The 288,358-nt window shown below is 48.4% G+C and overlaps 1 protein-coding gene across 14 annotated transcripts; it reads right to left on the bottom strand.

The window, feature by feature from the left end:
* Nucleotides 1–64,567: 64,567 nt before the first annotated feature.
* Nucleotides 64,568–282,314, bottom strand: MED27 (mediator complex subunit 27). Of its 14 annotated transcripts, XM_086324432.1 has the most exons (8): nucleotides 282,094–282,314; nucleotides 279,618–279,762; nucleotides 213,816–213,946; nucleotides 141,951–142,044; nucleotides 96,184–96,291; nucleotides 84,741–84,782; nucleotides 67,062–67,139; nucleotides 64,568–65,109 (listed from the first exon to the last, which is right to left on the bottom strand). In XM_086324432.1, the coding sequence occupies exons 1-8, from the start codon at nucleotides 282,294–282,296 to the stop codon at nucleotides 64,975–64,977; spliced, it is 936 nt and encodes a 311-aa protein (XP_086180558.1). In that variant the 5' UTR covers nucleotides 282,297–282,314; the 3' UTR covers nucleotides 64,568–64,974. The 14 variants fall into 14 exon arrangements, with proteins under 14 accessions (XP_086180558.1, XP_086180559.1, XP_086180561.1 ...); XM_086324433.1 differs by lacking the exon at nucleotides 84,741–84,782; XM_086324435.1 differs by lacking the exons at nucleotides 64,568–65,109; nucleotides 67,062–67,139; nucleotides 84,741–84,782 and adding an exon at nucleotides 95,244–95,853.
* Nucleotides 282,315–288,358: the final 6,044 nt, after the last annotated feature.

The raw sequence follows: 288,358 nt of genomic DNA, 5'->3' as shown, positions 1-288,358 counted from the left end.
GCTCAGTCATGTCCGACTCTTTGCGACCCCATGGACTGTAGCTCACCAGGCTCCTCCATCCATGGGATTTTCCAGGCAAGAGTACTGGAGTGGAGTGGGTTGCCATTTCCTTTTCCAGATGATCTTCCCGACCCAGGGATCGATTCTGGGTCTCCCGCATTGCTGGCAGACGCTTTACCATCTGAGCCACCAGGGATCCCTGATAGCTCAGCTGGTGAAGAATCCTCCTGCAAGGCGGGAGACCCAGGTCCGATCCCTGGGTCAGGAAGATCCACTGGAGAAGGGACAGGCTACCCACTATTCTTGGGCTTCTCTTGTGACTCAGCTGGTAAAGAATCTGCCTGCAAACCTGGGTTTGATCCCTGGGTTGGGAAGATGCCCTGGAGAAGGGAAAGGCTACCCACTCCAGTATTCTGGCCTGGAGAATTCCATGGACTATACAGTCCATGTGGTCACAAAGAGTCGGGCACAACTGAGTGACTTTCACTTTCGCTCACTGTTTAGAAAATTAAAATAAGCTGTCCAGGTTTAAAAATTGTGAATTGCATCTTAAAATTCGATTTTGACCTTCTTTTGAAAAAAGGGGCCTGTTCCTCCACTGCAGGGGTGACCATAGCTCAGGGAGAGCTGCCTTTTTGAGACCAGGCCCGTGGTCAGGGGGCTTGTGACAGTCCCCATCGCTGCCTGTGACCACACCCTGCCTGTTCCTTTCACTCGTGTGACCTGGCTGTTCCCACAAAGGCCTTCGAGTCCGTGAGTCTAGTATGATACGCTCTCAAGTTCTCCGCCTTTGCCCCCTGTGATCCTCTGTTTTGAAACAGCTATGCGCCTGTGAGCTCTCATTTCTGAGATGCCGCGTCTCTGGAGGCCTTCTTAGAACTGCTTTAAATTCAAGCCAGTCAGGCTTGCTTAATATTTAACACCTTTGTGAAGCCAGAGCCCTCAAGGGCGCTCGCCCCGCAAACGGCCCGGGTGGCTGTGTCTTCCCCTCTCGCCCCGTCACGCGCCCTTTCCCCTCCTTCCGGTCTGGCTGCCTCTGGTCAGGTTGTGCTATTCACAATGTCTGATCCTCCAATGGCCCCCTTCTCCCTTTCCAAGTATTACCACTTCAGACCTGCCAGAAGAGACGAGAAGAAAAATCCCCTGTTTTCGGAAATGAGTGATGGTGCCTGAGAAACTCTCGTGGGTCAAGGGCATGAACTTGAATTCTTGGGTGTGGCAACCTTGAGATGGCCCCTGTGTGGGATTTTTCAGCTTCCTTTCTGCGTTCTCTTCAATATTCTAGACAATTTGAGTTGTTCTTCCAGTGATTTCTGGATGATGAAGATATTTCTAATATTAAATTGAAGATCACCAGCTTTGGACTGACTCCATTTCGCAGGATGGACCTTAGGGTCCTTGGTCCTTAGAGGCAGATGCTGATTCAATGCCAACAGTCCTCTGCCTTGGGGATGTCTGTCCTCCGATGCCCAAGGCAGGAGTCGGAGCTCTCTGACTTCATCTCCTGTCCCCCTGCAGCACCGCCTCACCACTGTCCCCAGGCCATGATATGAATTGCTGACCCTGGAAAATGCACAAAAAGGAAACTGAGGCACAGACGAGGGCAGGTTGGTGAGAGGACAGAGCCTCTTCCTACCTGTTGCTCTCTCCAGATGCCCACCCCTTTCCTCCTCCCTGCCTGGCTGGGAGGGACATAGGGGCTGCCGCAGCCCTGGGGAGGGGGAGAGGAGACGTTCTCCCTTTAAACATGGATCAGCAGCTCTCTCTGCAGCGTGCCTTCCTTAAAAAGAGAACTTGTCAAGGTTTACATCAATAATAGATAATGGTGCATCGCTGTGGCAGGTTCCAGCCAGAGGCTGTTTTGATATTTCCCGGAGAATTTGTCAGCAATCGCACAGTCAAGGAGGAGTGGGGGCTGAGGGGGTGGGAGGGGAGGCAGCACCTTCATTAATTTCTCCTCATTTGCATTCTCACCGTTAAATAATGTATTGATCATTCTCTGTGCTTGCAGTCCTCTCCCGCCCCCGAGCCATGCTGGGGTCCTCTCCACTATGAGTGATGAGATGATCGCTGCCCTTTGACAGCTAGGGGAGTGTGGGGGGCAGGGCGGGGTGTTCTGGGGACACCACAGCCCCTCTGAGCCTGCCCCTAGGATCCTCAAAGACAGGAACTCCCGATGTCCCGGGTACCCTTATCTTCCATTCATTAAGTCCTTACAGGAGCTGGTCCTGGACCAAGTGGTTTGCAAGGGCAATGCTGTGAAATCCCTGCCACAGCCCCGTGAGGATGGCACTGTTGTTAAGCCCATTGTACAGATGAGATAAGTGAGGCTCAGGCAGGTGACAAAGCCAGGAAGCGGTGGAGCTGGGTTTGAACTCTGCTCTGCCTGGCTCTAAAGTCAGGGCTCTGGATCTCTCAACCTGCAAACCTCACACCCACCTGGGAGGCTTCCCAAGGGCAGTGGGGAAGCTACCCTACCCTGGAGCTGAGTGAGAGAAAAGGGCAGATATGTGGTGAGTTGGGAAAAGGCTGGTCGGCTCTGGGGTGGGGAGGAGGAAAGCAAGGTTAGGTGGTGGACAGTCCGAGTCACTCCAACGCAGAGCTGACACTGGCTTGCAGAAGTTCTTGGGAGACAGATTTGAGGTCCCTGGGACCCATGATAACAGAACGAGGCTGCTTTGGAAGGGTGTTTCAGAGAAGGACATCCACCTGCCAGGGGTGCCTGCTTCCAGTGCTTATATCTGAAAACAAAAGACCGCCACTGAGGGATGTCTACCCCAGCTGGGGATTTACTGATTAAATGAGGCACTTTCTACACACCAGAGTATTATGCAGCCAGTAATAATGACTCCAGTGGTGTTTTTATAGAGATATGCACAATTATCTGTGTGTGAACAACGCTGGGCCTGAGGCCGGGGTGGAGCTTGACCCCGTGTATGGAAAATCGTGTCCACCAGGGCGTACTCGGACACGTGTGTGGAAGGGCAAGAAGGTGCACTGTGGTCTCACCCCACCTGGCTCGGGGTGGTGGGACTTGGGCAATTTTTCTTTTCTTTGTATTTTCCTATATTTCCTAATTGCTCCTGGACATGTATTGCTTGCACGATCATCAGGCAGGTAGATAGAGGGCTGTGAGGGTACCCAGAAGAGGGAAGACACGACCACACGACCATAGGGACTTCGCCTTCAGCGTCCAGGGTGACATCTGACATTGCACCTCTGTACTCCCATGAAGTCACCCTGAGCAACTCCTCCATGCATCGGCTTCCTCCACGCTCGGAATGTCCTTCATTCTCTACCGAGTCTGTATCAGGCATCCCGCTAACATCCGGCCCTGCAGAGGGACCTGGGATCGAAACAGACAGACCCTTCAGAGAGATTCAGTGACTTACTCAAGGTCACAGCTTTGAGGAGGGGGCAGAGCCTGGGCGGCAACCCAGGTCCCCGAATTCTGAGCTGATTACTCCGCCCGCCTCTCTGTCCTTCCCCAGGTAATGGACCAGGTGTGCCTGGGGCCAGGCTGGGGGCTGATGACGTAACAATGGCTTCCCCAGGAAAGAGAGCTGAGCTTTGCCACATTCAGGAAGGGTTCCCCTTTCTGCCCAGAGTTTCACATCAGCACATCACCACTATTTTTCAGAGTTTCATTTCTGCCTTATCTCTTGTGGTCAGATGGGCCTGGGGGAGTTCATAGTCTCTAATCTGCTTCTTTTTTTTTTGGGGGGGGGCTACTCCTTGTGGCTTGAGGGATCTTAGTTCCTCGACCAGGGATCAAACCCACGCCCCCTACGGTGGAAGCGCAGAGTCTTAACCACCAGACCACTAGGAAATCTCGATTTTTTTTTTAAATACACGCATCACTTTGTTAATTTTCTTTCAATTTAAATGATAGACATTCGAAACCTTTGTCCTTCTAATATTCTGGTACTTACAGGTTTTTCCTCAGCTTAATCGAGATGTAACTGACATAAAACATTGTGTAAGTTTAAGATGAGCAATGTGTTGCTTCGATACACTTGCATATTGCAGACTGATCATCACCATGGCGTTAGCTAACACCTCCATCACGTCTCATAATTACCATTTCTTTTTGTGGTGAGAATATTGAAGGTTTGTTCTCTTAGCAACCTTCCAGGATATAACACAGTATTATTAGCTGTAGTCACCAAGAGAGCCTTATTTTCAAATTAGCTTAGGGCTACTTGGCCTGAGTGGAAAACACTCTCTGTGCTGAGAATGCCACCAGAGGCTCCCAGGGTGTGGAGTAGGGGTGGGCGGGGAATTACTCTGTGTCTGGAGACTCCCTCAACTCTCACAACCCCTGGGGAGCACCCAGTCTGGCTGATCAGTTGCCCTCATGCACCCAGCTCAGTGCTTTATAAGCGAGACCTCACCTGGTCCCCCAACATCCCTATGAGGCCAGTGCTGAGAATGTCTTATTTCAGAAATCGATAAACTGAGGCCTGGAGAATAAGTGACACGCTCAAGCTCACATTGCAGAGCCAGAAATCAGAACCCAGCTCTGCTCAGCTCAGAGCCTGACTCTGGAATCCCTGTTTGTTGCTGTTCAGTCACTCAGATGTGTCTGACTCTTTGTGACCCCTGGACTGCAGCATGCCAGACTTCCCTGTCCTTCGTTATCTCCCAGAGTTTGCTCAAACTCATGTCCATCCAGTCGGTGATGCCATCCAACCATCTCATCCTCTGTCGTCCCCTTCTCCTCCTGCCTTCAATCTTTCTCAGCATTAGGGTCTTTTCCAGTGAGTCAACTCTTCTCATCAAGTGACCAAAGTACTGGAGCTTCAGCTTCAGCATCAGTCCTTCCAATGAATATTTAGGACTGATTTCTTTTAGGATTGACTGGTTTGATTTTCTTGCTGTAGAAGGGACCCTCAAGAGTCTTCTCCAGCACCACAATTCAAAAGCATCAATTCTTCAGTGCCCAGCCTTCTTTATGGTCCAACTCTCACATCCGCACATGACTACCGGAAAAACCATAGCTTTGACTAGATGGACTTTTGTCAGCAAAGTGATATCTCTGCTTTTTAATACACTGTCTAGATTTGTTATAGCTTTCCTTCCAAGCAGCAAGCATCTTTTAATTTCATGGCTGTAGTTACTTTCCACAGTGATTTTGGAGCCCAAGAAAATAAAATCTGTCGCTGTTTCCAGTTTTCCCCTTCTATTTGCCATGAAGTGATGGGACTGGATGCCATGATCCTAGTTTTTTCAATGTTGAGTTTTAAGCCAGTTTTCAGAATCCCTGAGCTCTGTGCAGTATTATAGAGAAGAGTGCAGCCCCTCACAGTGGCGGGGGGCAAGAGACGTGAGGATGGGGAAGTGGCAGAGGGTCTCTGGAAAAGGGCAAGCTCAGGTGGGGGGTGGCAGAGCCTGTTGGTTTGCCTGCCCGTGGGGACCCTGAGGCCCCGTGGGCTGACTGGTGCCCGTACCTTCCCAGGAACTTAGTTTGGTTCATGGAGAGAGCTAGTGACACAGTTGTACTGGAAACTGAGTTTATGGATCTATACAGACTTAATAGAGATCAATATAAACAGGAGGTGGGAGTGGAGGTTATGGATATAAACATATATCTGGACTGTAGCTAAATCAGAAGTATAAAGACACAGCAATCATTTCCTCATTTGTGTGTTCAGTAAACACCTGCTGAGCCCCCAGGGGCCGCGGCCGGGATGCTGGGCTCAGGGGGACACACAGGTGAAAAGGGTGCAGTACCAACTGTGTCCACAAGGGGGCGCCCTGAGAGCTGGCGCTGCTGAGCCTCAGGGCCCGTGGTTACTTCCCTGACCCACTGGGACCACCTCTGCGAGGATGCTGGGGACCCGAGACCTGGGAGACAGTGGGGGAAGCTCTGAGTCATGGATGGGGCTCCAGCCACAGGTCTCCAGTCTCCTTCCTGCACGGCCTTGGCTCTCAGGAGTGTGGGGGCTGGTCTGCCTTTCACTGGGTCCCCAGTGCCCAGTCAGCACAACCCGCTCAGGGCTGCCGTGTTGAACAACCCCGGGCAGCCCATCAGCTCAGGTTCTGTGGGAATGGTGCCCCTTGGGCTTGTGCACCTCGGCAGCCCTGGTCTCTGCACCGACCAGTAGCTCAATAAATGCGCCACGGAGGGGGGTTGCTCAGGAGGCCACACTCAGACTCACCGACCACCCTCTTGGCTGATCCGTGAACCTGGACACAAACCCTTCTCACCTCTGGGAACGTCCAGATCCCCTCAGGCTCAGCTCAAGTGCCGGTGAGCACGCTACCCTCCTTCTCGTCCCGGTCCACACTTATACCCCCTGTCCACGCCCACCTCTGTGATGACGGTAAACCTTAGCAAGCGGTTTACTGTGTGCTGGGCACTGAGCCGTGGTCCCAAACAAGCCACCCACCTCATCTCATTCTTACAACAACACAGGGGGTTGTTGCTACCTCCCCATTTTACAGATGACAAAACTGAGGTGTGGAGAGGTGAAGCAATTTGCCCAAGGTCACACAGCCTGGAAATGGCAGAGGTGAAGTGATAATGCCAGCCTGTCTGACCCAGAGCCCCCACTTCCATTGTGCTAAGCTCCACATGCTGCATGGGCCCTGTAGCAGGTACATGGTGACCCGTGTGTCTGCTTTGAGCTCCTCGAGGAAAAGGAGGGGAGCCAGGATCCTCTCCCCAAACTCTGAACGCTGCCCCCACCCCACCCCCAGCCAGTGGGCATTTCAGATTCACTACAGGAGACAGTGCTGGTTCAAGATGTCCCAGGGCTCAGGTCTGCAGTGGATGGGGGTCAGAAAGGGAAGGGGAAGAGAGACAGGGAGGGCAAAGGGGGGTCACCACTCAGGGGCACCCCGGGCTAATGAGCGGAGAGGCAGAGAACCACCAGTGACAGGGCAGAGCGGGAAGAGAAGCAGAGATGAAATGTGTGGAAGCACCGAGTTAATGGAACTACTAAGCGCTTCATATTTCCTAGCTAATGAGGCCCCCTCTGCAGGAAGGAGGGGCCGGGACAAAAAGGCACTGTGGCTCAGTGGTGACTCCAGGCACTGGAGCTAATGAAGTCACCGGAGACTCGGAATTCCTTGGGCTCATCTGACTCAGCTCCGGGGTGATGCTATTTTCATTCACCAAAGGACTTGACCAAAGAGGGCAAGTCCCCTGTTAAAATGATACGCGTGGGGGGCAGGAATTTGGAGTGGGGACAGGAACACGGCGAGGGGTCTAACACGGACGGAGGACCCGGGATGGATCCAGGGACTGGGAGGGTGCTCCCAGGAAACACGTCTGAAAGGGTGGAAGGAAGCCAGAGTCTGCCGAGTGGGGCCAGGGCTTGGGGGCGGGTGCACACACTCTCCTGGGAGGCGGCACAGCGCGCACACTGCAGACACACTCGGACACTTGACGAAACCCATGAATTGATATTTATCCAGCACCTCATGCGTGCAAAGGGCGGAGACCAGCAAGGCTGGGATCCCAAGGGAGCTGAGATCTGTCAGCCTCCCAGCTGGGAGCAACATCCTCCCCGCTCTCTGGACACACCGCGCGTTTCCTCCTCCCTCCCCGATGCCCCCGCCCCGGTCCTCCCTGCAGCTCCTCCTCCCTGGCCCCGGGTCTTTGCACCTGTTCCTCCTCATGCCTGGTGTGCTCCCTGCTGTCGACCCCCTCACAAGTCTCTGCTCGGACGTCCCCTCCTCCAGGGACTGCCCCTGCCTCCCTAGGTGAGGACAGGGCCTTGGGTGATATCTTGGTCTGCTGGCGTTGCTGTAACAAACCGAGTGGCTTAACAACAGAAACGTGTTCCCTCACGGTTCTGGGGCCAGGGTCCAAAGTCAAGGTATGGACAGGGCTGGTTCCCCCTGGGGGCTCTGACTTCATCTGTTCCACCCGTCTCTCTCAGCTTCCAGGAGCTTCTGGTAATCACTGGTGGTCCTTGGGTTTTGAGACTTCCCTGGTGGCCTAGATGGGGAAGTGTCTGCCTACAATGCAGGAGAGCCGGGTTCAATCCCTGGGTCGGGAAGATCCCCTGGAGAAGGAAGTGGCAACCCACTCCAGTACTCTTGCCTGATAAATCTTATGGACGGAGGAGCCTGGTAAGCTATAATCCATGGGGTTGCAAAGAGTTGGTCGCGATTGAGAGACTTCACTTTTCACTTTTCTTTCACTGCAATCTCTGCTTCCATCCTCATGTCACCCTTTCCTCTGTGTGACTGAGTCTTCTTTTTAGTCTCCTTTAGGGACACGATCATTGGATTTAGGATCCACCAATCCAGGGTGATCTCAGTTCAAGATCTTTACCCTAATTATATCTGCAAAGACCCTTATTCCAAATAAGGAAATGCATTCTGAGGTTCCAGTGGACATGAATTTTGGGGCAATCCCACTGAACCCACAGTCCGGCTGTACAAATCCACCACAATTGGAAATAATCCACTATTGGTATAATTACCTATTGGATGCTTATCTTTCCAGTTGGACTTTCGGGTTTATGAGAACAAGGACCCGAGTGCCTCCGCAGTGCCCAGTCAGGCACGCTGTGACTGTTTGCAGAATGAATGATGAGGCTGGCAGGCTCTTGGAAGGGAGGTGAGAAAGGGTACACCCAGGGCCACCCCTGCCTGGAGCTGTATCTTTTAATCCCAGAATGAAGAAGAGCGTCCTCCAGACAGTAAGTGAGGAAGGGCTTCTATAGACCGGCTGACTGTTGGCAAGCGCTCAGGACAGGATGGGAGGACACGGGTGGGGGACCCCGAGACACTCTGTGATGGGGGGGTGCCAAGGAGAGGGTACCAGGGCCCAGAGTCAGTCCCACACGCTTAGTCATCAGAGATCTGCACTGAGTGTCTTTAAAGAACTTCAGTTTTCCTTTAAGTCTTTTCATTTTGCTTCCCTGTTGTCCAGGCTAACAGTAAGTGAGGGGACACAGAGGATTAAAGAGGGCCAAGAGGAACCTGTAAGGGGGCTGTGAGCTGGAATGAGGATGCGGGGGTGCAGAGGCCAAGGAACATGGAGAGTCTGGACACATCACCAAACGTCTTGCTCCCTGCGTGAGGCAGCATGTCAGTGTGGCTAAGAGAGCAGGCTCTGGACTCAGGCTGGCCTGGGTTTGAAACCCAGATCAGTACTCGCTAACTGGGGGAATGTGGGCGAACTCCTTGTCCTCTTGGAGCCTTGTTCTCCCATCTGTAATGTCTGTTTCCAAAATGCACAGACAGGACTTCCCTGGCATCCAGTGGCTAAGACTCTGCACTCCCGACGCAGGGGGCATGCATTCAATCCCTGGTCAGGAAACTCACATGCTGCAATGAAGATCGAAGGTCCCACGTGCTGCAACTAAGACCTGGCACAGCCAAACAAATAAATATTGAAAAAAAAAGACAAAGCAGCGTCAGGATGTACTGAGAGCACGGCACTGTGCCTGGCACACAGTAGGAGCTCGTAATGTATGTCACGGTAGGAGGACATGGCGGGGAACTCAGGGAATTGCAAACAGGTTCAAAATCTCTGGGCTGAATTCTTTAAGGCTTTTCAATTCACTCTTGAAGTCCAGGCCTTGTCTGGCCAGGCACCACTGTAACCATCCCAGCAACCAGCCAGCCTCCAGCATCTCCATCAATACTGACTGGCTGAACAGAAGCTGAATGAATGAAGGCATGCTGGTAAGCCTTCTGTTCTCCGCACGCAGAGGTTATTCCCCACTTGCCTGGCCTTTCCTGCTTTCTGCTGTCCTCAATCAGCCTCCAGACTGCACGGGGACCACGGATACTCACAGAATCCTTGCCAGTGTTGATCGCTGAGGTGGACAGCGCCTCCAGCCCTGTCACCTTGCTCGCCCCTCCCCACCACTGGTGATTCCAGTGAATTTGATGATTAATTCCCCTCTAGAAATGTTCTGATGAAGCCGCACGCTTGCGCCAGGCAGCCTCCCACATCAAGGATTGTTTCACACAGCTGCTTCCTCTGAGAGTTGTGTCCATTAGCTTCTGCAAGGGTCATGCAGTTTAGCTGGTTCCAAGGGGCCACCTCTGAGCAGGCAGTCCCTCTGGAGGGAAGCTGTCCCCAGCCTGCCCACAGTGGGGAAGGTCGCCACTGGCCAAACCCAGTGACCTGGAATCTGTAGGAGGAAGCAGATACCTGGCGGGGTGGGGTGTTTTCAAAGGAGAAGAGATTAAGATGAATCACATAGTATTTCTGATGTTCAGCCATTTGTCCACCCAGGAAAATGGTGATTCAACCTAATGGGACCTTCTGAGATGCTCCTATAGAGAGGGAGGGAGGGAAGAGGAGAAAGGAGTCAGAAACAGGTCTGGGCCTGCTCTGCTCCCTGTCAGCTGTGCAGTTTGGGGAGCATGGCCTCATCTCTGTGAGGGAGTGCATGAGTGATCACAGCCCTGCTTCACGGGGAGGGCATGCAGGGTGCCTGCATCACCGCCTGCCCAGGTGGCTGCTACAAAGCTCAACAGCACACTGGACTGCAGCTGTCTTAGCACTAATCAGTGAGCTGTGGGGCAGGGGGAGCGTTCGGGGTTCTCCAGCTCACTTTCCCGGCATTCATTTCTTTAGAGTTGCTTCTCTGGCAAAGGCACCCAGGGGGCTCCAGAGACTTTAGGGAAAATGCACAGTAGCTGATACCAGAGAGGTGAGTCCTCTGGGGCCCACTCCCACTGGCGGGTAAGCCAAGGCCTCATGTCAGGACGCTGCCTGACGTGGACAGGATGCTGGGCAAATGTTTGCGGAATGAATGAGGCAGATGTTCTGGTTGACCTCTTGAGAGACTGAGAACTAGGCTTTGTGAGCATGAGACACACACACACACACACACACACACACACACACACACACACATACACACACACACCAGGATGGAGGTCTGAGAGTGGGCACAGTAGGAGAGCTGTAACCAGCAATCTGGGGTGGGGCAGGGAAATCACTGGCGCTTTGACCCCAGTGTCCCGGCGGGGCTGGCCTGGGTGCTCTCCATGGTGCTGAACCACCATCTAAGCCAGCGGGCCCAGCTGCCTCACCTTTGTCTGGGCTCAGCTGAAGCCTCTCCACCTTCTTTTAGAAATTCTGAGCCAGGGGAGACAAGTGGCAGGGTGGGAAAGGGAGGGTAGAGAGTGAGAGGTGACTCCAGACAAAGGCTGCTGGTCAGATACCACCAATGCCGGACTGCTGGAGGGGCGACTTTTGTTTCCCCATCACCGTAGTCCCTAAGCAGTAACTCCTCACTGTGCGAAACCTGGGCACCCCTCCCCCACTGACTGCATTTCAATGCCAACTTTATGGTGAAAAGCAAACCCATCCCATGTCTCCAGACCTAGGATCTGTGCTCACACCCCTTCCTCTTGGCCACCAGCTCTTTCAGGGCCAAAGCATTCACTCTGTTCCTTTTTGCCCAAGCCGTTTGCTCACCTTCCCCTTGTCTAATCTACCCATGCTTTGCATCTTTCTAGGTTCATCCTCAGTGTCTCCTCCTCCAGGAAGCCTCTCTTGACCACTTCAGCCCACTTTGCCCTCCTGCTCTTCTGACCTCCTGCTGAGCTTAAAGAGCCAGGTTTAGCAAGCAATGCTTCTCGAGCTGTTCCCCGTGAGCTTTCTCTCTCTCACCACCTAGCCGAGGCCTCTCAGAGACTCAGATTCTTGTCCAGAATCGCCGAGCCTGGACTGTGTGTGAATGTCGTCGTCACTGCCATCAGTAGCAGAAGCCCATCAACCGCCAGGAATGAGCGCTAACACTGCTACAGCTGCGCTGGCTCTTCTCTCACTTCATCTCACTGGAAACTCATAAAACTCCTTGAAGCAGGTCCAGTTATTATCACCATTATAACGGAAGGCTCAGAGGGATTGAGTAACTTGCCTGAAGCCATACATGCGCCAGAGCCAGGGTTCAAGAGAAGGTCTGTCTGACCTCAGAGTCCAGCTCTTAACTGCCAGTCCATCAGACTCACAGCAATAACCCATAACTGAAACACACACTGAAACCAGCTCTGTTCGGCTCTTTACTTGCAGCAAAATGCTAATCCCCAGAGAACCAGTGCTGGAAGAACAGACACAGTACGATTTTTCTACCTGGATGGAGCAGAGCACTGCAACCTTGCCCAGCCGCTAAGAGTTGCACTAATTTCTACAAACATTTATTGAGCACCGACTGCATGCCATGCCTTAGGCATTAGGATGGATGAGCACTGAGTTACATGGTCATAAATACAGTGCATGCTGACCCTGCTGGCCCGTGACACCAGCTTTCAGAGAATCAGAAGAGGAGTCAGTGGCCAGGCCTCACCTTTCTCCTGAAGGCCCAACCAATAGGTGGCACCAGCTTCTCTGGTTTCAGAAATACCTTGGCACATTCTGAAAATTGCCTAGACTCCCGGAGAGATAGAGGGACATTTGGGACCGGGGTTCTGGAGTTTTCAGGAGACGGTGAACCATAGATACTACTTGTCTTGATGGCTGCTCTGCTTTGTCAGGCTCTTGGATAACATCAAACCACCCAGGGAAGCCATGCCAGGCCATCAGGATGGGGTTCTGCCTGTGTGTGTGGTGCTTGTGTGGTGAGGGGTGCACGCATACACCTGTGCACTTCTGCACTTCTTTTCAATTAGAGACATATCAGTGCTGACAAGAAACAGGAGCAGGAACATGATGAAATCATAAGGTTATTGGAGCATGGGTGCACGACGGGGGAAATAAGATAAGTGAAAATCAATTCTCCCTTGTGCGTGTTTATGTGTGTGTGTGTGTGTGTGTGTGTGTGTAGAACTCCAGCCAATGAGAAAACGCTGCTTCTTCTGCTCTCAGAGCTGGTGCTGAGCAGAGCTAGGGCTCTCTGGGGAGCTCCTGGAGTTGCAGGGTTGGGGTGAACAGGGGCCCATGTGATGCTGGAGCAGGGGCCCGGTCACACTTCTCTCACTCCACGCCCCCCACCCATCAAGCCCCTCTGGTCAGTTCTGTCCTGCTCAAAGCCTTCCCTGCCCCCACACCCTCCTCCCTGCCTCTCTCCCAAAGGGGCTGTCATCATGTCTAAAAGCCCAGAGCTTTAAAAAGAGCCTTTCTCTCCTCAAGCTTTGATTCTGCCCCCGTTTCCCCCGGGTCTGCTGGAGAACAAAGTGCATGCGTGAGTGGGAAGTGTCCCTCGTGTTGGCCTTCATTTCAGACTCCATCGACCAGGGGGGAGTTCTGATCGCTGGCTCAGTGGCTTCCTCCTCTCCCCGCTGTAGCAGAGTCAATGTCCCCATGTGCTTCCTGAGTGAGAGAAGGGCTTCTAGTTGCTACCACTCAAAAGGAGAACTCAACAAATATTAGTGCCTACTGTATGCCAGACACCATTATAGCTCATGGGATCAAGCGGATGTCAAATCTTTACACAGCAGCTTTGGCTCTCATGGAGTAGCTTTGCCATCAACCAGCTGTCAGACCTTGAGCAAACAACCTCCCTTTTTCCATCTTCAAAATGGAGAGAACAAGAGTGTATCATGGGCTTCCCTGGATTGGTGCAGTGGATAAGAGTCTGCCTCTAATGCAGGGGACACAAGTTCAATCCCTGGTCTGGAAAGATTCCACATGCCACGGGACAACTAAGCTTGCACACCACAACTGAGCCCATGAGCCTAGAGCCTGTGGCTCACAACAAGAGAGCCCACTGCAACGAGAAGCCTGGGCATCGCAATGAAGAATAGGCTTGGCTCACCTCAACTACAGAAAGCCTGTTCATAGCAGTGCAGACCCAGCACAGCCAATAAATAAATAAGTAAAAGAATGTATCATGTACCCATTACCACAATAATGCTGCATAACAAACAACCCCCAAATCACACTGGCATGCAACAATTAGCATTTATTTCTGTGGGTGGAAGCAATGTATGCCCCTTCCAGGCCTGGCCCCCAAAGCCTCCTGCATGGTCTCTCAGAGATTTCTCTTTCCCTGCCTTTTCCTCAGACACAGAGGGTCCAGTGAAGGACCTCAAGACTTTAAGGCAAGGGTGGGAAAGCTATGGCCCTCCACTTGTTTTTTTTTAAATAAAGCTTTATTGGAACATGGTTACGCACATTCCTTTCCGTGTTGTCAGTGTCTACTTTCACACCACAATGGCAATATTGAGTAGCTGCCACTGTACAGCCTGCTAAGCCTAAAATATATTTACTATCTGGCCCTTTACAGAAAAAGCCTGCTGGCTCCTGCTCTTGGGGATGGTGGAGCCACTCGTTGGAAGGAGCCTGGGTCGCTGGGTGACTGCACGGAGCACAGTCTCCCAGTCTCCCCTTCTGCCGTTAGCCTCAGGGGACTGTGACACAAATGAGAAAGAAATCGTCACTGTGACGCGGCACTGAGACTGGAAGCTGTTTGCTACAGTGGCCAGTCGGCCCTGCACACACTGGCCCAGGAGCTGTGATTCTGGCAGCAGCAGAAACACGGCTACCAGTCTGCCCACTCACTCTGTGCCCCACACACCCGAGGAAGCTGGCTTGTCTCCAGGCTGGTGCTCCTGCAGGACCACAGTCCCTCAGATGTGGTGACCTTGATCTGGGGGAGGTTACTTTTACAGAGTGCTGGGCACCCTTCTCTCTTCATGGGAGATAAAACAATGATACTAAAAAGACTTGAGAATGGGCAGAGGGAAGCCCCCGGGCAGCCCACACTGGTGCCAGCCCATTGGTCTTGGAGAGGCAGGACAATCATTTTAGGGAACGTGACCTTGAGGGTTTGCCAATTACCGGCTGTGTGATGCTGGATACATTACTTAACTCTCCGCCCCTGAGTTTCAGTTTTCTTATCTGTACAACGTGATCAACAGCCTGTCTGTGCTAGAGTTGCTGCTAACCTGGGATCTTCAGCAGCGGGGCACCCCTTCCTGGAGGGGCGTTACATTACAGGGTCACTTCTCGGTCACTCTTATTTGAAACACTCTTACTCCTGGAGCCATACCCTCTTCTGAGGAAACCCTGCCCCCAGTCCTGACTTCCCAGACACTCTGGGCACCGCTGCCTGTCCCAAGGAGTCCGTGTTCATCGGACGGGGCCAAGCTACCCCTTTCTCTCCTGGGATTCTGACCTAAGAGGAACTGGGGTCAGCGGAGAGGGCATGATGAAATGCTGCCAGGGGCTGTGTCGGGCCACATACCAGAGGAGCCAACAGAGGAATCCAACGAGAGAGAAGCATGCACACCCACGAAGGGGAAAGCCCACGTCTCTAGGAGACAGTCTGCCCTGTAGAACCCTCGGATGTTCTGTATCTGCACGGGACGGCTGGGCAGGCGGTGGCTAACAGGCTCAGTCTTAATTACAACCTGGCTCCTGACCACCTGAAGTGTAGCCGGCGAGGCTGAGGAGATGGACAGTGAACCTCAGTTAACTGAGATAAACGTAAACTTGGCTCACGGTGATTCTGCTAAATTCCTTTTAATTCAGGTGTGGCCAGTGGCTGTCATCTCAGACAGTGAAATCCTAGCACCTCCTTGCCATCCTCCAGCCCCTGCCCCCTGGTTAAGCTTCACTGGGTGGGGTGTCTCAGCGTGGGGGCAGGGCCCCCCAAGGCTATGGGGTGGGTGTGTGTGTGTGTGGGTGTGTGTGTGTGTGCGTGCACGCGTGCGCATGTGTGCAGGGCGGGGGGACATGATAGTCTGGAAGGCAGCTTTCTGTAGATCACACCAGGAGGTCTGATGGAGAACCAAACGAGGCCCACCTGTTCCCTTCCCTGGGTGTGGCCTTGAACCTCCGTTTTTACAGCATTTCCCTGCATAGAGCGCGTCACAGCAGAACCTCCGAAGTGAGCTGCTCTGGGAATATGTCTCCCAGGCCATGAATCCCTAACCAGCATCACTGACCCCGTGCCCTCTCTGCACAGCCCTTGGTCTTGCTCCTCCCTCTGACAGCTCTGGGGACAGCGAAGGAAAGAGGTGGGAGCAAGGTCTCAGATTTTCTGGGCACAGACACCTGCTCAGCGCCTGTGCTGCCCTGGGTTTGCTGGGCAAGCCAGTTAACCTCTCTGAGTCTCAACTGACTCTGTCGAGAAGGGGAGGGGAGGCACAGGGGGCCACTGGCTGGTTGCTGGGTCACACTACACATTGCCTGCTGAGCCCAGAGACAGCCAACAACTTGCTTCTAATCACACAGCCCGGAGGAAAAAAGCCTGAGTCCCAACTGCCATAGATTGGAGCCTTACAATGTGATCTCAGTCCCAGGCTAACCTGTGAAAGGGGGAAAGCTGCAGCAGGTGGTGCGGGCTGAGGAGCTGCAGAGAATGGGGGGGCACGGCAGAGAGCCGCGGCCCTAACGAGGACCTCGGAGCTGGAGCAACTGGGGGGCTCCCGGGAAGAGAATTTGGAGGCCAAGGGGGCTGTGTCCCCACCCTCCTACCTTGGCTGAAATGTCGGCAGATTCCATGATCCTGACCGAACCTTGGTTTTCTCATCTGTAAAATGGGATAACCTTAGCAACAAGGCTTCATGATGTGAGAATTTGTGAGAATTCAGGATGCTGTCGTATTTAAAGCTGGTGCGTAGTAGGTAAACAATCCAGCGGGTGCTAAGAAAGAACTGGGAAACAGTCTCTTGGTACCTCTCTATGCTCCTAAAGCAAGGCTGGGAGAGACTGCACCGGGGGAGCCCTGGGTAGGAGGGGACTGGTGCTGACCTTGGATGACCTTCCAAGTCTGAAAGGCCAGAGGATATGGGAAGCTCCTGATCCTCCAGTCAAAGGTTTAAACACTCACCGCCCCTACCGGCCCCCACCCGCTGAAGGAGCGCAGGGAGGAGGAGGAAGTCTCTTGGCTTCTCTCCACCCAGACTTGCCCTGGGGTTCCCGAGAACCTTGAATTCATTAGTGGCTGCAGCTCTGAGCCTTGATTAAAAAGATGCCGTCTTTTTTCCCCCTCTTTCCTCCTTAGTTCTCTCCTAGCAGTGATTTCAATGTGCAGCCGGCTCTCTGGGGTAGAGAGGAGGGCGGGGCTGGGATCGAGCCCCCCACCCCAAGCCTCCTCTCCCCCGCCCGCCCCCCAGCCCCAGCTGCAGGCGGGATCGGACACACCTGCGGTGCACATTGATTGCCTGATTAAGGGGGAGATTGATTGGTCCCTGCTGTCATTAGCATATAGTTAGCAGTGACCTCTCTGCTTGGCCTCCGGCTGGTGGCTCTGACCTGAACGGATCAGTGAGCCTGATGGGAAACGGAGCTTGGTGAGAGGAGGGGCAGGGCGAGGGGGGCAGAGCTGAGGCTTCCCAGGGCCCAGGGGTGAGTGGAGGGGGAGGCCCCTCATCTGGCCCAGCCCAGGACCTTCCACTGTGACCAGTGGACCTCAGTTTTCCTCGCTTCTGTAATATGAATCTTTCAAAAAATTTTAATTTGTTTTTGGCCACGCTGCACAGCATGTGGGATCTTAGTATCTCCATCAGAGATTGAACTTGAGCCCCCTTGCCTTGGAAGCGGGGAATCTTAACCACTGGACCACCAGGGAAGCCCCTTTCCTGGCTTCTTAGTGGGGAAATTGAATGCAGCTCTTCCTAAGAAAGCTTCGTCTGAATCAGCAAAGAGCGGAGCCCCTCCTCCCAGACTTCCCGCCACCCCCCACCTCCCCAGCCCCTCTGCTCATCTGGACTGAAGGTCCCTTCAGTGGAGCTCTCCTTCCTCTTGAAAAAGTCCTTTCGCGCCCGTTGTCCTGCAGAGAGAAGCCAGCTGCTGGGGCGGGGGTGGTGCAGAGAAGCCTGCTGTCTCTAGTCAGAAGGTCCCTGGGGCACCCACAGACCTTGATATGAACCCACACAGCACTTGGGATCTTTGTTTAATGGGTGTCTCCACATAGGGTGCCGAGGGCGGGGTCCCTGGTTTACCCACAACTGTGATCCAGCACAAATACCGAGGTGGGGGTGCATACCGTGCCCCCCACCCCCCACCCCCACCAACCACCAGAAGAGAAGGGTGTGAAGCCGTCGATCTGTGCAAAACAGAAAGAGAGACACAGACGTAGAGAACAAACATATGGACACCAAGGAGGGAAGTGGGAATAGGACGAATTGGGAGATTAAGATGGACACACACACCATTGACACCACATGCAAAACAGATAAACGAGAACCTGCTGTGGAGCACAGGGACCCTACTCAGTGCGCTGTGGTGACCTAAATGGGAAAGAAGTCCAAAAAAGCAGGGATATGCGTACACACGTAGCCGATTCCCTTTATTGTACAGCGGAAACTAACACAACATTGCAAAGCAGCTATAAAGCGAAAGCTGCTCAGTCGCGTCTGACTCTTTGCAACCCCATGGGATTCTCCAGGCCAGAACACTGGAGTGGGTAGCTGTTCCCTTCTCCATGGGATCTTCCCAACTCAGGGATCAAACCCAGGTCTCCCGCGTTGCAGGTGGATTCTTTACCAGCTGAGCTTCCAGGGAAAAAAAGCAGCTATACGCCAATAAAAATGTATATATTTAAAAAAAAAAAGGGTACAGAAAACTAGCTCCATACAGTGTACAATGAAGCCACTGTTCTACCTGCTCAGTGGCTGTGGAATTTGAAACTTTTTCACGGGGCAAAAATTGTAAACACTGTGGGCTCTGGGAGAGGTTGGGGGCGACCCCAGCGCCCCAAGCCCGCCTGATGGAATTGCCCAGCCTCGGTGGGTCCCTCCCTCTGCTGGTCCTCAGAACAGCACCCTGGGCGGGGCCTGGAGAGGAAGTGCACGGTGCAGTCTCAGCACAAACTCTGGGCTCAAGTGTGAACCCCAGATGTGTCACTTAGAGACCCTGCCACCGTGGCCTTCCCCATGCGTGACACAGGGTGATGATGTCACTACCCTGAAAGGATCTCTGAGGCACTCAACAGAGGTCACTGACTGCGGTGTGGAGTGAGCGCTCACCAATGGCGAGCCGTAGAAGGGGACTGCCTGTGTTTTCCCCTGGCGATCACGCATACAATGCCATGTGACATGCTTTGCTTATTGACCTCCTGCAAGCACACACTTCAGAAGCAAATACAAAGGATGGTATGAGCCCTGTAACCACGCGCAACATGTCTTATCCGTCCTGGGGCTGGATGATGCTGCCAGTGCCCAGGGCCCTGCAGGCGTGCAGCTGCTGGGCGGGGTGAGGCTCCTGGGACTCAGGGGCTCTGGGGCTCCGTCCCTGGGGCCTGGCTCAGCCCTGTGGCTTGGGACACCTCCTCCGGTGCTCTGTCCCTGGGGGCTGGCTCAGCCCTGTGGCTTGGGACACCTCTTCCAGGGCTCTCAGAGGCAACAGTGGGGGAATTCCCCAGTGGTCCACGGGTTAGGGCTCTGCATTTTCACTGCAGAGGGCCCAGGTTCAGGGAACTAAGATCCCACAAACCACGCAGGGGGGTGGTTGCGGGGGAAGCAAAAAAAGAAAATGAGGGCTTCTCTGGTGGCTCAGTGGTGAAGAGTCTGCCTGCCAATGCTGGAGACATAGGTTCGATCCCCAGTCTGAGAAGACCCCAGACGCCACAGAGCAACTAAGCCCGAGCACCACAACTACTCAGCCTATGCTCTAGAGCCCGGGAGCCGCAACTACTGAGCGCAGGCGCCGCAACTACTGAAGCCCGTGGGCCCTGAAGCCCGTGCTCTGCAACAAGAGAAGCCTCCGCAATGAGAAGCCCGCATCACAGCTGGAGAAGAGCCCCTGCTTGCTGCAACTAGAGAAAAAGCCCACGCAGCAATGAAGACCCAGCACAGCCAAAAATAAATAAAACAGCACACATTTATTTTAAAAAAAAAGGGAAAGAAAGGAGACAATGATGACAATGAAGTCAAGCCCAGACACTCCTCTAGCTACAAAGACCTTGTCTCCAAACAAGGTCATATTCCCAGGTATGTGGGGTTAGGACCTCACTATATCAACTGTTGGGGGGGGCATGTTTCAACCTAGAACAGGTCACTTTGAGCGCAGAGTGAGGGGACAGTGAGGGGTGGCTGTGGAACGCCTCCAGCCTGGTCCAGCCCTCCAGGAAGCAGACAGAAACCCCTGGGACTCAGGAAGCAGCAGCTCGTGGGGGCGAGATTGGGCTTGGCTGTTGGCCATTGGCCCCCCGGCTGCGGTGCTCGGAGCTGGGAGCCTCCAGCGGGGGCCTGGCAGAGCTGGGTGGTGCCAGCCAGGGGGGCGGCCCCAGCTGGCTGGGCCGGAGAAGGCTTCCTGTGAAGCTGCAGGCTTTGAAACCTTGACTAATAAGGTTTTCTTCTCTTTCTAAGTTGAATGAGTCAGTAGCTTCATATAGGACCCCATCTGTTCATCCCATCGCTGCCAGTCGGATTCTAGGCCCTCGGCCAATTCAAAAACCAAACCAGCTTAGGAGGAATCTGCTCGACAACTCGTTTTGCGAGTGTTCTGTTTTCCCTGGTGGAAGGGAGGCCTCTTGACTGCCCTTCTGGGTCCTGCCTCCGGAATGAATCTAGAATCCTGCAGCCAAGCAGCCGGGGTGGCGCGTGAATTAGCACCAGGAGGTGGAGAGCGATCAGCAGACGAGTGTCAGCCAGAGAGAAGGGAGGCGCGTTCAAGGTTGGCAGGGAGGTCCACGGCGACCTGGGCCTGTCTCAGTTTTACCACTTGGTCCCTTGTCCCGTGAGCCTTTCTTTTCCAGGATGTCTCTCCCCCAGGACTTCGGTCCCCCGGGGAACAGTGCCCGACACACGTCACTAAGAATTGTGGGATGACGAACAAGTGTCTGGGGAAGGAGCCAGAGCGCCACCAGGACTGGTCACAGGTGGGCTTGCAGTCTCCTGGTGGGGTCCTGCCTCCACGCTGCAGCTGGCTGACGACAATGCCCTGGGATTCTCCAAAGCCAGATACACTGCTGGAGGGGAGTGTGTGTGAAGTAGGAGGCCCGCGAGGGTAGGTGCCACCCAGAGGCCAGGCTCCAGCAAAGAGTAAGCAAAATCTCCTGTGTGGGGTTTAGAGGGGGGTGGGGAGTCAGAAGAGTGGAACAGCAGGAACCATATGTGCAAAGGCCCACTGGGGAGGGGTCCCAGACATGGAGGGTTCAGGGGGCCACAGGTCAGGGTGGCTGGAGGCAGGGCAGGGCCAGGGGAGACGCCCGCAGGACAGTCTCGTGAACTCGTCAGATCTCCAATGAACACCGCTGTTTTTAGGATCCTCACCGCGTTCGGTCAGAGCCTGGGCTCTCTCCTCCCCTCCTCCAGCTGCCGACCTCTGTCTTTTGATGCTGATATGATCAGATCTCATCGGAGCCTTCCTCTCCTGTCTCCCTGACTCCCGGCCGGCCCAAGGCCCGTCGTCCTGGGTGCTCATCAGACCTCACCAGCTTCCCTCGGAGCCTGACTCCCGGTTGATGCCACAGTGACTTCTGGGCGTGTCTGAATCCGTGCCACGTGCCCTCCTGGCTGTGGGATTCCCTGGATGGGGACTTCGTCTCACCGGGTCACTGTTTGTTTAGCTTGGCTCACGGAGATGCCCACAAACCCCTCCTCAGAGGAAAGAGTGATGCCACCAGATGGGGAACTGGTGCTCCTTGGAGGGGCTGGAACTCCTGACGAGGGCGGTCGACGGGCAGAGAGTGCTTCCAGGTTCCGCTCTGGGTTCAGAGTTCTATCCTGCCACTGACTGGCTTAGCGGCGGCCTCGAGTAAGTCCTGTAATGTTTCTGGGAGGTGTCACCTGTTTCCTGAGCAGGGCAGTGGGCGGAGTCAGTCAGAAAATATGGACAAGGAACCCTGGGCACAGAGCCTGGCACGGGGCGGGCTTGGTAGGCAGTGGCGGCCCAGCCATCAGGGGAAACACGGACTGAAACCACCAGCCCTGGGCAGGCAAGACGGTGGCCTCCTGCGTGAGTGATCTGACAACAGGAGGCCCTGGTAAGGAATGTGGAACTAACAAGCTGCCCCCAACCGGAAGAATTCGGGAAAGGTCAAAGGGAGACAGGAGACACCAGTCCACATGTCCTGCTGACCTCCCAGAATCCTCCTCGCTGGCCTCCATCTGGGCTGAGCGATGTGTGCAGAACCAGGAAGGACGCTGGGCAGAATGATCGGCCAGAGACAGCCTGCAAACTCACCCCTTTACTACAAACCCCGAGACTGTGACCCACGTGGAGAGCAGTCCTCCCGGGGCCCCTCACTCTCACCCCCCGCCCCCCCGCCCCGGCGCCCCTTCCCAATAAAGTCTGTTGCTCTGTCGGCACGTGTGTCTCCTCGGACAATTCATCTCCCGGTGTTAGACAAGAGCCCGCTCCTGGGCTCTGGAAGGGGACCCCCTTCCTGCAACACAGCAATTCCGTAAGGCCCCCCCACCCCCATCAGGCCTGGCCGCCGCTCCCTCTCGCCCCAGGGTGGGAGGCGGGGACCTCTGATGGTGCCCCAGAGCCGTGCAAACCAGCAGTGGCCCCGAGCTGGTGGGCCCCGTGGAGACCTGGAAGGCTCCAGGCTGCAGGCTCCGCTGGTGGCAATGGCTCCAGTCCAGCGCAATGACCCTCTGGGTTCAGGGCCAGCGGAGCCTTCGGAAGAACCACGGGGCGGGGAGGGGTGGGGGGCGCCCTGCAGGAAGCGGGCTGCCCAGGCCTGCCCGGGCCCTGTACTGGAGCTGCTCAGACCCCAGGAGATGCCCAGGTGCCACATACACCAGTCACACCGTCTCAAGTGGCTGGCTTTACCTCCAGAGGCTCCGTATCCTCATCTGTGTGCTGGGGGTAGAAAGCCCTACTGTGCACAATGAGAGGATGCTCATGATGGCCGGGCACCAAATAGGCCCTCAGAAGTCCTGGTTCCCAGCTCCGCCCACAGCCTCCCTGCACCATCCTCCTTCCCCTGGGGTATTTGTCCCCATCACTTCCGACTTAGAAGTAAGGGCCTTCTCCCCATCTTAGGAGAGGACCCCAAGTGCCTTCTGATGGCAGAGTCCAGGCACAGACCAGCTTCTCCCAAGCAGGAGGCAGTGTTGACAAGAGACACTTTGCCTTAGCCACAGGGCTATAGGAGTAGTATTTATTTTCAGTCGTGTCCGACTCTTTGCGACCCCATGGACTATACAGTCCATGGAATTCTCCACGCCAGAATACTGGAGTGGGGAGCCTTTCCCTTCTCCAGGGGATCTTCCCCACCCAGGGATCGAACCCAGGTCTCCCGCATTGCAGGTGGATTCTTTACCAGCTAGGCCACAAGGGAAGTCCTGGGAACTGGCTAGTAATTTTGACATTTCAGGACTGGGCTTGGGGCAAGAGATTTTCAGGCTGAATGTGAAGAAGGAGGTGGTGGGAGGAGGGAGAGCGAGGAGGGGGCCAGTGTCCCCCAAAGATAAGGTGTTAAAAGCCAGCTTCTCCACTTCCTAGCTGCGTGACCTTGGATAAGCCTCTCTGAGCTTCCCCTTCTGTGCCATGTGGGTGGTAACCGGTGTTGACTCCTATGCCCAGGGCTGCCCTGGGGACCATGCCACACGCCCCGCCCTTCCAAGCCACTGCTGCTGCGCTAAACCAGGAGTTGGGAGAGTGTTCAAAAAATTAATCAGCCCCAAACCCTCATCTCCCCAAAGGCAGCAAGGCTGTGCGAACTCAGCTCAAGGCCTGGGGAAGGGCAGACATTCCCAGACTCCTACTAACCTGGCTGCTTTGAGAAAACACCTCACTTTCTGCCCTGGGACTGGCTGACCATGCTCACGGCTGCACTGGCTTCACGGGAGGCCCTGGCTAGGCCGCGGGACTTAGCCAAGGTCACAGTGTCCTGGAACCTCTGCTTCTGCATAAGCCAGGCTGCCTTCCCCCAGGGCTGCTGGTGTTCCTGAGGGCCTTGCCGGGGAGAGTGCTGGGGAGCAGGCCAGATGAGGTGGAGCATGGGGGCGGGGGCCTCTGGACAGCCAGCCTCTTGAGGCCACAGGACGGCTGGAATTTTCCAGGACTGCCTGCAGGAGCAGGGATCCTGGACAGCCTGCCAGTGTGTGCGGAGCTCCTGGCTCTGACCCAGCGGCAGCTTCCAAATGCCCCGAGGTGGCGGGCTCTGGGAGGCAGCCCAGGCTCCCTGACATCCAGGGGGCAGGGAGCTGCTTGCCTCTCCCAGAAGGTGGAGCTGACTGAGGGGCATCTCTGCTTCCATCTCCCCCTCTGGGGACAAGCAGAAAGGCAGGATGAGGCGAGACCTAGAGGGATGGAGACGAGAGGGGGAAAGAGAGATGGGGTATGGGGGCCGCCTTCGCCATTAAGCAGGAGGGAGGGAGGTGGCCTGGCTGTATCCCCATGGATGTCACCACACTGTTATGGCCAGGTCACAGCGCTTTCCCCATGAAATGGCCAGGGTTTCCACACTCCACCCCCCCCCACCCCCAACACCATTTCCCTGTGGGGGTTGCCACCATCCTGGTAGAAGAATTAGGTGACCAAGTGACCACTGTCACACTCCTATGACCATGTCCCAGGCAGGGCCCACCCCTCCTCCTCCAGGAAGCCTTCCTAGATTGCCCTCCACCCCACTGAGCACCTTTACCCCTCTGGGCCCTGCCACACTCCAAGCTGTTGCCATGAGGCATACGGAGGGTTCACTTCACATCCATGGAATAGGGGACCCTTCCCAGGGAACCATCCAGTTCTGAGGGCCTGATGAGGTCCAAGTAGCTTAAGCCAGCATCCTGAGACGGACCACCTTTCCTCCACGTGTATCCGACATGCTGGGGGCGGGGAAGGAGGGGTAGGGGGGGAAGAGGCGTTGACTCTTAGGCTGAGTGACATGAACGATACAGGATCGCTCTTCAGTACATTGAGTAAGAAAACAGCACAGGTGCCCACCAGTTTTTGAGTGCTTCTCACTTGCAGGGACCAAGCTCAGCGCCCTCTAGGTGCGCACCTCTAAGACTGGCCCAACACTGCCCCACTGTACAAACAGAGGCCTGGACGCGTCCAGGGTCTCCATCATGGCAGGCGCTGGTGCTCAGTCCACAGGGGGGGTGGGGGGTGGGGGGAGGGATTTGAAGTCAAATGAATGACCAGCCCCTCCCCTGCATCCACCCCCATTTTCAGATCAGATCAGATCAGTCACTCAGTCGTGTCCAACTCTTTGCAACCCTGTGAATCGCAGCACGCCAGGCCTCCCTGTCCATCACCAACTCCCAGAGTTCACTGAGACTCATGTCCATTGAATCGGTGATGCCATCCAGCCATCTCATCCTCTGTTGTCCCCTTCTCCTCCTGCCCCCAATCCCTCCCAGCATCAGAGTCTTTTCCAATGAGTCAACTCTTCACATGAGGTGGCCAAAGTACTGGAGTTTCAGCTTTAGCATCATTCCTTCCAAAGAAATCCCAGGGTTGATCTCCTTCAGAATGGACTGGTTGGATCTCCTTGCAGTCCAAGGGACTCTCAAGAGTCTTCTCCAACACCACAGTTCAAAAGCATCAATTCTTCGGCACTCAGCCTTCTTCACAGTCCAACTCTCACGTCCATACATGACCACAGGAAAAATCCCCATTTTAGAGACCAGAAAACAGTGGCCAGTGAATTCAGTGACCACCTGGAGGTTATCATGGGTAATCAGGCAGATCTAGAGCTTGGGGTTCTTCCTTCCAAGTGGGGATGGCAAACGTTTCACTGGCCAGTTCCCATGAGTCCATCTGGCTGCCTGGAGCCCTGGGCTAAGAAGACTTCAGAAAAGGTTGGGCTCAGTGGGAAAGGGCTCTGGGATTGATTAGCAATGTCTGCCAAGGGTGCAGGCAAGAGAGCAGTAGCCTGCCGGCTGGTTTACACACCCCACTGGCCCTGAGCCGATGCATGACCCCCATCCCAGTAGCCAAGAAGTCGATTTGATGTCCCCGGGGGCCTCATAGGCCCATCAGTCCTAGAGCTACAGGCTGGGGGCTTCATGGAGGACTCAGGGAACCGTGACAGACTCTGAGGACCCAAGCTGGTGCATCCACCAGGCATTAGCGGTGATGCTCTGGTGTCCGAGGCTTTCTGCACTTTGGGTTTTAGCCTGAGCCACAGCAGGGGGCAGGCTGGGGGTTTTAATAAACCTTGCCGGAGAACATCATTAGGAGCTGGTCTATATTATCACAGAATGACTCCCCCGGGACTTGAAGACAAGGAGAGCCACTCAGAATCTACTGCTGTTTTCATCAGAGCCAAATGAAACGCAGGCTCCAGCTGCCTCTGGCTCCTCAACCACGACCTCGGGCTGCTCCTGCATCTCAGAGCTGCAATCATAAATCTTTCTCTGTGAAGCCTGCGGACCTCCTTCTCCCTGACCCACTGTGGGTGCTGGGAGGCCGCCCAGGTCCTAGTGACAGCGAGTGTATATCATGCATGTATCACAGAAAGAAATGAATGAGTGTGCAAACACGGCACTGGACCTGCTTCGCTGTGTGGACCACACTGACTAAAAAGTGTTCGTCTCAGAAGCCGGCTTCCTGCCCTTGTCCTACCTTACAAGTCTCAGGCAAGGGAGCTCACAGTCCTCATCCATAGCGGTGGGATCTGGAAATGGAAACGAACAGGAGACTAAGAAAGGCAGTGATGATGGCCATCACCGGCACGGTGACCTCCTGCCAGGCTCTCTGCTAAGTGATTCCGGTTAATTTCTGCAACAGCCCCATCTGTCAGTGGTGTTACTAGTCACGGATGGGGCAGTGGGGTCCAGAGAGGGTACATAACTTGCTGGAGGTCACGCAGTAAGAGACAGAGCTGGGATCGGCGTGGCGGGCTCCTAAAGCCTCTGCTTCAGGAGCCTCTCTGCTGGGACTGGACTGCCCAGCTTTGGTGTCTGAGGCTACAGTGCCAGCCCCGGGTCAGGAAGGGAGGCCACGAGGGTGGGGCCTTCCCAGTTCCTTCCCATGGCCCCTCTTGGACTTCTGGTCTTGGAACTGGACACTGAGCCAGGGATGGTTCTCAGACTTTCTGAACCACCAGAACCTCTGTAGTGGAGCAAAGGTGTGGCGACGCTCTGCTCCACTGGCTTGTTGGCAGGAGTCTGGATGGCTGTTGGGAACAAATATGTTCTATGGGGCGCCTCATGGGACAAGGTGAAGAAGGCACCTCAGAGGTCACTGGGGCCAGAGGTCACAATGTCAAATAAGGAGGAAGGCCCCTGCAGGGTACGTCTAAGTCAGAGCATGCCCCTTCTTTCTCTCCCTGGTTTTTGTTTGCTTTTAAGTGTAACACACATAGAAAAGCGCCCAGAGTGTACATGAATATGTGAATGAGTGCCCACGAGTGCATGAGTTTTTACATACTGGACATCCACGTAGCCAGCACCTCAGAAGGCCCCTCCCATCTATGTGCACTTCAAAATTTTTTTACTTTTTTGGCTATATTGGGTCTTGTTGAGGCACGCGGAATCTTTCATTGTGGCGCACGGGCTTACTTGCCCCTTAGCAAATGGGATCTTAGTTGCCTTGACCAGGGATCGAACTGGCATCCCCTGCATTGGAAGGTAAACTTCCCACCACTGGACCGCCAGGGAAGCCCCTACGTGTGCACTTCTTGTAAGTGGAGCCGTGCAGTGTGTTCTCTTTGCGTCTGGCTTGTATCACATAATACCACGATCACATCTGGGAGAGTCACCCCTGTTGTTGCCTGTAGGGGTAGGCGATTTCTTCTCCTTGCTGTGTAGTATTCCTTTGGGTGGGAATACAATGCTTTATCCATGCTGCGGTTGCTGGGCTTCTGGGTAATTAGAAACGTAGTGCCCTCTGGATGCTATGATGCATGTCTTTTCCTGAACACACTTAGGCATTTCTGGTTGGAGTGAAAATGCTGGGTCACTGGGTACGCACACATTCCATTTTATTAGACCGGCTGCACGGTTTTCCCAAGTGTTGCTCCAACCTACCTCCCACCAGTGCACGAGAGCTGTGGCTGCTCCATGGCCAGCTCTTGGTGTTCCCCACCTTCTTGTTTGAGCTCTTCTCAGGGGTACGTGTTGGGATCACACGATGGCTGGGCTTTGCATTTCTCCGATGGCCCATGAGCCTCATGTTACATGGTTATTGACCTATTCTTCTTCTAGGATGTTTGTCTTTTTCTTACTGGTTTCCAGCAATGTTTAAATCAAGTCCTTTTACTGAAAATAACTTTTGTGGATTACCTTTTCCTTCTCTTAGTAAGGTCGTCTAATGAACACTCTTACAACAGTTCAATCTATTAACTTTTCTTGTTTATGGTTAGTGCTTTTTATGCCCTGTTCAAGACAACTTTCAATCCCTGGGTTGGGAAGATCCCCTGGAGAAGGGAAAGGCTACCCACTCCAGTATTCTGGCCTGGAGAATTCCATGGATTATACAGTCCATGGGGTTGCAAAGAGTTGGACACGACTGAGAGACTTTCACTTTCAAGACAACTTTGCCTACTCTGAGGTCACAAAGATGTATTCCCTAAATGCTTTCCTGCTTTGCTTTTCACATGTAGAGCTGTAATCCAGGTGGAGTATGTTTTTTGTAATTTGCAACGCAAGTGTTTGAGATGATTTCCTTTCTCAACCATGGTGCAAGGTTGCCCCCGTTGACCATTTTGGGCAGGGCCGGGGGTGGGGGAGCTGTTTTAGGAATCTCTCTGTTCTGTTGTTCAGAATGTCTTATCCCTGTGCCAATCCTGTGCTGTCCTAATTACTACGGCCTCATAGTAGTTCTGATATCTGTCTTTGTTTTCAAGATCTTCCTGTCTGTCCTTGGCTCCTTGCTTTTCCATAAAAAAAAACTGTACATCAGCTTGTCAATTTCTATCAAAAAGAAACCCACTGGGATTTTGGTTAGCCTTGCATTGATTTAAGGTATTAATTGGAAAAAATAATATATTTACAGTATTGCAGTTTTCCAAACCATTAATGTGATGTATTTCTCTATTTGTTGTTGTTGTTGTTAAATCATGTCTGTTTGGAATCCCATGGACTGTAGCATGTACTCCTCTGTCCTCCGCCATCTCCCAGAGTTGGCTCAAATTCATGTCCATTGAGTTGGTGATGCTATCTAACCATCTCATCTTCTGTCACCCTTCTCCTTTGCCTTCAATCTTTGCTAGCATCAGATTCTTTTCCAGTGAGTCAGTCTTCGTACCATGTGGCCAAAGTACTGGAGCTTCCGCTTCAGCATCAGTCCTTCCAATGAATATACAGGACTGATTTCCTCCTTTAGGACTGACTGGTTTGATCTCCCTGCAGCCCAAGGGATTCTCAAGAGTCTTCTACAGCATCACAGTTCAAAAGCGTCAATTCTTCGGCGCTCTGCCTTCTTTACGGTCCAACTCTCACATCCATACGTGACCACTGGAAAAATTATAGCTTTGACTATACGGTCCTTTGTTGGCAAAGTAATGTCTCTGCTTTTTAATATGCTGTCTAGGTTTGTCATAGCTTTCCCTTCAAGGAATAAGAATCTTTTAATTTCATGGCTATAGTCACCATCCACAGTGATTTTGGAGCCCAAGAAAATAAAGTCAGCCACTGTTTGCATTGTTTCCCCACCTATTTGCCATGAAGTGATGGGATCGGATGCCATGATCTTAGTTTTTTTTTTTTAATATTGACTTTCAAGCCAGCTTTTTTTGCTCTCCTCTTTCACCCTTATCAAGAGGCTCTTTCGTTCCTCTTTATTTTCTTCCATTAGCGTGGTTATCATCTGCATATCTGAGGTTGTTGATATTTCTCCCGGAAGTCTTGATTCCAGCTTGTGATTCATCCACCCCAGGCATTTTGCATGATGCGCTCTGCAAAGAAGCTAAATAAGAGGGTGACGATGTACAGCTTTGTTGTTCTCCTTTCCCAGTTTGGAACCAGTCAGTTATTCCATGTCCAGTTCTAACGGTTGCTTCTTGACCCGCATATTGACTCTTTGTATTAATAGTTTTCAGTGTAGAGGTCCTGTGTGTCTCCATTAGACTTCCAACTTTCAAACTGACAGCTAATTCACAAGAACAGAATAATGACCAATCCCAGGCCTTGCCCATCTGCCCTAAAAATAAGCCGTTCCACCCCAGCTAGCAGGCCTGTGGGAGAGGGGCCCATCATGATCAGATGGTCTTCATTTACTTACTTATTTTTGGCTCAGTGGGGTCTTTGTGGCTGCATTGGCTTTCCCCCAGTTGCAGTGAGCAGGGGCCACTCTAAATTTGCAGTGGGCGTCTCACTGCAGTGGCCTCTCTTGCTGGGGAGCACAGGCTCTTGGGTGCACAGGCTTCAGTGGTTGCGGCTCTTGGGCTCCAGCGCACAGGCTCAATAGTTGTGGCGCATGGATTTAGCTGCTCCGAGGCATGTGGGATCTTCCTGGACCAGGGATGGCACTCATGTCTACTGCATTGGCAGGTGGGTTCCTTACTACTGAGCCGCCAGGGAAGCCTGATGGTCTTCATTTCTGTTTTGAAACTTGGACTTCAACAATCCTAGACTTTGATGTGTGGGCAGAAAAGAGATACTGGTGTCCTAGCAGGTCTGAGACAGCTGCTGTTTGACCTGCCTGCAAGGGGGGCCTTGGACTGGCGTCTGGGAGCCTGGATTTGGTGGGTGTGCCCACCACTCCTTCATGTATAAGTGGCTCACTGAGCCCAAACTGTGGGTGCAAACCGTGTGCTTTACACTGAACACCTGCTTTCCTTCCGGGAGTCTGGCTTTCTGGCACATGCTGGGCAGAAGGTGGCTACGTGACCAGCCTCCAATAAAATCCCTGGGCGCTGAGTCTTTAAGGAGCTTCCCTGGTGAACGACACCTTGGGAGCGTCCCGCAGGACTCCACTGCTGAGGACTCTTGGGAGCGCACCCCAGCTTCCTCTGGACTTTGCCCTTCGCTCTCCCCTTTGCTGCTTTTGCTCCCTGTCCTTTGGCTGTAGTAAGTCATAACTTAGCTACAACTCTATGCTGAGTCCTGCCAGGCTTTCAGTGAATCAGCCCAAGGGATTGATGTCTTGGGGGTGGTCTTGGGGCTTCTCTGACACAGAGGACCAGAGCTTCCTGCTCCAGGGCCAAGAATGCTTCCAAGAGGGTGTAACTGGTGGGAGAAGTAGAAGGAAGCCAGTTGCATTTCACTTTCTGATGGGAAAATGTTTTTGATCTAACTTATGAAAAAGAAGTGGGTATGGAGCAGTTGGTACCACACAATATAATTTCACTTCATAAATAGGATGTCTCTCTCAGCATTAAAAATAAGGAAATTCTGACTCATGCTACAGCTTGAATGAACCTGGAGGGTATTATGCTAAGTGACACAAGTCAGACACAAAAGGACACACCCTGTGTGATTCCACGCGTGTGACGCCCCAGAGAAGTCAGATCCACAGAGACGGGAAGCAGAATGGTGGTTGTCAGGGGCTGGAGGAGGGAAACGGAGAGTTAGTGTTGAATGGGGACAGAGTTTCAGTCTGGGAAGATGAAAAAGTTCCGGAAATGAAGGGTACTGATGCTGCTCAATGCCACTGAACTGTACACTTATTAATAAAAATGGTTAGAAATTTTGTGTTATATATATTTTACCACGGGCTTCCCAGGTGGCACTAGTGGTAAAGAACCCACCTGCCAATGCAGGAGACATGAGAGACGTGGGTTTGATCCCTGGGTCGGGAAGATCCTCTGGAGGAGGGCATGGCAACCCACTCCAGTATTCTTACCTGGAGAATACCATGGATAGAGGAGCCTGGTGGGCTACAGTCCATGTGGTCACAAAGAATCGGACATGACTGAAGTGACCAAACAACAACCCATATTTTACCACAATAAAAAATACAAAAAACAGGATCTCTCTGTGTTCACATGGCCACAGTCCTGGGAGGGGCACAGACTGACCCACTCCTTCGTGGCCGTCATCTCTGGGTGGAGGACTGTGGGGGACGGTCCTCTCTCTGCTTTTCTATTTCCTGCCTTTTTTTTGGCATGGGATATATATTGCTTTTTGAATGTGAAAAATTTCAAATACAGAAAGCATGGAGAGAAAGGAAACAAACATTTATGTATGTATTACTTTCGTCATTTGAAAAATCTTTTAATAATAAATACTATGAGGAGGGGAAAAAATCAATGTCCTCCACCAAACAGGAAGACTGGAAAAACAAGGACAACCCCCTTGTTGAGCAAAACACCAAGCCATACTCCAACTGGAAAACGCCCTGTGGAAGGGCCCGGGCCTGTTTTGGAACCAGCTTCTGGCTGGGCAGTGGCCACCTGGGTGACAACTGAGAGGGTCGCCTGGATTCCCAGCCACTGAGACTCCAACTCAGAAGCCTGGGGGGCCTGGGGGCTGGACTGTTACGATCCCAGGTGGTTCTGACAGTTCACCGGGTTAGGGAACCCACCTCTCTCGGTTCCGTGACACCGTGTTTGCACAGGCCTTCTCCTCCGGCTGTGGTTTTGTTCCTGTTTGGTTTGGATCCTGATCTAAGTGTGATCCAGGTCCTTTGAGCCTGCCTGTGGCCAGACCCCAGGAAGTGGAGCTGTGCCCCCCGTTCTGGGGAGCAGAGTGGGAAAGATAGGCTGTGCGAGAAGCATCCATCACCTCCAGCAGCGATGGCCCGAGGTGCTTGCCCGACCGCCCCTCACTGTTGCTGTGATTCCACAGGGGAGGGCGGGGCTTGGGCAGCCAAGTGACCTGCCGAAGGTCACCCCCTGGTCAGTCTGCAGGGTCTCTGGGGAGCTGCAGTCCCCCCACTCCGTAAGCCCTCTGGAAGGGCGTGCTCAGGCTGACCACAGGGAGTGGCCCTTGTCTCTGACTCAAGTGGACCCAGGACCACTTTTCCAAGGGACCATGCTCTCCTGGCCCTAGAACCTTGCATCAGCTCTTCTCTGCCTCCTGGGGAAATATCTGGGGGCTGGTTTTCAGCTGAGAGACAGGCGGGGGCTGGCACCCATCACCCCACCAATGCCCACTCCCCACACCCTTTGCTCCGGTCCCATGTCGCCCCCACCGCTGTGGAAGAGGCCCGCTCCAAATTCATGGCTGCTCGGGGGCTCATGAATTATGCACGGGCCCCAGATCAATCCGTCAGTACCCTGTCAGGGAGGGATCAAAGGCCCTGGCGGCCAGCTGACAGCTCTCTCTGTGCGAGGAGGAGCGGAGACGTGGCTTTCAAGGCCCGTGGTGGGCCGTGCGAAAAGAGCCCTTCGCCGGTGCCGGGGGAGCCCTGGGCGCTCTGCTCCCCGCCCCTCCCCGGTGCCCCGGCTCTGTTTCTCTGCCAGCGCGAACTTGACAAATGTCTTTAAAGGCAGGGGAGGGGGTAACGTGTGTTTTGAGCGCGTTCCAAGATGCTCCTTGTGAATAATTGATGCCAGCGCCAGGTTTGTCATGAGAAGGTCACCTTGGGTGGGGACGGTTTTAGCCACATCACAGGCTTCCCACGGAGTTGACAAGATGGCCCCTCTCAGCCCAGGGCCCCGCATCCAGCCCAGGGCTGGGGGTCTGTCTTCTGAACAGGAGATTCTGGGTTGTTCTGTCCAGGCCCCAACAGCTGGATGAATAGAGGAGGGCAGGGCGGAGTCAAAGTGAGAAAGTGGAGGTGGGTGGGTGGCCGCCGGGCACTCCTACTTTGGCAGAAGCTGGAGATGGACCTGGGAGGGCGATATATTCATAGCAAATGACCACAGACTGTGCGGCTCAAGACGACAGAAACGAGGCCTCTCTCCGTTCAGGAGGCCAGTGTCCACTGTCAGCAGAGGTGGCCCCTTCCGGAGGCCTCGGGGCAGAATCTGCTCCACCCAGCATCCAGAGGCTCCAGCATGCTCCGCCTTTCTTGGCTCGTGGATACATCACTTGGGCCTCTGCCTTCATCTTCACGTGGCCTGATCTCCCATGTGTTTCTGTATCTGCGTCTCTCCTCGCTAGACTTAGGGCCCACCCCAATGCAAGATGAGCTCGACAGTCTTCTCTTAATTTCATCTGCAAAGACTCTTCTCTGAACGAGGTTGAGCTGAGGTTCTGGGCAGACACATTTCTGGCGGCCAACATTCACCCCAATTCAGCAGGAGACACAGGCTCGAGCCCAACAGGGACGGAGCCACTTGGGCCTGATGGCTGCTGTGACCGCCTCCTCTTGGGGCATAGCTGGGCCCACAGCCTCATCCGGGATGGAGTCCCAGGACCCTGTAAAGGAAACCTCTGGGAGCTCCTGCTGGCCTAACCCCCCGCGGCAGCCCAGCGCACCCAGGTTCCAGCTGCTCTGCCTGGGACAGGATGCTGTGGTCCCTGGGTAGCAGATGAAGACTGGGAAACTCAGGCAGAGGAAGCGACTCGCCCAGAGAACCAGGCCAGGGAATGGACGGCTGGGTCAAGGCTGGCGTCTGGGTGACTTGGGGACCACCTTCTCTGGAGTTGCACTGCCCAGCTGTGCTCTGGCCTCTCTGCTCCATCCACCCTGTGGGGCATTGTTGGTGATGCTGCTTTTAGTCGTGTCCGCCCCCAGCCTCCTGGGCCCTCTCTCACCTGGGCCCTCTCTCACCCGCCCCCTCTGGATCAGCCACACCAGCAGGGCGTGGGCAGGAAGGACTGGGCTTCAGGTTTTCCACTTCCTCTCCATCAGGAGAATGTGCAGGGATGGATTAGTAATGTCTGCTGTGGACACAGCATAGAGGAGGGAGCTCTGTGAGCCACTCACTTGCTACCTGGGGCTTATCCACCTCTCTGAGACATGTCTGGCCATGACTGGCAAACGCTGGGTGGGACTGAGGATCCCTGGGTGAGAACCTGTCCTCTGGGGAGAGGGCAACAGGTGACTAGCCTAATGGATCAAGCAGTCACAGTGGCCCTGGGTGGAGATTCTGTTCTGAATTGGATAGTTGCTTGAGTTTATTTCAGGCCCATACCCTCAAAGATTCATACCCACACTCAGAGGACAGGGAGGAAACATTTGAAAATGGAAAGATTCCACTGGGATCTCTGTAACAGAACATAACAAAAGTGAGGGGATCCTGCTGAGTTTGGAGGATAGAAAACTCGGAGAAGTCCCACCAAGACGCTCACCCAGATGATGCTTCTCCACCAGGTTTCAGGACCGTCTCCCTTTAGTTGGGAAGACAAGGATCATCAGTTGTCTGATGATCCACCTGTTCCTTCTGATGACTGCTCCAAGGATGCCGGTTTCAGCATTCTGGCTCCTCCGAGGGAGGACGAAGCAATGTTGGTTTCTAGACATGACGTTCACTCCTGCCAGCAAGACCATCCATCATCGTGTGCAAACGGCTTGCCTCCTAAAGGCCACGTTATGAGACGATGCCAATAAGCGCATTCACATTTGCCGTTGCTCCATCAGGGCAGCCATGTAGGGGCATCTGCTGAATCCGGACTTTCGTCCACATCCCCATCTGCTCCTCTATCCTGCTTCATCGATTGTAGATTGAGTCCGTCCTGGGTAACCAATGACCAGTGGGTTGCTGGGCATTTTTTTTTCTTTTAATTTTCTGTATCAGGTTTAATTAAACCAAGGTGTGCCCGACCCTGTCAAATCGTATCAAAACAGGTCTCCCTGCTGCAGGAGGAAAAACATCAGCATAAATTATTGATTAATCTTCATTCAAACTAATCTATCAATGACTTCCTCTGGCTCGGTGGACCTGGGGAGCCCTTAGATATTTCAATGCAAACAACATTTGAAAGCTTCATTTCAAAGAGGTCTGAGATGCATTCAATAGCAGTCGATTGCTTCAGCAGCCAGTGGGGGCTGCCCCTGAGATGCTGAAGTGCAATCATTCACTTTGGCCCCAGTTCAGCAGTTGTCTATGGTATGTCCTGTCTTCCTGTTGAGTCAGTGAATTCCATCTGGCCCCTGCTGTAGAAAGAGGGGGCAGCTAACTGCTCAGTGAGGGAATGGGAGGGACAAAGACAGACGCACGCACAGAAAACATGCAGATATAACTTGTCGAGTGCTATGACAGAGGTATCACTGAGTAATATCGATAATCACACAGAGACCTATTGTGATCATATGAAGAGCTAATGTTTGAACTGTTTTGGAGAGGATATCAGGAGCAACTTCATGTAGATAAATTTGAAAGCTGGTTGAAACAGACAAATTATTTTAAAAACACAACTGATCAAAATTATCACAAGAAAAACACTTACCTATTAAAGAAATGAAATCTCAAATTATAACTATCTGACAAAGAAATTTCCACATGGCTTCACTGGTGAATTAGACTAAATGTTTAAGGGAGAAATAACCCCAATTTTACACAGACTCTCCCAGAGAGTACAGAAAGAAGAGACACTGCCAAGTCATTTTACGAGGCTAGCATAACCTTAATCCTGACAAGGACATGACAACAAAGGGATATTATAGATCAACTGTTTTCATGAAAACAGATGGAAAAATACTTAGTGAAATATTATCAAATCAAACAAAGTGATATCACAACCAAGTGGCATTTATTAACAGGAATGCAAGGTTGGCTTAACACTCAGAAATCAGTCATAATAAAGGAGAAAATACATGCTCATCTTCATTGATGGAATTCAATACCATCCATGAAAAGAAAGCTCTCAGCAAACTGGAAATAGAAGGGGACCATCAATGATACACGGAGAAGGCGATGGCACCCCACTCCAGTACTCTTGCCTGGAAAATCCCACGGACAGAGGAGCCTGCTAGGCTGCAGTCCATGGGGTCGCTAAGAGTCGGACACGACTGAGAGACTTCACTTTCACTTTTCACTTTCATGCATTGGAGAAGGAAATGGCAACCCACTCCAGTGTTCTTGCCTGGAGAATCCCAGGGACGGGGAGCCTGGTGGGCTGCCGTCTATGGGGCCGCACAGAGTCGGACACGACTGCAGCGACTTAGCAGTAGTAGTAGCATAAATGATACATATTAAAAATCTACTGCCAACATCATACTTAATGGTAGATTACAGAAACTTCCACTTCCCCGACCCTAATCCTGAGACTGGAAGTGGAACAAGGGCTCCCCACTACGATCACTTTTATTCTGCTTCCTACTGGTAATCCTAAACAATGCAGCAAAGCAAGGAAAAAAGTATAAGGATTGAAAGGGAAAAACCCTGCAAGCCTGTCATTAGCTATAGATGATATCATCATATACAGTGGAAGTCCAACAGAATCTTCAACAAACTACAGGATTAATAAGTCAATGTAGCACGATTCTGGAAAGAAGGTCAGAATATTCTTTCCTTATTCCACAAACAAACAAGAAATGGAAAATAACATTTACAGTAGAATAAACAATAAAATGCTCAGGGTTCAATCTACATAAAGACATACAAGACTCACCACTATGCTGATTAAGACCGGCCATCCACTTAGCAGAGTTGTACTGATGCCCGTTGCTCAGTTTGGAAACTGCAGTATAATTATGCAAGATGTCACCACTGTGGGACCCTCGGGGGAAGGCTAAAACAGGGCTCTCTCTACTGTTGGGTTGGCCAGAAAATTTGTTCTGTAACATCTTATGGGAAAACTAGAATGAACTTTTTGGCCTACTCAGTATTTCTGCCATTTCCTATGAGTCTATCACGATTTCAAAACAAAAGGCTTTAAAAAGTACACACTCTTTGACTTCAGAATCCTGTTGGGGAACACATGTACACCCATGGCGGATGCATGTTGATGTATGGCAAAACCAATACAATATTGTAAAGTAAAAAAAAAAATAATAATCATAAAAAAAACAAAACAAAACAAAACAAGATTCCAGCCTAGGGAAAAATTAAAACATACTAAAAGGATACTGTAATTGTGTGCTGGGGCTGCCATAACAAAGGACCACAGACTGGGTGGCTTTAATAACACAAATTTATTGTCTCAGCGTTCTGGAGGCCAGAGGTCCAAGATCCCGGTGTGGGCAGGGCTGGTACCTTCTGAGGCCTCTCAGCTTGGCTTGCAGATGGCCACGGTCTCGCTGTGTCCTCACGTGAGCCTCCATCGGGCTGTGTTGTGTCCCAGCCTCCCCTTTATAAGGACAGCACTCACTCTGGATTAGAGCCCATCCGCACGACTTCCTTTTACCTAAACAACCTCGTTAAAGGCCCTATCGCTAAACAACCACATTCTGAGATACTGGCAGCAGGACTTTAACATACGAATCTGGGGAGGAGGGGCACAGTAGAGCTCACATTATTGTATCCAAGCACTGTCTCTAGTAATGAAGACCTGAAAATCCCCTCCATGTCCACTCACGGGGGACTGGTGGAGTGGATTGGGGGGGGCGTGCATTGTGATGGGACACTAGGCGTTTATTTGAAAAGACAGAACTGTATGCTTATTAATGTTTAAAGCGGTCCACAAGGTGCTGGTGAATGAAAGAGCCAGTTACAAGATCACATATCATAGTACAACCTAAGACTTGTTAAGGAAAAAAAAGTCTGTATCTCTATCTGGAAGGTTTGCATCCCCACAGTAATTGTGCTTCTTTCTGAGTGCTGTGATTATGAGGAATTTTTATTTCTTTTTTTGTGATACTTTCTATTTCTTGGCCTTTATATGAAATAACGAACATGTATTATTTATGTAATAACTTTAAAAAAACTTATTAAAAAAAGAACTTTATAGCACATTTTATTGCCCTGGGAATTCACTAGAGAAAATCACAGAGAGAAATTCCAACAACTGACAGGGTTCTTATTTGTAAGCAATAGAAAGCGTTTCTAGCTGATTTAAGTAGAACATGAATTCATTAGAAGGCTGTGGGGCTCACAGATTCTCGGGAGGAGGCTGAGGACCCAGCTCAGAGCCTGTGAGGCTGGGAAGGAAGAATCAAAGCCAACGGGGTCAGTGCAGACACTGCACTGCCACTGGGCAGAGGACGCTGCGGGTGCCCCGTCACACCCGCTGGACGGTCATCACCCATCACCAAGACTGATTGCGCAAGGCCCTCACCGCTGGTCTCCGGCCAAGGTCAGAGAGCTGCTGCTGCTGGGCTGTCTGGAACACATCCGCCAGGTTCCTTCCTTTGACCCAGGAAGGCGTTCCCGGTGTTGCGGACCAAACAAAACGGCGCCCTCGGCCCTTATGAACCAAGAACAGGGTCAGCAAACTATGGCCTGTGGGCTGGATCCAGCCCAAAGTCTTTTTGTACTGCCTATGAGCTGAGAATTGCTTTACATTTTAAAACACAGTAGTAAAAAACAACTAAAAGAAAAAAATATTTCTGGACATGTTAAAATGTAGAGGAAGGATCACTTCAGTCTATAAGGTTTTATTGACACATAACCAAGTCACGTGTTTCAATATTGTCCGTGGTTGCTTTTGCATGATGATGGCAACTTCGACAGGGTTGTGCAGAGCAGTAAATATTCACGATCAGGCTCCTTACAGGAAGTCCGCTGACCCCTGACCGAGAACGATGACTCTCTCCAGCCACAACCGTAGTCTGTTCATTGCTCTCGTTCGTAAGGACCGAGGGATCTTGTGGGGCTCGAGACCGGGAGGGGTGCTGGGTCTCAGAGACTCGAGCTGGTCTTCACGTTGAGCCGCAGTGAGTGGTGTCTGCTTCTCCTCCTGCATCTCAGCAGAGCTCCTGCTACCCGCCAGCTTCTTCACCTTCTTCCCTGGAGCTTGGCTCTGTGGTTCTTGGTTCTGCTTTCTCACAGCTTCTGAATCCTCCTTGCTCCAGACTGTTGGTGTCCCTTCCCCAGCCCTTGCTTTACCTCCTGACGCTCTGTATCCTCTCAGCTCGTGTCTCGGGTTGGTCCAGCCTATCCAGGCAAAGCGTCGTACACCAGGTCCCCTTGTGGGCCAGTGACCAGCAAGGGCCTGGCCACTCTTGGTCCCCTCAGCTGTGGCTGGAGGGGGAGCCACGAGATACACGGCACGGGCACTTAGAGCTGCCCACATGCAGGGAGACGTTCTCCTCTGAAGATGCTGGGGGGTTGGCAGATACCACCATGGGGACGGTTGGGTGGCATCACTAATTCAATGGACATGAGTTTCAGCAAACTCCAGGAGACAGCGAAGGACAGAGGAGCCTGACTTGCTGCAGTTCGTGAGGTCACAAAGTGCTGGACATGACTTAGCGACCGAACAAGAAGAAGAAGCACACCATGGAGTGATGCAGACCAGCAATGCAAACCCTGCACACGCTGTGCTGGACGCAGAGGTGCGGAGGAGGGCCACTGAGGGCTGCTGACCATGCACCCTCCACATGGACTGAGCCATCTGCTCACCATATAGCCTTGAGAGGAGAGCAGGGGGCTGGCCGAGCCTGTCCCGTTTCCTCCCAGGCATGTGGCTGGATGACAGTTCCTCGCATCCCTCGCAGTTTGGTGGGACCATGTGCTGGGTGCAGGCCACTGAATTCAGTGTGGAAGTGAGAGAGGCCACTTCTAGGGCTGGCTCATAAAATCCTCCTGTGTGGACTCCCTGTTTTCTCCTTCCCAGCATCTGCCTGCTGGATGTTGAGACCAGGGTAACCTTGGAAAATGCTATATGTAGTAAATGACAGAGTTCCTTTGACCCTGGGTCCCTGAGTCACTGTGTGGAACAGAGCTCTTCCTGGCTGTTGACTGCACTCATGAGTGAAGTAGTGAAGTGAAAGTCGGTCAGTGGTGTCTCACTCTTTGCGACCCCATGGACTATACAGTCCAAGGGATTCTCCAGGCCAGGATACTGGAGTGGGTAGCCTTTCCCTTCTCCAGGGGATCTTTCCAACCCGGGGATCGAACCCAGGTCTCCCGCGTTGCAGGTGGAATCTTTACTAGCTGAGCCGCAAGGGAAGCACTTATGAGTGTAGGAGATTAAAGACGGCTACAAATTCTGTGAACTTTTCCCACTGAAAGGAGGAGTCTCTATTTTCTCTGCTGAAATAAGCGGGCTTGCTAACTGTTTCAACCAATACAACACGGTGGAAATGACACCGTATCTATTGCTCGCCCCACTCCACTTCCTGTTTCTTGGAGCTGAGCTGCCATGTGAAGAGGGTCCACCCTGCTGGGGAGCCACACACAGAGGCCCCAAGACCATAAAGAGAGGCCCAGAGACCATAGGGAGAAGGAGGGGACCAGCAGAGGCCCACCTTCCAGCCATCTACGCCAAGACGCCAGGCTGGCGGGTGAAGCCTTCTTGAACCCTCCAGACAAGCTCAGCGACCAGCTGAATGCCACGAGTGACCTCAGTGCCACGTGGAGCACAAGACAGCCCAGCCAAGCTCTGCCCAACCCCTGACCCCCAAACCATGAGGTTCAATATAATGGTTGCTGTCGTGAACCATTGTTTTCAGAGTAGTTTTTTGTTTTGTTTTTAAATAAAGCAGTATATAACTAGAATTTCTGTTATGTTACATCATTGATATTTTGGGGTTTGTGCGGGTGCTGGTGTTCCCTGAACTAACTTGGGAGATGCTATTATTAGGTTTGCATTACAGGTGAGGCTTCCCTTGTGGCTCAGCTGGTAGAGAATCTGCCTGCAGTGTGGGAGACCTGGGTTTGATCCCTGGGTTGGGAAGATCCCCTGGAGAAGGGAAAGACTACCCACTCCAGTATTCTGGCCTGGAGAATTTCACGGACTGTATAGACTATGGGGTCACAAAGATTTGGACACGACTGAGCGACTTTCACACACACACACACGCAGGTGAGGCAGGGATGTCTTGCCCAGGTTGATGGATGGGTGGCAAGTGGTGCAGTGAGGAAGCAGCTCAGGCAGCTGGTCGGGGCTGGCTCAGGTGGCTGACTCTGCCCCTGGCTGACTGCTAGGGACATCCAGGTCTGCTCTACCCATGTTCATTCCAGGGTAGCTCCTTTTTAAAGATTTTTTCCAATGTGGACCATTTTAAAGTCTTTATTGAATTTGTTATAATGTTGCTTCTTTTTTTTTTTTAAGTTTTGGTTTTCTGGTTTTCAGGCATGTGGGATCTCAGTTCCCTGACCGGGGATCGAACCTGCACCCCCTGCGCTGGAAGGTGAAGTCTGAACCACTGGCCCACCAGGGAAGACCCCAGGGGCAGCTCTTTGCAACTTGCATCGGTCACGTCAGTTCCAGAGGCCAGCCCCGCTGTCCAAGCACACTTTAAGCCTGTGCTCTGGGCGAGTCCGCTTAGCTCCAGGGGCCCAAGCCAGTCCCATGGCCACGCTCAAGGTCAAGAGGACAGCCACGCCACCCACCAGGAGGCCACAGTGAGGAGTGAGGGCATGTAGGGAGGGGAGGAATTGGGACCAACCATTCAAGGCATCCAGGAGGCTGAAGGCGAGCTGGACAGGAAGATGAGCGGGCGACTTCAGACACACTGCCGGTGACGAGCGCCTGGTCTTAAACCTTCAGCTCTTGGGTAGCAGCCTCGGCCCTCCTTGGGTATTTTGTCCTCTGTCCACATTAAAAAAATATTTATATTTGTTAATGGTTGCTGGGCTAGGTCTTAGCTGTGGCACATGGGCTCTAGTTCCCTGACCAGGGATGGAACCTGGGCCCCTGCACTGGGAGTGTGAAGTCTTAGCCATTGGGCCTCGAGGGAAGTCCCCTTTGTTTACATTTTGACATTGAGCGTTCTCGTCGCACTGGGGGAGGCGGGCTATGGGTCTTTCGTCCAGTCCCCTGAGACTCTGGACTACCCTTCTCCCCGAGTGCCTGGGCTGGGAGCACCCCTTGCAGGTCCCTGGGCTTGTTCTGTGCCCCTCCAGGCCTGAGTAGCCTTGGTCGCCTGAAGATCTCAGTCCTGCCGGACTGACCCTCCCCTCGCAGGCCCGTGGCCTGGGCACAGATGAACGGTGTCCCCCGTCCTCTCCCTGCACAAGAGCAGGATCCATATGAACTTCCCAGGCCGTGGACACACATGTCAGAAGAAGCCTGGAGGGGACTCCAGGCTCTGCTGGGAGAGGCGGGCCTTAAACACGGAGGTGTTTTTAGCTGGAAACTTTACAAGAAGAAAGGCCGTGTGGGGCCTGAGAGGGCCTGTCGTCCATCACGACTGAGGCTCCTCCATCCAGAAAGAGGGGGAAGCCTCAGGCAGGTGAAAAGAAGCCCCATCCCTGGGGCTGGGGGTGCGCCCCCTCCCAGAGCTTCTGAAGATGCTGTGAAAGCCCGTGACTAACGGACTCGCAATTCCCCACCTGGAGCTTTCCGCAGTGGAAGAGCGGACCTTTCTGTTTCAACAGCTGTATCTTCCCTTTTGTGGGAGATGCTCCAAGGTGTCTGGGCCCCTTCTCTCATCCCAGGGGTGTGGAGCCTGCCGGGTTCTGGTCCCCCTGAGGCTGCAGACCTTCCACCATCTCATGCACATTTGCCGGCGAGGACCAGTCATCTGTCACGGGGTCTGAGAGCTGGGAGAGACCCCAGAGTCCATGGATCCCCGATTCACATGACCTCTCTACTCTACGGGGCACTGGACATGGGCTCCTCTGCTACCCTCCCCTCCCCGCCATCCTTCTCATATATCCTGCCCTTTGGGAAAGGCAGGACTTTTTGAATTCCAGCTGTGGGACTCAGTGTCTGGGAGGCGGGCTCTCCCAGTGATGGCAGCTCTCTTCCAAGTTTTCTGGGCAGCCTGCAGGTTTCCCCAGATGCCCAGAACTCCAGCTCCTTTTGCTCAAAATCTACCTGTCAGGATTTCCCTGGTGATCTAGTGGCTAAAACTCCAGGCTGTCAATGCAGAGAACTGGATTTGATTCCTGGTCAGGGAATGAGATCCCACATGCCACAGCTAAAGATCCTGCATGTCTTAACTAGAAAACCCGCATGCTGCAACCAAGATCACAGATGCCGTGTGCCACACGCAAATAAATAAATATTAAAAAGAACCACCTGTCCTTCCAGGTTCATGGAAAATGCCACAGCCTCTGGGAAGCCCTCTGTGATTCCCAGGATTATCTTCTGAATTCCCTGTAGTCTTTGTCTGTTCTTTCCTGAGGCCCTCAGGACTCCCCTGGACTGCATGTGTCCTGAGAAAAGGGCCTGAGCCCCAGAAGTGGCAACGCTTTGACACACACAGCTCCAGGTGAGATCCCACCTCCTCTACATGACAGTTTGTGGCCTGGGCAAGTCCCTTATCTGCAGGTGGGCAGTGGGATTGTAGGCAGGGGAAGGGTCCCCTAGTGAGGGAAGAGGGAGCTGGCAGACAGTCGAGCCTGGCATCCTGCCCCGACCCAGGCTGGAGCCAAGCTTCGGGAGGAAGGGCGGGTCCTGCTCTGGGATGCGCACCGCCCACTGCTAGTCTCCCATGGGTGATGCTCCTGCTGATGACGCCCCCTGGAAGTTGTCAGGCCGCTGCATCTCTGTGTCTCACTTCCTGCACAGCCTCGACCTGTGACCTCATGGAGGTCATGTCGCTGCTCTGCCCCTTGCCATCCCCTCCCCATAGGAATCAGCCGAGGAATAGAAGGTGGTTCTGTTATGAACGTTGGCCTTGGAAGGATAAACACATTCACAGTACACACAAAAAATACACCCATGAAAAACTCCAGCTTTTATGACAACTAAATGACCTGGGGGCTAAAACAGATCTGGACTTCACTTCCTACTTCTCTCACTTTTTCTTCCTTAAGAAAGCAACACATCCACACATCTCAGAAGCCCTGGTCCTCCGGAAGGGATGGAGCCAGCCTCAAACTCGCTGGGAGCCTCGTCCCACCTCACCGTGTAAAATGAGGCTGACTCGGTCAAGGACAAACACGCCCTTTTCTTTCCCTCCGAAGGACGTTCCATTCAGACCGGAAGCCAGACGTGGGGCTCGGCTAGAACGCGAGCACTTTGCTTTAAACTGGTACCAAACTCCTGTCGCAGCCACGACCGACAGTGACAACGGAACGACACAGAGGCTGACTTCTTCCAGTTGCTTTACAGTGCTGTGTTAATTTCTGCAGCGGCTTTTATCTAAGCTGTTTGTTGAATCCGCACAAAATCTAGGCATCATTCCTGTCAAGGAGCCCTCCAGCTGGCACGTGTCCGCCTCTCTCGACAGGGAACTCACCACCTCAGGCCACTGACTGAGAGGATTCCGGGCAGGTGCACCCAATGTCTTCCAGGGGTGCTGGCAGACACTGTACATTTTTTGCTTGGTGGCAACAGCCTAAATGAACTTTGGCATCTCATACAGGAGAAGATGGGGCTGGCATGACTGCAGAAACTCCCAGAATTGACAGGAGAAGCTGAGAATGGCAGTGGGCTGTGGTCAGCTCAGCGGCTGCCTGGGAGCCTGGCTCAGCTGGGGCAGCTGGAACCACAGCTGGCCGCCCCAGGAACAGCTGGGCAGGCTGCTGCTGCCGGCACCTGGGCTGGCACTGCGACCATCGGATGTGCACTTAGCTCTCGCTGAATCTTCGCTCTATTTCCTGGAATCTGAAGCCTCTGATTGGCTGAGCCAGGCCCATGTCTGGTCTGGCTATCAGGATGGCAGGAGGTGGGGGAAACAGGGGAAGGGGTGACAGGAAGGGCTGGGGTCCCTCTAGGACCCACATCCTGGGCCCGCCGGGCAGGGTAGGTGAACTCAGGCTCCCAGGCAACCCCTGAGCTGCCCATGGCCCAGGCTGGAGGGTCAAGTCGGTTCAGGTTTTATGTAACACCCTTCTCCCCAGGCACAGCCTTGTCCCTTCACTGTAAGGATGCACATCCTGAAATAGCAGTGGGTTGTCTGCAGGGGCAGGAAAGAGCTTATCCGTGTGCTGCCTGCCTCGAAGGGCGGCTGGCTGCCCCCGAGGGTCTCATCTCGGGACTGTTCCTCATGGCTTGGGCCTCATGTTTCCCAGTGGTCACAGGAGATCCAATGTCTTGGCACCAAGGAGGGCCTGAACGACCGCCCCTTTCTCCTTCCCAAGGTCTGGAACCAACAGATGCAACAAAGCCCCACATGACATCTGTCCTAGACGTTGTCCAGCAGGATCCCAGCTCCACTGTAGAGGGAAGATGGGACGCGGGAAGGAAGGCGGGTCACCGGAGGGCCACTCTGCCGGAAGATGAACCCAGAACCTGACAACTCTCTCCCAGGAGGGAGTCGGGCGATCAGACAGAGCATCGTGTCTGCTCCTCAGGATAAGGGAGGGCCAGTTACTTCAGTTTCATCTCTAAAATCCTACTCTTCAGCCTGACAGGCCCTATGATGGTGGGTATGAACTTGGGCCCTGCACCAGGAAGATGAGCATCAGCAGGCGAGCTGTGTGACCTTGGGTGAGTGCCTTAACCTCTCTGAGCCCGCTGCCTCATCTGCAAAGGCATCTCAGGGTTCTGCTCTGAGGACAAAGCTGGATCGTGCAGATGAATGGCTTATGGCAGACAGGGAGAGGCGTCGCCCATGTCATCTTCCAGAAGGACCTGCCACCAGCTGCTGCAGTGTGGCCACTGGGAGGGCCCCGGCTCCTTCAGAGGAGCTGGGCTGCAAAGACCCGCCTTTCCACCCCAGGCTGTGTCCTCAGGGACAGCTGGCATCCAGAGGCAGGCATCCAGGTGGGTGTGTGGGACCAACGTGGGACCCTTGGAAGACTGATTGCTGCACTCCCTGCTGGGCTGGCTGAGGCCTCATGGGGCGTGGGGGGGGAGTGTCACCATTCAGTCACTCCCTCTGCCCAATCCTGCTTCCGCCTCTCCCCTCTGCAGGTGCTGATCACAACAGACATTCTGCATTCCAGCTCAGATCCTCCTTCCAGAACTGAAGCTGCAGTAGGGCTTTGCGTCATGCCAGGCACACGGCGAGGCTTCCTTGAGAGTCCCATTAATCCTGTTATGTCAATGTCATCATCACCACCGTCTTCATCACCATCACCACCATCACCATCACTATGCCTACCGCAACCCAAACATCAGGTTGGAAAACAAGCACAAAATTGGGTGGAAATGAAAAGCCAGAGGCCAAGACAGGGGAAACGTCCAAAGAGCAGGTAAGAAGTCCTGTCTGGCAGGGCGGGCCTGGAGCACCGGCTCTCAAAGTGGCTGAGACTCTGGTGGCCCAGGAGCCAGAATTTAGAAACGCATGTAAATTGAGGCAAGAAAAAGAAACTCCAAAAAGTGGTTGAAACAGGGGGTGCTGTCCCTGGTCCCATGTGTGGCTTCTGATGGTGTAACTTGGGGCACTGGCCATGTCTGCCAACTGAGTTGTCCTGAGCCCACGTGCCAGCCACTTGCTGGCACCCTCGCCGGTGTCACCGCCCATCAAAGGCCACGGGTGGCAGGTGACGATGTCTCACACTCCCCGGCACACACAGCCGCGTGAATCAGGGCTTGGGGGAGTCGGAACTTGGACCAGAATATCGTGGTATTTAATAACAGAGTGAAAGGATGTGGCTGGGGAATCAAAGACGTTGCCGCTAAATGCCTGGAAGAGCTATTTTAAGTGGAGCTGATGTTTTAAGTAAATTCCACTCAGCTCTCCCATTAATCCCTTGAAATTGGTCATGAAAGACTGCTCGGTGACGGTCAGAGAACCTCTCGTGGTTCCTTGGGGAGCTGGAGGGCTGGGGCGGCTCTGGGGGAGGATTTTTTAGCTCTAGGTAGAGATGCTGGCCCCCTGGGCCCCTCCAGGGCGCTGGGGAGCACCCGCAAGGGTCCACACGGACCACATCACTCCAGTCCACACTGAGGAACAAACTCTTCGTCCCTGTCCAAATCCCTCCATACCTGGCCCTTGTTCCCACCAGAGCAGTGAAGGGACATGTGGGGGATTTCACTGGGTGGACAGTCAGGCTGCAGCAAGAGGTGAGCTTGGGTCCCCTGAGTGAGTCAGTAAGTGCCCTGATGAGGTCCTAGGATGCACAGGGACTCGAGCCCTGCCTTTCATTCCAGGGGGGACACAGGACAACATTTCAAGGTTCCACAGGAGGTAGGTGGGGGGGTGGGGCTCATACACGTGTCTTTTTCTGAACTACTTGAAGGTAAGCTGAAGACATTCTAACACTTCTCCCCTCAGTATATCAGCCTGTGTCTCCTAAGAACAGGGTCTATTCCATCATCAACCCCTAGAAAGTGGATGTCGATGCTGTGTAATCTGTTTTAGTTCCTCCAGCATCTGGACTCAGCGCCTCCCCAGGCCCTGAGTGTTGACACCTCCATTCCTTCACTCCGCAAACACTTACTGAGCGCTGCTCTTTTCTGGGCCCTGTTCTAGGTACAGGAGACGCAGAGTGAACCAAAGGACCCGGGGATCCTGCGCCTGGGGGCCCACCTGCTAGTGCGGGAGAGGCAGTGGGAAGGAAGCTCATAGCCGTTTTGGGGATGGACACGGGCACAGCCACACATGCCGAGTGACAGCGCTGGAGATGACTTGGGGCTGGAGCTTGGATGACCAGCAGGAACGGCCACGCCTCTCTGCACCGGGCTCCCAGACTGGGCGTTCATTCATTTATTCGCTCACTCACTGTCTGGGGGGTGCCCAGGGCTGTGCTGGGAGCTGAGGATGCAGCAGGTCTTCTCTGTGGTTCTCCCACACCTGACACATATCACGTGGCTCTTGGCTTGCGGTGGAGAGGAAGTGAACTCCCGGAGCTGCACGTAAGCACCTCTCTATTGCACGGAGCTTCCTCCTACCTGGAGGACGAGATCAGGACTCGGAGCCGATCTGTGACGGCTTGAGGCTTTTGGGAGGAAGGTGATGTTTTGCATGTCTGTTATTGTCCAGAGGGCAGAGTGTGATAATCCGAATATGTCCACGAAGTCTGTGGCATGCCCTCTGATGGAGAAGCCTTATTCCCCTTCCCTTGACTTACTGCCTCACTTCTGACAAAGAGAAAAAAGAATGCAAGAGATGGGACAGGACACTAAATCATAAAAGGTATCATAAATGGCTTATTTAGTAGCAGGTACAGGCTCTACCTGCTAATGCAGGGAACATGGGTTTGATCCCTGGTCCAGGAAGATGCCACATGCCCTGGGACAACACAGCACAACTACATGAGTCATGCTCCAGAGCCTGTGCCCTGCAGAGAAGCCCCACAGTGAGAAGCCCACACGCTGCAACCAGAGAGCAGCCCCCACTTGCTGCAACGACAGAAAGCCTGCGTGCAGCGGTGAACGCCCTGTGCAGCCAAAAATCAGTCAATAAAAGCCCTGTGGAGGTGCCCCTCTGGTGAGGAACTGGGGCTGGCTCTCAAAAGCCTCCAGTTACTGTATTTAGATGACAGGTGGAGTGGCATCTAAATTGAGGATCTGGTTTCTTTTAAGTTCATCTTCTTGACTATCCAAAACACCGCAAAACAACAGAAGGGCGACATCAAGGTTAGTGACGGGCAGCGGAAAAGTCCTCTGCCGGTTGTTACATGTGAGCGAGGAACTCAGTACCAGGCCAGGAAGAGAAGCGAGGGCCTGGAGTTAGAGAATTAAAGTTGTTTGCTGTGACTTGATGGCTTAATCAGCCGATCGATACTGTTCACAGGGCAGAGGGAGTTGCAGGAGTAGTGAGTCAAGATGAAAGATGCATGAAGGGCCGGGGGTGGGGGCTGGGCGGAGGGAATGAAAGAGCCAGCCTGTTCTATTTGTCCAGTGCGGACCAAGAAATCAAACCGGCGAGGAGGAGATGGGGTGCCAGAGGGCTGGCTGCAACTTTGAACACGTGTGTGCAGCTACCTTCTCTTCATGAGGCCAAAACATGCTCATTAAATGGCTTTTCCTGACCAAAGATGGATTCAATAACCTTTAGAAGTGTTAAACCCGGGCAGAAACTGAAATCATGCAGGTCTCCAAAGAGGCTGGTGGAATTGGGGTGTTAATGATCTTGGGGAAGGAAACCATCATGCCACAGCAGGAGCGCTCTCAGCACCGGTGGGGCTGGGGTGTGCTGCGGCAAGCACCACACTCGGGAACAAATAATGGCCGTTAACTGGAACTCTCAATTAGCTTCCCGGTAAGGTGAGAGGGAGAAAGAGCAAAACAGGCTCATACTGAGGTTGTTGAGGGTTCAGGATGGGGAGCACATGTATACCTGTGATGGATTCATTTTGATATTTGGCAAAACTAATACAATTATGTAAAGTTTAAAAATAAAAAAAAATAAAAAGAAGAGAAGAAAAAAAAATAAATAAAATAAAAAGCCAGCTTCATCAGATGTCCTTGTGTTGATCAGGATCAAACTCAGCTGTAAGTCAAAGTACACTTGTGGCTTAAATAAAACATCTTGGTTTTCTCCCACATAAAAGAAGAGCAGGGATGGCTGTCCAGGTTGCCAAAGAGCCAGGCTCCTTCTGTCCTGCTGCTGTGCCATCCTCAGTGCATGGCTTCTACCTCATGGTCCAGGTTGGCTGTCTGAGGCCAGCCATCACATCTACACTTCCACCGGGAGGAAGGGGGAGGGGGAAGCAAAGGCCTCCTTCCTCTCACCACTCCCTTAAGAACCCCTTCCAGCAGTTGGACACAATCCGAGGCACGTCTCAATGGCCACATAACTGTAAAGGAGTTGGGATACGAAGTCTTTATCCCAGGCTGAAGCTGGGGCTCTATTTGGAAGGGAAGGATGGAAGCGTGACTCTTGAGGAAGGCAAACAGAGTCCAGCCATGTCTTGAAGCCAGAATATGTTCAGCCTGAATCAAAATGATGTCTTTTGTCAAAACAAGACATTGACCTTGAGAGCAATGGAGGGGAAGGGGAGATTGACAGAGGTGGAGCATAAGCCCCCCTGGAAGGGGGAGAGTGTAATGTGACAGGATGTTAAAAGTGCATGGAATTAGTCATGTAAACTGTGACATTTAACTCACGCTGCTATTCCTGCCATACAGTGCAAAAGCGGTAAACTTCATCCAGGCGGAAGACAAAACCTCCCTCGACCTCGTCCACACTCTCAGCTCTCCAGCTGGCCTGCAGCACCCCAATATTTTAGTCCCCCTGTGCTAAGGCATGGCGAGATCCTCAGTCTGGATCTTGGGTTCCATGTCTTGAGAGACATTTGCAGTTAATCTGAATAGTCTGTTAACCATGAAAAAAAGCTATGAAAAAAACCCCTAGGTTCCTAATACAGACTGTCTAGTCAAGGCTATGGTTTTTCCTGTGGTCATGTATGGATGTGAGAGTTGGACTGTGAAGAAAGCTGAGTGCCAAAGAATTGATGCTTTTGAACTGTGGTGTTGGAGAAGACTCTTGAGAGTCCCTTGGACTGCAAGGAGATCCAACCAGTCCTTTTTGAAGGAGATCAGCCCTGGGATTTCTTTGGAAGGAATGATGCTAAAGCTGAAACTCCAGTACTTTGGCCACCTCATGCGAAGACTTGACTCATTGGAAAAGACTCTGATGCTGGGAGGGATCGGGGGCAGGAGGAGAAGGGGACGACAGAGGATGAGATGGCTGGATGGCATCACTGACTCGATGGACGTGAGTCTGAGTGAACTCCAGGAGTTGGTGATGGACGGGGAGGCCTGGCGTGCTGTGATTCATGGGGTCGCAAAGAGTCAGACATGACTGAGTGACTGAACTGAACTGACTGATGTGCTTAAAATCTACTGGGGTAACAGTCAGATACTGATCAAATATTTCCATGAACAAACAGGATGTTTCTGATGCAGTCAGGGCCAAGAAACCCATTGCAGGTGTGTGTGTGTGTTGTGTGTGTGTGTGGTGTGTACTGTGTGGTATATGTGTGTGTGTTGTGTGTGTGTGGTGTGCATGTATGTTGTGTGGTATGTGGTGTGCATGTGTGTTGTGTGGTATGCATTGTGTGTGTTGTGTGTGTGGTATGTGTGTGTCATGTGTGTTGTATGTTGTGTGGGGTGTGTGTTGTGTATGGTGTGTGTGTGTCATGTGTGTGGTCTGTGTGTGGTGTATGGTGTGTGTGCGTTGTGTGTGCATGTGGTGTGTGTGTGTGTGTTGGGTATGGTGTGAGTGCATTGTGTGTGGTGTGTGTGCGTGTGTTTGTGTGTGGTATGTGTGTGTCATGTGTGTTGTGTATATGTGTGCATTGTGTTTGCATGTGGTGTGTGTCATGGGTTGTGTATGGTGTGTGTGTTGTGTGTGGTATGTGTGTGTGTCATGTGTGTTGTGTATGCATTGTTTGCATGTGATGTGTGTTCATGTGTGTTGTGTATGGTGTGTGTGCATTGTGTGTGGTGTGTGTGTGTCATGTGTGTTGTGTATGGTGTGTGTTGTGTGTGTGGTATGTGTGTTTCATGTGTGTTGTGTATGGTGTATGTGCGTGGTGTGTGTGCGTATGGTGTGTGTGCGTTGTGTGCGTGTTGTGTCATGTGTTGTGTATGGTGTGTGCGTGTGGTGTGTGTGTGTCATGTGTGTGTTGTGTATGTGTGTCATGTGTGTTGTGTATGGTGTGTGTACGTGGTATGTGTGTGTCGTGTGTGTGTGGTGTATGGTGTGTGTGAGTTGTGTGTGCGTGTGGTGTGTGTGCGTGTGGTATGGGTGTGTCGTGTGTGTTGTGTATGGTGTGTGCGCATTGTGTGTGCGTGTTGTGTGTCATGTGTGTTGTGTATGGTGTGTGTGTGTTGTGTGTGGTATGTGTGTGTTGTGTATAATGTGTGTGTGGTATGTGTGTGTCATGTGTGTTGTGTATGGTGTGTGTGGTGTGTGTGCGTGTGGTGTGTGTGTGTGTCATGTGTATTGTGTGTGTCGTGTATGGTGTGTGTGTGTGTGTTGTGTGTGTGTGCGTGTGTTGTGTGTATGTGTGTGTGTCAGGGGTGGATTACGCTGTGAGGGACCACAGACACGTGTAGCCATGTCTGAAACAGCTCACGTCTCTCACCCCGGGCCAGGAGGTGGCAGAGGGCCGGCCCAGAGCCCGGGCATCTAGCCTAACTTGTCTGCACGCGCCGCCGCCTTGGTCCCGGAGGGCGGCCCTCATCCCACAGCATGAATGGGAAATAGAGGGAGGCCCCCCGTCCACACCTTCCTGACACACCTCCTATCTAGGGGGGCCTGCGGAGGCCACTGGTGAGGGCGCAGAGGGGAGGGGAGGCAAGAGGGCCCAGGTCAGGTATTGGTGCGAAGTCTGACAGCTGCCCGATGGACCCAACCATCCTCTTAAGGAGACTCCCTCTGGAAGAAGCCGCCTTGCCTCCTGAATGCTAAAAGAAAACTTCTCAGGTTTTCAGTAAATTTAAAGGAAATGTAAAGGAGCCATTACTTGCTAGGTTTGAAGATAAAGCTGCTTCTCATTTCTAGTCTCTCCAGATGGCAAAAAAATTCTCAAATTAGAAAATGGCCTCTGGGACTTCCCTGGTGGTCTAGTGGTTAAGACTCCGCCTTCCAATGCAGGGGACACAGGTTCGATCCCTGGTCCGGGAACTAAGATCCTACATGCCTCGGGGCAACAGAGCCAGGCAACTACGGAGTCTCCGTGCTCTGAGGTCTGCGTGCCACAACTAAGACCCAACAGCCAAATAAATATTTTAAGAAAACTCTCTTAAAACACGTCCTCTGAGCAAAGATCAAACCAGGAAAGGACTGTAAGATCCCGTGTGATACCTGAGATGCCTAGCGCACGGCCTCATGGACCAGTCGCCAGCTTACTGCCCCAGACTCCCCCTTCACTGGCTGATCTGCACAGTGCACCTGGGCCCTCTGAGCGGTTTCCTGGGCCTGCTGGTGCGTGTCAAGCGCTGAGCACACAGACTGCAGGGGAAGGGCTCTTCCCCTTGCCCACCCTGGCCCAAGCTGGACAGGAGTGAGCTTGGCCCCCGGAGGGATTCCAGGTCCTGGGTCTAGCAGCTGCTCAACCCGCTCTGTTCACACTCAGTGGAAACTAGCAGTACTTGTCTCTCAGCACCGAGCAGGACATAACTGCATGTCTTTGGTGGGGTGTGTGAGATCGTCTGCCCATCCCTGAACCAATCACAGGAGGGTGTGTGTGTGGGTGAGTCTGGCACTGAGACTGGCCAGGATCCCCTTCCTCTGGAGTGGGGGGGTGGGGATGGACTGATGAGAGACCCTCTAATTGCAACACATGGACGGATGAGTGGTGTTGGGTGTTGGTTCCCCAGAGGCAAGGCGAGGTCCTGTTTTTAATCCCAAGGGGGTGATACAACCATGGTGTCTGGATTCCTGGGGTCACGTGTTCCCCATTCACAGACGTGGCTCATGGCAGGCTGACACCCCGCCGCGTCCCTGGTGGCCTGGGGCGCTCAGTCAGTCATCAGGCCGGGCTCCTGAGAAGCCACAGCCTTTCTGCAGTGTGTGACTCAGCTGGAAATGCTCAGGCCCAGGTACAAGACCCAGCCATAAAATGCCTCCACTGTGCGTAACAGCAAAACAGACACACCTCGCCCCACGCGCCTCACACGGTGGGTGTTTATATTCTGAGGACGCAGGCTGCTGTAGAACGGTTCCTGTCCCTTGTCAACCTCAGCCCTTCGCCGGCTAGCCACCCCCTGCCCCCCAGCAGATGGTCTGGGCTGGGGTCCCTCATAGAGGCTGAAGACAGGCTGAACACGATACACATTCATTCATTTGCAAGCTGTCCAGGCTTCTGGGAATGAGGCCCACGGCTGGGACCGGCCCATGCAGAATTCAGTGTCCTTGTTGGGACAATCTCATGACCACCCTGTGACTATGGCCCCTAAGGTCTCGAGAAAGTTTTCGAACTACCTGCCTGCTTCCTAATTAGATCCCCTACTCTTTCATGCTCAGAAGCTTTCTTGAACTTTGCTGGTTTGCAAACGAATGGAAAGAAACCGGGAGGAAAGCAAATTACCTCTGGCCTTTTGGCGATCATTAATTTGACCAACTACCCTTTGGAAATGAAAGGCCAGGGCCTATTAGCTTTAGGGGCATCGAGTGCAAAGTCAAATATCAAAAGGCCACAGCAAGAAAGGGACCCGCTTATCCTCAAGGCAGGGAGATGTGCTCATTCACAGCAGTGTGGATGGGATGGGAACAGGGGCGGGTCTGCACCCCTGACAGTCTCTTCTGGGCACTTCTGCTTTCCAGGTGGCGTCTGAAATCTCTTGTGCTTAAGAGAGGGTGCACAGCTGAGGCTGCGTCTCAGAGGGAAGGCCGCCAAACCTCTGGATTTCTTTCTCTGAATATTTTCTCAGGGTGAGCAAAGATAGGCGAGTGGGTGTCACCAAGGCCACGGTGGAAGATGGAAGAGGCCCCACCTGGTGACCATGGCCCCAGAGCATCCTTGCCCTGCCTGCGGTGGATGTCACTGACAAGGCTGTCTTGGCCGCCTGGCCCCTTTCTCGTTTGCCACGTGGACTACATTCCGGGCACAGAGCACCTGCACACAGTAGGTGCACAACCAACACCTGGTGTGATTCCCTCACAGGACTGGTGTGACTCCCTCACAGGACTCCGGCACTGCACGGCCAGCCAGGGCCACTGCCCCACTCACGGGTGAAGCATCCACACTCGGAAGGATCACGTGCCTGGCCCAAGGTCCCCCTGTGAGCAGCAGAGCGCGGAGCTTCCTCTTCTCCACGTTCGGTAAATACTTACTGAGCACCTTCTGTGTGCAAGGGGACAGGGCAGTGCTCCAGACAGACTCGGTTCCTGGCCTTGTGGAGCTGACCGTCTCGGAGTGGGTGGAGAACAACAAGATAAATAATGACTGATGAATGCAAGAGGAGCGGCTCTGAAGACGATCAGAGGAAGGGGGCAGAAGGGATGGAATGTCTACACTCCTTGAGAGCGGTCAGGAAGGCGTCTGATAAGGCTGCTCTTCCTGGAGGAACCAGAGGACAGCCCGAGTTGACTCTGCACATGATCCTCTTCTTCTCTTTAAAAAAAAAGTCTATTTATCTACTTCGGCTGTGCCAGGGCTTAGTGGTAGCATGACGGGTCTTCTGGTTGTGCCACAGGAACTCCAGTGCAGCATGTGGAATCTAGGTCCCCAAGCACGTATCGAATCCAGGCCCCCTGCACTGGGAGCACAGTCTTGGCCGCTGGACCGCCAGGGAAACCCCTATGGCCCTCTTCTAACCGAAGTGAAAGATGACTTGGACTCAAGCTAACATAGAAACAGGAGAAACAGTAACCTCTACCATCCATCAACAGCTTACAGTTCGTGGCACAGTTTTCAGGGTATTTTCATGATGGGTGGGGTAAACAATCCGAGCAGCTATTAAAAAAAATACACCCCAAGTCTCAGTGATTTAACCCAATAATAAGTTTAACAGTTTACTTCCGTCCCATAGAATCCACTGGGCAGCTCACGGGCAGTCTCGCCTCCAGGCGGTGGCCCCGGGACTCAGAACCCTTCCAACCTCTAACTCCACCACGGCTGTGCGTTGCCCCCAGTGGGGTCTCAGAAAAGGAAGTGAGAGCATGGGAAACGCGGTCTGCTTTTAGCTGCCTCTTCTGCTCACGTGTCACGGCCCCACTTAGACACAAGGGACCCGGGAAAGAGACTCTTGCTGGGTGTTTAGGAAGAGGAAGTGGGCTGGGTGAGCACAGGATTAATAACTGCGGGGGGAGGGGGGAAGAATGCGCCATGGGGCTTCCTGGGAGGGATCTCTGGGGAGAAAATCACCCAGAGGCTGGGAGGTGAAAGGTCGAATGCTTCCTGAAAGGAAGATTCCACTTGGAGGTGCTTCCCAGCCCCAAGCCGGACACCCTCTGTCTGCCATGTTTGAGGACGGTGACCTCCCAGAAGATGGCGACAGCAAGCATGAGGCTGGGGTGATGACACCCTTGTCCTGAGTGTGGGCCCCCAGGAACCTGGGGGAGGGACCCTAACCCTAACCCCTGGCATCCTTGGGTGTGTGGGGTCCTGCCTGGGAGGGACGGGCATCGAGCACAACCTGGAAAAGGGCTGTCCATCTTCTGAGACCCGAACTCCCACCTCCAACACATCTGTGTGTCCCCTCCACCCCCTTCCACAGCAGCGACATCGGTGGGGGTGGGGGGGTGGGGATCTGGGTGGCTGGGCAATCCCGGAGGCTGAAAGGTGCGAGGGGAGGCGTCACCCCCAGGAAGCTCCCCCATAGTCCCCTAGTGACCACACTGGCTTGGCTAAATGCTAGGGACTCAGGCCCCAGCTGCCCATCTGAGCGCAGCACGCTGCCCGACTGCCTTCCTGAGCCGGGGAGGGCGAGGACCACTGGCATCAGATCTCACTCCTGCAAGAGGCGCATCATCAGACCACTGCTCCCCGGGCCCCAGCCCGACTGCCTTCCTGAGCCCGGGAGGGCGAGGACCACTGGCATCAGATCTCACTCCTGCAAGAGGCGCATCATCAGAGCACCGCTGCCCGGGCCCCAGCCCTACTGCCTTCCTCAGCCCGGGAGGGCGAGGACCACTGGTATCAGATCTCACTCCTGCAAGAGGCGCATCATCAGAGCACCGCTGCCCGGGCCCCAGCCCGACTGCCTTCCTGAGCCGGGGAGGGCGAGGACCACTGGCATCAGATCTCACTCCTGCAAGAGGCACATCATCAGAGCACCGCTGCCCGGGCCCCGGCTGAGCTGGAGGAACAAGTCTGTCACTGCCAACGCCTTCCTTTCATACTCCCTGCTGTAGTGGATCCATTTCATTTTGACACTGCAGTTCAAGTGCTTCCCCGAGAAGAGTCTTCGGGAAGCAGGAAACACGGTGACTGAGGGAGTCTGGTTCTGGTCTTCTCGCTGCCACTGACCTGCTGGGTGAGCCAGGCCAGGGTTCCCAACCTTGGATGTCCTGAGTGACCATCCGATAGAAGGAGAGGGCAGCTAAGGTCCCTGCTGGGGAGGGAGAGAGACAGAGAGAGAGACGGGGCGGGGGCAGGGGGAGGAAGGAAGGGAGGAGCACTGATGCTCATTACAGCAAAACAACACTCAATCCGAAACCCAGCAGGTTCGACTCAACACCAAAAGCACAACTCATAAACAAAAAAAATCTGATAAATTGGACCTCATCAAAACTGAATATATCTGCTTTTCAAAAAGCCCCATTAAGAGGATGAAAAGACAAGCGACAGTTGGGAGAAAATATGCACAAATGACACGCCTGCCAAGGACTCATATGTAGAATATATAAAGAACTCAAAACTCAGCGTTCAAAAACAATCCAATTAGAAACTGGGCAAAAGACAAGCACAGACATTTCACCCAAGACAATAGCCAGATGGCAAAGAAGCACACGAAAAGATGTTCAACATCATCAGCCGTTGGAGGGGTGCAAATAAAAACCACCACGAGGTATCACTCCACACCTACCACAGTGATCAAAATAAGAAACAGCGACCACACCAAATGCTGGCAAAGCTGTGCAAGAATTGGATTACTCACATCAATGTGAAATGATATGGTTTGGCATTTCCTTTTCAAACTAAAAATGGACTTACTATATGACCCAGCAACTGTACTCATGGGCGTATATATTCCACAGAAATGAAAACTTCTTTTTATGCAGAAAATTGTACACGAGTGTTCATAGTGGCTCTGTTGATAATGGCCACAAACTGAAAAGCACCAGACGTCCTCCACTGGGTAAGTGGTTAACCAAGGTGTGGAAACCCCTGGAATATCACTTAGCAACTGAAGGGAATGGATCACTGATACACACAGCACCTTGGATAAGCCTCAAGGAAATTCTGCTGGATGAAAAAAGCCAACCTCAGAGGCACATATACGCAGTGGAATCTCACTCTTTATAACATTCATGAAATAAAGTGATTCTGGAGATAGAGAGCAGCTTAGGGGTGGCCAGGGGGCAGGGACAGGGAAGGAGGGGAGCACCATCAGGAAAAGGTAGTGCGAGGGGGTCTCGCAGGGAGGGAACGGCGGCGTGTCCTGGTGGTGGTGGTTCCACGAAGCTACACATATGATAAAACTGCATTAAGCTGCACACAGACACACCATCACACAGACGCATCACTAAGCGCGCGTGGAGCCGGTGGAGCGCAAGTAAACGCTACGCTGTCGTTGTTGTCGTGTCCGACTCTGCGACCGCGTGGACTGCAGCGTGCCAGGCCCCCCTGTCCCTCACCATTTCCCAGAGTTTGCTCAGACTCATGTCCACTGAGTTGGTGACAAACGTGCCGCGTGCTACCAAAGTCAACTTCCTGGTCTGTACACTGTGCTGTAGCTGTGCAAGCAACCACAGATGCAGTTGGACAGGTCTGCACAAGACGCTGACCCTGGGGAAAGCTGGTAAAGTATGCCTGGCACCGCCATGAACGTGTCCTGGTAACTTTCTGGTGAATCTGTAATTACTTCAAAACAAAACTCTGAAGATCCAGGAGCGGTTCCTTGCCTGAGTTATGGTTATCAAACGTGGGAGGCCACCATCGCACAAAACCAAAGGACGGCGGAAACGAGGCCCACCCAGGCCTCCGGGCAGCGTCACTGCTCACAGTCCCGATGCAGGAGGGCGCACTGCACGGTGGAGGCGGCCCCTTCTCTTCCAGAGCAAGGGTCCCGGCCGGACCCAGGGCTCGCAGTGGGGGACGGCGCCTCCCAGCAGCCCCTGCAGCTAGGTCTGCCACGTGCCTAAGCTCTCGCTCACGAAGGTCGAGCAGAACTGACACGTGCCTGTGCTGGGCCTGGCCTTACAATGCCTCTATGTTTCCCCCTTTTCATCAACTTGGAAGGCACCCATGACTCCGCTTCCAGCACATGGGTCACGCCCAAGGTCATGTGGGTGAGAGGGTGGGGGGAACAGGGTTCCAGAGTGACCACATGGCTCAGAGCAGCCCTGGGACCCGAAATGCTCCCTCCCTCTGGGGCACTGAAGTGGACGGGAAGTATGTGTCTATGTTCCCTGGAGGTGTTTTGAGATCTCTGTGTTGGAGCAACTTAGCATTTGCTAAATCCAAAAAAGCAGGTTTCAAACACTATCCTATTTATGCTCTTTTACAAATATGTCCTCACCTCAGCGCGTCCACACGAAGGTCTGGAAAGGTGTACGCTACAGTGTTCTCTGGTCATTGTCTCCTGTTGGTTGGAATTATGGGTATCATTCCTTTTGCTTGCCCACATTACCTAATTTTCTATAAAAGGAACACATGTATTCCTTCTGGTATTAAGAAAGCGAGCCCACGATTGAGACGACAGCCAAGAATTAGACGAGGATGAGTAAGGCATTAAGTACCCACGCGTCCCACGGTGTGGGAGCTGATGAAGCTTGCTGGCGGCCCAGGCTGGCGCTTGAGCTAGGGGCCTCTTACCACCCTCCACCCTTCCTTCGTCACCCCTTGGCCCCTACCTTCCCCGTACCTTCTTGCCCAGAGGGCTGCTTCACTCCTTTGTCCCTATCCAGCTGGGGACCCGAGAGGCTGCAGAAGCCTGCTGCTGGCAGGACCTGCCTGTGTGGTGAGCACCAGGCCACTGCGCCCACTGTCCCCAAGGACAGTCAACCTGCAGCTGAAATTTCAACTCAATTAGCACAGAGACAGGCTGAAGCTGCTCTCGAGTAACTAATTGTCTGAGAGCTGCCAAGAAGAGCCTCTACCAGGGATGTGCCTGTGAACGTGAAGGTTTAGTTCTTCGAGTACTAATAATAGGGAGCAGCCAGCCAGCAATTTGAAGTGCAACTCGGGAGTGATGCTGGGAGGTTCCTTCCATTAATTTGAGGAGCAGGGGTGGGGATGAGAGTGCGGGCAGGACGACAGAGATGGGGAAAGAAACCTGCCTGTCCCAGAAAGTGAAGCCTAATTATTCCCCGGGCAGACGAGCTGGAGGACAGGCTTGTCCACGGACGCCACAGGCTCATCTCTGAGGCACATACTGTGCGGCCTTGAAGGAGCTTTCTCTGCGACAGAACAGCCTGGCTGGCTGCACCCCAAGTGAGCGGGACTGGCCCATCCTTTCCTGTCAAGGCAGGACACTGAAGCCCCCTGCTCATCTTCGGCGCGGAGGCGGAGATGCAGACGCTGCGGGGCACAGCCAAGCCAGGTGAGCGGTCACATCCTGTCCTCTGTCCACAGATCCAACAGCCCAATGCTGCCTCCCGTCCAGTGGGCGGGCGTTCCGGATCTTACTGGGATTCCTGGTGGCTGAAGCCGCTGTCTCTTCTCCTCCCAGCTCGGGTGACCTTAAAAGGCTCTCGATTTAGCAGCAGGCCCACACTCTGACACTCAAAATGCAATGGAGAATTGGCACGTTAACACCAAAAGATCATTTTAAGCCCGCAGCTTTCCGTCAGTGGCGTGAAGTGTAAAAACATCACTCGATACCAAAAGGCCAATTCCCGATTTAGTTCAGGGGGAAAAATCTGGCCCACCTTTCCTGGCCCTCCTCATCCCATCCTGCCGGTTCCTAACAGGTGCCCTGCTGATCAACAGAACTCAGCCGGCAGAGAGCACGGAAAAGACACATCGCTGCTCAATCTGGCAGATGCAACTGCAAGACAGATTTCCAAGTCTGGGCTGAGGGAGCTTCTTGGGCAATTCTTGACACAACATGCCCCGCAGAGCAGGGACTGCTCAGCCCCTCTGCTCCTGGGGAGGAAGCGATGAGGGCAGTGGGACACCCAGGCCCCTCCAGGCCTCGTGCACATGATGGGGAAAACAGTACAAACCCACCTGAGAGGAAATGAACAACATATGGGAAGCGCCTGGTACAGAGGAGATGCTGGGCTGTCCAGGCGGTCATCAGGTCATCTAAAACATCTCGTGGTTCTGGCCGAGAGCTTGCTGCACAGTCTGAGTGATGGGGGTCGGCGGGGGGTGGCTGGCATAGTGCTGATGGCCAGGACCCCTTCGTGAGGGGCTCCACCGGGCGGTTCTGGCCCCGGGGACGGTGCCCCTAGCAGCACCAGGTCCCAGCTTCCTCACAGTCCAGGTCTTGGGACCGACCCCAGCCCACCCCCAGTCTGTTTTTCCCACTTCAGGTCAGTGTGTTCTCTATATTGGGGCATCTCTGAAGCACCAAGCGTTCAGGGATCTGGTGAACAAACCCCTTTCCCAGCCCGGCCCGGCCCGGCCCTCCCCCTTTTAGCTTCCCCTTCTCGGCACTGAAGGTCAGAGAGGAGAACACCCTAACGGTTGCCTAGCCCGACCCTTATACTTCCCCCCACCCCTTTTACTTAGGGACAATTAAAAACTACAGAAACAGAATCACACGTATCACCCGCCTGTCCGGCGCCCAGCTTCAGGGACTTTCTGCCCGTGGACGTCTCGTCTGCGAGCCCCAGCCCCTCCCGCTCTCCTGCCTTGCTGGCCCTGGGCACTGACGTGCGTGTTTTGGGAGAGGACGAGTGACTTGTCCAAGCCCCACAGCTGGGAGCAGGAGGCCGGAGCTGAGGTCCTGAACCGGCCACCCCCGTCACACCTTCTGCTGTGGCTACGCTTCAGCTGTGCTGTTACTCAATTTTTATTGAAGTATATAGTTGCTTTACAATCTTGTGTTACTTTCCGCAGTTGTGTGTTATTATTTAACATTAGGGGTCGTGCTTTTCCCCTAAGTACATTATTTTAACACGGAAGCTCCTGTAAGTGGGGAACAGGCATCAGCGGCCACAGAGTGGGTATCGCTGAAGGTGATGTAGTGAGACCAAGAACACTGTCCCTCAAACCTGAGCAGAAATGACTGCCTGCCCAGGGCCCAGAACTCAAGGTCTGCTCTCTCCATTGGAAACGCAGCTCGGCGGGAGGTGGAGGGATCTTTGGGACCAACTAGGAGGCTCTCGGAGAAGGCAGTGGCACCCCACTCCAGTACTCTTGCCTGGAAAATCCCACGGACGGAGGAGCCTGGTGGGCTGCAGTCCATGGGGTTGCAAAGAGTCGGACACGACTGAGCGACTTCACTTTCACTTTTCACTTTCATGCATTGGAGAAGGCAATGGCAACCCACTCCAGTGTTCTTGCCTGGAGAATCCCAGGGATGGCGGAGTCTGGTGGGCTGCTGTCTATGGGGTCGCACAGTCGGACTGAAGCGACTTAGCAGCAGCAGCAGCAGCAGGAGGCTCTCAGATTTGTTGCCAACACTTAAAAATCCAAACAGCTCTCTCACAACGTGGGGTTGCTGCTGTTGTTTAGTCATTAAGCTGTGTCCGACTCTTTGCGACCCCATGGACTTTAGCCTCACCAGGCTCCTCTGTCTGTGGGATTTCCCAGGCAAGAATACTGGAGTTGGTTGCCATATCCTTCTTCAGGGCCTCTTCCTGACCAGCGATCGGACCCTCATCTCCTGCACTGGCAGGTGAGTTCTTTACCACTGAGCCACCAGGGAAGCCCCACAACGTGGTGTACTGTTACCATAATCCCATCGATTGTCAGAGGGCCGGTTCACGCACGAGAAGGTCCCCGACGTGGGCTATCAGCCAGCTGGCCGTCAACACGCACTCGTCATCAGCATGTGCTCCAGCCTGTCACAGCTCGTCATCTTGTCGTCACTTCACACGGGCTCTGCATACCTGTACGTCCTGCATGGGGTCTTTTATTTGCCATTTAAATGTCTCTAAAAAGACGTGCAGCTGTGCAACAAAATGTTATTATACACCCAGTGGCCTCAATTCTGGATTTTCTTGCAACAAACAAGTGTCTTACAAGACCAAAGAAAGGAGGATACAGGCAAGTCACTGGGGATGTGTTACTAGGAGCCCTGGGAAGGGATCGCCTGTCACACGTTAGACAGTGAGACTCGAGGCAGGAGAAACTACTGACCCCCTCGGAAGAGATGAAAGCAGTTTCAGAGCATGAAAGACTGGTGTGACCGATCATGTGTCACACAGGATTATCATTACAGCCTGCACCATGGTTTAATTGGCAGCCTGTTTTTCTTTCTTAGGGGGATCGTGAAATAATGGTGCATCTTACGAGTGATGGCATCTTAAATGTGATAAACCCTGGTATTTAATCTAAAATCACCTGCTGTGTGCAAACGTTCCCGTACTACATCCTGCCGCCGCTCACCCTCCTGACCCAAACTGGGCCCTGAGAGCACTGCCATCTCCTAGAGACTGGTGGTTTCAGACTGGGGCCCACATCCGGACTTGCTAACAACCAGGGTGCTGGGCCCCACCCCCAGTCTCTGATTCAGCCAGCCTGGGGTGGGGCCTGAGGATTTGTGTGTGTTTTAAATATTTGGCTGCACTGGGTCTCAGCTGTGGCACGTGGGGTCTTTACTTGTGGCATGCAAACTCTTAGCTGTGGCCTGTGAACTCTCAGTCGCGCTTGTGGGGTCTAGTTCTCTGATCAGGGATGGAACCCGGGCCCTCTGCACTGGGAGCGCAGACTCTGGGCCACTGGATCACCAGGGAAGTGCTGAGTATTCGTTCAGCAAGCTTCCAGGACGCCAGGACTACTGGACCACTCTTGGGGTGGACTGTCCCATTGCGTCCCCCCATCACTAAATCTCCTTTATTCTCTGGCTCTTTTCAGCTTGGGAGGGGTAGGTGAGGAAGGTCTGGGTGGTACCAGAACCCAGGTCCTGGGACCCGTCAGAAAGCAGCGTCTCTCTGGCCCTGTTCACCGCAAAGAGAACTTGCCTTGTCTCTAAGCTGGGCCTGCTGGAAAAGCTCTGGGGACTTGCTCATCCTTCTTAAGACCTTCAGCAGGTCAACGCTCCCTCATATATGCAGGTCACGGCTTTAAACAGGGTTGAGGCCCTGAATAAACTCAGTAGATGGGGCTGGAATCTGCTCATGGTTAAGATTCAGGACAAAAGGGGACCGACAAGCCAGGCACAGCTGTCCTGCCCTCTCACGCACGGTCTGCTGGCAATGCGGGCAGATTCCTTTCCCTTTGTTAGATATGTGTATTACTGGTTTAGTAAAACGAAACATCTGTGCACTTCTCTCCTTAAAAAGAACAATCCATTTTTCAAGCCATTGAAACATCTTTGAAATGGAATATTTGCCAACACTGCCCTCTCTCCCGAAGGCAAGAAGCAGGGAAATGTGTCCTCAAAAAGAATTATTTCAAACGCAGACATTACTAAGTTTTACTTTTTTTTTTCCTTCAAAAGGCCGAGATCTGCTCACGTGTTCACAGAACTGAACACAGAAGGTGCTTTAAGAAACAGGACACGAAGCCTCATCCCGGGTAGAGAAGGTTTACTGCTGATAAAGATAAGTCACGCAACAGGACAAAACCCTCGGCATGACAAGGGCTCACTCCAACTGTAAAATGACTTAGAACACAGATTCAGGAGGGCTGATGCACCAGCATGGTGAGCACACCCGAGAAAGAAGCTGCCTGCCTGCCTCGTCCTGGGTCCTGAGGTGCTCTCTGCGCCCCCACACGCCAGCTCAGCGGTGTGATGGTCCCGTCAACAGAGGGGACTCTGCTATTCACCAAGCCTGGCCTGAGCACATGACGGAAGCGAGCAGGTGGCAGAACTGCTATTCCGGCCATGAAGACGCATCTGAGCCATCGCTGTGACTGAGGGCTTGCCTGGGAAGGATCTGGGTGGGGGTCTGGGGGCCGGTGCGGGGCTGGGGCGGGATCACTGCCGGCAGGTGTCGTGGAAGGCCTCGAGGGTGCGGAAATCCCTCCAGGTGGGGGGCAGGCCGTCCTGCAGAAACTTCCCGCAGCGCTGGCATGGGGCCTGGAACAGCTTTATGTAACTTCTTAGCCAGGTCTAAAAAGAGAAGTGAGGAGAGAAGTCAAAGACACGGAGCTGGGTGCTTCCAATGTCATCCTTCCTGCCCAAGCCTAATGATCTCTAGGACGGAGGACCTGGGCTGGCCGTGACCCCAGGAGGTGACGCAAGATTTTACAGAAAGCTCCTTGGAGCACCCACAAGGTCACAGTGCTGCTGAGTCTCAGTTCTGGCGCCCTGGGCCCCTCCTGACTAGGGGAGATTTAAAATAGAAGTCCCTACTCTGGGAGGCAGGCAGGGCTCCTGGAAAGGGGCGGATGTGAACCTCGGCCCAGCCTCCTGGCTCAGGGGCCACGCATAACCACCTTCCATCCGAGTCCTGGGTTTTCTGAACACCGGCATTGAGCCTCTCTGTGTTCACCACCCAGAGGTGGCCCCAGACACATGCAGATAGAGGGCGAGCGGAGAATTCCCCGCTAAGGTCAAATGCCTCTTTCTAATCTGATTTCACAGGCCACCACTCACTGTCACAACGTGGCCCGACACACCTGGGGGGAGGGCGGGGACAATCCGGTGCCACCGAGTAACGCAATAAGCGGCAAGTGCACACTCGCGGGTTCAGGGGGCAGAGTTCCTTCGGGCGTCATACATAAGGATGAGACTCGTAACTCAATTCCTCGACTCAAGGAGATGCACAGCTGCGCCAGCCCAATGTCGCGGCGACGGGCCAGCAAGGGGGGCGCGCGCCACTGTGATCATGTCCATCGGTCGGAGGAGATCGCTCTTGGGAGACCTCAGCCAAGCTGACTGACACAAATCCTGCTGTCTTCATCACAGCGGCCCTCCTGATGGCTGACCGTGGCCCACCCATCCTGCCCTCTCCAAAGACTCGGGGCCTGAGGTTCTGGCAACAAATGTGAGGAGATCAATGGTCATTCAGTTAAACTATTTATCCTTTCTGAAGGGAAACCAGGCATTTAAACACGTTAGGTTAAAAAGCAAGTCTTTCCATCCACCCAAGAAGCGAGACTGCTGATTGAAAGTGTTCTCCATACATGAGAGAATCGCTGTGTGATGCTCCACAAAGCCCGGGTCTGCGTGTTCAGCCTCCCCAGCATGGGAGCCAGTCAATGAGTCAGGCTGTATTTTCTAAGGCATGAACTACAGGCTCCTAGAAGCTTAATTGTGGCGGTGAACGTGACGAGGTGGATCACAGGCGTGCAACTCCACATGGCTGTCAGCACGGATGGGGACTTGCTAATAGGTCCGTACTCTTAAGGGGCAGCCCCCAGGCAGGAGTGAAGCAGGGAGCGTCAGCCCCAGTGAGAGAGAGGCCAACGATGCGAGGGCGTGATGCTGAGGTGCTAACAGCTGGCCGCCTCTTCCAGGATGTGGGCCAGCTGTCCAGGCTGAGGCCGACTGGCAGGCATGTGATAACCTGATGAACTGCCTTGGGGCGGGGAGGGATGGGGGTCAGAGCAGAGTCCCAACGTGGAGGACAGATGTCCACGATGTAAGCGTTCTGGTTCCATGTCAAGTCACCAACGGTTAAACAACTGGCTGGAGAAATCCTCAGTGTTAACGAGAGCTGGCGGGAGCTGGCGCACACAGGGCATGGCTGTTTCTGGTCCCCGCCGTCCGGGGCTCTGACCTGACAGTCTAAGGCGTGGGTGTCTTGGAAGAACGATGCCACCGTAGCACCAAGCTCGGGGCCCGGCACAGGCCAGGAGCTCAATAAACACCTACTGACCAAATCAACCCCGGAAGCTGTGTCGGAAGGTCACTTCTGAAACCACATGTTTGGCAATGATAGGAAAACCAGTTAATGGTGCAGGATGTGGTTTATCTTAGATCCCTGCCCAGCTGAAAGGAAGTACCACTTCCACACAGGGCTGTCTCCTTGGCGAGGCCCCTGCGAGCTACCTTCTGAGCTGCCTGTTTTCACTTGAGGGGCCAAGGCTTCATGAGGCTTGACCTCTAGAGCCACTCACCATGAAGGAGCGGACCACGACGTCAGGCATCTGGGGCAGCTGGTAGTGGAGCAGGGCGGTGGTGGCATGGTCGGTCACCTGGGGACCAAGGAGAAGAACTAGGTCAGCCACTTGGAACCAGCAGAGAAAACAGGAAGGTGCTCCTTTTATCTGACGGCTCATGGAGGAAAAGATACCTAATAAAGCCCAGAGGTGGAAAGCTAGTTAGCAAGGTGGGGGCAAGGAAGGGGAGAGAAGGAGTGTTGAGAGCAGAAAGGACATAAATATTCATGCCCGGGGCCAAGTGAAGTGTGGAACCTTCCAGCAAGCCCAGGTAGGCTGTGCCACCTGAGAGAGATGTGGCCAGAGGCTGGTGGAGAGGTAAAACAGCGGCGGGTGCCCGGGGCGTTACCAGCCCCTCCACCGCACGGCACACCGCCTGGACGCAGAGGTTCGTTTCCAACTGTCCATGTTCAACTCCAGTCTTTGCCCGGGGATGATTTTCCTGCCCGTGTAACTGGTCTGTCTCTCTGCTTCCTTCAATTCCCATTCTGTCTCATAACTTGTAGCTATATGTGTTCTGAGACTAGGATTCTGTTCGTTTCTGAGGATCCTTCCCCGGGGCCTCAGAGGTACTACCCTTCTGACGAGCTGTGCTGCTCCCAGTGTGGTCCTCAGTCTGGCCAGCTCCCTGAAAGCTGTGGTCCAGTGGGCCACACCCGCTGTTCTCACAACTCCGCCAGCAGGCCCAAGAGCATTACGGCTCTAAGTTCACGTGGGGCATCTGGGGACCAGATGGAACGTGTGCTGGGATTCTGCCCCAGCTCTGTCTGCTGACCTTGATCCATTGAATCTGTCTGGGTCTCAGTGTGCCTCCTAAAAAGCAAAGCGCTGGCCAAAGATCCCCTGTAGTTCTGAAATGTGATGACACCCTAGATTGCTAATGCCTGCCACCCATTAGCGGATGAATAGATTGTTCCTAATTTGATAGCTGTGTTCAAACTCATGGTTTATTTGATTGTCTTCATTAGGGAATCTCGCCATTACAAATGATATGGTCAAAAGACAAAAGGAAACAAAAACATCAGACAAAACAATCAGCTTTGTGAACACGAGTAAGCGTGGTCTGCCTGCGTCGACTCGTCCGTCCTCCCGCTGAGAAATGGAGTATCTCCTGCCGGACCAGGTTGTGTGCATTTCTTCAGTCAGCACCGTTCCCACCAGGACACCATGATGCGCTGACAGACCTCAGCAGCAGTCAAGCAAACTCATCAGCTGGAAACCAGCAGGGCTGGTCTGGTCTGGGTTCCGCAAGAGGTGTTATGAATGATCCAGAAATTAGTCTGCCTGTGTGTCTACACTCAAGGCCAGAGAGGCCACACCCTGAAGAGCAAGGAGGCAGGCTCCCCAGCTCACAGAACCTCTCGAAGCCGTGGTTTCCCCTCAGGGGAAATGGTCAGGCGTGTGAAGTGCTCATCCTCCAGCCGTGCCTTGGGCCCGCCTGCCCCCTCTCTTCTGCGCTGCCTGGCCCTGGGACTGGCCCTCTTTCCCACTGGACTTTCAGGGCCTGCCTGGTGGCTAGTGAACTCCGCGAGACGACCAGCTCTGTGCAGGCGAGGATCATGCTGTGTCCCTGGGGCCTAGACTATCACCTGGCATCTAGCAGGTGCTCAGCACATATTTGCTGAATAAAGAAATAAACTATAAAATGGCCACTCACCAAAAGTCACGAACCAGAAACACCTGTGCTGGTTTTCCTGCAAACGCAGCCGTGCTTCGTATATCCAACCATGCCAAGAAATTCACCCAAGTGACTTTCAAGATAAATGGTACTTATTGCTTCAAGTGCAAAGACTGTTTTTATTTTAAGCATTTTTGACAGACAGCTTTCTAAAATGAGCAAGGCTTAAAAAAAAAAACCATACAGTAGAATGATAACTTGGCAAAATGGCGGGTGGTGATTGGCGGGGTGAAATGAACGGCTACAAAGCGAGCGAAGCCAGCTGGGCCCCGAGGATGCCTGAGCTTAGAGCTTGGTGCTTACCATCCAGGTGCCTGCTAAAAACAAAGTCCCACACGAGTGCTGTTTATAGGCTCATAAGACAGTCCTTACAATCACATTTGCCATCACATGAAACAGAGTTTCTGAAGAATTCTTTCTCCTGTTCCTACCATTCATTTTACACGCCTCTCAGGAAGCTCGCTACGTTGCCTCTCGTCTAAGACACCCGGGCCAGTTCTCTGGTTGGCTGACAAGACTGAACACAAGCACTCGGAGCGGAGAAGCAGGCTGGTGCTGGACGCCCGCTCAGGCATCACCCAGGAACGTGTTGGAAACGTGAGCTTTTGGGCCCCAGTGCAGACCTAGAATCTAATCTCTGGGGTGGGGGCCCTGAAATCAAGCTGGCCTTTCCAGCTGTTCTTCGGGATCCCGAAATACAGGAGGAGGCAAATGTGAACTGGCACACAGACCCCCTGGGGATCTTGCTGCTCAGTTCAGTTCAGTTGCTCAGTCTGACTGTTTGTGACCCCATGGACTGCAGCACACCAGGCCTCCCTGTCCATCACCAACTCCCACAGCTTACTCAAACTCATGTCCAATGAGTTGGTGATGCCACCCAACCATCTCATCCTGTCATCCCCTTCTCCTCCCACCTTCAATCTTTTCCAGCATCAGGGTCTTTTCAAATGAGTCAGCTCTTCACATCAGGTGGCCAAAGTATTGGAGTTTCAGCTTCAGCATCAGTCCTTCCAATGAATATTCAGGACAGATTTCCTTTACGATGAACTGGTTGGATCTCCTTGCAGTCCAAGGGGCTCTCAAGAGTCTTCTCCAACACCACAGTTCAAAAGCATCAATTCTTCAGCGTTCAGCTTTCTTTATAGTCCAACTCTCACATCCATGCATGACTACTGACCAATTATTATAGGCAGGTGTGGGGTGGGGCCAAGACTGGGCATTTCCAGCAGTCCCCCAGGCCTGCCCCTGCTGCAGCTGAGGAGCCAGGCCGCTCAGGAGGCAGAGTATTCTTGGCAGTAGAAGAAAAAGGCATTTCCTTCTGGGGCATGAGGGAAACCAAGGACCACAAACTCGAAGGATCACTTGTCTTTTTCATGAATCAAAAATAGCACACTACCCATGTTTCATGATGCTGCAGTGGAAAGAGGGAGCGGGGTAATGGAGTGGGCTGGCAGGGTTTTCCTTATTTTGGAAAGGTGCTGTTTCAGGACCGTGGGCTGATTTTGTGAATTGAGGACAGCCACATTGATGAGAGCGTGTGAGGCATGTGCCCGCTCACTCACTCCTCGAACGCACTGAGGCGGGTGGTCTCCGAGGTTCGTTTTGTGTGTGTGTTTTAGTCCCTCAGTCGTGTCCAGCTCTGGGACCCCATGGACTGTAGCCCGCCAGGCTCCCTGTCCATGGGAGTCTCCAGGCAAGACTACTGGAGTGCGCTGCCATGCCCTTCCCAGGGCATCTTCCCAACCCAGGGACAGAACCTGGGTCTCCTGCTTTGCAGGCAGATTCTCTACCTCTGCTGTGCTGGGTCTTAGTTGCAGCATATGGGATCTAGTTTCCTGACTGGGGATGAAACCTGGGCTCCCTGCATTGGAAACGCAGAGTCAAAGCCACTGAACCACCCGGGAAAGTCCCCCAGGTCCATTTTATAGATGAAGAAATGGAAACTTAGAGGCCACACAGCTGGGGAGGGGCAAGGGGTGTGTGGGCCTGGAGCCCACGAGACTCGAGCCTATACCGCCTTCCCTCCTGAGACGCCCTGGCCAGCTCTGCGTCTGTGGACAGAAGCTCCTGTCCCGAGCCCCAGCGTCATCTGCCCACCATCCCCCGGCCCAGCGAAGGGTCCAGAAAGCCAGAGTCCCACTGCCAGGTGCAGGTCAGGTCTGGAAATGTGGCTGCCGGGCAACAGGCTTCTCGAGAGCAGAACAAAGCGCACTAACCAGAAAACGTCCTTTTCCACAAACGGCTGGGGTCACACACCAAAGCTCCGTTTTGGCACCTGGCTCCAGGCAGGGCACCGATTCCGTTTTCCCATTACTGGGTCAGCAACCTGGCCAAATTCAGCCTCTTTTCCAAAAGGCCCCGTATATTCTCTTCATTGCCAAATGGTGGCAGCTTTTTCTAGCGCTGACACGATCGTTGAATTTCTTCAACTTCCCATCTCCAATTACAGAAATATTTTAGCAGAGGGAAACAAAACTAACCGGTTTGCTATGTTTTCCGTCCCTGCCACCTCCCAAATTTCTTCCCCTGGTTTTCACGTTCCTGGGGCTGAGCTCCAAAGCGGTGGGCACCACGTCGTCGTCAGATACTGGAGAAATTCACCTGCAGTGATCTTCCCTTTTGTCAGAACATTCCACCTTCAGTACTTGTTTTGTTCTACACTTTTTAACACAAAATTTTTTTTTTTTTGCTCAGCATCCAAGATGTGGGGGAAAAAAACAAGCCCGGGGCAACAACAACAAAGATGGCTATTAACTAATTTAAACTGACTCTGGGCCAGCCCGACCGAGGCTCGGTCCCATTGTGATGTCGAGCTAATGAGATTCCGCTGGGAGATGAAAGCCACCCCGGCCGGCAGCGGAGGCCGCAGAAGGGCACTAATGCTCCCGCGGGAGAGAGGCCATTCATCCCACCAGTGAGTGCGGGTTTGAAGACAGCGCAGAAGAGATCAAAGCAGGTGGCGAACCCAAGGAGAGGGAGGGAGGAGAAGACATGAAAGTAACAATAAGCCAAGGAGATAGGGGAAGCGGGAAGGAGGACTGGGTGGGGAGGCAGGGGTGACCGTACGGGCGGGAAGAGGACGCCACAGAAAGACAGTGTCTGCACACTTCTCGAGCAGGAGTGTGCAGACACCGGGGACTCCGTCAAGAGATGTCCCATCTATCCTCAAGGCCAAGAGAAACCGCAGATGCTCCGGCTCCTTTTGGGGTGTGCACCCCACCCCGAGCCCCGGTCAGGCTGGACTACACGTGATTACTCACTTAGAGGAGGGTGATGTCTCTATTGTTGCCAACACACCCACTCTGCTCTGTGAAACTGACTCCCAGTTTTCTCTTCCACCGATCAAGCTTACAAACCACCCCCCTGTCCCAGGCTGAGAGAGGCAGAAGAGATCTTCCTGCACCCAAACCGACAGGGAACTCAGCTCAGAAGGTGAGAGAGGAGTCTTTCAAGAGACCTTGGAACAGCTGCCAGTCAACATGCTGGAGGAGACGCCAGTCACAACAAGCCTCCCGAAGCTCCCCAGCCATATTGTGTGCAAAGAGCTGACATCGACAGGGTCCCGGGGAGGTCACGAGCTGATTCAGCTAAGCCCTACGTGGAACCACCTGCAGCCAGGGCAGGGCTCCGCAGCGACGGCTACTGAGCACCAGCTCTGATCAAGGGCTGCTGTACACACGCGCCCGGTGAGGAGTCCAGGCTGCGGGGACAGACGGCACCCGCTTGGATTGTGCCTGTCACTTACGAGCTAGGTGGCTGTGGACAAGGGTTAAATGTGTCAATACAGGGACAGTGAATGAAAAGGGCCTGACCCACAGCCCACACCCACCCAGTGGGAGTCACCCTCCCCTTCCCCACAACCCTGGGAGGAGGCTACGAACGGGAGATGATTTTCACTCCAATAAGGCAGCGAAGCCACAGGGAGGTGACGTGCCCAAGCCAAGCAGCTCCTGAGCAGAGCCTGCGGGGGAGGGGGACACAGACAGGAGGCCGCGGAGGCCATCTCCTCCCCACTGGGAATGGAGCCCAAGACTCTCAGATGGAGGCGGGACTCAGTCCCAAGCCTGTTCATGCCACCTCAGCTCTCCCGACTGGCGCGGCTGCCATCCGCCTCCCCAACCGGAAGCTTCTGCCCATCCCGCTCAACCACCCACCCAGAGCCAGCACCCACCAGGAACAATGCCACTCAGGACCCTCCAGAGCTCAGGAGGGAATGAGTCTCCCGGCCTTGCAGAATGAAGGGGGAGACAGGGCAGATGAAGCCGACAGTGTCACGTCGGGCGTGCACCGTGCGCAGCAGGGAAAACGCAAAGCACAGTCTGGGGGTGGGGGGGGGCGTGGTGCTGCAGGGATGGCTTTGGCACTCAGAGCCCATGCTTCCCCCCACTTGTGCCCTCCTCCGGGGGGGTGGGGAGGGGCAGAGAGCGGGTTCAAGTCCTGCTAGACTACTTTCTGCTGAAGGCCAGCCCCTCAGGGCCTGGGTTTGATGGTGGCCAGATAGGCTCTGTTCTTTGTCTGTGAAAGGGGAAGTGAAAGACTCTTTGCGACCCTGTGAAGTATATGGTCCATGGAATTCTCCAGGCCAGAACACAAGAGTGGGCAGCCTTTCCCTTCTCCAGGGGATCTTCCCAACCCAGGGATTGAACCCAGGTCTCCCGCATCGCGGGCGGATTTTTTAGCAGCTGAGCCACAAGGGCAGCCGAAAGGGGAGATGTCCGTAGGGGAGAACAAAGGACAGAGCGGTGATGCACAGACAGGGCCAGAGAGATGCGGGGAGGGCACCAGGCCCTCCTAACAGAATACCGTCCCCCAGCAGTTTCCTCCTGTAAAAAGAATGTGCTGTATTTCGTGGTGGCCCAGGAAGTATCCTCGGGATTCCTGAGTCCACTCAGGTTGCAGGATCGTCCTGACTCTGTGCGGGCTTCCAGGCCAGAGGGGACAGCTGGCGCTACAGCAGAGGTGACGCGCCAGACTCTGGAGGCGGCAGCCGGGCACCACTCCCCACCCCTGGGCAGCGGCCCCCAGCGCCGCAGAGCCCTTCCTCAGGCCGCGGACTGATGGCACCGAGAGCACAGCATCTGCCCGCACGCAGCCCGCGACGCCCAAGGCCTCCCCTGCTGAGCCAGGGGAGCTGCGGCCTCTGCCTCGGAAAAGTCCGTCCCGCAAGAGTAAGAGGAGAAGTTAAGTGCCCGAGTGTTCAGAAGTTGCTTATTTAAAAGACAGTCTGGTAGAGACCCAGCTCTGGCTCTCTGCCAGCAATGCTGGCTCGCACCCGCTGTGAAGGGGAGCGTCTCGATGCCCGCATGACTGCGAACAAATGGCAGTCAAGGGGTGGGGGGGAAGATGATCTGGAGCTGTCGGGAGCCCGGGGCTCCGGCCTGGGTTCCTCACTAATTATCTGGGTGACCTTGGCCACATCACTCCCTACACTGGCCTTCAGTAAAGGAGGCTGGGATCACTGGGCGCCTCGAGGTCTTGCTTTCAGGGGGCGCTGCTGCAGGGCCTGACTGAACGCCCTCAGGGCACACTAGTGTCGTGCTCCGCCCTCAGGCCAACCAGAGAGACATGAAAGCCCTTTGTTCTTTTAGAAAAGACAAGCTGGTCCCAGCAGGCGGCAGGAGCACCGGGTTCCTGCCTGCCTCCACCTGCTGTCCTGATGGGATGTCACCCTCATGGGGTCCTCAAATTCTGGGCCGGTTACCAAGAGCTCAGAACAAGGGAGACCATCAGCACAGCGCTGTTCTTGGGAACCTCTTCCCATCTCCGTGGGTTTCAAAGAGACTGGAGCACAGACCAACAGGCAGCAAAGCCAAACATTTGTTACTTGGTTGTACACATGCTGCTTCTGCGACTCAAAGCAATAAAAAGGAACTTTCATCTGCGGGACACACTTGCAAGCTAAGTCTGGGTCTCTACGCCGGGTGGAGAGAGACCCGCCCTTAATGAGAGGGACACTGGGAATCTCACGGAATGGGAAAATTCTCTGTGGGTCTGGGAGTCAAAGACGTGAACCTAGTGAGTTAAATGTTTAAAGAGGCAGCAATGCTGCCCCAAGGATGAGCACTGGTTCCATGAAGAATACTGAAAACAGTCCCAGAAGTACTCATTCCATAAAAAGAGGAACCATCACTATTTCAAAACTGAGAGCTATGAAGCCAGTCCTGAAAAGTGCTGGGGGCTGGGGGCGATGCTGAGCAGTGCAGAGACTGGCTTCCAACGCTGGGATGAAGTCTGGGAGGCTGGAAGCATGGGGTTTCATTTTCATCACTCAGCTCGAGTCTGTAATCCTTACCCTGGATTTGTGTGCCATGGGTTCACACGCCCAGAGGCCTGAGGAGGAGGCATCGAGGTCCAAGGGGACTGGGGATTTACTTAGACAAGATCAATACTCCCTTCAGTGCTGATGAAGGAGCCATCTTCATGAGGCCTTATAACCAACTGTCTGCTGGCAACGCTGCTCGGGGCCGACAGGGACGGGGTTGGCTGGGCAGGGACTGGGGAGCAAAGGCAGACACTGCTCCATCCTGTGCAAAACCCCTCCTCGTGGCTTTGAGTTCAAGCTCTGTCTGAGAAGGATGAGGTCTTGTTTGTAAACTATAGAACATGGCCTGAGGCACGTAGACTGGGGCCTCCACAAAGAAGTTTTTGTCTGGTGTGAGGGGTTTCCAATCTGACCCTCTTGGAAGTCTCAGCCAAGATGCCACCGATGCCCCAAAGCAAAGCCCGTCAATGCCCAGGACTCTCGAGCACAGACTGGCTGCAAACCCTGCGGAGGCAGATGTGTCTCCCCCAGGACACTCGGCAGCCGCCTGCAGGAGCCTTCCCGACATGGGAGCACACGTATGTGGTCCTCAATGACCAGGGTCCCGGTCCTGTCTCCCCTCAGCCCCACATCACACCCCAGTGACACCGCTGCCTTAGTAACCCCTCCTCCCAGACTGGCTTCCCTGACTCTGCTTTCCAGGCTTGAGCCTGGAACGCCTGGGCCCTGGCTAACTTCTCTGCCCTGGAGACTCAGGCCAGGGGACTCCCCTCCCACCCTGGGCTCTCCTGCACCCCCAGCAGCACCCTGTGGACACTGCGGTTCTGTGCTTGCCCAACTGTGACCAGAAGTCCCTGCCTTGCCCCAGGCGATGCTCTGCACCGGCTCCAAACACCTGGCAGGACCCCAAGAGAAGGAGAGATGGAGTAGGCAAGAAGCTATGGATTTATTTTTGGCCGATGGGGTTAGGGGAGCAGAGTAAAAGAGGGGTGTTCAGGGGTGGAAAAAGCTGAGGTCATGGGGTACCTTGGGGAGGAATACCTGGGTGAACAGAGAAACCCTATGGCAGCCTTGAGAGAACTCTCCAGAGTCCTGACCAGCTTTGTGCAGCTTCCCTGGGTGGCTCAGGGGTCAAGAATCTGCCTGCAATGCAGGAAGATGTGGGTTTGACCCCTGGGTTGGGAAGGTCCCCTGCAGAAGGCAATGGCACCCCACTCCAGCATTCTCCCCTGGGAAATTCCATGGACAGAGGAGCCTGTATGGCCCATGTGGCTGCACAGAGTCAGACAAGACAGCGACTACACCACCACCACAACGGCCTTGTGCGGGGCCAAGAGGAGGCGCTCACAAAAGGTCCTTCACGTTTCCCAGGATTAAGGAATTAAGACTCTTCATTTAGCTGAACGAAAAAAGTTCAGTGCTTTCCAGATGGTAAAATGCCAGGTTCTGCTGCTGGCTGCCAGCAGAGCCCAAGCCAGAGGACACCTGAATTGCTCTGTACCCACTTGGTGTGATGTTATTTTCTGCGGGGAACAGCCTGGCAGTTAGAGAAACACATCCAAAGACATCTGGGCTCGCAAGAAATACAGACAATACCACCTACTTGCCCCTCGAAACTGAGGCAACCGCAGGAGAAAGAGCAGACGCTGCAGAGCCTGAGAGGCGGCTCTGCTGCCGTGGCGCTGGGAGCCTCTCAGCAGCCCTGCTGGGTGGGGAACACTCCCATCTCAGTGGATGGCCAGAGGGGCCACCAGCCCTCTTAGGACACCAGGGCACCGTTTCAGGTCCCAGGACCAGGATTCTACATCAGCGTGTCAGGGCTGCCCAAAGGGTACTGCTGGGGTAGGGGTGGGGGTCTGTAATCTGGGGTGCCAATCCTGTGAGGCAGGTACTCTTATACCCTTTGTTTCACAAATGATGGGGCCAAGGCAAGGGTGGCCACACAGGGAGTGGTGGCCAGCCTGGCCGGACCGCCTCTCTCTGGACTGGTCACGGTGGGGAACGTGACCGGTGAGGCTGAGCCTCACAGTGGTGTGGTGGGGGGCGGACAGGCACGCTGCCGGGAAGCCACTGGGAGTGTGGGAAGGGGCCTGGGCGAGGGCAGGAGGCCGGGCTTCCCAGAAGCAGCTGCTAGGCTCTGACCCAGGGCACACGTGTCTCGGGCAAGCCCTCAGGAAGAAGGAAGCTACGAGACAAGAGCAGGTCCTCTGCAACTCCTCTAATGGTAGAGACCGCAAACCACTTCCCGCCGGCGGGCGGGCTTTCCTGCTTCACAGTAACTGCAAGGCTGGGTCCATGGGAGGCTCTTGGTCACGACCACCCTCTGCGGAGGTGCAGGGAGCCTCGCAGAGGTAGTAAGGTGGGAAAGTACGCCATCAACCCTATCCTGCTTTAGAAGCTTGTGAATATTTAACAGACAATGTGGTGATCAAGGCTCAGGGTGAGCAGAATGCCCCTCCTCCCGCCCCCTCCGGTTCTCAGCTCCCAGGGCCCTGGGCTGACACTTAATGACATCCCCTCCTCCCTCCTTTCTGCTGACCCAGTGAGGTCAATGCAGTTTGGCTCTCTGCTCAGGAAAGGGCTGCCCTCTGGGATGACCCTGGAATTGTCCGTCACCTCTCCTGTCCTGAAGCTTGTCGACAGCCCAAGGCTTGGCTTCTGCAGCATCCCCCTACCATGCTCATGGAGACCACCAGCGGGAATCTCTCTTCCTTCATGAAGCTGCCCCTCAGCCCCTCACTAGTCAAAGGTGCTCCCTTGGCTTTTCCAATTGGGGCTACGAAGACACACGTGGGAGGCAGGACAGAAGGCATGGAAACAGGACGACGATGACACCGTATCGGCTCCACTGCACGTGCTCTCCTTTCGGAAAAGGTTAGACAGCATTTAAGAGTAAAGGGGACAAAACAGAGGCCCTTCCTACAATGTGAGACCCCTCTTTGGATTGGGGGGTGTCCCCTCTAGGTGCAGGGCCTCTGCTGACGGCCTCACCTGAGCAGGACACCCGACAAGAGCAAGGACAGAGACCTGGCAGGATTTCCACAGCCCTTCCAGGGCCTTCTCTGAGCTGTCTGGAGAGGCTTCTGAAAGAAAATGGAAATGAGCTGGTGGGAAGGTATTTAGATATTCTAAGGCATGAGACTGAAAAGAACTGAATGAGTATTTACTGAGTCCCTCTGGGGACGTTCGATGTTACAGCAGGTACAGACATGCACAGCCCTGAGCAAGAGGAGAGTCCTGTCCTCTGGGAACACCCCATGTTGGGACAGCCCCCCTTCCTGGGCTTGGAGTTGGTGACAAGTTAGGTTTGTCACAGACTATTTGGGGAGGCTGGAGAAGGAAATGGCAACCCACTCCAGTATTCTTGCCTGGGAAATCCGATGGATGGAGGAGCCTGGCGGGTTACAGTCCATGGGGTAGCTAAACAGCTGGATGTGATTTAGACAATGAACAACAATCTGGATAGGCCCTGGATTTATGCGAGGGGCTCAATGTCTCAGAAATTTCAGAGAACTGACTTTTCTGGGACATAATCTCATCTGTTGACAAGCTCTGGGGAGCCACTTGATAAAACTTCCCCTTGATGAAGCCTCCCCGACAGAGGCCAGTGTTGGGACTGAAGCCTGACTGAGGGAGTTAACAGACGAATGAGCGGGTGAACCCAGGAACGGAGCAGCGGCAGCCAGCCCGCCCGTCCACGCCAAGCTCAGCACGGGGGTGAAAGGCTCCTCTTCCCTCTGCTGCCCCTAGAATACAGAGCGGGGCAGCCCTGGACACCTGGGGCTGGGATTTTTTGTGCCCTGCCTGCCCCTGAGCAAAAGAGCTGGGACGCAGGTGGCGGACCCTCCGACATCACCTCTCTGTCCCCGCCGGCCTGCCTGGGGCTGAGAGCCCTCCCTCTCTCTCTGGCCTCCTTGCCAGGATTTAACTCGGTAAGTAGCTATAGAGTTGCTCTGCTCTTCCCAAGTTACTGGATGAAAATGCCCACTGTTTTGAAGAGAGGAGGTTAAAAGATCAAAACAGTGAGTGCCCCTGCAGAGTTTAAATGTCAGGAAAATCCGAACATGCTTGAAACCTTTCCTGGCTCTTTGTGATTCTGCCCTTTCAGACGGTCCCCCCTATTTCCAAGTTCCATTCTCTGAATCTGCTCTGCTGGAGACTTGCCGGCTATAAAAAGCTCCTTCGCCCCAGGACCGAGCGCAAAGCGCCTCCAGGGCACCGCGGTAAATGATGGGGGCCTGTTGGCAGCCGCAGACCCATGGCCAGCTGTCCCCGGCCCTCCACCGCGCCCCACCACCGGGGAAGGGGGCTAATGAGGACGAGGGAAAGGGCTCACCGACAGGCCCTGTAGCAGACAAAAGGCAGGTCACACTAGCTTCTGGGAGCCGGGTTTGCTGTGGTACCTTGCGTGCTCGTCTTTAACCTGGGGAGCCAGGATCAGACCGAGGAGAATTTGACAGGCATGAGTTTCCAGAAATAAAAAGGCGAGTGTGAGCTTGGCATGGCTCTGTGAGTCAGTGCCCCCTCCCGCCTCCAGCTTTGTCACTTCGCACGGAAAGACCTGGGACGGCTTCCCGCCTTCCCGTCGGGCCTCTTTCTGAGGTGGCCACCGCTGCTGCTTGTGGGCAAGAAAACACAGACGCTCCACAGCAACTGCAACCACACAGTGAGCGCCGAGGAAAGGGAGCGCTGGGGCTCAACCCAGGGCAATGCAGAGAGAGCGCTCCCCAAGCGACGCCAAGACAGTCATGCTGGCAGCCAGTGTCCCCACCTCAGCGCCGGGGCGCAGCTCTGCCATCTACCTACACGGTTAGGACACATTTCTGCCCGAGAAATGCCTTCTCGCTGGTGACCAAGGATCCTCCCTGACCTCGCACTTTCTCAGTCACTTTGACTTCCGTTCCAGGTCGATCTTCCTCGATCAGGGCACTGAAGTGAGTCTACCCTGGTGGGGCTGCTGGGTGGGTGTCAGCAGGCGGATGACGGGCAGAAGGGAACGCTCACCACTGCGATCCCCAGCAGTGTCTTTCTGGGAAACGCTACAAGCAACATCAATCAGGACACCTAGACTTTAAGTGGGTGGACAGGAAGAAAATAGAATTCTAAGAAAAAGCTGATACTAAAAAGCAGAGTTGGGAAATGCTGCCACCTCATCTCTTCCTTTGGCATGTTGAGTTTGAAATGTTAAACATCATCCCGTCAATTGGACCCGGCCTTCAGAATCTGCAGGGAACATACGGCCCCAGCCTTGCTTTCAGTGGGTGGTCGGGCTGTGGAATAGAGAGGGCTGCCCTCCGACCTCCAACACGGCCTGAGACGAACACAATGAAGCAAGCCCAGTGTGGTCACTCCCCTGCCCCGTGGTGACTCCACATTACACACTCCTCATCCTCTTTACCAGTGTTCCCCAAGAGAACAAGATCCCGACTCCCTGCCACGCGACTATGATGAGTTGGAAAACTTTACTGATAAAGGATTCAACTCAATTTTGTGCTATGTCATTTTCCAATACATTTCTTCATTTGACAACAGACAGACAATATTTCTGGAGGGAAGGGAGTGGATTCTGTAATCCAGTAACTATTACCTGCCCCTGAAAAGAGAAAAAGGACCTTAACATCACCTGCCTTTCATTCTCATCAGAAAGCACACTCTCCTGCCTCCAAATTGTCACTCTTTAGTCTAGTGCGTCTAGTCAAGGCTATGGTTTTTCCAATAGTCATGTATGAATGTGACAGTTGGACTGTGAAGAAAGCTGAGCGCCAAAGAATTGATGCTTTTGAACTGCGGTGCTGGAGAAGACTCCTGAGAGTCCCTTGGACTGCAAGGAGATCCAACCAGTCCATTCTGAAGGAGATCAGCCCTGGGTGTTCTTTGGAGGGAATAATGCTAAAGCTGAAACTCCAGTACTTTGGCCACCTCATGCGAAGAGTTAACTCAATTGGAAAAGACTCTGATGCTGGGAGGGATTGGGGGCAGGCGGAGAAGGGGACGACAGAGGATGAGATGGCTGGATGGCATCACCAACTCGATGGACATGAGTTTGAGTGAACTCCATGAGCTGGTGATGGACAGGGAGGCCTGGCGTGCTGCGATTCATGGGGTCGCAGAGAGTTGGACACGACTGAGCAACTGGACTGAACTGAACTGAATCTAGTGCAGGTCAGTCTCAGAGGTCAAGTCCATTTAGTTAAAATACAGGTGAGGGGAGGGATGACACAGCAGCCCGACAAAGGGCTCCGCACAAACAGACAGCAAGCCATTCACTGGCCGAAATAAAATTCCCATCTGTACAAATTCTTCCACTTCTGCTGCTTTGAACAGGTTATATAAACTACAAAGAGGAAAGTGGTGGGTGCTCTGGAGTCTCCCCAACTAGCTAATATCAAATTTTAAACCCTGCCGCACCGTGTTTGTAGTTTTAAAGACATATAAAGAGCGCTTGGCAGGTTATTTTTAGGGGCAGTAGAATACAAATATAGCACTGTCTCTCTAAATCCGTGCTTCACCAAATCTGTGTTTCACACATTTTACAACTTCCTAATAAACTTTCCGCTTGCATTCAAAAATACTTAATACCACACAGAACGTTAAAAAATGTATTTGCCAAGGCAAGCCTGGGCAAGGCCCTCCCTCATGAAGGGTATCTGAATGGAATGGACCATGGTTAAAATCCCAGATTGTGGTTCTGTGATGCTGGGAAGTGGGGGGCGGCAGTGGAGGGGCTGAAGTCATCGCCTGCCTTCCCTGGAGCCAGAAAGTAACCACCTGCAAGACCAGAGGCCACGAAGATAAACCAGGTTAAACAAACAAACAAACCCAAAACATTTTAGTGTTCCTCACTGTGAAAGGGAAACAAGATACAGATAATGAGCAGTGTTCTTTCGCCTCAGAATGCTTTTCAACCAGCTGCTGGGGGAGAAACGACAAAAGCCGTTGGCATGGACAGAGTTAGCAGTTAAGGCCGAGGCTCTATGTGAGCTGAACAGGTACAGTTGGTCTGGTCACTTAGATAAGAGTGCCTGGATTAACACGGTGTCGCCCACGCTAGCCCCATGTGACTATGGACGTCTTCGCTTTAGGGGCTGGACCCAGGGAGGGAGGCTGTTTTTTCCTTTCTGTGTCTGGGTACCTCAGTTGGGTAAAGACGTGTTAGAAGAGTAAACACTATGATTTTTCTTTTTCAGGTGAATTTTAAACTTCAGACTAATTTCAGGTCTACAGAGACACTGCAGAGACGGCACACACAGTTCCCACAGACCGCACACCCAGTTTCCCCGCTGTTGGCATCTGTCATCATCAGGTAGGTTCATCACAATGAAGAAACCAATGTCGCTAACTTATTACTGAGTCGAGCCCAGACTTTATTTGGATTTCATCAGTTTCTCCATTAATAAGTCCTTCCTGGCTCTGGATCCAGTCCGGGGCAGCACAGTGCCCGTAGCCGTGATAAAACCAGGACATTTTCCTGCCTGCACACACTCCCTAGACGAGGGGGTGAGCCTCAGACCCTCTCAGCCCTGGACACCTGTCCCTGGCTTCCCCTTTTCACTGGAGAGGGGTCCAGGGAGCACTACGAACTGAGGCACGTTAGTCACCATCAGAGGCTGGTCCATCATGCTCCTTTGATATGAAGCCCAGAAAGAAAGTGAAGTCGCTCAGTTGTGTCTGACTCTTTGTGACCCCATGGACTGTAGCCTACCAGGCTCCTCAGTCCATGGAATTTTCCAGGCAAGAGTACTAGAGGGGGTTGCCATTTCCTTCTACGGGGGATCTTCCTGACCCAGGGATTGAACCTGGATCTCTTGCACTGCAGGCAGACGCTTTACCGTCTGAGCCACCAGGGAAGCCCATGAAGCCCAGGGCCCATGCCTTAATGGGAACAAGGTTTCCCTTTGGATGAGAACAATGTTCTGGAATGCGATAGAGGTGATGTTGTACAATGCTGTGAAAGTACTAAAAGCTATGGAACTGCTGACTTGAAAATAATTAGAAATGGTTAGCTTTATGTTATATGAATTTCGCCTCAATTGAAAAAACCACCACCACTATCCTATGCTGAGCTACCGGCACACCCTGGACACAGCTATTACTCAAGTGGGGTAATTCGGGCCCAGCCCTGAAAATTGTGTCCTTCCTCCACACCAATCCCTCCAGTGGTTCCTCACTGAATTGAGAATAAAATTCAAGTTCTGCACCAGGACTGAGGGGCGCCTGCTGGCCAGGCCAAAAATCCCCACTCTCCCACCTGCCCTCCGTCTGTCTGCTATCTCCCGGGCCCCCGTGGTGTGCGGGGCTACGCCAAGTCCCCCATCCACACGGGGCTTGGGGCTGTAGTTTCATAGCCTGGGACCCTCTTTCCGTGGCTTTCCATATGGCTGGCTTCTTCCCCTGCCTCCTGTCTCAGTTTAACTCGTGCTGCATCAAGGACTCCTGCGACCACTCTGATGTGAAGGAGGCCCTCCTGTCCTCGACCACGGCCCCAGGTAACAGCCTGGGGTCCCTGACCCTCTCTCCCTGTCCGTCTTACTTCCCCGGTAGCACTGAGCCCAGAACCTGCACGTGGCAAAGGGGTAAATAAACAACTGCTGTTGAACGAGGCGGCAACAAGCGAGCTGACAGCCTCCCCTATCATTTGCACTGCTGGATGGGAGCAGACAGGACGGGGGCACAGGAGGAGGAGGCCGCTGCCCTGCCGGGGAGCTGGCCAGAGTGCTGTGGGAGGAGCCCTCAGAAGCCCCAGGTCCTGAGCTGGTCCAGCGAAGGGACCCTTCCACCACTGGGAGCTGGGGAAATGGATTTTCTCTGGTCACATTCCTTTTTTTCTGACATCTCCCAGATAGTATTTCTCCTTCAGGAAGCCCGACACCTGAAAAGATGTCACTGTAGTACAGAGTGGGCTGGGGCAGGGTGAGGGGGCCAGCCTGCCTCCTTCCCGTCCTTAAGGCACACGTGTGGATTACAGGGCTGTGGGAAACTGAATTTAAAAACTGCGGTGGGACTTCCCTGGTGGTCCAGGGGTTAAGAACCCATCTTCAAGGCAGGAAACAAGGGTTCAATCCCTGGTCCGGGAAGATCCCACACGCTAGGGAGGCAGCTAAGGACCACAGCCACTAAGACCGCAGGCCCTGGAGCCCAGTGCCCCACAGCGAGAGAAGCCAGCGCAGCGAGAAGCCTGTGCTCACAGCTAGAGTAGCCCTGCTCCCCGCTACTAGAGACAGTCTACACGCGGCAACAAAGACCCAGCATAGCCAAAAAGAAGTGAATACTAAACGAACAAACAAAGCCGTGGGTTAATCTTGGGGGAACTCAAGAGCCCTTTTTCTTTAAACGTATAATCTATACATAGCAAAATTTGCCCTTTGTAGGCATTTAGTCTGTGAGTTTTGAAACATACAGTTGCGTGATCCCATAATTATGACAAAGAATATTTCCATCACCCAAACATGTTCGACAGCCCTCCGGGGACCATCTCCTGCCCTCACTCCCAAGCCCTGGCAATCACTGCTCTGATTTCTGTCACTGATGTTTTGTCTTTTCTAGAATGTCACATAAATGGAATCCTACACTGAGCAGGCTTCTGTGTCTGGCTTTTTCACTTTTTAAAAGGTCTCTGATTTAAGACCAATATTTCCACCTCGAAGTCATCACATTTCCCTAAAAGCCTCTTAAGGAAGAAGCAAAAAGGAAAACTCACCTTTTGGAACACTTGATAGTTGGATTTGGACCATATATCAAGCTGTGGGGGGGAAAGAGATAAAATATCAGCATCAATTTTAGAACTGTGGACTCTAAGAAATGATATTGTAACTACTGTTACTAAGCTTGGAAAAATCCTATGATTGTAAGAAAAACACATGCTGGATTTCTTCTTTATCAGCTGTGGTGATTTAAGGAGATGAACTGAAGAGACATAAAGCAGTCAGCGTGAGGCACCTGCCACACCCACGGCTCCGTGCCCACTGTTCTAACACTGACTCCTCCTCAGTGCTCCTGCATCACTCGACCGCCGCGGTCAGCCCTGCCCCAGGACCTCTGCACCTGCGGCGCCTGGACTGCTTCCCCCACAAACCCTCGCACAGCTCCTCGTATACTTCCTTTGGCTCAAACGTCACTTGTTCAAGAGGCATTGCCCAGTTACTCTGTTTTAAAATATCATTCCCATACCTGTTGTCTTGCTTCTCTTTATCCTTTCAAAAATTAAATATTTTCACCACACTTAAAACTGACTGACGCTTTTATTTATTCTGTTTACACCATCCTGGCACAGGATAGGGCCATGTCCCAGGCACGTGCGGAGGAAAGCAGACCCCTGCTGTTGAACACCTGCCCCCTGCCAGGCACGCCCTGGGCCTTCCACGTGCCCTCCCCTGCCATCCCCAGGACGAGCCTGGGGAGCTGGTCCCATCAGCAACCTTTCTTCCTAGATGGTGAGACTGCGTTTGGAGCCATTTGACTGCCCACAGTAATCTGGAGGAGCTTCTTATGGATGGGCTCGCTTGGTGGTGCTCAAACATGCCTGGCATCAGAGGCCCTGAGGGAATTGTTTGTTTTTTAATCTACAGATTTCTTGGTCCCTTCCCTGGAATGTCTGAATTAGGAGGTCTGGAGTGGGCCAGAGAATATATTGATTTGTCCACTTGTTTTCACAGGGCTCCACAGGTTCACTGTGATGAAGCCCTATGTCAGAAACCCTTGGTCAGGGAAACAGCGGTCTGAGATGGAATGTGGGCAGAGTTCAGAGTCCAGTCCTCGGGCCACAGTTGGTCTTGCACAGGATGCTCCGTGGCTCAGTCTAACCAAGCCACTCTGGTTTGACAGGTTGTAAGAGAAATTAAATCAATGCCTTCTCACTGTTTCAAGAGGTTAGAACAAAAGGGAGTATGGAAAACTAGAATTACCCCCACCCCCAGTACAGTGAGGAACCTGCAGATTAAAAGAGGGGCCGTCAGGAGGTCCCATGGGTGCTCAGAAGTCAGCTTTAATATATGGGTTCAAGAGTGGAGCAAACTGAAACGCCTGGTCAGTGTGCCTCTTGAAATTCGCCTTTGAGGTTGGCCAGTGGTCACGGCGGGAAGCTGAGACACGGCTACTTCAGCCTGTGTGTTGTGTGTTGACTCTGGAGCGCCTAGGAGGATCAGGAGCTAGCAGCTGGGAAGACTGCTCCAGGAAGACCGGAAGTGCTGCACCTGATGTGGGACAGGCTGAGGGTTTTCTGAAAACCGTCCTCAGGAGGGAAAGGCTGGGCTGGGAACAGGCACGCGTGCAGTTCTTCTGGTTCTTCCTGGTCTTAAGTAGAAGAACCTGGGTGGTACAGAGGAGCCCCCCACCCTCTCCAGCCCTTGGCAGGTTCCTGCTGGAGGGGGTAAGTTTAGCAGATCCAAGTCCAGGAACAATGAAGGAAGAGCTGTGACTGAACACTGATTTCAATCGGCCTGCTTCCCGCCACACCCACTGCGGAACCACCCCCTTCCTGCATTTCCACAGGAGCTCCCACCTGACCGCTCTCCTTCTACCCTGGCTGAACTGCTCTCCAGAAAGAGGGTGTCAGTTTTTAGTCACTGCCCCTCACTTTAAGCTAATGGATAGAGTAAGAATTTTAAATCTCTTCAGACATTAGAGTTTTAATTGGATAGGTTAGCAACTTGAAGGGAGAAAAGTGACATGTTACCCCCAGATAACTCTGAAGGAAATCTCCAAATACACATACAAAATTATTAATTTCCTACATTAGCAGTTCTGTTGAAGAAAATTGCTGGGCAGCCGGTCATATCTGGGAGGATAAGTCAGGTTCATATCATGATCTTAGTATCGCAGTTTAGCCTAGAGCTTCACAAACATTACATTTAAAGACTATTCAGACATTGTGAAAGGAATGAGAACGACTTTTTGTATCTTTTAGTCTTAGTGCCAAGATGACAGGAAGGTGCCAAAGATTCTAAATCTAAATTTTGGGAAAAGTCACATCAGTGCCTGAACTTGGAACGAATCTAGCTCTTTCCATTTTCAGCCCACAGCTGCTGCTGCTGCTGAAGTTCTCTGCTGCTGATCCTTCCTGCCGTTCCCATCATACACAGGCAGACACAAACACAGGGCCACGGAAAGAGAAAAGAGGAAAAATCCGCACAGAGACTGAGAAGTTAGTCTTCATTTAAAAGAGAAAATTATATACATATTAAAAAAAAAAAAAACCCAACCCTTCAGAACCTGCAAAATGTTTTAAATAGAAAAATTATCCAGAGAGAAGTATGCACAGGTTTAATTAAGAGGTGGACCCTCTAGCTAAACTGACTTCTCAAAACATACTTTGCTCATTCCAAGTGAGCACACTGCTCTTTGGAAGGCAGTTTAAACATATTATTCAGGACCCCAGGGACTGGTTCTGACCATCTGGGATAGAAGGACATTAGGCAATACAATGATCTCCCAGGTGCGCGGGGCTGAGAGAGGAATCCGATGACAATGGCTTCCCCCTTTGCTGGGAAGGCACAGCAGCCAGTTTGTCCTTGATTTTCTGCTAGACTTATGCCGAAGAAAGCCGTTTAACCAAGTGTTCTGGAGTCAGTGCCCTGCCTCTCCTCAGGGCCGGGAAGATTTCAGAAACTCATTTCAGGGAGCCGGGACAGAGCCAAGTGAATATTTATTAGCTTCAGCTTATTTGTCGCAGAGGAGGGCATGGCTACCGATTCCTTGTTGGCTGTGATACTCAAAAATGAGGATTCTGGAAGCTACAAAACTTTCAGCCCCATGAATGAGAAATGATTCTGAACTATAGTGTCAAGAAAAACAAATGAGAGCATCCCCTCAGTATTCTGGGCAGGACTTAGACAGATCTTAAAATGGAAAAGTCAACTTTCTGGTAATTGGGGCTGAACCTGCCATCTTAGGAGCAGCCCGTCAGACTCCAAGGATCAGAGTGAGTATCTTACAGGTGGGAAGGGGGCCTCTCCTCAGGTAAAATGGAAACGCACCCCTCAACGACCAACTGCTTCAGCACAGACACACCTGCTCTCAGGTTTCACGTCAGACATCAAAGGTCCTCTTGAGGCACAGGAAGAAACGGTGACAGCAGTGACAGTCAATTTTACTCACCGAAGAGAAAAAACCGAACACCCCCAGATCAGCAGGCCAATGAATGCTGACCATGATGGTGGCCACCAGCATCGGCATCTCTGGCCCCACCAGGGAGGATGGATGCCATTTGCTGATGACTATGTGCTTAGCCTACACTGACCTGTGTTATCTTTCTAAAGTCTCTCAGCAGTTGCATGGTGATGATAAAATTATTCCCAATTCACAGCTGAGGAAACTGAAGCTCAGAGAAGTTAAGGGACTTGTCTGACATCACACAGTTAATATGTGGTAGAGAATTCAAAATCGGGTCAGTGATTCTTAGTGAACCAACTTATGGTTGCTGGGGGAAGGATGGGGGGACGGGACAATCAGGGAGCGTGGATGGACAAGTACACCTCTATTTAAATAGAGGTGCTCCTCCATTTTACCTGAGGAGAGGCCCCCTTCCCACCTGTAAGATACTCACTCTGGTCCCTGGAGTCTGACGGGCTGCTCCTCTATTTAAATAGATGTACACATCTATTTAAAATGGACAACCAACAAGGACCTCCTGCATAGCACAGGGAGCTCTGCTCAATGTCATACAGCAGCCTGGATGGGAGGGGAGTTTGGGGGAGAATGGATACACGTGTATATATGGCTGAGCCCCTTCCCTGTTCACCTGAGACTACCACAATCTTGGTACTTGGCTGTACCCCGATACAAAACTAACAGTTAACAAAAAAGAGGCCTCAGCTCTTAACCCAGGAGTAAAAGAGCCCTGCAGCTATAATCCAGATGGAAGGGGACTCACATGGTGTTCCCCAAGCTGTCAGTTCAAAGGGCAGGGGGCATTCCTGCAAAGTTCAAGATGACAAACCCTCCAGGCCAGGTCATGTGACACCACTGGCACTAAAATCCCTTTAGTGGCAAGTGAAAATGACGGCAGCTCATCAGAAAGTTATCAGTTCTTCATTTCAAAAAAAAATACTACAATGAACTATAAATGATCTTACACTGACACTTTCAAATAAAACTTGTAAGCCTTACAGAGACGTCAACTTCTAGAGCTCTCATTTCCTAGTAGCTTCATCCTGCAAGGTCAACAGGTGATGGGTCAGGAGAGGCGGGGAACTATAAACCTGCAACGGTGATGGACTCCTCCACGGCCATCCAAGTCAAGCCACAAACTTCTACTGGGTCATCCGCTTAAGTTTGCCCACTCTCCCCCAGAGAATAGAAAAGTGAAGGAGTTTTACAGGTCTGTTCTTCTTCAACTTTTCACTTTCAATCAGGACATACATTCGTTACTAAAAAAACTGCTGAGAGCACCATTTCAGGGCATCCTCGGCATACGAATTAAACCGGATTCCCCTTCCCCAGCTTTCACCCTTCCCCCAAAGTAACAAGAGGCCATTTTTCTGAAGGTCGTCTGAACAATTTCAAAGGCTATAACAAATCAAAATGTTCCCTGCATCTAATATCAAACGGGGCTGATGCCAACACTTATTAGAGAAATCAGATTCAAGCTTCCCCCAGCCTCCTCGACCCAAACACACACACACATCCAACTTTGAAGTGGGAAGAATGCGGGGATCAGAAATTACCCTGGAGACAGCTCTGGCTGTCTTTGAAGGTTCCCTTTGATACCACCATTTCTTCTCCTCTCTTGCGCTAGGAGGCTAAAAGCTGCTTTTTTTTTTTTTTATTATTGATATGGAGTAATTAATGAAGCTATAGCATTAACATAACCTAAATCCCCTAATAAGATAAATTCATTGGAGACACTTGCATTTTTTTCCAGCTAGGTCTGACTGTGTGAAGTCGTAACAACGGCCAGGTAGTCAACCTCAAGCGGACTCTTGGCATGCTGAGTCAGGGCTCTGGGCTCCTCCCTGATGACAGCGCAGAGCGGGGCAGCAAGTCTTAGCAGCACTTTTATATTTTATTAGAGGAATTAATCTACTGGTGCTTGGCATCAAAAATATGCGTCCAGGTAAAGAGGATGATCAGGGTAGAGGTGGTGGTTGTTAGTGCAGAGTGACAGCTAGGCTTGGTGGGACTGTAATGGGGTGGGGGGACCTGCCAGAGCTGGGAATTGGGGGTGGCTCAGGGCTGCTGTTGTGCCAGAGCAGCTAAGTAAACCTTTTAGACGCTGGCTGCCTTGGATTTGGAAGATACAACTGCAGGCAGGAGGAATTCAGACCCTTGGAAGCTGAGGCAAGGCTTTCGAAGCCACAGCCGCTGGGTCCGGGCAGCGGCCCACCCCAGGCAAGCGCTCAGGCACCAGCTCAGCAAATGCAGGGCTGTGCCTCTGGAACAGCACAAGTGCAGGCAGAGACTGGCTCTCACGGACCACACCTCGAGCGCCAATGTCCTTCCGAATGCCACGTTTCATCTGGGATGCGCCAGATGGTTCAACACACAGATGACACTGATGCAAGTGTATATAAATACTGAAGTTCACATATACCAGGATCACTTCTGAAAACAGAACACTAATAATGTCTGCATGACTTTCTTTTTACCATTTGTAAAGTACTCTGAAAAAAAAGGGGAGGGGGCGCTGATCAAATTGGCTAGGTGTAGTTTCTGGGCAGAGCAGTCATGTGAGCGCTTCTCTGCCAAATGTGGTAGATGTGCCTTTAAAATAACAAGGGGACTCCAACCTCTCAGCCCTGCTCTTTTGACTTTCAGGGTCCCTGCAGATCACTGGGGCCAAAGTATGCCGTTGTAGCAGGGAGCAGGGGGCCTCCCGGGTCCCCTCTGTGAAATGACTCAGGAGAATTCAGGCTCCCGGGCACACATGCACCTTCCTTCTGGGGAACAGAGACCCACGCTCATCTCTCATCCGGAAACCATGACCCGTGTGCACGTGTGTGTGCCTCCTTTGTTCTTTACTTATGACGAGAGACCCTGATGCGGGGAAAGACTGGGGGCATGAGGAGAAGGGGATGACAGAGGATGAGATGGCTGGATCACATCACCGACTCAATGGACGTGAGTTTGGGTAAACTCCAGGAGTTGGCGATGGACAGGGAGGCCTGGCGTGCTGCGGTTCATGGGGTTGCAAAGAGTCGGACCCGACTGAGCCACTGGACTGAAGTGATGATGTCAGTCCCCGCTGCTTTGTCTAATACCCATCTCTAATTTCCTTGTTTCCTGTCTCTAATTTCTGACTCTCCACTTTTCCATCCCAACTAAAGCATTTTCACATCCCCAGGGGGCTTTTTCATTATCCCCTCCCACACATTATTACTCTACGGTGTTCCAGGCCCTGCTGTATATCCACAGGAGGGAAAGACACTCAGGACAGAGCCTGGGCCCTTGAGGAGCTGCTGGCAGAGGGAGGTTTGAGAACTGGCTCCGTGTGTGAGTGGGGGCAGCCACTTTCCCACTCTGGGTCTCAGGTTCCTTATCAGAAACATGAGTCTAACAGTGGTCCCTAGGATTCTGTGACCACTGGAGGTTCAGTCTGCTTTGTACAAGGCCTGCGAGAACAAACATGGAGTACGCCAGTATTTTTATTAATTACGAGGCAGACGCGTCAACAAACAACTAGGATGTACTAGTTCCAGTACCAGAAAATGACTGTTCAAAACACTACAGAGGTAAGAATGATGATAATGTGTGCTATAAGTTGAGGGAAACCCAGGCCTGCTATCTCTGGAGCCTGTGCACACAGAAGAGGCCTCCAGGGGAAGGGGGACAGGACGAGAAGAGAGACGGCATTTGGTCAGTGCAAAAGGAAGAGTAAGTATGTCAGCTGAGCAGGAGGTGCAAACATCCCAGGTCAAGGGCGCAGAGCAGGTGTTAAGCGTGTGGAAGAACCTGGAACATTCTGAGAGCCACAAGGAGCACAAAAGGCCGGAAGGTAAGACAAAACACCTGCAGAGAATGACGGCAGATGAGGCCAGGACAGGGGGCAGGCGCCAGGTCACTAGGCAGTTCTGTGTCTTGCTAAGGGGTCTGGATTTTATTCTACAAGCCAGAGATTTCAGAAGAGTGTTTTGCCAAACGCCAATGTCACCATACACTCCGAGAATAAGGGAAGAAAAAAACGGATGGTCAAACTGGTCAGGAAGAGACTGTGTACTACACACCCGTCTTGGGAGATTCACAAGGCACATGGGCAAACTCCAATCTCTAAGAATTTCTACAGTAGAGTCCCACTGAACTTTCTCTAACCCCGAGTTTCCCAAACTCTTTCAATCATGGACTGCTTTGTGCCCAATGTCTACTTACATGCCACTTTTCTGCTCTGGGCAATGGGGAGATGGCAAAAAGCAAGAAATCACCCCCTTGACTGTGTATTTCAGGAAGACGGCTCTGGAGGCCAAGTGAAGGACAGATGGGGGAGGGAAGCAGGACTAGACACAGGAAGTGAGGAGGCCGAGGCTGCAACTTGGTGGAGAAACAAGAACTGAGGACAAGTGGAGATGGACGGGAGGCGCCCGGCTGCAGGGATAGAGAGAGACTCGCTAGAGCCTGCCAACAGACTCTGAATGGAGGAGGCAGGCCTGAGCAGTTGGCTGGCACAGTCACCCTGGGTGGGGACCGGCCCAGGGGTGTTGAGGCTGATTTTGGACAGGTTGCACCTGAGGTCCAGCTGGGGAGGAGGTCTGACTCTGACACACATCAGCAGGGATCTCCATGAGGGGACACGGGAAACCACCAGGACACGAGGGTGGCTGAGAGGCAGGAGTGCAGCCGGGAGGGAGCCCCTGGGGAGTCTGGGAGGCAAGCGGGTGGAGGGGAGGAAAGGACTACCTCAAACAGCTGAGGAGGAGGAATCAGAAAGAAATTCTAGAACATATACACGTGAGATCATTCTCTAACCACCGGATTTAAGTGCAGAATAAAAACAATACTAGTTATCACTTACTGAGTATCAACTAGGTGGCAAAGCCTTCGCATGATTTTGGACACTTTCAGTATGGGGCAGTTAAATAAATATCATGTTAAGACTGATGTGGGTGCTGCAGAGTAGGCAAAACCTCTACTCCTTGTGCTATTTCAAATCCTGAAAGATGATGCTGTGAAAGTGCTCCACTCAATATGCCAGCACATTTGGAAAACTCAGCAGTGGCCACAGGACTGGAAAAGGTCAGTTTTCATTCCAATCCCAAAGAAAGGCAATGCCAAAGAACGCTCAAACTACCGCACAATTGCACTCATCTCAATTCAGTTCAGTTCAGTCGCTCAGTCGTGTCCTACTCTTTGCGACCCCATGAATCGCAGCATGCCAGGCCTCCCTGTCCATCACCAACTCCAGGAGTTCACCCAGACTCACGTCCATCGAGTCAGTGATACCATCCAGCCATCTCATCCTCTGTCGTCCCCTTCTCCTCCTGCCCCTAATCCCTCCCAGCATCAGAATTTTTTCCAATGAGTCAACTCTTAGTAAAGTAACGCTCAAAATTCTCCAAGCCAGGCTTCAGCAATACATGAACCATGAACTTTCTGATGTTCAAGCTGGTTTTAGAAAAGGCAGAGGAACCAGAGATCAAATTGCCAACATCCGCTGGATTATCGAAAAAGCAAGAGAGTTCCAGAAAAACATCTACTTCTGCGTTATTGACTATGCCAAAGCCTTTGACTGGGTGGATCACACAATAAACTGTGGAAAATTCTGAAAAAGATGGGCATACCAGACCACCTGACCTGCTTCTTGAGAAATCCGTATCCAGGTCAGGAAGCAACAGTTAGAACTGGACATGGAACAACAGACTGGTTCCAAATAGGAAAAGGAGTACGTCAAGGCTGTATATTGTCACCCTGCTTATTTAATGTATATGCAGAGTACATCATGAGAAACGCTGGACTGGAAGAAACACAAGCTGGAATCAAGATTGCCGGGAGAAATATCAATAACCTCAGATATGCAGATGACACCACCCTTATGGCAGAAAGTGAAGAGGAACTAAAAAGCCTCTTGATGAAGGTGAAAGTGGAGAGTGAAAAAGTTGGCTTAAAGCTCAACATTCAGAAAATGAAGATCATGGCATCCGGTCCCATCACTTCATGGGAAATAGATGGGGAAACAGTGGAAACAGTGTCAGACTTTATTTTTGGGGGCTCCAAAATCACTGCAGATGGTGATTGCAGCCATGAAATTAAAAGACGCTTACTCCTTGGAAGGAAAGTTATGACCAACCTAGATAGCATATTCAAAAGCAGAGACATTCCTTTGCCAACAAAGGTTCGTCTAGTCAAGGCTATGGTTTTTCCTGTGGTCATGTATGGATGTGAGAGTTGGACTGTGAAGAAGGCTGAGCGCCAAAGAATTGATGCTTTTGAATTGTGGTGTTGGAGAAGACTCTTGAGAGTCCCTTGGACTGCAAGGAGATCCAACCAGTCCATTCTGAAGGAGATCAGCCCTGGGATTTCTTTGGAGGGAATGATGCTGAAGCTGAAACTCCAGTACTTTGGCCACCTCATGCGAAGAGTTGACTCATTGGAAAAGACTCTGATGCTGGGAGGGATTGGGGACAAGAGGAAAAGGGGACGACAGAGGATGAGATGGCTGGATGGCATCACCAACTCGATGGACTTGAGTTTGAGCAAGCTCTGGGAGTTGGTGATGGACAGGGAGGCCTGGCATGCTGCGATTCATGGGGTCGCAGAGTCGGACATGACTGAGAGACTGATCTGAACTGAACTACTTGTACTCTAAGTTCAGAGTATGCTTCACTTGTGTCCTGAATTCAGTTTCTCTTCTAGTACACAGCTTTTACATATTTGTAAGTCCTCGGAGAGCACGGGCTGAGACTCACCCAGGGGTGACTATGAAGCTGTAAATCATGAACAGAAGCCACAAAAATGACCACTGACTCGGGCTCTGGGCCAGAGTCTCCCCTGACCCAGTCTTGTGTCTACTGTTGCAAAGGAGTTTGGGATTTCTTGCTTAGACTCGCCATCAGAGTTGATGAGTCACACTCCATGGGTCATGCTTCCCCCGATTACCTACTTTATTCTCCGCCCTTGCTCCAGAGGCATTTTGGTCTTTCCAAAAAGAAAGGGGAAAGCTTCCCTTGAGGCATGCTTTCCTCTCCATGGGGAGATTCACGAGAACCTGGCAGAGCCCTGGGAGTGAGAATAGCTGCCCACGGTGACAACACTGGAGTGGAATGTGGAAATTCGAAAATGCTGGGTTCCTTGATCAAAATAGAGACCTCGTTACTGTATGGGTCACACCTCTTACATAATGCACAGGTATGTGCTAAGCTACCTTCGTCACCTGTTTTTGGAGAGCGTCCTATCCTCATTATAACATGGCCGTTGGGTGCTAAGTGCTGGTACTAACAAACTTTTACATTTTAATGGGATTCATGAAAAGAAGGGAAAGCTCCAGGGAGAGGGGAAGACGGAGGCTCAGTGCCAGAAGTGACCAGGGCACACCTGGGTGGTTTCTCTGGCAGAACGCTCATCACGCTCTGGAAGCAAACACGAATGCAGCCTGTCGGCTTCTATTAGCATCCTCTCGTGCTCGATCTCCATACGGAGAGTGTGCAGTCCAGAGGAATCAGGGCTTCACAAGGGTGGGTGTCCCATGAAGCAGCTCAGCCATGGAAATGACTCCTCTTTTTTCAACAGCAGTATTCAGCACGCACCACTATGGACAAGCAGCTTCTGGGGTGCCCCGTAGTTCTGAGGAAAGGCCGGTCGGCAGGCTGTGTGTCAGACTCACTTGAATTTTCCTCATGGTTCTCGGAAAAGCAAAATGCTGAACCCTAGGCTATTGATGTGCTGCATGACTAGGCAGAGGGGGGAAAAAAAGGAAAGAAAAGAAAGAAATCCATTTCCTCAGAAGACACATTTAATGAGGCAACTGGGGTCCAAGGTGATAAATTAGAAATTCAACTAAGGGTTTCAGGCTTAAAGGAAAAAAGCAGAAGCTTGATGAAAAATGCAAGGGGAGAGAAATGTTTTTTTGTAAAGCACTCGGCTTCACACTGATAAATCTACGCTTGTTGATCATTTCAGCTATGATTGCCAGTGTTTAATGTCATTCATCTGGGACTCGACTACATTTGTTCTGGGATACAGAAAATAACGGAGAAAACAAAAGACGCCAGCATGCTTACCTTGCCATCTTCTGTGTAGACGTTTTCATTATACCCCTTCACTATCGTTCGATCGATGAACAGGCTCCGCATGACGACGATCACTTTCAACACCTTTCCCAAGGTCACCTGGCAAAAGAAAGGGGGCAAACCTGAGTGCTCACCATGAACACACGAACCACACATGCTGGCAACCTGAACACTCCTCTGTGCACACGCGAACCACACATGCTGGCAACACAACGAGCAGAAAGCCACCTCTGTCTGCTTCCGAGAGATGCACCAGTGGACGCGTGGAGGACGGCAGGCATGGCGGTCACCCTTGTGCCAGCCTCCTAAGGCATTTAAGGTGGTGCAGGTCCCAGCTCATCTAACCCTGAATTTACTTATAATTTTGACTTATAAACTCTCAGGGTAAGTTCTAAATGTCTGTTTGCTGGATAAAGCAAATTTCCCTTTTATTTTTTTCTGTCTTAAGATTACTTTCTTGAAAGGTGACCCTACGACGGAGGCCTTGCAGGAGTTAGTGAGCACATTTGTTTCACACGATGGAATGACCCTTCGTACACTCACGGAATATGCAGGGAGTACAATACAGACACCACATACCCCCTGGTCGAACTGTCTATTTTTAACAGCTGGTGGAAAAGTGGGGCAGTTCTGAAGGTACATGAGAAGCAGTTGAGTCTTATCTCCAAACAGGAACACGATCCTGTAAATGCATTTAAGCGTTTTTCCCCTTGAACCTAAGCACCAGGACTTCCCTGGTGGCCCAGTGGTTAAGACTGTGCTTCCACTGCAGCAGTACAGGCTCAGTCCCTGGCTGGGGAACTCAGATCTGGCAGGCCATGCGGTGCGGCCAAAGACAGACAGACATTACCAACACCAGCTGTAAAAAGTGCAGTTTCAAACACGCCTGGGGAAAGCGGCTCCCCAGGGGGCTCAGTAGTAAAGAATCTGCCTGCCAATGCCGGAGGCGCTGGTTTGATCCCTGGGTGGGAAAGCTCCCCTAGAGTAGGTGATGGGAACCCACTCCAGTATTCTTGCCAGGAGAATGCAATGGATAGAGGAGCCTGGCAGGCTACAGTCCACGGGGCTGCAAAAGAGATGGACACGACTGAGAGACTAGACAATCACAAAGGGGAAAAACAACCTGATGTGCTTGCTGAACAGACTCAGCCCACAAGACAGACAGCACCTTCCATTCTTTAAGGGGCTCACGTAACCCTTCCGATACTTTGTCAAGCCTCTTCATCTCCTAGATGAGACCCTACAGACAGACTGGGCACAGGACCCAAACCAAGGCCCACTGTCTAGGCTGTTCCGTGAAGCTCTGACATCACAGAATTGGCTACAGGGAACCCTCTGGGCTCAGACCAGAGTCTCCCTGCAAACAGCACTCCTAATGTTGCAACTCCAGTGTGCAGACTGTTTCTGGAGGTGCCACCTCCAGCCAGCCTTCCCTTATTCCCCATTTCCTACAGTTTTTACCCTCAGTTCAGTTCAGTTCAGTCGCTCAGTCGTGTCTGACTCTTTGCGACCCCATGAAACGCAGCATGCCAAGCCTTCCTGCCCGTCACCAACTCCCAGAGTTCACCCAAACCCATATCCACTGAGTAAGTGATGCCATTCAGCCATCTCATCCTCTGTCATCCCCTTCTCCTCCTGCCCTCGATCCTTCCCAGCATCAGGGTCTTTTCATATGAGTCAGTTCTTCGCATCAGGTGGCCAAAGTACTGGTGTTTCAGCTTCAACATCAGTCCTTCCAATGAACACCCAGAACTGATTTCCTTTAGAATGGACTGGTTGGATTGCCTTGTAGTCCAAGGGACTCTCAAAAGTCTTCTCCAACACCACAGTTCAAAAGCATCAATTCTTCGGCACTCAGCTTTCTTTATACTCCAACTCTCACATCCATACACGACTACTGGAGAAACCATAGCCTTGACTAGATGGACCTTTGTTGGCAAAGTAATGTCTCTGCTTTTAAATATGCTGTCTAGGTTGGTCGTAACTTTTCTTCCAAGGAGCAAGTGTCTTTTAAATTCATGGCTGCAATTACCATCTGCAGTGATTTTGGAGCCCCCAAAAATAAAGTTTGTCACTGTTTCCATTGTTTCCCCATCTATTTGCCATGAAGTGATGGGACCAGATGATATGATCTTAGTTTTCTGAATGTTGAGCCTTCAGCCAACTTTTTCACTATCCTCTTTCACTTTCATCAAGAGGCTCTTTAGTTCTTCTTCACTTTCTGCCATAAGGGTGGTGTCATCTGCATATCTGGTTATTGGTGTTTCTCCTGGCAATCTTGATTCCAGCTTGTGCTTCTTCCAGTCCAGCATTTCTCATGATGTACTCTGCATATAAGTTAAATAAGCAGGGTGACAATATACAGCTTTGACTGTACTCCTTTTCCTATTTGGAACCAGTCTGTTGTTCCATGTCCAGTTCTAACTGTTGCTTCCTGACCTGCATATAGATTTCTCAAGAGGCAGGTCAGGTGGTCTGGTATGCCCACCTCTTTCAGAATTTTCCACAGTTTGTGGTGGTGATCCACACAGTCAAAAGCTTTGGCATAGTCAATAAAGCAGAAGTAGATGTTTTTCTGGAACTCTCTTGCTTTTTCAATGATCCAGCGGATGTTAGCAATTTGATCTCTGGTTCCTCTGCCTTTTCTAAAACCAGCTTGAACATCTGGAAGTTCATCGTTCACGTATTGCTGAAGGCTGGCTTGGAGAATTTTGAGCATTACTTTGCTAGCATGTGAGATGCGTGCAACTGTGCGGTAATTTGAGCATTCTTTGGCATAGCCTTTCTTAGGGATTGGGATGAAAACTGACCTTTTCTAGTCCTGTGGCCACTGCTGAGTCTTCCAAATGTGCTGGCATATTGAGTGCAGCCCTTTCACAGCATCATCCTCACCCTACTGTCCCCAACAACAGTTTCTCTCCTTGATCAGCCCTGGGTGTTGGTGAACATTACTAATACCAGGTTCCTTCAATAATGCTGAGTTGATCTGTATTTCTATATGCCCTCAATGGTACAGAATACAAAAAGGTTAAGAAAAAGACATGATACTTTTGTTTATATTTAAGAGAATGTTAATAAAAGCATCTTACATCTGCATAGTACTTCTAAATTCTGCTATACCATGTAACATTTAATGGGTCATTTCTTGTAAAATGAGAAATCACTATTTAAGGATGCCAATAAACTGCCAAGGCAGGAACAGAAACTGCCTTTAATTTACGTGTAGTCTTGGAAGGAAGCAAGGGAAGGAAAAGAACCCAGTTATAGTTTGGTAGTCATAAGCACTGAAGTCCCTCCCATCAAGAAGCTTCCACAAGCCTCTTATCCTTATCCATCAGAAGGCAGACAGAATGAAAACCACAATCACAGAAAACTAATCAAAAAGATCACATGGATCACAGCCTTGCCTAAGTCAATGAAACCAGAAGCCATGTTGTGTAGGCCACCCAAGATGGACGGGTCATGGTGGAGAGTTCTGACAAAACGTGGTCCATTGGAGAAGGGAATGGCAAACCACTTCAGTATTCTTGCCTCGAGAACCCCATGAACAGGATGAAAAGGCAAAAAGATAGGACACTGAAAAATGACCTCTCCAGGTCAGTAGGTGCCCAATATGTTACTGGAGAAGAGCGGAAGAAATAACTCCAAAAAAAAATGAAGAGACGGAGCCAAAGCAGAAACAACGCCCAGTTGTGGATGTGACTGGTGGTGGAAGTAAAGTCCGATGCTACAAGGAGCAATACTGCATAGGAACCTGGAATGAATCAAGGTAAATTCGAAGTGGTCAAAGAGAAGACAGAAAGAGTGAATATCAACATTTTAGGCATCAGTGAACTAAAGTCAACTGGAATGGACGAATTTAATTCAGATGACCATTACATCTGCTACTGTGGGCAAGAATCCCTTAGAAGAAATGGAGTAGCCCTCATAGTCAACAAAAGAGTCCAAAATGTAATACTTGGGTGCAGTCTCAAAAACAACAGAATGATTTCTGTTCATTTCCAACACAAACCATTCAATATCACAGTAATCTGAGTCTATGCCCCAACCACTAATGCTGAAGAAGCTGAAGTTGAATGGTTCTATAAAGACTTACAAAATCTTCTAGAACTAACACCCAAAAAAGATATCCTTTTCATCATAGGGGACTGGAATGCAAAAGTAAGAAGTCAAGAGATACCTGGAGTAACAGGCAAGTTTGGTCTTGGAGTACAAAATGAAGCAGGGCAAAGGCTAACAGAGTTTTGCCAAGAGAACGCACTGGTCATAGCAAACATCCTCTTCCAACAACACAAGAGATGACTCGACACATAGTCAGCACCAGATGGTCAGTACCGTAATGAGATTGATTATATTCTTTGCAGCCGAACGTGGAAAAGCTCTATACAGTCAGCAAAAACAACAAGACCTGGAGCTTACTGTGCCTCAGATCATGACTTCTTATTCCAAAATTCAGGCTTAAATTGAAGAAAGTAGGGAAAACCACTAGAACATTCAGGTATGACCTAAATCAAATCCCTTACAATTATACAGTGGAAGTGACAAATAGATTCAAGGGATTAGATCTGATAGAGTGTCTGAAGAACTATGGATGGAGGTTCGTAACATCGTACAGGAAGGAGGCTGTGACAAAACCATCCCCAAGGAAAAGAAATGCAAAAAGGCACAGTGGTTGTCTGAGGAGGCCTTACAAATAGCTGAGAAAAGAAGAAAAGTGAAAGGCAAAGGAGAAAAGGAAAGATATATCCATCTGAAGGCAGAGTTCCAAAGAATAGCAAGAAGAAATAAAGACTTCCTAAGTGATCTATGCAAAGAAATAAAGGAAAACAATAGAATGGGAAAGACTAGAGATCTCTTCAAGAAAATTAGAGATACCAAGGGAACATTTCATGCAAAGATGGGCTCAACAAAGGACAGAAACAGTATGGACCTGACAGAAGCAGTAGATATTAAGAAAAGGTGGCAAGAACACACTGAAGAACTGTACAAAAAAGATCTTCATGATCCAGATAACTATGATGGTGTGATCACTCACCTGGAGCCAGACATCCTGGAATGTGAAGTCTAGTGCGCTTTAGGAAGTATCACTACGGACAAAGCTAGTGGAGGTGATGGAATTCAAGCTGAGCTATTTTAAATCCTAAAAGATGATGCTGTGAAAGTGCTGCACTCAGTATGTCAGCAAATTTGGAAAACTCAGCAGTGACCAAATTTTCCAAATTTGGAAAACTTCCCAGTGGACCGGGAAAGGTCAGTTTTCATTCCAGTCCCAAAGAAAGGCGATGCCAAAGAATGTTCAAACTACCGCACAACTGCACTCATCTCACACAGTAGCAAATATTCCTGGGCTCCAAAATCACTGTGGACAGTGACTGCAGCCACAAACTTAAAAGACGCTTGCTCCTTGGAAGGAAAGGTATGAGCAACCTAGACAGCATAATCAAAAGCAGAGACGTTACTTTGCCGACAAAGGTCCATCTAGATAAAAAGCTATGGTTTTTCTAGTAGTCAGGTATGGATGTGAGATTTGCATCATGAAGAAGGTTGAGCACTGAAGAATTGATGCTTTTGAATTGTGGTGTTGGAGAAGAGTCTTGAGAGTCCCTTGGACTGCAGGGAGATCAAACCAGTCAATCCTAAAGGTCTATGGATGTAACAGAAGCAGAAGATATTCAGAACAGGTGGCAAGAATACACAGAAGAACTACACAAAAGAGATCTTAATGACCCAGATAACCACAATAGTGTGATCAGTCACCTAGAGCCAGACATCCTAGAGTGCGAAGTCAATTCCTAAAGGAAATAAAGTATGCATTGCAGCCCAATATTCATATTAATATACTAATTAATATTAATATCAACAATTCCTAAAGGAAATCAGTCCTGAATATTTATTGGAAGGACTGATGCTGAAGCTGAAGTTCCAATACCTTGGCCACCTATGTGATCTTTCTCACTGGGAAAGACCCTGATGTTGGGAAAGATTGAAGGCAGGAGGAGAAGGGGATGACAGAGGATGAGATGGTTGGATGGAATCACTGACTCGATGGACATGAGTTTGGGCAGGCTACGGGAGTTGATGATGGACAGGGAAGCCTGGTGTGCTGTAGTCCATGGGGTTGCAGAGTCAGACACAACTGAGCAACTGAAGTGAACAGAATTAAAGTCATAAGCACTGAAGTTATAAGCACTGAAGTTAATTGTCTCTTGCTGGGCTACAGTGACGGTCCAGCACACCTCCTCCAACGGGGCTACCATTTCCAACATATTTTAACTCTCTTTACTAATAAGCATAGAATTTCTTAGAATTTCTGCTAATAAGCAGAAAACTGAGCAACTGTTTCCTTAAAAGAAGCAAGATCTAGCTGACTTTAACTCATAAAAAGAGAATTTTGATATTTTAAAGTTAACTAATAGTAAGAGTTAATAAAGGCTTACTAGGGGGCAATTGAAAATTAGAGAAAAAAGGAATAAATTGTTTATAGTCTTTCCATCCAAAGAGAATCACCATTAACATTTGGGGTACTTCCTTTCAATCTTTGTACTATCAAAGATTCATGGGTTTTGAATTTTTCACGTTTATAACTGAAACTAAATATATAATTTCAAGTCAAAAGTTTATTTAAAATTATGAGGTAAGCATTGTTCCATATTGCTGTGCAGTCTTCAAAAATGGCAAGACATGTGGGTCTAGCATTCTACTGAGTGGATATACTGTAATTTCTTTAACCTACTGTTGGACATTAGTCGCTTCCAAATTTTCCCTAATATTAATATTGGGCTGCAATGTGTACTTTTGTTCACCTGGCTTTTGCTGTGTTTGGGATTATTTCCTGAGGATAGGTTTGTAGAGCTGTAATTTACCGGGGTGAACAGTACAAATGTTTTGCAGCTTCTGATACAATCTACCAACTGCTAACCATAAGGGTTAAGAACACTACTGTCTGCTCTCCACTCCCATCAGCAATGGGTGCTATTAAAACATAAGTCCCTGGGACAGCAAGGCGATCAAACCAGCCAGTCCTAAAGGAAATCAACCTTGCATCTTCACTGGAAAACTGATGCTAAAGCACCAATACTTTGGCCACCTGATGTGAACAGCCAACTTAGTGGAGAAGCCCCTGATGCTGTGAAAGATGGAGGGCAAGAGGAGAAGAGAACAGCAGAGGATGAGATGGTTTGACAGCATCACTGACTTGATGGATGTGAATCTGAGCAAACTCCTTGAGACAGTGGAGGACAGAGGGGCCTGGCGTGCTGCAGTACATAGGTTCATAAAAAGTCGCACACAACTTAGGGACTGAACAACAAGCAAACCTCAACAGAACAAAATAATATCCACCCCCCGCCCCGAAGTACTGACTTAATTACTTTCTTTAAAGTTTTTATTATGGAAGCCTTAAAAGAAAACATACAAAAGTAAATGAAATAGTATGAAGAACCTCCTTGGACCCACCCCAATGGCAATAACTCTTGGCAGATTTGTTTTACCTACACCCTCACGACTGAGTGACCTCACTTTCACTTTTCACTTTCACGCACTGGAGAAGGAAATGGCAACCCACTCCATTGTTCTTGCCTGGAGAATCCCAGAGATGGGGGACGCTGGTGGGCTGCCGTCTGTGGGGTCGCAGAGTTGGACACAACTGAAGCGACTAAGCAGCAGCAGCAGCACCTACTTTTCCCTTCCTGTTTTATTTGGAAACAAATAACAGCCAAGATATCACTTTATCTGTAATTATTTCAGTCTGGGTCTCTGAAAGAGGAGGGTTTGAAAACAAACAAAACAGATAGCTGTGCTACCAATCCACATCTGAAACAATAGGAATTCTCTAGTGTTATCAAATCTGCAGGCCAGTCAGTGTTAAAATTTCCAACAGTCTCACAAAGGCCACATTTTAAAAAAGTTTGCTTGACTTGGGATCTGAATACGGTCCACACCCCGTGACTGGCTGATGTCTCAAAAGTCTCTCCTAAACTAAAAATTTCTCTCTATCCCCTCCCTCCCATTTTATTTGTTGAAGAAACTGGCTCATTTTCTCTGTAGAGTTTTCCAGCCTGGATTTTGCTGATGGCGTCCTGGCGGTGTACTTTACATGGTCTTTCTTACTCTGTACTTCCTATAAATTGGTAATTGTATGAGATGCAGGCCTGATTACTGTTATTGTTATTTTTGGCAGGCCTGCTTCACGGGGGTGTCAGTTTGCCAACAGGAAGCATGGGAGGTCAGGCATCTCAGTGTGTGATGCTGGCAGCTGCTGACCCATTAAATTCACCAGGGGTTACAGATGGTCGTACTCCAAGGGGATAACCCAGCCTTCAGGTATTAGCTGGAATACTTTTGTAAAGAAAAACTCCACCTACCTACTAATTGGTCACCTCATGGGTGAATTTATTATATAGGAAAGACAAGTTAAAAGGTCAGTTCTTTCCATTTATCTGCCAGTTTTCAAATAACACATTAGTTCTCTAGTTTACTTCCAATGTATCAACAAATGGGTTAGCTTTTCCCCCTTAACATTAGCATAAACTCAAAAAGGGAAGCAGATCTGAGGTATATGTATCTGATGCAATTCTTTGCACGGGCGCTCAAATCGTCCTGTCTGTGGCCTACGGGCATCTCTGTGAGGTCATAACCCTGGTCTCCGAGGCGGCTTCCTTGCTCTCCGATGCATGGCACTCCAGGCCTGTCGGGTTGTAACCGTGGTCTCTGTGACAGTTGCTGTCTTGTACACGATACTCCAGGCCTGTCCTGTACAAGTCCCACCTGAGGTCACGGATCAGTCATTTCCATAAGCAGCTCTGGTTCTTTTCGTGGGAAATGGTATTTCAAGGCCACAACCAGGGCGAGAGGGGCAGATCATTGTTCGACAGGTTAAAATTTTTGTTTTGCATTTTATGAATCTGGCTAGGATAGTTTTTCCTTTACCACCCCCTTTTTTTCTTTTCCTATGTTCATTTATATATTGAGGTTTAAGTGTTTTCTTTTCTAAACACGAGATTCTCAGCATACCGCTCCCTCACCAATCATACTTCCCACCTCCACGCCCGCCCTCAGCCAGTCACACTCCCCCCAGTCCCCTGCCTGGTCGCTCCGGAGTCCTGAGACAGACTCTCCACGCCCCGCTCCTGTGCCGCGGCTTCACCCGTAAGGGAGGGCGCACGCATGTCGGAGGCTCACCAGCAGCATCTCTTCGGCTATGCCGTTCCTGAGCTGGATGCTTCCAGACATTCGGTGCTATGAAGTCTGGCTCCGGTTCACTTTTATTCTCTCTCAAACCTGTCATGCGCTATGAAGTTTATCAAATCTCATTTTTTATAGTCAGAAAGGACTCTGGTACTCAACTAGGCTGAAAATGCACAGATTTATGGCCTTTTGCATTTTAACGTGGTCACAATGAAACCACACATGCGATTTTGAAGCTCACCGTTTCGCGGCTTTGGAACCAGGTGCATCTGGAATGAGGTCTGGGCTCTGCTATGGGAGAGCTTGGCCCATCACTTGCCTTCTCTGGACGTCAGTTTCCTCCATCTGATGGAGATACCAAGAGTGCCCTCTGAGAACGACCCCGAGGAGTCGATTCACTGATACGGGTGCGGCAGAGGGCCCGGCACAGACTACGTTCCTGGGGCAGTCCTCACTGCTCGGCCCACACCCTCGTCTGGACTTAGCAGAGGTGAAATGATCTGAAGCCAGTCAACATCAAAGCTGGAACAAGCACGGTCACTGCCTCTGGTCCAGTGCAACTACCACTTATGCTAATCTGCCCTCGTGCTGTCACACCTGGGCGAAAGGGATGCTGCAGAGAGGGGGTGTCAGCTGTGTGGGCGCTAAAGTTTGAACAAAAGCATGCTCCTGTTAAATGGCTGCTGAGTTGGTAAGCCTGAGGTACGGGTGCTGTGGGGACAGGATGGGGCTGCCACGGGGGCTGACCTCGCTGACTTCCAAAGGAGGCCACTGACTATGAAGGTCAAGTGCACTGGACTCTGCCACACCTGCCACTTACAGGCAGGGCGACCGAGGGAAGTCCAGCCACCGCTGGTGCCTGTTCACTCAGCTGTGAAGCAGAGGGGCCTGCGGAGCAACGAGATGGGATGATCCTTGGGAGACACGTGGCCGACGGCATGCTGAGTCATACGATGCTCTAGCCCTCAGCCTTCGTTCAACTCAGAGGTGATGCAGCTGAGAGGGTCCGTAAGCCCTTCATCCCCTGGCCCTCGAGAAGGGGCTTTGTGCGCCTAATGTTCTTTCCAGCCTGCATGGCACTCTATCATGATTCATATTCTCGTGTCTGGACTGTGCCAGTTCTAACACACTTGCACACAGCAGGTTGTAATGACCCTGGAGTTCTGGCAGACTGATATGGTGGGGCACCATATACCGGCCGACGGACACTGTTCTACGTACTAGTCAGTGCTGGCTGTGGTCGGAGCAAAATGTCCAGAGATGGGGCTACAGGTCTGTGCTTGGCAACTGCCATGGGATCCCACAAATAACGCTAATGCCATCTGGTAATGAAGCGGGCTTGCGGTTGCCAAGGTAACCCTCTGCACTGAGCAGCTCTCTCACCAGCCCTCCAGTGCTGGTCTCCGTGTGTTCACACGGCAAGTCGTGAAGTCAAGGGGAGCACTGTGCTTCTCCAGAGAGAACCAGGGTGCGCTTGGAGATGAAGCTGCTGGGGGTCTGCCCAGCAGGCCGTCACTCTTCCAGGAAGTGCCCTTAGAGACCTGTCAGAGCACCTCCCCTTGCAGGGGCGCGGGAGCTGAATGGGTGGTCTTCTCTGTCTCTTCTCTGGCATTCATCTGCCAAGCGGTATGACATTGGAAAAATCTCTAGTTCACTATGGCAAGGCAAGCTGCAAAGTGGGAGGCAAGTTGAGGATAGCAAAAATATTTCATTCTGCTCTGCCACCAACTGCTACCCAATGCAAATGCAACAAATCTTGTAGCTAAGACCAGGTGAGCTGAGAAGGGGAGAGGAGCCAATCACCTGCAACCTGAACCCCTGGGCTTGTGCAGGGAGCAGGCACCCTGAGCCTAAGCAGAGCTGTCTAGGATGCAGGGGGGACGAGCTGACCAATGGCTTCTTTGCACCCTCAGGTCCAGCATACACCCCGTGACTGGGAAGTGAAGTGGGCAGCACAGTATCTGTCACCAAGACAAAGGACGCATGGCTGAGCTCTGCTTTGGGGAAGGGATACACTGGGGGAAAACCAACCACATACATGCACGTGTACACAAACATTATTTTCCAGGTACAAACAAGGGAAAAGCTTACTGTGGAAGTGTCTACAAGGGGTCTGCTGTACTTGCAGTGATGTTTTTCCAAGTATACTTAGAAAGGGGAAGGGAGAGAGGGAGGGGCACCTGAGCACCTACAGGAGGTTCAGGAACAGTTCTTCTCAGTATGGAACCAAGAACCTTCCCCTTTGTGCTAATTACAAAGAAAGATGGGGATAAAGGGAACGAGCCCGACAAGCATTTATTCACTGAGTATATAAGTGTGTGTATTACGTGAAGCTCTGGGTTAGGACACTGATGCAGATTTACATGACTTTAGAGCTGGAGTTTTAAAAAAGTCACTTTCAACTGTCTCATTTTCAAGGGGGTAAACTGAAGCCTTGAGAGGTTAAGAGGTATCAAATACGGTTCCCGCTTTGAAGGTGTATTAAAGAGCAGAGACATAACTTTGCTGACAAAGGTCCATAAAGCTCTCAAAGCTACGGTTTTTCCAGTAGTCATGTATGGATGTGAGAGTTGGACCACAAAGAAGGCTGAGTGCTGAAAAATTTGATGCTTTTGAACTGTGGTGCTGGAGAAAGATTCTTCAGAGCCCCTTGGACAGCAAGGAGATCAAACCAGTCAATCCTAAAGGAAATCAACCCTGAATATTCAGTGGAAGGACTGATGCTCAAGCTGAAGCTCCCATACTATGGCCACCTGATGCTAAGAGCCTACTCACTGGAAAAGACCCTGATGCTGGGAAAAATCGAAGGCAGGAGGAGAAGGGGACGACAGAGGATGAGATAGCTGGATGGCATCACCAGCTCAATGGACATGAGTCTGAGCAAATTTCAGGAGACACTGAAGGACAGGGAAGCCTGGTATGCTGCAGTCCATGTGGTTGCTGAGGGTCGGAGACGAGCTAGTGACTGAATGACAATCAACCTTGAAGAAAGTGGTTAAAGTGAGCTGTGCCTGCAGTAATGGGGGGCACAGTGCTTCAGCACGTGGGGCTCAATGTACCCGAGGAGTCTGGGGAGAAGGTGCTGTGTCACTGAGCGGTTGGAAAATGCTTGCTGGGCGCCTGTCCAATGCATCCCACGTCTTGAAAGGAGGGGTTATACGGATGAGCACTCCCCAGATGATGTCCCACAGAACGTTCCTCCAGGAGATGTTCTTGGAATGTGATCTGGTAAAAACGTTCCTCCAAACTTTCCTCTGACACCTGGGGGTCTTCCCTGAACAGTGTGGACACATACTTGACTCTAGGACAAGAACCAGGGTGTGCCCACAGGGCTGCGGCTCCCTCCTCCATCTGAGAACCCTGTGCTGCGCCCCAGGCAGGTGTCTTACTCTCATTCGTAATGGCAGGAAGCTAAGGTTTCTGCGCGGGGCCTGCTGTTCACTATTTCCACTGTTTGTGCCGGGTCCCTGGCCCCACAGCAGCATCTCTAAATCATAAGACAGGGTGACCACAGAGCCTTGGACCATCTAATCCTCTAACTCCAGTCATATATTCGGGGACTCTGGTAAGTGGCTCAAAATCTTGCTTCACACAGCTCCTGGCCTCCTTCCCAAATGGTTTTATACTCACACTCCTGACCCCAGCTATTGTTAATTGTCGAGTCACTAAGTCCTGTCTGACTAGGATTTCCCAGGCAAGAATACCGAAGTGGGTTGCCATTTCCTTCTCCAGGGGATCTTTTCCCCCTCAGGGATCGAAGATGCCTCTCCTGCCTCTCCTGCATTGGCAGGTGGATTCTTTACCACTGAGCTACCAGGGAAGCCGCAACCCCATCCATGAGACGCCACTAAAACGCTGGCTTTGACTAATCTCAGTGTTCTGCTGTTTCGCTTCTCTCTGAACCTGGCGCTCTGAGTTCTGCACAGCTGCTAGGTGTGTGCCGTCCGCAGAACCGTGCTGGCGGGCTGTCCTCACAGCAGGCTTCCCAAAGCAGGCGCAGCCAAGGGGGACCGGGAGCTCAAGGGAAACCGGCTCCTGCTTCTTTCGAGGAAAACCGTACAACTGGAAACAGCCAAGGGGAAATGGACACAGAGCAACCCTGAGAGGCTGCGGCTCTGCCAGGCGGAGGCAGAGACAACAAACTTGCCGTCACGGCTGGACGAGGCTGCTGGCACTGCAGAGAGCTGGACAGTAACGAGCCCGCCACAAGAAACGGGCTACGTGACATGGAAACCAGGAGGTCAGACCGAGGGATCCTCTAAGATAAAACCAGTATTTCCTACGCTGAAGGTCACTTATTTTTTGCTCAATGCGACGGGGCGGGGTCGGGGCGGGCAGTGGGGGTGGGGGGTTCAAGTGCATCTCTGATGATAAAACTCAGTTCAATGCAGTGTGATTCAGAAAGGGAAAATCAAACTGGAAGGTAACTTCCAGGGATGATGGACTAGACTGGAGCTGAGGAGCTGTTACAGCCTCAAGAGGTGAGTTACATCTTCCCTTCTGACAAAGACCCAGGAGACATAAGGCAGATAAACTCACTTTAGTTTCTGTCTACCAACAAGTTAGAAAATCAACTTGCCAGTAAGGCAAGCAAGCTCGAGTGTTAACATGTATAGACTGGGGAAAAAAGTAAACCCGAGTTTAGATTTCAGCTCTGCCTCTTCCTGGTGCTGTGTGACCTTGTTTTTTTTTTGGCCATATGAGACGGCTTACAGGATCTCAGTTGTTCAAACCCGTGCCCCCTGCAGTGGCAGCACAGAATCTTGACCACTGGACCCCAGGGAAGCCCCATGGCCGTGTGACTTGAGGCAAGTTCCCTGGACTGTCACTTCCCAGATTTTTGGCCTGCAGACTCAGGATGAGGCTTTTGGGAGGAGGAAATGACACCAGCCTTTGGAAGGGTTTAGCACTGGGATTCAAACTTGGCATCTGCCATCCATCAGGCTGGGTTACTGCCTCCTTGCCTTTGTCACAGGGGACAGACAGCATAGGGGTTGGGGGCGGGGGGAGAGCCGGGGCTTTGGAGCCTGAGAGACCCAAGTTCAAATTTTGCCTCTGCCACGTACAGAGCAGCGTGGTAAACCAGCGTGGGTTGAGGAAAACCAGCCTCCGTGAGCTTCGCTTCCTCGTCTCTAAAATAGAACCCTTTGTAAGGACTGGATGGCTGGGGCTATGAAGTGTCCAGGGGAGTCGCTACTGTCACTCACCACGTGGGAGCAATTGTTAGTATCGCTGCAAGTCATTCTTTTTAACAATTATGAAGCACCTGCCTGATAAGATGAGGTTTATTTTCACTAGGTGGCTTATTCCCTGGATGAGTGACTGAATCATTTCCCAAGGGGCCATCAATGTTAACGCTCCGGGTACTTCTGCTCTTCCTGCATCCATTCGTCTCTTCAGTAGTCAAAACTGCCCCGGAGGGAGGGGAGTTTCAGCAGAGAGGACCTCCTCCTTCTCCAGGCCTCATTAGCCATTTTCATGACACGGAAGGTTTAAGAAGTTTGCATTTCATACGATTGAATGCCACCTTTCTCACAGTTCTCCCCTCTCATCTGGCTTCCCGTTCCTCTCAACCACAACAAAATCCACACACGATGTAAAGAAGCAGTGTTGTGAAAAACCCCCGAATTGTCAAAACAGAATTAGTTCGTTTTCATTTATAAAACATACATTCAAGTATATAACAGAAACCCCACTGGGAAAAAGGAGAATGTGATGGCTGTATAAAAACAGGGCATCGAGATTCCAAAAAGATGTGGCAGTGAAGTAGAAACGGGTTCGCTGACAAAAGGAGACGCCGACCACTGTTTTCTCCAACAGGCTGAAACGTGAAGCTTCTCATAGGGACGTGAAGAGGAATCCCCGCGCACGCACACCCTTTACTTGTCCCCCATGCTGCACATGGCGGCAGGAGAGCCACTGCACCCAGCGCTCCTGTCTCACTGGTGGGCCTGCTGCCCAGGAAGCAGCTGCTATTTCCTGTCCTGGGCAGAAGCAGATGGCCCAGGGGGAGGTACCAGGTTCAAAGGCTGCCCTACACCGGTCTGAGAGAAGGCTCTCCCCATGCTGGCTAGGCCACGTACACTGCCTCCTTCTAGAACCTGGATTGGAGAACATGGAGAAGACTGGGAACTGGAACCAGTTCTCCAGTGAGAAGGTGGCTGTGCTGGAAGAAATGGGGAACGAATGAAGGGTGGGGGAAAGGAGGGGAGATGGACCGACAGATGGACATACTGGAACGTGGAGCTGCCTTAGATGGGCAATGACTTGCCTTCCAGTCCCCCCCACCTTTCATCTGACAATTACTTGTTAATTTGAAACAAGTGCAGGCTAGGCATTAGGTTAGCAGATGAAACACTTCAGAGAGCTAAGAGTCTAGTGGAGGAGACAGGCAACAAATCTGTATGTAAATAAAAATGTATAATTTGCAAGGAGTTTTAAGGGAAATAAACAGAAAGGGGACAGCTCAAAGAGAGATTTAGGCAATACCAATGTGTGCCCCAAGATGACATTTAGACCAGATGAGTCAATTATTCACTTGTTCATTCAATTCACTCAAATATTTCTTGGACATCCACTGTTGTGCCAAGCACTGGTCTAAGGATTAGAGACAGAGCAGTGAACGAAACGCCTCAGGAGGGTGCATTCTTGGGGACGGGGATGGGCAGACAATAAAGAAACAAAACTACGAGATCCGCGTGGGGCTGGGAAGACAATAAAGCTGGGTGAGGGGAGAGGTTCACACTGGGTGGACACCTGCTGCCCAAGGCTGGGCTGGGCTGGGCTGTGCAGACTCCTGCAGAGGGCCCAGCCGTGGGGGGCGCTGGAGCGAAGGTCTTGTGTGGGGGGCCTGGGGGCGGGGCGGGGCGGGCAGCAGAGCGCAGGTGCCAGGCCAGGACGGGCCAGGTCTGCTGGTGGCAGCAGCTCTGACAAGGGATGTAGCTGTGCTCAGGGTGAAGGGAAGTCAGTGCCAAGAAATGGCACAGCTGATGTGCATGCTTTAAAGAACATGTCCCTGGTTGCGTGGTGGCGAGATCAAGAGAAGAAATGGGGGCCACAAGAGAGGACGGTGACAGCTCTGACTGGAGCCAGGGCGGCAGGAGACGCCGAGTGATTCCAGAGAGAATGAAGAGGAACTGAAGACAGGATCTGCTGACAGGCGGGCTTGGGGGTGAGAGAAAGGGGGACACTAAGGAAGCTTGTAGGTGTCTGGCTTGAGCACCAGATAGATGGTTTTGCTATTTAATGAGATAAGAGGGGGAAGCAGAGCGGTAAGACAGGGAGAGGGGAAAACTACTTCACTTTTATGAAGTTTAAGATTATTTCTGAAATGTCTTAGCAGAGAGATATTAAACAGGCAGTTTGGAAACTGGGACTCACGGCTGAGGTCAGGGCTAGATAGTTCAAGTTTACGAACGATCGTATCAGGCCCTCGTTTTCAAGGCAGCCTGGGTGAATTCAGATGAGCTGAAACTTCACCCTAAACTCGCGCACCTGAGCAGCATTATCGGAGCTCTGAGTTGCTCAGGGACAGTCTTCCTGGGAAAAGGTGAGTCTGTGGACTTAAACAGGAACCGTCCCTTTGATGGGCGACGCAAGTCCAGGTGAAAGTGACCCCCACACAGATCTGCCGCCTGCAGTGGAAGGGACCACAGTGTCCGCTGAGGCAAACACGGTCCCGTCGCATCTCCACTTCTGTCGATACCCTGTTAGGCAGGACTTGGCTTTTTAATATTTCGACTGTACAATGTGTGCCAACTTGACCTTGATGTAGAAAATTTTAATTCAAATCAATACCTGGACAAGGTCACTTTAAAATCCAATTAATATGAATGGGACAATATGCCCCACAGTTCTGTGAGCTGAAAATGGAATAGTTGCAAGTTAACAACAACAAAAGAGACAGCCACAGAAGCCTGTTTGGGCCCTTCTGTGTTTGATAATGCAGCTTGCTGTGCCCTTAGATACAGGCAGTACTAAGAACACTGGAAAAAAAAAAATATAGGCTTCTATTTAGGGTAGCTTAAAATTAAACTATAGTTTCTCTTTAAAAAAAAAAAAAAACATAAAATGTACTAAAAACTGAATTCCTATAACCTGATTTTAAATAAATTAAACCCTGGACTTCAGCTCACCCAGGAATCCCTAGAGAAAGCTAAAGCTTTAATATAGTCTGAATAGTGGCAATTTACATTTATATAGAACATACTCACAAGCCTGCCTGCAATGATAACCATAACGTAAGGGGAAACTGAGGCAGGTATTCCCGAGCCTGACTCCAACAAGGAAGGCAATCCGGGCTCCAGGACACCTTCTCTTCAGACTCACCACCTTTGTCCCACATTTGCTTCTTCTTTTTTTTTTTTTATTTTTAAACTTTACATAATTGTATTAGTTTTGCCAAATATCAAAATGAATCCACCACAGGTATACATGTGTTCCCCATCCTGAACCCTCCTCCCTCCTCCCTCCCCATACCATCCCTCTGGGTCATCCCAGTGCACTAGCCCCAAGCATCCAGTATCGTGCATCAAACCTGGACTGGCATCTTGTTTCATACATGATATTTTACACGTTTCAATGCCATTCTCCCAAATCTTCCCACCCTCTCCCTCTCCCACAGAGTCCATAAGACTGTTCTATACATCAGTGTCTCTTTTGCTGTCTCGTACACAGGGCTGACGTTAGAGAAGTGCTTACTCTGTACTGTGAACCAGAGAATGAAGCAGCAAATGAGGAAGACACTATAACACCTGGCTTCTTCTGGGTTGTTCTTCCTTCAACTTCACTGCTACCCCACGTGGACTCTCAGCTTCCCCACCCTTAGTCCAGGTTAGAATAGACTAGAAATGATCACACACATCCACCTAAAAAGATAAAACGGCTTTGTAATTTTGAGGAACAACTGCAAATTATGTAAAATTGGAATGATATGAAGGATGCCAGGGAGAAGGAAATGGCAACCCACTCCAGTATTCTTGCCTGGAGAATCCCAGGGACGGAGGAGCCTGGTGGGCTGCTGTCTATGGGGTCGCACAGAGTTGGACACGACTGAAGTGACTTAGCAGCAGCAGCAGCAGCAGCAGTAGGGAAATCTCACAAGCCTATTGCTTAATTTATTTTACGTCTGGATATTTTTCAAAAAGAGGCTGCTGGAGGGACAGGAGCTGGACTGCAGGAGGAAAGGCCCGCGTTGGGTGGCCTTTTCAGCATCCCAGGGAACCCTCACGGAGTTCAGGTGCAGATATCCTGCAACGCGGGGTAGAAAAGAAAGCTCCAACCTAAACGCTGCTGGCTGAGGTCCTGAGACAATCCTGAGAGTGTGTGTTCACCTTTCCAGCTGACACTGTAGCAGCGGATGAAAAGCAGCCCAAGGCTCTGCCGTCAAAGGACGAGCTGCTGCCGCGCAGTGTCTGTTCCGTCCTCCCCGCCTTGCGTTCTCCTTCATCGGGAAATAACACAAACCGGCAGACGTCACCCACCCAGCTCCCTCTCCCCACCGGCCGCCAGTCACCTCATCTGCTGCTAGCATTAATGCTCTTGTCACACACTCATTATTCTTTAATGATGCCTGTTTGTAAATAGCAAGATGGGATGCAATTAAACCATGAGAGACTAAGTAAACACACATACTAATTAGGATCTTTACAAGAGATTTTTTTTTTCCTCATGTATAGACTGGAATTTACCTTTCATTAATCTAACTTAATTGCAATAGTGCACCAATAAAGAGTCAACACAAATTAAGTGCTCTAAATGATTTCCCCATATTAAGGGTGAGCCAGCGATCCTTCCTTTGGGTAACAAGCCATGCTCTGCAGAAGGAGGGGATGAGATGGGAAGACAGCAGCACTGAGCAGCAGGAGGAGGACTTCAGCAGTAAGACAGACATCACACCATCACCACCAGCTGGTGCTTCAGAGGCCTGAGGCTAATGAGGTCAAGGTCATAGGTTCACACTGTGGCCTTCACCCCTCTTCTGAGTCGACTAGCTTTGCTCCTTTCCGAGTCACCACTTCACATTTATTAGCTTTCTATCACTGGTCCCAACAGAGAAGGAGTAAAGGTGTGGATCAGTTGGCTCACGTCCATTCCCACCCCTAGAATAATAATATCCAGGGACGCGTGCTCTGCGGCCAGGCAGTACTTGGCAGAGAGCTCCGGGAAAGGGGCCTCGGTGAAGTGAGGGAAAGAAAAGTTCTGGTGGCTTCACCTCTGATTCCAGGTGAGTGAAAGATTACACACATTTGGCAGCCAAACTCCACTGAAACAGAGTATGATGCTGTCCCAACATTAGCTATCTTTTTTGCGAAGGGCTTGGAGTACCAACAATTTATTCATTCAACAAACATGGACTGTGCCCCTCCGGGTAGCAGGCGCGGGACCAGGGTCGGGAGACCCCTTTAGCAAACAACTCTTTCGTCTCTTGTGTATTTTACTTGTCCTTCCCTAACCACTGCTGCCAAGCTCTGTACCATCTTCCTCTCTGTCAAATACAGACATGCATGGATGCACACGGGCCCTGGCTTCCCTCCTGCTCCCTGACTGGGCCGGTGGTGCCACTGGCTTGGAATCCACAACTCTGAAAAAAAAAAAAAAAAAGCAAAACAGGTCCTAGGAGGTCCTGAGGGGCGAGATGGCTGAGGCAGCTGCCCTGTGGACTTGAGACTTTGTATTCAACTATTTGACCAGGGAGCCTCAACCAGATTCCCCAGCTCCTGGTTTTAAGATAAAACTTGGGACATTCTCCATGGCAACATATCCTGAACTGAGTCCCATGACGAGGCAAGAGACAGATGGGCCCCAGGCTGAGCAGCAGCCAGTTTGTCCCCTGTGGACGGACACTCCAAGATGCAAAGGAGGAGGAACTGCTGAGACAAGAGGCCACATACTTCTCCTCCTCAAGGTCAAGGAGACCTTCCCGAATACACATGTGCAGAAAGGCCAAAATGGGAGCAATGCCAACCCACCCGCAGGCCTCTTCACTAGAATCCATCTTGCCCAAGAGATGCACGCACACAGGGGAGGATCCTGAGTTAAACCAAATACAGACTCAGAACCAGGCAAAGCAAGATGACTGGGCAAAGGAAAATCTGGAAGAAACGCCCCATATAAGTGATTCAAACCACCATAAGGGTGGGACTCTCTGAGCTCGCCCACGTGTCTATCCACACACACCCTTTCTCCTCCTAATAAACACTACTTGTTTCACACTTTCCATCTCTATTTGGAAATTCATGTCTACACAGCTGAAGGCCCAGGGTCTCGTCACTGGCCTCTGGGCCCTGGTGGCTAGGATTCATGCTTTCACTGCCTCGGCCTAACTTCAGGTCCTGCTTCAGGCTGCTGAGGGCCGAGGCCATCTGAGATCAATAAGAAGGGGGATTCTGGCCAAGTGTGTCCCAGAAAACTGTGTAGACACTGTCCTCCTCTTACAGACGCACAATGTACATGGGCATATTAAAGGTGCTGGAAAGGCTGCAATGAAGGAACATGCCTAACTAGGATGGTTTAACCAGTGAGTGCTTCCGAAACTTACTGTCCACATCACCCTCCTTAAGAAGTCGTGTTCTGGGACTTCCCTGGTGGTACCGTGGATGAGAGTCCACCTACCAACGCTGGGGACTCGGGTTTGATCTCTGGTCTGGGAAGATTCCACATCCCCCGGAGCAACTAAGCCTGAGTGCCACAACTACTGAGCCTGTGTGCCTAGAGCCCGGGCTCTGCCGCAAGAGAAGCCACTGCGACGGGAAGCCCAGGCACCGCAACAAAGTAGCTGCAACTAGAGAAACACAGCAAGGAAGACCCAGCGCAACCATAAATAAATATGTTACAAATAGGCATGCTAAGTCGCTTCAGTCGTGTCTGACTCTTTGCAACCCCATGGACTGTAGCCCACCAGGCCCCTCTGTCCATGAGATTCTCCAGGCAAGAATACTGGAGAATTTTTGGGTTGCCATGCCCTTCTCCAGGGGATTTTCCCAACCTAGGGATCAAACCTGTATTTCTTACGTCTCCTGCTTCGGCAGGCAGGTTCTTTACCACTGGCGCCACCTGGGAAGCTCCATTACACACACACACACACATATATACAAAGAATTCGTGTTGCAAGAAATCCACCTTAGGAAACACTGTTAGGTTACCACCAGGAAAGAAATACCCAGCCTACTCAGCCAGTCCCCAGCAGGCTGGATCCTGTGTTTCCAGTCTGATGCTCCACCTCAGCTCATTCCCTGCCTAGTTTCCTCCCCACAGGCAGAAAAAGCACAGCACCACTCACCCCAGAACCGAGAGCCCAAGGGACCTGGGCTCGCTGCACACCAGACCAACAGAGGCCCAACAATGGAAAACAGACTGTGGACAAAAATTTATCAACTGTAAGATGTTTAATTGCTCTCAGTTCAAGACCATTCAAAGATTCACTCTTCAGTTCATTTTTATCATTATAAGTCTCTGAAAATCCTGGTCTTGTAACAGCAGCTCATACAGCCTTCACTTAATCGCTCTGGTAGATCATATATAAAAACAAAATCGAGCTAAAAAAAATCATTCCGTGTTAGTGAGCAGATGTCTAGCCCATTTGCAATTAATACGACCCACTTCCATACAATCAGACTGCTTAAAATTCCTGGAACAAGATGTAAAAGTTAAGATGCAAATGTTCTGATTTTAATGAGAATGAATGGAAACTATAAAATCCTCTCTCCCTTTGAGGGTAGGTATAATCTACATGTAAGTCCCAACTGCACACTAAATTTATCAACAAAACAATCATTTGATAAAGCTTGTGTGAAAGAAGAAAAAAGAACTGGGAAAGTCAGGAGTATATTCAAAAAGTATTTCTGACCAAAATTAAATGCTATCAAAACCATTATTCTTTTAAGGCACTTTCAAGAAAACTTGACTCATTTCAGTACATTTCCTCCAGCTCCCTACATGTACTAGGAGCTTCCTGTACTTCTTTGAGTCCATGAGACCTTTTCATGGACAGCGCGGAGGATGACGGAAAAGACCTTGACTGGTGTTTCCCAGATCTCCCTTCAAATCCCAGCTCTACCACTACGTGTGACCTTGAACGCGTGAGTTAACCTTCTGAGTCTCGATGTTCTTGTCTATAAGATGGTGATAACATCTTGTGTTGAGGGGTTGGTGTGAAAACCAAATTAATAGGCGTATATTTAAGAGCCAAATAGAGTTCCCAGCACATGGCAGGCACAGGAAGTGGTAGAAATTATTAGAACTATTATATTCACAGGGGCAGGGGCAGACTTCTCTAAGATCTAAAAACAAGTCTCACTTTTCACTTTTATTTCTCCCTGCTTGGAAGGCCTCTTACTGGCTTCCCGAATCTCAGCCCTTCCTCGATGGTTTAGCTGGGAAGTCTCTCCTATGGTCTGTATTTTCACTGGGCAGCAGTGGGTTTCTCAAGGTGTGGACCACAACCCCATCTGAATCAGACACCCCAGTCCCGGTCACCCTAGTAGCTCTGGAGTGGAACGGACATTTCTGACAAGCACCAGAGTCCAGTGAGTCTCTCAACACCCGGGAGGCACCCAACTCAGGCAGTGCTCAGTTGGCCAAAGACAAAGAATATGTGCTCTCACAGTACCTCCTCAGGCCCTGTATCCATCCATTCATTCATCCCACAGCTAGGAAGGGAGTGCCCCCCTTTCTGCCAGGCATAGTGCTAAGCCCTGGAAGTTCAGGTCAGTTCAGTTCAGTCACTCGGTTGTGTCCGACTCTTTGCAACCACATGAACCGCAGCACGCCAGGCCTCCCTGTCCATCACCAACTCCCAGAGTTTACTCAAACTCATGTCCATTGAGTTGGTGATGCCATCCAACCATCTCACCCTCTGTCGTCCCCTTCTCCTCCTGCCCTCAATCTTTCCCAGCATCAAGGTCTTTTCCAAGGAGTCAGCTCTTCACATCAGGTGGCCAAAGCATTGGAGTTTCAGTTTCAACATCAGTCCTTCCAATGAATACTCAGGACTGATCTCCTTTAGGATGGACTGCTTGGATCTCCTTGCAGTCCAAGGGACTCTCAAGAGTCTCACCACAGTTCAAAAGCATCAATTCTTTGGTGCTCAGCTTTCTTTATAGTCCAACTCTCACATCCATACATGACCACTGGAAAAACCACAGTCTTGACGAGACGGACCTCATTGGCCAAGTAATGTCTCTGCTTTTTAATATGCTGTGTAGGTTGGTCATAAAGATGACAAGAACCAAGAAAGAGATTTTCCTGGGGAAACTCACCATTTCATGGGGGATTTGCTCCAGGAAGAGAACAGAAGGGCAGGGGCTAGGCACCTTCCTTTACCTTTGTGACAGCCGAGGTCCTGTGGAAGCCAGACACTCAAACACAATTTGATGACAACAAACAAAATCAAGATGGTAAGCTTTGAAGGCATGATAAGATTCTCAGAGATGTGATGGCGGTTTGGAAACATTCAGAAACAGGAGGACAGGCAGTAGAACAGAAAGAATGTGCACTCTGGAGTCAAACTGGCAGAGGCTAACTAAACCCCAGCTCTGCTACTTACCTGCTACGTGCCTCGGGCAAGCTGGGCAACTTCCTCCGCCTCTCCGTGCCTCACCCACCTCAGGGCTGCTGTGAGAGCACACTGCAGAGAGCACACTCACTCACTGATACTGCCAGGCACTCAGCACGGGCCAGGCGCTATTCCAGGCATTGCAGATACAGCAGGGAACCAAAGTCTCTGCCTTCAAAGAGCTCGAATTCTGGAGGGTGGACATGCACAGTAAGCTAACGAATCACATGCCGCATGGTGAGAATGCTATGAAGGAAAATGAAGCAGGGTAAGGGATAAGGGACAGAATGGCAAGGGGTGGGGCAGGGTGCTGGTTTATTGTAAATACTGCAGTCAGGGGAGACCTAGAAACTCTAAGAAAGCAAAGCAGGGAGCCGGGGCAGGCCTGACGTGCTCTGAGAGCAGTGAGGAAGGCAGAGGGGCTGGCGTGGAGGGAGCCAGGGCAGTGACAGGAGGTGGGGGTCTGAGACACAGTCGGGGAGGGAAGGGGTTGTGTGGGGCCTTGGAGAAGGTGTGATGGAAGCTGGTAGAGTCTTCTAGGAAGAAGAGTGGCATTTCAGAAGCAGTACTCTAGCTGCAAAGTGACTACAGCATGCAAAAGGCTACGGAGGGGCAAGGGTGGGGCCAGTGGGGCCAGCTGGGAGGGGCTGCAGTCCGCCAGGTGAGACGAGACGGCAGCCTGGACTGGGGCATGGGTTGGAGCTGGTGAGATGTGAATGGGTTCTGGATGTATTTCTGAGGAAGAACCCACAGAATCTACCAAAGGACTGGCTGGGAAATATGAGACAGAAGAGGCAGAGGCCACTCCAAGACTTCTGGTCTGGGCAACAGGATGCACAGAGGAGTCATTTAGTACATGGGACTGCTGCCCGAGCACAAGTGTGGAAATGAGGTGGCGACGTCCACAGGCACTTGAGCTGAAGTCTGGGTAGAGACCTGAGCAAGGATGTAAACCTGGGCATCAGAAGCAACTAGAACGTATTTAAAATCCTGGGATGGATGAGATCACCTCGAGAGTATGAACGGAGAAGAGACCAAACCCAAGAACTGAGCCTGGGACATGCCAACATTTTGGGAGGAGGAAGAGGAATCTATAATAGAGAGAAGACCAAGAAGGAATAACCAGGGAAGTGGGAAGAGGCCCGGAATAAAAAGCAGCTAAGATTATAAGTGATCACTCACCTATAGCCAGATAACCTGGAGCGGGAAGTCAAGTGGGCCTTAGGAAGCATCAACATGAACAAAGCTAGTGGAGGTGATGGAATTCCAGCTGAGGTATTTCAGATCCTAAAAGATGATGCTGTTAAAGTGCTGCACTCAACAGACCAGCGTATTTGGAAAACTCAGCAGTGGCCATAGGACTGGAAAAGGTCAGTTTTCATCCCAATCCCAAATAAGGATTGGGCTGCCAAAGAATGTTCAAACTACCACACTATTGCAGTTTGCATCCCAATCCCAAAAGGTCAGTTTTCATCCCAATCCCCAATAAGGATTGCAATGCCAAAGAATGTTCAAACTACCACACAATTGCACTCATCTCACATGCTAGCAAGGTCATGCTCAAAAGCTAGGCTTCAACAGTACATGAACTGAGAACTTCCAGATGTACAAGCTGGATTTAAAAAAGGCAGAGGAACCAGAGATCAAATTGCCAACATCCACTGGATCACAGAAAAAGCAAGAGAATTCCAGAAAAACATCCACTTCTGCTTCATTGACTATGCTAAAGCCTTTGACTGTGTGGATCACATCAAACTTTGGAAAATTCTTCAAGAGATGGGAATACCAGATCACCTTACCTGCTTTCTGAGAAATCTGTATGCAGGTCAAGAAACAACAGTTAGAACGGGACGTGGAACAACAGACTAGCTCCAAATTGGAAAAGGAGTACAACAAGGCTGTATATTGTCACCCTGCTCATTTAACTTCTATGCAGAGTACATTATGTGAAATGCTGGGCTAGATGAAGCACAAGCTGGAGTCAAGATTGCTGGGAGAAATATCAATAACCTCCGATATGCAGATGACACCACCCTTATGGCAGAAAGCGAAGAGGAACTAAAAAGCCTCTTGATGAAAGTGAAACAGGAGAGTGAAAAAGCTGGCTTAAAACTCAACATTCAAAATACTAAGATCAGGTCATCTGGTCCCATCACTTCATGGCAAATAGATGGGAAAACAATGGAAACAATGACAGACTTTATTTTCTTGGGCTCCAAAATCACTGCAGACAATGATTGCAGCCATGAAACTAAAAGACACTTGCTCCTTGGAAGAAAAGCTATGACAACCTAGGCAGCGTATTAAACAGCAGACATGTTACTTTGTTGACAAAGGTCCATCTAGTCAAAGCTATGGTTTTTCCAGTAGTCGTCTATGGATGTGAGAGTTGAACCATAAAGAAGGCTGAGAGCTAAAGAATTGATGCTTTTGAACTGTGGTGATGGAGAAGACTCTTAAGAATCTTGGACTGCAAGGAGATCAAAACAGTCCATCCTGGTTTGAAATCAACCCTGAATATTCATTGGAAGGACTGCTGCTGAAGCTCGAACTCTAATACTCTGACTACCTGATGTGAAGACCCAAGTCATTAGAAAAGATCTTGATGATGGGAAAGATAATGGGAGGAGGAGAAGGGGATGACAGAGGATGAGATGGTTGGATGGCATCACTGACTCAATGGACATGAGTTTGAGCAAGCTCTGGAGATGGTGAAGGACAGGGAAGCCTAGACTGTGCAGTCCACTGGGTTGCAAAGAGTCAGACACAGCTGAGTGACTGAACAACAACACAACAAACATTATGAGTGCTACTTTTAGGGCAAAACCTGTCAAAACCCTGACTCCAAAATTCCATTTGACAATTGTCACATCTGTAATTGAACCAAATGCAGCATGATCACTGAGTAGTCGCCATAAAAGCAGACGCAAAGACAAAGTCACCAGATGAGTTTAACTAAAATTATAATTCAAGAATGAGGAGAAAAAGGAAGGTGAGAATTTTTGTCTGTGTTTAAAAAACAGGTCCCACATTATTGTAAAGGATTTTTGAATATAAACAATTTTTTTCTTATCTTCATAGTGTTTATGAGCAACAGTCAACATGGTAATTAAGTCAGGAAAAGGCCCATACAATTTCGTAAACTTCAACAAATGTGTAGCAGACATCACTGAATTCCACCCGCACCCCCGACCCTGGCCAGCTGACTTCCTGAGCTGGCCAGCAGCTGGTCTGGCTCCAAGGATTAACCAGGTGATGTTCACAACAAGCCCAGGAGGGGACTCTGATCAGCCCAGAGTTTTGCCCCTTCTGTTTTGCCCAGGAGGAACGGACGGTAGAGACGTCAAGTGACGACTCAACGTCACACAGATAGAATCAGCAGAGAAAGGAGCTGAACCTAGTCGACTGACCCCAGGATTGCTTAGGAGCTGAGTTAATTACGACGGGCATGAGAATGATGACAATCACTACTCCTACAACTACACGCAGCACAGTTAGGTCCATTACTTTTCATTAAAATTCAATATAAGGTAATTTACATCATCAATAATACTATAGACCATATTAGTATAAACTCCTGCTCATCTTTTAATTCAATTGCCAACCAAAATGGATTGTATATGTCACTTTTATTCGAATCAAGCAACTGTTTTATCTCAGTGCACAGACACAAAGGAAAGACTGAATGGGGGGAAAATCAACTGTGTAGATTGGGGTTAGGGAGTAGTAAGATACCAAGATAAAACTGCTTTTAAAATCAGCTGAAGATTTAATGCAGCCCTGGAAAGTTTCAATTATTTACACGCTTGGTCTATGCAGTGTAAAGCCGGGCTAATGAGATTCAATTGCTGTGTATAAATCTGAAGCAGGACAACCCGAGTATCTAAAGAAAATAGCAGCTTGGGCTCTTGTGTTAATAACTCTTCGAAACAAAGATGATGATTCGGAAAGAGTAACATCATTTTGCGTCATATTATTGATTGCAGGGGGTACTGAGAGAAACGGCTCCATTTGGTCAAATAGAAACCCTGAGATAAGTTGCCAGGGATTCATCAAAGAATCTACTGATCAATATTATTGTTCTTCTAATAACAAGACCAACAACAACAATTTACATTGTCTCTTTGTCTTATGGAAATCATGATGACCCAGGAGACCGTTTCATCTTTTTAAAGTTCCCCACGTCTAGCACCAAGGGCTGCGTAGTGCTACACAAGCAGGGGGATCAGAACAGACGCTCACAGGTGCCCGGCTGGACGGAGCACCTCCTCTCAGGCTCTTCACAAAGGCTTTGGGCACAGTGGCACAGGATGCTGCAGGCCCTGTCAAAGGCACTCTAACGTTTTTAATGTTTATTTTCTGCTGTGCTGGGTCCTCACTGCTGTGCACAGGATTCTCCTTGTGGTGGCTTCTCTTGTTGTGGAACATGGGCTCGGGAACACATGGGCTCATGGGTTGGTGCTCAGGCTTAATTATGTCAGAGCAGGTGGATCTTCCCCAACCAGGAATCAAATCCGTGTCCCTTGCATTGGCAGGCGGATTTGTAGCCACTGTACCTTCAGGGGAGTCCCTGTCAAATGCATTTTAAAGCAGAGATCCTCTTAAGATCAACCCAGAACACCTCTGCACACAGTATACTCTTTTAATACAGGCATAAACAGGACTTTAGGAGCACGAAGGAAGGAACTACCTTGGCCTGAAGAAGTAGGGGTGAGCTTCTTGAAATGTTACCGTTAGACCCCAGTCTGAAAGGCACAGTAGTTTTGCCAGAAGGGTCAGGGGTTGGACAAGGATGCCACAATCAGAGGGAAAAGCAGGCACAAGGTGCAGGAGCAACGGGCACGGGGTGTCGGGGGAATCCTGTGGGTCCTAAGGAGCCCCTGGAAACGAGGACGCATTTTGCTTGCCACGTTGAGTGGAGAGAGCTGCCCACACTTAGCAGTCTGGGGTCAGGGATGCTAGTTCTTCTGCAGGATACCAAACATTTCTGTACAGGGAGGGGCTGTCCCATCCAAAATGCCAGGGGTGCCTCTGCTGAGGAGCACTGGACACCCAGGTGGCCAGGAGACATTAAGAGGGGTAGAGGTTGAAAAGGCAAACTGAGGTTGCATTATAAAGACCCCATAAGCTTCCCTACGCTGGAGAAGGGAATGGCAAACTACTTCAGTCTTCTTGCCTTGAGAACCCCACGAACAGGATGAAAAGGTAAAAAGATAGGACACTGAAAGATGAACTTCCCAGGTCAGTAGGTGCCCAATAGGCTACTGGAGAAGAGCGGAGAAATAACTCCAGAAAGAATGAAGAGATGGAGCCAACGCAAAAACAACACCCAGCTGTGGATGTGACTAGTGATGGAAGTCAAGTCTGATGCTATAAACAGAAATATTGCACAGGAACCTGGAATGTTAGGTCCACAAATCAAGATAAATTGGAGGTGGTCAAACAGGAGATGGCAAGAGTGAACATCGACATTTTAGGAATCAGTGAACTAAAATGGACTGGAATGGGTGAATTTAACTCAGATGACCACTGTATCTACTACTGTGGGCAAGAATCTCTTAGAAAAAATGGAGTAGCCCTCATAGTCAACAAAAGAGTCCGAAATGCAGTACTTGGATGCAATCTCAAAAACAACAGAATGATCTCTGTTCATTTCCAAGACAAACCATTCAATATCACAGTAATCCAAGTCTATGCCCCAACCAGTAATGCTGAAGAAGAACCTGAATGGTTCTATGAAAACCTACAAGACCTTTTAGAACTAACACCCAAAAAAGATGTCCTTTTCATTACAGGGGACTGGAATGCAAAAGTAGGAAGTCAAGAAACACCTGGAGTAACAGGCAAATTTGGCTTGGAGTACAAAATGAAGCAGGGCAAAGGCTAATAGAGTTTTGCCAAGGGAACACACTGGTCATAGCAAACACCCTCTTCCAACAACACAAGAGAAGATTCTACACATGGACACCACCAGATCGTCAATACCAAAATTAGACTGATTATATTCTTTGCAGCAGAAGATGGAGAAGCTCTATACAGTCATCAAAAACAAGACTGGAAGCTGACTGTGGCTCAGATCATGAACTCCTTATTGCCAAATTCAGACCTAAATTGAAGAAAGTAGGGAAAACCACTAGACCATTCAGGTACGATCTAAATCAAATACCTTATGATTATACAGTGGAAGTGACAAATAGATTCAAGGGATTAGATCTGATAGACAGAGTGCCGGAAGAACTATGGACTGAGGTTGGTGATACTGTACAGAAGGCAAGGATCAAGACCATCCCCAAGAAAAAAAATGCAAAAAGGCAAAATGGTTGTCTGAGGAGGCCTTACAAATAGCTGAGAAAAGAAGAGAAGCAAAAATCACTGCAGACAGTGACTGCAGCCATGGAATTAAAAGACGCTTGCTCCTTGGAAGAAAAGCTATGAAACTAGGCAGCATATTAAAAAGCAGAGACATTACTTTGCCAACAAAGGTCCGTCTAGTCAAGGCTATGGTTTTTCCAGTGGTCATGTATGGATGTGAGAGCTGGACTATAAAGAAAGCTGAGCACCAAAGAATGGATGCGTTTGAACTGTGGTGCTGGAGCAGACTCTTGAGAGTCCCTTGGACTGCCAGGAGATCCAACCAGTCAATCCTAAAAAAAAAAATCAGTCCTGAATATTCATTGGAAAGACTGACACTGAAGCCAAAACTCCAATACTTTGGCCACCTGATGCGAAGAACTGACTTATTGGAAAGGACCCTGATGCTGGCAAAGATTGAAGGCGGGAGGAGAAGGGGACGACAGAGGATGAGATGGTTGGATGGCATCACCGACTTGATGGACATGAGTTTGAGTAAGCTCCCGAAGTTGGTAATGGACAGGGAAGCCTGCCGTGGTGCAGTCCATGGGGTCGCAGAGAGTTGGACATGACTGAGCGACTGCACTGAACTGAAGCTTCCTTAAGGAGGATGGCTTCATCCTGCAAGCAACGGAGGAGACTGGCTTGTGGAGACCTACCCTTTGGGAGAAGCACTAAGTATGGAAGATGGAGTGGAGGCTGAACGGCTAGAAACAAGGAGACCAGCAGATCAGCTAGGAGGCTCCAGTAAGAATTTAGGTTATAGGAAATGAGAGCAGGGGAGGCGGGCAGAGCGGCTGCCTGGAAGGCACAAGGCAGATAGCATGTCAGGAAGTGTATGGATGTGGCGCTCTGTGTGCATGGCTCACAATGCGGGGTCGTCTTTCACATAGTATTTGCTATAAGAATGAAGACAAGTGATGTGACAGAGAGCTGCCACACTGGGAGCAGATGATAAAACAAGAAGCCTGGAACTCAGGTGCCCTGGAAACAGAGCCATTGAATAAATCTGAATTAGACCCCCCAAAAAAAAAAAAAAAAAAAAAGTTGTGGTTTTTACTACTACTTCTTAAGGTAACTGTGCATTTACTCAATCTCCTTTTTGTCTGATTTTTGAAAACACAGTTTCACTCAGCTCCAAAAAGGTAAGTGTCACAGCTTTCTACCAGACATGAATTTTATAAATGAATTCATAGTAGTTTAAAACTAAAATCCAATAAAACTCCCTTGGAGTTGGAATAGCTTTCTCCAACATTTAAATTCACTACTGTAGATGCTAGCCTAGTGAAATACACCTGGTAGAGTTGGCAGAATGTACTTCCCAAGTTTGGGGGGATAAACGCAGTTGAGAGGTGTTGGGGGAAACTAGAGGTCTGAATCACGAGCTTCCAAAGTATCATAAGAAATGGTGGATCCCAGTAACTGCTGGCATATTAGCATTTTAGGGGGGAATTCTGGGATGTCTAACTAGGCTATCACTATTTTAGACTACATACTTTTAGATAATCTAAGGGACACTAACAATCAGCACTGAGCCCTAAGCACACATTCATATGACAGATGGAAGTGCCCCACTGCCTCTGGGAGCCACTGTCTTGAACTGATAGCTAAAGAAACTAAAGAGACAACATATACTGAGCAAATGGTATTTAGAGAGGAGGGAGGGAGGGAAGGAGAAAAGAAAACAAATAGAAAAGGAAAGAAAAGGGAAAAGATATAAACTACTCTTGAAATTAGTTCTAAAAGGAAAAAATGGTTTTATCAGAATACAAAATCTATGTGACTAAAAAAAATTTGCTTTCTGCTTTGGTTGTCAGAAAACTGAAAAGCGGATTTAATGGCCAAGCATTTTAAAGCTGCTCCACTCTGATGCCTTCCTTCACACGGCAGTTCTCTTTTAAGAGCAGTATCTCTAGCATGGTGCTTTAACCTGGAAGCCACAAGAAATTCACATGGAAATGAAGCATGGATGCTAGAATATACTGAATATAAAACAAGAATATGGAGATAAGAGGCTGAATCAACAGGTAACTGGAGAGCCTTGAGAAAGGACCAGAGTTCCACCAGGGCTTCAGACCAACGTCATTAACCCTCTCCGGGAATTAACTGCCTTTTCTAATGGGAGTCACAGACCCTCTTCCTCAGAAAAAGGCACATAAATACACCTACACACAAAACCTGCAGGGGTTTAGAGATTTCTTGAAGTCTATCCACTACCTTCTGGGAGTTCACGAACCAAGCTTATGATCCCTGTGGTTATGACAAGAGCTAGTTTCAAAAACTGAGTCAGAACCAGATAGGGAACTCCCCACAAAAACATCTGTGTGTCTTATGGAACACTGTATCTATACAGTACTCAAAATCACAAGCTTTCAGAAGATCAAGCCCAGCATGACTCTGGTTGCATGTTCAGCCAGAAGCACTACACATGTTTCGCCTAAGAAACCTCAGGATCCAGGGAGTGAAAGTTGCTCAGTTGTGTCCGACTCTTTGCGACTCCATGGACTACACAGTCCATGGAATTCTCCAGGCCAGAATACTGGAGTGGGTAGTCTTTCTCTTCTCCAGGGGATCTTCCCAACCCAGGAATCAAACCCACGTGTCCCGCACTGTGGGCGATTCTTCATCAGCTGAGCCACAAGGGACCCAGTGGGCCCTGCAAAATGACAGAGCCCATGAACCCTCCCTACGTCCCTAGAAGAGTCTCCTTCTCGCTTTGCTGGGTCCTGAGTTTGTCTCTAGCACCTTGGGTGCTGGATGCTCCCAGAGCAGAAAGCACCCTGAGAAAGCAGGAGCAACACGCCTCAGGGCCAGGAAAGAGCGAAACGACACCTGGGCAACTTCACGCAACTGTTTCACTGCTTAATGGCTGAAAGTTTGAGCTCTCGAGTCAAGCAGACCAGGGGCTGAACTGTCACCCACGACTGGGGTTATTTTCCAGCTGTGTGACCTTGGTCCTCTTCAAGTCCCAGCTTATTAATCTGGAAAAGGGGGATAAAGCCCCCACCTCCTGGGGTTGCGGGGCATGTGAAGACCTGAGCTTGGTGCCCAGCACAGAGAGCACAATGACTAAGCAGATACTTAGGAAATCGGTAACATCAGGCCAGTATTTCTGTTCCCAATGAATTTTAAACTTAAAAACGCAGTTTTTCTTCTATAAAATTTAATCCGAAGAATAATGTGTGGTTACAATAAAAGAAACCAGACAATATTTAAGTGTTTCAAGCAAATAGTTCAAGAACTAACTCCTCTCCCCCCTCCACCATGAGACAACCACTACTCTCCCAGGAGGTAAAGACAGCCCCCCTGGACCATTCACAAATGAAGTTACGAACGGTGCACGCCCACTTCCCGCGACGCCGTCTACTCCAGGCTCACATCAGCCCCTAACAGCTCATCTCAGTGTTTTAGGAAACCTCTCTGTTCAGTTTCCTTTTATAGACACACACACGAAAGTGAATGAATGTTCAGTCAGCACACACTTACTGAGCACCTACTATGCGCCAGGCACCGATTCACATCAGTGAACCAAGACGCGATCTCTCTCCTGTGGAGCTCACAGTCTTTCCGAAGGAAACGGATAAGGGACAATAAGCCCAGAGAGTTCCTTGGTGGTCCAGTGGTTAGGACTCTCCACCGTCACTGCCAAGGGCCTGCCTGGGCTCAACCCCTGGACAGGGAACTGAGATCCGGCAAGCTGCGAGGCTCTACCAGACAAGAAAATCAGGTACTGTCTTAGAAAGTAAAAAGAACTATTTTAAAAAAATTAAAGGACATTCAAGCAGATAAGGGGGCAGGAGTAGCCCATCCTGGTCAGGAGAGGTCTCACGGAGAAGCGACCCCAGAGCAAACCTCGAAGGCTGTGAGGAATGAGGCCAGCCCCAAGGCAGCAGAGTGTCCAGCAGACGGGGGAGACTGAAGGTGGAACCAGAGACTCAGAAGGACGGGGGCCTCTACTGGAGTGACATGGAGCCGCTGATGGGGCTGAGGGCAGAGGACACACTACTCGAGTTTCCCTTTAAACAGACCGTGGGCCTACTCTCTCTCTGTCTCTCTCTCTCTCTCTCACATACTCACACACACACGTGCGCACCCACACTCACACTGGCTGTCATCAACCTTTTACCCATTAATTTTAGCACTCACTGGTAATTCTTGATTCTTATGTAAAGCAATTATTACTATGGTGGCTGCCAAATTTTCTAAGTCCTTCTGCATTTACTAGTTCATGTTCTCCTGAAGGAATGGCTTTCCTGTGGCTATTTTTATGTGATACAAACACCTCCTGTTTCTCTACTGCTTTATTAATTTAAATCAGCGTGGACAACACATGGGCTACAATGGCTTCTCAGGACTGCAATCCATGACCGTCACGTCCACCTTGGTGCTCAACGGGCCCAGGCGTGGCCCCCAGGAGCCAAACTGGCTTCTGTGTCCAGGGCACACGCCCTCGTCGTTCTGTGAGCACTCGCCTCGCTTTGGCCTGAGAAGACTAGTTCACCCTGTCCTTTCTCTGTCCCTGTCTTGGAAGCAGCCATTTCTCCAAGGAGCCTGGTTCTTATTAGTGAGAATGACGTTTAGAAACTAAGATGGGGAAAAGAGATTCACTCATGGTTCCTAGAGTCTCCACGCTTGTAGACCCCAGCAGACAGAGTGGGACACACGTGCACAGGGGTATGTGTGCACACGCTTGTATCTCTTTCTAGATCTATCTGCATGTACATATTCAAAACAATTAGTTCACACTGATACTTCTGGTTTCAATCCAATACCAAGGGCTTATTCTAGCACTTTCCTTTTCCTTTTTTTGTTTTTAAATAATGTCCCTCTGCAAAAGGGAGAAGTTTGGTTTCCATTATCTGCAATTGATTTCCTTATTTGCTCAATCCAAGAATACACACAGAGCGGCTTCAGAACTGTTAACCCATACCCTCTCTGAAAAACTGGCAAAGTACCAGGAGTTTCAGTATTTCTTCACAAGGTCTAACAATCCTTAGTCTAAGAATCTGGAGTCACAATGCTGTGTTCAAAGGTTACCAGGGTTCCATCTCTATCCCTTCCCCAAAGTGCGATTACATTATTCATTTGAGATATAGTTAAGTTATTATTTCTATCTGCATTCCTTTTTTTTTTTTTTTTTAAATCCACTCTGGTCGATTATTTATTTTTTTGCATATGTGAAACATTACCGTGGTTCTAAAAGTCAAAACCATGTAACACGACGTTCTCGGAGAAACGCCCCCTCCCTTCACACACCCATCCTACCTACTGCCACCCGCTCACTCTATCAACTGGTTTCCAGTTGATCATCTTTTGTGTGTGTTTCCTCTACAAATAAGATAAAGGGTATTTTTTTTTTTTAATCTCCTTTCTTACAAAAGAGAAAGCATATTAAGGACCCTCTTACACTTTGATTTTTTTCTCTTAATGTGCCCCAGAAATCACTTCAAATGAGTCATAAAGGTCCTTCTTATTCTTTTTTTTAAAGATGGAAAAAAGAAACGGGTGGCTCCATTGTGCAGCTGTATTTATTCAATCCCTTTCCCCTGCACAGGGATTACGGTTATTTCCAGTATTTTGCAACTACAAACAAGGTGCAATTAATAATCCTGAGCACGTGTATATTTTCACACTGTTGGAGGTGTGTCTTCAGGGTGAATTCCTAGGAGCACTGCTGGGTCAGAAGGTACACGCACACGTCATTCTATCACACGTCGCCAAATCCCCTCCAAAGTGGTTGTGCCACTCTGCATTCCCCCCAGCAACGTACAACGCTGGCTGTTTCCTTACAGTTCCACCGACAGAATGTGTTGTTATACTTTTTAATTTCTGCAATCTGGTAGGTGAGAAACCGTACCTCAGAGCAGTTTTAATTTGCATTTCTCTAATTATGGGTACGGTTGAACGTCTTTTCCTATGTTTAAGTACCATTTTTATCCCTTTTCGGGGGACTGTCTCCTTTCCTCATTTTCCACTCCATTTTTGGTCTTTTACCCTTTGTGAGAGTTTCTACCCTTCGTAAGACTAGCTTTACTAGTCCTGTATCTATGATACACGTCCCAGCAAGTCAGCTGTCTTTAGACTTTGTTATGTTGGGTTTTTTTTCCTTTTTTATGGTAGAGGTCCTACTGATTTTAGGTAGTACCTTTATCACATGCTAAATTTTTATGTAATTGAATCTACTTCAGGCTCCCCTGGTGGCTCAGGCAGTAAAGAATCTGCCTGCAATGCAGGAGAGACCTGGGTTCGATCCCTGAGTCGGGATAATCCCCTGGAGAAGGGAATGGCTACCCACTCCAGTATTCCTGCCTGGAGAATTCCATGGACAGAGGAGCCTGGCAGGCTATAGTCCATAAGGTCAATTTGATTCTAGAAGTAGAATTTACTTATAGTCTATTCTACCAGCCTGTTTATCTAGCCATGAGTCAGCACCATACAGCTTTAATTATAGAGGCTTTATAGTATGCTTCAATGTCCGATAGGGTAAGTTCCCTGGTAGCTTTTGTGCTTTTCCATTCTTTCTTGCATGCTTCTTTTACATATGAACTTTAATATCAACTAGAATGAAATCTTTTAATGACTGTATCATATTTGTTCACATTTACTGATATGACTGATACATGTGGTCTCAATATGATCACACGACAGTACAGTTACTATGTGCCTCATATTTACAACGCTGCTTTTTCTCTAAGTGATGTTTTCTTTGCTTGCTCACTCACTGACTGATTGTATTTAAGCTTATTTTTATGTATGGTGTTAGGAAGTGTTCTAATTTCATTCTTTTTACACGTAGCTGTCCAGTTTTCTCAGGACCACTTATGGAAGAGACTATCTTTTCTCCACTGTATATTCTGTTTGTATTTAGGAATGTTTGTATATTTGTTCTCATGCTTATCTTTGTACCTATAACATTTTAAAGCCCTTATATTCCCCTTTTCTTAGATATCATTTTAGCATTTTGTCAATTTTTAATAGTCTTATCTATTACATACCTAGCAATCAGAGAGTTCATTTTACTTTCATCTTTATCCCTTACCTTATTTTTTGCTTAGATTACTTCTACTGTATTAGAACACATAACATTTATATATTAATACTTTGGCCTCATCATGACCTTTGTTTTCATCTTATCTCAACAATTAAATACATTACACACTCACTCTTGGTCCTTAGGCTGAAGTTTTCCCATTCATCTCTTTGGAGCATGAATCTCATTGTCCGGAAGACTCCTTGAGACTGGCTAATGGGTACAGAATGCTTGTGTATTTACAATGGTTTTTCTTCAATACTTGAAAGACACATTTATCTTTGATTCACAATTTCTTTGAAAATGCTGCTCTGTTGATGTCTTGCTTTGGATACTGTTTTCAAGACATTTGATGCCAGTTTAAATCTTTCGCCTTGTAAGTTATGTTTTTGTTTTTGCTCGGAAGCCTTGAGGATTTGTTCTTCATCTTTAAAGTCAGCTAGCATTACTAGAAGACCTCTCAGACTTGATTGTTGTTGGTCAGTGTCCTAAGTACACAGTGAGACACTTCACTGTGCAAATGTAGACTTTTCATTTGTAGGAATTCTTAGCTTGCAGCTTTACACATTGCTTCTGTTCCATTAATTCCTTTTCCTTCTTCACGGGCTCCAATTATGTACATGCTGTTTCTTCCCTGGGTTTCATTTGAACCACTTTCTGTGAACCCTTCTACTTCGTTCTTTACCTTATTTTTCTCTCTTGGTTGTTTCTCAGCCTTTCTTCAATGCCCTTTATTAAATCTCATGTGAATCTATTCTTCCTTGAGCATCTTGAGATTTAGCCTTAATTTCAGGTAGAATTTTATCATTTTTCCTGTACAGTAAATCCATCTCTTTTCTTCATCTTTTTGCCTGTTTCTGATTTCTGGATTCCTGATATAAGGGTTTGTCTTGTTGCCTCTCCAAATGCTTGAGGATGTTAAAGCCAGTTTAGAGTGCTGTCTGTGTTAAATAGCTTCCTTCTGCTTTGTGGTGTTTGTTTCCTTGGGGGTGGCATTTCTTTAGTTGAAGTATTTATTTCCTTTAACATTTTATTACAAAGAACTTTATATATCGCAAAAATTGAATTTTAAGATGAATACCTGTATCCTCATGAGCTAGATTCCACAACTGTTATCATTTTGTTCTAACATATATACTCATCTGTCTGGCCATCTATTTTAGTTTTTGGAAGAGTTTGAAAGTTGCAGACATTAGTACAGTTCATCCCTAAACACGAAAGCAAGCATGCCATTAGGCAGCTTAGAGTTAGTTAAAACAGTATCTTCTGAGGTAAAATTTACCTCCAGTAAAGTGCATAAATCTTTAGAAAGCACCATTCTCTGAACTCTGGCAACTGCATACAGCCACATAAATCACATGTTATAAAAATTCAGAACACTTTCACTACCACCACCATTTCCTCATGCCCCTCCCAATCTGTGTCTGCTCTATGCCTTCTGGTGAGGGGGTGGGGGTTCCGGTCACACACACACACACACAGTTCTGATTTTTATTCACCTTGTTTTGGTCCATCCTAAAATGTCATGTAATGCCATCACATGTATATACTCTTCTATAAGATATATTTTCCCTCAGGAAAGCTAACAGGTGTGCAAGCAACAGCTCACTAGGATGTGCTTGCTTTTTACTTACACAGGATTTGGAGTGTGGGCATTCCTGGTCTCTTGGTCATGTTTAAGGTGTGGTTTTGTAGTCTTATTTGTTTCTGCTTTTCCATACTCTTTGGAGGATATGTAGAGAGACCTAAATTTAAATAACCATTCATAACACTTCTGAGTGTGAACATTTTCAAACATAAAGGAAGACAGAGTGACTAATATTCACCCAAATTTAAAAATTACCAAAATTTGCCACACTCAGATTTGATCCCTGGTCAAGGAAGTAACATTCCACATGCTGCAGAGCAACGAAGCCTGCATGCCACAACTAGAGTCCGCGCACCGCAACAAAAGATCCTGCATGATGCAACTAAGCCCCCTTTGGCAGGCCAAAAAAAAAGGATACATTATATATATACACACACGCACACATATTTAGAAATACATATATTTGTGTCAAACCCTCCCTCATAAAAGGAAAGAGAATGACCAAATATGAAGGGATAACAGTTCCTACAGGACAGAGGTGGGCGGTGTGGGCAGAGGGGCCCTCACAGGGGTGCAGGTTGCAGATAATGTTCTAGCTCTGAGGCTGGGTGGTAGATTTATTATTTGTTATTTTATAATATTATCATAAACAATAATATTAATTAATAATAATATAAAACATTATTTTATAATATTATTTGTATATTATTAAATAAATAAATATGAATGAGCCATGTCTGGATCAATGATGACAGTGTGATCAATTAAGGATTATGACTGACTTTAATCTGAAGTTAAAACTTAGAGTCAATTGCCCAGCCGACCACAGTCTGTGAGGACGTCTCGCCTCCTCCCTGTCTTCACTCGCTGCCCGCACTCTGGCTGCCTGGCCTCCTGGGTGTGATCTGAACACGCCCACTGGCCTGGGCTTGGGTCTTTGATGCTGTGCTGCCTCTCCTGGGCCCAGCTCCCGGCTCGCCTCACTTGCCACAGTTTTTGTAGTTTTGTTTGCTTCTGCTCCCCACACCACGCCCTCTGTCTCTCTCCACCCCCTGTCCTGTTCTCCCCCAGATCCCCACAGCCAGCATATTATACAATGCCTGGTTGGTCTCCCACCTGTGAGTGCAATGCAAGTGCCCTGAGAGCAGGGATGGTGGTCAGTGCTGAACAGAACCCAGAACTACGCCTTCCTCCCTGATGCTCAGGTTACTGAGTAAATACACAAATGCTTTAGCAACCTAGCTCACAAAAGAGCCTGACACTTGATCTGGGACTTACCCAAAAGGCCCACCTTCATTGGAACTCCAAGGGCACCATGGTTTAACATCATGCTGTTTGAAACGAGCTCCAAGACGACCCGACACGGGTGGGGAATGCGGCTTTGGGGCTCTACCCCAGAGCCACTGAATCAGAATTTCTGGGCATCCTGCCAGGAATATGCATTGTCCACAAACTACACTGGTGACTCTTGAACCTCTCAAGTTTGAGAACTACTGAACCCAGCAGAGGAATCAATGCCCTAAACAGTTAAGCAGTTTGGCTGTTCAATGGTCTTTCCCATTTCAGAGAGCTTGGGATACAGCAAAATAAGACGATGAGTCTCACGGTTTAAAACAGATGTATCATTCAAAAACAAGGCACGAATATGCTAAAGAAACTGAAGGTTGGTAAAAATGCACATTAAAGAGACTGATAAATGAGTTTTATCTGCTGCAAACCATGTAACATATAAAGAAAGATTAATTTATAAGATATTAAGGTATGTTCCAAATATCACGGCTGAAGGTTCATTTTTTCCTTCTCTTGCATTTTCATACCTAGTGGATCAGTAAAACATTGTGGATTAATATTTTAAATGCCGAAAGGAGCCAGTTGCTTGTTCTAGTCTGACTCAGTTAAGCTCTTACAATATTTTGACTGTTTGAAGAAATTAATAATGGGATGTTAGGCGGTAGATTAACTGAAACTAAATATCAACAGAGCTAGATTTATTTTTGGATGACTGAGCTCATCTCTTCAAAGAACGGAAGCAGGATTCATTGTATCATAAGTTATTAACTTACACAACATGAAACAGCCCCCGAACAGAGCCGGCCATAGCAATTAAGGCTTACGTAAGAGGCTGAAAGTTTAGACTTCGCATTAGCCACGACTGGGCTGTCCAGGCTCCAGTCGGTGACCCCAGGCTCACAGAGACGCCAGGAGCAGTTCAGATGATAACTGCCCGGAGAGTTCTGGAAGCAGGCTAGTACTGAGGCCTGCTCCATCTCCCCTAAGCAACAGGTCCTCCTTGCAGCAGTGGGGAGAGACTGACACACTCAGAAGGGAAGGACTCTTTTCTGTGTCACTCGTGGGGTCACACAGTGAACCCTGACTCCGCCTCTGTCGGTCCCCCTTTCTCTCCTCCACCCTGTCTCCTGTGCCCTGCTCCCCGTGGGTCCATCAGCAGGTGTGTGCCTGGGCTTCCAGGTCAAGCACAGAGCCCGGGCCCACAAGTGATTGCTCCTAAGTCTCACAGGCTCTGAAGCCTGATGCCTCCAGGACAAGGAAAGGCAGGCTGAGCTTTTAGAGGAGCCACATTGATCCCAAATTGCCTTACAATGCACCTTTTCTATATACAGCCCTCATTTTTTCCTTTCCCCTCCTACACTGTAAAGAAGCTATGATGACAGGTTGGGACTCCCAGGAACCGATGTCTATAGATCTAAGGCACTCTGCTGCTTCTTGGTAGGGACTGCCTGCTGAAGGAGGAAACCAAACGGGGTCACCAAGCCTGCCTCTTGTTCACGGAATGCTCTAGACTTCAGTGACTTTATGCCATTTCCCCATGCGTGCACAAAAAAAAATCCAAAAGCCCCTCTGCACTCACATACCAAAACCAGAAGAGATCTATACTGATGACAAAACCAGGGAACAGGCTGATCATGGAGGTCAGGCTACTAACTAGTCATTTCTGGACTGACGTGTACAGCAGAGTGGGCAGCACACCACTATATCTTACAGTTGTGTGACTTTTGGAAAAAACTATCTACTCCAGTGCTCCCAACATGCCCCTTCCTCTGCTAGACAGGGGTCTGCACTGGCTCAATGGCTTGGGATAAAGCTTAAAAATATATCCCGGTGTATGTACAAGAATGCTCATGCCAGCATTATTTATTTATTTACTTTTGACACGTACACACGGCTCTATTTATTTCTTTAACTTATTTCTGGCTGCGCTGGGTCTTCGGTGCCGCGTGCGGGCTTTCTCTAGCTGCAGAGGATCTCTGTGTGTGTGGGCTTCTCATTGCAGTGGCTTCTCTTGCTGGTGGGGCAAGGCTCTAGGAGCGTGGGCTTCAGGAGTCGCAGCACTCAGGCTCGGCAGTCGCGATGTGCTGGCTCTAGGGCACACAGGATTCAGTAGCTGTGGCTCACGGGCCCTAGAGCGCGCAGGCATCAATAGTTGCGGTACATGGGCTTAGCGGCCCCGCAACATGTGGATCTTTCCGGAAAAGGGATCGAACCTGTGTCCCTTGCATTGGCAGGCAGACTCCTATCCACTGCACCACCAGGGAAGTCCTTATACTACCATTATTTAAAAAGCAAAACCAGAAACCACCCAAACACACAGTGACTGGAGAAAGAATAAAGTGTGCATGGTTACAGACTGAACCATCACACAACCAAGAAGATGATCAGACTGTCACACACAACCACCAACATGGCTGCATGTTAGAAACAATCACACAATATGATATTGTTCTTATAAAGTTCAAAATTCAACAGAACTCAATGATACGTTACTCGAGGATACATATGGGGATACATGTGCACGTGGTAACTCACACTTAGAAAAGGAAGAGGAGATGATTATCAGGATGGTGGTGATGTTGTTGGGAAGGGTGGGGGTTGAGGAGAAGAGCACATTGGTTATACTCTGCTTCTTAGGTTGGATGTGAGCTCAGGTGTTCAACATTAGACTTTATAACTGACATACAAATGACATGACTTAAAAAATAATAAGGAAAAATTACCTGCCTGGTAATTCTGGTCATCCAAATCTTTTTTTCTTTTTTTTTTTCGGCCACACTGTGCAGCATGTGGGATCTTAGTTCCTTGACCAAGGATTGAATCCGTGCCCCCTGCAGTGCAAGCTTGGAGTCTTAACCACTGGACCACCAGGGAAGTCCCCTGGTCGTCCAAATCTCACTCAGCACCACCATGAACTACAATCAGGGATGGGAGCAAGGAGCATCCTGGAGGCTTGGGAGCGGTGTCCTGGCCCCACGACCCAGGAGAAACCACCACCTCGGGTTCCTCACTTGTAAAATGAAAACAATCGGTGCTGCCTCCCTCGAGGGCATGATGAGGGTGAGAGGAGATGAGGCTAGGTAAACCCCAGCCTCCTCAGGGACGGGGACACTTACTGTGTCAGCGATTGCTGCTTTCTTGGCCCTGCTTCCCTTCCCTGGGGGGAATGACCCCCTCTACTCCACGGTGGTTCTGGGGGCCTACCAAAGCAGGACCCCCTCCCCCAACCCCAGGTTAGGCCAGCGGCAGTGTTCTCCCTGGATGCATGAGTACAGGCATGGGCAAAAGGATGGAAGGCAGCTGATGCCCAATCACTTGGGCCACAGGGTCCCCAGGGATGCAGTCCTGCTCCTGACACCCTGGAGCCATCCTGCTTTCTCTTCTTCCTGACAGAGCAGCTCTATCTTCATGTCTGTGACCAGCCAGCATCAGTAAAGAGCAAAACAAAGACAAAAGGCAAGACTTTTCGTCTTTAAGTTCATCAGAGGAGGCTTCTGTTGCCTGTACTCACGGAAGCCTGGCTGGCCTCCCCTTCAATCTCACTTGCCTCCCAAACTCTCAGGGTACCTGCCTCCCAGATTCACAAAGCTCACTTCAGAAGACGCTCCAGAAAACAGCTTTGACCTCTTGCCTGAACTTCATGCAGTGGTTCCCCACTGCCTACAGCACGGGCCCCACACCTCCTCCACCGCCCCAGGGAAGAGGCGACTGGCAAGGGTAGGAGGGGAGGTGGCAGCCCCCGGTCCTGCTCTCCACCCCAGGGAAAATTCCTTTCGACCTCAGAGACGTGGGTGGCAGCAGTGGAACAGAAACCTGCCATCTAATAAAATACCATCTTTTAAAAGTAAAAGCCAAATAAAGCCATCATGTTAAAAGTATGATTATCCACCTGGCAATCTGATTCTGAATCAGATCACCCAGTGCTCTTCCTGTAAATAGGCCCCACCTCGTGTGAATTCCCATGTCAACTGGGGAAGATGACAGCTAGCTGGCCAGATGCACAGTGATCTGAATTAGCCACTCATGGCAGTCAAAATGGTGTGTATAAAATAGAATTCTGCCCTTGACTCAAGCCCCTAAACTCTCATCAGCCTATTAAAACAGAAGCTTGGTGAGAAAGCAGATGAGTCTGACAGGTCACGGTGAAATAAAAGCCCACTCTCTCACGTGGAAGTAACTCTAATATCTTAACCCTGTTTACCCAGAATCCTGTTCTCTCTGCTCATTCCCATCAACGCCAAATTCCTACCTTCATCAGGAAATGGAAGCCCAACGACCCAGAAATAATCTGAGCAAACCTATCTCGCTGCAGACGCTTTCGTTTTTATCTTCATTAACTCTTTGGTCCCTGTCAAGCATCCTGGGAGCAGGATTTATGTTTTGGCCGCTGGGTTTAGAGGATCTTAACATGTAGACAATCTGTACCTTTAACAGGGGGCAGAAAATACCGCATGTTTTGTAGACAGGTACAAACTGTTTTCTTTTTCGAGTGAAAGAACACCATGTTATCTCATTCACTGTATTTTTTAACTGGAAGAATTTTAAAGAAAAGTAGCATGTCACCCAGATGAATGTCACTTAATTTTTTCTCACATGAAATCCCACCCATTTAATAATCCTATGTCTTTTCCCCCTCTTAAGAGAGGGGCTTCCCTGGTGGCTCAGTGGTGCAGAATCCGCCTGCCAGTGCAGGAGACATGGCTTCGGTCCCCGATCTGGAAGATCCCACATGCCTTGGAGCAATTAAGCCCATGCACCACGGCTACTGAAGCCCTCGTGCTCTACAGCCTGTGCTCTGTAACGAGAGAAGTCACTGCACTGAGAAGCCAGCGCACTGCAACTAGAGAGCAGCCCCACCCACCACAGCAAGAGAAAAGTCTGCCCAGCGATGAAGTCCCAGCATAGCCACAAACAAGCAAAGTTATTTACGCACACAATAAATCTGTCCTCTTCAGGTAAATGGACTGAGTGAATAGTCACTCATCCTGGGTGACTGGATATTTATAAAAGTTCACAAAAGTAAAATGCTGAAGTCCAAGAAATTCACACTAGGCCCCAGAGCAGCCGTGCTGGCGAGACGTAAAAAACACTCAATCCTGAAGCTTGCCTCCATGATGACCATCAAATACCTTGCTCTCACTCAGTTAATTCTCCTTTTTTGCAAATGTGGAGGCTCCTCAATATCTGTGCTCTTCAAGTGTGTATTAGGACACAGAGCACCAGAAAAACATCTCATCACTGAAGTCTCAAACACACCTGTCTTTGGTGAATTTATGCGAATACAAACATCAGTGGTGAGGTCACAGGGCCAACTTGCTCAGAGCAGAGTCACATCAGAAACAACAAAATCAGAAACCGTCAGTGGTAAGGTCACAGACACTTGCTTCAAATACAGAATGAATTTTATAAATGACTTCCTATAAAACCTGTTTTTGTTTTAAGAGGCTGTTTTTATCAGCAGGATCCAACAGATGAGCATTTCCATTGTCTTTGGGATACTACAAAACAGATTCACCAAAACTCATGAACTGATAGGTGAGGGAGTCTTACACTGTACTTCCTGTCTGGGAACTCTTAGATGGGCTCTGGGATTTCATTCAAAAGCAAGGAATCAGCATTCAGAATTTTTAACCTAGAGAATGCCAGTAAGGAGAAGAAACACACTCTTCACCATCTAACTGGGACTGAATTTCCATTCCTGAGCTCCGACAACACAGAAACATGCACATGTCCCTACAGACAGGTCAGACAGAACTTACCAGAAGCATGGCGGATGTCCCATTGGGTCTGGACAAGTGGATGGTCATTTCAGGGAACATCCGGTCGATGCGGCTAATCACGTCGTCAACATATCTGAGAGGAAGAAACAATGTGTAAGAGCTGGAGCCCCAACTGAGAGAGAAAAATCTACAGTGCACCAGAGGCTTCTCTTCTCAGTTTAAGTTTTCATTAGTGAAATGCATTTTTAAGAAGGCCAGTGGGATTTATGAGGCTTTTTTTTTTTTTTTTTTAGCAAAAATATGACTCCCTAGTTCCTCCTCTTGTTTTCCAGAACCGTCCATTTTTTTTAGTGATTTCTTTTGCTATTTACCTCCGCATTTCCATGTGATGTATTTTTAATGCCAGTTCTTGGTCTTTCATTTTAAGGTATGACCTTGTGGCTTTCCTCTATAGATCAGAATTTAATTCCACCGCCCTCCTGGCCACGGGGCCCCTCCCTCTGTCCCCTGGTTTAGGGGTGGAAGTGGCTTCCTGTTTTGCTCACCTCTGCTTGCTTCTTGTTTCCTGTTTCCTTCTTATCTCAATCACCTCAACAGTCAATTCTCTGGATTAAATTCCTTCTGTTTTAAATACCTGAAGTCATTCCCATTTTTCTGGTTTGCGGCTAATGAATTCAAATTACATCACAATTTTTGCTTAAATCAGTATTTATTGTTCACATTCTAAAATATTTGCTTATTTTTTTAAGGGAATTTTTTTAAAGTCTTTATTGAATTTGTTACAGTATTGTTTCTGCTTTATGTTTTGGGTTTTTTTTTGCACGAGGCATGCAGACTATCTTAACTCCATGGCCAGGGATTGAACCCACACCCCTTGCTTTGGAAGGCGAAGTCTCAACCACTGGACTGTCAGGGACATCCCATCTGCATATGTTTTTAATAACTGAGCCACACAGTGGCTCATGGGTAATTTACAGTTATTTTTGTCTTACTGAATTTTTACTTGATTAGTTTTCTATTACAATTTTTTCCCTTAAAACTCTCTGCCTGACTCTAAAACTTCTCTCACTATGGTCAAACATATCAGACACTCTATCAGTTTACATTTTTTTTCTGGAAACATTCCTCTGAAAGGCAGTCTTCTGTTTTTCTGACCCAAATGGAACTTGTATCTCTTAAGATTTAATAATCATTGAGATTACCGACACTAAGCACTCAGCGTGGCATACACTAAAACCTCAAAAATTATAAACACTCTCACTGGACTATCATGGGCATTATGGGTAGTCTGCAAAGATGTCCTCTCTTTGCAGGAAGACTCCCTCCCGCCTCCACCACCCCAGTGGAAGCCCACTGAGGCTATGCCAACCCACAGCCTGAGCAGAGCTAGGGCTGGGTCTGGTTCAGACCCCCTGAGAGGAGAATCACAGCAGCACTCGTGCTCACTGTCCACAGTCACATGACACAAAGGGGCTGCAGAACACAACAGCTGAGACTCAAAACTACCTGTTAAGGCTTTAACATTTGATTTTATACCCGTCGGGTATGACAAATTACATGTCTATTAGATCAGGGAAATGTAAAAGATATGTTCTCTTGGGGAAAGAGAGAGATTAGCTCTCCACTCGCAACATGAACAGACTTTAGTGTGAAACCTGGCGCTCACAAGAGAGAGCAGACAACACAATGCTGTGAATATCAACATACCAACTGTGGGAAGTTAGAAAGTAATCTTGCTGATTAACTTATCAGGTTTTCCTTAGAGAATGCTCCATGCAGCTTTAGACTTCAAGCTGACAAAGGAGGAGAACTCCAGAAGGCCCAGTGCTGAGGAGTGATGCTAGGAAGACCAGAGCAAAGATGTGTGAAAAGAGGTGGAGAAGCCTTCAAGGCTACTTGCCCCTGCAGAAGAGGGCTGCCTGCAGGAAGACTCAACGTATTCTTCAAGCATGTAAATAACTTTAACAAACTCAGGTACCACACAGTCATCTTCCACCTTGAGAAAGGACCATAAGAGGAGGTTGTGGCATTAAAAAGCAAACTAGCTCAGAAAGAACAAGAGGTGTAAGAGGTACTGCTTAAAGGCAGGGCCCTACAAGGCCCTATTTCTGTGGGCTTTGAAAATGGTTAAGAAACAATCTTTCCTGGATGGCTGAGAGGAAGACTGACAAAGACATCATGTCCATGGTCCTTCCTAGATTTACAGCTTCCGGATGCACAACCTCAGCTCTCAGCTTAAATGCTACAAGGAGATGAAAAGATGAAGAGAGGAGGAAATGAACACATTTTTCATTACTACCTCCTGTTTCTGGAGATGGTGGAAGACATGTGGCAAGATTCATGTCAAAAGTTGACACCAGGTCACTGGAAACATCTCTGCATTTACATACTTCTTTGCTAACTCTATGTGTATGGCTTAAACTCTGTTCTTTCAGACTCAGCAGGAAGCAAAAACCTGCTGTCCTGTGTGGACGGAGGTCATTGCTAAGTATATGCTAATGGGGAGGGGGGCTGGCAATGCCTTCTGAACGAATCCTCAATCAATAGCCATCATAGCTCTGGACAGCAAAATGCAAATGAACGTGCAGAACTTCAGCACAAAGGTATCCTAATCTGCTCTCCCGTGTACTGTTCACCTTGAAGGGAATGCTTTCTACAACACTCGTGTCTCTAATAGGCTAAGAACTTTGGGGGATAGATAGGCTAGGTGATGATTCCAGAACCAAGTTCAGGGTGTAGACTTCCAGGATACTAAGCCAACTACCTGACCTGCTTTCAGCAGGAGCCAGCGTTCTGAAAGGGCAGACGATAAATGTTTCTGGCCATTTCTGGAATCCTTTATATGTGAACTCTTTACTTGCAAAGGAAGGCCATGGAGGGAGAAAAAGAGTTCCTAGGAGAAATATCTAACGTGGACACAGGGAAGTAGAGAGGTCTGGGGCAGTAGTTTTTGTTCCCTCTCCAACCAGTGATCTCAGATAAAGCTCAGCAAGCTCGATCCAAAGATTTTATTAAGCACAAATGCATTTCAAGGAGACTGTTTTTCCTTCCCGTGCCTAACATAAAGGAGATGCAAATTTCCTTTTTACAGGTGACATTATGTATTTGCCAAAAAGAGAAAAAGCCAGCTGCATCTTTCACTGAGGAAAACAGTGTCTAAATCCTAGAAGCAAAGAAGCAAAACATTTCATTTTCAAGTAGACCCAACCTTCAAAGCGCAGACCCACCACTAGTGACTTGACAGAAATAAGGAAAGCTTGGAACGGCGAGCTAAAAAGCTGGAGGCTCAGGAGATGACATTTTCTTTCTGCCGGGGCTGGGGGCTGGCCTGGCAGGGGGTCCTGGTTTCCTCTCTGGCAGCATCCCCCGGCCGGTGTGCCCCGCCAGCCATGCCAGTGCGTGCAGAGCTGGGCGTGAAGGGCCAGGACAGGTAGGAACAGTGCGCTCCCCGCCCTCCCACACACCACCATATGTTCCACTCCGCTCTGCGGCAGGATCGAATTACTTTAATTTTTACCTTTGGAATATAGGCAAACAAGCGCGAACACAGCAGCGGTGACTAGTTTACACTTGAGCAGACGTGGTGCGGAACGACATTAATTTAGTGCCAAATTGAGCAGTGAGTCACAATTTGCACATATCTGTCAACCTGTTAACAGGGTAATAACTTGGAAAGATTGCTGTTCCTATTTACATTACAGAGGCCTTTCGAAAACGGAGAGCTGCTTCGTTCTCCCTCCATGAAGCACGCAGCCCATCCGCGGGCTGGCTGGGCCAAGAACCAGACTTTTAGAAACATAAACTCCTAGAAATCACAGGTTCAGATCAAGGTGTGATTCATAGCTTCAGTATTTTCAGGTAGAAAATGAATCTTACAGCAATTAAGAGAATTTCGTTTCCCTGGCCTGCCCTCCCCCCGTTACAGTCAGACTCTCAATGGTTTCTGATTCAATTTCCTTAGCGCATCTGACGGTTCCTTCTCAGGGTTTCCAAAGGCATCCTTAGCACCAAGTTTCAGTCTCAACTCTTGCCACATCTCTGCTTCATCAGAAACAATCACGCCATTCTCAGGCTCCTAACGTTCATCTCTGAAGCCCTATAAACCTTGCTCTCTTCTGATTTTCTTCAAGGAGCTTGGCCTCCTTCTCTAAGTGTCTTTAATCAGAGAATTAACACTGGGACCCCAGAGGTCCTCTTACTCAACGTCCCTGTCACTCTAGGGACTTAACAACATCTCCAAGAGGTGGTCTGCTTAAGTCCACCATCCTGGAGCACGGCTCACAAGGCAGCCCCACTCACTACTGGACTACCAGGCTGCTTCCAACCCACTGACCAGCGTCTTCACCCAATTCCCCCCCCTTCAGTCTTGAGCCTTGTGAAGCCACATACAGGCGCTTCCTCTGAAATCTAAGGCTTTCTGCAAACACATAAAAGACTATTAGGCTTCCGGCTTATCGGTGCTTTTAACTCTTTCTTGGATCACAGATTCCTTTCAGAAGGTGCTGAAAACAAAAATACATGTCTACACACAGTTTTCCATACAATTTTCTGCAGTTTATAGGTCCCTTAAAGACCATTCATGGACCCCAAGTTCAGAATAGCTGCTCTGGACCTGTTCTAGAATGAGGCGCCTGGTTTTCCTCTTTGTTCCTTTCTGAATGGTAAATTGTAGTATTTTTCAATGAAGCCGCCTTCATCTTAGAAACACATGTTCATCAGCCCACAAGTGAACGCACTGGAGTGCTGCATGGGGCACACCGGATCTCCTAGCTCTGATTATCTTAAAGTCATGGCTCCATGTTGGAGCCCAAGGTTAATGTTTGTTCTTAAACTACTGCCTCTCACTGCTAATCTTTCCAACAAAGGCAAAAACCTACTTCTCTGACCGTAGAGGTCACCTGACAGTAAGGAAACCTTTCCTCCCTGACAGCCACGTCACACCTGGGCTTTACGGAAACTCCGTGCTTCTATAAAGAAAGAGCCCCTGCCTTCTGCATCACCCCTTAAGGCATAAGTCAGCGGTGAACTCAACCTCAAGTCCTAGGAGGGCCAAGTCCAGGTGCTGGTCTGGCCCCGCCTCCTCCCCCCATGACCCCAGCAGCTCGCAGCGCCCTGCAACGCGCTCTGCATTCTCTGCCTGGAGGATCCGTCTGGTAACCCCCCACCCCACACCCAGCTCAGCTTTGGGCTGGCCCCCCACCACTCAGTGGCCTTCATCTCACCTCTATGCTCAGCTTTGGGCTGGCCCCCCACCACTCAGTGGCCTTCATCTCACCTCTATGGCACCTTTTAATCCTCTCTGTGTCTCCCGTCCCAGCTGTAATTAAGCAATTTTTCCGGGTGATTATTTGTTTAATGTCTATCTCCCCAACAGATCTCTCCACGGAATCACATTTCTGCCTTCTTTAGAAAGGCGGAATCCCAGCACATGGCCAACTGTACCTGGCACCCACCAGACACTCCTCAAATATTTGCCCAAGAAAGAGACAGGACATTCGAAGTAAGCTATGCAAATACCAGTCGGGCAGTTATGAAACGACTCAACACAAAGTTCTCTTTAGCAGATGAAGATCTGAGGTGTTGAGGAGTTCATCATCTTAGCCAGCAATATCACTACCAGCAGCAGCCATAGAGCCCCACGGAAGCAACCTCAAAGCAGGCAGGAGACGCTTCCAAGTCTTACTGCCTAAGACGTGGCTACAAAACCCCTGCATCTGTTTTAGGAGAAGCTCGATGCCTCCTGGAAGCAGGAGCCTTCTGAAGATGTACACTGCGTTATCAACATGCCAGTTTTCAAATGCTGCTTCTAATGAACTAATTAATTCTGCAAAAACATTAGTACAAAGATGTGTGCTACCAAATCGGGATCACAATACCCCCAAACGATAGCAAGACAGAACGTGGAAGACATTTCTAAAGATACCGGTTTTGTAAAATGTTAGTTCTCTCTCTTGCACAATGAAATACATGGCAAAGCATTTGTCATTAAAGCCTTAAAATAACTTGCTGGACAGATGGCTTAGCTCTCTATAAAGTCTGACCCCTCCTCAAAAGAAAAAAAACAACCAACAAAGCTGGACTCTGGCCAGTGATCCCGTGTTAGTGAGATGCTTAGCAGCTCGAACCAGATATTTAAATAGCATTTACCCCACACGGTGCACACAACACATGCTGTTCATTTTCTCCCCCATACAAAACCTGAAAGTTAGGGATGCATAGATTAATAAACCACCTTCTTGGGGAAAGGGTGATGCCCAGGAGATAACAAAAAGGGAGCAATTTACACCATCTGAAATTGATTTAAGATTTTACTCTACACCTGTCCAAAAATGATGAGACCGAGTGGACTTTGCTGGTGGGTGGAAACAGAAAGGGGTTTGTTTAATTACTTTGTGAGAATGAGATTGCCTGAAACTCCAACTATTAATCTCAATATGATGAAGAAACAGGATTGGGAACTTAGGTCAAACTTGCTCACTCCTCCCAATTTGGTCAAACTTCTTAGGTTTGTAAAATATTGAATCGACATGTCTATAAAAGGAGTTTGGTTGTTCTCTAACTGTACATTAAGAAGGAAGACCAGATGAGTTGGGGGCTTCCCTGGTGGCTCAGCAGAGAAGGCAATGGCACCCCACCCCAGTACTCTTGCCTGGAAAATCCCATGGACAGAGGAACCTGGTGGGCTGCAGTTCACGGGGTCACTAAGAGTTGGATACGACTGAGCGACTTTACTTTCACTTTTCACTTTCATGCATTGGAGAAGGAAATGGCAACCCACTCCAGTGTTCTTGCCTGAAGAATCCCAGGGACGGGGGAGCCTGGTGGGCTGCTGTCTATGGGGTCGCACAGAGTCAGACACGACTGAAGTGACTTAGCAGCAGCAGCAGCTGGTGGTGGCTCAGTGGTACAGAATCTGCCTACCCCACTGCAGGAGACATGGCTTCAATCCCTGGGTTGGGAAGATCCCCTGGAGGAGAACACGGCAACCCACTCCAGTATTCTTGACCAGAGAATCCCAAGGTCAGAGGAGGCTGGTGGGCTACAGTCCATGGGCTCGCACAGAGTCAGACATGACTGAAGCAACTAAGCAGCAGATGGTGGTCTAGTCGCTAAGTTGTGTCCAACTCTTGAGATCCCATGGCCTATAGCCTAATGGGCTCCTCTATCCTCAGGTGAGAATACTGGAGTGGGTTGCCATTTTCTTCTCCAGAGGATCTTCCTGACCTAGGAATCGAACCTGGGTCTCCTGCATTGCATGCAGATTCTTTACCTACTGAGCTATGAGGGAAGTCGTAAGCAGCAGATGAGTTACAGACAAGAAGAGCAGCTTAGATTCCTCCACTCTCTCTCACTGCACCCACTCCCTTACCACTTCTACCCACCTAGCGGCCTGCCAACTGTTAGTCCCCTTCAAGAAAAGACACACAGGGACTTCCCTGGCGCTCCAGTGGTTAGGAATCCACCTTCCAATGCAGGGGTCACAGGTTCGAAGCCCTAGCTGGGGAACTAAGATCCCACATGCAACTAAGCCCTAAGGTGTGAACACCTCCTGTTGTGCCACAACAAAGAGCCCACACAGCCAAAGATAAATAAGTAATAGACCTGAGGATCTGTTTCTTACCATAGGAAAGAAAAGACACTCAAAACTTCAAAATTTCTTTATGGAAACTCAACACCTAAGGAGATACAGATCAGGAAGGCATGCTTCCTTGGAGGGGAGCTGCAGCCAGGCCACGGATGTAGAAGAGCGGCTTCTTCCTCTTCTCCCTGAACAGCCGATGAACTCTGAACTACATCGGTGTGTAACCTGAAGAATCACCTGGGCAAGCAAACAAAAGCCACCTCCATTTCCATAAGGTGAAATAAATGTGCACTCACCACCTAGACTCATACAGAGTCTAACCTCTCTTCTTCTATTAGGTACAAGCAGCCTAGTAAACCCTGGTTATGTACAAACTGGAACACATAGCAAACACCATCACGAGACAGAATTTTTCCTTTACTATCCTAGTTTGTAACTATCCCTATTATATCTATTAACAAATATTTATTGAGTGCCTTGGGCTTCCCTGGTGGCTGAGTGGTAAAGAATCCACATGCAATGCAGGAGTCATGGGTTTGATCCCTGGGTCGGGAAGATCGTCTGGAGGAGGCAATGGCAACCCACTCCAGTATTCTTGCCTGGGAAATCCCATGGACAGAAGCGCCTGGTGGGCACAGTCCCTGGGGTTACAAAGAGTGGGACAGGACTGAGTGACTAAACCATCAAAACAGAGAGGTAGCGCTCACTTCGGCAGCACATGGACTAAAAAAGAGGAGAGGTAACGAGTTTAGTTTGTAAACTATCCCTATTGTATCTATTAACAAATATTTAATGAGTGTCTACAGTTGTCAATAATTACTGTGTTCAGGGAATGATCTTAAGTATCTAAGGATTAAAAAAAAAACAAAACTGGAATGAAAGGTGGGATGGAGGTTCACAAGCGAGGGGACATGTGTGTGTCACCTATGGCTGATTCATGTTGATGTATGGCAGAAACCAACAGAATAATGTAAAGCAATTCCTACAATGCAGGAGACCCGTGTTCGATCCCTGGAGAAGGAAATGCAACCCACTCCAGTATTCTTGCCTGGGAAATCCCATGGCCAGACGAGCCTGGGAGACTATAATCCATGGGGTCGCAAAGTCGCTCAGACACAACTCACTCACTGGCTAAAAATAAATTAATTAAAAAAAAATATCGTATTAGCTGGCTCCCAGCAGACTTTCTCTGGAGGGATGGGTCCAGCCTGTGCTTTCTGCTGGAGGAGTCAGGCTGAGCAGGAAAGCAGGCCTTATTTTCCAGTTTCCAAGGCACTTGTGTGTTCTTTATCTTGTTTGATCCCTCACCAAGTCTGTAAAACAAGAAGGGCAAGTGCAAAACTCCTGCTTTATAAACAACAGAAAAAAGGAGGTTAAGTGACCTGTTCGAGGTGACAGCACAGAGTGGCTGAGCCAGCCTCAGACTGGACCTCTCTGATCCCCACCCCAGGGTTTCCCTGCCCTGCCCCCTGCGGTACTTTACAGGTCTGGGAGGACCGCACGGAAAAGGTAGACTGCCCCTTTCTCATTCCCCAGACTTTAGAAGATAACTGAGAAAGTGAGAGGTAGCGTACTGACAAAATATAATCAGTGTATGATTTTCTCTCTCCCAATCGTTCAGTAAATACCCACTTGGTGCCTCACTGGGCCCAGGGACACAGGGATGCTCTGGTGGTTTCCACCCTCTCAGGGCTTACACTTCATTTGGTTACAAGGCATCTTCCTTCAGAAAAACCAGGACAGCTAAGTTAAAGTTCCTTCGATTCTCCTGTCAGGAGGAAAATTAAAGTGCAAAGTTTGTAGGCTACAGGAAGGGGCAGAAAAGTGAATACATTTTTTGGTTTTATTTTATATTAATAACTAGGATGCTCAACATTTAGAAAACTAAGATTGCGGCATCTGGTCCCATCACTTCATGGGAAATAGATGGGGAAACAGTGGAAACAGTGTCAGACTTTATTTTTTGGGGCTCCAAAATCACTGCAGGTGGTGATTGCAGCCATGAAATTAAAAGACACTTATTCCTTGGAAGAAAAGTTATGACCAACCTAGATAGCATATTCAAAAGCAGAGACATTCCTTTGCCAACAAAGGTCCGTCTAGTCAAGGCTATGGTTTTTCCCGTGTCATGTATGGATGCGAGAGTTGGACTGTGAAGAAGGTTGAGTACTGAAGAATTGACGCTTGTGAGCTGTGGTGTTGGAGAAGACTCTTCAGAGTCCCTTGGACTGCAAGCAGATCCAACCAGTCCATTCTGAAGGAGATCAGCCCTGGGTGTTCTTTGGAAGGAATGATGCTAAAGCTGAAACTCCAGTACTTCGGCCACCTCATGCGAAGAGTTGACTCATTGGAAAAGACTCTGATGCTGGGAGGGATTGGGGGCAGAAGGAGAAGGGGACGACAGGGGATGAGATGGCTGGATGGCATCACTGACTCGATGGATGTGAGTTTGAGTGAACTCCGGGAGATGGTGATGGACAGGGAGGCCTGGCGTGCTGCGATTCATGGGGTTGCAAAGAGTCAGACACGACTGAGCGACTGAATTGAACTGAATAACTAGGAGGTAAACGTTTTCCTCAACTTCTGTTCTTCTTGCATTAAAAAATTCATTCAGATACTGGTGGGTCCTAGTTTTCCCTAAAATGTTTAAACAACGTATTAAGCTTAGGGAAGAATTTACAGTTTCACTCGGGATCTACCTCCTCTGCAAGCCCTTCCATGTTACACAGAGGGGGGAAAGAATTCCCAAACAAAAATCCACACTGAGCTTTCCAACAAGACCAATTAACAAGTTGTTAAATTGGTCACCTATGTCAGAGCTGCAAAAATGACCCCTGGAGCTCACAGCTCACTCACTCTCTCACAGCTCACAGCTCACTCACTCTCTCACTTTGGGCTCCAGTAACCAAACTCTTCCTGCAGGGGAAGGGCTGGCCTGGGCTATTACTGCACGGGTCCCTGGGATTCCCACACCCGCTGGTCCCTTTACTAAAGACCTCTCACCCTGGAAATCGTCCGTCTGCTGGAGTCTCCTCCCGGAACAATAAAGATTCTTCTCAAACAGATCCTACGACATTAAAACCAACCCTGCAATTCTCCTGCTAGAGTAAGAAAGCTGAAAAACAGTTCAATTAATTGAGAAGACTGATATGACTATTCTAAATTGGTAATGAAGTACAACTTTACAGCCACTCTGCTTACTTAATGCAACGTCATTCGTCAACAAGTATTTCCTGGGGTGTTATAACCATGGGATGTGGCTAGTTTTGAAATTCATGGCATTTAAACAGAATTATGGAATCATAATGAAAGTATCTGCCTCCCTGAGAAGCAGTTTGCTCCTCCTCTTGCGGTTCCTTCCTCCTGAAATGCACCATGGCCCTCCACGCCGCAGACACAAACCGCTCCTTCACAGATCCCTGCCGAGCGACAGTCTGCTTTCCCCTCCACTGTCCAGTTCACACTGGCCCCAGAGCGACAATTTTCACAACGCGACATGACACTCACAGATTGGTATGTGGTATGGACAAACATTTGCCTTAAAAAAAAAAATTTATTTATTTACTGATGGCTGTACCAGCACATGTGGGATCTTAGTTCTCTGACCAGGAATCAAACACACATGTCCTGCATTGGACATGCAGAGTCTTAACTGCTGGACCACAAGAGCCGTCCCATATGGATGAACACTTTCAACTTAAATATATGTATACTGGAAAAGACCCTGACACTGAGAAAGATTGAAGACAAAAGGAGAAGGGGGCGACAGAGGATGAGACGGTCAGAACACAATACCCACTCAATGGATGTGAATTTGAGCAAACTCTGGGAGACAGTGGAGGACAAAGGAGCCTGGCACGCTGCAGTCCACGGAGTCACAAAGAGTTGGAAACGCCTTAGCCACTGAACAACAACAGCAACAACATATAGAACAGCATGTAAGTAGCAAATAAAACCTGTGATTTCACAGGCATTATTTCTTAGAATGAGGGTACGTTTTAAAAAATGAGTTTATTTAGAGAAAAATATGGAACTAATAGAATAGCTGACTAAAGATTATGGCAAACATCCTATAAGAGACTAAAAATGACTGAGTTTAGAAACACCCTTCAAATAAACCAGGTAATTAAACAGCTTTGTTTTGAAAGGTTTTGCTTGTCTTTGTAGATTGTGGGGTGTTTTTTTTTTTAATTCTAAATGAATCTTCACTTTGGACCTTAAAAAATCTGTTGTCACTCATACATCTGGAGCTATTGAAAACAGGATATGGATACGCATCCTCAGAGGGGCGAGGTGTTTAGGTCAGCAATACGGTGAAGCAAGGGCCGTGCCGATCAATCACCCTGGGCGCTGACTGCATAAGAATGTGTGTCTGGGAATCTGCCACATGAGCAAGAGACAGAGGCCTCCTTCACAGAAAATAAAATGGCTTTCAGTCCGGCACCAGCATGCGTGGCCACCACTCCAGAGTTCCTTTTGCCACCCTCAAAAGGAGTGAAAAACTGGACCAGAACATAGTTCTCCAGTGGAGCCGAGTCTAGGATCCCACCCATAGCAGGCGATGCTTAAGGCAGCCTGAACACACTCTCAGAGGGCACCCCCTACAGGATTATGATGGCCTCACTGAACCAGAGCCAACTCAACATTCATCATATTACCCTACACTGAGAGATCTTGCAGTAGTCTTTCAAATCATGGCTGAAAGAATCCTGGGTCGGGTGTGGAAAGATCTGGGCTCTCTCCTAGTTCCCGCTCACTCAGAGGCCACAGTGGGCAAAACATCTAGCCCTTCCAGCTCTGGTCTCCTCTTCTTTGGACGCGATGAACTCAACAGGTCCTTCCAAATCTAGTCAATTCAGCACCCACTTCCTAAGAGCTTAGTATATACACAAAGAAGTGATTTCACAGTTTCCAAAGACTATCTGTCTTTGAATGGTACATACAGTAATCATTATAGAAAATCCAATGAATCAGAACACCCTATTCCTTAACCTTTGTGAATAACTGAAATCTACTGTACTTTGGTAAAAATTTATCAGAGTTTTAACAGCAGGACTACTTCAAGTATATAGTCCTGGCATAAAACACATTGCCTTTGTCACTGTCTAGTGGGGCCCGTTTCTAGAAATGTCTGAAGAAACGTCTAACTAGAAAGGACTCCCACAACCAAGTCTTAGGACTCAAGATGAGTCTCTTAACAAAAACCCCAGGAAACAGCAATTCTGTAATCAAGGAAATTTTCAGGAAGAACTCTCTCCACTAGAGTTCACACATGAATATTTACTGCGGCCGAGTGGGCTGCCCTAACGTGGCGAGTAACATACTCAGAGGGCATGCGTAATTAAAGGGCACATAACAAATATATCTTTCACTTGATCTCAGAATAAAACAGATAAAAACAAGCATTTACTTGAATGCTAATGGCTTTAGGAATAGAAGCCAGGAATATAAACATCCAGGTCCTTAAATGCTCAAACCTCAGACGCCCACTCTCATAAACAGAAGACCTGCTACAACCAACGGATGCAAATGTACTCAGATTTGTTTGTCGAAAAAGTCACTCCATGTAACGCTCCAAATATCCCCATATACAATTACCCATGAAGGCTGTAAGGCAGCTCTGACCTGTCAAGGCGAGTGTGTGTGCACATGCATTACATGCACACACACACACACACACACACACACACACACACACACGTATTTCCGGGGGCAGAACAGACTGCTCAAAAGCTGGGGACACAGCTTATAGGGATGAAACATGTTTCTCCTGCTAGGATCTCACAGCAGTCCTCAACACACAGGACTTGGCGAATCACCCTGCAAATGAGTTGACAACACAATGGGTCCAAATCAAACGCTCAGAACCTGGAGGATTATGTGTAAAAGGAGAGAGAATCAGTCCATCGTGGTAAAAACAGCTGCAGTACCAACGTGCATGATAATAAATGGATGACAAATTGGAGAGTATGCTTAGAAGATGAACACACCGAGTAATCCTTTTTGGAAGCAAGATGTACAAAGACTTCACAAGGGGAGAGAGTCTGTCTCTAACAGAGATAACACGGTTACTCCTGAAACATGCAAAAGGAAGTTGCCGAGTGAAGACAGATCAATTATTCTTGGTCGATGAGAATAAGAAGAGAGAGTTCCAGCAGGGAACACTGAGGTTAAATATTAGGCAAAACTTTACAAGTAGAAGGATTGCTAGTAGAGGAGAGAGGCTGCCAGGAGAGGCACGGAAATGACCGCCTGTAGAGACATTCAGGGTTAAACCTGACACCTGCCTAATTATACCCGAATTATTCCTGCCACAGTTCAGGAGAACGGGAGAAATGTGCCACCAGAGAGGTCTGCTCTGATCTAAAGGAGGAAGAAAACAGGAGGTTAAACTCCCGCTTTTCAACACTTTTAACCTTCCGGTATAAGTGAGGGTTTTACCCACTGGGCAAAACTCTTGACCCTTAAACCCATCACATGCCTTTGAAAACGCTCTGCATCTGTTGCGGCGGGCAAGAAGTCAACACAATGGCGACTGTTTTGGAGAAAAGAAAGGCGGGCTTTCTGGAAGGTGGCGCTGGGTAATACACAGCACACCCAGACAACAGCACTTCTTCCCTGCCTGCCACGCTCTCTGACATTTCCCAGTCTTAATTCAAAGCTTGCTTTCTTTGTTGAGTTCCAAACAGGGGCATGTTACTTGTTGTTAAGCAATGTAAAGCGTTTAGGCTTGATTAGCATGACCCAGAAACTTTTCATCATTTTCAGGAAGGTTCTAAGGGCCTGCTAACAAGTCTGGGAAATAGGGCTGTTTTTTTGTTTTGTTTTAAACAGATTTCTACTGTAAATGATCACTGACCATCAGCCTCTGTGTTCCAAGGCCTAATGAAGGCAGCAGGGTCCAGATCAGAACTCCCACCTTCATTAACTAGCCAAGGAATCCCATGTGTGTTGGCGGGGAGACTCTGCTTTCCACGATCGCTTCTCATCTAGGCTGGCAGAGTCCATACGTGTCCACTGGGACTTGAACGCTCTAAGACTAAAAGGTTTTCTGCTCACTTTCTGAGATGACAAGGTGGAGAATGTCACTTCCAGCACTTTTTTCCCCCATGAAAAGGAAGGTACTTTAGTTTATCTCCCTCTTTGGAAATACATTCCAAGAGTTGACAGATTTAAGAATCGGAATAATAGCCCCCCTCCCCCAAATCATATAATTCCAGAGCTAGAATGCACATAGGAGAATGGCTAATCCAAATTCTTTACTCTTTGGAAACAAAACTGGGGCACGGAAACTGACGGGTTTGGATAAAGCCTTCTAGGTGGCTGTAGGCAAAGCTGGGATTAGAACGCAGACCTTCTGAGTCTCTTCAGGTCCTAAATATATGGTTACCAACATACAGTTTTTGTTTGTTTAGTCGCTAAGTCATGTCTGACTCTTTTTTGACCCATGGACTGTAGCCCGCCAGGCTCTTCTGTTTATGGGATTTCCCAGGCATGAATACTGGAGAGGCTTGCCAATTCCTTCTACAGGGGATCTTCCTGACCCAGGGATCGAATCCACACCTGCACTGCAGACAGATTCTTTACCACTAAGCCACAAGTGAGGCCCTACTAAACGTAATGAACCAACAGATCCCCTGGAGAAGGGAAAGGCTACCCACTCCAGTATTCTGGCCTAGAGAATTCCATGGACTGAATAGTCCATGGGACCTCAAAGAGTCGAATACAACTGAGCGACTTTCACAAACTCTTCCAAAAGACAGATTTAAGAGCCTCTTAGAGTTAAGTTGTCACTGTACTTTTACACTGTGGTTTTCACAATATTCTCATGCACTCTCACTTTTCCAACAGTACCTTCTGGTCATAGTTTAAATGTACTTGAAATTATGCCCCACGGTTTGAAGAAATAGTCCCAATCTATTTTCAAGCACAGACTCTGAGAAATGATGAGTTTGTGCTCAGCGCACTTTTGGGCGTCCTTGACTAGTCCCGGTAGGGTGCCGCCCCGTGCTCGATGAACACCTGGCTTCAGCATTTCCTAAAACCTTTCAGGAAAAAATAATCATCCAGTTACATGCATTTTCGTAGACTCTCAGCACTCTCTCCTTCAGTGAGGAGGTGAGGCTGGATGAAGAATGGAGTAAAATGGTTTTATTTGATGTGGATTTCAAGAAACAGGTTAATGATTTTCACTCCGCAGATGTGCATGACATTTCAGCATTGATTCAAACATGCTTAATTCATCTATTTTGGTTTGTGAGAAAGTTTCCACTCTAAAAACACAACTTTAAAAAACTGAACATGTGTTCTGAAAACCAGTGCTACACTGACCAGTAAAATATTGAAGCATGCTGTTCAATGAGACCATTTTCAAGCCATACATCACTTTCTGTTTGGGTCCGACCCAACTGTTTCAAAGTTCATTTTTACAGTGTTCAGGGATAATAGCAACCATATAATTCACAGGAGCCATGTCCAGTCGATTTCTACAGAGGGTAAATGGAATTTTTCCAAATAGATTAAGTTTTAGTGGAAAGAACAGAGAACCCCTGGGGTTGGTATTTCTGAAACAAAATGGCCAGAAATTAAGTTTGGATAATTTCAGGGTATATTTTTCAAGTGTGACTGGCTCAAAAGGGGAGGGTTGCCATCTTACACAGGACATTTTAAAGCCCCCAGAAGCATCAAGCAGAAAAAGATGGGAACAATCAAGACTCCTATATCATGGCAAAAGTATTTCTGATGCCAACAGCTGGGCGAGGGAGACTAAATACTGGCAGCTGCGCCCAACTTGGCTACCACTGCCAGACGGTGGGCTGTCCCTCATCTGGGACTGCCCCTCAAAGGTTTCAATGCCTCCACCTGTCTCTCTTGATACCTCAACTTAACTGTATCCATTTTTATGACTATCTTCTGAAAACAAAGATATATTATTCCTAATAAGAAAACAATGTATTCAGTCAACCTCGTGGGCACCAATTCAAGTCCCTGTGCTTTATATTTATAGTTTCCTTTCTTTCTTTTTCTCCTGTTTCTCTCCTGTTATATAAGCATTGGCGCCTGGCTGTTGTTAGAATGTGTGCTGCGTGTTTCCAAACGCGTTACCCTGACAACCCAAAGGAAATGGGCTCTGTGAGAGGGTCTTGGACATCTGGGAAACTGACAAGAGCCACATCAGTGGGGCCTGCTCTCATGTGTCTTGGTTCTTGACTAGGTTCCAATCTGTTACGGGGCCAGAAACCAAAGGGTGACCAAGTGAAGGTGCCCTTCTATGCTGCTGGCGGCCCAGCCGGCATCATAGAATGATGATGCACTGAGGCCCTGGGTGTGACCGCGAGGCGATGCAGAAGGCAGCAGAGGTGCTGAAGGGATAAACACATGGGCTCCAGTGAACCTGGGCAGGTAAGTAAACACTGTCTCCGTCTCCTCAACTGCAAATGAGGGTAATGGCTGCACTTAGCTCAGGAGGTTGTTAGGATTAAATAAGGTGTAAAGTCCTTAGAATGGGGCCTGAAACCGCCTGAAACCAGGTAATCACTCGAAAACCAACAGCTGCCTGTCGTGGCGACAGCGGTATAAGTGGTGAGGCAGTGTCCAGGCCCCTCTACGCCTCTGTTGGTGCCTTCAACGCCAAGATGCTCGATGAAAACTTCATCCACTGAGGCAAATCATCTATCAGGCTCACAAACAAAACACCATGGGGATTCTTAATGATATTAAGAACCAGAGGAAGAAGAGGGGAGTTGGCAAGGTGGGAGGGAACGGGGGGGGGGGGGGTGGGGGGATGGGGCTGGATTGTGATGCTAGTACCCACTCCGCCTCAACCTCTTACTGGAACCTTGAAGCAAGGATGTGCAAATTCTCCTAAGATGGTGATCTGGTTTAGGAAGTGGGAAGCATAATGTCTAAGCACAAGGGATCAAACTGGTCTGCTTTGATGGAGTCCTTTTCGACACAAGGACATATTAACCACATTTCAAGCTTTCCCACGGCACTATGCTAATGCACGCTCAATGCTACATTCTAAAATCCCGCAACCCTTCCAGCAATTCCATTCTCAGTTCTTATTTTAAACTCACTGTATTTACATGACTGTACTTTTCTCAGTAAAGGTTCTTTAAAAGGGAAAGCATATAAACTTACAGATACCACGTATGCATTATGAATCTTATTTATCTGGATCTAGCTATCATTTATAGATATGTTCACTTAATGTAAAAAGGGTTTGGGAAGGTGAAAAAAACTCAGATCCCTTAATCTTTTCTTTTGAAAATAAATTATTCATGAAGCTCTCTGCCTCATTCCCAAATGGTTAGGTTTAAACAATTGCTTAAAGTGCTGTTTTTAACTGAAGAACACATTATTCATAAAGCCTGCAGCCCAGGAAACACTTACTTGCTAACTGGTCATTTTCATCTGATCAATGACTTCACAGCGATGAAACAGACCACAGTGGAATGTGCTTCCAGCACGAGGCCAGTGGCATTAAGAGCCTGCCTCCCATAAACAAAGCAAGTTGGTTAATGGTCACTTTATGGTCCACATCTTACCCTGAAAATCTATCATGGTGTGGCTTAGTCAACCTTGTCTGAGATGATCTGGGGTCCTAAGCACAGCGGGAACCTTCCTGTAACAGGTTAATGGATCAATTTATTTATTTCAAATTTGTTCTTTTCAAGTTGAAAAACCACTGAAGACTTTCCAAGCAATCAGCTCAATAGCCAGAGGGCGAGGCAGTCACATTGGACCTGCTGATCTCGGCCCTTCTCTGTCATTTACGGCCCCTGGCTCAGTGCTCTGGCTCGTGGGTGGCACTGGAGCAGAGTCCAGCAAGACACAGAGCCTGAATTTCTCCCTGTGGGGTCTACACGTCCACCAAAATCTCAGGCTACCTTACACTGAAAAGTACAGCTGGGTTTCACTTTTTCTTAAACACAAACCCAAAGTTAATAAACAGTCCAAATAACAACTACTACAAAGGGTTCCATTTTAAAGCCTAGGCCACCCTCACTCGTTGATATGTATTCTCAAACTTCTCATAAAAAATGTCACCAACTTTAGATCTCACCATCCCTCCTCCCCACAAATCCGGAGAAATTCTCTTTTTAAATTAGCATCTGTCAAACACTAACCCTTCAGCACAGAGTAACCAAGCATGACGAAAATCAGAGATTCGGGAGTCTAATGATCCTTGGTAACCATGTCTATCTAGAGGGGCATGTGACTCTGACAACTGAGATGAAGAGTGCGATCTTGCTAATCACAAACTTCACATTTTAGGGAAAGAGGAAGTTTTATTTTGTCGAATTTCAAGTCATGTGCAATAGGGCCAAAAACACAACGTTGTTCCTAACGTAAGGAAGGGCAAGTTTTACAGTCTCTGACGATTCTCTCTGCTCTTCCAGTGCCACTCCTAGTGACACAGTCTCTGTGTCAGTCACCACACTGCTGCCAGGCAACACTGTCCAGAAGACAAGAACCTGCACTCTGGACAATGACCGCCCTGGCTCAAATCCGCAGTCTGACACCACACAGCCGTGTGACCTTAGCCGAGTCATCCAACCTCTCTGTGCCTCAGTTTCCTCCTGTGTTAAGGAAACATGATAGTACCAGCTTCACGGGGATCTTGTAAGGATTAAATGGCTTAATAAATGCCGAATCCTAAGACCAGAGAGCAGTGTGGAGTATCTGAATGAATGCTCACTACAACCTGACACCGCTTGCTCTTCACTAGCTGTGTGGCCCTGGCTCCCCTTCTCACATCCCAGTTTCTTCATCTGTAAAACAAGCACAATACTTTCCTCACAGCGTGGCTAAGTCACACTGCATGTAATGAGTGCTGGGCACAGAGTCTAGTACACAACACGTGCTCCATCACAGTGATCAGAACCGAACACTTGCTCACACCATGCTCTACTTCATTCAAGAATCTTGGTGTCTGAATAAACAATATGCCATACACTTACTCAGGACACAAACCCTGGGCCATTCCAATTTGTGGGTGTTAATTCAAAAATTTCAAAAATGCTTGGTACTACTATTTTTGGAAATCTCCTAAACGTATCCCCCATGACACCATGGCTGTGAATCAACAAAAAATATATTCAGTGGTTATTTGCAGATGGATAACTGCAAAATTAAACTGAAGTGCATGTATGTTTGTTTAAGATATCACTCCTGCTTTTGTTATCAGGTTACGTTTACAGCGGAGACTTCAACTCAGAAAACACTTGTGTCTCAGGACTCTTATACTGGGAGGTTGGAATGGGTCTTCAGCTAACAAGTATTTATGATTACAAGAATCCTAGTACTCAGAGCTGAAAGGAACCCAACCCCCGTATCTTAGTGATGGGTGGAACCCAGTGACAGTAAGTGGTAGACCCGGGGTCATGTAATTACCAATGGCAGAGGTGGGTCGAGGATCTTGCTTCGCTTCTGGCTCCAAGGCCATCTTTCTTCCCACTCTAATATTAGAAGGCTCCCCAGTGCAGACATTCTGTGAATCTAGAGTTTGTACTGTCTTAAACACCAGTTACTATTCTGTGTTTGACCACAGTATGGTAAGTCTACACACACACAGTGCAATGAGAGACTCTATAACAGAAATTATAACAGAAAAGTCCTCTTTGCTGGGACATGGTAAAACCAGATTTTAAAATCTTTGATGATACTTAAGTCAGTGTATATCACATTACTATTTTAATATCTTGGATTATTTTTTAGTTTATGTGCCTTCAAAACATTTTAGAGAAATGTTTTTCTTTTAGTTATTTTTCAGGGTAATATAATCATAGTAAAAAGGGTTAGAGCTTTTAGGGAAAGTTTCACAATTTTAGTGCGAGCAGGGAGGGGTGGGGCCTTAAGTGCCCATGAGTCACCATCTACTGTCATGGGGCCACCACTGTTCTAGCCCATTGGGGATTTAGGAGCGAGCAAGAGAGCCCTGACTAATGACCAGAGAAGGAAGAGAAGCTTCCATTCTGGTGGCAATGGGCATCATGCACAGAGTTCAAAGTGGGTGAGATGGCAGGGTACAGGGGTTGCTGTGTCGAGGGTGGCCAGGAAGGCCTCTGAGGCAGCATTTAACTAGATGGAGCCTGCAGAATTGTTAGAATCTCTCTAAATTTCCTCCTGGAAACTAGACAGAGTAACTAGAACAGTGAGAAGTAGATGAAATCTTCAGTAAAACTTGATTTAAAAAATTCCCCCAAACCACAGAATACAGCTGTGCAGGACTGCACAGGGTCAACAGCTGTGAGGCTGGGTGGTGGGAGGGAAAAGGGACAACTGAGTGGCCCCAGGGCCACAGATCCCCAAACCACCAGGAAACATCTCCTCCAAAAACAGGGGTCCTACCTGAGCAGGAGCCCTGCAACCTGGGGCTAGGAAATGCTGGCGAACCGAGTGCATCCTCTCAGTGTCTGAGCAAGAAAGATCGCACTCACTCACAGGGGCTCCTCAGGGGCTCAGGAGGGTTGGCCAGTGCTGCCTGGTCCACAGAGCCATCCGGCAAACACTCCACTCAGAAGGCAGCCCTCCTGCTGAGGGCACGCGCTGGAAACGGCCATCACAGGAAGCAGGAATCAAAGCCCCTAAAGGTAGGCGGGTGGGCCATCCAGAGCAAGTGCCAAATGGCAAACAGCATCAAAAGGCTGGGCAGCCAGCACCCTTGAAGGCCTGCACAGCATGGAGCTCTGAGAGGCAGACCAGCACCTGGGTCCTTTATGAGATGGGGAGGCCACCCTGGCTGCCATGCTCCCCCCACAGAACAGGAGGTCCACCCCCAACACACACACACAGGGACACATTAGAAATGTGATCCTGCCCCACTCAGTATGACAAGGAAAAAAAAGTAGAGTGAACAGACTAAGCCATGAAAAAGTGACCACAAGCAGATGAAAACTAACCAATTATTTCAAAATGAGCTAAAAAAATTAAGGGAACACAACCAAAGCTTTGAAAAACAACACAAATCAGAAGTTCTCAGAAGTGAGACAGCTGGACAACAAGAGCATATATAACGAGAGCTAACAAAATTCAGCAAAATGTGAGAAATATTCTTTAGAAATCAGACCAAATTAAAAGAAACATCAGAGCAAAGAGACATCACAGAAAGCACAGTAAGAGGAATGGAGGCAAGAAAGAGACAAGAGAGGGATGCAAGAATCTGATGTATCGTGTGGAGCTTGTTTGGATGCTGGTTTAAAAAAAAAGAAAACGGTAAAAGCACATTTTCAAGACAACTGGGGAAATGTGAATAAGAGTTGAGTGTTACATGGTGTGAGGGAATTACTGTTAATTTTGTTAAGTGTGATAATGACATTGTGATTATAAAGTAAATGTCCTTATTTTGTAGAGACAAGTATTCAGGAGCAAGATGACATGATGTCAGAGATTTGCTTTCAAGAGTTACAGTGGAAACAATTTAAAAAATACTTGTATTTGTTCTTGGTTGTGCTGGGTCTTTGTTGCTGTGTGAAGGCTTTCTCTAGTTGTGGAGAACGGGGGCGCCCCTCTAGCTGCAGCGTGCGGGCTTTTCACTGTGGTGGCGTCTCTTGTTGCGGAGAGAAGATTTGTGCTCATTGTGGAGCACGGGCTCTAGAGCACAGGTTCAGTGGTTGTGGCGCACAGGCTTAGTTGCTCCAAGGCATGTGGGATCTTCCCGGATCAGGGATCGAATCCATGTCTCCTGCACTGGCAGGCGGATTCTATACCACTGAGCCACCAGGGAAGCCCTGCAGCAGAAACAATTTTAAACAATGAAAAAAAGGAAAAGGAAAGCATGGCTGAATATTGGTGATTTGGATTTAGGGGACTGTCCCATGGAGTTCACCCTACTTTTCTCTTCTTTTACATATATTTAAAACTTTAATGGGGGGAGGGGGCACCTGTCCCGTGATCAGGGGAGGGCAGAGCAGGCAGGCAGAAGGAACAGTGCTGAGGCTCAAGGCAGAAATGAACTTGGAGATTTCCAGAAACAAGAGGAAAGCCTGTAGCTGGGGGGCAGGTGCAGCGGGTAAGAGGAGAGAGGTCATGGGGGAGGTCAAGGGTGAAGTGGATGGAGCTGAAGCTATGAAACCAAGCAGGGGCCATGTTATGCAGGCCTGGCCTTTGTCGACCCAGAGGAGGCGTCTGGAATTTATTTTTAAACTGATGGGAAGCTCCTCATTAAGGACAAAGTTGAATTTAAGCTGGAAAAACACTGCTCTGTGTAGGGGCAAGAATGGAAGCAGGGAGACCAGTGAGGGGTTTGCAGGGCTCCAGGTGTGACTTGGACCCCATCAGTGGTGACAGAGAGAAGGGTGGGGTGTAAGATATGATTTAGAGATACTGCTGGTGGACTGAAGTGGGGGAAAGGAGGAGAGGAGGTGAAGAAAAGACATGTTCCTTCTTGGACTGTAGTCATCATAATGATCTCTCTGATCGTAATCTTTCCTCAGAAATGAGAAGAAAATGTCCCAGTTCTTTCTATCTCTAAACGGTGCTCCATGCCAAGGGTCCTCTTTCTCCAAAAGAAATTTTCAAAAGCACTGTCAGATTTAAATCACCATCAGAAGTCTGACTTACACGTACCTTGGCTCAGGCCACTCCTTATATCCAAAAAATGAGACCAGAAACACGCAGACTACGCAGGTGAGTGACAAGTGAGAGGAGACTGCACGGCCCTCCACACTCTCACTTTAAAAACAATTCCTACACTGGCAATTACTGTCTTCTGCCCAAGCAGCACTGTGGGTCTAGTACAGATGACTTCTACTTGGATTTGTTCACAAACCTAAAGGCTTCACATATAAGAGGTCTGAACCATTGAATACTTATTTAGATACTTTTGGAGGAATGAATACTACAACGATCTGTCCTTTTAGAACAAGTCCTCAATACAAAACAGTATCGTAACAGGCGTTAAGTCATTCCTCTGTCATATACTGATTCTCAGAAATGCTGCACTGAGAACAGAGGAGAGAAAGTCAAGAAGGATGCCTGTGCACTCAAGGGAGAAAGAACAGAAGTACCCACCAGGTAGCAAAGAACAGTGAACTCCAGCAATAAGCTCCTCAAAAGCCAGACCCTCCTCCTGAGGGTGCCGAAGTCTCAGGTGACACATCCATGTCACCTCTGCGGTGAGTCCTCCTCAGCGCACGGCACTGGGCGCTGTAGACACAGAGGGCTCAGAGCATGAATAAGTGCGATCTTTGACTTTAACGGCCCTCCTCCCCTGAATGCTTCAAGTCCCTGAGCTGAATGCAGAGAGGCTCAACTCAGAGCAATGCTCCAGAGGACACAGGTCAAGAAAACCCCGGTTGACATCGTGGGAAGAACTGCTGTACCACAAAAGCAACAGCCTGGGCGCTGGGCACCTTCCCGAGTCTGTGCCATCCACTCTACTCAGAAAATCAGGAACAAAGTAAGCACCAACATACAAAGAGGAGAAGTAGGAAACATATGATGCAATTGGGGCAAGTTTACAGGAGAAACGTGAAAGAAATGGGTCACCTCCCAGTCACTAAGTAAAGAGGGGCTGTGGGCACAAACGTGAAGGCCAAGAGGATGAGCTGGATACCGTCTATCAAGAAGCAAGGGGGCCACAGTGTCTAAAATGTTCCAGATCTTTATCAGGAAAAGAATAAACAGCTGCATTAGTCCAAATAAAAGTGGGGCATTAAGAACACATACTGCATTGTTGTGAAGCATTTTAAAATGACAAAATTAAGCCTAAATGTATGAAGTAAGAATGTTCAAACATGAGTAATCTAGTATCCACCTGTAAAGGAATTTTAAGAACAGCATGTCATAACAGAATCAACCAGCAAGAATTTAGAAACAAACCTCACAGCTTAAAAAAATTGGGAAGTTTTTCCAAAGATGACATACAGATGGCCAAGAGGCACACGAAAAGATGCTCAACATCACTGTCATTAGGGAAATGCAAATCAAAACCATAGTAAGATACCATCTATCAGAATGGCTATTATAAAAAAGACAACACATAACAAGTGTTCATGAAGATGTGGAGAAAAAGGAAGCTTGCTACGCTGCTGCTGAGGATGTGAACTGGTGCAGCCGCTGTGGAAAACCGTGCGGAGGGCCCTCAAACTCTCAAGAGAGGACGACCACAGGGCCCGCCAATGCCGCGCCTGCGCATCCAGCCAGAGAAAACGAAAACACTCATTAGAAAAGGTTTCTGTATTCCTATGTTCGCGCCAGCATAGTTAACAACAGCCAAAATAGGGAAGCAACTGCTCAAGAATAGATGAGTGGATTAAAAGGATATTGTATGTACATCCACACACACGCATGCGCACACGCACGTGCATGCGCACATGCACACATAGAGGAGTATCCGCCATAAAAAAGAAAAGAAAGGAAAAAGAAATCTTGCCATTAGGGACAACATGGATGAACCTAGAGGGTATTATGCTAAATGATTTCCTTATCTGAAGAGTCTAAGAAAAAGAAAAAAAAAAAACAAATGGACAAATAAAAAACAAAAACAAGAGTTATAGATACAGAAAAAAACAGGCAGTTGCCAGAGGGGAGAGTGGTGGGAGGAGGAGAGAGGTGAGGGAGACGAAGATACACAAACTTCCAGCTGTGAAATAACTGCGTCACAGGTTTGAAATGTACAGTGTGGAGAGCATCTTTTTATGGTAAACATTCTGCAACTAGAACTACAGTGGGGATCATTTTGAAATGTATAGAAACATCAAATCACTATGCTGCGTAAGAGGAACTAATGGTGCTACAGATCAATTATAGGTCAAAAATAAACTTATAGAAAAAGAGATCAGATTTGTGGTTACCAGAGCAGGGGGCTGGGGACAGAGAATTGGATGAAGGTGGTCAAAGGGTACGAACTTCCAGTTATAATATTATGGACGTAGTGTAGAACATGACAAATATAATTAACATGGCTGTATGTTATATATATGAAAGTTGTTAAAAGAGTAAATCCTGAGAGTTCTCATCACAAGGAAAAAAATTTTTTTCTCTTTCCTTAATTTTGTATCTATATGAGATGATGGATGTTCACTAAACTTACTGCGATAATCACTGCATGGTGTGTGTAAGTCAAATCACACCTGTACACCTTATGCTGTACACCTTAAACTTACAAAATGCTGTATGTCAGTTACATCTCAATAAAACAGGGAAAGAAAAAGATTACAAATTTTTTTCCAAAACTAATGATATATTTTTCTATATTAAAATGCATGGAAAGTTAATTACTACTGCAGAAATGATTTAATGAATCAGCAACAACCTTCATGGGAGTTCCCTGGTGGTCCAGTGGTTCAGACTCGGCACCGTCACTACCAGGGCCCAGGTTCAATCCCTGGCTGGGGAACTAAGATTCCACAAGTTATGTGGCAGAAAAAAAAAACAAAAAAACCAAAATAAAACAAAAAACAAAACTTCAAACACTCAAATGCTCAGACCAAGAAGATAACTAACATTAATCACAAACCACCTTCCTCTCATCAGTTTCTACCTGGAAAAATCCCAAGCTCTATCTCTGTACTTTCTTGCTTCTGTAATGATCTGTTCACTCCCTCTTTCTTTCTCCTGTCAGAAATCATCCCCCGTGGTAGGGTAAATCCTAATTAGTCTGACTCTAATGGGCCCCTGGGCAGTGACCTAGATGCCAGGGGGCATTTGTGTGACCTGTGACCTTTCAGCCAATGAGACTTGTGGTGAAATCAGCTGCAGGGCTTCTGGGGAAGGTCCCCTTTTTCCTAACAGGAGGTGCCAGAATAGGCAGGCCCACCTCCATCGCTCCTTCACCTTGTCTGCAGCTGTCTTGCACCCGTGAAGGGAGACAGCCATGGATAAGGTCAACAGGCTGAGAAGGCAGTCTGGAAGGATGATATCCACCCGCTAGTGAATTAGTATTTCACTGGATTCCAAGATACATTCTTCCCCCACATTTAATTATCTGTCAAATCAGATGTCTTTTATTCAGTAGTATGTCATAGTTTAACTGGCAGAGATGATTCTCTTTCAGTGGAATGTAAAATGAGGGTACATCTTACCATTGGTGACATCCTAGATTTGATTAAATATGGTGCACCACAAGTGGGCTCCCCAAGGGGTGCCTGTCAATGCAGGAGATGCAAGAGACTTAGGTTTGATCCCTGGGCCGGGAAGATCTCCTGGAGGAGGAAATGGTAACCCATTCCACTATTTTTGCCTGGAAAATCCCATGGACAGAGTAGCCTGGCGGGTTACAGTCCATGGGGCCACAAAGAGTCGGACATGAAAATACGTGAGCAAATATGCACACAGACCACAGTACACTCCCCAGAGCTACTCCATCTCAGAACCTTTCATAACGAACTGTCCTGTGATAAACAGACTGTCCTACTGCTTAAGTTAGTTCACTGGCGTTTCCGATACTTGTGGAGAAGGTACCAGGTGTAACTGATGTACAGCTGTCCCTTTGTAGCCAGAGGGCCGGTTCTAGGATTTCCTCAGACACCAAAATCTGCAGGTGCTCAAATCTCTGATGTAAAATGCTGCAGTATCTGCACACAACCTCCTCGCATCCTCCTGTATACTTTAAACCATCTCCTAGATTACTTAATACCTAATACAATATAAATGCTATGTAAATAGTTGGAAATACAATGTAAACGTTAGGTTTGCTTCAGGGAACTTTCTAGGATTTTTTTTTTTCTCCTCTGAATATTTCCAGTCCCCAGTTGGTTGAATCTGCAGATGCAGAGGGCCTACCTTACAGATCAAACAGGAACGACCTGGGGCTCCTGGGTGGTACCGAGTCCATACACTGATTTCCATTCTTTTCCACCTGTACTACCACTAGGCTAGCTTGTTAACCATCCCATTTAATCAGGATGTGTGATTATCTCTAACCATGTAGACAAGGTTTTGTTTTTATTTTTTACAGTGAGGAAGGGGCCTTAGAAGTTGTCAAATTTAATTATCTCATTTAAAAAGTGAGAAAACTCAGGCCCAAAAGGAAGTGACCTGTCCAAAGACACAGGGCCTGTCAATGACAGAATCTGAGAGTGCTGACTGTGATCCAGGCTGCCTGGCACACCCACTGGGGCCTGCTGTGCCCACATGCCCAAAGGTGTCGTGCAGAAGAATGGCGGTTGACCCAAGCGGTGTTTTACTGTAAATTCTCGTCCAAGTTCATCCCGGGCTTCTCACCGCGTCAACTGCGTTACCATGACCATCCTCCATCTGTCCCTACACTGGTTGCTTCCTCAAGGCTGCTTTTCTACTATCTTGCCTGTTTTCCATCAGTTCAGAAGGGCACCTAGATTTTTTTAAAGACCAGCCAGGGAGAACTGTGCAATTCAGGTATAAAAACTTTGGTGAGAGGGGGTGATCAATGGGACCTAAGTGATTTTCTGTCTGAGATGCTTAGTTCTGAGTTTAACTCTCATCTATTTTCATGCTGACCTTTAAGCCAATGTAAAAAGCCATAAAAAGAAACTTAATTACTTTGCAGTCATTCCTAAAACTTGTTTTGGTTACTGTTTTATTTTTTATCCTTTAAATATGTGAGCTGGAGAAGGTTTGCTGAATACTCAAGTTTTTGTAGTATGTTGGAGCCTCCATTTTTCAAAAGGAACGTGTTGCCCATTTTGAACGATGGGCACTGAATAAATGGCAGGTTAGTATCACACCTCTACTATGAGAGGTTCACCTAATTTTTAGTATTGTAAGCAGTCACCCCTCTGTGTTACAAAGAGTACATAGGAATGCAGTTAGTGGCCCATCCAGACCACGTCATTTTTCCTTTAAGCTTGCTGGTCAACCCCACTGCTTATTATTTCCTCCAACAGACAGTGGGCAGAAGCAAAGACAAGTTTTGCTACATGCTAGTGCTGCAGCAGAGAGTGGGACTCACGAGGGTGGTCGTGTCCCAGGTCTCAGGCTAGTCGCTGGGACTGGCTGCCAACTGTGGGCTCCTGGCTTCGCACAAGAAAGAAAGAACCACAGTAAAGTAAAACCAGGCTTATTGAGGGAGATGCACATTTCATAGAATGTGGTACGTCTCAGAAAGTGAGAGCAGCCCTGGGAGAAACACTCCAGACTGTGAGCCATCTCAGAAGGTGAGAGACCCAGAAATATGGGGTGGTCAGCTCTCATTGGCTGGGTGATTTCATAGCTAATGAGTGGGAGGATTATTCCAACTATTTGGGGGAAAGGGTGGAGATTTTCAGGAATGGGGTCGTTGCCCACTTTTTGACCTTTTATCTTTGACAGCCTTGGAACTGTCATGGTGCCTGTAGGTGTGCCATTTAGCCTAAGCTAATGTATTATCACGAGCATTAATGAGGTTCAAGGTCTAGTGGAAGTGGATCTGCCTGCCGCCCTGGATCTAGCTGATTCTAACCAGTCTGTGTCAAGTCCTCGATAGCTGTCATTCTTTGAAACGTCGTGTCCTGCCCCCTTCCTGTCTCACTAGAACACCAAGGAAAGAATGAAAGAGAAGAAAGGAAACCAAAATGACTACAAGAAAGTGCAAGCTTGATAAAAAAAATCCTGAGTTCTCATCCAGTTGCTGATTCTAAAAGATCGAGCAAATATTTCTTTGTTATCGTTGTTCAGTCACTAAGTCTGCTTGATTCTTTGTGACCCCATAGCCTGCAGCACGCCAGGCTTCCCTGTCCCTCACTATCTCCCAGAGTTCAATCAAACTCATGTCCATTGAGGTGATGATGCCATCCAACCATCTCATCCTCTGTCACTCCCTTCTCCTTCTGCCCTCCATCTTTCCCAGCATCAGGGACTTGGTTTCAGTTTAAAAAGTAGCTGTGTCTAGAGTCATTCATTTTTAAACCAACGTTTACCATATCCTGAACGATTACAAGCACTGGGGCCACAAAGATGAACATGGTGCAATCCCTGCCCTCAGAGTTCACAGTATAGAAAGGCAAGGAGAAACACTGACACGGAAAAATGGACACGATAAGGAATCACACAGACAAGAAACATGGCGAGATGACGAGGATATAGATGTCTTTGGAATCAACTGGGCGCAATGGACAGGAATTCACTAAAACTAAAGGAAAACAGGGCATTCATTGGCAGGACACCGAGATGTCTCTTGCAGACCCAGGTAACAGGAAAGCTGCCAGTGCTCCAAGTGAGAAGGCCTAGGAACTGAGGGGCTGCTAAGGATCTAGGCAGCATCTCCATCTCTCTGTCTCAGGGCCAACAACCACCCCACTCAGCAAGGTCTGTGATGGAAGAGCAGGGTGTAAGGTCGGCAGCTCCTCTAGGAAGGGGCGTGAGGGCTGAGCAATCGGCGCAGGCAATAACTGTCACACCCAGGAGACAGAGGTTCTATAAGAACCTGAGTGATATCATAGAGAGGAGTTAAAAGAGATCTTAGAACTGTATTTGTTCAACTTCTCTTAGTCAGAAGTGAAGAACTGGGGGTAAATTCAAGTCTTGTGGGCTCAAGGTCACCAGCTAAATTCAAAGAGCTCAGAAAGGACCAGCTTCTGGTCTCTCACTCCGCCCAGGAACGTAACCACACCCCTGCTCTAAAACGCTAGGACCCCAGAGATTCAGTTATTTCCCTATTATCCTAATCAGTTGATAAGTTATGAGCTTAAAATCAAAGGCTGAGAGAGTGGGGGGGGCGGGGGGGGGGGAGACAAAAATGAAGATAGACATTGGGCAGGGGGGATATTAGGTTATTTTAATACTGGGATAAGTGACAGGATTAATCCCAGGTTCCTGAATACTAGTCCTGAAACCAACTGTGAACAAATGTTATCACTAATTCAACCTCCCATTACTGACAAGCCTTGCCAATGAATTAAAACCAATCCTGCTGGGAAAAAGGAGGCAATCTAGGCAAGTGAGAAAAGCAATACCTTCAAAGTCTGTTTTCTTCCTTGATAAGCTGAACTTTTGACCAATTTGCCTCATCCCTTGCTTTAAGAAAAAATCTGTAAATACAAACTTGACAGTGATTATGGAAATAGCTACCAAAAGACATCCAACCAAATAACAAATGAGCACAGCAATAAACTAAGGTGGTTATGAATGTATCCACAATGCTATTATCTAATCAGGAAAGACTGGAAAACAGATCATTATGCTTTAAGAACACTGTAATTATAAGAGAGACCTTCCCCTTTTTGCTCTCCCAAACCCCAATCACAACACAGTCATTTCAAGACTCAACTTGCAGGAGCTCCATTAAACAGGAAAAGCACTAATTGGGACTCCAGCAGCAGCTGTACTACTTTGATGTCAGTTGCAAGGATGAACTTGAGCAGAATTCTTTATGGCCCTGCCAAGCCAGAGTCAGGAAGGTTGTTAACCCTTAGGCCGCTCGTTATTCCATTACGGTTTCTGAGCCCCTACTCGGAAGCTGCTTCTGCAGGAACGTCTCTCACGTGATACACCCTCTGACAGGGGTCTCTGCTTTGCGACGGTCACACAGCAGTCAGGTGGCAACTGAGTAAGTCTGTCCAGTACGGAAGCAACAGCTCTAGGACCCAAGGCAGTCAGGTCAAAGCCTGGCTTCTTGGAAGGACTGAACTGAAAGCTGGAAAACGTGGTCTCCATTCGCCCTGGCTGCTGTAGCCTTACACAGTCTTTCTGGGTCTTATTTTCCTTGACTGTAAAAGTGAGTTGGTCAGGTACTGGGATGGACGGTGCTGGTGGCTGTATGACAATGCACACGTACTTAACACCAATCAACGGTGCACTTAAAACTGGTTAGGGTGATAAACTTTAGTTTATGTGTATTTTATCACAATTTTTAAAAAGGAGAAAGATAAAAAAAATAGTAATTTGGTTCAGATAATTGCTAAGGCGTGTTTCAAATCCTTAAAAACCACAATCAGGGCCATGTGATTTATCCAACCCACCCGTATAGGTTCTCGGGTGGTGCTCTGCTGCTGGCCTCTGAAGAAGGCCTCACCCCTCTCTGGGAGCTTCGTACTGGGCTCCTGTGGGGATTCTGGAACCCACTCCACCCTTCAGCTCCCCAAGAGTTAGGGCCGTTCTAGGCCACAGGAAGGACCTAAGCCGTCTCAAAAATGAACGTTCCTAACAAAAAATGTTAAATTTTAATTTAAAAATAATTTAAAAAATAGGTGAATTGGTCATTATTGAAGGATGCTAGAGAATCAACTTTATTTTGAAAACAAATGAATACATGGAAATCAAATATTTACTCTGCCTCTTATATAAGCTGCACCAGTCTATCTTGGGGTCAGAAAAATCACCTGGAGAAGGAAATGGCAACCCACTCCAGTATTCTTGCCTGGAAAATTACATGGACAGAGAAGCCTGGCAGGCTACGGTTCACGGGGCCAGAGAGTCATACACGACTGAGCAATTGAGCACACGTGAACACATGTGCTAACTAAACAGTTGATACGGCAGAGGCTGTCTTTACAGAAGCATTCCAGCCAACAGATGAACAGGAACGATGGCATTAATATATCACCTCTCTGTGTCCTAATGAATCTGGACACGAAACACAAACAGCTGGTGACGTCATCAAGAGAGAGAGAGAGACAACCCCACATTTTGTGCCTCCTGACAGAAGACAAGGCCATAGATGAAGCAGCCTTAACAAGCAAGTCAAACACGGCTGACCAAGCTTCTTGATCCAAGTGCCAATTTATACAGTACATAGAGGAGATAGATACATATATTGTCTATACAGATATTATACAGAGGATAGACAGACATGATCAAGGAAACCACGGGGACTCAGCCAGCCAAATCCAGACCTCGGAAAACTAGAGGATAAACAACCTGGTTTCTTCAACACCAGCGACAAAATTGTGAGGAGGAAGGAAGGAAGGAGAGGACGGAGAAAGAACTGCACACTGAAACACACACAAAAGACACATCAGCCAATCACAAGATGTGGATTTTATGTGGCTCCCAATTCAGATGAACTGTTAAACGACAACAGCAAAATCTGTGACATTTAGGAAACAACTGGAAATTTGGACACTGACCGGACGCTGGGAGTTACAGAACTATTCTTACTTTTATTTTAAATAAGACAACAGGTTTGTTGTTTTTTTAAGACTTTATGTATCTCTATACTTTGAAGATACATACTATGGAGAAAATGATATGTCTTAGATTGCTTCAAAGTAATACGAGGCTGCTGGAGTTACACTTGAGTTAATTACAATTACCTCTACTTTTGTGTATGTTCGAAATTCTCCATTAAAAAGTTAAAAAAAAAATAACACTAACAAAATTATTGGGGAAGAATTGGTAGAGGACAGATAATTTTCAGGGCAGTGGAAATATTCTGTGTGATACTATAATAGCAGCCACATGTCATTATACATTTGTCAAAACCCACAGGATATACAACCCCGAGACTGAACTCTTTATAAACTATGGATTTGGGGTGATAATGAGGTGTCAGTCTAGTTTCTTCCATTCTAACAAACACACCAGTCTGGAGGGGGACAGGAAGTGTGTGGGAACTCTCTATACTTATTGCTCAGTTTTGCTGTGAACCTAACACTGCTATGAGAGAATTCAGTTGATTAAAATAATAATAATGATAAAAGACTGTTTCAGGCCCAGTTCTACGTGGCCCTCAGAACCCACAGTACTAGCCTGCACTGGGGCTCAAATGGGCTGCTCTTTAGAACAATCACGGGTCTGAACGAGCCACCTCAAGGGGGCCCAGCATTCAGCTTTTAATTTTATATATAAAGAACTTCCAGCAAAGAAAACTCTATTGCTTTTAAGATAACTAGATCATCTCTACCCTTTCCGCTCACAATCCATGCACACCACAAAACCCTAAAATTTATGGCTTTGTGGTATGCACAGATTGTTTATATCACAAAACCCTAAAAATCACGTCAAAGAGCCCTACACACAGAAATGAATTACAATCCTAAGCTCTACATGCACTGGATCACTGAGCAACAGCGATGCGGTGACAATTCGGGGCGTGAGCCTGAACGGGAGAATGATGCCTGCAGAGGTGACGGCTGTCACCAGCGTCACTTGCCTATTCTGTCTCCCTCCCACCCAGGCCTTGGGCCTCAGGAGCTCCCCTGAGTGTCCTCTGGCTCTCCGGTGGCGGAGGCCTGGAGGCTGTGGCCACCCAATCTAGGTCAAACAATGGGACCCAGCACCTTCCTTTCTGCCCCGTCGTTTTAAAGAATGACCAACCAATGAATTAAGACAGATAAGATCCAGGGCATCTTGGGAATCTCTGGTTTTAAACAGATTAGGAAGTTTAACCAATGCTTGTGTATCTTCCTTCCTGCATTATAGGCATACAATAAATATGAGGAGATATTTGGTTTATTCAATTGTGTTACTTACTTGCTACTAACGTGTAAAAACCGTTCTTTTAACACCCCTGGATTTTAGTATTGAAACAAGATCAATACTTGTGGGCTTCCTGCTATCTGCTACCCACCACCCCCCGCCCCCGCCCAGTGCCTGGGATGCAGCAGTTACTCAATGAAGAAAGAAGCAGAGCTTTGGTAAGTGAAGCCTGCGTATCAAGTGACACCCCCAGGAAACACAACTTCCTCAGTGGCCCAGCCCCTTATCCCAGAATACTCCTCACCTTCAAACAGGGTTCTCTGCACTAGACCCTGCTACCTACGTCCTTGCAGAGTAACACCTGGCCCTAGAAGACAGAGGGACGGAAGAATGGATAGACAGACCATAAAATCTACCCCACCCACAGGATTCTCTAGGATCCTTTTTCTCAGAACCTTAAGCTACTGGGTCTGCCCAAATTGACATTTCAACTTTTTATTGAAAACATAATAAAGCTATATGGATCTCCATTTCAGAATCCCAGCTCAAACTGTAACTATTTCTTTACATGACTTTTGGTCTGCAAATTGTACAAACACATCACTAACAAGAAAATCGCTGTTTCTTGTGGAGAGGCAGATGTACAAAACGGCCTTTAACAAGTGGGCAGAGGGGAGGGGAGAGGAGAGAAATCGAGCTGCTGCCTAACAAGAGCCACAGAACAAAACTGCTTTTGAAATGAACCAGCCACCTAAATCATTAAATATCAAATGCTGGACCAGGCAAAAATTTCCTCTCATTCAGAGGCACACCTGATTCTGACCCCCAAACACAGACTACTGCAATCAGCAGAAGACTGCGCCGATTAAGAGATTCTAGCGTTCGCGAGAGCTGGAAAGAGCCTGGCGGCACCAGCTCCCCTTTCACAGTAAGCCATTTCATGTGTCGACACTGTGTCTTTCCATAAAACAAACGGGACCTTAGGGCAAAAAGGTAAGGGGTACAAAATAATACATCACTCTTCACTTACCAAGAAGAGTCTGACAGGAGACAGTTCTGCTTCCCAATTAATTCCTAAAAATCAGTGCACAATATTCAATCATTTTGTGAATTTTGCTCTTCTTGGAAACTCTCTTGAAAATGGGTTTTGACTGTTTGGTGGAAAAGCTGTATAGAAACATGAGCCTGCCTGGTCCCATTGTTTCAAAGAGGCACAAGAGATGCTGAGCTTTAACTAGTTCACTGCTGTTAAGGAGAACCTTCTTAGTTCAATGAATTCTGACACTTCTTGCAGGAGACAGCATTCAGCAAAGACACAATTTAATTCCTTGTTAGTGGGAGAAACGGTTCAATGGAGCAGATTAGGAAATAAAACCCTAGAGGAAGAGTTTCAGTCACCTAAATTGTTTGACAGAATCTGCACATTTTAAAAGCAAGGATTAAATCCCAGGTTTTCATCAGAAGTCAGCATAGGTTTTTGGGGGTTTTTTTTTGTTTGTTTGTTTGTTTTTTGGTGCTATTATAAATGGAATTGTTTTGTTTTCTGGTTGTTAATTGCTAGTTTATAGAAATACAACTGATTTGTATTGATTTTATACCCTGAGACTTTGCTGAATTTGTTTATGAGCTCTAATTGCTATTAACAAGTGACCCTTGCTCTAGTCCATACTTTCTTTCATCTGGATTTAACTGCTGAAGAAACCAAGCAGCTGGGACTTGCCCAAGGTTCTACTGCCTCTTACAGCTGAGCTTTTGCTCAGTTCAGCACTCCAGCTCACCCTCTGAAATGAACTCGGTTCTTCCCAGTGTAATATACACACACAAATTCCAGTGAGTCCCCTCTACAAAGCCTCCTGTCCCTCCTGCCAACCTCCCTGTCTCCACCTCCTGATTGCCTTCTCTGAACCATCACCACGAGCCCAGCTGGACTCCTACCCCGACACTGGCCCTCAGCTCTGACTGCCTGCTTGCAGAGAGACCTCTCAATAAATGAAATCACCAAACCCTTTATTCGCACCCTCCTATCTGGAGAAGAGAACCACTGGGGGCATCCACCACCTCTGTTCCCCCTGCCCTGATCCTGGCGACCCTGGTCCCCAGTGAGAGAGTGCTGGTCCCAGGCCTCCCAGAGCTCTGCACACATGGTCTGAGCAAGGTCAGACCCTTTGCTTACAACACACCTTCCAGGAAAGCAGGCAAATTCAGAATGCAAGCCAGAAATATTTTAGGGGTTCCCCCTCCCTGGAATCTGATTTTCATGCTCACAGAAAGGCAGCCCCAAAGGTGGGACTCCAATCTCCAGATTGGAGAAGCTCTAGCCTAGCTTTCTTCATCAAGAGCTAAATCTGGACATGGTATCATTTCTCAAAGCAGCAGGGCTCCTAATTGTGACAAAGAACACCACTGAAATTGTTACCCAAAATATAAATGATTTCAGAGCTGTTGGCGAGGACTCACATTTTGTGACTGTATGAAACTTAATTTCACACCTTGTATAAACAGTTGCTCATTCACAGCAATTGTTGCAAGTTCTAAGGAAAACCACTATTTGTTTTAGCTAAATTACAATAAATCACATGCTTCTGATTTCTGCACAGGGTGATAGCTAAAGACGTTTTCCCTCAAAACTGCAATAAGACGAGTGTAAGCTCCATGGAGCCTGGGCCCATGTGCTGAAATGAAACGAAAATACCGTCTCCAATCATGAAGAAGTCAAACACATAAGAAAATGCACAGATGATCCCAAATGCCTTTCTCCCCAGTCTGTTTATTTTAAAATGTGGCCATTTGTGAGAAACACGCCTAACTCATGCACACAGCACAGCTCTTCTTCCATCGACTCCTCCAAGGAGAAGAAATGACTAGTTCCAAAGAGGGGGACCAGAGGGGGCTCACAGGATTTACAACCACCTGGGTGGCTAAGGCTGGTCTGCAGACACAATGGCAGGAAGGCGATTCACCATCTTGACCCAACCACACAGTAAGGCTACAGCATGAAAGGGCGGGCTATGGTCGGCCGTGTGGGCCCAGGATCATCGCTCTACCACCCGGAGGCAGCAAAGGGAGCTCGGAGGCGGGGCACGATGCCGGGCAAGGAATTAGCAGGCTTTCAGACAAGAACGGGCCTCCGATTTCCAATCACATCCGACCACGGATCTGTTTTCTTCCCACTTTATTTTGAAGTGGTAGGGAAGGTGAGAAAAGGGACTCCAATCAGGAGGAAAGCATGTGCAGAAAAGCGGTATCACGCTTGGACGTGCACGTGCTGGGGCAGGAGCAGCAGTGGCAGTGGGCGCGGTGCATGTGCTGTGCACTTCCTGTGTCCTTCCACACGCAGTAGTCGGCTGCGCTGATGGCCCCGGTGGAGCACTGTCATGCACACCCTTGTTCTGGCCAGTCCCTTCTCCTTAAGTCTCAGCTGATTCTGGTACTTGCTTCAGCTCACAAAATGTGGCTGTACTTCAGTATAACTCAGTCTCCTCTTACTGCCTCAAGCATGTCACACTTTAGAAGGAAAAGTTTAAGATGTGTATACAGAATTTAGATGTATCAGCCAACCTGCCAAGTAAACTTTCTCATTTCCTAATCATCCTGCAAACCTTTCCCTCACTAAATAGTTACTGTTAACTGCCTGGGAATATTCTCCTTTTACTTCAGCCATAGTTTCTATTTCAAAGGCTGCCTGTATTACTTTACAAAATTGGCTTTGACTTTGGTGTGAGACAAATATACGGAAGTTTATTACTACATTAAACCTAGCCTTCCCTTCCAGTCATTAACAATGAATATTTTTAGCATCTAAAAATGTGCATCTCAGACAGATATGTAAATATTTAGCACCATCCTTTTGAGACTGTTAAGCTTTCATTTTCAATCACGGAGGGTATGTAAGTGTTTTCATTAATAGTCTAATTATATCATATATTTTCACTCTGTACAATATTTTGCTTCTATATTTGAAATAATTGAATTCATTTGTGCTAATAAATGTTCTAAATGGACATTTTAATAATTGAAATCAGCACATATTGTAGATCTATAAAACAAGAACGAATGTTTATGTTACACAAAGGCAGAACTGCCCACAAGCAGCAGCTTGGCTCAAGGTCACATATCAGTTTAAATTCCGTATGTTGCTCCAACTGACTCTACCCTATCTGGGGCCATTTCTTATCTCTAAGTTTCACCAATAAGACCCGCCATCTTCACTTGCTGTTCTGTTCCAGGTCCCCACTTGTCCTCACAGCCTTATAGTGATGCTCCCCATTCTTTGTACTGCTCTGCCTGGAGCCCTTTCCCCTCAGAGGCCCACAGGCCTAACCCTCTTCTTCCATGCGCTCGAATGTAACCAGCTCCAGGGTCTCCCCTCACCATTCCTTTCAGGTCAGCTCTCTCAGCTCTTCTGACACTGTATATTCCTTATTTACTACAGTAACTTCCTTCCACACACTCTGCTAGAATGTAGACTCCAGGAGGGGAGGAAAGTTGTTGATAGAAGTATTCTGAGCACCTAGAACCATATGTACACATACATCTACACACATACATATACCAGGTTGGCCAAAAAGTCTGCTTGGATTTTTTTAAGATCTTACTGAAAAACTCAAACGAATTTGTTGGCCAATCCAAGAGGTGGCATTCAGTAGCTATCTGTTTAATCAGGAATGACTTCTCTGCCAGGTACCGTTCTAGACTATGGCAGTGAACAAGACAAACATGGTCCCTCTTGCACAGAGATTTCAGCCCAATAATTAAAAATTTTAAAAAAAATCCAAAATAATACACCAGTAAGTGGAAATGGCAATGGCAACCCACTTCAGTACTCTTGCCTGGAAAATCCCATGGACGGAGGAGCCTGGTGGGCTGCAGTCCATGGGGTCGCAAAGAGTCGGATACGACTGTCTTCACTTTCACTTTTCACTTTCATGCATTGGAGAAGGAAATGGTAACCCACTCCAGTGTTCTTGCCTGGAGAATCCCAGGGATGGGGGAGCCTGGTGGGCCGCCGTCTATGGGGTCACACAGAGTCGGACACGACTGAAGCGACTTAGCAGCAGCAGTGGCACACCAGTAAGAGGACAGCTGATGGTCATGAGTCTTACAGAGATAATTAAAAGCTAGTATGAGAGAATGATGGGAGAAGCTACTTTCGACTGCAGTCAGGGAAGGCCTCTCTGAGGTGACATTTCAGCTAAAAAACTGCACAAAAAGGAGAGAGCAGACTCTTGCACATGCTCCTTTGACTTCCTATCGTCCAGTACACCATGGGCTAGGGCAGGCACAGCCCCCACTTACGCTTGGGCTCTGCTCCTCCTGGCACTTCCTGCCTCTGTACAGTCAGCACTTCGGCCCCAGGTTTACCTGTCATGGCCTCACTCTGGACTGTACACTCTGTCGTTTCGACATTTCCCTCTGCAGCCATTTAGGCCATGTGCCTTGAACTCAACTTCTCTGGTATTTCTATCACACACCTACTTTTCTCTTACTTAGAAATGCAGGATCTATCTTTGTCCAATATTCCTTGAATGCTATGTATGGTAGGATTTTGGTTTGGGGGACAATCTGATGAGACTTTTTAATAGGTGTTTATTCTATTGGGTATTTATTAATAATACAGATGTGCAGTCTAAAACTGGCCATCTTATTTTGTGTTTTTACCTATTAACATTTTGGTTTTTTAAAAAACCTCTTGTCACATGGATTGTCTTTTTGTTGTCTTGGGGGTTTATACTGCATTTTCTTTCTTTTTTTTTTTTTTTTGCCCTCGAGGGTTTTCTAATTTTACATCATACACTTAAACCTCTATTTCTTGATGTTTAGACATATTTCTGGCTCCCAAATAAGATGAGAAAACATGCCTACCAAATTTGATTCTATTTGCTCTGTGAATGTTTTTACATCCCCATGTTTTATAACATTTACCTTCTGATATATAATTAGTCTTGACAATGATATGGCCTTGATTATACATTCAAAACGAGCGATCATTTTGCCATTATTCACCAGAAAGTAAACATTTATACTCCCTGTGCCTAGAACACCACTTGAACACAAGAGGCAGTTGATACACATTTGCTGACAATGAATGGACTTGGCTGATCCCGACTCACTGCATGTTGTCACTGAGGAGGTATTTAAAGAAAGGCTCATGGGCTTTTCCCAGAGTCCATGCTTTATTCCGCACTCCTCTCCCCGCCTCCCCCCCCCCCCTTTTTTAAAAAGAACACTGCTACCACCACTTTCTTAAAAAAAATTATTTTATTTACTTACTCGACTGTGCTGGTCTTATTGCGGCATGTAAGATCTTAGTTCCCCGACCAGGGATTGAACCCAGGCCCCCTGCACTGGGAGCATAGAGTCCTAACCACTGGACCACCAGGGAAGTCCCAACAGTGCTGTCCTTCTATATAACAACACTTGGCTGAATTCTTGGGTCAAACTTTCCATCCAAATTCTGTGGTACACTCTCCTGGCATTGAATGAATGCTGTAGAAAAGAGCCTGAGAGAACGATTCCTGTGAAGTGTGATACTTTCCCTGGACACTGGTTTTCAAGGAGGTTAAGGCCCTTCCTTGGATTGACTGGTGCATCTTTTGCTAATTTCAACTTCTTGTTTGTTTCTTTCATTAAGTGTCATGAGTAGAGGCCTGGTGGAGTGACCAGAAATTTGGGCAGTTTTTGAAACAGGGAATAAGCAAAGGCAGAGAGATGAGACTGAGCAGAGAGAAGCGTGAACAAGCACCCCATCGGTCACACAGGACACACGTGTCCCGAACTCGCTCAGAGAGGAAGGCACTCCGTTTGGGAGCGGGGCAGGTGGGGTGGCGGGGTGTGGACAGGCAGGGGCCAGAGCGCTTTTCCTTCACTACAACAGGCCCTGTCTTCCAGAAAGCACTCCCCACCCCTGCAAATCACGCCTGACAGTGCACTAGATCAAGATGCCTTCCTGATGACGTTAAGTCAGTCTTTCAGGTATTTCAAAGGCATTCGTATTTTCTTGCAAATTTACTCAATTTTCTATCCCCTCTTGCTTTCTGTTTACATTATCCCAACTGTCAGGAGGACAGTATTTTGACACAGTAACAAGCAATTAAAATTGTTCTGGGCAGTCATGAAGAATTATGCATGAAATTGGTCCTCTTCCTACTGGAAGAAGTATCAGAAGTGGTGGTGGTTTAGCTGCTAAGTCTGGCCCGACTTTTTGTGACCCCAAGGACAGCTACAGCCCATGGGATTTCCCAGCCAAGAATACTGGAGTGGGTTGTCATTTTCTCCTCCAGGGGATATTCCTGGCCCAGGGATCGAACCAGGGTCTCCTGCATTGCAGGAGGATTCTTTACCGACTGAGCCATCTGGATTCTGCTGAGGCAAGAGAAAGCAGTCAGCTAGGATTCAGGACTGGGGTGTGTGTGTGGAGGGGTAGGGGTAGTGGAATTAGCTCTGGCTCCACTCTCATCCTATGTAAATGACAGAGGTCCCAGTTAGACCATGAGAGTACATGCTGAAGTCCTGGGCAGCGAAAACTACTGGAAAATGTCAGAGTTTGTATCTCTTAAGACATGGACTGAATCAGCTGACTTTTAGATTTACATTTTTTTAAAAAATGAGCCAGGAAAATTATTTCTATAAACACAGTCATAAAGTAAAACAAAATCATGGTATTAAAGGGGAAAAAATGAGCTCTTTTTCCTTTTTTAAAAATTCTCTAGCATGATTACTCAGATTTTTTAATTTAAAAAAAAGTGACAGTTGGATACGCTTGTTTACACAGGAATAGTCATTAATGGATCAACTGAGATTTGTCCATTAAAGAAGCTATTAACTTTGCATTCTAGCTCTGAACAAGGATATTCAGAAATGAGGGGCGATGAGAACGGTGCTGGGTTTCCTCATGTTCATTATCTCATTCAAACTTCACAGCAAACTCCACAACAACTGTGAACGTTGTCATCCCTGTTTTGATAAATGGTAACAAGTGTTATCATCCCTATTTTGTGGGTGAAGAAACCAAGGCTACAGTAATTATATAAGTAGCTGGTGAACATCAGAAAAAAGGATTTATAACACTTTGAAAACATTCCGTTTATTTAGACTTCACTACGATTGAGTTTCCTCTTAACAAAATCATGAAGCAAAGGAACTGGTGTGGTTCTAATATTTTACCTGGGAACTTCCCTCTCAGGACAAGAACAAGGAGCCCGGAATTTTTTCCCTTGACCTTTCACCCCATAAAAATGTGTCTTCAGAGGCCTCAGCAGTGGGTCCTATGGCTGCTAGCCACAATCTATTATTGCTCCTTTGTAGATTTTGTGGTTAAACATACATAACACAAATTTACCATTTCCAAGTATACAGTTTGATGGCATTAAGTACCTGCGTAAGGTTGTGCAGCTAGCTATACAATTTTTAACTTATCATGGAAATGTTTGAATATATCCAAAAGGAGAGAGAACCATATAATAAACTCAGCCAGCTCTAGCAATTACCCATCCTATTTTACTTATCCGCCCTCTACATAACCATACTTTAAAAAATAGAGGAACACAAATTCATTATCAATTCACCTACAATCTACTGTAGTATGACAGAGTTGTACTTTAACACCCACCACTAGGAAGCAACATATTCATCTTTACAGTAATTGAACCAGGAGCTCCCTAATCAAAATACTGTTATGGACCACCCACTAGTTAAAAGCCACCTTCACCAGCACCCAATCAGGCCCCGGTCTGCCCACAAACCAGGCAGCTCACCATCTCTCCCGTTCCCAGAGAGTCAGCTCCATCGCCAACTTCCCTGAGGCGGCCCTTCTCCAACACACCACCTCATGTTTCCTCCTCACACCGCCTCTGTAAGTACCTGAATGGGCGCTCTCCTTCCCAGGGTACATTGCAGCCCATGGATACATTGTAACAGGCACCTATGGCACATCTCCAACAAGGCAGGGATGCTCTGAGGAGTCGAGGCCTCTGGAACCTTCCTGCTCTGATGGGTGTCTTCTGCTTTGTCCATGGGCCTCTTTCTGATCTACCCCGAGGCTGCCTGACCTGTGGTCCTGAAATTGCACGCAAGTTTCTACTGCTCCCAAGACTACAATTTCCATGAGACCAGGGATCTTGTTTGATTAGGCATCCCAGATCCCTTGTGCCTAGAAGAGTACCCGATCCCACCAATATTTATCGAGCATCCCATACATTTTCCAAATGTGGGGGATGTCTCTGATACAAAAAAAATATCCAGACCCTCCAGTCTAGTCCTTTTGGATCTATGCCTTGGTCAAACGGCCCACCTGGTCATTGGTTAAAGCATGACCTCTGAGAGGGTGTGGTCTCCTGGGTCACCCTGAACCCCATGTGCTGCAGTCTGAAAGTCAGTCCTGCCTCGGTCTCAGGTTCTGACTACAGGGAGGATTTCCGTTAGAGGAGGGGACCTGGCCAAATCTCACCTCCCAGAGGACTACAGCTCACAGTAATCTCATGAAGGACTGTCTGTACAAATTATCTGGGACAGAGACTATCATGATATTCTCTGTTCTGCCTCTGAACATAATTTCGTCCTTCAGTCCGATTGCAAGCTCCTCATAGTCAAGGGCACATGACTCTGTGCACTAATCAGACACAGGGTGGAAAATCCAGAAACAGGCGTGGTCAATTAATTACTCCAGGCCACTGGCATTACAGGGGCAGGGAACAATGGGAAATGTGGAGGTGTGCTGAAGAGTAGAGCAACCAAGAAAGTGTTGTCTTTCAAATCATAAACCAGAGGCACTGAAAGAGCCTCTTTCCCTTCCAAGACAACTTGGGACAGTTTTTCACCTACTCAAATATCTTTATGGCAGACATACAAAACAACAGATGCTTGCTATACAGAAGTACAGTTGCATTTCAAAAAATGCAGGTGCCATCAGAGACCTAACTCTGCACCTGTGGAGAGCGAGCTGCGATACCACCAGACACCACAGCTCAGAACTTCCGTCGTAAAGCAGAGCTATTAATTCCACATTCTCTAATGAGCCAGGAATCCCTTACCGAACAGACAGAACAATCTAATTTTATTAGTTGCTGTAGAAATCCAAAACAATCTAACTCCCTACTGGAAGCAAGACAAATACCTTTGACTTATCCCTGCCCAAAGCCCACAAAGATGTGAATCAAACTCAATAAGGGTAACGGGCAAATCTCTGCTGAGCTCTGTACATGATCTGTCCTCTTATAAAGCCAGGTGCTAGTGACTTAACTTCCTCTTTTACCACAACACACTTAAATATTCAGTTCAGTTCAGTCACTCAGTCATGACTTTGCGACCCCATGGATTGTAGCACATCAGGCTTCTCTGTCCATCACCAACTCCCAAAGCTTGCTTAAACTCATGTCCATCTGTCATCCCCTTCTCCTCCAGCATCAGAGTCTTTTCCAGTGAGTCAGTTCTTTGCATCAGGTGGCCAAAGTATTGGAGTTTCAGCTTCAGCATCAGTCCTTCCAATGAATATTCAGGACTGATTTCCTTTAGGAGGGACTGGTTTGATCACCTAGCAGTCCAAGGGACTCTAAAGAGTCCTCTCCAACACCACAGTTTAAAAGCATCAATACATGACTGCTGGAAAAACCATAGCTTTGACTAGACGGGAAATGTGTTGGCAAAGTAATGTCTCTGCTTTTTAATACGCTGTCTAGGATGGTCATAGCTTTTCTTCCAAGGAGCAAGTGTCTTTTCATTTCACGGCTGCAGTCACCATCTGCAGTGATTTTGGAGCCAAAGAAAATAAAATCTGTTACTGTTTCCACTGTTTCTCCCTTATTTGCCATGAAGTGATGGGACTGAATGTCATGATCTTAGTTTTTAGAATGTTGAGCTTTAAGTCAGCTTTTTCACTCTCCTCTTTCACTTTCGTCAAGAGGCTCTTCAGTTCCTCTTCACTTTCTGCCATAAGGGTGGAGTCATCTGCCTATCTGAGGTTATTGGTATTTCTGCCAGCAATCTTGATTCCAGCTTGTGCTTTAACCAGCCTGGCATTTCACATGATGTACTCCGCATAGAAATTAAATAACCAGGATGACAATATACAGCCTTGATGTACTCCCTTCCCAATATGGAACCAGCCTGTTGTTCCTTGTCTAATTCCTTGTCTGTTCCCTGTTGCTTCTTGACCTGCATACAGATTTCTCAGGAGGCAGTAAGGTGGTCTGGTATTCCCGTCTTTTGAACAATTTTCCACAGTTTGTTGTGATCCACACAGTCAAAGGCTTCGGTGTAGTCAATAAAGCAGAAATAGATGCTTTTCTGGGACTCTCTTGCTTTTTCAATGATCCAAAGGATGGTGGCAATTTGCTCTCATGTTTCTTTGCCTTTTCTAAATCCAGCTGAACATCTGGAGGTTCTCAGTTCACTGTTGGAAGGCTGGCTTGGAGAATTTTGAGCATTACTTTGCTAGCGTGTGAGATGAGTGCAACTGTGCAGTATGAGCATTCTTTGGCATTGCCTTTCTTTGGGATTGGAATGAACACTGACCTTTTCCAGTCCTGTGGCCACTACTGAGTTTTACAAATCTGCTGACATATTGAATGAAGCACTTTCACAGCATCATCTTTTAGGATTTGAAATAGCTCACTGGAATTCCATCACCTCCTCTAGCTTTGTTTGTAGGAATGCTCCCTAAGGCCCACTTGACTTCACATTCCAGGATGTCTGGCTCTAGGTCAGTGATCACACCAGCACTGTTATCTGGGTCATGAAGATCATTTTTGTATTGTTCTGTGTATTCTTGCCACCTCTTAATATCTTCTGCTTCTATTAGGTCCATACCATTTCTGTTCTTTATTGTGCCCATCATTGCATGAAATGTTCCCTCGGTATCTCTAATTTTCTTGAAGAGATCTCTAGTCTTTTCCATTCTGTTGTTTTCCTCTATTTCTTTGCATTGATCACTGAAGGCGGCTTTCTTATCTCTCCTTGCTAGTCTTTGGAACTCTGCATTCAAGTGGGTGTATCTTTCCTTTTCTCCTTTGCTTTTTGCTTCTCTTCTTTTCACAGCTATTTGTAAGGCCTCCCCAGACACCCATTTTGCTTTTTTGCATTTCTTCTTCTTGGGGATGGTCTTGATTCCTGTCTCCTATACAATGTCACGAACCTCATTCCATAGTTCATCAGGCACTCTATGAGATCTAGTCCCTTAAATCTATTTCTCACTTCCACTGTATAATCATAAGGGATTTGATTTAGGTCACACGTGAATGGTCTAGTGGTTTTCCCTACTTCCTTCAATTTAAGTCTGAATTTGGCAATAAGGACTTCATGATCTGAGCCACAGTCAGCTCCCGGTCTTGTTTTTGCAGACTGTATAGAGCTTTTCCATCTTCGGCTGCAAAGAATATAATCAGTCTGATTTTGGTGTTGGCCATCTGGTGATGTCTATGTGTAGAGTCTTCTCTTGTGTTGTTGGAAGAGGGCGTTTGCTATGACACTTAAATATAAGTCAATCATTTTCAAAATAAAACACACAACATAAACTACATAAAACAGGATTTAATTTTTCTCTGTAGGTTCAGAATGGAACTCACACTTCCCAGTGTCTTGGGTTAATTTAAATCAGGACATTTACAAAACAAGGCTGTTAGCAGAGCTTTTGGTAAGTTCCTCTGGTGACCTCTCCTGACCTTTTCTTGTTCTTCATTGGCCAGTTCCTATGATGTCATCTGGAAAGAAAGCAATGTCCCTGTGTGTACACTGTGTGTGATGTGTGTATCTGCACGGAACAGAAAACACACAAGCCGACAAGGAGACACCATTTCAGAGAGTTTAAAGTGATGACAAAATCCGGAAAGGAAGACCTGTTTCTGTTTGCATCACCAGGAACAGTGATGACAGACTCTTTTGCTTTGGGAATCTTTACCTCATAGGACGTGGATATGCAAAATGGCTGCTTGCAAGCAGGGATAAAAATCTACAAAATTCCAGTGCATTAATACTGTATCTCTTCTACTGCTGTCTCTTAAGAGAAAGGCATGTATTCCTACAGAGGATAACTCTTCAGAGCCTACCTCCTCCACGAAGCCTTCTTCACTGCCCCTCACTAGAACTCTTGGCCCATAATATTCATTTTGTATGTACTACTAGCATCTAAGTCACAACACTTACCACAGTAAATAGCCAACAAGCATTTACAGAGCGATACTGTCCTGTTGGCCCATTAGTATTATCTCCATTAACCAATGAGAAAACCAACGGTGAGAGAGGTTAATTCAGAAGCCCAGAGGCATACAGGTAGTTAACGGGAGATCCAGGCTTGTTCAAACCCAAGCAAATGGACTCTGGAAGCTACTTTTTTCAGCCTGTACTTCCTCGTTTATGTCTCACATGCACCATGTTCTAAATCCCCTTGGCTATAAACATCTAGGAACAAGGGTTCTCTCTGTTCCCAGAGTCTACCACCATGCCTTATATACGTCTGCTGATTAATAAACAGCACAGCAGTTTAACATCATTTGGTATTCATTAAAAAACAAAACAGTCAAGCTTTCCCCTTGCAAACCCTTATTTACCACGTTGAAAGGTTATACAGGAATGCCTCGTTTTATTGCGCTTTGCTTCACTGAGCTTTGCAGATACTGCATTTTCACAAATTGAAGGTTTGGGCAACCCTGTGTTGTCAGATGATGGTTAGCATTTTTTAACAAGAAAGTTAGGTGTTTTTTAAATTTTTTTGGCTGTGCCATGAAGTTTGCAGAATCTTAGATCCTCAGCCAGGAATCAAACCCAGGCTCCAGTACTGAAAGCACCAAGTCCTAACCACTGAAATACCAGGGAATTTTCAATAAAGTATTTTTAAGGCTTAAAGCTCAACATTCAGAAAACTAAGATCATGGCATCTGGTCCCATCACCTCATGGGAAATAGATGGGGAAACAGTGTAAACAGTGTCAGACTTTATTTTTTGGGGCTCCAAAATCACTGCAGATGGTGACTGCAGCCATGACATTAAAAGACGCTTACTCCTTGGAAGGAAAGTTATGTCCAACCTAGACAGCATATTAAAAAGCAGAGACATTATTTTGCCAACAAAGGTCCATCTAGTCAAGGCTATGGTTTTTCCAGTGGTCATGTACGGATGTGAGAGTTGGACTGTGAAGAAAGCTGAGCGCTGAAGAATTGATGCTTTTGTTGGAGAAGACTCTTGAGAGTCCCTTGGACTGCAAGGAGATCCAACCAGTTCATCCCAAAGGAGATCAGTCCTGGGTGTTCATTGGAAGGACTGATGCTAAAGCTGAAACTCCAATACTTTGGCCACCTCATGCCAAGACTCATTGGAAAAGACTCTGATGCTGGGAGGGATTGGGGGCAAGAGGAGAAGGGGACGACAGAGGATGAGATGGCTGGACGGCATCACTGACTCGATGGACATGAATCTGAGTAAACTCCAGGAGTTGGTGATGGATAGGGAGGCCTAGGGTGCTGTGATTCTTGGGGCTGCAAAGAGTTGGACACGACTGAGTGACTGAACTGAAATAAGGTATGCACATTGTTTTTTTAGACATAATGTTATTGCACTTAAGAGACTACACTATGTGTAAATGTAACTTTTATATGAACTGGGAAACCAAAAACACATGTGGTTTACTTGTGATACTCACTTTATTGGGGTTGTCCGGAACCAAACCTCTGACTCTCCAAGGTATGCTCGTGCAAAGAAGATTCTGGGTCCTGGCCATACAGCAACAGTCTCATGGCTAAGGAAGATTAAGGCAGACAGGGGCCACACCTCTCAGCTGCCCTTTGGGAAGGCCTGGCTGCCGGGCTGTGGGCATCACAGTCAGCCTCCAGTAGTCCACTCATTCTGGGTCAGTGTCAGCTATAGAGAGCCACTGTTCCGCATTAACACCAGTTCCCAGAGACCTACAGCTTCATCGCTCTCTCCCTGTTAAAAATAGAGGTGCGTGAGGGCCAGGAAGTAGATGGAGCCCGAGCCCAGGCCCCACTTATAGTGGGTTTGTCCACAGCGTCTACAGACCAGCTGGAAGCTCGCAGTTGAGATGAACGTACTTGGCAGTTGACACAACCACGGCATTAGGTCCTTGGTCTGTGGGTAAGACCTATCAGAGTGGAGAAGGCCAAGTACAAGGTTGATACCACCCTGCCCTGCCCCTCCCCTGTCTCCCAGCCAAGAGAGAAAATCAAAAATAACACTGCATCCCAGGGCAACAGCAGAAACTGGATGCAGGGGCAGTGGTTCCCATCCTGCCCAGGCAGGTTTAATTCGCCAGCCTGAATCCTGCAGAAACCAGATGGATACTGGAGGAAGACTGTGGACTACTGAGAGGTCAACCAGGAAGACAGCCCTGACCACAGCCACTGTGTCAGATGTAGCTTCTTTCCCGCTGCTGCTGCTGCTGCTGCTAAGTCGCTTCAGTCGAGTCTGACTCTGTGCGACCCCATAGACGGCAGCCCACAAGGCTTCCCCGTCCCTGGGATTCTCCAGGCAAGAACACTGGAGTGGGTTGCCATTTCCTTCTCCAATGCATGAAAGTGAAAAGTGAAAGTGAAGTTGCTCAGTCGTGTCCGACTCTCAGTGACCCCATGGACTGCAGCCCACCAGGCTCCTCCGTCCATGGGGTTTTCCAGGCAAGAGTACTGGAGTGGGGTGCCACCGCCTTCTCCGTAGCATCTTTCCTAGGACACAGTAACACTATGTCTGATTATACAAAGTCATTGATTTAGTGAATGCATTTTTTTATTTCAATCAATCAAAAAAAGATCAGAAACAGTCCATATTCCACAAAACAGTGTACATTCACAGCTCTGCCTGAGGGCAGACTTCTGCCCTCTGTCATAATACAGTAGGAAGAGATGTCTGGATGCCTGGACTTTTCTCTGATCATCACAGGGATCCATGACATAATGACACACTGCTGAGCAAGTCAGATGAACACGAGGCGGCCAAGTAGTTGGAGGCCTTGGTGAAACACGTGCTGTCTTCCCCATCCATGAAAACGTTTAGGGGTCCAGAGGCCGGATGCGTGGCAGGACGCCTTACTGTAGAGACAGCCCTCTGCAGGCTTCCCACACCCCACACATCTACCGGTACACTGAGAACGTGGGGCCCAGAGCACTCTTGGTCTGGGGCGTCTCTCAAGGTCCTGTTTGCTGTGAGCAGCCTCAAGGGATAAGATAACATCTCCTTGCAAATAAAGAGCAAGCAGCTGACAGGCTGCCCTAAGGCAGTGAGTTCCCAGACTCAGTGTCCCTTCCTGTGATGTAACCCACTGTGAATGCAGGCATCCATCTGGGGACACCGACATCACCCCTCATGGGGTTCAGGGGGCCCAACAAGACCCTGCTGACAGTCTGGCTACTCCTTTTGCTGGGACTTCTGTCAGCATCATGTAACTGCGATAAGCTAACATTTTAGCTTGAAAAGGGGTGGGGGGAGAGGCCAGTAAAAGTCTCAGACCTTTCACAGCTCTTTACACCTATATAAAGTAAAACACAAGCAACTGCATCTTGCATCTCTTAGCACGGGGAAAGAAGCACCACGTCTGGTGCAGCTCGCTGGGTGCTGTCAGACGCACCCAGTCGTCAGGTTGCACAGGCCCAGCCACCGCCAGCGCGGAGAGAGCAGCAGTACACCCTGGACGAAGCACAGGCAGAACTGCAGGCCTCCGGCTCTAGGCACCCGCGTGGCCTCAGCCTCCCTTCTGCACCTTGTACTGGTCTCTACAGGGCACCCCACGGATCATCCAGAGGAGGAGGAAGAAGCCCAAGCCTGCCTTTTGTGGGTGCAAGCCAGAAGTGCCCGGCAGCTATAGTATAGCCTTGTTCAGGAGGGGCACAAAGCCAGCAGGGAGAGAGGCCTCCTGACCGGTAAGGCGCTGAGCAGTTGTAGCAAGGTGTCGACCGTGTATGGAGAGCCAGGGGCACAGGTTAGACAATCCACAGGCTTATGGGCAGTGACGAGTGGTCCAGTCATTCGGTCAAGGGCCTAGAGGGAAAGGCTGGAAGGTCAGCACAAGAAAGTCTAAGGTGCAGGGACGTTCCTGGTGGTCCAGTGGCTGAGACTCCTCACTCCCCGTGCAGGGGGCCTGGGTCCCACCCCGGTCAGGGAGCGAGACTGCACACGCCACAACTAAGAGTTCCCACACCACAACTGAAGACCCATGCGCTGCAACTAGGCCTGCTGCTGCTGCTAAGACGCTACAGTCGTGTCCGACTCTGTGCGACCCCAGAGACGGCAGCCCACCAGGCTCCCCAGTCCCCGGGATTCTCCAGGCAAGAACACCAGAATGGGTTGCCATTTCCTTCTCCAGTGCATGAAAGTGAGAAGTGAAAGTGAAGTCGCTCAGTCGGGTCCGACTCTTAGCGACCCCATGGACTGCAGCCTATCAGGCTCCTCTGTCCATGGATTTTCCAGGCAAGAGTACTGGAGTGGGGTGCCATTGCCTTCTCCTTTAAAACACACTGCTACTGCTAAGTCACTTCAGCACGGCCTAAATATCTTTTTTTTTAAGTCTAGGGTGCAGACATGCACGAACACAAGGAGGTGGGCAGGAAGGGCGGGAGACCCTTGTATCACCAAGCACGGAAGAGCACTGAACACCCAAGGGGACAATGTGACCTGAGCAGTTACTGTCAGTCGACCGCTGTCAGCATGGTGGACCCATGGAAGCAGTGGCCCGACAGCACGGACCTGTACTTAGAAAAGTTGCTATCGTAATAGCTACTGAGGCCAGCAAACGTCCAAACTCCAGCAGCAGAGACCAGTGCTGAGCCGAACAGTGATGGCGGTGTGGCTGACAAGGACCCGCGGCGATCCCCTCATCAAGGAGGAGCATGCTGCCCGGCTAGGGGAGTGCAGTCAGCGCTTGGTTCCCAGCTGCCAGCTCACCCAGGGACAGTCCTGGCCCTCCTGGAGCCACCTGCATCCGGGGCTGAGCCAGGAAGGATGAGAAGGCCGAGGCTTCTGGCCGATGCAGGACGGCTCTGAGAGGCAATGTGCGCTCCAGAGATCTCCCGGGTTGGCCCAGGCTCTGTCAGGGCTCATCACGGTTTACCATCTTCCCCTGCCCAATCCTGCTCTGTCCTCCTTCCTCAGACAGGTGTTGCTCCCTAATACATACACTGCACCCCAAACTCCATCTCAGCATCTGCTCCCACAACACCTGATCGATGACAGAGGTGAATGCAGCTCAGATGCGTGGGCTCTGGAGTCCCACCACCACCCAGCTGGGAGACACTGGACAAGGTAAAGGCAGGAGGGTGACAATACCTCTCAGAGGAAAAAACTGCCAGAATTGAACGGCTGCCTTGTGCACTGGCTTTCGTTATGAACCAGCCTGATGCTATCTCTTTCCTCGCTGTAGATTCGGCTGTGGCTGGTGATCTCTCACCTCCTTTCTTTGAACCTTGAGTCTATAAATCTGAGCTCATTTGTAGAACAGAAATATCTGTTCGTACTGGCTGATAAAAGTATTGTTTCTCTGCCAAAAAGCAGTGCTAACAGGGCATAGCTCCAGACCCACAAGGAGCACTGATGCAGAAAGCTGGAATTCTCAGCACACAAATGCTGAAACTGTCCCCTTCTTGCAAAGAACCAGGAGCAATGGGCTGCGTGGCCTCCATGAGGCACACACACAAGACTCAAAGAGCAATCAGCAAAGTAACCCATGTGGGAAATCTCAGAACAGCAAACAGGTGTGGCGATTCTACGACACCATCCAAAAACATTACCTAGAAAAGATGCTTTTTTTTTTTTTCCTGGCCGCACCATGGGGTTGTGGGATCTTAGTTCCCCAAGCAGGGATCTAACATGGGTCCACAGCATGAAAGCTCAAGCCTTAAACACTGGTTGTTGTTATTCAGTCGCTAAGTCCTGTCCGACTCTGTGGCCCCCTGGACTGCAGCACATCGGCTTCCCTGTCCTTCACTATCTCCGGGAGTTTGCTTCAATTCACGTCCACTGCCATCTAACCATCTCCTCCTCTGCTGCCCTCTTCTCCTTCTGCTCTCAGTCTTTCCCAACATCACAGTCTTTTCCAATGAGTCAGCTCTTTGCATCAGGTGGCCAAAGTATGGGAGCATCAGCATCAGTTCTTCCAATGAACTGTCAGGGTTGATTCCCTTTAGGATTGACTGGTTTGGTCTCCGTGCTGTCCCAGGGACTCTCAAGAGTCTTCTCCAGCACCGCAATTCAGAAGCATCAATTCTTTGACAATCAGCCTTCTTCAGGGTCCGACTCTCTAGACCGCCAGGGAAATTCCCACAGTTTTTTTGTATCTTGTTTTTGAGGTTTCTCTCTCTCTTCCTCCTCCACTGCCACCACCCACCAAGTCAGGAGACAGCAGCAGAATACCAGCAGGAGCATCAGAGGGGCAGAACAATCAACACGGTCCAGTCCTGGCTCTGCTGCTAAGAACCCCTGTGACTTGTTCAGGAGAAATACCTCCCTACCTGCACCCTTGGCTTTCTTCACAGTGAAATGATCTGGGGGAAGCAGCTGCCTCCTGGCTCTTCTGAGTCTGGGCTTTCATGACACTCTAGACACGGTCCTCAACAACATCAGAGCCGCCTTAATGGGGAGGACAACGCCACATGCTGTCTAAATGTCTGCTGGATGAACTGTATTGAATTAATTGGTCTTAGGAGACCGTTAAATATTTAAGTGCCCTTTGTTAAAAAAGTGCAACAACAACAAAAATCTTTTAAAAGAGAGAGGAAGTTAACTTATAAAACTCCACCCTGGCCCCACACCTGATCTGTGAAGTTGGGTTCTGTGCACGACACATCTGGAGTGGGGGATCCATTTTAACTGACAATAGAAGACGAGAGTTTAGGCCAAGAGAAGGAAAAGGGATTTGGTGCCTTTTATTTACTTAATTTCAGTTATTTTATTTTACTTTTCCCAAGGTGCTCAAGTCAACAACAACAACAAAAATTTAAATCTATTTTGTTATGTGTCAGATAGGAAATGAACGCCTTTTTGGAGCTACTGTGCTTGGGATTTACATTGGCTTAACAATATGATAAAAATGAAATGAAATTTTATTTAAGACTGTGAGAGACTTCTGAGGATTTCCTCTTTGGGGCACTGAGATGTAACAGTAGGGGCAGATGAGTGGAAGGAACGGACCCCAGGAAACATGAGTGGAGCTGCAACGGGTGGAGCTAGGATGGGAGAGGGGACAGGATATTAAATCTACGGCTAAAAACCCCTAGGTTTCTTCTCTGGAGACATTTAAGTCCCAGCAAATCTAACTCAGGGGGTGGGTGGGGGGAAACTGGGGCAATCGTACAAAAACAAAGTTCTTAGAGCCAAGAATTAACATTTCATTGAAAGATCTCCCTGCGAATGTCTGTGCCTGAGCCCCAAATGCAGCAGGGTAGGGGAGACGGAGGGGGTGTGAGGACACCCAGCTCAGCAGTGCATAATGGAGTCGGTCTGCGGTCAGAGCACGCCAGGGGACCACCAACGGCGGCTCTGTCCTCCTGAGCGCCCACCGGCACTTGCAGACTACGCAAGCTTCATCTGAAGCCTGGCAAGGTCCACTGCCGGGGTGATTAAATAGTGGGGGGAGAACAAAGAATCCTACAAGCTTTCTAGGGACAAGGATGATAGAGAGAAGGGAGAACCACCACCTCAGAAAGAGAGCCGGAGAAGGCAGCACTGGGTCTCAGGCCCACCATCACAGCAGCCTGCTGATCTCCACATCGCGGGGCCCCAGGACCAGGGACACAGGCAGCTGCTCTAGGCCCCTGCGAGTCTCCCAGAGAGCTGAAGGGATCGGTCTCTCTCCACTACTTCAGGAAGTGGGCTCCAGGAGTGGACCAGGGTAGAAGAGTGAGAAGTGAAATGGGGTGGTCCAACCCAGCAGTTTCTACTTCTAGAGTCTTGCCTCTACCCCTTCCTCTTAGGAAGTACCGGGCAGTGGACCTGTCTTGCTGTGTGCGCGTCCAGTCACTTCAGCTGTAGCCAACTCTTTGACTCTCTGCAACCCCATGGACCCTACAGGCTCCTCTGTCCATGGCATTCTCCAGGCAAGAACACTAGAGTGGGTAGCCACTCCCTTCTTCAGGGGATCTTCCCAACCCAGGGATCAAACTTGCATCTCCTGCAACGCAGGCAGATTCTTTATCCACTGAGCCACCTGGGAAGCCCAGTAGGCCTGTCTTAGGCTGTTCTAATACGAGCCATCAACATTATATTTAAGTCTGTTTATAGGGAATTTCAGCTTTTCTGAGTCCATATCATCCAGAGAGCATTCCTGGTTCCCTGGAGTTGATTTCATGTCCTTTTGAGTTCTAACAGCCTCTGCATTTGTCTCCTCAGGACACTCTAAGTTCTTTAAAGAAAGGTTTATTCATCACTGGATATCCGGCATCTGGCATTATGGACGTCAGATTTTATTTTTAAAATTAACAAAAGCAGAGCAGACCATAAATAAATACCAATTAAAGATAAAGGACAGCAAGAGTCTAGACCGCAGTGGCTCAGAGACCAGTACCCTTACCAGAAAAGTCAGCACGAACTGAATTAAATACCTATTCTTCAGCACCAATCAACTCCAGACCCACAGCCATGACACAAGCACAGGAAAGAAGATGGACAAGGTGAAGAAACACCATGAAACGTTCAAGTAAAACCTGCAGTGTTTGATCCCCAAGGTCCTGACTACTATTACCTCTCAATTCCCCAGAGCAACTGGTAGCATGATGAGCACACAGTAGGTACCTGACAGATACGCACCAATCAGGCAATATATAGTAACATCTATGATAGGCTCTATATTAAGGCATCTTCAAAGCCATCAAAGGAAACTTTCATTTCTCAAATGTTTGTACTTTGCCAAAGAAGATACATATACAGTGAATAAGCACAAGAAAGATGCTCAACATCGTTAGTCATTAAGGAAATTTGCAGGTTAAAACCACAATGAGATACCACTGCATGTTTAATGTTTAACATTAAAAAGACTGATTATGCCAAGTGTTGGTGAGGACAGGGAGCAACTGGAACTCTCATGCCCTGCTGGCAGGAACGGAAAATGCTACAGTCACTTTGGAAAACTGTTAGGCAATTTCTTAAAAAATTAAACATACACCTACCATTTGACCTAGATATTGTACTCTTTAAGAGCTTACCCAGGAGGAAATGAAAGCACATGTCCATACAGAGACTTGAGCATGAATGTTTATACTGGCTCTATTTGCAGTAGTCAAAAACTGGAATCAATGAAAATGTTCAGCAACAGGAATAAATAAGTGGTGGTATATCCATTCAGTGGAACACAATTCAGCAATAAAAACAAATGATCGATTGATACCTGCAACAATATAGATTAATCTCAAAACAATGCTGAGTAAAAATTGTCACAATGAAAAAAGAGTATATACTATGATTCCATTTATATAAACTTCTGGAAAATGCAAATTAATCCATAGCAACTAAAAGCAGTTCAGAGGCTGTGAAGGGATGGAGGTAAAGGGTGAGCAAGATGACAAAGGGGTGTGAGGAAATGCAGGGGTGAGGAATATGTTCATTATCTTGATTATGATAAGGTGACGGTTTCACGAGTGTCAAAAATTACATACTTTATACACATGCAACTTACTGTATTTTTTGTACACCCCAATAAAGTTGTTCAAAAATGCTATAATGAAAAGTAATATATATCAGACTAACAATAAACTAAATTGTATACTTCTAATTTATAGCAATACCTTTAAAAGTGTACAAAATGACAATGCAACATGCTTCGTTGTAGACTGCAATTTAATCTGAAGGACCAAACCACTAATATAAAAATACATTTAAAGGAAAAAAGTAAAGGATCACCAGACTACCTTACTCTGTGGACCAAAGAGCCACAAAGCTCAATAAAGCTGGTCAGAGAAGTCAGGTATTGAGACATACGATATATCTGGGAACTGATGAGCAACCAAGTCAGGATGCACCTTTTTCTGAGTTTTAAATTGCAGCAGGTTCTTGTTGGTGGCCTTAAGCAAACAGGCTCTCCCCAATTCTTCCCCACAACAGTTATTCCCCTCATCTTGCAGATGTTCTGACAAGATAGCTCTGTCCCTGGAGTGTCCCTTCACCCCTCCTGGAGCAGGAGTCCTGAATCTCAGGTGCAAACAGGGATCCCCCTGGGAGCTGTTTAAGAATGTGAGTGTCTGGGCCTCTCCCCACAGAGGGCTCCCAGTAAAATTCTAACGTGCATCTGGGGTGGGAATCACTGCTCCAAAGGCTCCCTCACTCCGAGGAAGAGCTGGCCCCCACACCTGGCCCACGGGTCCCTTTTCTCGGGATCCCGTTCCAGATCAGTACTACCCTGCTGTCAGAATGTCTAGAGTGAGGACTGACCTTGACAGCTCATCCTAAGGACCAGCGGGCCCTGAGCTCAGAGCTGAATCCGGGTTGAAAAACTTTCCAAACGGAAAGACCATGACCAATTCCTTCATGCTAAGCACACTTAAGGAGACGATACTCAAGTTTCAGGAAGCTAGAAATAAGTCTAATCTAGGCTGAAAAAAGGTCTCTCAGGTTGTTTTTTGTGTCTTATCATTAAAAAAAAAAAAAAAAACCCTGGGAATCTGCCATAAATGAGGACTATCAAAGTGATTGGTACCCCAGATCAAAATCCATTCTGCCCCAGAAGACTCAAACTAATAGACAAAGCCATTTCATGTTTCCACGTTACTGAGGTCACTGTACCGGTCAGAGCTAACAGAGCAGTTTTCAGGAAAGATGAAGAGAGACCATTATGACTCTAAACAGGGACTTTCTGGGTCAAAATCTATGGGTTACTAATAGCCTCAACGGCACAGAAAGAAGAGACACCCTTCAAGAGACCGCTGAAATGACTGTCCATTCCAAGAAAGAGCAGAGAAACGAAAAAAAAGCTTCACTTAGAACCAATGTGGATTGGGAAAGGCATCCTGTGAAATATTAACAATCCTGAAGCTCTCTTTGTTACGCAAAAAGGGATTTAAAAAAAGACCCAACTTCTATTTGATGAGTGTACTATACAACCACCATTTCTTTTCTTCCTTTGCCTAGGACTGGCCGGAGTGATGTAATAACCACACTAGACAGCTGTCTTCCTAGATAAAATCACCTTGTAAAGGAGAAATGCAATTAGAGGATGCAATGAAATATAAGTTTAAACTGATCTCGCAGGCTGCCACATTCGACTTGGTGCTTAATGGCCAGGTTCTTTATTATAGTTTTCCACTTTATGCAATTTCTCTTTGATTCAGTATCTATGGAAGACATGGAGTCTTAAATTTTAGTCTGTGTCACAAAGGGCCTGAGATAAATATAGGACAGATCAGCTGAGAGTGAGGCTGGGGCCAGAACCTGACAGCAAAGGGCTGAGGTGCCCTGGCGGCGGGGCAGGGCAGGGCTGGGAAGGGTGACAGTGTCCTTCGCCAGCACCTTCCCTGTGTGCCCTCCCCTCGGCGCTCCCTCCACCGCCCCTGGTAGATGGCACCCACTCCCAAGACTTCTCCTACCATCCCCACACTGAAACTCCACTTCTTCAACAATAATCCAAGCTCCCAAGCTTCATATTTAAATAAGAAAAAAAAAACAACACTGAAAAAACTTAAAATATACACAAAAGTAGACAAAAACAGTATATTATAATGAGCTCATTGACAGTATGAAGGTATCATGACCCAGTGCCCATGATTCAGTTCAGTTCAGTTCAATTCAGTCGCTCACCTGTGTGTGATTCTTTGTGATCCCAGGACTGCAGCACACCAGGCCTCCCTGTCCATCACCAACTCTCGGAACTTGCTCAAACTCATGTCCATTGACTCGGTGATGCCATCCAACCAGTTCATCCTCTGTTGTCCCCTTCTCCTCCTGCTCTCAATCTTTCCCAGCATCAGGGTCTTTTCAAATGAGTCAGCTCTTCACATGAGGTGGCCAGAATATTGGAGTTTCAGCTTCAACATCAGTCCTTCCAATGAATATTCAGGACTGTAGGATGGACCGGCTGGATCTCCTTGCAGTCCAAGGGACTCTCAAGAGTCTTCTCCAACACAACAGTTCAAAAGCATCAATTATTCTCCACTCAACTTTCTTTATAGTCCAACTCTCACATCCATACATGACTACTGGGAAAACCATAGCCTTGACTAGACGGACCTTTGTTGACAAAGTAATGTCTGTGCTTTTGAATAGGCTGTCTAGGTTGGTCACAGCTTTTCTTTCAAGGAGCAAACGTCTTTTAATTTCATGGCTGCAGTCACCATCTGCAGTGATTTTGTAGCCCAAAAAAGTAAAAGCCTGCCACTGTTTCCATTGGTTCTCCATCTATTTGCCATGAAGTGCTGCAACTGGATGCCAGGATCTTAGTTTTTGGAATGTTGAGTTTTAAGCCAGCTTTTTCACTCTCCTCTTTACTTTCATCAAGAGGTTCTTTAGTTCTTCTTTACTTTCTACCATAAGGGTGGTATCATCTGTATATCTGAAGTTATTGATATTTCTCCCAGCAATCTTCATTCCAGCCTGTGCTTCATCCAGTCCAGCAATTATCATGATATACTCTGCATAGAAGTTAAATAAGCAGGGTGACAATATACAGCCTTGACTTACTCCTTTCCCAATTTGGAACCAGTCCGTTGTTCCATGTTTGGTTCTAACTGTTGCTACTTGACCTGCATACAGATTTCTCAGGAGGTAGGTCAGGTAGTCTGGTATTCCTACCTCTTTAAGGATTTTCCATAGTTTGCTGTGATCCACACAGTCAAAGGCTTTGGTGTAGTCAATAAAGCAAAAGTAGATGTCTTTCTGGAACTCTCTTGCTTTTTCAATGACCCAGCAGATGTTGGCAATTTGATCGCTGGTTCCTCTGCCTTTTCTAAATCCAGCTTGAACATCTGGAAGTTCATGGTTCGTGTACTGTTGATGCCTGGCTTGGGGAATTTTGAGCATTACTTTGCTAGCATGTAAGATGAGCGCAATTGTGCAGTAGTTTGAGTATTCTTTGGCATTGCCTTTCTTTGGGATCGGAATGAAAACTGACCTTTTCCAGTCCTGTGGCCACTGCTGAGTTTTACAAATTTGCTGGTATATGAGTGCAGCACTTTCACAGCATTGTCTTCTAGGATTTGAAATAGCTCCACTGGAATTCCATCACCTCCACTAGCCCTGTTCTTAGCAATGCTCCCTAAGGCCCACTTGACTTCGCACTCTAGGATGTCTGGCTCTAGGTGAGTGATCACACCATCGTGGTTATCTGGATCATGAAGATCTTTTTTGTATAGTTCTTCTGTGCATTCTTGCAACCTCTTCTTAATATCTTCTGCTTCTGTTAGGTCCACACTGTTTCTGTCCTTTATTGTACCCATCTTTGCATGAAATGTTCCCTTGGTATCTAATTTTCTTGAAGAGATCTCTAGTCTTTCCCATTCTGCTGTTTTCCTCTATTTCTTTGCATTGGTCACTGAAGAAGGCTTTCTTATCTCTCCTCGTTATTCTTTGGAACTCTGCATTCAAATGGATATATCTTTTCTTTTCGTCTTTGCCCTTCCTGTCTTTTCTCTTCTCAGCTATTTGTAAAGCCTCGTCAGACAGCCATTTTGCCTTTTTGCTTTACTTTTTCTTGGGGATGGTCTTGATCCCTGTCTCCTGTACAATGTCATGAACTTCCATCCATAGTTCTTCAGACACTCTATCAGATCTAATCCCTTGAATTTATTTGTCACTTCCACTGTATAATCATAAGGGATTTGATTTAGGTCATACCTGAATGGTCTAGTGGTTTTCCCTACTTTCTTCAATTTAAGTCTGAAGTTGGCAATAAGAAGTTCATGATCTGAGTCACAGTAAGCTCCCGGTCTTGTTTTTGCTGACTGTATAGGGCTTCTCTACATTTGGCTGCAAAGAATATAAATAATCTGATTTCGGTATTGACCATCTGGTGATGCCCATGTGTAGAGTCTTCTCTTGTGTTGTTGGAAGAGGGTGTTTGCTATGACCAGTGCATTCTCTTGGCAAAATTCTGTTAGCCTTTGATCTGCTTCGTTTTGTATGCTGAGGCCAAATTTGCCTGTTACTCCAGGTAGCTCTTGACTTCCTACTTTTGCATTCCAGTCCCCTATAATGAAGAGGACTTTTTTTTTGGCTGGACCCCAGGGGAAGTCTCCTCCCCAACACTTTTGAGAAGTGGGAGGCATGGAGTGTAGGCAAGTCCATCATATTGTTTCTCCCGAGGCTTGTGGGGGCCTCCAACCTAACCAGCTTCACAGGCAACTCGTTCTCTTTTCTGTCTGTTTATACAGACAGGAGTACTTGAACACCTTACAGTTCCAGCTTGATTAAGCACACGCCTAGCGTACAGAGAGGGCCTGATGAATGCCTGCAAACTGAAGAGTACAAAACACAAGTACGTGTGTCTGTGCACTCACACGTGCACGTGGACACACTAGGAACCTAGGCATGAAGCAAAGGTCCAGAAAAAGGATCCAGAAAACGAGACTGGACCCAGGACTTGCTGCTGGCTTCCTGCCGGGGCCCAGCACTCCTGAGGACGGAGAGCCCAGGAAACCGGCCGGCTGACACGGAGCACAGCAGCTCTCCTGGCCGTCTGAAGTACAAGGATCTGACAACCTGCAGCTCTCAGCAGGCAGCTATTAGCTGAACTAAATACGGTTTTCTCAAGGGGAAAGGAGGATCTTTCACAACACATATGCTAATGAAGCACAATGACATAGAGCATTTAAAGCAAAATGTCCCTATATTTATTCTCCATAGACAGATTTTTACATTAATATTTATGAGGGATTCCTCGTTTATTTCTCCTGGAAATTTTTCTCCTGCCCAAACAGAGGGATAAAAGATAAGTAACATGAACCAATTATCTTTTTAACAGCTACAAAGAACTACCTTATTTAGCTGCATTCTTCCACTTGATTAATTGTCCTAAAACACCACTTTGCACACACCAGGCCTGCTCATGAGCCCCCAGGGCCTGCTGCCCCCAGCGGTGGCCGCTATGAGGCCTCCGCCTGCCTTTCTGGCCCTGCCTGCTGCCGGAGCCTGCAGATCCAATCCTGTCCCCCCAACACAGCAGAGTCATCTTCGCATGCTCACCTGCAGGCACCCCTGCACCTGGTTCTCAGCCACTGATTTCTTAAACTTCCGGCTGTGCTGGGTCTTCGTTGCTGTGCTCAGGCTTTCTCCAGGCACAGTGACGAGGACTGCTCACTAGCTGCTGTGTGCAGGCTCTGGAGTGTGGGCTCCTGTCACGGTGGCGCACAGGCTTAGCTGCCCTGAGGCACATGCAATTTTCCCGGACCAGGGATCAAACCCGTGTCCCCTGCACTGGCAGGCGGACTCCTAACCAGTGGAGAAGTCCTGGTTCCCATCCACTTAAATACCCAACGCTCAACGCTTCCAGTTTACTGAGAGCCATGAGCAGTATAAAGGATGATGACCAGCGCATCTTGTAAAAAGACATTCTTGCCTCAGCAGCTGGGCGGGGAGCGGGGAGGGAGGCACAGAGGGGAACTAGCCTTCAGGGCTGGTTCACTCAGGGGAGCCAAGACCAGGCAGGAAGGGGATGCAGGGAGCCCTGGTCCCCAGGGAGTTTCCAGTCTCAACAAAACACAAGGCAGAGAGTGGCAAAGCCAGAGGCATTTGGCTACCAAATGCAAGCTGTACAGAGCCGGGAGCGGACAGTTTCTGCCCAGTCGCTGAACCACGTTCTCCTCCTCCACCTGCCAATAACACTAGAAATAAACATAAAAAAGGACATTTCAAGAACTATTACTGACAGCGTCTTCTCTGGGCCCTCAAAAGCTCTAGAGAGCAGGAACAGGCGACAGCGGCGCCTGGATGCACAAGACTATCCCGCACCCTTGGCCTTGAATGCCTTCAGATTCGATTTTGAGGCACATGGAAAACAAACAAATGTGAACAGCAACAAAAAAGCGGAGAGAAAATGAAACAGTGCTTGTGCAGTTAAACTTTTACAATCCAACTGGGCAAGGCCCCAGGCTCTTCTCTGAGGTCCAGGGTGCAGTGGGCTGCAAGGAGCTCGGAGTACAAGGTATCTGACTGCCGAGGTTTCTTTTGTCACCGTGTCAAGATGGTCTGACAATATTTTATGGTGTTCTTGCCTCTTTCCCAGCCTCAATGATACAACCTCAACACAGGTACACAAGTTCCTATCAACTTTTTATTTTTGCATAAGAAAATGGCTGAACCTGACAGCGTGAAAATTATTTTTTGACAAACAGAGGAATACAGTGAATTACAGAACTGAAGCGCCATACTGAGGTTGCTTTTGCTCAGTCTCACAACAAACTGTGGAAAGTTCTGAAAGAGATGGGAATACCAGACCACCCAACCTGCCTCTTGAGAAATCTGTATGCAGGTCAGGAAGCAAGTTAGAACTGGACATGGAACAACAGACTGGTTCCAAATCGGGAAAGGAGTATATCAATGCTGTATATTGTCACCCTGCTTATTTAACTTATATGCAGAGTACATCATGAGAAATGTTGGGCTGGATGAAGCACAAGCTGGAATCAAGACTGCCAGGAGAAATATCAATAACCTCAGACATGCAGAAATATCAATAACCTCAGACCACCCTTACGGCAGAAAGCGAAGAAGAACTAAAGAGTCTCTTGATGAAAGTGAAAGAGGAGAGTGAAAAACTTGGCTTAAGGTTCAACATTCAGAAAAACAAGATCATGGCATCTGGTCCCATCACTTCATGGCAAATAGATGGGGCAACAGTGGAAACAGTGGCTGACTTTATTTTTTTGGGCTGCAAAATCACTGCAGATGGTGATTGCAGCCATGAAGTTAAAAGATGCTTACTCCTTGGAAGAAAAGTTATGACCAACCTAGACAACATATTAAAAAGCAGAGACAGTACTTTGCCAACAAAGGTCAGTCTAGTCAAGGATATGGTTTTTCCAGTGGTCATGTATGGATGTGAGAGTTGGACTGTGAAGAAAGCTGAGCACCGAAGAATTGATGCTTTTGAACTGTGGCGTTGGAGAAGACTCTTGAGAGTCCCTTGGACTGCAAGGAGATCAAACCGGTCCATCCTAAAGGAAATGAGTCCTGAATATTCATTGGAAGGACTGATGTTGAAGCTGAAACTCCGATACTTTGGCCAGTGAGCAAAAAACTGACTTATCTGAAAAGACCCTGATGCTGGGAAAGATTGAAGGTGGGAGGAGAAGGGGATGACAGAGAATGAGATGGTTTGATGGCATCACCGACTCAATGGACATGAGTTTGAGTGAACTCCGGGAGTTGGTGATGGACAGGGAGGCTGGCATGCTGTAGTCCACGGGGTCGCAAAGACTCAGACGTGACTGAGCGCCTGCACTGAACTGCTGTTCAGTCTCTAAGTCGTGTGTGACTCTTTCCAACCCCGTGGACTGGGGCACGCCAGGCTCCTGTGTCCTCCACTATCACCCGGAGTTTGCTCAAATTCGCGTCCACCGAGTCAGCGATCTAACCATCTCATCCTCTGCCGCACCCTTTCCCCGTGAACACTCCCATCCAAATTCAGGATGCTGCATCAATTTTGATAAATTCTTTTTTGAGATAAGACTGGTATCCCTCACTATTCCTGGACACAGCTCCAGTCTTGTAGGAAAAAGACAAAGAAGTAACGAGTCAGACAGCTTCAATATGACTGATGTTAATAAATGAGCTTCTGTAGTCTTGGTTATTGGAAACTGATCTCTTCCTTATTAATATGGTCCCGCAATGGAGAGGAAGATTTCTCCATGTTCTAGAATGCAAACAATGTTTTAATCTTTAATTATATTCTCAATTTCAACTCTTCTGGAGAGTGAGAGCCACCAAGGCCTAGGATTATTTCTTTATTACACAGCCTCTCAGTGGTATCTAATGAATATTGTTACTTAATACATGCCAGTAGGGGAAAGGGGAATTTTGTGAATCTCTACTTAAGTTTTGATGACTTTTTGCCAACCTCAAGGAAACTTAAAAGCTGCAAAGTTCTCTGTTTCATTTCGGGGACACTTGCAACAGCCAACAATGCACTGGCTCTGCTCGCCAGCTGAGGCCCAGAGAGTGCAGGCCTGGCAAATAAACAACCCGGAAGAGGGGGTTATAGGAGGCGACGCTGTATATTTCTAAAACCCACAGCAATCAATCGGTTTGCTTCTCATTCGTGGTATATTAACTGATGCTTTGAAAGTGAAAAGTGAAAAATCCTTAGTCACTGTCGTGTCCAACTCCTTGCAACCCCATAAACTGTAGCCTGCCAGGCTCCTCTGTCTGTGGGATTCTCCAGGCAAGAATACTGGAGTGGGTTGCCATGTCTTCCTCCAGGGGATCTTCCCGCCCCTGTCTCCTGTATTGCAGGCGGATTCTTTATCATCTGAGCCTCCTTTGCTCAGAGACAAACTAAACTCCCATGAAAAGAGATGCCAAACATTCCTGTTCAGGGCTCCTCTCACCATCTGAGTTGAAGCACTTAAATATAAACCTATCAACATACAACCAAATGCTGCCCTCAACAAAATATCAAGATCCTCGGGAGACAAAACAAAGCCTAAGTAATCAAGAGAAGGGTTAGGTACCTCCAAGGAAGCAGGGTCATAGTCACTATCAAATGACGGCTAAATCAAGGCTTCTGTAATAGCAAAGCAAACACAGAAACCTGGAGTTTCATCTCTGTGCGGCTGAGAAAAAAACTCAAAGAAAAGGTCTGGGAAAATCAGCAACAGGAGAGAGAATGATGTAATGGCCAGGAAGCTACAGGAAGAGACCTGGGTTTTGTATGCTCATCCTGGCAAATATTTGCCTTTCTCGATTTCAACGTCAATGACGACGAAGAGTGGGCCCCCTCGTTCCTCATTGTCGCCCAGCACGGATCCACGTCTCCGCTTTGCCTTCCGGGTCTCCCGGCAGTTTCACATTAAGCGAGAGACAACAGGAGCCTCTCCCTTTCAAGAGCAGAGGCAGCACTTACCACGTGTCTTAGAGAGAATCCAGTCACTGATACAAGTACCGTGTGTGATTTCAAGTCCATATCTTCACGGGACTAGTGTGCAAGGCAATGGCAGAATATGAGCCTCTTTCAGTTCAACTTCCAGAATCCAATCAGTGGCCATACCGAGACAATCTGCTGTTCAAACGCTGGAAGCCTGAGGTGGCCAAGCGGTGTCGTTATGCCAGTGCCTGTCTCCATCAGTGGCATTTCTCCCCAGCAACACGTGTCCCAGCACGTGGTTTTTATGTGTCGTTGTTACTCAAACCTGAGGTAGGTCATCCAAGAGCAGGGGCAGGAAGTGAAGATGCCCTACACTCTCAGAGGCATGAGACAACACTGAGGCGGAGGCCACACGGCGAGGAAGTGCCACTGGTGTGCTCCGGAGACCAGCAAGGAATCCTGTTCAGCAATAAAATCGAGCAGAGCGCTGACACACCCATGAATGAATCTCCAAAACATCACGTCGTGCAAAAGAAGCCAGGGGGAAAGCACTGTGCTCCACATGACCCTGTTTACGTGGAGCGCTAGAAGAGGCAAAGCTAGAGAACGGGGGTCGGAACCAATGCCTGTCGCCTGGGGTGGCTGAGAAACCGGGGACAAGTACAGTCAGTCTTTCCAGGAGTTGTGCTGCAGAGAGGAGAGGGGGTGGGGAACGGAGGAGGTCCTAGGAGTCAGTGTTCTCCCAGGAGATGATTCTGGGGTTTGCCCATTTCCATTCAACCAAGAACGAAGCAGGAGAAAGGGAACACGGACGGGGTGGGAGAGAAACAGGAGGCCCCTGCAGAAACGCGTGGGAGCAGGTGAGGGGCACTGGACCCATGAATGAGCAGAAGGGCTGCTCTGGGCTGCAAGCAGGGCTGGAGCATCCCCGGTGAAGAGCGAAGGCGGCCTCTGAAGCGCCCCTAGTCTCACAGGCAGGACCTCTTCACAAACCATAATGTGATACCCAGAAAGTACCTGGCGTCACAACCTCCAGCGGGGTGGTGGCGGGGAGGGCAGCTAACACTTTTAAAAATAACCTTTCTGTAAAACAAATAACTTTTTTTCCCTTCCAACCTAAGTGAAACCTGGAACTTCCCTTGTGGTCCAGTGGCTAAGATTCTAAGCTCCCGATGCCGCGGTCCGGGTTCAATCCCTGGTCGGGAAGCTAGATCCCACACGCCAGTGCAGCCAAATAAATGAAAATAAGTATTAAAAAAAAACCCGAATGAGATCTACATGTGCAAAATAAGAACACACAAGGGTCTTTCACCTCTGATGAAACCCAGGAGTCACAGTGATTGTGTGTGACTTGGCCACAATGATTAAAACCAACACCCCACGCTGCCACAAGAGTACACGGAGCAAGGTCTTGTAGAGCGGAAGCTGCCGTCCACGACGGCACAAGGAAATAAGGCGCCAGCTGACACAGGGATCCCCGGATGCAACTTACAGGTCAGTCAAGTGCGATAGCCGCTTCCTAGACTGAGACCAGTCCCACAAGGTCAAAGGCGAACCATGTTTACCCAGCAACGGGGGACACAGCCTCCTTATGAAAACGATAGTGTCTGTCCTTCTGCAAAAGACTTAAGAAGAACACTCGGGAATCTGGGAGTGAGGTCGCTTCACCAGGGCCCTCTGAATGCTAATATAGGATCAGAGATCTTTCATCATGAACAGCATCTTGTTTCCTTACAAGTGTCTTTGGAGGGGGAGAAAGATATGAATCGTTAATCCCACAAATCACTAATCCTCTGGGAACTTGGAGGGTGGGGGGTGGTGGTGAGGCATGGAATCCGAGTCTTCAAAGACTATTGCTTTTAAAGCCAACTGCACTTTAAAAACAAACACATCAATGATGGTACAAATCTCCTGCATTCTTGACACAACCGTGGTCTCAGCACGCTCAGGAAGAGGCTTTGGGGCAGCAGCTTCCACACCACCCAACTGCTGACACGAGCCAATGCAGAAGCCCCAGCGCCTCCGCACTAACAGGCACACAGAGTTCTAGGGGAAGGCGAGTGAGGAGACCAGCCCCCGGCCCTTAACCACCTCCTCCACTGTTTAGAAATAAGCCCTTTCCTCAGAGTTCTGTAGGCCTATGCAAGAAAGCTCCTAGCTCTCCACAAGGAAGCCTCCATCCCTCTCTGCCGGCAGCGGAGAGACTCGGTTAAGTCTGGTCTCCGCGTGGCCTCTCTTAGCATTGCCATGGCCTTCTCGGGCACGTGAGGATCCAGTCCTTAGGACTTGGCACACTTGACTATGATGCTGCAGTATGGTCATCCCTTGCTGCTCATTTGTTCCTCTGTTTCTACTCGGAGCATCCCAAAAGCCAAAATCCTATCTTGCTAAGTCACTTCAGTCGTGTCCGACTCTGTGCGACCCCATAGACAGCAGCCCACCAGGCTCCTGCGTCCCTGGGATCCTCCAGGCAAGAACACTGGAGTGGAGTGCCTTTGCTTCTCCAATGCATGAAAGTGAAAAGTGAAAGGGAAGTCGCTCAGTCGTGTCTGACTCCCAGTGACCCCATGGACTGCAGCCCACCAGGCTCCTCCATCCGAGGGATTTTCCAGGCAAGAGTACTGGAGTGGGGTGCCACTGCCTTCTCTGAAAATCCTATCCTATTCATCTCCAAATACCCAGCTTGGAGCACAGAACCAAGCACCTGTAGGCCCCAGGTAAGTATTTGCTGGATAAACAAGAGAATTGGGCTCACAGGCCCTACCACCCTACTCTCTGTGCAGTGTCTCCTTGTTAGCAATCGTGGTGGTTTTAAAATATGTCTGCAAATTTGGACACTCCTTCCTTCAGAAGCGAGCGCCTCACCCCCTCCCCACGAGCGTCAGTCAGACTTGGCAGCTCATTTCTAATCCACAGAACAGGTGGAACTGATGCTACATTTCTTGAGGTGAGGCCATAAAAAGGACAGGCTCTGCCCGGCTTGCCTTCTCTGAGTGTGCCTGCTCTGGGAGAGTCACCGCATGTCCAGAGGACACTCAGGCAGCCTGTGGAGAGGTGTGGGGAGGAACTGAGGTCTCCCACCAACAGCCATGAGTGACCACCTTGGAAGTGGCCTTTGGGCCCTGGCCCAACTTTCAGATGGCTATGGTCCTGGCTATCTGACAGCAATGTTATGAGAGGCTCTGAACCAAGTTACTCCCAGTCTCCAGACCCACAGGAAATATAGGGGATTATGTTTATTGTCGTTAAACCCACTAAGTCTGGGGGGAATTTGTTTTGTAGCAATGGATGAAAATGCAGCAACCTTGGAGCATTTAGATGCTGTCTTATAAGGGAGTTCAAGGGATTTTCTTAAAGATAAAGTTTATGGTCATACCATGTTTATAGTAAGAATTCTGTAATGAGGAAATGTCCTATGATAAAACCACAACACGGCGGATTAACAGGCAATTTTAAATACTCCATGGGTCAAATTATACTACCTTAAAACTAACAACTACAATAAATGTTGGGATGTGATACAGAACAGTATCAGAAGACAATTCTTCTTAAAGGCTGGTTTTTGTTTTTAAAAATTCTATATTACACATGCATAGGAAAAAACTCTAGAACAGCCCTCAAAACTTTAACAATACCTTTATCAGGGTGCAGCACTATTATTTTTTCTTTTTCAATAACCTTTGATTTTTTCCAAAATCTACAATATGTATATATTACTAGTTTCTTCTTCTTTTTTTTTTTTTAATGATGTATGATCCAATTAGGTCAGCAGCTATGCCATATACTGGTGTGTCTACTCCTGACAACTAACACAGTAAGTGGCACATAGTAGGTGCTCAGTAAAAGTGAGCAGAATGTCCTTTAGTTATAGATCCCGCCTACTGGACAGTTGCTCTAAAAGGGATGTCAAGATAATGTGAATCCACAAAGCTCAAGGATATGAAAAGGCTACAGTCAATTTTCACAGGAAAAGAGGCTATCAAGTATAGAAAATCATTTCAACACTGCGTTCTTAGGGCACGGGAACCACTTTTCTCTTTGAAACTAAGTATTTTGAGTGATTTATTATAAATTTATAATGACAGTTGTGAACACCCAGTTTTTTTTTTCTTGGCATGAGAACAGAGTCTGTTGATTGCCTTGCTGCTTAAAATAGTTTCTAAGTGTCCTCATAATAGCATGTCACCTGTAAACAGGTTTCAAGCCAATGCAAATTAACAAATGGTGAACAGATGGACTACGAACTGACTTTTGTCGGGAGAGAGTTAGTAACAAACACTTCTGGCTCCAGTCTTGTGGGACCATTAGAAAGTCTTTCACTTCTCGCCACACATCCTGCCTCAGTAGACAAGCCAGGCAGGGAGGATGACAAGTTATAAGGCCCATTAGACTTCTGAGAGCCAAAAGTTGAGATGTGCAGAATCGCCAAGTCAACATGTGCAAAACATCAGACAGAGGAAGCTTTTTGCCAAATGGTGAAAACTCCTTCTTTCCTGCATCACTCGAGGAAGCGGGCCCTGCTGGCTCTGGAAAGGATGGCGCCTGTGTGTGTGGCAGACAGAAAGGAACTTGCTGGAGGCCAGCTGGTTATGTTCATCCCACCCTGGAAGCAAATGCTACGGGTGAAGAAACCCTGAAAGTCACACAAATGGTGGGCTATGACATCCACTGGTGAGAGAAGAGACCCCCCCAGAATCATGCCGTGTAGTTTTCCCAGCTCCTCACTGGTCTTTCTCCTCCCTGTTCTCAAGTCTCCCCCAGCACCAGCGCCTTGGAGAGGCCTTCTCTGACCACCTGTTTTAAGCAGCCTCCCCTCCTTACCATCCTATGTGTTCCCTTCAGAAGTACTTACCATAACCAGAAATTACTGTACTGGTTTACTTATTGGTTTAGGGGTACTTGCTTTTTGCCTTTCCTCCCCAGTAAATCAAAAGCTTTGGGAAGATGGGACCATGTCTGTCTTGCTTGTGACTGTATCCCCAAAGCTGAGGACAGTGCATGGCAGACAGGAGGTATAATAAATATCTGCTAACCAAACATAACATAAATGAGATCCTGTGTGAAGGCAAACAACTGAATCTCCCCTGCAAACCCCCTTCAGACTGGAAACTTTAAAATGCAGTTTGTAACTGAGGATATTAAGGAAAGAGGGTACAACAGGAGAACAGGCTGAGCTGGGCAATGTGTTTAAAAATCAGGTCAAGCCTTTGGGAGGCGGCACCCCTTCCAGGGGAGTCTGTGTGTGGAATGGAAAAACTGCCAGCAAAGACTGGTGTGTTCAATTTCTGATTCTACATCACTGAGTGAGCCATGGCTCTCAACTACTGAGGTTTGGAGTAAAGGCCAATCCAATGGGTGGAACACCTACGGCATGTTCAAAGGAATACTATGCAGCAACAAAAAAGAACAAGCAATCTAACAGATATTATGTTGAGTGAAGACAGCTCCTATAGAAGATTACATAATGTGTGATCGCATCCATATGAAGTTCAAGAACAAGGCAAATTAACTGTTCAAAGAAGTCAGGACAGTGGTCAACTTAGGGAGGTGGCAGCCTGTGTACAGGGTGGGAATGTGAGAACCCTCAGGGAGTCCTGGAAGTGGTGGCCAGTGGCCTGATCTAGGGGAGCTACACAGAGGCAGACACGTGAAAAAACCATCCATCCGAATGTACACTTCACAGTGTCTGCTCTCCCTCCTACTGGGAAAAAGAAGAGCACATACATTTCTCTTTTAAAAAAGAGCAAGTGAGCCCAGCACTGATTCTAACCTCAGTGCTACCAGATTTTCTAGACGGCCTGCAGTTTATCAAAACGTGCTCCTCAGTGGCCTCACTTGTGAAATATGGAGAACTGCACTCACACGCTGCCAACTCTGGGAGTGTGAACGGAAACAAAGAATAAGCCATGAGGGATCTTCAAGTCCTAGAGACACACACAGGCCAGGTAAACTAGGAAGCGCATCATCACTGCTTCTTTGAAGACCTATGCAAAATAGGTGACCACGGTCTCCAATCTTAACAGAAACCTTTTTAAAAGAAAGAACGATCTTGCCAAAATGAGTTTCCAATAGCCAAAAACAAGCACAAATTAGAGTTCACCCAGGACAAAAGAACTTTTTCCAACCCATCACTCACTGAGGCGGTAAGACGAGAGTCGTGGGTTGAGCCTTTGGTCTACGTTTAGCAGACACTCCCATCTGGTTAGCAGAACGTTTCAACGACTGTTGATTCAAAAGGCCAGATGCCAGACCAGCGTGGTACTGCAACTGCAGAGGAGAACCAAACAAAAGGGGAAGAAAAATAACATTTGGTAAAAGCAGGACAAGGGCTATTAAACTATCAGTACTTGATACATCTTACCAGCTCAGAACATTTTTAATAATTTCAAATATACCTGCTAACATCTTGCTTCAAGAAATGTATTCATAGGAGATAATCAGACAAACAGGAAAACAAGCATGAATAAGGATGCTCATCATGGCATTACAAAATGATAAAGAGCTGGAATCAATCTACATGCCCAATAATAAGAGGGAAATTGGGTAAATACATAAAGAACTTTACGACATCATTTTGTTGAATTAAAAGAAAAGGCATCGTAAACAAAGAGGTACTTAAACGTTCTCCAGACGGTTAAAGCGTGCTCTCCAAAAGGTTAACAGTGTATTTCTGAGGAGAACTGTGATAATTTTTTACTTCTTTTTTCACTCCTGTTCACATCTGCTTTATGTAAATGGTTTTTAAAAAGAGGATCCAGTGGGTTTCCTTAAAAAAAAAGAATTAGTTATAGGAACTCTTGCTACTGTCATGTCTTGCTTGTAATAAAGAACATAACTCACAGACCACTGTGGTCAACAGCAGCGCAACAGGCTGACCATAAACAGATTCAAACACACAGCTGGGCTGCTGTTCCCAGTGGTTAAGATCCAAGTATCGATCACAAAAATAAGCACAGAAATGCATCTCATGACAATGTACACAAACGGATGCAGGCTCACTGAAGAGAACCGGCTGGAGAAGTTAATTCCACTCCACGCACATGCAGTTGGAACAATGCAAGTGAGGACGCAGCAGACTCTAAGCGGGCTCAGAGCCAGCATCATTTGCTTTGTTCTGGACAAACTGCTGAGCTTCGAGGTTACTCAGGACAGATCATTTTACTTCTCTAGACTTTCTCTATTGGAAAAGAGAAATAACACTGCCTAGTTCTAAACCAAACAGGACTAAAAAAAAAACCTTTATTGAGTTATAATTCATATAAAATGAAATGCATACATTTTAGGTGTCCAGTGTGATGATGTCTTGGTAACATACGCCTGTGACACTGTCACCCCCATCAAGGTGCAACCTCCATCACAGAAGAAAGTTCCCCTGTGCCCCACTCAGGCAATCTCCCCTTGCCCTCAACTCAGATCATCAGGATCTTCTGATTTACAATACAGCTCATCACTCTCGCTCGTTACCAAATGAAGCTTATCTCCAATTTGACATGTGACAGTGACACCCGTTTTCCTTTTAAAATCCCATACTTTTGTACTTTAGATGTGAAGAGTTGTCATCCATCTCTATAACAAAATTATCCTTGAAAGGTATCCCAATTTTGAACAGATGTAAATAAAACATTCGAACTTGAAAACACCAAGCTAAGAAACTTGGATTGAGACCATTTATAACATCCAACATGTTTCTTTTTCCCTCCTCAAATTAAGCAAGGTTTTTCAAACATTTATTTAGAATTAACTGAATATACAAACAGTAATTCATTCTGTAACTCTGAATTTCTTTTCAAAATGCTCTTCCATTGCATAGATTTCCTTTGCAGAGTCAGCTACATTAAAGCTCATGGTAATGAAATCGGTGACCACCATATAAAAGGGGTTGGGCCCTGGATGCAAAGGGTAATAACGTCCTGAAAAATAAATGGCCTCCCGTAAAGCCACTGGGCTGCACACAAACAGAGTGAAAGAAAACACAACCAACTGAAACGATCTGCTTCTTGAAGTGGCTATAAAAATGAAGATATCCAGCGACCCAGCAAAGACTGAAATGTCTGTGTTTGGAGCATCCATACTGCTTTTTAACAGGCTCTTGATTTACTTGGTCGATTTGCTGTGGGAGCCTCATGGCTGCACAATACGAGACAGAGACATATCACATTCATAATAAAACGGAGCTCTTCTTGAGGTGGAAAAAGGGGGGTACAATTTGGCTCTAACAACTCATCGCAGACCAATGAATTTTGCTCAAATTTATTTTTCTCCTACAGATTTCTTAAATGGGAAATCAATGGAAGCAAGGGACAGTACAAGTTTGAAAGACAATGTTTCAAAATGTCAGCTACTTGGGTTTCGATCCTCCCCACCAGAATTTGCAATGAGTGCAATATGCACGGGGCTTTATGGAATTAAAGGGAAAGACAGCTTGGCAGGGGCCCCTCCTGGCTCCAGGAACCGGCTCTCCTTCTGGCTCTCCTTCTCCTTTGTATCTTATTAGGGTCCATGCAAGCTCAGCCATTCCAGCCCTGCTGACTCTTTTGAGTGGAAGAGTCCTGCTAACTATGCAGAGTGGCAGGGTGATTTTTGTCCACCTGGCATCATTTTGATCATTTGCTCAAACAAACAAAAACCCCCAAACAGCAGAAATGCATGCTAGCTGCTGTCTTTCCCAGGCTTCCAATGAGACTTCTACCACCTTGGATGCTCTCAATGTACGCCACACCCAAGAGCACATGGAGATGGAAGGAGTTTTCTTCTCCCAGAAAAAAACCTGCCCTTGAAAGCTGACTCACAGTGATTAAGCGACATTTGTTAATCATATATACGGTTCCCAGTTTCCAGGAACACAGCTCCGACTGTCAAGATCTATAAGGGGTCCATTAAATATTTACCAAAGCATCTTTATAATGGGAGAAAAGGTCAAAGTTAATAAAACTGACAGGCAGCTCCTGTCCAACTGGATTTATACATTATTTAAGCACTAAATACTCTATTCCATGAAACACTGCGTAGATCTGCAAAGACTCTTGGAAAATGTTCACTCAGCCAATGGTTTCAAAACAGCAGAAGGGAGTTCAGAGCTAATCCACAAATTAACATTAAGAACATATCACTCCTCAAAATACTGCCATACGTGTTCAATTACAGGTTCGGTAATATTTTCTACAAAAATATATTTCAATAAACATACTTTGCTCCAAACGTCTGTGGCATGGAAACAACTCTATTTCAAAAGGCAGCTTATCAAGGTTGTAATGTGGTTTTTCTATCCAAGATCATTTCTCCACTAACCAGCAAGAGTAAAATGAAAGTGGGAGAGAAATCAAACAGTCCATTCTGTGAACGTCCACATCTTGCAGCTGGGGAAAGGGAGTGCTGCGTGGCCAGCTGGGGGGAGGGGGTCTTTACTGGCTGCTGCTTGGCAGTCTAGCTATTTCCGTGTTCTCTGAATTTTGAGAGCAAATTTCTCGGTTCCAAGAGAAACCTATCCATGTCAAACTTCCACTTTCTGTAACGAACGTCGTATTTTTCCGTCAGTTCTCAACCTAAAGCCTTTTCTAATCAATTATACCTACTAATTAGCTCTATGCCTGCGATATTTTCAACACCTCATAATGATCTGAGGGAAACACAACTCTGAATTAGGAAAACCTTGATTTACTGAATAAGTGCTGTTTTAGTAATATTAGACATGCACAAGCGTAGAACATGATCAGGTCCTGGTGAATTCCAATGTACAGACTAAGAGCCTCTAGAATGTGCTGCTGGACCTGCTACTAATAAAAGCTGTGCGATCTTACATGGCTCATTTGCATTACATTTTCTCCAAGGACCCACCAAACTCTCAAGTTTAATTCCAAGCTCTAGGCTTCTAAACACATCACAAGGGTATTTGGCTTCACCAAAAACTGGTGAAGTAACGTCCCTACAATTTCATACAACGGCAAACCCTTTTCCTCTGGATAGCCTAAGGTCTTTATTTTTAAAGTCCAAATTATTGAGGCTCAAATCCAGTTAGCTTTAATATGCTTCAAATTACAAAGACAAAACAGACTGAGAGGAAACAATATGAAAGGAACTTATTTTAAAAACAGAACTCAAATGCAAAGTTTCTGATTTAAATCTCAGTTTCAGAAAATCAAGTGAGCAATGGTCCCCTTAGTTAGTCCTCCAACTGGTTTTCCATGTTCCACACTGTTCTGAATGATCTACCTGCTCCAAGATAAATAAAGGACATGTTCTGCAATAGACAGAAGTTTGAGAAGAAAACAGAAGGAAATCCATCCCACTGATCACATTCAATATACTGATTAAGCCACTGGGATTCAATCAGGCCTAGAATTTAAAAGCTGATGTGTTTGCTAGAACCCCCCTGGAGTCCGGGGTATAGCATCTATTCATAAGCAACATGATCCTTCCCATGCCATATGGCCTGAATCCCACTTTAAGAAAACTAACATTCAAAGTCTCAAAATTTATAAGCCAGCTCAATCAAGGTTTGATTCTTCCTACCATGAAAATCATTATTTTCTTTTCCATCAAAGGCTTCTTTGGGGCGGGGGGGAGCAAGTTAAAAACAGCAACGACAGAGTTCTCCTTAACCTTAAGGCATTTCAACTCCATTAAAAAAAATCACTTTACACAAAATTACATATAGGTTCCTAAGAACGCTAGGAAGACACATTGGCACTTCCAGTAACTAAACCCTCTGGATGAAGAATGTGATAGAGCCAAGCTATGATAAATTCTGGCTGCCTGAGTGCAGCGGGGCCCACAGGAGGGGAAGAAGAGATCAAGGGCTGGAGAACCCCACCCCTCCTCCCTGCACAGAGCTCCTCTCTGTCTCTGGGACGCGGCATCCCGGTAGGGAGGCCTGGTGTTCTTTCTTGGGCCAGGAGTGAAGCTGGCCACGAGGGAGACATACCGTGAGGACACAGCCTTGTTACTACTGATAACTCTGTATTCTCTACGGTGTGCAGGGTAGTGCGTTAAGTACAGGAGATGCTAATGGATTTGTCAAATGTTAAGTGGGCTGACCGACTGGTGACGCTGCCCTGGCCTGGCTGTGGCTGGAGCCAACCTAGAGAACAGAACGACTCCATCAGACAGCCCTCTCGAGGCTGGTTTCTAACAAAAGCAGACTCTCGGCTTTGCAGATGTTCACTGTCGTGACAGAGCCACGAAAGAGTCCTGACTCCCTCTTTATTCTAAATGCTAAAAAAGCAGGTATGTCGAACCCCTCTGCAGGCTTGAGCTCAGGAAAAGACCTTCATAGGGACTGCCCTCCAATTGCTTCAAATCACAGAATTCTAACGTCACAGAGGAGGCTTGGAGAAGCCACCCTCCACCTCCACTCCACTCCACTTTATGGGAGAGGAGACTCTGATCGTAAAGTGGTCACCAGCCCAGGGTCTCACACATCGTAAAAGGGGAACAGGCCATTCAGGGTTCAACTCACATACTTTGTCCTGCTGTTTTACGTGTGCTGCATCTTTTTAACCGCGGGACCTGGCATTTATTATCACTGCTCAGGCTGTGAAATGCAGCCCTTCTTCTCAGGCCAGGAACCGGAGCTGAGGAAAGGAGCACAGAGCATCGCCAGCGTTTGCCAGCTCCTGTCCGCTCCCTCACTCTCACCTTTCAGCGTTGAGATGTCACACGCCTTTTTCTTCCTACTGACTCCAGTCATGTCTAAGGTGGGGAGTTTGGGGAAGTTTTAAATGCTCTCATTTTATGGTTTTAATACCATTTAGCAACAAAAACTTCAAAGACAAAATAATCAAGAAACCACAGACACCTCAAGATTGTCAAAAACCTAGTTTCTAGACTCAGCAGTAACACATCTGACCTTCCTAGCAGCCTTGACAGTGTCCTAATGGGGCAACTGTGCTTGTGGAGTGCTTCGTGGGTTTTTATAAATCATCTTATTGCCCAGGAGCAGCCACATGCATAATCTGTTTTTACTTAGGATTCTCTTTGATTATTTGTGTAATACATCACGACAGTAACAGGTAAGGACATTAGGCACGGAAGACCACTTCCCCTGCAGAGCACTGACCAGCGCTGCAGAGCTGGTGGGCCCAAGGGCACTGCAAACCCTTCCCAGAGGCAAGAGTGCACGCCAGGCTCCCGGCGCCAATCCAGGGACACACGGCACCTCGATCAACTCAAGCCACAACACCTGGGTTGAGCCACACGCCGTGAAGCTGCCACGTGCGTATGTGGCACTGCGGGGTGGGGGAGGCTCCTGTGAGACCCTCACTCTCATACTTAGGAGCCATATTTCTCCTAAACCATTAAGCTTTCAACTAAAACCAATATTTGTGCAAAACTAGGAACACTTCGTCACCACTTTGAGTTGCAAAGACCTTTGCCCCTCATTATTGAAATGTGTTTTGTTCCCAGCTAATGAGAAAGAACCATGTCTTACAATAAAGCCCTGTTTCTTCTTTTGAACATAACTCTAAGGAAAGAAATAAGCAAGGTTGCCTGGTATTATCCGTGCCAAGGAAAACAGCTACAGAAAAATATCATAAATCTAATTGTTTTGCTTGGTTTTTATCTAAATATTAGACAATGATATTGGCTTCTTTTCTCCTTTTATCTCCTAATGCTTCTTTCAAATAGCCAGTATGAAAAAAAGAAAGAAAGAAAGAAAAACACCCTCAGATTTGAGCTTTTATGGGTAAATGATCTCCTTACTTGGGCAAAACAGCATCAATAAACCATAAGAAGGAAGCCTCCCATTTCTTTGCCCATTTGTTCTCTACTGGGAAGCTGGGCTCAGGCCTTTCAATTACCATGAAAGCAGGACACCAAACCAAGGGGCCCGCTTCTGTTCAACTGGGGCTCATTTACATCCCGAAGGCCGTCTGGGTTTCTACTTCCTGCACGTGAATCCTCAAAGGTCCAGACTTTAAAACTGTCAAAAAAGTAAACCAAGAGGACAGACCGCAGCTTTTTTCTTTCTTAAATATCTGTAATGTTTAGGCTTGTTTAGAATTGTTCCTCTGGAATGTTTCAGAACTCACACCTTTATTAATAGGCCTTTCTCCACAACTGCTTCTGTTTACACTACAGCTGTATGCACGTTATCATACTGAGAGGATGCCAATCAGTCGGAAGAGTTATCACTCAGATATCCAAACAGATTCACTAAAAGGTAAACTGTGAATGCGGCTAAAAATGGAGGAAACACCCATCACAGGGGCTATTTGTAGAGGGAGAGAAAAAGCAGACAAAAGAAAGCCAAAAAGCAAAGATGAGCTACAAACACCAACAGACTAGGGTGCTGCCCATCTCCTGTGAACCACCTCACATTTCACAGCAGGCTCTCAGCCTCTGTACCTGAGGGTCCCGGAGTGCAGTGCACAAGCTCACAAGGATCTTGGCGGAAGGTCACAGGGCCACTTAGGAAGACGTAGGCAGGAAATACAAACAGGATCAAGGCAAGTCTGGCAGTGCACGGATGAGGGCACCCTAACAGCTTATTAACGGGCGCTGACATGAGAACACGCTCTCTGAAGAGGACAGCGTGGCAGCAGTCTCGCTCACCTGCATTCCAACTAGAGGAAGCAGCCTGTGTCAGGAGGGCCACCCGCAATTAGGCTTGGACCCCCCTAGAATCACTATCCATTCACATACCACACTGGATCCCACAAACACAGAGTGCGTCCTAGCCCTTTTTCTATTCCTGACCAAAAGAGAAGCGGCAGAGGAACAGCACACATCCCGGACTCAGCTTCGTGTTTCCACCAGAAATGCCCAACACTAGCTTGTTATTGCATGCCTCAGGCCTGGGCCAGAGGCTAAAACAGATGGCTGGAATTATGCCGAAGGTCCTCAAACACCGAAATTCTATGTTGCTGTATTTCTCTATGAAACTGCAGTCTGAACTTGCACTGGTAAAATTTAAATATGTTTATTAAACACAAACATTGTACCAGTCACCAAAAGTCTCCACTTCAGGCAGTTAAAGAGGGGAAAGGGCTCCCTGTGGTGTCTGAGGCCGGGTGTCAGGTAAAACCTTACTGTCATTGTCTAGTCGCTCAGCCGTGTCCGACTCTTTGCAACCCCTTGGACTGTAGCATGCCAGGCTTCCCTGTCCTTCACCATCTCCCAAAGTTTGCTCAAACTCATGTCCATTGAGCGATTGATGCCATCCAACCATCTTATCCTCTGTCACCCCCTTCTCCTACCGTCAATCTTTCCCAGCATCAGGGTCTTTTCCAGTGAGTCAGCTCTTTGCTCTAAACAAAGCCTAGTGTGCAATGCTGGAGGCCCAGCAAGCAGCACACGCCTGATGACAAACACTAGTTTGTTATTCTCCCCAAACATTCATAGGTGAGGTCTGTGGAACTGAATATTTCCATATAATAGGTATGTCCTCGGCTATTTCTTTTTCCCTCTTCCTCCCCTAAAAGAAAACGAGGGTTTTTTTCCAACTGAGAAATGAGTAACGTGAAAATCACCGGTCACTTCCACATCTTGATTCTAGCCACTGACTTCTAAGCATTAATCCTTTGCCGAGTTATCACTAAAAAGACTTCAGTTAAGAAACCAGTAAACATGATTTTTAAAAAATGATCAATCTGATCAGTTTAAAATTCCAATTAGATTATTATAAACTTCTTTTATAGGTAGAAAAAATGATTCCTATGTGCTCAAAGTCAGCTTAGATGTAGTTGGACAGTTTAACTCTTCCTTTATCTCATGTCATGAAAATGCTAATTTCTGCTTTAAGCATCATTTCAATGACCATCAAAAGCAGCCCCCATCAGCTTCTTCTGCTTCTATCAACCAGTCATCAGCTGGGAGGCAACTGGCTCCAAATCAGGGGTCTGACCAGCCTCACCCCACCCCTCCCTTACCCGGGAAATGAAGCCAGGAGGTAGGCAAGAAGGAAAGGAAGCACAGATGCGATTCAGAAGGAGGAAGAACAGAAAGCGGGCTCATGATCACTGACTTTAAAAGATTATAACCGTGATGTCAGACAAGCTGAGAATAACAGGAGTGGAAGGAAAGAAACAGTGAGCTGCTCAGGTCAAAGGCCTGTGAGAGGAGGAATCAGGAAACAGAAGAAAACATTCAGGAGGACACATTTTTTTATTGATCTTTTTTAACAACTGCCTTTTCCCTTCAGGAATAGGAGGAACAAGGTCAGGTGGCTTAAGGGGCAATAAGTCTAAGGAGGCAAGTGCTTTCCTTTGTACTCTGGCAGAAAGGTTGAAACTCCAGAGGCAGTGTGGCTACCATGTAGGGGGACGAGCTTTGTAGTCAGATGGCCCAGAGTCCAAACCTCAGCTTCAGCACAAATGATCCCGGGCATCCCTGGGTGTTTTCTCTCCCCTCTGAGCCTGTTTCTTCCTCAGTCCAATAATGAGGGGTAGGGGGATTCTTTTTCTCTCACAAGGACAAAGCTGTTCTCTTGTTGACTGAGCACACTCCCTAAAGCAGACTTTAACAGTGCTTTTTCCTTATAGCACAACAACCCCATGGAGAGAGGTATGGCAGCCTCCTTTTACAGATGAAGAAATGGAAGGTTCAGTGGTAGGAATGAAGTGATATGATGCATGCAAAAGACTTCATTCAGCACAGAGCCCAGCGCCCCGGGAACAGACAGAGTTGGTCTTGTGATTATCAGAAGTGACTATGCCCCCAAATTCACCTCTTCCAACAATACCAGGAATGAGAATGTTCACAACTAAGTAAAAGCATTGCCTTTTAATGAGGGCTTCCCTCATAGCTCAGCTGGTAAAGAACCCGCCTGCACTGCAGGAGACCCCGGTTCGATTTCTGAGTTGGGAAGATCCGCTGGCAAAGGGATAGGCTACCCACTGCAGTATTCTTGGGCTTCCCTTGTGGCTCAGCTGGTAAAGAATCTGCCTGCAATGCAGGAGACCTGGGTTCAGTCGCTGGGTTGGGAAGGTCCCCTGGAGAAGGGAAAGGCTACCCACTCCAGTATTCTAGCCTGGAGAATTCCATGGACTGTATAGTTCATGGGGTCGCAAAGAGTTGGACATGACTGAGCGACTTTCACTTCACTTCTTTTAATCAAACACCGTCACTCTAAACATGTCAGATAATAAACTGGCAAGTGTAATGGAAAAAGGGAAAAATGCCCCCCCTCCAGGCTGTTCTGAACCAGTAGGTACACTGAGGAGGCGCCCCAGCCTGGCTCTTCTCGTACAAACAAGGAAAGGAATCCATCACACTGTGATGCCTCGTGGTCGACTCTGTAAAACTCTCCACAGAACCCAGGGCAGCTGTATGGGGCCTGTGGAAACACGGGAAACACTCCACACAAAGGCAATGAGAGGATCCATGCAGAAGCTCCTTCCAGGATACTGTGGAGACTAGTCTTAAAGTTACGAACAATCAAAATGCCCAGAAACTTGGCTCAACCTTGATGCACTAAACAAGAAAGTTACAGAGCACTTCCCAGGCAGCTGACAAAGAACTCAGCACAGGAAGATCAAAGTCTCTCTCCAGACTCCCTGAGTACAGCTGTCCCTAGGTATCTGGGGGTGACTGGATCTAAGACCTGAGGTGGGTACCAAACTCCGCAGACGCTTAAGTCCCTTACGTAAATGGTGCAGCATTTGCATATAACCTACACACATCCTCCTGGATACTTTAAATCATCTCTAGGTTTCTTGTATAATAACACCTAATACAATGCACATGTTATGTAAATAGTTATAAGAACAAGGCAGATGCTATGTGAATAGTTGCAGTGACAGCAAATTCAAGTTTTACTTTTCGGAGCTTTCTGGAATTTTTTCCCCCAAATATTTTCTCTCTGCAGTTGGTTGAATCTGAGGAGGCAGAACCCATGGATACAGAGGGTGGACTGAACTGCACTTGTTTCCTTCTTTATTGGACTACTGAAGGTTTTCTGTTGGTTTAAGTTCTGACTGAGGAAATATGAGAAAAGGTAAAAGCCGGAGTCAATGCAGGATTTTCTTATGACAAATGTGGTGCAAAGATATCTTCTTTTGGAGGGAAAAAGAAAGGCAAAGTCACACATACAACAGGTATGTTTTTGGTTTAAAATGAACGCCAGGTCAGTTTATTTCTACTGATCAACAGGACTGAGGCACAGCTTCTTAATCCATTAGAGTGGAAGCACGGAGTCAACCACCTGAACATAAACCATCAACCCTCCGCTTAACCAACTGTGACCTTAGCTGAGTTATTCAACTTTCTGGAGTCTGTGTTCTCTTCTCTTCTGTCACAGATAATACTGCTGCTAGATACCACATGATTACCCTAGAAGCAACCCAGAGTTTAAAGAAGCGACATCACAGTCAGGTTCTTGGAATCAGTGAAGACTAAGCATGGGAAAGCACTGAGCAAAGTGGCTGGCACAAAATACAGACGCAAGGAATGTCTGCTATGATTGCAGCTCGCTGAGGTTGCCGAGCCACTAACAGTTAGACTGAGTGCGAGGGGTGACTGAGCCAGGCCCTGCCTCTGATGAAAAGCCTCAGAGATGAGCCAATGAAAAACAGGCTTGTTTCTGGGTGGATCTGGGCTGGGGAGTGTACAGGGATGGCAGGATCACAAAAGAGTTGAACCTCTGATACAAAACGGGTTACTCTGATGGGCTAGTTATTTATTTAATTCTATGATGCTTTGCAGCCCTACTGAAACTCTGAACTGTGCTATGAAGAACAAGTCAATCCAAAATGTGGATCAGCAGCAGGCAGCCAGGAATGTCTGAGAAGAAACAGTAACAACATGTCTACCATCAGCTACATCCAACCAGATGTTCAGAAGCAGCTTCCACTGGGACCAGAGATGGGAAAATAATAGGCAACTGGCGCCACACCTAGTGTCTCCTTTCGCTACAGGATACTCCGATAAATACAGGGCCTTTTCCCTTAAGTACTTCGCAGGTAGAAGCTGAAAAGAGCTGAAGCTTGTGCAAGCCAGTCCAGAAGCCTTTCTGAAGCACCTTTTACAGGGCTGATGACTATACCCTAGAGTATGGTTTTCTGTGTATCTGTGTTTGCCAGACTGACTCACATCGTTTAACAAGCCTCACAGGCTTAGCAGAGGGGCCTGCACGGATGTTCAATAAATCCTCGCCGAGAACGGGATGACTTGATGGATGCCGAGTATAGTGCTAGACATGGATGGATGTGAAAAGAAATGTTCTCGGCTTTTAGAGGGTCAAGACTTGCCTAGAATACAAGATCCATGAGAGCAGCTAAGAGCTCCACAGAGCTCCCTAGTCTTCACTGCTAGGTCCCCAGTATCTAGAACAGTGCTCAGCATCACAAAAACAGCAACATGAGCCAAAGTACACAATGGGCTTCCCGGGTGGCGCTAGTGGTAAAGAACCTGCCTGCCAGTGCAGGAGACACAAGAGATGTGGTTTTGAACCCTGGATGGGGAAGATCCCCTAGAGGAGGAAATGGCAACCCATGCCAGTATCCTTGCCTGGAGAATCCCATGGACAGAAGAGCCCACATGAAGAGTCAGACATGACTGAACGACCGAGCACACACATTGTATACATAGGGCTCGTTGTAACTTATACAACCACCTTATGAGGCAGGTACTATTAGCTCTATTTTACAGATGAGGAAAATGGAGCCACAGATGGTAAGTGGCCTGCTCAAGGTCATGGAGCCGTTAAGGCCTGGAATCTGGACAGCTTGGCCCCAGAGTCCCTGCTCTGCAACCACAACACTCGATGGCTTCTCCAGAACTTGGCATGTTCTCCGGAAGGATTTTCATTTTTATTTCCTTTTTGCTTTGCTTTTTTTAAACAAACCCTTGTATCAAAGTGTTTTTTTAAGTAAATGAATAGATGAATACATAAGTAGCAGGGGACAGCTCCAGGAGACCTGAACTAAATGCCAGAGTATGGAGGGAATCTGGACTCTGAATCACCTTCATGCAGAAGGCCCTGCAGAGTGGGAGGACGGTGGGGCTCCATGGCCTCCCCTCCTCCCCAGCTCGGCCTTTCCCAGTCACTCAGTTAATAAGGGTCTGCTGTGAGGCTCCCAGGGAAGAGGAGAGAGCCAGTGAACCCACAGACAGGCCCTCAGCAGACGGGGACGCGTCTCACCCAGGCCCCTGCCCGCCGCCATGTGAGGGTGCAAACGTGCATACCCCCTCACCCAGGGAGTGCCTTCTCACACCAGAGAGGTGAAAGGTGCACAAGGCGCTGGCATTACAGAGCCACGATATTTTTTTTTTTTTTTGCAGTATAAAAATGTATAAAAAGTTCTGAAAGTCAAAAGCTTTCTCATCAATATAGGCGCCAAAATTCCTGTGGCAGCAAAAACTGACATGAACTGATGTGAGTCTGTTTACATCTTAATTTATCTCACTTAGTGTGAACAGTCAAACGTCTTGCTACACAACATTTGGTTACAGGGTACTGCCCCCGACCCTGCTGGAGAACTTGGTGGTATATGAACCATACTACCTTTCAATAACCCAGAACATTCCAAACCCAGAACACGGACGCGGAAGCTCTGGAGGAGGAGCTGTGGACCTGGGACACGTGGTGGTGAGCGGGCTGGGCAGCACTTCTGACTTCCTGTCACTCAAGTCTCAGCCTGAACTTCACCTTCTTGGAGGTCATCTCATCACACCACAGGGTCTCTCCTTAACCACAGCAGTAAATCCAAAGAGGTATTTGATACACACTGTTTCTTTCTGGGTTTAGTGTATCTGTCCCCTGCTCTACCCCTCGCCCGCCACACCCGCCAACAACACACTGGATATGAAAGCACCCCTGAAACCCAGACCCCGGCTCTCTCCATCACCACTGGGGCCCCAACACCCAGAACAGTGCCTGGCACACAGCTCAGTAAGTACTTGACGAATGAATGAAGAAATAAGAAAACACTCAGAAGAGGCACGGAGGCATCGCAGGAACTGTGCCCAGCCAGATCCACACACCCGGCCTACACAAATTAAAAATCCATACCCTCCCAAGCAGTATGGATTTTTTACACCCTCTGTGGACTTTATTTGGTAGACGATTGGGGGAGGGGTGCCCCTGAGGACCTCAGGCCTGGGAGTGGTACAAGCAAAGGGCACTAGAGTCCTCAAGTCATTTTTCAAAACAGCCCGAGCCCATCTGCAGCAGAACCACCTACAGTGCGTGCGTGCTAAAGTTGCTCCAGTCATGCCCCACTCTGTGACCCCATGGACTGTAGCCTACCAGGCTCCTCCGTATATGGGATTTTCCAGGCAAGAATACTGGAGAATCCCATAGACGAAGGAGCCTGGTAGGCTACAGTCCATGGGGTCACAAAGAGTCAGACATGACTGAGCCACTTCACTTCATAGGACAATCTAAAAAATATTTGTCGACTCACTGATTGACGAAGTCAATCTCTACTTGGAACTCACCATGAATATGCTACACAAGGAAACCTCAGACCAGTCACAATTAGCTACTCTACAGACACAACTCTTGTTAGTCCACTGCACAGATTCAGGGTTTGAAACATGAATGCAAAATGTTTCCACAAAAATCTGTTTCCAGCATATATTGTTGAAGAGTGTCCTAGCAGGACACACAGCAGAGACTGAAAGAGCTTCTAGAATTCTGAGACTCTACCCCAAGCTCTAAATCGCACTTGATTAAGCAGACACAGAACCTGCACGGCAAGAGTCTTCAAATAGTTAAATTTTCAATCTTTATAAAAAAGAAAATCCATCAGATGTGATTGATAAGTGTACTTTTTAAAACTACAAGTAAAAAAGTGAAGATTGGCAACATTTTTTGCCATATAATTTGCTTTCTTTGCCTTTTTCCACAGCACTGCACATAAATCAAAGAAATGCTAAAGAGGCCCATATATCACCAACTGGCATTTCAAAACTATTTACCAAGTCTTTAACAGGCACAGGTCAGAGTAGGGAAAACCATGACCAAGGAGGCTGAAATTAAAGGGAGAAAGTTAACTCAACCACTGACAGAGAGTTAATTAAGTTTACAAGTAACTTTCCAATGAGCAAATTTTGATATTTAATAAGAACAGCCTCCGTGAGGCAGGGTTACAAAATATGCAGGCAGGGTGAGAAGGAAGACAAGCCAACAGAACTTTCCAAACAAGAGGAATGTATATTTGAACAAGCTGCCTTTCTGTGATTAAGCACAGAGACGTGGGAACAGGCAGGGGAAATGATGTTTTAATAAGGTGTGAGACAGGCCTAGGGGCTGCATTCTGCATTACCCTTGCAAAAGAAGGGCGGGAGAGGTATCCAAAAGTTGTAGATCAAAGTACATAGGCTACTATGTGCCAGCTGCTGCTAAAGGTGGCACAGAGGTCAAGAAAAGTGGGTTTACATGGGCTTTAATTCCCAGACAGAAAACTCAAAGATCCCTCAAAGGCAGCATGCTAAAACTGGTGGCTTACATCCTCATTTGCAAGGACAGGAAGAGATGCAAAAGGCTTTACCTGTCTGCCTTCATCAGCTCTGCTCACCATAACAAAATGCCATAGACTGGGAGGCTTAATCAACAGACACTTATTTCCCATACTTTTGGAGGTTGAGGGGCTTCTCAGTGGCTCAGTGGTAAAGAATCTGCCTGCCAATGCAAGAGACATGGGTCCGATTCCTGGGTTGGGAAGAGCCCTTGGAGTAGGAAATGACAACACACTCCAGTATTAGAGGAGCCTGATGGGCTACAGTTCCTGGGGTCGCAAAGAGTCAGACATGACTGAACACACACACACACACCCTGGTGGGCTACAGTTCCTGGGGTCGCAAAGAGTCAGACACGACTGAACACACACACACACACCCTGGTGGGCTACAGTTCCTGGGGTCGCAGGGAGGCAGACACGATTGCACGCGCATGCACACACACACGAGGTTGAGAAGTCCAAGATCCAGGCACCAGCAAACCTGGCCCGCCGTGAGGGCCTTCTTTCCAGCCTGCACTTGGCTACCACCTCGCCATGGGTTCATGTGACCTGTTCTCTGCATACTCACAGCACTCAGGTCCCTGTGCCTCTTTTAGTAAGGATATCTAATCTCATTACGGGGACCCGACTCTCATGACGTCATCTAACTAAATCATCTTAAAGGCCCTGCCTCCTAATACAATGAGGTTAACATTAGGGCTTCAACGTAAGACATCTAGCGGGGATACAAACGTTCAGTCCATAATGTGGTCCATCTGTTCAAGACGGCACAGGCCTGGTGAGGGCCTGGCCTGGCGCTCCAGCAGTATTCCAAGAAGGGCCCTGTGCACTGGCTCCAGAGCCACGCTTCCTCCTGGGGACAGCGTCCCCCAGCCCCTCATTAGAGCACTGCTGGCCCTCCCCTGTCCCAGAACAAGGAGAGTGGCCCTAATTTTAATGGAGTCACAGTCTCTGAAAAGTTCAGCTTTTAACACGGTAGTCATCCCCCATGTACTCCAGCCCTCAACTGTACACTCTGGAAAAGCTAACTGCTGAGAGCCAAAATAATGAGAGAGCTCCGCTGAGAAAGAGGTTTTAAAACCAGCTTGTAGGTAAAAGAGGGGGAAAAGGTCAGTCTTTTCTTCTCAAGAACTCGGTGTTTTATCATCTCTCTTTGCTGCTACATAATGAAATGCTAGCATCAGACAGATCCTCTTAGAAAGCAGATGAGGGACACAGAGACATACTCCTCTATTTCAAGTCAGCCATGTGCAAGTGTCTGCGCAAATTTCTTAGAAGCATACAATGGAAAAAGAGACCCCTCATGGAAAACAGAAGTCCACTACATCAAAATGTGCTTTTAAAATACTAAGTTAAGATGCTGGAAGCCCATGTGTAACAGAAGCAAAATGTTTCCTACAGGAGCCAGGTCTTCCTGTTGCACATGGTAAGCATGAACAGTCGCGTTCCCTACACTCTAATCCCAAACGACAGAGACGACAGCAGAGTGTAAACCCACAAGGATAGAGAGAGACAACAACAGAGACGTCAACTAAATTTGAGAAAACACAAAGCATCGACCACAACTACCTCAGCCGAGAGCAGTGTGTTGCAACTTCCTCTGGCTGCCTGGCAGAGGGGAGAACGAGGGAAGCAGGGTTAGGGAGGTTAGGAGGGTAGAAGTCAAGAAAGAGCAAAGGGAACTGGACTGTGGGATTTGCAAAGACTAAGGAAGCGGAGGCACCCAGGATGGTAGAAGGCCGGATGTGGGGTAGGAATAAAAACAAGGTGGACTGGTTAAGTCTACTGTAAACATAGACCCCTATTCCCATCAGAATTCATGAGGCTGCCCCAGGGAGGCTCAGGGACAACTGAAAACAGAACAGACCTGCCCTTTGAATAGCGAGACAGCCTCCCTCCCACTGTCTGCACAGAAGGAACAGCAATCGTAGTATACTACACGGCTCGGCTGTGAACACTTCACAGCCGTGAAACAGTGTCCAACCTGAATATTAAAGCAAACTGATGGGGAGAAGGTGGGATATGCGGGTTAAATCTTCATCAGCCATACTGGAGTCAACAGATGACACCTCAGACAGCAGACCAGGCAAGCTGTCTAGAAAAACGCAGGCAGGGATCCAAAGAAGCAACTAAAAGAGTTTAAAGGCACTCCCTCCAGGGACTGGCTTGTGGAACAGGCAGACAAAGGACAAATGCTTGAGCTATAAATCTTGTAGGCTTCCTTATTCACCTTCTTGTATTCCTTTGATGAAACTAAAAACTATAATAGGAAAAAAAAAAAAAAAAAACAACCAGAGCCTCAGTTAAGCAGGTCCTGAAGACATGAAGCCCCTACACTCTACAAAACGTGCTCCATCACCTGGGCACTATTAGCTTACTATAGTAACACTTAATTTTATTTCAAGTTTTATGGCAGCAGTTAAAGGGTTTTATAATAGCAGATGCTGTCCCTCCCACACATCAATTAATTTGCAAGTTCACTCAGGTTGCAGAACTAATGAGGTGCAGAAAGCTTCTTTCCACTGGTGAACGCTGCTGTCAGAAGGTGGCTGTGGTGGGCGAGGCGATAACTGGGCTGTCAGCAGCAAGCCAGAGCCGACTGGACTCCCGAGGCTGCTCTGCCTTAGCCCACGGGCCCCAAGGACCGGCCTGGCCTCCAATCAAGAGAAGGAACATAAGGGCAGCCACCGTGGAATAGGGAAAAGCAAATGGAAAAATTCTAGAGACACTCTAGCAAGGGAGTGAGAGACCGTCTCCGCCTCATGAAATAGCATCATGGCTTTTCTGCTCCTTTTTATAGGTTCTCATTCCGGGTTTACCAAGAAAGTAAACTTTTTGAAAAGAAAGGATGTGGCACTCTGAGTTCAACTCTGGACTGTGATTTGGCAAAACCGCCTCTCAAGCCCACACGTTTTATTTTTCTTCTTCTTCTTCTTTCTGAAAGAGCTGAACCGAAGTAACCAACGTTGCTTCAGAACACGGGGTTGAAAATAGTTATACCGCTTCTGGCTCTGCCAAAAAACTGTCTCTCTTCTCACTTTCACTTAAAACCCTTCTTTTTTTTAATGACCCAAATGATAAGATGAACAAGAAGACACTTCTTCGTTTTCACCTATGCAAATAGCATTTTGTACAGAACAAGTTATCCACTGCAGCTCTTAATACCGCAAGAAGCTAAGACAGCCTGTCAGGTAGAGCTAGTCGGCAGGATTGGCGAACACCCCCATCAAAGGTTCCTTTTCCTCGTTCCACTTGCTCCAGGACAGGCCTCTTTCCCACCCAGCCTCCCTCCCGGCATCACATCTCTGCTCCCGAAGCCTTGTGATCAAGCCCCTCTCCTTATGGGCAGCGCCTGGGACTGCAGCCCACGCTGAGCCGTCTTTCTAGTCTGTGATAAACTATCTGAGTGTGAATAAGCATTTCAGAAGGCTTCCTGCTTTGAGAATTCACCTTTCCAACAAATTAAACAGGTGTCTACAGCAGCCTGACAGGTAGCAAACACACATTTTCTCCTTCACAATGAGTCCCGGGCAGAAGTAAACCATCACTCAAATATTTTTCATTCCCCACCAGCCAAAAGCAGTCTTACGCACAGTGTCTGGCCCTCTGAACATATCACTCTACTAAGAATGCCTGTCAGAGCTCCTGGATTTTGAGGACAATAATTTTCTTTACATGCTTATGAAAGCTGAAGGTTCTCTGACATTTTCTGACCTGACATTGTCTGTAAAGGGCACAGGTTAACAACGTTTAAGAAAAGATCACATACAATATATAAATCATGAAGATTCCTGGGACAGTGTTTGGTCCAGGACTTCAGATTCAATACCATTACTACCAAGAAAAGAAATTCCTTCTCTCTTTCATTTGTGCACCATACTGGGCTCCAAAGGCGCCATTAAAATGCCAACAAAGGCATTTTGGGATCTACAATCATTTGACATTTTTTCCAAGAAAATTCAAATTTGAACAACTTTGGTAAATTTAGAGTCTTGTGAAGTACCACCCGCCTCCCCTTCCACTCCCCTAAAAAGGGCAAGAAAATTCATCATCAAAGGTTACCCCTCCATCGAATGTCATCAGAGTGTGGTATTTCAGCACACACATTTATGTATATAAATCTCCAACTGTTCTGAGATCTCCACCATTGCTGGCATAACCAGACGAATTAATAATGGAACGGCTGCCTCCCTAAACTCCTTTTTATTTTCTCTTCATTTCTGTTGGCGTAACTGAGACCCGCGGTGTTCCATGGAAGCCTCTGGATTCTGTGTGGCCCAAAAGCAGGAGGAAGACACCTTCTTCCCTTTCCCACACCAGCCCCCCACCCCATTCAAGAATCCAAGGACATTCATAACTTGGTGATTAAAAATACACTATTTTTATTTCAGAAGTTCAATCGTAACACATTCCCTTCTTTAAAAATTTTATAGCATCTACACTTTCAATTTGGGATTTCTCATTCATGCTAGGTGAGCCTCTTATGTTCTATATTAAATGCAAGGCATGTGTGATCAGTGCTATTAATAATATAACAGTGCCAATCTAGCAGCAGCAACACAGCACCAGCACACAGCCCCGTCTGAACAGACGTGGAATCCTGAGTACCACTGCAAACTGATTAAATGCATGGGAATAAAGTTCGCAGCTGACTGCTCTGCCCTCCCCAGCTGGAGAATCAGGAAGAATTTTTGTTTTCTTTCCCAAAGGCACAACATATCATTAGCTCTCATAAATATAAACAGATCTGAAACGGAAAACAAGAGATTACCTTTATTAGATTCAAGGAAGACAGGGAAGGTGAGCTTTAAAGTGTTCATGGACAAATGGAGATGATAAATTCATCAAAGTGTATCAGACTCAAGGATTTAAGGTCACCAAAGTCACCTAGTATGATTATGACAGTGAAACAGAGCCCAGTTCTCACTTCGCCAAGAACCAGTTTCCTAACAAAGCCTGCCCTTCACTTCGCTACCATCCCAGTGCTCTGTCCGAGGATGCAGCCGGGGAAACGTTCTCTAGAGATGTCTGTAGAAGAAACCAAGGTATACCTCACTCCCAGGTCCAAAGATGGCTAAACATGAGCAGGCGGTGGAGAACAGAATCTCAAAACAATAGCCTGGGGCTCTGCTATCTTGCCATGAAGACACTGACCAGCACCCTCCTTGCTTCCTCAACAACCCCACGCACAAGTCCACTTAGGGATGGCTCCTCCCTTTGCCTGCAGTGGATTCAAGCAGAGCCCCTGGCTGGGTGCTGTCTGTGGCCGCCACCCTTCTCCCATCTGGCCACGAGCACAGGTCAGCGAGGAAGAGGCTCAAGGCAGGAGGATGTCATATACAGGGTTTGGTTTGGTTTTTCATTTCATTCTTTTTTTTAAGTTTTTTACTGAAATATAGTTGATTTACAATGCCTTTATTATAAAACATCCGACTGCCGAGTAAAAAACAGGGACTGTTTGTGCTGAGCCTTCAGCTCTTAAAACTACCTGTGAAGGTGGCCTAGTTCATTCACAGCATGACAAATTCACCACAGCGCACAAGTACACGCACATACACGCACACTTATCTCAAACGCACATCACAGAAAAGACGAATCAAGACTCCTAGTCTGGACTTCCATGGTGGTGCAGTGGATAAGACTCCATCTGCCACTGCAGGGGTCTCGGGTTCGATCCCTGGGCCAGGAAGATTCCACATGCTACAGAGCAGCTAGGCCCGTGAGCCACAACTCCTGAGCCCCGCACTCTAGGGCCTGCGAGCAGAACGACGAGCCTCTGAGCCACAACCACTGAAGCCCGCACACCTAGAGCCGTGCTCTGGCAACAAGAGAAGCCGCCCCAGTGAGAAACCTACGCGCCACGACGACGAGGAGCCCGGCTCGCTGCAACTAGAAAAAGCCGCACGGCAACCAAGACCCAGCAGAGCCAAAGCTAAGTAAAACAGATTTAAAAAATAAGTAAAAAGCTCACCTCATTAGGTGAGGGCTGGGGCCCACCCAGCAGACTCTCCCATAGAAAGACTCCTAGTCTATCACAGACTTAGAGAGTGAACTTCTGTTGCTGGGGGATGACGTGGAGTCGGGATAGGTAGGGACTTTGGGGTGGACATGTACACACTGCTGTATTTAAAATGGATAACCAACAAGGACCTACTGTATAGTGCGGGGAACTCCTCTCAATGTTAGGAGGCAGCCTGGATGGATGGGGAGCTTGAAGGAGAATGGATACATGTCTTCACCTGAAACTATCACATTATTAATGAGCTAATTCAAAATAAAAAGTTTCAAAAAAAAAAGACAGAAAGTCTATATAACTTATGAAACAATAATACGTGTCCAATGTATGCCAGACACTTAATCCTCATGACTCAACAATGGAGGTGTTCTCACAAACCCCACTTCACCTTTAAGGAAAGAAGCTGAGGAAAGTGAAGTCACTTGCCTAAAGTCACATAGCTGATTTCAGGTCCAAATGAACCCCACCCTGCAAGTTCAACTATTAAGCTATACTGCCTTGATAAACAGAATTTCACTCATTCAGTACTGAATGATAACAATATGTACTGTGAATCCAGTACGCTTGGCACTGCTTTAGTACAACACTGGGAATAAAGCAATGAGCGAAGCCAACTCCCATCCTCATGGACAGAACATTCCAGAGGGGGTGTGAGAAAAACAATGAACAAAAGGAGTAAAACACACAGGGTGATAAATGTGATCGTGAGCGAGGAGAAAAATGACACGGAGGCAGATGGGGGCAGCTCGGAGGCTGCAACACTGAGCAGGGTGGTCTCGGAAGGCCCCTCTGAGACGGCGCCATCTGAGCCAGGACCTGAAGGGCACCCAGGCATCTTTGAGGTGGTCTGAGAACTGGGACAGAAAAGGAGACGCACTTGCAGTCTGCCTGGAAGAACTCCAGGGGGAGCCTTTCTCAGGACAGCTGCGCATCACCCCTCACAGCTTCCAGCCCGAGGGCACCCGTGGGCGCTGAGCAGGTCTCTGGCTTCACCGTCACCACCCGAGACTCTAAGCCTGGCTGGTCCTAAGCCTGGTCCTCCTCTGTCTCCAACTCCACTTGTCAAAACTCATTCCACACACAGAGTGCTCCTTCTGACACTGCTCATCCCTCACTCCGACCACACTTAGGCACACGTGGGTAAGGATGTGGTCATGCGCCTCTGTTTGCCCACTGGATTAACAAAGAGCGGAAGACTAGATAAAATCGAGTGTGGGGGGAAAACCAGGCACCTGACCTCTGTTGGTGGAGAGTGTAAACGGGTACAACCACCCTGAAGGGCAAGTGGACAGGGTCTATGGAAATGGTAAACGCAGTCCCCTAGAAACGTACTGGACCCTTGGGCACACACTTACATACCAGAGCACCTGCTGTGGCCAAGACTGGAAATAACCTACACTCCCTCTGCAGAGAGCTGGGTGTGGTACCTCCACAGGTGAAGTCACTCAGTCGTGTCCGACTCTGTGAAACCCCATGGACTGTAGCCTACTAGGCTCCTATGTCCATGGGATTTTCCAGGCAAGAGTACTGGAGTGGAGTGCCATTTCCTTCTCCAAGGGATCTTCCCAACCCAGGGATCGAACCTGGGTCTCCTGCACTGCAGAGAGATGCTTTACCGTCTGAGCCACCAGAGAAGCCAGTACTTCCACAGAGGAGACTCTATATAAGCAGATGTTTAAGAAAAGATGAGCTACGAGCAGTGAGGATGAAATACTAGTCTTTCCAAAGACGATGTCTGACATGGATAGTGGTCATAAATGAAGATCCCCTCATTCTTGTAGGAGTAAAGGCTCAGGATACAGGCTATGCATTCTTCAGTGCTTTAGCAAAAAATAAAGTAACGATAATATGCATGATGACAAAGACAGAGTAAACGTGGTGAATCCAGTTGAGTATACAGAGTTTAATGCACTATTATTCCTTTTAACTTTTCTGAAAGCTGGAAATATTTTCAAAGCATAACATTTAAGGGAAGTGTCATGGCCATGGCCAGGCATCACTAGCAGAAAGCATTACAACACCCAGACAAGCGGGGGCCCCTTCAAAGAGACACGGCGTCTAGGCGGGTACCCGAAGCCAGCTGAGAAGGGAAGGGGGTGGAAGACCTCTGCGTGGCAGTAACTGGCCCAAAGCCTCAGTCAGCTAGTTGGCACGCCATCCCCTGACCCAGCCTGAGAGGCAACAGAGTAAGTTCCAACTTAGGTTCTGGGTCAGTGGCCATGCAGCCCACCCTCCCGCCCACCCGTCTTCTCAGTCTGGCCCAACAAGAGCAGACACTCACTGATGGCTGTGAAGGACCTGCAGACTCCTCAGAAGAAAAAACGAAAGCATTGTATCTGTGTGCTGGATTATTTAAAGTAGGAAAAAGAGATGTTTTGGAAACACCTGAAAAAGCCAGAGAACAAAAATTTTATCTAGTTAACAATACGTAAGAACACCTCATTTTTCCAAGCATCTAGATGCACTCAGAATACAGGTCATTTGGTTTATGTGTTAACTGTGTTTTAACTGTATTGGTAATTCGTATGTCAGGAGGGCCAACATTTCCTGGTTATTAAGAATGAACATGATGTTAACAGTTTGGATTCGAATCTTGGCTCTGCCCCTTATGACCTGAAGGATCTCAGGGCAAGTAATTTAACCTCTTTTTTAACCCCAGTTTCAAAAACATATAATACACATAATTTCATAGGGTTGTCTGTGAAAACGGAAACACACCATTTGCTGTATAAATAGTACTGACTCTACCTCCAAGTACAGTGCTGGGTGCTAGGGATGTGGCTTTGAGCCTCATGGAGCGTACACCCTGTGAGTATTATTGCTGTTCAGTCACCAAGTTGCGTCAACCCCATGCTACAGCACATCAGGCTCCTCTGTCCTCCACTATTTCCTGGAGTTTGCTCAAAGTCATAGCCACTGAGTTGGTGATGTTATCTAACCATCTTATCCTCTGTTGCCCCCTTCTCCTTTTGCCTTCAGTCTTTCCCAGCATCAAGATCTTTTCCAATGAGCTGATCCTTCGCATCAAGTGGCCAAAGTACTGCAGCTTCAGCTTCAGCATCAGTCCTTCCAATGAATATTCAGGGTTGATTTTCTTTAGGATTGACTGGTTTGATCTCTTTGCAGTCTCAGGGACTCTCAAGAGTCTTCTCCAGCACCACAGTTTGAAAGCATCAATTCTTTGGCACTGAGTCTGTAAGTATAGCTAGATATTAAATAGATAACTCCCAAAACTAAAAACTCACAAGCTTCTGTGACAATGTCTCAATAAAAAGGCCCAGTGCTAAAAGCTTAGGTCAAAAGGACATTCCCGGCAGAAGGAACAGCATGTGAAAAAGCAGAGGTAAGGGGAGCCTGTGGAAGTGGAAAGAGAAAGCGTGTGTGAAACGTTTACTGGCAGGGCTGGGAGCAGGGGGCCCTCCACAGAGGGCAGCGGTGCAACCGACGCTGCTGGAGAAGCAGCACAGCCTGCCCATGGCATGCACGGAGTGCTCCATACACCGTGGGCACGGGGCAGCCCGAGTCACAGTGCACATAAGCAGACTTGAAATGAGTGTCCTCTTAATTTACAGGTTCACCATGTATGGGGCGGTCATATTCTGGTCACTTTCTGAAATGACTTTCTGATTGAGTGTCGCCTCTAGAATGAAAGCATGAGCAGTAACAGCTGCGTGAGGTTTTCCAGCCTGCGGCTCTGTTCTGTACCTGGGCAGCAGCTCCTTCAGTGCAAATCACCCCAGGGATTTATACACACACACACAAATGGGAGTAAGGTAGGCTTTGAGAACAGAGGTTCTAGCAGTTGAAAGACTAGTTGCTGGGATGCAAACAAACAGCAAGCCACTGAAATCCGTGGAGCAGTGGTAATTCGTATCTAAATCTGAAGCCTGGATGGTAGCAAGAACAGATGGCTCTGCAATATGCAAACACATTCCCGGCAACAACGGGCTCGGGTGACGAGAGCAAACGGGAGCTGCCGGGCAGCGAGGGGAAGGACAGCGGTGCAGCCACGAGGCTCCGGGGACAGCACCAAACGCCAAGGGCAAAACAGGCCTCCCGCGGAGGTGGAAAGGCAGGTTTCCTGCGCACAAGCTTTGGCCGACACAGAGCGTGTTCCCTCGCCAGAAGAAGGGAACACGGCTCTCTGCAACCAGCAGTGACACGTCACCTGCCTCCCCAGCACCAGCTAAATCGCGCCTCAAGCTGGGTGGGGGGAGGACAGATGAGTGGCCAACAACTACGGTGCAAAGAATCCGCAGAAGTTCAGGCGGACAGATGTGACCTTTCACCTGGACGCATGCTGTGTATTTAAGGAAAAAAAAAAAGGTCCGAAGAGAAGTGACTTCACCAAGGTGACATCTTCAATCATTTCTTTCATTCATTCATTCATTCATTTCTTCAACTAATATTTATGGGACACTTCCTAAAATGTGCCCTTGGGAAACAGTAATGAAATAAAGAACATTTCCAAGAAGAGAAAGACAGACAGTAAGTTCCTTTTTTTAAGTGAAATATCTGGTGTATGAGAAGATGAAACACATTATGGTTTTAACACGTGCAGGGTAGGGTGGCTGGAAGTGAGGGTGCTGCAAAGTCAAGTGTGGTGCACACTAAGAAAGATGTGAAAATGAGGACACAGGAACGTGGGCTATTGAGAGGGGGAACAGTCAGCACAGGGACTCTGAGAGGAGATGGGGCACGCCTCAGTGTCCTGGAATCAGGAAGGAGGCTAACAGCTGGAGCAGAGACCGCAGAGGAGAGGAGACGCATGGAGCTGGGAGGGGTGGGGGCCACTGAGAGCAGCTGGGCCTTTACTCTGGGACAGGCGGGAGCCACTGCAGGGCTTGAGGCAGAGGCACGACGTGTCTGGACTTTCCCACTAAAGCACGCCCTGAGCGCTGGTCGAGACTAAGCGAGAGAAGCAGGGAGGGCCACCAAGCCCAGGGCAGGTCCAGAACGAGAACGTGGAGGTCAACCGGCTTTAACAAGGGCTTCCGATCCAGTGGTGACATTCTCGTCCTTTTACTTTCAACACGGATTCTAAACTGCAAAGAATATCATAGATCAAAATACCTCCTTGTAGAATATAGAGTTCATGATTTTCGGATGGGAGGTGAACTTCTCAGGCTTCAAAAAAACAAAGAACACGAACAGAACTTTTAGGAGATCTGATGTGCAAATGCTTTATCAGCAAACCTGTCAGTTACTACATGAGTGCAGTGTGGCAGGTGCTTGGCTGAGAGGTGGGAGGACTCAGAGGCCGGCGGACGGCATGGCTCCGGGGCCAGACTCTGAAGGCAGACTCAGTGCCCCCAGAATGAGAACAATGTAATGACTGTATGTACGACTTAGGGCTGCTGTTGGGGTTCAATGTGGTACTTCACAAAAAACCTAGCCCACTGCCTGGCACGTGCCAGTGCTCAATAAACGGTGGCCACTGTCATTACCAGTTGCCACCGATAATGCAGTCCTCATATAGGCCCCAGGCCACCGCACTAAGGGAGGAGAACGAGGTGGGCTCTAGGGTTGGGGACACGGAGCTGAATCCCGCCTGGGCTGTCTGATATCAGAGGCCAGCCTGGGACTCAGCAGGGAGGCCTCCTTCAAGGGAGCAAACAAGGACATCACTGTCCAAGGAGGAGGAAGAGGAACCGGGGAGCGGGTGTCTGCCAGAGCAGAGCCAGCCCCTGTGCGGGCCAGGGGACGCCATGACCCACGACACTGGGTCCCACCGCAAGGCGCTTACCCAGCAGACACCCTTCACCTCTGGGACCACAGGCCCAGCCCTTATAAAAACTACCGCCTCTACGGCCTCTCTCCTGGCTCTGAAATGTCATGACTCTCTGTTTTGGTTTTGTTTGTTTCATAAGACCTTAGAAAGGGGGAAAGCATCAACAAAAAGGTAGAATAACTTGAGAAAGAGACAACAGACAATAAGCATTACCCCCCAGCACCCTTTCTGGTGTGACAGATCTCACTCACGCTACCACACCCGTATCAACCATTACAGGTCACTTTTCAAAATGCTGTCAGATAGAAACTGATTACTCCTTGTGCTCAGCATCAGTCCTGACACGTGGGCCCATCGACACTGAACAAAACCAGGCTTCTCAAGCCGTCGGAGCCTCACTCTCGTCCCTGAGGTGGGGAACTGAATTATTAAGAGATAAAAGCACGTGCCACCCCCTTTCTGCTTTATTTCCTTATGGAAGGACAGCTGAAACCACACAAGGGAAGAGCCTGCATGGCAGGTGACTTAAGAACAGCCGTTTATAAACACAGGCACAGAAAGGCTGGCGTGGAGGGGCGGGGCCGCGAGGGAGGAGGCGAGGGAGCCCAGCCCGGCTCCAGGTCCAGAGAGGGTGTCACCTGACTGGAGGCTGCTGCACGGACGGTAGGAAAGCTATAAATAAGACTGCAGATCTATACACTGGGCAAAAGTGTGAGGCGGCAAACAAGTACTCAGGCAGCATGTTTATCTCGAGCCGTGTCCTGAAGGGGCAGACAGCAGGGCTTGACGACACCCAGGCCTGGCAGCCCGTTAGGATAAATCCGGATCGAGGACACGAAGGTCCAACGAGAAGTATGAAGAGTGACGAAGTGTTCCACTGACGCAGCAGGTTTCACTTCTTCCCGCCAGCGCGTCCCTGCACACACACTCCCCTCCACGCTCACACGATGGCACACGTCAGGATTTTCTGGGAAGGCCAGGAGACATTTTTATTTCCCCTGTGTTTTGCCAATTTCAGAGATAACGGATGCCTTCTGTAATCTTCTTTCCTCTTGCAGAGAGACTGGCTGAGAGAAGGATCTGCGGCCTGAAGCCAGGCTGTACCCATGGTCAGGAGCCGGGACCCAGGGCCACAGGGGTTCCCGCATGACCCCGGGCATGCCGCTCACCACTCGTCCGTGGAGCAGCGCAAGGCAGGACCAGCATTACTCAATGGACCAAACCAGGGGCACCGAAGAAGGATAAAAGGGAGGAAGGAGAAAGAACAAAACAAAGCGGAAGAAGAGGGGCAGAGAAAGAAAACCATGAAGAAGAAAAGGTAGGTCAAGTGAGGGCCTCCAACATCAGCACCCCTCAGCCTGGGCTGTGGGCAGGGCACTAGAAGGCAGAAACGGGGGATGCGCTGACGGGAGAGGCGATGAGCAGAGAGCAGCACGGGAGACAGTCACGAGGAGCTGGGCAGGAACGAGTCAAGCTGGACACACAGATGTACTCAGAGCGGGCGTCCTGTCCTCAATCTCACGTCCACCATCAGATGGTGATCCAGAGGCGACTGCAACTGCGTGGACGCCCAGCTCTGGAAAGAACAAGGTGCAGAAAGCAGAGCGGGGCAGCACTGAGAGAACATTGAGCTTCTGAGAATCCAGCTGGCACAGGCGCACCCCTGTCCTGAGACCTGAGTGCGGGGCCCACGGACTCAGCCTCACCCCCTCCTCGCCCAGGGCTGTGGGCACCGCCCCCTGAGGAGTGGGCCAGCCTGCAGCACTCCTGTGTGTGTTGACAAAGCTCCGGCTGGGAGCTGAACCCCTGCTACTGAAAAACGTGCAGTCACAGAATTTGTGGACCAGAAAAAAAAAAAAGATTATGTTTTTAAATTTTAAAATATTCAGTGTGGCTTAAAAACTTAGGACCGAAGTCCAAATGAGTACTCTGTGGTGAGAAGAAAAGTGGGGAGAATTCAGTCCGAAGCAATTACATGCAGCCGCGTTCGGGGGTCCGGTCTGTGGTGGCAGCTGCCACCAACTTTCTTCTTCTCAAGAATGCAAATGATTAAGATAGATTAAATACCTACTTTGCTTAAATACTCTTGATAATGAGTTTCTTTCCTTCTTTTAAGGGTGTTTGATGTTGGCAGTTGATGGATCTCGAGTTAAATTGTTTTAATTCAAAACAGCACCATCTGTCGTTAGGAGCTACCGGCTCAGGAGCGGGGGCCGGCGCAGCACTGCGGAGAGCCGTGGAGGTGACACCGCAAAGGCCACGCGGTGCGGGCAGACGGGCAGGCAGCCGTGGACCGGGCACCGCAGGCGAGGAGGCAGAGACGCAACTCTTGTCTCAGCCAGGAGATCCAGGACTCGATTTCTTCCTTGAAAAACGGGGGCTGGCTTAAAGATGGCGATGACAGTGACACTGGCAATCCTGACTGGCAGCTAGATTCTCAGTGCACGCTGTGTGCCTGACGCAAGAGAGGAGCGTTTTACACAAACAACCTCACTTATACCCTCTCTGTACCTTGTTTAAACTCCTTATGTCCGAGAGTGTGTGTACTAATGTCCCCATTTTACAGCTGAGCAAGCTGGGCTCAGAGAGGTAAAGTCACTTGCCCAAAGTCACACAGCTAAGAGCGGGAAAGCCAAGACAGGTATGTGACCCCAGAGACTGTGCTTGTAGCCACGGTACCATGCTGCCCGGCAGCCACTGAAGAGCCCATGAAGAGCCCTACAATTCCATCCCTCCAGTACCCAGAGTCCAGTGGCCACAATCTGCCTTTGCTCTGAGTGGTCACAGAAGCAAAAGCCGAGATGAGCACTAAGCAACTCAGCGTCTGGAACCTCAGCTCCAGGAGTGGACTGTGCTGCGCCCAGCAGGACGGCCAGACAGGCCTCGTTCCATGAGGCGCCACCTTCAGTCCACGCCTGTGACCCGAATGCTGATGTGAGTTGTAAAAACGAACAAAACCTGAACTAGATGCAGTGGAAAATCCCCAGCAGTTGGTTTTTTGAGAGGCTCACTAAGTATCTTCCAATATATGCTTATTTACTTGGAGTCACGGCATGGACTATATAAAAGAGGTGACCGTGTTCCCATTAATCACGTGGACGTTACCTCGAGCAACCCTAGCTATGGAAACAAATCAGGGGGACCATCAGGTTATTTTGTGAGGGTCAGGGTAAGTTTTCTAACGTATGAAGTAGGCAAAGGTAAAACTCTCAGTAATAAAAGCACTATCTGCAAACAACTTGAAGGTACTCTTCATAAATCTATACAGATAAAATTAGGACGATCAGGAGGACATCATGCTCCCAAGAAAGTGAGCGGACAGTACAATGTTTCAAAAGAGAAAGAAAAAAATAACGATCTACTAGCAGCTCAGAATGTAGGTGCCAGTATCATAGTTATCTTTACTGCCAGACTCCATTTTCCCATCTACCATCTTATTTAAAAACAAAAAATTGAGGAAGGGAACTCAAACTCCAGCACACTGCATAATGGTGTGTGTTGGGGGAGCGCGAGGGGGAGGGGCTCACAAGCACCCGGGCAAGAACTGACTTGGTCTCTTAAACTACGAGTAGGTGAACAAATCTTCACTTTCCTATTATTTATGCATTTTGCATATGAATAGATTCATATTTTGCATATAAAATCTGGCATAATTTTTAAAAGGAAAAAAAAAAAAAAAAACGCTTCTGACTGCCTTAAAGTGAAAGTAATGTCGCTCAGTCGTGTCTAACTGTTTGCAACCGCAGGGACTATACAGTCCATGGAATTCTCCAGGCCAGAATACTGGAGTGGGTAGCTTATCCCTTCTCCAGTGGATCTTCCCAACCCAGGAACTGAACCGGGGTCTCCTGCATTGCAGGTGGATTCTTTACCAACTGAGCTATCCGGGAAGCCCCACTGATTGCCCTAATGTGGAGAACAAATGAAAATATACACTACCTGACAAGAGTAAACAGATGACTTCACTTAAAATTTAGGTTAAGAGATTTAAAAGGAAATGCTAATGGTCAGCAAAATATGACCATCTTCTAATGGGCAGCATAATTTATGACTTGAGAAGAAGGTTCTTGGCATGAGAGAACCAACACTGGGCAGCACAGTGGATGGACATCAATAAGAAAACTGAGAAACCATCCACATCAAAGAGGGGCCAAAGCATGAATGAGCAAAGTATGAATGAAGACACATAAACCCCAGTCTCCCCTGGGGAGCTGATGAGGATCCTCTCCCACTGATATCCAGTACTGACAAAAATCGGGAGAAATGGCATCCACACACACTGAGGTCCAGGGCGTCAGTCAGGACTTTCCTTCTTCCCACCTGCTATTGCTTCCAAACTTCCATAATAATTCTGTTACCTCCATCATTTAAAATGTAATTTTGTAAGTGATTCATGAGGCTACTGAAAAGAAAAAAGGAGAGAAGGACAAAGGGTGGATGAAGAGCTGGGAGGAGAGAAGGAAGGAGAAGGCGGCAGGGAGAACCTGAGGCTCCAGGCTTGGCAGCCAAGAAGCTGGCACAGGTCTCTAGCTCTCGGGCTCAGTTCTCTCCTCCGTGAAAGGACAACACAGGCCTTCCCCGGCGGTCCAGTGGGTAAAATGCTGCACCTCCATGCAGGGGGCCCAGGCTCAATCCCTGGTCACAGAACCAGATCCCACCCGCTGCAACTCAGAGCACCGCATGCCGCAGTGGAGGTCGAGGATGCCGTGACTAAGACCGAGGGCAGCCAAATAAAAGTATTATTCTAAATGAAAGAATGAAAAGACAGACAGACGACAATGCATCTGTCAGAGCTGCTTCTTGGTTGAGAAATAACCTAAAGGGCCTAGCACAGAGTCTGAGAGCCTGTTGCTGTCGTTCAGTGGCTCAGTCGTGTCCGAATCTCTGCGAGCCCATGGACTGCAGCATGCCAGGCTTCCCTGTCCTCCATGTCTCCTGGAGTTTGCTCAAACTCATGTGCATTGAGTCAGCGATGCCATCCAACCATCTCATTTTCTGTTGCCCCCTTCTCCTCCTGCCCTCAATCTTCCTCAGCATCAGGATCTTTTCCAATGAGTCAGCTTTTTGCATCAGGTGGCCACAGTATTGGAGCTTCAGCGTCAGTCCTTCCAATGAATATTCAGGGTTGATTTTACAAGTGCACAACAAATGCTCTTTTCATTATTACTCCTACTTCTCATGGCTGCCACTTCTTCAGGGGTCTTTCACCAGAAACCCCGAAGGGAGAGGGGGCTAGTGCCCAGGAGGTCTGTCCTGAGGGGCAAGGAGAGAACAGGGAGGACCGTGCAGCCTTTCTCTCCCCTGGGGCAGCTGGTCTATTGGCAGCCTTCTGCCCACTGCACCACATTTTTAGTTTGCAAGCTAACTTTGTTTCTAATTATCTGCTTTGCAGTTGGATCTGCTGACCTTACATCTGAAGGACAATCCTGTATCTGCTTAAATGATCAAAAACAGTGCACATTTTACCCACAAAGTCCATGGCTGGAAAATTACCTATAGAACTGAGTCAAATGAAGACACTCATTTACTTCGTTTCATTTCTGGTCAGTTTTCATTTAATAAGGAGCGTGCCATTAACAAGGCAAAAATAAAATTTATTTAATTCAGTAGACATGCATTAAACACAGGGAAAGGTTCTAATGGAAAGTATTATCTCACATCATACACTGAAAATAATTCTAGGTTGATTAGAGTTAAAAGTATGGAATCAAGTCACAGAAAAACATGGGAGAAAAAAGATATGACCATTTCACAACTACTTTCTTCATTTAAAAGAAACACAAGACAAAAGAGAAAAAGATCAACAGATTTGACTAAATAAATACCTCTGTTGGTTAAAAAAAGAAAACATAACAAAATCTAAGGCAAACAACAATTTGGGAAGATATATGCAAAAACAAAAAAGCTTAATATTAATAGTGTTAAAGAAAAACAATGAAAAATATTTGCATAAAGTATGCCAAGATATGTGCTTAAGAATATTCCCTGCTGCATAATTTTTAAGTATGAAATAACTAGGCAATCTGTCCATCAACAGAAAAAAGTAAAATATAGAGGCTATATCTGTACAGTAGAATAGCAAATGTATTGTGTTCATACATATGATCTGTATATTACTGAATGAAAGAGAATTATAAGATGTTTAATGAGATCTATATTTGGTTTTTTGTTTTTTCTACTACACACACACAAAGGTCCTAAAGAACTATTCATCAAGCTGTTAATAATGGTTATAAACAAACAAACGAAAAAGATTTTATCTGAGTGGCAGGGGGAACGGGTGGGCAGGACCCCGCCCTCGCCATTCACTTTTTACTTTTCAGAGCTCTATGTTTGTTTTACAGCCACCTCTAACTGCTGGTCAACATCCATTCTCCTTTACTTTCTTAGAAACAGAAGCTCAAGCTTTTAAACAGGACCTGTTGCTACCCAGCCAAAAAACTATTTCTCAACAAGACTTACAGTTAGGTATAGCCAAGTGTCTAAGTTCTGACCAACAAACAAAACGTTTTGCCAGGTTCCGGGAAACCTGCTAGGAATGAGAATGAGATGATGGCTGGAGCGCCAGCAGCCATACCAGACAACTTAGACATGAAGACTACAGGTGGCAAAGCAGTAACATAAGTGGAACCTTGGTCCCTGACAATGCAGAGCTCCATACCAACCATGGACTATTCTGAAAGGACTATGGTATTTACAGCCAAACCTGATCCTGATACAAACAAACGTATATGTCTAAAACTTAGCAAATTAATAGGCAATGATCTGAACTGACAAATGAGAAGACAAGAACTACACCTAAGAAAGAAATATAAAGGTGAACATTCAATCGCACTACTAATTAAGGAGATAAAGGAACACAGTAAACTGTTGTAGTTCATCTATCAACTAAGTAAAGATGGGAATACGTTTGTCTTCTTTTGACAATTTTTTCCAGTATTCATCTTTTCACACACTGAAATAGGCTAACAGATATTGTCACGGAGTGTAACATGGTATAGTCATTTTAGGAAGTCAAGAAACACCTGGGGTAACAGGCAAATTTGGCCTTGGAACACAGAATGAAGCAGGGCAAAGGCTAATAGAGTTTTGCCAAGAGAACGCACTGGTCATAGCAAACACCCTCTTCCAACAACACAAGAGAAGACTCTACACATGGACATCACCACATGGTCAACACCAAAATCAGACTGATTATATTCTTTGCAGCCAAAGATGGAGAAACTCTATACAGTTAGCAAAAACAAGACCGGGAGCTGACTCTGGCTCAGATCTTGAACTCCTTATTGCCAAATTCAGACTGAAATTGAAGAAAGTAGGGAAAACCACTAGACCATTCAGGTATGACCTAAATCAAATCCCTTATACAGTGGAACTGAGAAATAGATTTAAGGGACTAGATCTGATACAGTGCCTGATGAACTATGGACTGAGGTTCGTGACACATTACAGGAGACAGGGATCAAGACCATCCCCATGGAAAACAAATGCAAAAAAGCAAAATGGCTGTCTGGGGAGGCCTTACAAATAGCTGTGAAAAGAAGAGAAGCGAAACACAAAGGAAAAAAGGAAAGATATAAGCATCTGAATGCAGAGTTCCAAAGAACAGCAAGGAGAGATAAGAAAGCCTTCCTCAGCGATCAGTGCAAAGAAATAAGAGGAAAACAACAGAATGGGAAAGACTAGAGATCTCTTCAAGAAAATCAGAGATACCAAGGGAACGTTTCATGCAAAGATTGGCTCGATAAAGGACAGAAATGGTATGGACCTAGCAGAAGCAGAAGATATTAAGAAGAGGTGGCAAGAATACAGAGAAGAACTGTACAAAAAAGATCTTCACGACCCAGATAATCACGATGGTGTGATCACTCAACTAGAGCCAGACATCCTGGAATGTGAAGTCAAGTGGGCCTTAGGAAGCATCACTACGAACAAAGCTAGTGGAGGTGATGAATTCCAGTTGAGCTATTTCAAATCCTGAAAGATGATGCTGTGAAAGTGCCACACTCAATATGCCAGCAAATTTGGAAAACTCAGCAGTGGCCACAGGACTGGAAAAGGTCAGTTTACATTCCAGTTCCAAAGAAAGGCAATGCCAAAGAATGCTCAGACTACTGCACAATTGCACTCATCTCACACGCTAGTAAAGTAATGCTCAAAATTCTCCAAGCCAGGCTTCAGCAATACGTGAACTGTGAACTCCCAGATGTTCAAGCTGGTTTTAGAAAAACCAGAGGAACCAGAGATCAAATTGCCAACATCTGCTGGATCACTGAAAAAGCAAGAGACTTCCAGAAAAACATCCATTTCTGCTTTATTGACTACGCCAAAGCCTTTGACTGTGTGGATCACCACCACAAACTGTGGAAAATTCTGAAAGAGATGGGAATACCAGATCACCTGACCTGCCTCTTGAGAAACCTATATGCAGGTCAGGAAGCAACAGTTAGAACTGGACATGGAACAACAGACTGGTTCCAAATAGGAAAAGGAGTACGTCAAGGCTGTATATTGTCACCTGCTTATTTAAGTTATATGCAAAGTACATGATGAGAAATGCTGCGCTAGAAGAACCACAAGCTGGAATCAAAATTGCCAGGAGAAATATCAATAACCTCAGATATGCAGATGACACCACCCTTATGGCAGAAAGTGAAGAGGAACTAAAGAGCTTCTTGATGAAGGTGAAAGGAGAGAGTGAAAAAGTTGGCTTAAAGCTCAATATTCAGAAAACGAAGATCATGGCATCTGGTCCCATCACTTCATGGGAAATAGATGGGGAAACAGTGTCAGACTTTATTTTTGGGGGGCTCCAAAATCACTGCAGATGGTGATTGTAGCCATGAAATTAAAAGACGCTTACTCTTGGAAGGAAAGTTATGACCAACCTAGATAGCATATTGAAAAACAGAGACATTACTTTGCCAATAAAGGTCCATCTAGTCAAGGCTATGGTTTTTCCAGTGGTCATGTATCAATGTGAGAGTTGGACTGTGAAGAAAGCTTAGCGCCAAAGAATTGATGCTTTTGAACTGTGGTGTTGGAGAAGACTCTGCAGAGTCCCTTGGACTGCAAGGAGATCCAACCACTCCATTCTAAAGGAGATAGGTCCCGGGTGTTCATTGGAAGGACTGATGCTAAAGATGAAACTCCAATACTTTGGCCACCTCATGCGAAGAGTTGACTTATTGGAAAAGACCCTGATGCTGGGAGGGATTGGGGGCAGGAGGAGAAGGGGATGACAGAGGATGAGATGGCTGGATGGCATCACTGACTCAATGGACGTGAGTCTGAGTGAACTCCAGGAGTTGGTGATGGACAGGGAGGCCTGGTATGCTGTGATTCATGGGGTCGCAAAGAGTTGGACACGACTGAGCACCTGAACTAAACTGATAGTCATTTTGGAAAGCCATTTGGTAATATGTACCGAGGGTGTTTCTAAAAGTCCAAATCACATCAGACCCAGGTAAAAGTGAGCATCTTCCACTCTGCCTCTCCACTGACAGCAGCTATAAAACGCAGACAGCACGTAAGGGGCTATGATCTGAGGATTCTGAGAGGTGGACAGCAGCAGATGAATTAAGGAGGAAGACCAGAATGCAAAGTACCACTGAACCAGTGATGAGGGAACTATCTGTTTATTCTCCAGCATCCTCAGCCTGAACTCAATGCTGCCCGAAACCAGATGCACGCGTCAGCGAAGACTAAGACATCCAGAAAAGTTCTCCCGTCTATGTTCAACGAGTCAGGAAAGGGTCCCCCAGTTCAGACAGTGGGCAAAATCGTCCCCTGTTGGACTTTTTCCTTCTCTCCTGTCCCAGTCCCTCTGCAACTGTGGCAGGGACAGCGACAACAGCATTCGTAGCTGCCATGGTATAACAAACAAACTCAAGAGTGGTCCACTTTCAAGAGCAGGAGCTTTGAGGGACAGCTTGCTGATGTAATAGCCAATGGCCGTTGAGGATTACAAAACTGGGCAGACAATGGGAGGGCGAGATGCCTAGGATTTTCACACAGGTTCATTCCACTGGTGAATTTAAACATAGGAACTGGATTAGGGTTTTGTGTGGGTTCATCCTATTGGTGAATTCACAACTTAAGAACAGGAATAGGTGCGCAGGAAAGGAGGACACAGAGTGGCAGGGAGGGGCCAGCCATAAAGAGGGAGGCGACATCCGGGAAGACCGTTCACCCCACAGCACTCAGCCAGCGAGGAACTGGGGGAGAGACTTGCGTGCCAGGGGTAACTTGCTCCCGTGGGGACTCTAGGTCTGACTGCCCACCAGACACCTGATCTTGCAAGCCTGTCATGAAAGCCTCACTTCCCACTGCACTTGGTGTCTCCATTTTTTGAGTCTGGGCTAGTTAGCGTGTTTCTCACAATGGCAACCCAAAAGGGCCAGAAATTTTGAGGGTGTGGGGAACTTCCTTTCCAATCTGAGGCACTGTGGACCTGAAGGAGTGGAGGAACATGCTCCAACCCTTTAATTCTCTCTCTGCCCTCCCACTATTTCATCCCAAAGGCAACCGGGAGAAGTACACAGCACAGCAGTGTAAATAAGGCCCCAGCTTTCTAGCCAAGGACCGAAAAGGAGAGGCCCAGAGAAACAGAACGTATGAGATCACAGAAAAAGATGTGCTTGGAGAAGCAAACTCCTAAAGTTGTTTATTAACTCCAGCGTAAGCACAGGTTTGCCCCTAGAAAGCATCATGCACATTCTCAACAACTTGCCTATGGGATAGATGATCACCAAATCACCAATACGAATGGCATGAGCACGAGACAGATGAGAAGAATCATGCAAAGGCTTTGAAAACAACACAACGAAACCACAACTCAGAAGGCTGATCTGAACCTGCAGCCTAAAACAACAGGGTCGACAGTTTGCTGAAAAGAAAAATATCCACATTTTCCACAGAATTTAAACAGAGTTTTCCTCATAATAACAGAATGTCTAGAATACAAGCCAACATTACTTGGCATGTAAATGATAAGGAAAATTTCAATTCAAATAGGTAATGTAAACATACCACAAGATGACACTGATGTTGGAATTTTCTAATAAAGGCATTAAATGGCTATCATAAAAATGCTCCAACAAGTAAGAGTAACCACTCTTGAACAGAAACACAGAAAGTCTCAGCAAAGAAAGATACAAGGAAGAGCTAAACGGAATTTTAGAAGCAAAAACAGAAACACACACGCACATCTTAGACCACTTGGCACCGCTGCAGTAGTTCAACTGGTAACCTGTGGTTTTATAATAAAGCCCGTCCAAATCACTACCCTTTGCCCCAGTAATTCTACTTCTAGGGCTCTATCCTTAGAAAGGACTTCTAAGCAAAGACAAAACTCTGTGCTCCAAGATATTTATCCCATCAATATTCGTAACAGTGGTAAATGGTAAACTACATGTCCAAGCCAACAGGGAAATCCTATAGGAAAGTATGGTACAGGCCCTGAGCAGAGTATTACACAGTTACTAAAATTTAAATTTTCAGAATGCTACATAGTAACACGGTTAGTGTTCAGAGACTAAGTCAGACTCTGCAACCCCATGCAGTGCAGCACAACTGGCTTCCCTGTCCTTCACTGTCTCCTGGAGTTTGCTCAAATTCATGTCCATTGGAGTCAGTCATGCCATCCAACCATCTCATCTTCTGTCACCCCCTTCTCCTGCCTTCAATCTTTCCCAGCATCATAGTCTTTTCCAATGAGTTGGCCCTTTGCATCAGTTGGCCAAAGTATCGGAGCTTCAGCTTCAGCATCAGTCTTTCCAATGAACAGTCAGGGTTGACTTCCTTTAGGATTGACTGGTTTGATTTCCCTGCTGTCCAAGGGACTCTCAAGAGTCTTCTCCAGCACTGCACTTAGAAAGCATCAATTTTCAGCACTCAGCCTTCTTTATGGTCCAACTCTCACATCCATACATGAATGACTACTGGAAAAACCATAGCTTTGACTAGATGGACCTTTGTCAGCAAAGGAATGTCTCTGCTTTTTAATATGCTGCCTAGGTTGTTCATAGCTTTTCTTACAAGGAGTAAGCATCTTTTAATTTCATGGCTGCAGTCATTGTCTGCAGTAATTTTGGAGCCCAAGAAAATAAAATCTGTTACTGTTTCCACTTTTTCCCCATCTATTTGCCATGAAGTGATGGGACCGGATGCCATGATCTTAGGTTTTTTGAATGTTGAGTTTTAAACCAGCTTTTTCACTCTCCTCTTCCACCCGTATCAATAGGCTCTTGGTTCCTCTTCGCTTTCTGCCATTAGAGTGTTATCATGTACATATCTGAGGTTGTTGATATTCCTCCCAGCAATCTTGATTCTAGTTTGTGATTCATCCGGCCCAGCACTTCACATAATGTACTCTGTATATAAGTTAAACAAGCAGGGTGACAACATACAGCCTTGACGTAACCCTTTCCTGATTTGGAACCAGTCCGTTGCTGTGTCTGCTTCTAACTGTTGCTTCTTGACCTGCATACAGGTGTTTCTCAGGAGGTAGGTCAGGTGGCCTGGTATTCCCATCTCTTGAAGAATTTCCACAGTTTGTTGTGATCCACACAGTCAAAGGCTTCAGAAGCAGATGTTTTTCTGCAACTCTCTTGCTTTTTCTATGATCCAATGGATGTTGGCAATCTGATCTCTAGTTCCTCTACCTTTTCTAAATCCAGCTTGTACACCTGGAAGTTCTCAGTTCCCATACTATTGAAGCCTAGCTTGAAGGATTTTGAGCATTACCTTGCTAGCATGTGAAATCAGTGGAACTGTACGGTAGTTTGAGCAACCTTTGGCATTGCCTTTCTTGGGACTGGAATGAAAACTGAACTTTTCCAGGGATTTTCCTGGTGGTCCTGTGGCTAAGACTCTGTGCTCCCAATGAAGGGGGCCAAAATTCAATTCCTGGCCAGGGAACTATATCCCACACGCTGTAACTAAGAGCTTGAACGCTACAACTAAAGATTTCACATGCCACAACAAAGATCAAAGATCCTGCCTGCCACCACCAAGACCCAAGGCATCCAAATAAATAAATATTTAAAAGAAAGAAAACTGACTTTTTCAGTCTTGCGGCCACTGCTGAGTTTTCAAAATTCGCTGACATATTCAGTACAGCACTTTTACAGCATTACCTTTTACGATTTTAAATACTTTGGCATTCCATCAGCTCCACTAGCTTTGTTTGTAGTAATGCTTCCTAGGGTACAATTGGCTTCACAATACAGGAGGTCTAGCTCTAGGTAAGTGACCACACCATCTTGGTTATCTGGGTGATTAAGACCTTTTTTGTATGGTTCTCCTGTGTATTCTTGCCACCTCTTCTTAATACCTTCTGCTTCTGTTAGGTCCATACCGCTTCTGTTCTTTATTGAGCCCATCTTTGCATGAAATGTCCCCTTGGTATCTCTAATTTTCTTGAAGAGATCTCTAGTCTTTCCCATTCTATTGTTTTCCTCTATTTCTTTGCATTGTTCACTTAAGAAGACTTTCTTATCGCTCCTCGCTGTTCTCTGGAACTCTGCCTTAAGTTGGTGTATCTTTCCCTTTCTCCTTTGCCTTTCGCATCTCTTTTCTCAGCTATTTGTACAGCCTCCTCAGATCACTGCATCTACTACTGTGGGCAAGAATGCCTTAGAAGAAAAGGAGTAGCCCTCATAATCAACAAGAGTCTGAAATCCAGTACTTGAAAATGACAGACCTCAAAAATGACAGAACGATCTGGGTTCATTTCCGAGGCAAACCATTCAACATCACAGTAATGCAAGTCTATGCCCCAACCACCAATGCCAAAGAAGCTGAAGTTGAATGGTTTGATGAAAACCTCCAAGACCTTCTAGAACTAACACCAAAAAATAGATGTTCTTTTCATCATAGACGACTGGAACGCAGAACAGGTCAAGAGATACCTGGAGTAAGAGGCAAGTTTGATCTTGGAGTACAAAATGAAGCAGGGCAGAGGCTAACAGAGTTTTACCAAGAAAACACACTGGTGATAACAAACACCTTCTTCCAACAACACAAGAGACGACTCTACACATGGACACCACCAGATGGTCAATACTGAAATCAGATTGATTACACTCTTTGTAGTGGAAGATGGAGACAATCTATACAGTCAGCAAAAACAAGACCTGGAGCTGACTGTGGCTCAGATCATGAACTCCTTATTGCAAAATCTGGGCTTTAAATGAAGAAAGTAGCAAAAACAACTAGACCATTCAGGTATGCCCTAAATCAAATCCCTTATGATTATACAATGGAGGTGATGAATAGATTCAAAGAATTAGATGTGGCAGACAGAGTGCCTAAAGAACTATGGACATAATGTTACAATATCATTATAACATGATCACTGATAATGTAACACTATCATTAAAAATTCTTGAGACATAACGGGAAGTGGGGGTGAGGGTAGCTTTGATTATATATAAAGAATGAACACAATAAAGCTAAACACAAACGCATTCACCTAGAAAAAAAAGACGAAAAGAAAAGAATATTACAGTGTTAACGGTGCTAAACTAAGTAGAGGGATTACAGATGACTTTTTCTTCTTTCGGCTTCTGTTTTTCAGTCTGGGATAATAAGTGCATATTACTTTGAAAACAGTAACTACTTCCTGCCTCCTCCAAAATGTTCCCTATCTTGCACTCTCAACATTATCTCTCAAGATACTAAGTCATGTTACAGATTTTCCAATCAAAAATTTTCTCTCGAGAATGAAAAAAATGTTTCTTGAATGCAGGAATCTCAATTACTCTTGTTTCTAGCCCTCCAGTCAAACACTTGGCAAGGAAAAACATTCCTACTGCTGATGGTTAATAAGTAATGTGAAATAACTCAGAACTACTCAAATCAGACCAGTCCTCCTTATTAGGAAAAAAATTTTAATACGACACATTTGCAAGAACACCATTCCAAAGCAGCCTGGTCTCCATGGACAATTACAGAATGTCAAGCTGTCACACAGATGCCACTAATAACTAAACTGTTCTTTTGATTCCTCCTAACTTAAAGGTCCCCACCTTCCCAAACCGTCAAGGAGGCCCCTTCCCCTCCATCTGTTCTACCATATCAGGCTTAGCATGAAAGGCTAACAGCAGAACCCGCCGGGCCCGTCAGCCTGGCCCATCAACCACACAGATAAGCCAGGCCACTGTGTGACCGAGCTCTGTCCTTCAACCAACACCCTGGTTACGGGGGTGGGGAGCAGGGATTGGCAGCATGCTGGGGTCTCGTCCACCGGCGTTACAATGTCCAGGAGAAAAACAGACCATTCCGAAACCACAGCACAACTCACTGTGACTAATTTTCCGGGTAAAACATGCACAATGGGTTTCTGCCCTTTAAGCACTGGTGTAACTGCCTAGTTAATTAGAGATGTGCTGCTAAAAGCAAACAGCACCGAAGGAGAGCAGAGTCAACTCTGGTACCTGGGCAATTTGGTATCTTCTTCGGTCTCCCTGAAATGTGATTAAGCATGACCTTTAAGAGGAGCAGATCAACAGTCAATTTTAGTGAAACAAAACCTTGCGTGGGACACGGGAGCACGCCCTGTAGAGGGGGACCCACCATGGCAGCAGGGCCTCACCAGCTCATCGTGCAGAAAAAGCTACCAGGATTTATCTCAATTGATTTTACTTGCAAGGAAAACACATCATAAAACTGCAACCTCAGCAGGGTACTAAAGGTCGGCTTGGTTTCTTGAGGGATGAACTTGATATCAATAGTTATTAGGACACATTCATACAAGATACACAGGAGAGACGGAGAGAAGATGCTGGTAATCTTACTTAATCCTGATGCGGCCCTAAATCAGGCTCTGCAGACTGTGGGAAAAATCAAGGAAAAAGTTCAATATTCCTGAGACGAGATTCTGTGCGCACGTGCTCTTCTTCAGGGCCAGAAGAGCAGCCAAAAGGTGATTCTAGAGTCCCCGGGGTAGAGCCCCTGTGTGAGGGGCTGGAAGGCCACTCACGCCAATGGTTCACTGCTCCTGCACTTCTCATGGCAAGTTGGCAAGATCTGGTCCAATGCTCCACAGAGAACCAGGTAGGCTCAACCAGGAAAATACCATCAAAGAACGTGGAGACTTGGACAGGACCTTATGATCAGAAAGCCTGAGAAAGAAACACAGCAATTCAAGCATTCAGCAGCTGATTCTAAACTTCTGCTCCACCAACTGCCAACAAGGCTGGTTCCCAGAACCCCACGTTACCCTAACCACACACTGAATCCTCAGGAAAAGCAGCAAACTGAGAACGCTGCCAGAAAGAAATGGAGGCAATCCAAAGAGGACAAGGAAAGGTAAAATTTCTTTAAAAAAAAAAAAAAAAAGAATTGGAATGTGTGTACACAGAGGCGTTACACAATTTTAAAATAAAGTTATTCCTTTCTCTTAAACCTAACACCACAAAGAGTCCTTGGGTTCAAGCCCAAGGAACTGGAGGAATAAAATGTTTCTTACACTGTAGAATAGGCCTGATCATACTTATCACTAACTCAGGAAACACTAGGACATTCTTGTGATGTCACATGCACAGCACTTAACTACGAATCAGGAGAGAAGGTCACAAGCAGGTGACGTGGCAAGTGTCACACAGGAAGTGAGGGCAGGTGGGTCTTCAGGGGCAGAGAGGATCTGGGAAGGGCTGAGGAGAAAAGGACGCTTCAGAAGAGGTCCAACATCAGCAGGAGGGAAATCTGGAAAATACGAGCTGACAGAAGACTGAATACTCTGACTACAGGATGCACACAGGGTGTCAGAGGGGACAGGCAGCCGGGTGGGCTGCAGTCTGAACGCCAGGCTAAGGAAGGCGGAAGCTGCCAAGAAGACCACCACCGAGCACATCACTGCGGCCGGAAGGGGAGAAGGCAGGTCACGGGTGGCAACTCACAGCCTGATTTTGGCTAAAGATGTCCAACAAGTGACTGTAAGAGACAGGGTCCAGGCCCTGCTATATTCACGGGGAAAAGAACACTCAGTTCAGTTCAGTCACTCAGTCGTGTCCGACTCTTTGCAACCCCATGGAGTGCAGCACTCCACGCCTCCCTGTCCATCACCAACTCATGGAGTTTACTCAAACTCATGTCCATTGAGTCAGTGACGCCATCCAACCATCTCATCCTCTGTTGTCCCCTTCTCCTCCTGCCTTCAATCCTTCCCATCAGCAGGGTCTTTTCCAATGAGTCAATTCTTCACATCAGGTGGCCCAAGTATTGGAGTTTCAACTTCAGCATCAGTCCTTTCAATGAATATCCAGGACTGACCTCATTTAGGATGGACTGGTTGGATTTCCTTGCAGTCCAAGGGACTCTCAAGAGTCTTCTCCAACATCACAGTTCAAAAGCATCAATTCTTCGGCGCTCAGCTTTCTTTATAGCCCAACTCTCACATCCATACCTGACTACTGGAAAAACCATAGCCTTGACTAGGTGGATCTTTGTTGGCAAAGTAACGCCTCTGCTTTTTAATACGCTGTCTAGGTTGGTCATAACTTTCCTGCCAAGGAGTAAGCATCTTTTAATTAAGTCAATATATGCTCCAGACAGAAAGTATCTTTTTTGACAGTAGAAGATACTGACAGCAGGACTTCCCTGGTGGTCCAGTGGGAAGAATCCACCTGCCAATGCAGAGGACACAGGAGCCAAAAATTAATAAGTAAATAAATTTTTTTTTTTAAAAAGTGCCAACAGCAGCAGCTGGAGCAGAATGCCTTCACGGACTCCAAGGCTGGACCTCTCCCCCACCTCACACAGGCCTTCCTCTCCCCTCTGCCCGCAGACTTTCCTCCTGCTTTAGTGTGTCTCTAAAGTACTTCTTACTCCCTGATATCAGTTATATTTTTTAGTTGTCTGAAGAAGGAGAGGGCAATCCACTCCAGCGTTCTCACCTGGAGAATCCCATGGACAAAGGAGCCTGGCGGGCTACAGTCCCCGGGATCACAAAGAGTCAGACGCAACTGAGCAACTAACACACACACACGTCTACCAAGAACATAAGCTTTACATGGGCAAGGACCTTGAGCCTTCTGTTACCACCATATCGACATCTCAGCATAGATTAGGCACTCAGCACATAGTGGACGAATAACTGGAAAGACTCAGTGATGGCCTCAGTCAGCGTTTCTCAATCGTAACTTGTCCAGGGAACCCTGATTCAACACGTGCCTTAAAGTGAAGTCGCTCAGTCGTGTCTGACTCTTTGTGACCCCAAGGACTGCAGCCCACCAGGCTCCTCTGTCCATGGGATTCTCCAGGCACGAGTACTGGAGTGGGGTGCCACTGCCTTCTCCGGAGGATCTTCCCGACCCAGGGATCAAACCTGCGTCTCCCGCATTGTAGGCAGACGCTTTTCCGTCTAACCTACATACACATACATACATGCACTCACACACACACTGCCCCACGTACATGCGCCATCCAACACGCACACCCTGCTGCCGACGCTCTAATCAATCTGTCCTTTTCAATGGTAGTCTTTATTTTTATAATCAATGCTGAGGTGTGTCCCAAATAATGTGTTCCCAGTAACAGTTAAAGCACAGGAGCTTGTGAATTATTTACTCATATCAGAGCAGATTCAAGGTTGTCCCCAACACATCTGCCACTCATTTGCATTTCAGTAAGCCTTCTTGAGTGGGAAAGAAAGTCACAGCATTATAGCTAGCTAGGACATGGATTTCTGGAAGGATTAGCCCGAATGCCACCTACACTTTGTTCTAAAACCTGACGATGCTGGGGAAAAGAGAGGGCCTGGCGTAGTCAGAGACTGGCCCCCGCTAGCTGAGAGTCTGCTTTCCTTCTCATCGCACCACTACAATGCTTCTCCAAGACCTGTGGCGCCTCCTGCCATACCCCTGAGCCAGACTCAGACTGCGGAGACATGCAAGTAAACAGAAAGGGGCTGCCGCGCTGGCCCACGTGGCCCAGGGTCTGTCCCGCCTCCAGTCCGTGCCATCCAACACAGTGCTCACTGGCCACATGCGGCTATGTGACTGAAACTTAATGTTAAAAATTTTAAATGTAGTCCTTCAGTTACACTAGCCACATTCCAAGTTACATGTCAATAATACCTATTGTATGCCAAGAGTTACAGGCCACTAGTGACGACCATATTGGGTAACCTAGAGAATATTTCCATCATCACAGAAAGTTCTACTGGCCAGCACCGCTCTGGATTCAAAAATGAGTGTGTCCCGTACCACAGTGAGGCCAGAACTGCAATGGAGGAGACTGAAGAGCCAGAGCAGGCCCTTTCCCTTGGCATCTTAACCATGACAGGGCATTCAGCTATGATCAACCATACAAAAGGGGAACCATAAAACAAAACAAACTGTGGTCCAGAAAAAGGGCAACAGAAGAGAAGAATGGGGCTACCGCTTGCTTTCGGATTTCTTCCATCCGACCCAAGCATCAGCCTGGCCACGATACAGGCAAGCTGCACGCAGCAGAGCTCTCACGAGCAGAGACGGATGGCCACAGGGCAGACGGACCCCACACAGCAGAGGGACCGAGGAGGACTGGCAGCAGCAGGTACCTGATCTCTTGACTCCAGGAGGGAGTGGCCTGGAGACAACTGTATTCTTGTATATTTCCTTTCAAAGGGGCCAGCCATCTGCCTACAAACCTCTGCTTCACAAGCAAAACATCTTAGAGAAGCGCTGACATTTAATCTGCCAACGGCCCCTATTTTGAGGTTTCATAATAACAGATTAATTCCACACAGTGACTATCTAGTAGTCATGCACGGGGTCTGTTTTTGTAGAATAATACAGTGGCTCTCGGCATAAAGCCTAACAACTCTGTGCAGAACTAACATTTCAAAGGTAAGATTTAAATGCTCACACAATGAGAAGAAAAAAAACAACTCTCCATAACAAAATCCAGTCTCACTCAGGAGCAGTGAGATTCTCCACACCACACTCCAGGTCAAGTGAAATGACTGCTCCATCCCGCTCTTTATGAATCAGCCCTTTAACGATTCCACAGAAGGATGGCTCAGAAACCTGGTAGGAAGCCTGGCTATAAAGGACAGCACAGGAAGAAGAAAGAAGCTCACAGGCAGGAGGTGCCAATCTCTGTATGATACGCACCGAAGATCTGAATACAGAAAGGGGGTTGGAGGGAGTGGGGGAGAGGCAGGCGGGTTAGAAGAAAAGGCGTCCTTCTTACAACACACACACAGACACACGGACATCCCAGGGAGTGCTTCCTATGTGTTAAACCCCGTAGGGAGGAACTCCAGGCACCACCTCAGTCCCCACGAGGACTCAACAAGGAGAACACCATCACTGAGCCCGTGCTACATACAGAGCGGAGGTGCTCAGACACTGAACAACGCGGCGGAAGGCACACAGCCCGGGAACGGCAGAAGCGGGCTGTGAACCCAGGCGGCCAGGTTCCGGACGCAGGCCTGAAACACCTGTGCTGCAGTCCTGACGCTGCTGCCTGGCTTCTCCTACTCTTCTCCTCTGTGTATGTTATGTTCCAGGCAAAACAGTCGCACCTCGTTAGCCAAATACGGAGTTCACCAAGTGTGCAAGCTGGGGTCTGCCAGGTTGACTCCTGGGCTGTTCCCAGGTGATGCTTTTCATATCAGCAGCTCTGCAATACAACGTCTGTTAGAAAATCCATATACAATAAATAAAGAAGTCATGAAGTTTCTTTTTTAAAGCCAATATATATTAAGGGAAAAAGCTAATAAAAGGTATCAAGTAATCAAAAGTAAAAATAATATGAGAAGAAGAAGGTGGTTTGGGAATCTCATTTTTTTCAGATTGGTCAGTTCGGAAATATACTGAACACTTTATTTTTTAAACATTTGCTCACGTTGCCCTTTCTACCTGGAATGTTCTTCCCACTTTCTTCCGTACCCTCCATGTCTGCCTGTCAAAAGTCCAGACATATTTCAGGGGCAGGTCAGCACACCCTCCTCTACAGTCTTCTTTACGGTGTACTGACCAGGGTCACCTCCTCCAAAAGACCCTTGGAGGCGCTGTGTGCCTTCCTGGTGGGTGAGGACCCTCTGCTCTGTACCACATGGATCCATGTTCCGGCTCACCTCTCACTGTACTGGGAGTGTTGTGAAGGCAGAGCCTTGTCTCCTCCCGGGCCCATCCAGTCCAGCAAAGGAGGCCCTCAAGAATCCTTTCCTAAACGATCACGCTGGGGCTGCCCCGAGCATTCTCAGCAGAAAGATCACTTCTGTCATCAATGCCACCCTGGTAGCTCAGTCGGTAAAGAATTCACCTGCAATGCAAGAGACCCGGGATCGATCCCTGGGTCAGGAAGATCTCCTGGAGAAGGAAATGGCAATTCACTCCCTTATTCTTGCCTGGAGAATTCCATGGACAGAGGAGCCTGGCGGGCTCCAGTCCATGGGGTTGCAGAGAGTCAGACACGACTTAGCAACAAAATAGCTATGTTTCAAACATCTCCTCAAACAAAAGACTGCAGAAGGAAGGTCATGAGCCACACCTATAAAAACTGGAAATTCTTTTTACAATAATGCTCCAAGACTCACCCCAGTGAGTCTGCTGGCCTAAACCAGGACTGAGCTTTTTAAAGTACTTTACAAACTGCCTCACCTTCTATGAGAACTTTATTAACAAAACACAGTAATTAAACTTGGGACCACTGAAAACCACATGTATGACCAGATATAATTAATATTTACCCAATCAAACAGGACAGCAAAGACAATTAAATCAAGAAGGATTGAGATGCGGGTCAATTCAGACTCCAGACCACAACTGAAACCTGCCCTTAAGATGCCTTCCACTCGCTCACAGCACCACTAACCTGCTTCCAAGACGGCAGGTTGGGAAGGGAAGGGGTGTGGACCGAGACCAACGGAGGGAGGTCTCCTCATTACCCACCTGCTCGCTGGAGTCCCCAGGGCAGCCGGACCACTACACCCACAGAGAGGGCAGAGCTCGCACTTTAGTCAGACCTCTGTCACAACCAATTCTAACAGTCCTGCTGCTCTTCTTCGCAGAAAATAAACTGCTATTTATCGAGCCCTTATTATATGCCAGATGCCATGCTAAGTGCTGAAGGTGTATTAATCCACAACCACCCAATGAGGAAGCTGCTGTAGTCAGGCCCACTTCACAGACGAGAAGTAATGAGGGGCTATGTCAGCTGCCCCCGGGACTCCCAGGGAGGGCTAGGGAGAGGCAGAGCTGGAAGCTGGCATCAGACAGAACCCGGGGCTTAACCGTGCTGCCACAGTCATGCCCCTAACTTTGCAATTTTACCCGCAAATATAATTGACACCACATTCGCTCCCATTTCCACCACAATAACTATGGCATATTGTTTATTTCATGCCTTCATTAAGTAACTTCATTAAGCAGGACAAATACTGGCAGTTTTTACAGCTCATTATTAATCCTACAACGCACACCGCTCCAGTGAGAAATAAAGATTAATCTTCCTGCATCTGAACAGATTCCTCGTCAGGGCCATCCTGACTGGGAAGAGGAGGGGCAAACCTCCACCGCATCAGCTGGGCACCCTGGCAAATCATCAGATGGCGAACGAACAGGAGAACTGCCAGGTGAAACATCACCAGCTTCCAACAGGCATGAGCCATGTCAGAAAAGCAACCTCCTGACTTAAAGAGTAAAAGAGAGGAAGGGATCACCACGCTACCCAAGGACCCATGATGTGCAGAGGAGGCCCCTGGACGGACTGAGCACCACTCCTTCCCCTAAGAGCTGCCACCCCCCTCCAAGCCATGTTCGCTGGACCAGAACAGATGGCTGATTCCAGTTCCCTGGTGGAGAACGGAACTGAAGGGGCCTCGCCCAGCCCCCGGGCTCACCTGAGCTGAGGGGATGCAAACCTGGAGGCCCTGAAGCTGTTTGGCCCGGCCCAGTGCACGCATCTGCAGACAGAAATGCCTAATGGAGACAAGGAGAGGCAGGACGGGGGCCGTGAGTCCTGGAGGGCCAAGACCACAGAGGCGCTGCCCGGTTCCTGACACCCTCCTGCTTCTCAGTGCCACCCCGTGGAAGGCCTCACTGCGTTTCCTGCCCACTGGCCCCATAGAACACCCAACGAATGCCCCCTTTTTTGCATATGTGAACACAAGTGTGTCTCTTCCTTGAAACCAAAAAAGCCCAGAGAAGGCAAAAGTAAACGTTGGCCTGTTATCACCTGTGGCAATCCCCAGACAAGCCCATTAAGCATGATTATTTCAAGCGCTGGAGCTTGTCGAGGTCTCACTGGCCTCCAAGGGGAGCAAGGGGGGAGAAGGAGCGTGGGCCACCTCAGGTTTCAAGCGAGGCGTCGACCCTCTCCAGGGTTTGGCATCCTCACCAGCAAGCCCGTAGGGACCATCGCCATCCAGCCAGCCTCATGTGCAAGCCTCTGGGAGGTCCAGATGTGATGACAGAGGGGGCTCTGGGCTGGGGTCTGCTCTGAGCAGTGTTCTCTGGGGGAACCAGACATGGGCACAGCGCCAGAGGGCTATGAAGGAGCCCGAGGGAGCACAGAGCTGGGCACTTAGACATTCCCCCGCTTCCGCCACCAGCTTCCTTCTGCCTCAATCAGTCAGGAATAACTTCGGTGGGTCCTTAGTGAGTTTCATATTCTCCAGGAAAAAATGTAAGCACGTGGCAAAGCCAACGGGAGGCCAAAATTTCAACTTCTCAGAGACTAAATCAGCTAGTGACTAGAAAATTCTGCCTGTATCTGGGATTTTCTAGCAGGTGGTCCCAAGTATTACTCATCCAAGTGAAAAGACTCCTGAGTTTAGGACTCATAAGCCCCTTGAAGGCAGAGAACTGAGTTTATGTTTCTTCAAGACGCGGAATAACCAATGACCCCCGCCTCCTTTCTCAGCCCCTCCATGACAACGGTGAGGAAGTTGTCACCACTCTGGCTCCCAGTGAGGCAACAAATACACTGGGATATTCTGTGCCCAAGGGAAAAAATACAAAAAGTGACAGTCCTGGTTTTGTTTTACATTAAGTATTTTATGAGACTTAGCCACCAATTTGAAAGTAAAATCTTAGTATTAGGCTGAATGAAAGTATGTTGACCGTATGAGATGATTTGAAAGTCACACATAAAATGCATGATATAATGTGCATTGTGAGGATTCTGGTCCCCTCTTCCTACTGCACAGAGAGGAAAAGTGCACTCCATTTTCTTTTTTTTTAAGCAACTAGAAGATCATGTGAAGGACACTGATAAAATATCTTGGTCCTCCAGATCCACACCTCTACAGCTTCAGTGAAAATGTATTAAAAGCTAAGGATTTTGTAACCAGCTCCATCATCAATATACCATATTGCACTTATTCTAAAACCTTCTGAAATCACAACGCATCTGAAAATGCTCTCTGAAAATGACCTCGTTCTCAGCGGTCCAAAAAACTCACAATGCGTCTTACAATCAACAGCAGCTTGCTGTCAATAAAACAAAGGCCCTTGGTGAAGGCGCCACCCCTCACCACTCACACCACCTTCCCACCCCTGAAAAGAACTAACAAACCCAGTCGAGCCGCATCTGGAAACCTGGCTGATGTGAAAGGAGGAAGCAGCAGCGGTGGGCTAGGTGTCCTCACGACATCACAGAGAAAGGGAACCAATCTCCCGTCCACGGATCAAAGAGAACAGCTCTCCACAAGTCAAATGAAACCTCCCAGATCAGAAGCCAAGCAAGTGTTTCTCCTTTCCCAAAGCTTCTAACTCAAGTCCTCACTTCGGGGAGGGGCTCGTATCTCAGGGAAGGTAGGAGGGAGCAGAATCACCCCACAGTGACTACAGGGAAGAGCTCTGGACCAGCGTGGGACTCGGTTCAAGGGAGGCAAGCTTCAAGTTTAAACAGTAATTTGTGTGTAATTATCCTCGCAGGTTGATACAAGATAGTTAGATTAAATAAATTAATCAAAGTACAAATTGTGCTGGCAAGCTCCAGCGCCTGGCTTCTCCTAAGGCCAAGCTGGCAGCAGCACCAGGGCTGGGATTCACAGCCCCCGGATCAGAGCTGGCAGGTGATGGGGGCAGAAGAGAGGCAGTCACGCTCCAGGGGAAGGGAAGCCAGGGTGGCAATCGGAGGGGCGGGCGGGAGGAGGGCTCCGCTGAGCCGTGACAGTGGAAGCCTTAAACACCAGATCCATTACAGCCTGAACACCCACGGCCATTTACACATCACGGTTGGAAATAAATCCTCAGGAAAGCAAAGACCTAGGGGAAGCAGCCATTAATATGCCTTGCCCGCAACACAGCTGAAGCCAGATCGCTTGTCCAAAAAGATGTGTGACCAGGATGCTCTCCTCTCCCCCAACCCGCTTACTTAGAAGTCACGTTATCATCGACATATGAGGATCAATGCTACTCTATTTCATTAGCATACTCCTAAGACCTAACATTTATTGAGCCTTAGGCAAAGTTCTTTACTTAATGCTGATAACCCAAGAAAGGAAGAACTGCTATTATTCCCATTTGAAGATGTGGAACCTGAGACTCAAGGACCAAGGGACCTGCCCAATGGCACACAGTAAACAAACCACAGAGCCTAGGATCAATCTAGATAGGTAGCTACACTGCCAGGGGAGGAGGGGAGATTCAAGGAAGGAAAAAATATTAACAAATGAATGAAAACTGACTTGCAGGAACATCATCCCAGGTGTGGCAATTCCTGCAAAATTAGAAAGCAGGCCCCTGCTATGAGCTGAAGTAACAGCGACACACAGTCTGGCAGAAAAGCAAACCCCGGCCATCAGCAGACGGACACAGCCTGAAGAAGCTGGGCCAAAGGAACACGGGAGGGGAGCTGCAGAAAAGCTGTACAGCTCCACTCCTGATCTGGTCAGCCCATCAGGTATGGATACGTCACAAAGCAAATTCCACACTGGTCACCAGGCCGCCGCTGTCTTCTGCAGCTGGTGGGGAGCGAGCACACAGGACAGGGTCTGCCACTGCCCTCCAACGGGGCCGCAGCCCAGTTCCACTCAGTGGCCACGCTTCTCTGAAATCTTCATCAGAGTCACCCTTTTGGAGCTTCCGCAGGGAACCCTCCACACTTTTCGACCAATCACACTCCACCACTCAGCTTCCAAATTCAATTTTCAAACAAACTGTTCCAGGGATTTACCTAATGGTCTAGTGGCTAAGACTCCAAGCTCCCAATGCAGCAGGCCCAGGGAACTAGACTAGTTCCCCTAGTCAGGAAACTAGATCTGGCACGCCCCAACAAAGACTGAAGATCCTGAGTGTCACATCTGAGACCTGGCGCAGGCAAACAAATAAATACTTAAAATAATAATAATACTCCTAGACATTCTGAAGGGCTTCCCCAATGGCTCAGCAGTAAAGAATCCGCCTGCAATGCAGGAGATGTGGGTTTGACCCCCGAGTTGGGAAGATCCCCTGGTAAGGAAATGGCAATCTGCTCCAGTATTCTTGCCTGAAAGAGCCCCTGGACAGAGGAGCTTGGCGGGCTGCAGTCGACGGGGTCACGAAGAGTCGGACACGACTGACACAGCACAGACATTTGGGTGTCTGTTACAAGACTGCTTTTTATACCCACACTGGTAGTAGGTTACAAAGGAAGGGTGGTGTGGCAGACTTTTAAACTATTTGTTTTGGCTTGAATTTTCTATGATACGTTTTTACAAAGTACAGCATGCTCAATCACTACAAAATTTGTTGTATTGTAAGAAGGGTATACATTTTATTAATAAAATGCTTTGTATACAAATTTAAAAGAAAAGAGTAATACTTCTTTCTCTGTGGCAGTGGCTGTTGAACTTTCAGGGCCACAGACCCCTGAAAAGATCATGATGAAAGCTGAGGATTAGTCTCCCGAAAAATGGACCTACATATATTCCGGACCAATTGAAGGACCCCTGCCTTTTGCGAAGCTAATCTTTGATGATATATATTTTATCAAACAAAAACAGGCAAGCAGCGTCAGATGGGCAGGGAGCGGACGACCGACAGGCACAGAAAGTAACACAGTCCGATGTCTTGGCCACGAGCCGGCAGAAGCCGGAGGAACAGATGAGCACTGTCGATGATCAAGGCCAAAGATCACTTCTCTGGTTCTGAAGGTTTGGGGGCTGAGTTGAGCTTTAGTGACTCAAATTTAAACACAATAACAACAACAAAACCCTGAAAATATGATGTAATATAGTTAAACCAAGGAATTACAATTCACATAAGACGTTTTCCTTTGCCAGCCCATATATGTATTTCAAGTAAGACTACAATGACCTTTGTGACTTATACTTCACAGTCGCTAAGTCAGGTCCCTCTCTGAGACCCCAGGGACTGCAGCTCGCCAGGCTCCCTTGTCCTTCACTATCTCCCAGAGTTTGCTCAAATTCATGTCCACTGAGCCGGTGAGGCCATCCAACCATCTCATCCTCTGTCGCCCTCTCCTCCTCCTGCTCTCAATCTTTCCCAAAATCAAGGTATTTTTCAATGAGTCGGCTCTTCGCATCAGTTGGCCAAACCATTGGAGCTTCAGTTTCAGTCCTTCCAACAGTTAATAAATCTTTGAAAGTTTCTATTCCAAGATTTCTACCTAAGAGAAGAGCCATTTTCTAACCATGCCTTCCTTATAAAGACACCACTGCGTCCTACAGGAAGCAAGCAGCCACCTGGATGCGGGCTGTGGAGATGGCAAAGGCAGACTAGAGAACAAAGTAAGTAAAATCAGGCCGCTGGGGAACTGATGGTGGTGACAGTGACGATACTGTTCATGGTAACTAACGCGTACCAGCCCTCTTCTGAAGCCCTCGCGTACTCCAGGCTTTTGATCTTCACAACAGCCCTGAGTGGGAGACTACCATCAAGCTCATCTTACAGATATCAGGAGTAAACCGCCTAAGGTCACAGCAGGACTTGAACCCAGGCAGGCCCTGGAGCACCTGTCTTTAATGACAAGCTACACAGCCTCTCTGATCCAAGGAGATGACAAACGCGTTCATGTTTTAGAAACGATAAAGGGCTGAAACGAACACAAGACACTTCAGCTTTTCACTGTCTCCTTTCTTTGCCCTTTTCAGATCTGCCTCAAAACAATCAAGATAATTTGCCTTCTGTTTGTATCCCCAAACTAGCTGGGAAAAAAAAAAAAAAACTTAATATGCATTATCCTTCAATAAGTCAGGCCATGAGTGGAATGCACAAGCCAAATAAAGACATCTCAGCAGCCGTGTGCTCAGAAAATGCAGTGGCTGAGACCCACCTCCCACCCACCAAGAGAAGTGGGACCCAGAGCCCAACCTAAGCCCCCACCTCCTCCCTCCAAAAACACAGGTCATCAGAATCGTAAGACTGACTTCAAAGACAAGGAAGCTACTTAGGTGAAGGTGTTTTGTTGGTCTGTCTTCTGCCAGGTCCTGCCGGATACTGGAAAGACACTGGTGAACAGGTAGGCAGTGTCCCTGGCCCCAGCTCCAGCCATTGGTGCTTACAGGCCAACTCGGATCACACCACGATGTGGGCAAGGGGCACTGCAGGATAGTACAGAGGGGTTACCTCACCCTGACCTGAGGAGCTAAAAAAGAGTCTCCCAATAAAGCAAGAGAATATCAGCCAAACAAGAGGGGTGGGGCCCGCTGAAACAGGCTGCTTAAAGAGCAGGAGGGCTCGCAGGTTGAGGATTGAGCTGGGACACCACGGGAGTTAGACAGTGAGCCGGACTGTTACCAGCTCCATCATGGCACCCGTCATCATCCTGAGCAGAAGAAGGAATCATCAACATATTTTAAGCAGGAGACTTGTGAGCTCAAACTTGCACATTTAAAGGTCACTCTGATGCTATGCAGGGAGAGACAGGAGGTGGTGAGACAGTGGGGCCAGTGAGGAGACTTCTGCAAATGTCCCGGGCTCTGAGAGAAGCGGTGGGGGTGTTCGCTCATCCGTTTAGCAACCAACGCTTACTAAGCACGTGCCAAGCACCAAAAACCATGGTTCGACTGACCGCAGTGCTGGATGCGGGAGGGTCCAGGGCCGCTGATGTGCAGAGGGAGTGAAATCCACAAGGCAGCGATGTGGCCTGGTTGGTTTTGCTGGTTTCGTCAACCCACCCAGAGGCAGTATTCCCAGCCCTCCCCGGTCACTGGCTCCCAGTGGCCACCTCCCTACGAAGCTGGCCTGCTGGCTAATTGGTGGGAGAGGAAGGGGCAGGTGCAGGCGTTAGGAAGTGCCCTCCAGACCCCACCGGGACCAGATATTGTCAGTGTGCCTTCAGGATCAAAAACGGAGGCTTACGAGGGCCCGTTCCCACCTCGTGACTCATCAGAATAAAGCAACTCCAGCCTCTGCAAACCAAAAGCTCTGAAAACCCTCCTCGAAAGCAAGATGTGCCCATCACTACGTGACTGAGAAGGACAACACGATTCAGAGGAAGTCTCCCCGGGAAAGGCAGCATTCCCCACAAGACATCTTGCGAGGAAATTACCACACTCTGGTTTTCTAAGCCAAGGTCCCCAAGCACAGCGTTTTGGCCAAGGATTCCGATGAACTGCCAGCAGGATAATGTGGTGACGCTGTCTGAACTACTGTGAAAACGCATTAAAATCTCAATGTCTGAGCTCATCCAAGCAATTAAAATGAGCACGGACTGCTCTGTTTTAGACTGGGAAAAACAAAGATCGGATAGCATCGGCCTCTAGAATCCTCTGTGGCTTCTTGGAACACTTTAAAGGCATTTAGGGCAAGCACTTTTGCTATCCAAACCAAGCTAAGGGTACTCTAGTTAACCAGCCACGTCTCCACCGGCTCAAGTTAAGTGTTGAGGGGTGAAGGGGGCATGTGCAGCACTGAAAGAAAGCCCATACCCACCGCGGGCTTACTCTGCGCTGGCCCTGCGCTAAAGCCCACAGAAAGAACTGTCTTCAGATTCACTATGCAGGTGAAGAGGACGAAATGCAGAGAGGAACTGTAACACAGAGAAATCATCGCAGTGACTTTCAAAGGAAAGAAAACACGCTTCCACTTGCTAACTACAGAAACCTCTTCAGTGGTGCCTGTCGTCCGCTAAAAAAGATAGGCCAAGAACTCATGTGATCTTAAAACTCGGGGGGTTCTAACTCTCATCACAAACCCCAGGGATAAGGGAAGATTTCGAATCAACGCCTTTTCCAGGAAACGTAAGTGTGGTGAGCTAGGTAAACGGATGGACAGTCAGGCAAGGAGTCCGGGGTCCGGTGCGGACCCAGCAGCCCCCAGCTCGCCCCTCGGGAGGCACTGGTCAGCTCATGGGGCTGACCTTGCCTATGGGCAAAATCGGCCATCAGGGCTCCAGGTACTGAAATTTACACAGACCCATTCACAGGAAGTTCCCTGGAGGTCTAGTTAGAACTCAGAGCTTTCACTGCAGGCACTCGGGTTGGATCCCTGGTAGGCGAACTAAGATCCCACAAGCTGCACGGCGTGGCCAAAAGAAAACAGAGAGACCCCACTCACAAACAGAACAACAAACGTGCAGCAGCCTTGCTATGCAGTCATTAACCCACGGCACCAAGAATCCACGGACAGCTCTTTCAGGACACAGTCCAGTTGGGTCAGGTCTCATGTTAACAGTGGCAAGGAAGTCAGTACCCTGTTTTTCCCCTTTGGACACAAATGTAAGACGTATATTTAGAGTGCAGACATCCAGCAGGCTCTCTGACGCAGGAGTCAGCCTGTCAGGAGAGAGTCTAGGGCTGGCCTGGAGCGTGGCGTCATCCAGACACGGCTGGCAAGTGAAGCGGCAGAAAAGATGAGCTGGCCTGGAGGAGGCCTGGATTACAGGAGAGAAGCACAAGGCGCCTCACAGCCCTGCGCCAGCTCAACCCACCACCAGGAAAAGAAGCTGAGAAAGTGGGCAGGCGGGACATCAGATTCCTTCCGCACCGATAACCCTGCGCCTCCATCCCCCACCATCAATGTGCAACTTACCTGGAGGAAAAATGATATGGGGCCATTTCCTGTCCACTAATATCCCTGGAAGAGAAGAGAAAGTGCCCTTTGCAGGCTCTGGTTACAACCCACAGAAGGCTTTGGGCACAACACACAATCCTGTTCAGCCCAGAAAGGGCTACTGTAAGACAGCCAAAGCGGGACTCAAGCTGAGTCCCCCCAGCGCCCACCCGGGACAGAGAGACTCCTGGAGGGCACATATGCCACACGTCCAGCCGCCTCTGCCTCTGCTCGGGGCGGCTTCTTAACAGATCTCCTGCTCCTTCAGAGAGGGAGGAGGAGGGAGTCACAAGTCTGATTCCAGACCACAATACAGTGACAGTTTCCAGAAACCACAACTAATGAGCAGAACAGAGATGTGGAGTCAGGCCAGAGCCTTGGGTGGAGCCCAGTTAGAATTACGGGGACCTCATATGACTTCCACTAACGTCTCCACTCCTGTGTCACAGGAGGCTACGCTGTCTAGAGGACCTCTGAGAGGGAGTCCTCCACTAAGGGCCTCTGGGGCTGAGCTCTGCCCTGAGATGCTCTGTAGTGGGCACAGCAGGACACACAACAGTTGCGCTTAAGACGTTACCGGACGAGACTGACTCTCCTCCACTCCTGGGGTGCACTTTCATTTCCAGGACCATGGAAATGTACAAACGATTCCACCGTTCTTTCCCAGGTGAGAGATGACCTCAGCCATCATCCAGCCCACTCTTTACCAACGAGGCAGCTAGAACCCAGAGGAGCAAAGCCATGCGTGCCGGGGCCCGTGGCTGGACAACGCACAGCCAGAACCAAACCCCAGACTCTTGAGACCTCTGTCCAACGTTCCTGTGACAACCGTTGCCTCGATAAAGCCTTACCCTGCTGCCACAGGGAATAAGAGGTGCTAACGGCACGTGCGCACACTACGCACTGGGCACTGCTCTGGGTCCCGGGCGTGTTACACTCACTGGTCCTCCTGCAGTCCTGGAAGGGGGACGTGTCATCACCCACTTGTGACTGATGAGGAGGCTGGGACAGGGAGGGTGTCCAACTCGCCCCAAGTCATAAAGCTGGGGCCTCAAACCCAACAGAGTCCGACCCCAGAGCCTTGCTGGTCACAAGCACCCAATTCACAAACTGGATATAATCCAAGTGCTTGTTTTTACACAGGCCCATGTGTGCAAATGTTCTCCTAAAGAAATAACGCTAGAAATCCTTGACGCCCATGGCATTCTCCCCACCAGATAAGGGACCAGAGACCAACCTGAACCCTGAGCTCTGGGAGCAAGGCCTCCCTGACAGCCTAAGTGAGAGGACTCCGCCTCAGTTCACAGCGATGGTCTGCCCTGGGCCGGCCACAGCCCTTCCCACCGGCTCCTCGGCCGTCCCCTCCTTCCTGCTTGCGGTTTCTTTCCAGGCCCTTCACGCTGCCTTTACCGCCCCTCCACTCGCACGTCCCATCCACACCCCTGGCTCCACACCACAAGGTCCCCAAGAGGCTAAGTGCCTTCCTCACCAAGCTCCCAAACCCTCACCCCATCTCCAGGTTTATGAGGAAATAGAGCCCATCCCAAGAATTCATACCAACTGGTGAGGTGCTGAGATCTATGTCCAGACCTCCTCAAGGGGTTTTAAAGGTTCTGACTACTTAAATGAACTTGTGATTTGTAGGATTTCAGAAGAATATACTGAAGTCACATTTGGGAGGCCGGGTAATAAGGAAACCACTGGAAGACAGGCCAGCATGCCCTGAGGGTCAGTCCTGGTCACCATCTTTTAAGATCATAATACCAGCCCCCAGAGCCTACTTACCCTGTGCCAGGGAAGTGCTGTGCTTATATTACCTCATTCGGTCTCAAAATATTTCTGTGGTGGGTACAGCTGTCATCCCCATTTCAGAGAATACAAAACTGAGGCACACAGAGGGACACCGCATGGCTGTCAGGGAGCAGAGCAGGGATGCAAACCAAAGGCCAAGTCTGCAGCCTGAGCAACACTGCCACGGCATGGACACACACACGGTCTCCACGTGCCACTCGCACGCACTCACTGCACGGAGTCACCCTACGGCACGACACGCGCTGTGACCTTCATCTCCCCTCTAACACTATGATACAAAGGGCTGCACCATCCCCCTTCACAGGCGAGGAAACGCCTGTTTCCGACAAGCCTGTCCCGAGTTCAAGGCACAGGCTAAGTGCGGAGGTGGATCGTATCTCAGGCAGCCCAACTCCAGAACTCAGAGCCAAGTCTCGACGCTTCTGGCTGTATCTGCCTTCACTTCTGAATCCAGCAGTATCTAGAAACCCCAGAGGCTGGTTTTGTTCTGTTTGGTTGTGTTACTCTTTCTCATAATGTTCCCACAGGGCTTGGGGTGGGGAGGGCAGCAAGGGTGCAGGCTCAAGGCCAACCAGGGAAGACTTGACTCTAGTCAAACTCCAGGCAAATTTGTGAAAGAAAACCTCTAACAATGGTACCAGGGACCTCTGCTAACAATCAGAACAATCTGGAACAGTCCCTAATCCAAAGTCATGACTAAGGCTTGGGGGCTATTTTAGTGCTTTTCTTTCCTCATTATGTTCTGAATGAATCCATATTCCCTGAGTGAGTTGAGGGTGGGCCTGATGGAGAGAAAAACACTAGGAACGTAAATTAGTTATTGGTAATAAATACACTGGTGGATCAGATGGTAAAGCATCTGCCTGCAATACGGGAGACCCAGGTTCAATCCCTGGGTTGGGAAGATCTCCTGGAGAAAGAAATGGCAACCCACTCCAGTATTCCTGCCTGGAGAATCCCAGGGACGGTGGAGCCTGGTAGGCTACAGTCCGTGGGGTCGCAAAGAGTTGGACACGACTGAGCGACTTCACTTCACTTCACTTCACACTGAGTGTGATAGTCAGTGAGTGGTAGTGCACCGAGCGGGACAGTCAGTTCTCGGTAATACACCAGATGGGATAAACCCTGAGAGGCTGACGGAGTTGACGTGCCTCTTCCCAGATAGTTTTCGCACTTTTGCTAAAACAGCAGCTGCCACAGAACACCGGACATGGGGTGCTGTCGCTGAAGTGAGCCTGACTCCATCGACTCCAGAAGGCTTCCCCCAAGCCCCACCCCTTCTGAACACCAAAGGCATCCCAGGTGACAGGCCACATCGATGAAAGGCCAGGCTTGGCCCTCAAAAAGCTTACTGTCAATTCACCAACTGACCTCACCTTTCCTGTCAAATTACCCTTCTGAAGCCTGGCCCTAGCCTCCACCACAGGACCTCAGAATCTTCTCTCGTCTACAAGTAACACAGCTAGATTTCCCAGTGATGGCCCCAAATGGAAATACCCTGATCACACTTCATCAAAAATACAAGCACACAAACCACAAAAGGACTTGTAAATTAAAAATTCAACAGAAAAAGCTCTTTACTTATTCTCTCATTCATTCAGTGAATTATAACTGAATGTGCACTGGGTACCAGGAGCCCTGCTCAGCACTGGGGCGGGGGGACTCCCCCAGGGAACAAGACAGGCACAGTCTCTCTCCCCTGGGACTTAAAAGACGACAGGGCGCTTCGAGGAAAAGGTTCCATGTTGCAGCCTGAACCAGTCCCAGCACCGTTAGCTCCCTGATGCCCAAACGTCAAGAGCACCGTCGAGGCTGGACATGCGGGACATCGATGTTACAGCAACTTCAAGCTGCTGAAAACCAGATTCTGGTGATAACAACTCGGGAGGGTAAAATGGGAGAAATGTCTGCAGACTTTTCAACTGAATATTCCTGGAATAAAAAGTCACTTTTTTTCTAATAAAAGTGAAAAATTAAGTGTGCAGAAGCCAAAAAAAGGCAGTGGCAGCCCATTCCCCAGGGCCTACTTCCTAACCCTAGGAGACACTTCTGGGGTCTTCGCTGCTTCAAACCGCACCAGGGAAGGGCTGAGGTCTTCAAGAAAGGAAGACAGTCAAAGCCGGAAATCAAATCCCTGGTGAGGAGATGCTGGGAACCTTCGGAAAGGGGTCTCGGAGGAGTCAGTTCAGTCTAACGCTTGGCATATCTGGGTGCCATCAGTGACGGAAGTCCACGTCCGCTATCTTACAAGGACAGCGCTGACACCAATTATTTTTTGCCCTCGTCAAGAGAGCTTGTCATCCCTCTACAGAACAATTATCTATAGGTGCATCAGAGTTAAAAGCTACCTTCCTTCCCCAATTCAGCACAGGGAAAGTGCTGCTCACAGCAATTTGACATCATTTCATTACATTAATTTTTAAACGTGTTATCCTAACAATTATGCCAACTACCATGTAATTAATATTCTGACTGACTTTACAAAAATTACAAAATCCCCTAAAGAAAATAATTAGTCAGTAAGCGTGAACAAGACTTCTCTTTGGCCAACAGAACATAAAACAGAAAGTATATCACATAATGGGTGGTATCAAAGCCTTTCCCAAACTTTCTTCGATTCTTAGCCAACAGTGCAGAAAGCTGACATTGGCAAGTTATCCCAAAATTCACTTAACATATTAATGTACCTACTGATTTAAACTCTTGGAGAGTAAAATGATGAATGATGAAAGCATCTGCAATTAAAAAGCTCTTTTCATGTGTAGGAGGGGCAAGATAAACACCTATCATTGCTTCCTGCTTCCATAACCCCAGCTGGAAATTAGAATACTGGCTTATTTCTTGGGGCTACTTCCTGAGTTTATTAAAGAAATGTACATAAGGCATCCTTACCCTTGGTTTCCTCTTTTTGTTCAAGGTCAAAGTACAGCTTTCTTATAACAGATTTCAAATCCCTTCTAGAGTAAGGACAGTATAAATAAGCAATAGCCAAATAACACATTATCTACCGTAACAGAAATAAAAAACATGTCTTCTCTGCAGCCCACTTTGGGTAACTGGCAGGGGCGGCTGAGCCCCACAACAGAGCTGTGAGTCCAGAGGGAGCCTCAGCAGGGAAGAATGCGGAGGGTGATTAGCGATGTTTGCCCTGGACTGAAGCGACAGTGTGAGGAGCGGGGCCTGTATTTGCCATCTCCACCCTTCAGTAAACCACTAAAAATGAGTAAAACGTGATATAAATTCATGAATAAAGTATGACACATGAATTGCTCCTGACAAGAAGACTAAAGGGAGGGGAAAATGTTTAGTACAGTCAAAACCTTAAGCCAAACGGGAGTACAGCATCCAGTTTTAGAGTGAAGAATACTGGGCTAAGTCAGGTGGCAAATTCTAGTCTAGCTATGAGGCCGTGGGCAGGGTGGTTCATGGGGCCTTGACTTGCCTGGCTATAAAATAAGGGGATAAGCTAAACATCTCTGATTCATTTTCCTTATTTTGCAGAGTAATGGTGCAGGGGTCCAAAATGCCCTCCCTGCTGGGCATAGAGAGCTGGTGAAGGAACAGTCACTTCACAACGTGCACCAAGCCAGGGTGCGACGGAAACCCCAACCCCTCACACTCCTCGGGCAGGACTTACACCCTGACACATTTCTACATCTAGGTTTAACCCGCAGCGTCTCCAGGACAAGTATTTCCACACACGTACTGCTTCTTTCCCCTAACACACCCTCTTCTGCATCTGAGAGGGGAGGAACAGGGACTTCTATCTTAATATTCTATTAAACTGGGCAAACAAAACTATCTTCACTCAACCGGTACGTGTCATCACTTTGATTTAAAACCAGCTGCTTCCACTGGGGTCTCGGGCACTCATGGCCTCGAGATCAGCCTAAATCTTCCCACCACTGAAACGTCTCCACCACTTGAGCCTATTCTGAGAACATTACCCACATGATACATCAACACAGCTTCCACGTCCAAAAGGCAAGACCAGGCATCCAACCAGAAATAAGTCACCTACACATCAGATCCCCCATGCTAGGATGCCCACGCGAGCCCCTGGGGAAATAAGGAAGCTCACACAGGACGGCCTGAGAGGGCAGCGCTGTCCGTGTGGGGCCTGAACAGCCTGGTGTCTGGCCCTAGCAACTGCCCCAGACAGCCATGATTTTGTGTCTGTCCCGCACCCCCTCCTGCCTCTATCCGTGCAGCCCCAATCCCTGCGTTTCAGCTGATCTGCACTGGGCAATCAGAGAATTCCAACCGCTGAGCTCAACAAGCTGTCTGGGTAGGCAGGGGCCCCTCCCAAACAGGTCCCGCATCCGTTTTCAGTGTCTGGCGTGAAGGACCACACAAACCTCCAGCTGCCAGACTGTCTTTCCCACCACTGGGAGACACCAGGCCAACACTGGGAAGCGGGCAAAGAGAGGGCAGCAGAATGACCGATCCCCACACCAGGGGGGCACCTGATGCTCAGGACTGAAGTGGGTTTCTGTCCACAGCAGCCCAAGTCTGGAGGACAACCCTTACAGGCTAAATGCGTGCCTCCCAGGTTCAAGCTCCTTTAGTGTCCCAGGATAAATCGTTTCTCCCTGAGTCTCAGACGCAGCTGTCTGGGTCCCACTGTAAACCAAAGAATGTTAAATATTTCCAATGACAAATTCAAAGGAATAATTCTACACACAGAAACACTGCCACGGCTCATCTGTCACCTGAGACCCAAGAGTGAAAAGAGGAGAAGGGTGATGGGTAATGGGAGAGGGAAGGGCGGATCACAATCAGTAACACTAAGAACAATCCTCTCCAGGGAGCAGCAGCCTAGGGAGAAAAGCTTCCAAAATCATTCCAAACGTACATTCTAGCTTTCCATCGGCAGCAGAAAACAAAACAAAGCACAGCACAACAGCCCACAGCACCAAACAAGATGAACCTGTGAGCAAACACACGGACTGCCGCCAGGCTGACGAGCCTAATTTTCCTGTTATTTTTACACTGCGGCTTAGTTTTCCTTTCACAGCTGTCCTGGGGGCTCCGCCATGGGGCTACCACGAACAGCAAATTCTATGGCGAGTGTTCCCCTCCAAGGGGTCGAAAGAGTCAGACACAATTGAGCAAGTGAACAATAGAGAGTGCTTAGAGCAATCTCCCGCAGATGGGCGCAGAGTAGTTAAGAAAAGAGAGAGTATTAGGAGGTGGGGATTAACATATACACACTACTATACATATGGAGAAGGAAATGGCACCAACTCCGGTATTCTTGCCTGGAGAATTCCGTAGACAGCGGAGCCTGGTGGGCTACAGTTCTTGGGGCTGCGAAGAGTCAGACACGACTGGGCAACTAAGCACACACTACCATATACAAAATAGATAATCAGCAAGGACTTACTCTACAGAACAGAGAACTATTCACAATAGTTTGTAATAACCTATGAATGAGAAAATCTGAAGAATATATACATAGATATGTATGCGCCTGAAACCGATACAATACTATCAATCAACTATAGTTTAATTTAAAAAAACAGATGAAAAAAGGACAGTGAGAGTGATTTACCAAACAGTCCTCTAGAGCCGTTCCATTAACAATGGGGAAGGGAGGCCAAGCAACAAAAGCAAAGTGAGCAGCTGCACTCGCAGACCACCAGTCCTTCACTTCCTGGGAGTCAGGAACCCCCTGAGAATCTGATGAAAGCTAGGAAGTCCTTCCCAGAGAAACACACACACACACACACAGCACAACTCTGAGTGTGATTTCATGGGGTCAAAATAACTGCTCCTTACCCCAGTCTCCAGGTTAAACACACCAGAGTTTGAACTTTTAAAAAAATGTAATTACCTGAGCATCATGATTAATTTCTGAGACTTCAGAGGACTATATAATCTCTCCTAGGGACAGTCTAAAACTTCCAACTCTATAACCCCATGCCAAATCAAGAACAAAAAAAGGAAAGAAAAACTTACCCTCACTTTCTGCCTTTATGCAATGTCCGAAAGCTTGCTTTTTCCTGTATTAGCTTCATTCCTGACACATCCCCCTTACCTTGTTTGACCATTTATACGCCTGGAGGAGCTGACTGTACAGAGGGGTTTTGTCCTGCACGGGATCCAGACTTAACAGCCCGCTGTTATGGAGAGGATGGTTCTCAGAAGGCTTGCCCACCAAGTTGCTCAGACGTTCCAGCTCACTGAAAAGCAAACAGACGCAGCAAGTAAACCTGAGTCCCCCGAAACTCCAGTCCTTAGCCTACTGCATCGGTCCAAGGCTGTTCTTCAAACTGCTCATCATAAACTTAAGTCCCTTAAGAAGAAATACTTTCTGAAAGGTTAAGAAGACAAGGGCCAGGAGCTTCCCTAGTGGTCCAGCGCTCAAGAACCTATCTTGCATTGTGGGGGACACGAGTTCAATCCCTGGTCAGGGAACTAAGATCCCATATGCCGAGGAGCAATTAAACCCACATGGAACAGCTGAGCCTGAGCACCAAATGGAAGGTCCGAGTGCTGCAATGAAAGGTCCCACACGACAGAACAAAAATCCCAAGTAAATAGACAAATATTAAAAAGAAGAAGATGACTAGAGCCACGTGAGAGAACCCCTAGCAGGGGGCTTATCCCATTTTACAGCTGAGCTTTCTGGCACCATTCCAGAGGAGAACAAGGGTCAAGAGCAATGAAATCAACAGGACTCCTAAAATCAGGATTGAACAACTCAAATCATTCTTTGCAGGGCTGGGGGAGGGGAGGGCCTTCTGGAATTTCAAAATGTGGTATAACACTGCTTCTCAATAAGAGAGTTTTCAGATCCACATACAGATCATTCTATTTGGCAGTACAGCAAGTACCTGAATAAATGATGATTATTTACCATTCACAGAGAGAGAGATTTGTACGTGGTGCTTCACAGATGGTAAAACTTAACAAAACAAAAAAGAGATAAAATAAACAAACGGGAAGACACCATGGAGGGGGCTGTGTCAAACAAACACGCTTCAGTGTAGCAGGAAAAAAAAAAAAAAAAAACCCTAGAGCAGCTTGGGAAAGAGAGTGAACAGCAAAAGCACATTCAGGAGCACGTTCTGAGGGGCCAGTCCCAGAGTGTCAACAAGACACCATAGGAACAGCTGAACATAGGAACAGCTTCTCATGCCACGTTCATCTTGGACTCTTTAGCCTCTTGCCTCTTCACGCTGCTGTCCACAGATTTATGAAGACAATGGGGTGAGATCAACACTTTTATTATTAAACTTTCTACAATGCTGATGGGTTTCAACACCCTGCACATTACCAAGGAAAGCCCACCGAAGAGAAGAAAGGGAAAAACCACCAGCACCCAGACTCAGGCAGGGCAAGTATTAACTGGAACTTCACCAGAGAACAGAAAGTAAGTGTGGGAGTGAGGAGGGGGTGTGACCTCCTGGCTCTCCCCCAGAACAAGACTGGCAACTTACTTACAAGAAAAAAAATAAATAAAAAGAGGCTCCTATCATTTGGTTACCACCTCCTCCTCCATTCTACCTCCTCCTTCCATCTGGTTACTAAGGAGACCAAGTTGAGGAGACTAAAAAAAAAAAACCCAGCCACTCCAGAAACTAGGATGAATAGCTCACCCAATGCCTTCGCCTGCTAAGGTCAGTTTTGAGAAGTAAAAGACAAAAACCCTGCAATTCTAACTTCCCTGAGAAGGTCTGACTCTCATAAGGATAGGAGGGCACACGACCAGGACCTATTAAAAATTGCCTATTAAGTACCAGGCATTTTACAAGCATCCTCTCACTTCATGTCACTGATAAAGTAGAAGAAGTTGACTTGTTAAAAGAAAGAAATATACAATCCTTAACCCTGAAGGACCCCAACTTAGCTTTTGTTGGGAGGCCCAGGGTGGGGGTGTGGGGATGAGGTGTTTAAGCAGAAGTCATTAAGCTGGTTAAGCCTGTGATGAGGTCTCTTTTGAGGCAGGAACTTAACAGAAGCAGTGAGAGTGGGAGTTAAAGTAGTGATCAGGTGGTTAGAAGGTGGGGTAGGAGAAAAGAGAAAGAACAAAGCCTGTTTCATCATGTTTTGGGGGTGGGGTAGGGACTGGAACTGATGAATTCCAGGTTCAGGGACGAAAACCTGTGGCCAATTAGGTGGAATACACTTGACTCTGGGGCAGCGTTGAACAGGTCCTTTTTTGTACTATTTGATCAGACGTAGTGGAGCCCAGAGGGCCCACAGGTGGGAACCCTGACGAGCCGAGAAGACGAGTGGAAGTTCATGAGAAGAGCACGTCCCCTCGCGAGGAATGGAAGGGCCACAGAGGTGGTCCTGGGTGGCGGGAGTCGGCCAACAGCAGGACGCCAAAAGAAGGGAGACGCGAAAGCGGGGGTGGAAGGAAGATGAGGCCGTGAGGGGCAGGGAGAGGCCTGGAGAGGAGACAGAGGGAGCAACGAAAAGAAAGAGCAGCCCGTGACTCAGGAGACTCCCGCGGGGGTGGGGCAGGGTAGGAGGTCCCGACCCCCAGCCCCTCAGCCGGTACCTACTTGAGGTCCCGGTTGACCGAATGCAAGTTGTCCTGGAAATGCGCAATGAAGGCCTTCTCCCGGCCCTCCAGCGTCTCTTTGTTCCGCATGCCATCCTTCAGGCAGTCGAACACCCTGCTCACGCTAGAGCGGAGCGCCTGAATGGCACTAATGGCCTGGGCAAAGGCCTCCAGATTGACACCAACACTTAGCACGTCCGCCATGTTGCCGCCGCCACAGCCGGCTCTTCAAAACCGGCGAGCAAAAAGACGCGCCGGCTGATGACGCAAGCGCTCGGAAGACTCTGGGAAATGTAGTTTTCGCGGGACGGGGCCGTCCGGGAGGTTTGTGAGGCCACCCTAGGAGAGAGGATTTCCTCTTTAAAGGAATGCGTGGGCAGGAACGCGATCACCTGAATTTAGGGAAGTCCGGCTGCGCTCTCGGCTTTCTTCATGGTAACAAGGAAATACAGAAAGTTCCCTCACTTCCCCAAACTTGCAGTCTTGGGAGTCATACGGAAATGAATTGCTCAGAGCAATAAAGGGTCCGTGGTGTAAAGGATTGAATAAAATTCCTCCATATTAGTAAATCAATGGGGGAGAAGGGAAATTTCTTCCCTACAGTAGAATGCCAGCTAATAAATGCAGAATGAATGATGGAAAGAAAATTACTACTTGGCAACTGTTAGATTAATTATTGATTCAAATAGGAACTGAAGAATGCCAGGGGGTGAAAGGGTGAGGAATAGCAGCATGGTTATATAGTCTCAACGTAGCATCCCTCAAGAAACTCGCTAATTAAGAAGGAAAAAATAATAATCCAGAAGTTTCAGCTCTGGCTATATGATCAAAAGAAGGAAAAGTAGGGTCTGGAAAAGCTATTCATTATTTGTACACCCAAGTTTGTAGCAGCATTATCCACAAGAGCCAAAAGGTGGAGGCAACCGAAGTGTCCGTCCTGGGATGAGTTCATTAACATGTGGCATATACACACAAGGGAACATTTATTCAGTCTTAAAAAAGAAGGACATTCTGACACCCACACATACTACAGTGTGGGTCAGGGCATCCTCACTGGCTCAGCAGTAAAGAATCCACCTGCGATGCAGGAGACACAGGAGACTCCGATTTGGTCCCTGGGTTGGGAAGATCCCCTGGAGGAGGGCATGGCAACCCAATCCAGTATTCTTCCCTGGAGGCTTTCATGGACAGAGGAGCCTGGGGGGCTGCAGTCCATAGGGTCCCAAAGAATAGGACACAACTGAAGCCACTGAGCACACAGGGACATATAACATGGGTGAAGCTTAAAGATGTTATGCTAGGTGAAATGAGTCAGACACAAAACGATAAACACCGTATAATTCCACTTATATGAAGTACCTGCTGCTGCTGCTGCTAAGTCGCTTCAGTCGTGTCTGACTCTGTGCGACCCCGTAGACGGCAGCCCACCAGGCTCCGCCATCCCTGGGATTCTCCAGGCAAGAACATGGAGTGGGTTGCCATTTCCTTCTCCAATGCATGAAAGTGAAAGGTGAAAGTGAAGTCGCTCAGTCATGTCCGACTCTAAGCGACCCCATGGACTGCAGCCTACCAGGCTCCTCCGTCCATGGGATTTTCCAAGCAAGAGTACTGGAGTGGGGTGCCATTGCCTTCTCCGATGAAGTACGTAGAAGAGTCAAATTCATAGAAACGGAGAGTACGATAGTGGTTGCCGGGAGCTGCGGAAGGGGGAAGGGGAAATCATTGTTCAGAGGACATAATTTCAGTTTGGGAAGATGAAAAAGTTCTGTGCATGGTGGTGACAGTTGCCCAGCAGTGAGAATGGAATTAATGCTACAGAACTGGACACTTCAAATGGTTAAAATGGTAATTTTAGGTTATATATATTTTATCATAAAGGTTTTTAATTCAATAATGTCAGTGAGGGGTGGGTAGGGAATAGAACTTCGCAGTGAAGAAACCTGGCTGACACCACACTGAGAGATCAAGGTCAAATCACCAGTATAGGACAACCCACCCCCTGATGTGAGGCACAGATCACAACATGACTTCTGTGATGTTCCGGCCAAAAAATGCAAACCCTGAATCTGCTCAGGACGTCTGACCAACTCAGAGACGTTAATAAACCCGTAAGAAAGAAAGGTGTTTTATTGTCTTGGGTTTATAGAGTTTCATTTTCTACCTTACCTTTCTAGTGTGGCCATTTATAGTGTTTCCTAAGGGAAAGGGGTAGAGATAGCAGGAAATATCTAGGTGTGGAATTGTAAACAATTCATTGAGTCTCACTGAGCCGCAGTTTTCTTATCTGTAAATTAGGTCTAGTAATCATGCAATGGCACCCCACTCCAGTACTCTTGCCTGGAAAAGGGTGGAGGAGCCTGGTAGGCAGCAGTCCATGGGGTCGCTAAGAGTCAGGCACGACTGAGCAACTCCACTTTCACTTTTCACTTTCATGCATTGGAGAAGGAAATGGCAACCCACTCCAGTGTTCTTGCCTGGAGAATCCCAGGGATGGCGGAGTCTGGCAGGCTGCCATCTATGGGGTCGCACAGAGCCGGACACGATTGAAGCGACTTAGCAGCAGCAGCAGCAATCATCCATGCATGCATGCATTCCAAGTTACTTCAGTAGTGTCTGACTCTTTGCAAGCCCATGGACTGTATCCCACCAGACTCCTCTGCCCATGGGATTCTCTAGGCAAGAATACTGGTATGGGTTGCCATGCCCTCCTCCAGGGGATCTTCCTGAACCAGGGATCAAACCCACGTCTCCAGCATCTCCTGCTTTGGTAGGTGGGTTCTTTACCACTCTCGCCACCTGGGAGGGCCCTGGTAACAACACCTATCTTTATAAAATAGCTGTGGGGTTTATAACACCTTGCGCGCAAAGCTTTTGAAATAGTCCTCAGCGTACAATAAACACTCAGAAGATCTTAACTGTGAGGAGGATGTGCTGAGAAAATTTCCGATGGGACTGTGACCTACGCTTCCATCTCCCACTTGAGGAGTCTTTGCATAGAATCAAACAAGGATCAGCAAGGGTTCTATTCAAATTGTCTCTAATGACATCACCCTGTTGACAAGAACTTGTCAATGAACTGTGTCCTATAGTTCGCTATTTTAAAAGGTCTTTTTAAAAATCTCTTTTGGGGAGTTGTTTTTCTTTTTTAAGTTTTTTTGCAGAAGATACTATTTAACTTTACAAAAGTGAAGAAAAATATCTGTGTCTGTTGGCTGGTTTTGGATATGGCTTCAGTTTACTCATCCTTTCCAGGGGAAGAGTAGAGAAGGCAAACTCCATATCATGTTTTGACACAATGCCAAAGAACACTCAAACTACCGCACAACTGCACTCATCTCACACGCTAGCAAAGTAACGCTCAAAATTCTCCAAGCCAGACTTCAACAGTACGTGAACCGTGAACTTCCAGATGTTCAAGCTGGATTTAGAAAAGGCAGAGGAACCAGAGATCAAATTGCCAACATCCATTGGATCATAGAAAAAGCAAGAGAGTTCCAGAAAAAACATCTACTTCTGCTTTATTGACTACGTCAAAACCTTTGACTTTGTGGATCACACCAAACTGTGGAAAATCCTTCAAGAGTTGGGAATACCAGACCACCTTACATGCCTCCTGAGAAATCGGTATGCAGGTCAAGAAGCAACAGTTAGAACCAGACATGGAACAACAGACTGGTTCCAAATTGGGAAAGGAGTACATCAAGGCTGTGTATTGTCACTTTGCTTATTTAACTTATATGCAGAGTACATCATGAGAAATACGAGGCTGGATGAAGCACAAGCTGGAATCAGGATTGCTGGGGGAAATATCAATAACCTCAGATATGCAGATGACACCACCCTATGGCAGAAAGCAAAGAACTAAAGAGCCTCTTGAAAGTGAAAGAGGAGAGTGAAAAACTTGGCTTAAAACTCAACATTCAGAAAACAAGGATCATGGCATCACTTTATGGCAAATAGATGGGAAACAATGGAAACAGTGACAGATTTTATTTTGGGGGGCTCCAAAATCACTGCAGATGGTGACTGCAGCCATGAAATGAAAAGACGCTTGCTCCTTGGAAGAAAAGCTATGACCAGCCTAGACAGCATATTGAAAAGCAGAGACATTACTTTGCCAACAAAGATCCATCTAGTCAAAGCTATGGTTTTTCCAGTACTCATGTATAGATGTGAGAGTTGGATTATAATGAAAGCTGAGCACCACAGAACTGGTGCTTTTGAACTGTGGTGTTGGAGAAGACTCTTGAGAGTCCCTTGGACTGCAAGGAAATCAAACCAGTCCATCCTAAAGGAAATCAGTCCTGAATATTAATTGCAAGGACCGATGCAGAAGCTGAAACTCCAATAGTTTGGCCACCTGACGGGAAGAACTGACTCACTGGAAAAGACCCTGATGGTGGGAAAGATTGAAGGCAGGAGGAGAACAGGATGACAGAGGATGAGCTGGATGGATGGATGGATGAGCTGGCTGGATGACATCAGCGACTCAATGGACATGAGTTTGAGCAAGTTCCAGGACTTGGTGATGGACAGGGAGGCCTGGCATGCTGCAGTCCATGGGGTCGCAAAGAGTCAGACTCGACTGAGCAACTGAACTGAACTGAAGTCTTAGAGAATGAGGTCCTTGCTATGTATTTTTGTCCCAGAGGAGAGGAGAGGTTGAGAACTGTGCCGCTCTATTTCTGCCCACACTCATGTGTATCTATAAACACGCAGATTTTTGCTTGGGGTGGGGGGTTTGGCTGGACCATGTTGTATGTGGGATCTTAGTTCCCTGACCAGGGATGGAACCCCTGTTTTCCTGCATTGGGAACATGGCATCTTAACCACTAGACTTCCAGGGAAGTCCCCATAACACAAAGTTTCGCATGTAATTTCGGGGAGTTCACAGTCCTCACTGAAGCCCAAGAATGAACCTCTGGTTAGAATCATGCACTAAGGTAAGCACCACGGGTGTATGGCCGGCAGCTAACTTGTAACTGTCAGCTCTCCGATGCCTTGAGCACAAGAGATGTTCACTCTGTGAGAGCAATGAGTTAACCCAGTATATTATATTTGCTTCCTGGATCTTCTCTCGAAATTATCTCATCTCTTTGTGTACTCAGATACCATCTCTCGCACCTGCTCAGCTGTCCTCCCGCCACCTTTCCCACACAATTAGATTTTCCTTTGTCTCTTTCTCTGATTCAGTGGTTTAGACTCTGATTGGCGCAATAAAGTACAAATACACTCTGCTCCCACCGTCATTAGTTCTCAGGATTTCTCTCCGGCTCCCCTCTTCTGGGAAACTCAGACATTGATCAGTGGAAATACACATTTCCCCTGAAGCTTGTAAGGAGTCTATCATCACGTCAACAACAAACTTTTCATTTTGGAAAGGAATGGACAGAGCTTCTCCGAGGTGTTGTAAATTCTTGAGCATGTTGACACATGTATGCTTGCATCTGTGTGTGTGCTTGTGGAATAGAAATCACTTTAAAGGAGTTCATTTCAAGAAATATCAGATTTTAATTATTATGATGTTATGTTTGGCTAAAAGGCAGCACCCTGCTACTAATATCTTCCAAAATGAACAAGTCATTAGCTTGGTGCTAGCAGCTCAAGAGTATTAGAATGAACAATCAGAATTAAAGTTGTCAGGATTTAATTAAAATATGCTGCAACACCCATCATATTCAGAGAGCATGTGTTAAGCATTCAGACTGAGAAAGCACCCTCATCAATTAATAATTATTAAGGATTCACTGGACACAGAACACTGCATTGGAGGGGTGCACAGAAAGTCACCAGATAGCTTTAAACCAAATTTTCCCTGGATAAACCACCTGGGAACTGAGCCACCTGTTGTAATCAACGTGGCACAATGCTTAAGACCTTGGGGTGGCCCTGAGGATTATGGTGAGACAGCCCATGGTTCTGGGGACATGGTAGGCATTCAAGCTAGTCATTCAACAAATATAGATATTGAATGTACTCGACATTTTGCTAAACAGCTGGGGAGCCAGTGGTAAAACCAGGCCCAGTGTCGCCTGATAAATATCACTGAAAATATCACAAGTGGAACATGTGTTCCTCCCTATTCACCTGCTTAAGACTCGGGCATCAGTCATTTTTTATCACCTGCTTGGAACCAAGTTTGTTATGATCAATTTAAGCACGTATGGTAAAGAATCCCCTTTGGTCTCTTCTGAGCCCGCTCCTGTTTTCCTCTTATTTCCTGCCTCTCACAACCTTGACACAATGGTGGCGATGACGCTAGTGAT

Source organism: Bos grunniens, chromosome 11, assembly GCF_055505025.1.
Source record: "Bos grunniens cultivar Pamir isolate PY7600 chromosome 11, Bosgru_T2T1.0, whole genome shotgun sequence".
Lineage (NCBI taxonomy): Eukaryota > Metazoa > Chordata > Mammalia > Artiodactyla > Bovidae > Bos > Bos grunniens.
The sequence above is the reverse complement of the archived record's forward strand: the minus strand, read 5'-3'. Positions and strand labels throughout refer to the sequence as shown.

Bases quoted from the DNA above. Each gene is read 5' to 3' on its own strand.
- MED27 (XM_086324432.1), bottom strand. From the start codon at position 282,296: ATGGCGGACGTGCTAAGTGTTGGTGTCAATCTGGAGGCCTTTGCCCAG. The intron at 279,763-282,093 runs GTAGGTACCGGC...TTTGCTTTTCAG, and splicing joins TCGGTCAACCGGGACCTCAA to TGAGCTGGAACGTCTGAGCA. The intron at 142,045-213,815 runs GTGAGTGATGGG...TCTTCCTCTCAG, and splicing joins ACTCTCGTCTTACCGCCTCA to ATATGTTGACGACGTGATTA.